Genomic DNA, 249262 nt, shown 5'->3' on the forward strand with positions numbered 1-249262 from the left:
GGCGCTCCAATAAATTAAAAGGGCGAGCCAAGCTAGAGTAAAGCTAAGGGTCTGGCTCGAATCTTAGTGACCATGCACAAGCCGTGCCCTGAAACGTTTCTTTATAAATCATACAACAAACATCATGAAAAATATGATAAAGTGTCTTCAAAATGTTAAAAAGTGTCTTGCTTTTTTAACAAGTGGAAGCTTTGAAATTGATAAATTACATAATAACACAGCAGTGAGAAGGACTTATTAAAAGTTATAGTTTCTAAACATGACCCATTAGTGAACTAAGAGACAATTGTCATGTAAACCCCAGACCTTATTTATGAGGCCTTGCGTCACTTTTACGCCGCCAGTGCCTCACTTTTTGTGATGCACCGGCAGCGTAAAAAATGCACCATGTTGCGCCCTATTTACAAAGTGATGCATCTAGGTAGATGAGTCACTTTGTAAACCCCTGCGCCACATTATACCTGCACCAGGTATAATGTATGCAGGGTGGGCATTCCCCCACAAAAAGCCGCGTAGAAGTGGCGCATTGAAATCTATAAGATTTCAGTGCGCCACTTCTAGGACTCCATTGCATCAATACCTTACACCTGCCTCACAGCAGGCGTAAGATTGGCGCAGGCCCTTTGACATGGGGCTTACGCCATGTGAAAGGACACATTTCTGGAGTTGCATCTGTTTTCAGACACACCCCAGCAAAGTGTCACTTTTGCGCCTACAGATACATCAGAAATACTGACATATCTGTGACTCCTTGTGACATGATGTATCATACAGTAAATATGACGCATCCATCATGTCGCAAGGAGGGCACACTGAGAAGTGACGCATCGCTCTTTTCACGTAGCGATGCGTCACTTCTCATAAATAAGGCCCCCTGTACCATGCCCAGATTGTTATAGAGCAACATTATAGCTCTATTAAATCAAAAACAATAGGTTGTTGTACAACTGGTATTCTGAACTCACATATTAGAAAGTGCTGCCATACACGATAATGAAGAAAAAATGAGTTTTGGTGAAATAAAATATTTGCTTAAGATCACACAACTTAAGTGAGGAAGCTGCAATTTATCTAGGTTTTCTGGTTTCACTTAGTACAAATCTACCATTAAACGAATATCTATTTGTCTGTCCTTATGTGAAGACTTTTCATTTTTCAGCAGTTTTTAGATAGCGCTGTAGAAGAGCACCAGTTACATTAGGTCACAGTCATTGTTTAAAAAAGGGGGCGCAAGGCCGACGTAAAACCTAAGTGAGATTTCTGAAGCCACTCAAGGCCACCTTGCAGGACCCTGCATGGCTTGATAAATCTAGAGTAACACAAGGCAGCGTAAATCACTACCTTGCGTTACTCTGCGGCAGGGATACATTCCATGGGTTGGGCATAGGTGTTCACACGCATCCATCCCTGGATTTTGGCGCATTCCCAGATTTACCATTAGTGGTAGACCTGGAAATGCATCAACAAGCTCCTCAGGTGGGGCGTAATGAGGAGAAATACCTTTGTTTTCTCTTGTTTTAATTCTTTCTAAAAGGAAAATGCCTCTCAGGATTGGTGTTTTGCAAGAAGATGTCCCTTCCTGCACAAAAACAATCCTGCCTACAATGCAGGCACTCTTGCAGCATGGCAAAAGCGTGCCTGCATTGGCGCTAGGCAGCCAAAAGTGTGTCAGAGCTAGGAAAGGACAGGAATGCGCCTGTGTTAGACCTGGCATGTTTTGGCATGTTTCTCCTGTCTTTTTGCTTTCTGACCTACCGGTTTTGCAGCAGCGGCCCATGCAGCTAAGAGCGGCGGGAATAAATAATAGTTAACTTTCCCTTGTCGTCGTCTGTTGAAATCCCTCTCCTCCCGCCCCACCACTCTTACCTGCATGGCCTCCTGTTGCGGTTTTGACTCTGTTTTTGCTGGTTTAGTGTCTCTGCTTATTTTCTCACTGCTGTTCAGTGTTAAAGTGCAAGTGCTCCTATTGTAAATTGGATTATGGATTGGTGTTTCCATGATTGGCATATTTGATTTACTGGTAAGTCCCTAGTAAAGTGCACTGAGAGTGCCAGGGCCTATAAATCAAATGCTGCTAGTGGGCCTGCAGCACTGATTGTGCCACCCACACGAGCAGCCATTCAAAGGGTTCTCAGACCTGCCACTGCAGTGTCTACATGCAGTTTTTACTGAGCGGTTGACTTGGCAAGTGCACCCACTAGCCAAGCCCTAACCTTCCCTTTTATTACATGTGAGTCACCCCTAAGGTAAGCCCAAGGTACCCCTATGGGCAAGGTGCAATGTAATTGAAAGGTAGGACATGTACTGATGTGTGTGACATGCCCTGACAGCGAAATACAGTATATTTCTTTTTTCACTATTGAATGGCTATCTGTCCCACAGGATAGAATGGGAAGTACTGGGTAACATTTTACGAGTGTATCTTCCCATTGGGACAAGATAGAGAAATGGAGTTCAGTATGCCTGAACTCAGAATGTAGAAATGCATCTTTCAGTAAAGATAATTTTTATGTTCTGTGTTTGTTAATACCACTTTTAAAAAGTAGGTATTTTCTTGCTTAGCCATCCAGTGTGCCTCTGCTGGGTTGTGGATTGACTGTCTGGCTTTGGAGTAACAGGGGCTGGGAATGTACATTCTCCTCAGAGGCACTTGGGAGAGGGGTCGAGGTGTGTTCTGTCATTCCTGGAAGAGTCAGGGCGGGGTAAATAGACCTGGGCCGCATGTAGAGTAGTGGGAGGAGATTTCTTTGCACCTGAATGGGCCTGGTCTGCCTTGGACAATGCTGTCTACACCTCCTGACAGGAAGCTGGGCCAGGGAGGACCAAACTGGATGGACTGAGCACAGATACTCTCTGCCCAAGAGTACAAAGAGAAAATGAGTATAAATATTGAGGCCCAGACACCAGAACTTTAGAACTCGCTTGAATCAAGGAACCTGCCAAGAAGAAGAGCAGGAAGAACTGCCGGAAGGAGTACTGCCTCTTTGCTGTGTGGTTACTTTGTTGGGCTGGCCTGCAGTCGCTGCTTCTGCCTTGGGCAGTGAAAGGACTGGACTGACCTTTCTTCACTTGTTGCTGAGTATCTCCGAGTGCTTGAAATAGAGCTTGCCTCCTGTTCAACGAAGTTTCAGGGACAGGAAAGACTTCACTTACCCCTGGGTACCGTCTCTGGAACTGTGGGATTCAGTTGCCACAGAGGTGGAAAGCAGCCAACACCATCACCGACATCGCCGCAGACTTCGTGTCCTGAAGGCACCATAGAAGGCACTGCCGCACTTCGCACCGCAACCGTGGTCTCACCGATGACGACGACCGCCGCTGCCACCAAGCTGCTGCTTGCACCACAACCTGTGGGCACCGCACTCCACACTGCCTCACTCCGCTGCCCAGGTCTCACTGACCTCGACACCCGTGACTGCACAGTGGTTTGGGGGCACCGCTCATAAATCACACGATGCACCGCCCCATCCCACAGGGTAGCCTGGGCTGACCGATGCCAGCTCCCATCAACCAGCACTGTCGCTTGCACCATGACCTGTCAGCCCCTCCACAAGCACTGTCTCATTCGGCACCATAGCCCTTGTCTCACGAAGCCGCTGAACGACCGTCACTGAGCCACTGCCTGCACCGCGACTTGAGGGAACCACACGCTGCACCGCTATGCTTCACATTGCAACCTCGATGGTTGCCACAATCAGCCCACACCGACACGGTAGACTGGAACCAAACGTACTGTTTATGAGTCTGTTGGCACTAACGCTGGTCCGCACCAATGCGGTCAGCCGTAACTGTTAGATTCTGTTGTTTTTCAGCACCGCGGTAGCCCCACACAGAGCTACCGGCTTTAAGGAACTGCATTTTAAAGTCATTCTTGCAAAGTGCATATGTTTGATTACTGTATGTTGTTCTTTTATCATTTTGGTCTTGTTTGCACAGATATATATTGTTTATTTTTCTAAAACTGGTGTGGTGTCCTTTTGTAGTGTTTTCAATGTATTACTGTTGGTTATGTGAAAATGCTTTACACACTGCCTCTGAGATATTCTGGACTGTTCGTGCCAAGCTGCCACGGGGGTGAGCAGGGGTTATTTCAGTAGTGTATCTCCCCTCATCCTGACTAGAAGGAAGGGTCCCAATTTGGACAAAGGTGCAAACCATTGCCAACTATAGACCCTCATTTCTAACAGCCGTGAAATGTTAAATATGGTGCATTCATGCTCTTTACTACAGTGCAGCAAGGTGGCTTGCTCTGTTCCAGCTGTGTAAAAGATTGATAAATATGCCCCTAACTTCATTCCCCAGAATCACAGGATGTTGAGCAGACTCTGAGACGCGGACCTGGTTCCCCAGTTCCAAAGTCGACAACTCTGGCAGTATCCTCAGGAGCCCAAGTATTTCTCACAACCTAGGTAGAGGGAGATGGGCTCATTATCAGTTCGAGGTTCCAACAGGACCTTGAGCTGAGCCGGAGACAGGCTTCAGGCTTGCGCTTTCAGTGGCTCACCCACCTTTTCTCTCAGGGAGTGTAGCCAGTCTCGGAGTCTAAGAGTGAGACTGAGCAGCAGATCCGGTAGCAGTGGACAGGAAGCAAGAACTACCTGGACGCCTGAGGACACTGCCAGAGTCTACTGAACCACAATGAACAGACAAAGGAAATGTACTGTTTGTCCCACACACACTGCGGCCTGCCACCACGCAGGCTGAGCAATCCCAGTTGCTAATAAATGGGAGGCTCAGGGTAGGCCTGCACCAACGAGGGAACTGAAGAGTGACTAGCAAATCTCACAGATGGAACTATGCTCCGTGGTTGACGTGACCACAGTCAGCACGTAAAAGATTATTGCACCATAAATGCACGTTCAGGCCAGATAGAATAAACAGCATGCCCTGAAAATTACTCATTGGGTCTTCAGAACGTCCTCCCAGGAAGGGGAGAAAGAGTCACGGTTCTCAAAAACAAGTCCACTGCAGAAATAAAGCAGTTCTTCTACCAGCAGATTGTCACAAGAGCATGAACCATCATTGTTATGGTCTCAATTAATGGCTTATGTTATACTTGTGCCAAACGCGTATATATCACTTTAGGTTCACATTTACTTAATTTCTGTATGTTCGATATAATAATAGTAGGAATAAGAATAGGAATAATAAACTACACAGCACTTCTTACTAGCACTGTAAATAGTAGGGGCCTGTGTCACAAAAAAGAAGTAAAGGCACACCTTTGGTAATACTCCTAACAACGGGTTCAGATTTACTATTTTGAGAATTCACAACTGCTTCCAGTGGTTTGCCTGGTAAGCTGCACCAAAAGAAGGTTTTAGGGTGTGCTACTGGGAAGGCTGTGCTATATGTGCCCCAGGCTCCCATTACTCCAATGAGGTAATGCTGACTGATGTGAACTTGATTTGTTTTCTATTTTTGTCCAAAGGAAAACATACTTCCAGTGGTAGCTCCTCCGTAATGGCGGAGGAGCATCGTCACCCTTCTCAAAGCCAGCAGATGAAAAATAAAATGAAGATAAAACAATTGTATTATCATTTTATTTTTCTCTGACAGTTGACGCAAGCCTAGGGCGTGGCGGGCCGGTCCATCCTCTTGGACAGCAACAGGGAGGAGTGGTGGGCACTTGTAAGTGCATATGTCAGCTTGGCCAGCTGTCTTAGGCCGGCCAAACAGACATGCTCACTTATATTTCTCCAACTCAGCTGTGTTGCACTGACAGGTTGAGAAAAGGCACAGGCTCCAAGTCCCTGAGCAAGCGCCAAACCAGCCCACTCAGGCAAAACCCAATGCTTTTTTCATGCTTGGTAATAGTATTAGAGCAGCGTCTGGATTGGGTGGGGACTCTCGGAACCTATGCTGTGTGGCCCATGGACTTCCGGGAGCAGAGGAGCACAGACGTGGGTAAGTTGTTTTTTTAATTATTATTCTCCACCCGCCCCCTATCCTTCGCCCCACCACATTTTATTTGCAGCAGCCGCTACTGCATACTTCCCCATGAAGAAGAACTTTCCCCCATGACCGATGGCTGGTGTTCTTCAAGGGTGAAGGTGATCCTCCAGACTTGGTGTCAGAGGCGGACTTTTCAGACACTAGAGCACTGGGCAAAATTCTGCAGGGAATGATAGGGGGACCACCCTCGCTCGCCTCTTCACGCCCCCCCCCCCCCGCCCCCCTTTTCCCCTGCACCCTATTTGCTCCAACTCTCTCTTGCTCTCTGACAGGAGTTAATTTGCCTTCTCTCAATTTCTCCAGTGGGCTCGCTTTTTGTGTTGTTACTTGTTTTATCACATGCAAAAATGTGGTGTTGATGATGTATATGTATATATTTGACTTTGACATGTTTGTTGACGTGAGAAAACAATAAAGAATTGAAATACAAAAAAAGAGTGAACCATGGAGCACAGCAACACAGACCATTGTAGGGTGGCTGATCAGTGGTACTTCAATAAGAAGGGAATGGGAGGAGGGCCTTTTTTGCACCCCTAGGCCTCATATGCCACACCCTAGTCTTCCACAAGCTTGTCATTAGTTCTATTCAGGCCACAATGGTTCATTTTGCTTCCCTTGGTTATCTGGCCCTCTGTTTTCAGGCTGTCAGTGTGCAACAATTTCCCCCATGGGGACCCTCACAGCAAATTCCCTGTTGGGACTTTCACCTGAGACAAAATGCCTGTAGTTTAGTGCCTGTGAGAATGTATCTGTGCAGCTAAAAGGGTATACCTATTTACTGGAGGTAAACCTCAGTGATGTATGTCTCTGCCCTTAACTGGCTCCTGCATGAAACTCAAATAGGAGTGAGAAATATTACAAAAGAACAATCTCTAAATTAGAACTGAGGTAGCCCCGCAGCGCACACACTCTGCCGGACAATCATAATCCAGAACTTAGTTGGCACAAGACCTGCTGTATTCCCGGAACTGAGGCAGGCCCACGGCACCAGCCACCTCCTTGTAGAATGGCTACCTCCCAATAGAAGAGAAAGCAGCTCAGTCTCATCCTGCCTGCATTCCCACCATTATTCCAGCCATGTTCTCCATCCTTGAGCATGGTTGGGCCTTTTATGTGAGCTAGCCCCTGGAACACTTCAGTAGACACTGTGGAATTCAAGCTGGCTCACTTTTTAAATTACTTGTCTAATGGTTCCTCTGCTTTTGAGAAGCCAGAAGTAGGCTTTCACTTCCAGCTTACTGCTAGTTCCTCTGCTTATCTGACACATTGATTAACCCATTTGCTTTTTCTGCTACTATTTAGCGTGTATATGTTTCGTAAGGTTTTCCTTACTGATACAATTCAATAATTGTCCTGTGCATCAATGAATTACTAAATGTCACCTTCTGGCCACCTTATATTTCCTCAATTTACTGAACCATAACTTTGCTGAAATATTCTGAATTAGTCTGTGTGTTACTCTGTGATTGAACCCAGTAGCTTCATGTTAAGAATGGGGTTAATAATTAAGGAGGAGACACCCCTACTAATTTAATAAATTCACTGGTTAGATCAAGATACAGCTCTGAAAGTATCTCTGATGAACCCTTGGTACCTATGGCACAAGCAGCAGGCAATCCTTAGAGAAGTGTGTGTTAAGTTCAAGCACTACCAATAAATATAAAGTAAAGAACACAACACAATCAAATTCCCAAACTGACTTAGCATAATAGAAAACAACATAATGAGCAAAAAGACACCAGGAGCATTAAGATAGGATAAGAGGAACCAGAGATAGGAATTTTAAAGTTTTAAGGCAAAACTCACCTAGAAAATAAAATGTGCCACTGAAAACAACAGTTCGTGGGTGACAGGCAGGGCCGGCTCTAGGGCGGTGCGACTGGTGCCACCGCACCAGGTGCTGACTCTTCAAGGGGCGCCTATTTGGAAGTATTTTATGGGTTTAAAAGCACCTGCTGCTGCATTGCTGGCCTCACAATTTTCAATCAAAAATAAAAATGTCAAGATAACTCGGTGATTATTGTTCCTGTGGAGAGAAAAGGAGTTTTGTCAAGTGGAATTTTTTACTCATTTTATGGAAGCACAGAGGGTTAATGTGCCTGCTGCAAAGAATGTGTACCATGCAGATCACAAAATGCATATAGTTTAAATAGGTCAGTGCTTTTGTCAGAGAGATCCTTTTGTTAATAGCAGTGTGGATGTAAAAATCCTAACATGGAACAGTGAGCTTATAACTGATATCAAAGAGCTGAATGCAAACTATTATGTTTTCCTCCGTCTTTCATAATTCTACTGTTTCAAAAAGGGTTCATTTCGGTTAAAAAAATCATCATTATTAAATTTAACCCCCAACCATAGTGTTATGATTTAATCAGGGCCGGCTCTAGGGCGGTGCGACCGGTGCCACCGCACCACCTGCTGCCACGATCCTTTCCTCCAGCAATTATCAGGCCTCACAAAAATGTTAATGTTCTTCCTGGAGAGACATTGGAGTTTTGTATAGTTGATGTTTTGACTTATGTGAAGGCCTGCTGCAAAGAATGTGTACCATGTAGATTACAGTGTGCATATAATGTAAATAGATCAGCAGGTTACTGGTTTTAAAAGAGACATCCCTTTGTCACTTGCAATTTATAACTTAACGTCCTAATATAGAGCAGTGACCTATTAACTTTCCTCGTAGAACTGCATACACACTGCAAAGTATACATTAGAGCATGGATTAATGTTCCAAAAAGGGTTAATTTGGGTAGAAATCGATCCTTATTATTAAAGCAAACTCCAAACTATGCTGTTTCTATTTCGACTCGGAGTTTGTGCTTCTACACACCAAGTACTCCTAAACTATACTGCCTACCAGTATGGTTGACATGTGACTCCTACACTTTTAGTCCTTTGGTTTATGTAACATTTTCTATAAGCTGATTTACACACGTATGTTTGATTGTCTCTGTGTAATGTGTGTATGATGCAAAGTGCTCTGACATCCTTTACTGGTATGAGTGGTGCTATATAACTAATTCAATGCATCAGAGAGAGTGGTTATGGAAACGTGGTCACTGTTAAAGAGTGCTAGGGAGAGAATCCATGGTTGAGGTGGTCATTGGGGGGTGCCAACTAACATTGTCGCACTGGACGCCACTAGCGCTAAAGCTGGCCCTGGTGACGGGGACCTAGGCAAGGTATTAGGCTGATCAAATTATTGTGGAAGTCAAGAATATCAAGTGATTCTAATCCGTCACAGTTTGGAACTTCGCACTTTGGTCCTCATTACAAGTTAAGGGTTGAATCCTAATTCCTGTGCAAACGTGTTTTCACAGGGATGGCCATAATGAGTTGTATGATAAATATCACACCCTTGCAGTTTCCCCTGATAAATTCCTGCAGATCAAACCTGCTGAAATTTATTGGTGGAAAGGCCCAGAAAAAGGCAAAACATTTGGTATTTGGGGTGTTGAAAAACGATTGTGCATGTTATGCCTCATTTTCTTGTTGAAAACTCTGAATATTGCCAAGGGCCATACCGTTCGTTAAAGGCCCTGAACTCAATTTAAGTAGCAACAGTGAAGGCCTTTAACACCCAGTTTAGCCCATGGCAGAAGGGCTATAAGGCTATTAGGACATTCCACCCTCTGAGGGTAGAATGTTTTACATTAAGAAGGGAGAAACAGAAAGACAAGCACTGGAATATTGAAGTAGAAGGCTTATACCAGCCATTATAAGCCTGGATCCACTCCATTGTCTTCAATGGAGCTCCTAATATTCCAATGTTCTAATATAGCCTTTAAGTCATCTGTAGCGGGCTATACCAGACAGTAAAGGCCTGCTCCAGCATTAAAGGCCAGAGCTGAAGGCGAGGGCCTTTAACCCCTTCAGTGCCCATGACGAGCTGGACTCGTCATGGGCTGCGGTGGCGCTGTGCCCATGACGAGTCCAGCTCGTCATGAACTCCGCCCGCTAATACAAAGCGCGGCACTGGGCGGGGAAAGGGGCGGGCATGCAAGGGGTTAACAAAGGAGCGGGACTTTAGTGCCTGCATAGCTCCGCTACAGAGGGCTATAAGGCTATTAAGCACTCCACCACTAGAGAGCAGAATGTTCTAACAAATAAAACAAAGGCCTCACAGAGCCCTGAGGGGATTGAAATCCCTTCAGGCTCCGTGAGGCCTTTGTTCACAGCAGCAGCTGTTAAGGACAACATTGGACTGTTAGAGCTCTGGGCTTCTACCAGTATTTTGAACATTGTAATGTTGAGTGCTCCTTTGAAAACAATGGAGTGCTCCGGGCTTCTAATGGCCGGTAGAAGCCTGAAGCATCAACATTACAATGTTTAGCAAAGGGCCTCACCGAGCCCGAGGGGATTTCACCCTCCTCGGGCTCTGTGATGCCTCTGTTTTGCAAATTAGAACATTCTGTCCTCTAGGGGCAGAAGGTTCTAATAGCCTTAGAGCCCTCCATAGCAGATTCTACCAGCCACTAAAGGCCCGCTCCGATGTTAGAGGACTCGCCTTCGGCTCGGGCCTTTAATGCTGGAGCAGGCCTTTAATGGCCTGTAGAGCCCGCTACGGCAGGCTCAAAGGCTATATTAGAAGCCTGGAGCACTCCATTGTTTTCAATATACTCCGAACATTCCAATGTTCTAATAAGAGGTGTTTACCACATGTGAAAAATACCTCACCCTGGGGTAATGGTATTTACCACGTGCGCTGAATGCCCCATGGAGAAAAGGGCCCTTTTTGGATGGTCCCCCTCCTACTTTTTGTTCCAATGTTGATGGTTATGACTCTGATAGTGCACTGGAGCCTACTGCCCAGGCCCCAGTGCCTGTGCTCTTTCCCTAAAACTGTTATGTGTAAATTGGTAAATCCAATTAACAAGGACTTCACCCCCCTTATATATGTTTATGGTACCAGTGGTACCCAGGGCATGGGTGGTAACAGGGTCCCCAGGGCTTGTACCACCATGAATGACCCAAATAAATTACTGACAGCAGGCCTCCCACTGAAGATCGCAGGAGCAGTGCAAACTGCTCAAACGACTTTGCCCTCACCGTGTGTGGCAAAGTCAATGCACTATCTTTAATATATACCAGTAACCCCTAAGGTAGGCCTCCTAAAGTAGAGGAGGCAGGGTGTTGGTATGTTATAGAAATGTGTTAGATGTGCGTATACTCAAAGGTGTTTTGGTGCTGACTTCACCTGAACAAGTTTGGAAAACCCTAGTTGTGACTCCTGCACACGAGGCTGACTCCTGCACATGAGGGCTGTGATTAATCCCTGACGCTCTACTCACCAGAACAGCAGCGAAACGAGCGCTGTCTCCCTCCCGCCGCCGCCATTCAATACGCGGCCGCAGTGTGGTGGGGGACTACCTCTCCCGAGAGCCCTAGCGCCGAACCGGAACCTGTCAACTGTGTTCTTGCCCCTTGTGCGCTTAAATCCAGGACCTGCCACTGGCAAAGCGGGTGACTCCTGCACACGAGGCTGACTCCTGCACATGAGGGCTGTGATTAATCCCTGACGCTCTACTCACCAGAACAGCAGCGAAACGAGCGCTGTCTCCCTCCCGCCGCCGCCATTCAATACGCGGCCGCAGTGTGGTGGGGGACTACCTCTCCCGAGAGCCCTAGCGCCGAACCGGAACCTGTCAACTGTGTTCTCGCGCCTGGAGGCGCTTAAATCCAGGACCTACCACCGCCACGCGGGGACCGCGCGCGGGCGGGCGCCGGGCTAAGCCCGGGCAAAGGGCGGGCCCTCTGAGGCCCTCAGAGGCACGAGGAGACCGGACCGGGGGAACCCCTTCTTCCTGCCAGTAATCGTGAGTTCTGATTCAGTTGATTGTATTATACATCATGGCCGAGACTTTGTCCACAAACACGCCCATAATTACTGGTGGTATAAACAAAGGTACACTGGACGATTATTTTATTAAGGCTGCTGCGGCCATTGGGAAGGAGACTATGTTAGCTGAACGGAGGGCTGAGCGACGTCGGTCCATAGAATATATAAAAAATAGGATGCCTATGGATAACCAGCTTCCTACTACCCCGCTTGTGCTAAGTCCTCCCACTCTTACTCAGGAGGCATTAGCCATTGACAATGTTCCTATGTTGCTCCGAGACACTGAATCTCCACCTGATAAACTTAATTGTCCGTATGTTTCCACTGATTTACTTCCCTTTAGCACTTCTACTAAGGGAACTGATACGATCATTGTCCCTTCTCAATCCGGGGTTAAAGTCACTAAAAAGAAGGTGGGGAGGGTTGCGGTGCCTAAGGCTCCAAGGCCCCCTCCCATCAAAAGAAGAAAGAGGTTAGGTGATCCGCCAAGGGATAAGATTAATCATTCTGATTTTGGCAAAGGACCCATTCATACTCTAGAATCTGTATCCTTGCCAAAGGTAACACCTATTTTATCCACAGCACACACCATGGCCACAAGTACCTCTACCTTATCGGTACCTTCCTTTTCTGACCCGATCTGTCCCCCGCATTGCCTAACTAACGAAGGTTCGATGGTAGCCCCTCTTGAGGGCATCGAACAACTGATAAGGTCACTCGTTTTACCTTTAATTGAAAGATTAAAAAATATTGAGCAACGCTTAGGGGATTTAGAATTGGCTATCACTAAACACGCGGGGGTATTTAAAGACCACGTACATCCAGTCCTGCCCCCCCCCCGTGGTACCAGTGTCACCTTCTATCTACACCAGGAAAAACGATTTGGTTGGTCTTGATAGCCAGTCTATGGCCACATCTTCCAATGTAGTTCAATACCACCAAGTACAAAATGATGCGGGTGAAACAATAAAGGAAGTACCAGACCTTACCCCAGGAATGATTCCAAATGTGAGGGGTGGTATTCATCCTCTAGTTAGGGCAAGAGATCGACTAAGGCATCAAGTTGACTTACCCCCAGAAGCAGTCCCATATGTGGTAGTGCTCACGAGAGTCCCGCTTCTGGAAAAGGGCAAAAAGGAAGGCTTCCATGAGCTTAAAAATAAAACCATGCACTGGCTCATGCTAAATAGACCCCTTCCCCTTAATGTCAACGGGGAGATATTACATGTCCGGAGACTCCCTTGGTTGGGTTGCAGAACTAAGGATATTGAGGGGGACATAATTATCATTAATTTTAGAGACCCCAGAGCAGTTATCCACATCCTTGATTATCCTCTGGGTAATACTCGTGGGCCCATTAAACCTCGCGAATTGTCATACTTTTATCCAAGACCCCCAGTCTCTCACAACGCACATCCCAGGGCCCTCGCCCGAATGCCGACATACCCCCTTGCATTCTCCGTACCCTTTGTTAACCATCATTATACTTATGCACCCATTCCCGCAGTCCACGAAAACGTACCAGATTGGGTCACAGTGCCGCTCGGGAGCCATCGACATGGCCCTAGGAGGGTCAACTACAGATCACCATTTACCCCCCTGGAAGTCGTAAACAGATTCGATGCCCTATCAGGCGTTGATGATTGCAATTGACAGAGGAGCCTCTCCAATAACGGGTCTAGTATTCTGGAGCAACAAGTCGTGGATATTGATCTGACTCCCCCACTGCAGATTTCTTCCCCGCAACAATCTACTCCCTCTGGGCTAGCTCTACTTTCACCTGACCCCTATGTATTGCCCCATGAACATGTTTCTGTGTTAGCAGAGGGACTAGCTACAAATCCACCCAGTCCCGTATTCGGGGGGGAGAGGAAAAATGCGGTGGGTGGGCGCTTACTAAGACAGATCCTCCCGACACAGGTTGTCCCAGCCAGGGAATGCTCTGATACCGGGGTTTGGGCCCCCTTAGGGCCAGCACAAAGTATTCCTGATGAGATTGTTACAAGTACAGCTAAGGATTTGAGGTCGCTAGAAATCCTATCTTGGAACATTGCTGGGTTACCCAACAAGTTAGATTGCGGTGAATGGGCAACCTTCATAAAGAATTATGATATATGCATGTTCCAGGAGACGTGGGCTAGAGAGAACTATTGCTACCCCGGGTTTGCAACCTTCAATGTCTTAGCCAGATGGGGAGGGAAGGGACACCCGTCCGGTGGTTTGTCAATATGGATTGGCTCCCATCTTGGATGCAAGGCCGAGATTGTAGAAACCAATTCAGTTGACATCTTGTGTGTGGTCTTACATTGGCCCACCGGGATGGGCCTAACACTGGTAAACGTATATTCCAGACCGGTTGGAGTTGCGGGTACTTCAGGGACAATGGAGGACTTGGTGACATTCCTTGATTCTCTCTCTAGTTCAGCAACACTCCTGGTTGGAGGTGACTTCAACACCCAGTACGAACCATTCCCGATTCATTTAGATGGGGTTAGTAGCGAGGAGGATGATCTCTGGGATTTCCCAAGTATTGTGGGTCCGCCGGTTAGGTCATGCTCACCACTCCTACTCCAAATAATAACAATGACCCTTGCAAACTCACTTAGAGCTTGCAATGGCAGGTTCAAAGGGGACACACCTCCGCAACCAACCTTCAACAGATTAGGCCAGGAGTCCCGGATAGATTATATATTGATCAAACTTCAGGACTGGAAACTAGTTCTAGATTTTTAAATAGTTCCCAGGCTGGACAGTGACCATAATGGCCTGACCCTCTCCCTGGCTGCTGACGGATTTCTAAATGCTGCTGCCGCAGAAAATAGAGTATCCGCTCCAAGTCTAACCTTATCTAGCAATAGGCGAAGAATAAGGTGGGACAAACTCTTAGAAAAACCAAACTGCATTAGGACTATCTATGAGCTAGTGGCATCAGCCCTTGAAAAGGTGGGAAGACTTCTCCCACTACTGCCCTCGCCTGATGGGTGCATCTCTCGGGGACATTCATCTGAACCTGTGCAATAACCTCGCTGAGGTATTGAACCCTGTGGTCCGGGACAGGAAAGTGAGGAGAGAAAGAGCCTCATGGTTCAATGCTAGCTGTAGGAAAGCCAAGGCAGACCTTCTCCAGGCATTTAAAAGTAAGGAGGCCTCCTCGGTAATTAGGGAAAAGCGGGCTGCTTATAAGCTCCTTCTTGAAAATGCCAAAATAGAGTGGGACAGGGAGAATTGGTCAGAAATGACATCCGCACTCAATGTCAGAGACCCTAGGAAATTCTGGCAAATAGTCAAACATGGCTCAGTCGAGCCTGTTATGGCTATAGAGGGAAACATCGCGCCTGAAGTGTGGGAGGAACATTTTTCATCGCTCTATAGTGCAGCTGGGCTGGACCACCTAGGAACTCAGGCTGGGGTAATAGACTACTTAACAACTGATAACTCTTCAGCGATGGGAGACTTCAATATGGAGGAATTGGAAATGGCAATTACTCGCCTTTCCTCGGGAAAAGCGCCAGGTCTTGATAAGCTCCCAGGCGACCTTCCAAAGCACGAGGTTAGAATCTGGGCCCCCTACTTCCTGGTATTGTTCAATGCCATTGCCCACGGTATGGCGGTCCCCCCCACTTGGCTTGGGGCGGAGATCGTGCCTATTTTTAAAAGGGGCTCACCTCTACTCCCGGCTAATTATAGACCGATCAGTCTGATAGACGTCCCCCAGAAGCTTTTTGCGAGGCTTCTGTTGGATCGTCTCTTGGACTGGATCGAAGATAGGGACATTTTGAGCCCCCTCCAGGCCGGGTTTCGTCAAAAGACTTCTACCATAGACCAGGTATTCAGGCTGTCCCTTTTATATTGGAAAACAATACAGTTGGAGGGTGGCAGCCTCTATACTGTATTTGTGGACCTAAGGGCGGCCTTCGACCTGGTTCCACGTGGTAAGCTGTGGGAAGTGCTGGCTAGAGCCGGGGTGCCAGGTGATCTTCTGTCAATGATCATTCGCCTCCATACCAACACCTATGCTCAAGTGAGGTGTGGTAGGCTTGGCGCCTTATCAAACAAGTTTCCCGTTGACAGAGGGGTAAGACAGGGGTGTGTACTTGCACCGACCCTGTTCTGCCTCTTTGTCAACGGGGTCATTGATCACCTTAACGAGGTCCCCAATTCCGACGTCCCAAAGTTGGCGGGAAGGAGGGTTCCGGCAATTATGTTTGCGGACGATACCCTCCTTCTCTCCAAGTCGCCGATGGGAATTCAGCGTGTGTTAGATGGCTTTGGGGACTTCTGTAGAGAGCACGGTTTGGAGATTAACACTCTAAAGACCAAATTTATGGCCTTCAATCCGCCACCTAGGTTTCACCGTATCCCACGCATAGGGAATAACATGCTAGAACGAGTCAACACCTTTGAATATCTTGGTGTAACCCTTAATGAGAAAATGGGGTGGGGTTCACACCAGGAGAAAGCAAGGCTGAAACTAGCGCAACACGTGGGTGGGATACTAAGGTTGGCGGGGAAGAATAGGTCGACCCTCAAACCCATAGGCCCTCCGCTCGACATTTACAGGGTCCAAGCCAGAGGAGCCGTTATTTATGGCAGCGAACTATGGGGTCATAAAGTCTTGCCAAGTCTGACAAAAGAGGAGAATAGGTTTCTTAGGTGCCTAGTAGCCCTCCCACCCAGCACACCCCTAGTGCCATTAAGACTCGACCTAGGCATTAGACCCCTGGAAGAAGAATTGGCGCTCCGCCCTCTGATCTACTGACATAGATTGTGGGCGGTGCCCGAATTGATTCACTATAGACAGGGCTTGCAGGAAGTCCTTAGTCTTCCAAATTCGGGGAACATTGCCTGGTTCAAATTTGTAAGGAACAGTCTGGTGGGCTTAGGCCTTGATGCTCTCTGGAACGACCCCCTGGATGCTTGCCCCAGGCTCTCAAAAAAGGTCCTAACTAAATTGCACTACAACTCCAAGGCTCCCATATCCCGACCTTCCACAACCCTAGGGACCCTAACGGATCAATTTCTCTGTATTAAAAATGTCTACAGCTTGGAACTAACCCTAGACAATATTTACCCTGTATTAATTAGGAAGCTCTATCTACAATGGAGGCACGGGTCCCTGCCAATACGTGCACTTACTAGTCATTGGTCTGCGTCTACACCCAGCACTTGCCCGGCATGCAGAGTAAGCGACGAAACCGAGCTGCACATTATATTTTTTTGTCCGGGCTATAGTGAGGCGCGCAGAAAATGGATTATTCCCATTTGTAGGAATTTGGGTTTTACTAGGTGTCACGAAGCCTTCAGAATCTTTAAGAGTGAAATGGCTGCTCACATTGTGTTTGCTGTGGCCAAATTTCTGGGGGCTTTCTGGCATACGAGAAAACGGTACCTGAAAATGCTTACCTGATTAAACTTGCGCTGGGCTAAATTGCACATGATTTTTTGGATTTAGCGGACATATAGCAATCCTGGTGTTTTTAATGTTGTAACCATTTTTTAACTATCCAATGTATGTTTTTTATGTACCATTTTTTAACTATTCAATGTATGTTTTTAACGTTTTTATATTCCTATCTTATGTACCTTTTATGGAGATTTTCTCCGAAATAAAGTTCTTTTGACTTGACTTGACTAAAAGAGCCATAATTGTTGAAAAGCCAAGTTTTGAGATCCTTCCTGAAGGAGATCAGAGTGGTCAGCGCTCTGATATAAGGTGGAAGGTTATTCCAGAGCTTAGTCGTGCATTAGATTAAAAGTGTGGACATGTAAGAGCAAGTTTATATGACCCTACAGTGCCCTTTACCATTAAAGAACACTATAAGTGATAGACGGTCAATACAATAACATGGGCTGGCACCCAAGGCAAACCCGAGGTTGGTGGCTCTATTATGGTACCACCTAAATACATCGTTTGGTATCAAACAATGTGCTTTCTCACCCCTAACATGAATCTCGTGCTAGGAGCGATGTGGCATGCACCCAGGAGGCTACCTTAGAGGTTGCCCACCTGGTTGCCCAGGCTTTCCTGTGCTCTGGTTGACAGCCCACACTTGTTGCCGCCAAGACAGGATTCTGACCTCCTGCCAGGCAGTGTGAACCCTCCCAGGAGTCAGGAACAAAGGCTTGGACAGGAAAAAGTTCACACCTCCTCCCTCCCAGAATGGCTAGTGAAGTAGCACAATAAGGATGTGAGCTTCAAAGGTTACACCACCTCTGATATGTATCCAGGCTGTCTCTCCACAGAAGGAACAGCCATCCGCCTCCCACCAGGCATATTTGAACCCAGGCAGGCAGAAAAATTAGATGGTCAGGAGGCGTACATCCCCAGAAAGCTAGCCACACCTCTAGGGTGGGCTACTAGGTCTGTACAGCCGAGGAAGACTTCTGCCATTTTTGAAAGTAGTAGAAATAGTGGGCTCTGGGTAGAAAAGGTGAACTATACCCCGGATGTGGTCACTTCAGAAGTGGATTAGCCGCCAGAGCTAGTAGCCCATTGGTCACTTGCACCCACACCCCTAACACCCATAAATCTAGGATTTATAGGCTATCCCAGACACCTGAACCTCAGTTCTGAACATCTTCATTTGAAGATGACAAAGAAGAGACCTGTGTCTGCGACAACAGGACTTGCACCAAAGCAAAAGAGGGATACTCAGTCCCTGTGGCAATGGTTATGGAGCTGCCTGATTGAGACTCATCCTAGGCTATCTCTTGGTTCTCCCAGACAGAGGGACCCCTGTGGAAGCATGAAGCACCCTCAAACTACCCTGGACTAGTGGCACTAGCCCCTGCAAACTGCAGGTAAAACAACGTTCCGTATTCGAAGAATTGCTGTCCATCGGGCACTCCAAGGGATCGCCAAATCCAGATGGTCTAGTGCATTGTGGGAACTGTAGTTCTGCCTTCCACAAAGTTACAGGCAACTACCGTGTTCCCCAGGACCACCGAATGTCGAAGTAATTTTCTGCTCCACTTATCGGTGCCAAGACTTGTTGGTCGCCAGTCAGGCAACCGACCGCTGCAGGTACTCTGAAATATTTAACACATGTTTCGCTAGTAAAGCCTGACTGCTTTTGGCAAACTACAAGGACTGACCTAAGGATTTATCATAGTGAACCCAAGGACCATCTTTGGGGTGTGTGATAGTATTGCATGGTGAGGCCTAACGAGCTTCACCACATAATATTCCACCTTCCTACACCCCACACTAATCTGACCAGCTTGCAATTAGGGCCTTGGTCTCTGAAATGGAACTCAAAATCTTTCAGCGGAGCAAAGTCTAATGCTGTGGCTGGCAAGGGTCCTTTGAAGTTGAAAACATTGTTGTTGAGGGCCCACTAAAGCAATTGGTTTAGATTCTAAAAGCTCCAAGCAAGACAAAGCTGGTTTTGCACCAGTCCACGGTTTTAGGACTGATTAGTCACTTTTTGTGTGTCAGAATCCTCTGGTTAGGGCAAAGCTGGAAGCAATACCTGGGCAGGGCTCCGCAAGTCTAGATAAAATTACCTCAAAGTTCAGTGCAGTCAACAGCTCTGAGCTGTATAGTTTTATTGCCCTCCTATGGCGTGACCTTCTGGGCAAGTCTCAGCACCAGTCCTCCGGATGTAGAAAAAAGAACTAAGTTAAATTTTTCTATAAATTGTGAAACGTTCCTTCTGGTCAGTTCTCCAGCCTCTAGCTCATGAGGGTAGACTTCAAGGCACCATCTGTCTCTCCAGCCAGGTCTCAGGCAGGGTCATCACTTCTGTGGATAGTTTGGCCCTATTGGAATCGGGAGTCCTTCTGGTTTTTGTGTCCATGAAGGAGGCAAACATGAGGCTAACCACTTGGACTTTGAAATGAGTCCATGTTTCTGGGTGCAAGCGGGATTTAGGAATCCTGAAGTCCATGTATGAGCTCACTTCATACACCTGGAGTCATGAGTCAAGAGTTTTCTTTCAGCAGGGCCATCTTCAGATGGATTGTTCCCAGGACCCGGAATGGTTAGAATGATTGGTGGTTGAGGTGCCAGATTTATCCTGTGCACTAGCCATGACTGGTGAAGTTCTGTTACCCAATCCTATCTATTTTATTTCAGTCCCCCTCCTCCTTTTGCAGCACTTCTCTTTGCTTTACTGTCAAAATAACTATGAGCCACTGTTGCAGTATGACTGAACTGTTCTGCCATCAGGAAGGCCTGTGTTCAGCTCCTTAGCCACTTCCCTATTCATCTGAGCTCTTCTCCCACCTGTCAGGACACAAGCCGATTCCTTCCCCTACTGTGACTGGAGCCTAGTTGTCTAAACAGGGTCCTGGGAATGGATAGGAATAAATAAAATAAGCCCGTTCTGGAATTTTCAACTCAAAAGGGGTAGTGCTAAAGTTCATTTGCGTTGCTAACTTTCCTTGTCCACTACCAGATAGCTAATGTTATGTTATCTGCCATTTATAGCGCGCACGGATACTCGGAAGTGTCCCGGCGCGAAAGCCCGTTTAAAGGAGACAGGGAGGCGTAGACCGAGACAAGTTGATTCGTTAAAAATCCCTGTTAAGAGGTCATATTGGTCAGCAGTTAACACCTGCGCGCTCTTGCTTGGCTTAGTGGCAGCCTATTGTCCTCTGAGCCAAAGCTGTTAACTCTCATTGCCAAGGATATGTGTTCCACCTGGGTTAATCCCATTTAAGCCAATAGGACATTACCCTTTCCCACCTGTCTATATCTCAGGCCACACGGTCTGGTTTGAGGCACCATAGCAAAGGCATGTTATCAGTCCCGGCTCCCCTCCATCTTCCATTGATCCAATTGTCAGATATAAAGAAACAGGACTGATGCATTATTTAGTTCTCACATGTAATAATCACCTGGTGAACTAATCCATACTTTACTTTATAGCATATTTATATTTTGCAATGACCTTTATTTTAATAAAGAGAATTTTGCACAGCAAACTCAAAAACTCTTAGCAGGCTTTACAATTAAAAAAACCAAAAAAACAAAAAAACAAAAACGAATTGCGTGATCCAGCCATGAAGGCCGACAGAATCAAACTGCGCAGACTCAAAACGGTTACGTGATCTGAGCAGCGTGTTTGCCAGTAGAAAAGCCGAGAGATGAGTCATGTTAAAAAGACATATTTTTACACAAATTCTTAATTGCGTGCCAGCTTTTGGCCTATACTAAACAGCAATAATACAAAACAGCAATACGTGAACAATGACAAGTATTTTATTGAGTAGATGTTTTCATAAATGCAGTTGTAAACAATCAACACATTGAGAAAATAGATCGCTCATTCAGAAAAAAATACTACCGTTCCATTTTTGAAGCGAATTACTCTGCTTCCGTTACAGGGTGTTTATCTCGGTGGTCATCTGCTGCTGGGGTAGAGACGATGCAATAAAGATGTCGTATAAACGTTATCTTTGCATTCTTGAAACCTCCCTTGACCGTTCGTACCCCGGGTTAACTAATGTCTTACCCACTTCTGATTTTCTCTCGAATAAATATCCATCTGTCTGCCGCCTAATTTCCAGTAAATTGCTTTTATCTAGCCCTCCCCCCGCACGCCCACCCTTATTGTTTCCTGTAGAAATACGATATGTCTCGATTCCATCTCTTGGAACCTGTTTCACACGAGGTAAAGCAAACCCGTGCAGCCCCTGCGGTTAGGGCCGGCTCTAGGGCGGTGCGACCGGTGCCACCGCACCGGGTGCTGACTCTTCGAGGCGGCGCCGTGCTTAGAAGTATTTTATTGTTGTAAAACCACCTGCTGATGCATTTCTGGCCTCCGCAATTTTCACACAAAAATAAAAATGTCGAGATAACGCGTTGATTAATTTTCTTCCTGGAGAGAGAAGGAGTTCTGTCAAGCGGAAGTTTTAACTAATTTTATGGTAGCACAGAGGGTTTATGTCCCTGCTGCAAAGAATGTGTACCATGAAGATCACAAAGTGCATATAGTTTAAATAGGGCAGTGCTTTTGGCAGGGAGATCCTTTTGTTAATAGCAGTGCAGAAGTTAGAATCCTAACATGGAACCGTGAGCTAATAACTGTCATCAAAGAGCAGCATGCAAAGGGCAAGGTATAGATTAGAGAATTATGATGTTTTCATCCGTCTTTCATTATTATATGTTTCAAAAAGGGTTCATTTCGGTAAAAAAAATTCTTGTTATTAAATATAACCATGGTTTTTAAAAAAAATTCTGAGTCTGTGCGTCTCCAGACCAAGCACTCTTAAACCATACTGTCTACCACTATGGATGACATGCAACTCCTACACCTTGTATTATGTAACATTTCTTATACACTGATTTACACACTGATTGATTGCCGCTGTGTAGTGTTTGTGAAGTAAAGTGCTCTGACACACTACACTGGTATAGGTGGCGCTATTAAATACATCTGAAAAAGAGTGGTTATGGAGACTTGAGGGGGAACTGTTAAAGGGAAGTAGTGAGGGAGTCTGTGGGGAGTGCCCAAGGGGGGCGCCAGTAAACATTGTCGCACCGGGCACCACCAGCGCTAAAGCCGGCCCTGCCGGCGGTGAAGGGGGGTTTGTGTGGGGGGGGGGGCATTGAAGAACCCCCTGACCTTTCAGAGGGGCCCCATTTAGACCAAGGTCAATGATTATCTGCGAGATATGGTTGACTCTGGGGCCCCGGGTTGACGTGGAGAGCTGCAGTGGGGGTGCTCCCGTGCCTTGGTTCCCAGAAATGTTCATAGGTTTGGATTACGAAGTGGAAGTCCGTGTGGAGAAGTTTGAATAAGAGGTGGCGATACTTCCCTTTCCGGTTGCGTAACGTAAAATTATGCCCCACCCCAACCCCACAGAATATGACGAGGGCACTCCGTCTCCCATATCTCAAAGGTCCTCCTTCGCTTCGGGCTGAATGGGGACCCTTCTCAAGGATGGGGCCCCCTGCTTCTCAGAGGCTGCAGGGGCCTGTGTTACGCCCCTGATTTTTCCTTTACACACAGGTCCATAACTGTCACTGGTGAAAAAAAGTGCAGTGACTGCGGTACCCAAAGGGGTGATAGACCAATTTCATCTGCTGCTTCGGTCAGTGCTTAAAATGAAAAATATCAAAGTGCAGGTACTCATTATCTCAGAGTACATTTGCGCTATTGAGAAGTGCATGTTCTCTGCCCTTAGCAGTGCTGCACGCCTGCTAAGATGACGTGGTGTCCCCCCATTCAAGACTGCCCATATTTACAAGGCCACTTAAAGTCAGCCTGCGTGAATTTTCATGGCCTTGTAAATATGTGCCCCTTTCACGCAATGCTCTGCGTGAAAAGGGCGTTCCATGGGTGCTGCTGTGAGTGTTCCCACACAACACCCATGGAATCTAACACATTCCCAGATTTACAAAGTGTTGTAAAGCTGGGAATGTGTCAGAATCCTACGCCTCCGTAGGAATGGGGGATAAAGGGGGAAATACGTTTATTTCTGCTCGCTTTTTTCTCTTTATACGTGTGCTGTATTCTGCAGCACGCATAGAAAGAGGGAATTGCCAACAATGATTGTTTATGTGCAGGAAGGTGTCCCTTACTTCACAAAAACAATCACCCCTGCAACACGACGCAAGGGCTCCTGCGCTGGCGCATGGCAGGCAATTATGCAGGGGAAAGCAAATGTATGCATTATATTGTTGTTAATATGAAGCATCCCTGTGCTTTTAAAATGACGTGGCTTGGTGCAGCAAAATGGCTTGCAGTGCCACGCCATTTTGTAGTAAATGAGGCCCTCAGGACCTGACAGTACCTGCCCATTTAGTACTGACTTCAGACATAGCGGCAAATCAACCCTGAATGTGGCTGGCATTTGTTGCTCGACACATAAATTAAAGATACAATACTACATATTAAGGGGCAGATTTATCAACATGTCACACAGCGCAGCAAGACAACTTGTGGTGCTGCTGCATTGTGTGACAGGTAGAGGGCAGGTATGCACCACATTTAACATTATATGATGCATTCCTGTCCTGTCCTTACACTGGCGCACTATGTGCTGCCTAGCGCCAACTCTGGTGCAAGAGTGCCTGTGTTGCAGGAAGGATTGTTATTGGGCAGGAAGGAACTCCTTCCTGCACAAAAACATTCCTCTGAGGCTTTTTCCTCTTTCTATGTGTGCTGCACCATGCAGTAAATGTAGAAAGAGGACAAAACAAGAAGAAATTAACATATTTTTTTTCTCTCTACGCCTCCCCTCGGAAAGTGTAGCATTTTGACACATTTCCAGGTCTTAATCTCATGGTAAATCTGGGAATGCTCCAAAATCCATGAATGGATGAGAGGGAATGCCCATACTCCACCCATGGAATCCCTCCCTGGGGCACAGTAACACAGGGCACCAACATGTGCTACCTTGTGCTACTCAACAAAGGCCACGCAAGGTGGCCTTTGGTGTCTTGGTAAATCTTACTCTAGATTTTACGTCGCCCTGCGTCCCCTCACGGGGTGCAGTGCAGTGTGCAACTGTAGGAAGGTGGAATCTGACTGCATGGTTGCCCCCACTTTTTTCCTGGTGTTTGAATGGTTTTTGACTAGTCTGGCTGGGATCCTGCTATCCAGGATCCCAGCCTATCTGCTTACTCCCTTAAATGACTGGTGTGCATATTAGATGCACTAGTGATTGGATGCTGTGGTACCTTATGCGCCCCTAGTATATGGTACCTTAGGTACCAAGGGCATTGGTACTTCACAGGCCTACCAGGGGCTGAAGCATGTATTATGCCACCCCTGGGAAGCAGACTAAATCTGACACCACAGGCCTGCTACTGCAGCCTTGGTGAGGTAGTGTTAGCACTCCTCACTGAGGTATACGTTCCCTATATCTCACCATACACACACATATAAACCTCTCAGTCACCCCTAAGGCAGGCCCTTTCAATCCTGAGGGCAGGGTGCTTGGTTTACAATGTGAGGGGGTGCCTCTGCCTGAGCAGGGCCCCTCTGCAGCTGGCAGAGTCTATTCTCTGTGGCTGTTTGTGGATGCGGTTAAACCATATACCCTTAAGTGCATTATAACCTACCGGTAAATGCTAACTTTAGAATGACTGCATCAAAACATGTCGTGTTTGGTGTTAAACAACTTGGAATCATACCCCCACACCAGTAACTGGTGTGGGAGTATGGACCCACCCTTCTAGAGGGGACGACATGTACCTAGTGTGGAAACACGGTAGAAATTTGAAAGAGCCCTGGCATCACAAAATGGATGCCACCAGCACAGACACTGGGCTGCCCTCCTGCTGCTGACTGAAACTCGCAGTGGAGGAGGCCCAACAATAGGCATCCTGTCACAGGGAGGTGTCACCACCTTCCAGACAGGATTTAGTGTATTGGGGCTGGGTGGGTGCACTCCTAGAGTGCTTTGAAGTCCTGCACTGGGGGAGGAGTAGGCTCCTCTGTGCATATGCCAGCTCTAAACCGGTTCAGGGGCTACCTGCCCCTGCTCTGGCGCGAAACTGGACAAAGGGAAGTGGGTGTAACCACCCACTCCCCTGACCCTCCCATAGGAGTGGTCATAGAGCTAGTCCCTCCCTTTCCTTTAGTATAAGATAGGGAAACCTTTCCATTGCAAATCAGATATCCCTGGACGACACTCTACAAGAAGAATCCTGGCCCTTCCACTACCTTTGGAAGACTGAAGAATCTCCCTTGGAGTCAAGGAGTGACTCCCCTGCTTGGCAGGCACCAAAAACTTGAATCAACGGTTGCAAACTTTCCCACTCCCACCGGAGTCCGAAGTCTCTGCAGCCCTGGAAGTGGATTTCCTGACTTCTCGACAGCCATTGTGAGTCCCTAGCAGAGCTAAGGCAAGTGGACCTCACGAGTGATGAGGAACAGCAATACCCATGTACACTGCACTATTGTCGAGTGCAACCCCTTCATGACATTCTACGAACTTGTGCATTAGACCACGTGTGGTCCAAGCCTCCAGCAGGATTTCCCTTGAAAATCAGAGACCTACCTTGTCCAGAGTGACCGTGGGCTCCTGTGAAGCGAATCCTCACGCGGCGTCTTTGCGATCCCTTGCCGGCTGGCTTGTGGGTCCCTTGAAGACTTTCTCATTAAACCAAAGGGCACCCCTGGTTGCTCCAGGCCTGACCTGACTTACCCTCGCTGGGTGAGTCCCTCAGACCTTGCTAGTCTGCACCGCTGACTTTCATCAATTTCCACAAGACTTGCTGTTGCCAAGGCTTGTTGGCTCCAATCCGGTTGCCGACACCTCAGTAAGCTGCAAACTTTGTGCGACACTCTGAATCCAGTTCCTGGTCATCGTCGATGCCTCCTGGACCTCGTGGCTGAAGAGTCAAAACACCATTGATCACCTGAAATCAGCCGACTTCCGTGGGCATCCATCTTCCTGGCCCCGAGTCACTGGCAAGTGACTGTGAACACTGACCCTTCTGCTTTCAGGTCTTCGTCATCTTGAATCCAGCCTTGGATTCCAGCGGACACTTCTCCAGTCTTCACAAGCAGCAAAACTTCTTCGGCTTCCATAGAAAACGACGACGCGACCCGACACCAAAAGACACCTATGCACCCGGCTTCCCTGGGAGAGGTAACTTGTGTACTCTGGTGCTCCTGTGGGTGTTGACCCTCAAACTACTTACCTTGTAAGTGGCTTGCTTGTAGACTCTCTAGAAGTACCCTTAAACTTTAAAAATCCAACCGCGACTTGCTCCATTGAAATCAATAGGGAACCCGCGGCTGTGTTCTCACACTACACGCGTCTCCCGTGGGTCCTTTACTTACCTGCCTTGGGTGGATTAGTGAAGCGCTGTATACAAAAGGACCTGTTCACAATGTGAACGATTACTTCATACATCCGTTCCGGTTGTCATACGTTTTAGACAATCTTTTAAGCATGCGTTTATTGCATCTATGCTATTCGTCGGTGTAGTTCACTCAAGAGAAGAAAAGGAAAGAGAAATATTTTGCATATGAGGTAAAGCAGGATGACTATCAATGTGTCTAAAACTTATGTCTCCAACACCCAAATATGATGGAAAAAGAGTGAGTAGGAGTGTTGGTGCCTCACGGTAGCGCCACCAAGGAGGGTTAAGCAGGATGGTACTCGCCTGCTACCTCAAAATCTCATCATCAGCTACCAACACTCCAAAAGCAAGAAATATGTGTGAGAAAAACAATACTTGACTGTACAGGTGCTAAGGTGTGTGATTAAAGAAAGAAGAACTGTACTATAGTGTGTGCACCATGTTGAACCCCTTAGTGATATACACTGATATCCAAAATTGAGCTAAATCACACTGGCTTGCGTTTTTTATTCTAAGCTGCGTGATTGCTCATGTATTAAAATGCCGACATGTTTCATTGCCACTGGACAAAACTCACGGCAACTTCTTCAGGGCGTGGGGTCTGTTCGTTTCACCCTGCACCTCTGTTTGTCAATTAAAAACAGTTCTGTGGGAGACAAAAGAAATAATACACAAACATAATAACACAGGACAGACTTGGTTGGCAACCGGTTTACCTCAGGACTAATGTCCTATGTATTGCATTCTGAGTCACACTTTGTCATATTTACCGGGATATTGCCCACCATGGGCATACCTTTACCCTTGAGTCCTTGCGGATGTATACACGCGTTCAAGGCTCCACTTATTCAACTCCACTCGTGAGTCTGTAATATATAATGTACAACAACGATTGTATGGCTGACAGTGTCTAATGTCGACCCTAAGTTATCTCATAGGTAATTAATGCTGGTGTATCTCCGTCCTGATTCGGTATCTCCCCAACATCTAAGTCTTTCCTTATAAGCTCCCTCGTGTTTGGCATTCTGTTAAATAAGCTGTGCCCCTTATAGTAGCATACCCTTTTTGGAGTTCTAGCCTGACCCATCCGCATTAAAACCTCCCGCTCTAGCCAGGATTTCCCAAAATCCCTTCCTTTGGTGTTTTCGTGCTGAATGCCCCAAGTTAGAATCATCTATCGAGACTCACCATGAAAGTGTTCGTGACTGGCGTTCACTCAGCCCAGCAACAGCGCGGCTGTTGTGTTACGCGGTTTAAGAACGTAATTACGTTCACCACGTGACTCGCCTTCACAGATCCCGGCACGAAAACACCAAAGGAAGGGATTTTGGGAAATCCTGGCTAGAGCGGGAGGTTTTAATGCGGATGGGTCAGGCTAGAACTCCAAAAAGGGTATGCTACTATAAGGGGCACAGCTTATTTAACAGGATGCCAAACACGAGGGAGCTTATAAGGAAAGACTTAGATGTTGGGGAGATACCGAATCAGGACGGAGATACACCAGCATTAATTACCTATGAGATAACTTAGGGTCGACATTAGACACTGTCAGCCATTCAATCGTTGTTGTACATTATATATTACAGACTCACGAGTGGAGTTGAATAAGTGGAGCCTTGAACGCGTGTATACATCCGCAAGGACTCAAGGGTAAAGGTATGCCCATGGTGGGCAATATCCCGGTAAATATGACAAAGTGTGACTCAGAATGCAATACATAGGACATTAGTCCTGAGGTAAACCGGTTGCCAACCAAGTCTGTCCTGTGTTATTATGTTTGTGTATTTTTTCTTTTGTCTCCCACAGAACTGTTTTTAATTGACAAACAGAGGTGCAGGGTGAAACAAACAGACCCCACGCCCTGAAGAAGTTGCCGTGAGTTTTGTCCAGTGGCAATGCAACATGTCGGCATTTTAATACATGAGCAATCACGCAGCTTAGAATAAAAAACGCAAGCCAGTGTGATTTAGCTCAATTTTGGATATCAGTGTATATCACTAAGGGGTTCAACATGGTGCACACACTATAGCACAGTTCTTCTTTCTTTAATCACACACCTTAGCACCTGTACAGTCAAGTATTGTTTTTCTCACACATATTTCTTGCTTTTGGAGTGTTGGTAGCTGATGATGAGATTTTGAGGTAGCAGGCGAGTACCATCCTGCTTAACCCTCCTTGGTGGCGCTACCGTGAGGCACCAACACTCCTACTCACTCTTTTTCCATCATATTTGGGTGTTGGAGACATAAGTTTTAGACACATTGATAGTCATCCTGCTTTACCTCATATGCAAAATATTTCTCTTTCCTTTTCTTCTCTTGAGTGAACTACACCGACGAATAGCATAGATGCAATAAACGCATGCTTAAAAGATTGTCTAAAACGTATGACAACCGGAACGGATGTATGAAGTAATCGTTCACATTGTGAACAGGTCCTTTTGTATACAGTGCATTGAGTGGGGGATGACCTGTTTTCTGCCCCTTCAGCTCCTTATTGTAGACTGGTCTTGAGAACGGCAGCTTAGCCGTGAGAGCTTTTTTAGATTTTTCATTTGCATATGAGGTATAACACAGAGCATTTTTACTTGGTTGGTCACTTGTTGGTAGATCTCAATTGCATAATTGAACACACTTTCCCCTTCTCTTTTTTCTCCACCAGTTCATACACCATTAACACGGTCCACCACGGTGAGAGGATGGATAAGTTTTGCCTAGCCTTCACAGACGAACACAGAGCATCAATATTATCAGGCCCCTCCCTCCTGCCCAATGCTCCTCTCAATGGGACAACTTCAGCTCGGGATGAATGGGAAAAACTGTCTAATACTAGGAAACGACAAATAAGAATTGCACTCCATGGAGCGCTCATGACGGAATATCTTAGAGCAGGCGCAGCGCCAGCCAGTCTCCTAGTGCGCATTGAGCCAAAGATCTTTTTAGAAGACAAGAGATTCCGGGTGGACTGGAGCTACATAGCGAACAAGTGCACCCGGGATTGGCTTGTCTTGATAATTAATACAGCTAAGAGACTCAGTGATGAACTCCTAAAGGAAATTTTGGACATAGAGGAAACTCTTAAAGCAGATACCACCATCACTGATACGAAAGAACAATTAGCTAGAATTCAAAATGACCTTAGTGAATATCAGGCATACATGGTCAATCAAAAGATAAAAGGCTTAAAGCGTAACTTAGAGAGGTTTAGCCATGAATGGGCTTTTCCTTATGTTGAAGACCAGTATTACCAGCAGCCACAACCACAACCCATGTTTCCACCTGGCGGGCGGGGAGGTCGTCAACAGGGCAGGAGGACACCTAACAACTGGACGTTTGATAATACAAGCAGTGAAGACGACGAGAGCAGTGCCCAAGCATCTACCTCTAACCAAAAGGTTAGATTCAATCCCCAGGATAGAACTAACGAGGATTTGGGAGCAATGTTCAGGGTTTTTTTAGGCCAACAGACACACAATACAGCAGACCAAAGGGTGAACAATTACAGAGGCCGGGGACGGGGTCGGGCTCGCCAGAACCCGAACTCAACTTGGCAGTCCTTCTCCCCGAGGATCACTCGCAGCAGAGGCAGAACACCCCTATAACTGCCAATGATAACAACATTGTGGTCAATCTTTCTAAATATCCTCTCACAGACGCGGAAACTGCAGTACTTAATAAAGGGTTGGGGTATGTCCCCACCCCCCGGCATGACGGGTTCCAACTTCGGGCAGAACTGTACGGGCTCATGAGGAAGATCAAACTTAAGAAGTTTTTTGTTGGGAAGGAAAAGGAGAGTGTGTCTAACTTCTCCACAAACTTGCGGTGCCCATCCCAGTTTTGTCCCCCCGGAAATACAGTAGGCCCTGAAACTGTAGTTTTTGAACAGAAGATCCTACCACCAGGAAGGTAAAAACAAGAATACAAGAACACCTTAGTACACTTCGTGCAGGCAGATTGAGCACTAAATTGATACAACATTTTCAGACACAAAAACATACCGCTCAAGATGTGCGCTGGGTAGTGCTGGAAAAAGTTACAGGCGATCAGTTTAATATTGAATACAGATCCAGGGTATGCTACTATAAGGGGCACAGCTTATTTAACAGGATGCCAAACACGAGGGAGCTTATAAGGAAAGACTTAGATGTTGGGGAGATACCGAATCAGGACGGAGATACACCAGCATTAATTACCTATGAGATAACTTAGGGTCGACATTAGACACTGTCAGCCATACAATCGTTGTTGTACATTATATATTACAGACTCACGAGTGGAGTTGAATAAGTGGAGCCTTGAACGCGTGTATACATCCGCAAGGACTCAAGGGTAAAGGTATGCCCATGGTGGGCAATATCCCGGTAAATATGACAAAGTGTGACTCAGAATGCAATACATAGGACATTAGTCCTGAGGTAAACCGGTTGCCAACCAAGTCTGTCCTGTGTTATTATGTTTGTGTATTTTTTCTTTTGTCTCCCACAGAACTGTTTTTAATTGACAAACAGAGGTGCAGGGTGAAACGAACAGACCCCACGCCCTGAAGAAGTTGCCGTGAGTTTTGTCCAGTGGCAATGAAACATGTCGGCATTTTAATACATGAGCAATCACGCAGCTTAGAATAAAAAACGCAAGCCAGTGTGATTTAGCTCAATTTTGGATATCAGTGTATATCACTAAGGGGTTCAACATGGTGCACACACTATAGCACAGTTCTTCTTTCTTTAATCACACACCTTAGCACCTGTACAGTCAAGTATTGTTTTTCTCACACATATTTCTTGCTTTTGGAGTGTTGGTAGCTGATGATGAGATTTTGAGGTAGCAGGCGAGTACCATCCTGCTTAACCCCCCTTGGTGGCGCTACCGTGAGGCACCAACACTCCTACTCACTCTTTTTCCATCATATTTGGGTGTTGGAGACATAAGTTTTAGACACATTGATAGTCATCCTGCTTTACCTCATATGCAAAATATTTCTCTTTCCTTTTCTTCTCTTGAGTGAACTACACCGACGAATCGCATAGATGCAATAAACGCATGCTTAAAAGATTGTCTAAAACGTATGACAACCGGAACGGATGTATGAAGTAATCGTTCACATTGTGAACAGGTCCTTTTGTATACAGTGCATTGAGTGGGGGATGGCCTGTTTTCTGCCCCTTCAGCTCCTTATTGTAGACTGGTCTTGAGAACGGCAGCTTAGCCGTGAGAGCTTTTTTAGATTTTTCATTTGCATATGAGGTATAACACAGAGCATTTTTACTTGGTTGGTCACTTGTTGGTAGATCTCAATTGCATAATTGAACACACTTTCCCCTTCTCTTTTTTCTCCACCAGTTCATACACCATTAACACGGTCCACCACGGTGAGAGGATGGATAAGTTTTGCCTAGCCTTCACAGATGAACACATAGCATCAATATTATCAGGCCCCTCCCTCCTGCCCAATGCTCCTCTCAATGGGACAACTTCAGCTCGGGATGAATGGGAAAAACTGTCTAATACTAGGAAACGACAAATAAGAATTGCACTCCATGGAGCGCTCATGACGGAATATCTTAGAGCAGGCGCAGCGCCAGCCAGTCTCGTAGTGCGCATTGAGCCAAAGATCTTTTTAGAAGACAAGAGATTCCGGGTGGACTGGAGCTACATAGCGAACAAGTGCACCCGGGATTGGCTTGTCTTGATAATTAATACAGCTAAGAGACTCAGTGATGAACTCCTAAAGGAAATTTTGGACATAGAGGAAACTCTTAAAGCAGATACCACCATCACTGATACGAAAGAACAATTAGCTAGAATTCAAAATGACCTTAGTGAATATCAGGCATACATGGTCAATCAAAAGATAAAAGGCTTAAAGCGTAACTTAGAGAGGTTTAGCCATGAATGGGCTTTTCCTTATGTTGAAGACCAGTATTACCAGCAGCCACAACCACAACCCATGTTTCCACCTGGCGGGCGGGGAGGTCGTCAACAGGGCAGGAGGACACCTAACAACTGGACGTTTGATAATACAAGCAGTGAAGACGACGAGAGCAGTGCCCAAGCATCTACCTCTAACCAAAAGGTTAGATTCAATCCCCAGGATAGAACTAACGAGGATTTGGGAGCAATGTTCAGGGTTTTTTTAGGCCAACAGACACACAATACAGCAGACCAAAGGGTGAACAATTACAGAGGCCGGGGACGGGGTCGGGCTCGCCAGAACCCGAACTCAACTTGGCAGTCCTTCTCCCCGAGGATCACTCGCAGCAGAGGCAGAACACCCCTATAACTGCCAATGATAACAACATTGTGGTCAATCTTTCTAAATATCCTCTCACAGACGCGGAAACTGCAGTACTTAATAAAGGGTTGGGGTATGTCCCCACCCCCCAGCATGACGGGTTCCAACTTCGGGCAGAACTGTACGGGCTCATGAGGAAGATCAAACTTAAGAAGTTTTTTGTTGGGAAGGAAAAGGAGAGTGTGTCTAACTTCTCCACAAACTTGCGGTGCCCATCCCAGTTTTGTCCCCCCGGAAATACAGTAGGCCCTGAAACTGTGGTTTTTGAACAGAAGATCCTACAGGATATTGGTCAGATTGAACACAATATGCAGACTGTGGACCACAGCAATATGAGTTCTAGAGACTGGCAGGCATTGAAAAGCCTACAAAACAACCAGACAATCACCATTAAGCCAGCCGATAAAGGCGGGGCAGTGGTAGTGATGGATACCCTTGATTACGACACAGAAGTGGCTAGGCTTTTGGGGAACCGCTGCAATTATAGACCTTTGGCGCGGGACCCCACCAATGACCTGCAGGCGACCATCATCCAATTGGTAACCGAGGCTAAAGAAAAGAAATGGGTCACATATAGGGAAGCCGAATTTCTAATTAACGTGAAACCGAGAATGCCGGCGTTCTACATTGTACCCAAAATCCATAAGAAACAACAGCCTCCCCCGGGACGACCCATCGTCTCTGGCATTCAATCGCTATTAGAACCACTATCACAGTTTGCGGACTTCTTCCTAAGGGAATGTGTCATCACCCAACCCTCATACGTCCAGGACACCACGGACGTATTGAGAATCCTGGAGAATGTCTCATACAATCCTGCAAACCAATTCCTTGTAACCATTGACATAGAGTCGTTGTACACCAGTATCCCTCAGGAGGCGACGCTGGTGGCAGCAGCGCGTGCCCTGAGGGATTCTGAATGGTTCTATGACTGCCCACAAACCTTCGTCCTTCAATGCATAGAGATTGCATTGACCCAAAACTTCTTCTCATGTAAAGACCAGGTATATCTCCAGGTGTCTGGGACTTCGATGGGGGCTACTTCGCCCCCAGTCTGGCCTGCATTTATGTAGGCCAGTTCGAAGCGTACCATATCCATTCTGACACCAATCTCTTCCAGAGGAACATTGTCCTCTGGAAGAGATATATAGATGATGTACTATGCATATGGGAAGGCACGGAAGAGAGACTCAAGGATTTCCTTTCCTGGCTTAATGGTCTAGACAGTTGTTTAAAGTTCACTTGGGAAATGAGCAAAACAACCGCAGTATATTTGGACCTTGACATTCAGGCAGAGGATGAGAGGCTTGTGACCAGGGTACATCACAAACCAACAGATAAGAACTCCCTGCTACACTATAGATCATACCATCCCAGAGCCCTCCGCGATAACTTGCCCGTGGGCCAGTTTTTAAGATACCGCCGAAACTGTTCTACTATACAGGAATACTCTGAACAATCAAATGTATTGGCCACCAAGTTAGAACATCGAGCATATCCCAGAAAGGTCATAAGACAGGCAAAAAAACGAGCATATAACACGCCCCGTGCAGCCCTGCTGGAAAAAACCTCTAAAGACAAAGGTGAATGTATTCCAGTGGTCACTACCTTTGGGCCACTCTCCACCAAAATCAGGCAGATTATTCGCAGGCATTGGCATTTGCTCAGTACCACCAATATGCAAATGCCTCCACCCCGTTTTGCATTTAAACGATCGGCGAACATCCGGGACCGGCTGGTCCATACCAGACCCAAAATAACTCCACGTGAGACCAACATTCCTCCGGGGCACTACCCATGTGGGAATTGCTCTGTGTGTGCATTTACATCGCCTACCAAAAACGTTACCCATGCAAATAAAAAAATCTGGTTTTTAAACAAATTCAGCAACTATAATACCTCTCATGTTATTTACAGACTAACATGCCCCTGCGAGCTCCACTATATCGGCCTTACCACCAGGAAGGTAAAAACAAGAATACAAGAACACCTTAGTACACTTCGTGCAGGCAGATTGAGCACTAAATTGATACAACATTTTCAGACACAAAAACATACCGCTCAAGATGTGCGCTGGGTAGTGCTGGAAAAAGTTACAGGCGATCAGTTTAATATTGAATCCAGATTGAGCAGTAGGGAAGCACGTTGGATTTACCAAGAGGGTGTGGACCAAAATGGACTAAACGACCTTATCGAATGGAGTAAGGTGAATATATGACTCACCTAATCCTTCCTCTATACCATCTAGGTTTACTAGTACTCAGTCCCAAGTCAGTATCAATTTGTGAATTGCACATACATGAGGTCCAAACTTCTGGAAATGAGTTAACCCAAAGAATGCATTATTAACGGGTCACAACGCTCATCACTGTAAATTGAGAATATGAGAATACAAAGCTTCTATCCATCATTAATGCGGAAGTAACCGGACAGGGTGATACACCTCCATCTATAACTTGGTCAGTTCCCAATGAAAAATTAAAAACTACATAGGGACACGTATCCGCAGGAGTATTTCTGGAAAGACCTTACTTTTGTTCTTTCTTTTTAAGTGTTACAAATAGGTTGATTGATATATATCCACCATTATCCACCACTGGGGTGTAGAAAATATATGTAGTAGAACACGTGTGCAAACTAATGGGGTTTGGTACAATAAGGAACCCCCCACTACAAAATGGCAGCCTCCTTTACACTACGCCAATTCCCATGTTAGAACGGGATCTGTGAAGGCGAGTCACGTGGTGAACGTAATTACGTTCTTAAACCGCGTAACACAACAGCCGCGCTGTTGCTGGGCTGAGTGAACGCCAGTCACGAACACTTTCATGGTGAGTCTCGATAGATGATTCTAACTTGGGGCATTCGGCACGAAAACACCAAAGGAAGGGATTTTGGGAAATCCTGGCTAGAGCGGGAGGTTTTAATGCGGATGGGTCAGGCTAGAACTCCAAAAAGGGTATGCTACTATAAGGGGCACAGCTTATTTAACAGGATGCCAAACACGAGGGAGCTTATAAGGAAAGACTTAGATGTTGGGGAGATACCGAATCAGGACGGAGATACACCAGCATTAATTACCTATGAGATAACTTAGGGTCGACATTAGACACTGTCAGCCATACAATCGTTGTTGTACATTATATATTACAGACTCACGAGTGGAGTTGAATAAGTGGAGCCTTGAACGCGTGTATACATCCGCAAGGACTCAAGGGTAAAGGTATGCCCATGGTGGGCAATATCCCGGTAAATATGACAAAGTGTGACTCAGAATGCAATACATAGGACATTAGTCCTGAGGTAAACCGGTTGCCAACCAAGTCTGTCCTGTGTTATTATGTTTGTGTATTTTTTCTTTTGTCTCCCACAGAACTGTTTTTAATTGACAAACAGAGGTGCAGGGTGAAACGAACAGACCCCACGCCCTGAAGAAGTTGCCGTGAGTTTTGTCCAGTGGCAATGAAACATGTCGGCATTTTAATACATGAGAAATCACGCAGCTTAGAATAAAAAACGCAAGCCAGTGTGATTTAGCTCAATTTTGGATATCAGTGTATATCACTAAGGGGTTCAACATGGTGCACACACTATAGCACAGTTCTTCTTTCTTTAATCACACACCTTAGCACCTGTACAGTCAAGTATTGTTTTTCTCACACATATTTCTTGCTTTTGGAGTGTTGGTAGCTGATGATGAGATTTTGAGGTAGCAGGCGAGTACCATCCTGCTTAACCCTCCTTGGTGGCGCTACCGTGAGGCACCAACACTCCTACTCACTCTTTTTCCATCATATTTGGGTGTTGGAGACATAAGTTTTAGACACATTGATAGTCATCCTGCTTTACCTCATATGCAAAATATTTATCTTTCCTTTTCTTCTCTTGAGTGAACTACACCGACGAATAGCATAGATGCAATAAACGCATGCTTAAAAGATTGTCTAAAACGTATGACAACCGGAACGGATGTATGAAGTAATCGTTCACATTGTGAACAGGTCCTTTTGTATACAGTGCATTGAGTGGGGGATGACCTGTTTTCTGCCCCTTCAGCTCCTTATTGTAGACTGGATTAGTGAAGCCCCAGCAATTCTACAGGCCCTAGGCCTTGTCCCCTAGCAAGTCGACTTTCCTAAACCTCTTTTTTAGTATATGGTCTGGTACGCCCGTAGGGCCCCAGCCATATTTGTGCTTAACTTATTGTGAAACGTTGATATTTGCATATGTTCCTGACTTCTAATCTCATAAAGAGATTAGTAGAGTGTGTCTAGAAATAAATACATATATATTTTTTATACAAGCTGCTTTACATTCCTCTGAGACTTAGCCTGAAGGCTGCTCTCCACAGCTACCACTAGGATAGCTTTCTTTAAAAGGTTGTCTTAAACCTATCTACCATAAGAGTCGAAATGGACTGGTGCAAGGTGGCCACTATAACTAGTGACCAGCATATGCCAGGCCAACTTCTCACATTGGTGGGCAGAGTGTGGGATTCCAGCTTGCCACTGTTTTACCAGAAAATCTCTATTTGAATTACTAACTGAAAACCACTAAAGCTACTCAAGGTACATATAAAAGTCAAGCTTAGTATCAATAAGTTCTACTGAACTTAGAGTTGTTTGTGAAGGGATAGCACACCCTTGCTACAGCTCAAGCTAGGATCAGTAGGCCACAAACTAGTGTAGGTAGTACAACACTGTACAACACTAGAATGTCCTCAAGGGATGGAGCCAGTGGGTTCACCCAACCTCAGTATAAGGACATGACTTTCTTTGACCTGAAAGCCATGTGTGTTGCAAGACACCTGAAGCTAGGACAGAGTCCCTCCACACTAGGCCTGATAGATCTGCTGACAGCAGATGATCTGAGGTTGGCTCTAGGAGCTATAAGATCTGAATCAGGGAGTGGGTCAATTACAGTGTCTGGGTCAGATGATGAAAATCAAGATGACCAGGACTCTGTGGTTGAAGGGCCAGACCCACATGGGTCTGAAAAGGACAGAGGAATTCTCCCTAAGAGAACTGACAGAGTGAAGGAGAGGCCTAGGTCCCTTTCTAGGGACTCTGACCACTGATATCACTCTGGCAGAGGATCTGTCCATCAGAGGAGCTCATACTTTAATAGAAGAGGGACCTCCACTGAAATAATGTACAAACTGCTGCAGTATGAGGAAGCAAGGTTTGCCCTTAAGGCCAATCAGTTGGCATTAGATAAAGAAGCCTTTGAGCTCCAGAGATCTTCTAGAAAAGAGGGGTTAGAACCCCCTGGTGGCAGTAACATTGTCCCTAGAGTCAGAGATTACATTCCAGACCATAGGAACCTGTCCAAGGTTGTTCCTCCCTACCAGAGTGGGGATGATATCCACAAATGGACAACTGCTATGCAGAGGGCCTGTAGAGTACAACAGGTCCCCCAGAAACAGTGGGCAGCAATCTTGTTGCTCTCCTTTTCAGATAAAGGTAGAGACAAGCTCCTCACTGTTAGAGAAGAGGATGCTGATGATTATGAAGTCCTGAAGAGTGCATTAATAGATGGGTTTGGCTTAACCACTGAACAGTACAGGTTGAAGTTCAGAGCTACCCAGAAGGCACAGACACAGGACTGGGTGGACTTTGTAGATTGTGCTACCAAGGGTCTGGAGGGTTGGATAATTGGCAGTATAGCAACTGACTTTTAAGGATTGTATAATGTGATTATGAGAGAGCAGATCCTTAACAATTGTCAAATCCAGCTCTTACACCAGTACCTGGTGGACTCTGATCTGACCTCTCCCCAAGAATTGGGAAAGAAGGCAGACAAATGGGTCAGAACCAGGGTGAGGCCCAAGAACCAAGGTGGTGACCAGAAGAAAGATTCCACTAAGCCCAAAGAGAAAGGTGGGGATAATAAAACAGAAAAGTCCTCTGAAGGGCCCCAAAAATCCAGTTCTGGGGGTGGGTCCCAAAATCCTTCCTCTTCCAATAAGAAACCATATTGCCATGTGTGCAAGCAACCTGGCCACTGGAAAACTGACTCCAGCTGTCCAAAGAATGGTAATAAAGAAAATGTTCCTTCCACTGCAGCTCCAACACCTCCTGTTACTACCAGTAGTAATCCCCCAGGTAGTGGGAGTGCACCCAAAAACTTAGTTGCGTTTTCTTGGGGAACTCAGGTGGACTCTGGCCTAACCAGGTCCCCTACACAAGCAACTCTAGTCTGTGATGGTGGCATGGGGTTTGCCAACTTTAGCATGAGTCCCAATATTTTGAGCAGGTACAGACAAGAGCCCATGATCAATGGTCAGAAAGTTGTGGCCTACAGGGACACAGGGGCTAGTGTCACCATGGTGACAAGGAGAGTAGTGCCCCTAGAACAGCTTTTACCTGAGTTTAGACACCCGGTGACCAATATTGATGGAATTAGGACAGACCATCCCATGGCAGTGGTAAATCTCAGCTGGGGAGGGGTCACTGGCATAAAGAGAGTGGCAGTGTCCCCAACCTTGCATGTAGATTGTCTACTGGGAAATGGTCTGGAAATCTCAGCCTGGGCTGAGGTGGATCACAATGCCCATTTAAGAATGTTAGGCATCCCTGGGAGAGTGGATGAGACCCTGAGGGCCTCACCTCCACCCCAGGAGAAATTAAGGGGAGTGAAGCCTGAAACAATGGATCACTCCACACAAACAGAGAGCAAGGGGGGTGAGGAACAGTCCTCCCCCCACCAGACTAAAGGGAACTGATCCTGCCCCTGGTGAAGTAACTGCCCCAGAAGTGGTCAGGCCTGTCCTGGCCACATCTCTGATGGCAGGGGATCCTTCCAAGGTGGTACCCAGTCTGGAGCAGGTATCCTGCCCCTCTCTACCCTGCCTCAGTCAGCCCAGGGCTGCAGAGGTCTGGGAGGTCAGTGGACACTTAGTGGGCCCCTGTCCAGAGGAACCCCCTCATCAACAGATTAGGGACATCCAGCAGAGTAGTTCTAGCCAGGTGAATATTCCTCTACATACTGAGGGATCCCCTTACCCCTAGGTACAGGAATCCCACAGATGGACTCTGTTGGGCACAGGGAGACCTGGGACATAGTTGCCCCAAACATTCCAATGCACTCCACTATTCCAACCAGAGGAACCCAACCCCCAGCTGTAGGCAGCCAGAGGTTGACCCTTAGGGCCAGATATGACACAGTCATGGACAGAAAGGCTTCCATGGTGACCAGTGTCCTGAGGAAGATGATACCACCCCAAATAGGGCCTCACTTCCAGACTCAAACACCCCACCAGCCTGCTACTGTACCAAAACACAATACAGGTAATTTTCCTAGACTTTGGAGAAACCCAAGAACCCCTTGGGGTAGGATTTCCCAAGTGGACCATGAGACAGTGAGCAACCATGCTAGTGCAGGTTCTTCCTTATATGGCCACTCAGGAAATTAAGGCTTATCTGGACAAGGTTAGCCTTATCTCCTTTTGTTTGGGGGGGGGGGGTTATGTAGGAAGGTGGAATCTAACTGCATGGTTGCCCCCACTTTTTTCCTGGTGTTTGAATGGTTTTTGACTAGTCTGGCTGGGATCCTGCTATCCAGGACCCCAGCCTATCTGCTTACTCCCTTAAATGACTCATGTGCATATTAGATGCACTAGTGATTGGATACTGTGGTACCTTATGAGCCCCTAGTATATGATACCTTAGGTACCAAGGGCATAGGTACTTCACAGGCCTACCAGGGGCTGAAGCATGTATTATACCACCCCTGGGAAGCAGACTAAATCTGACACCACAGGCCTGCTACTGCAGTCTGGGTGAGATAGTGTTAGCACTCCTCACTGAGGTATAGGTTCCCTATATCTCACCATACACACACACATATAAACCTCTCAGTCACCCCTAAGGCAGGCCCTATCAATCCTGAGGACAGGGTGCTTGGTTTACAATGTGAGGGGGTGCCTCTGCCTGAGCAGGGCCCCTCTGCAGCTGGCAGAGTCTATTCTCTGTGGCTGTTTGTGGATGCGGTTAAACCATATACTCTTAAGTGCATTATAACCTACCGGTAAATGCTAACTTTGGAATGACTGCATCAAAACATGTCGTGTTTGATGTCAAACATCTTGGAATCATACCCCTACACCAGTAACTGGTGTGGGAGTATGATCCCACCCTTCTAGAAGGGACGACATGTACCTACTGTGGAAACACGGTATAAATCTGAAAGAGCCCTGGCATCACAAAATGGATTTATTTTACACAGGGGCTATTTGAGAACTGAATTCTCGTGCCCAAAGGGTGGAGAGGATGTAGGTCAGAGTAACACCTCCCAATATCAATAGTTACACAATAATTTTACTCCAACTGACCATACCGTGGTCATTAATATTACCTATAGATGGATTTATCAGATGAGCTGGGGAACTTATAACTTCACCACTAGGTGAGCAAGGAAGCAATTCCTTTTAATTTTAGTACCCTCACACACCCTAGTGGTGTCATGCTTCATCATCGGGTCATCCCGACGCCTAAAAGTCGGGGTGGGCTCAACCACAGTATTGGGAGCGCTTTGAAGAAGTTGTAGACCAGGGAGGCTATAAGATAAAAAACCTCAGGCAGATCCCCGGTTTCCCTTTATTTTTGGGTCTGTCTGGGTTGATTAAAAATAATATGAGTAGGGATATATATAGGAATATTATGGTCCTATGACCCTAGTGCCAACATGTTTCAGTCCACCGTGGCCATAAAGGTCCAGGACTTTCTTCAGGGCAAATGAGACCACCCTGGGATACAGAAGGGGGAATTCCCTATTCTGTTTTATTTATAGACAAGGGTAGAGTAGCTACTCCTTGTGTGAAAGACGGATTTAGTAATCTGTCTTGCGTTGTGAATCCATCTGTAAGAAAAAACACAAAGAAACACATATCCAACTTATACAAATCGGTTTGCATTATGGTTTTTCCATAGTGACGTGTTTCAAACTCGTGTTGGGAATCCAGAGCCACACCTATAAGTGCCAGGTGGTCAAAAGGCATAATAGTGTGCAGCTATATCCACGTCTGTGTCACTCAAGATTTGTGTCTCTGTACAGTTAATTGGCGTGTCTGATATATTGTGCGGTGGCGATTATGCTCGCATTCTATCTAGAAACAGTCAATAAACCGTGGATACTATCAATGAAAACAGACTCTCATAAAATCACCCCACACACCTCTCATTCACACCTTATCTGTGATAAAACACAGTATTAAAAACATGCGTGACTCTTAACACCTATGGGTAATTGTGCAAGTATCTTTCGCTCCTGCATACTTGCTTACCCGCACTTCGAATGGTAGTCGTTTCTCAGGGGATGGAAGGGCTATTGGAGTAGCTCTGTAGTCAAACCCTAACGTTAGCCCCAGGGAAAATATGAAGCGAAATGGTATCAAACGCTTATGAAGTTTAGGGCATCCATGATCAAAAGTAATTGATGCTGATTCTTTTTCCGATAGGGGACCCCAAAATTTTTTAAGACATTCGTCCTAGCGCACCAGACTTACTTCGTCAAGAGTCCTGCTCCGCTTCGCCACCTATTAGGACCCGATCCCCGGCGTTTCGCGCCGTGTCACGGTAGTAGGGAAGTTTATACTTCCGTATTGTTTGTAGCGAGCGATAGGATTGGTCAGCGTCAGCACGTGATCGGGGAAGTTACCCGCACGGGATTGGTCAGACGTGACCTGTAACCCTAGCTGGAGGCCAATGGGAAAGGGGTTGGTCCAAGGGATGCCGAAAAGAACATCCATGGAACAATTGTTCCGTTTGTACATATATGCGTACACATTCAGTAAAACTCCTAGAATATGCCATTAAATTCTTAGAGAGAGTATTTTTTATTTATGATTTTATTTTATTTTATACTCACATACCGATCGAGATAGGATCTCAAGATATGGATGCATTGTAAGTATAAGTACGAAGGCGATATTTAACGATCAGTTTTCTCGTCTGATAGGAGATCTAGTTCATTGATCCACTCCCGGGAATAGATTGGTACCCGTTAAAATTTTTTTGTCATAATTCTTGATCCAGACATTAGCAGAATGTATTAGGGAGAGCATTTATTCAATGATGGGTACGAGTGTTTCAAAGGGTACTGTGTCAGTTTTGTATAAATACTGCATTTGTAAGATGGTTGATTTTCTCTAAAGTCTAAGGTTGTTAGAGTCTTACAGTATATGGTGACAGTGGAAACCAAGTAGGGAGATGGTAACACATGGAGGGTTCCCATCAGATTCCAGATGGTCACTTTTGAATTACTCCAGTGCTCATGGAAATTAATGTACTTCATCTATTTATTCAATTGGTTCCAGGGTATACCATCGTTGAGACCCTTCTCATGGGTCTTTAGACGATAGACCCATCGTTGTTCACGTTCTAGAAGCTTTTGCTGCAAGTTGTTCCCCATAGTGGTAACCTTTTCTAGTACTGTCCACTTCAGCTCTGTGTCCTTATGTTTTTTCTCCTGGTAATGGGCAGTAAGCCTTGTTGCTGTGACCGATCTACGTATAGTGCTTCTATGTTCGCTGATGCGGACTTTGATCATACGACTCGTCATACCAATATACATCAGTCCGCAGGGGCATTTTATCATGTAGATCACAGATTCGGAGTTACAATTTGTGTGTGACCTCTGTTCCCATGGAAAGTTAAGACCCAATTCCAAAGTTTTGGTGTGTTCTGTAAAGGGGCAAGCTACACATGACCCACACGGGTAGTGTCCTATAACTGGTGACAAACCCCATAGCGTCTGTTGATTAGTCTGTTTTGGAATGAAGGAGTTAGTGTGTACCAAGGCATTTCTCAAATTAGAATTTTTTCTAAAAGAGAACATGGGTTTTTCAAAGGATAGCCTGTTTGATGTCAATATTGACCATTTTTTATTTATTATTTTTTTCAGGTCATTGGAGGATGAGTTATATGTTGTCACACATATAAGTTGGTCTGATTGTTCCTTAGTGTATGTCTCTAACAGTGCTTCCCTTGGTGTGTTGCGCGCTCTTTTATTAGCCCTTTGTATGATTTTGTTAGGGTACATCTTCTGTTGTAGTTTTTCACTCAGAATAGTTGCCTCTTTTTTGTATGTTTGGAGGTTGGAACAGTTCCTACGAATCCTCAAGAATTGGCCTACTGGTAAATTCTCTCTTAAGGATCGTGGGTGGGCACTATCAAATCTCAATAGACTGTTCCTGTCCGTGGGCTTTGTATACAGAGAACTTTCGAGTGTGCCATCTTTAGCTGTGAAGGTAACATCCAAAAATGAGATACTTTCTCTATTCACATTCATAGTGAAATGAAGGTGTGGGTTTAGGGAATTGATCCATATCTTGAAGTTCTCAAGGCTGGTTAGATCACCTCTCCAGATCATAAGGACATCATCAATGTACCTGTACCATTTGCAGATATGCATGCTGTAAGGATTTTGAGTCCATATGTGTAGGTCCTCAAAATGACTGACGTACAGGCAGGCCAGACTAGGGGCGAATGTGCTCCCCATCGATGTCCCATGTATTTGTAAGTATAATTGATCTTCAAAGGTGAAGAAATTCTCTGTCAATGCCAAATGTATGAGGGTGATCACCCAGTCAATGGGTGCTGCCCACCCCCAATCTTCCTCCCTGAGGATCTCTTGGATCACTCTAATGCTCTCCGCCTGAGGTATGTTTGTGTATAACGCTTCCACGTCTAGACATACCAAAAGATTAACGGCTGGATTGTATTCAACTTGTGTCAAAAGATTGAAGAGGTGTTTGGTATCTTGAACATACGATTTAATCTTCTTGACCAAGGGGCGTAAGAACCAGTCGGTATATTTTGACAGTGGTTCCAGAATAGAACCTATCCCTGAGACAATCGGTCTCCCCGGGGGAGGGTTCTTCCCTTTGTGTATTTTAGGGATGGTATAAAACAAAGGAATTCTGGGGTTCTCCTGGTTCAGAAATTCATGTTCTTTCTTCGTAATCCATTCTTTTGTCAGGGCATCGGTTGTTAGCGTCATGATAGTTGTTTTTATCCGTTGTGTAGGATCCCTGTTAATCTTTTTGTAGTATTTCGTATCAGCCAGTAAATTGAGACATGCTGTTCTGTAAGCGTTGGTACTTTGTATCACGGTCGCTCCACCCTTATCCGCTGGTTTGATGATAATATCCGTTCTGGATTGTAGGGTGGTTAGAGCTACACGTTCTTTTTTGCTCAAATTGTTGAATCCGTTTCTTTTGGGTTGAAGTAGTTCAATTTCTTTGCTGACTGCTTCCTCAAAGGATAATACTTCTGGAGGCATCGTGTTGGTGGGGGGGAGAAAAGAGGATTTGGGTCTCAACCCCGTGTAAGTGTTGTCTTCAGCGGGTCTCTCTTTGTCTTGAAAGAAAGTTTTCAATCGTATTTTCCGAAAGAATTCACCTAACTCGCATCGCAGACGGAATTTGTCCAAATAGGTCGTTGGGACGAATCCAAGACCTTTATTCAGAATTGTTTCTTCGTCTGTGGTGAGGGTGACATCCGTGAGGTTTACAATTAATCCCTCGTGTTGCTTGTACTCGGCTGTTGTTCCCTGGTGTTGCAGAACAACAGCCGAGTACAAGCAACACGAGGGATTAATTGTAAACCTCACGGATGTCACCCTCACCACAGACGAAGAAACAATTCTGAATAAAGGTCTTGGATTCGTCCCAACGACCTATTTGGACAAATTCCGTCTGCGATGCGAGTTAGGTGAATTCTTTCGGAAAATACGATTGAAAACTTTCTTTCAAGACAAAGAGAGACCCGCTGAAGACAACACTTACACGGGGTTGAGACCCAAATCCTCTTTTCTCCCCCCCACCAACACGATGCCTCCAGAAGTATTATCCTTTGAGGAAGCAGTCAGCAAAGAAATTGAACTACTTCAACCCAAAAGAAACGGATTCAACAATTTGAGCAAAAAAGAACGTGTAGCTCTAACCACCCTACAATCCAGAACGGATATTATCATCAAACCAGCGGATAAGGGTGGAGCGACCGTGATACAAAGTACCAACGCTTACAGAACAGCATGTCTCAATTTACTGGCTGATACGAAATACTACAAAAAGATTAACAGGGATCCTACACAACGGATAAAAACAACTATCATGACGCTAACAACCGATGCCCTGACAAAAGAATGGATTACGAAGAAAGAACATGAATTTCTGAACCAGGAGAACCCCAGAATTCCTTTGTTTTATACCATCCCTAAAATACACAAAGGGAAGAACCCTCCCCCGGGGAGACCGATTGTCTCAGGGATAGGTTCTATTCTGGAACCACTGTCAAAATATACCGACTGGTTCTTACGCCCCTTGGTCAAGAAGATTAAATCGTATGTTCAAGATACCAAACACCTCTTCAATCTTTTGACACAAGTTGAATACAATCCAGCCGTTAATCTTTTGGTATGTCTAGACGTGGAAGCGTTATACACAAACATACCTCAGGCGGAGAGCATTAGAGTGATCCAAGAGATCCTCAGGGAGGAAGATTGGGGGTGGGCAGCACCCATTGACTGGGTGATCACCCTCATACATTTGGCATTGACAGAGAATTTCTTCACCTTTGAAGATCAATTATACTTACAAATACATGGGACATCGATGGGGAGCACATTCGCCCCTAGTCTGGCCTGCCTGTACGTCAGTCATTTTGAGGACCTACACATATGGACTCAAAATCCTTACAGCATGCATATCTGCAAATGGTACAGGTACTTTGATGATGTCCTTATGATCTGGAGAGGTGATCTAACCAGCCTTGAGAACTTCAAGATATGGATCAATTCCCTAAACCCACACCTTCATTTCACTATGAATGTGAATAGAGAAAGTATCTCATTTTTGGATGTTACCTTCACAGCTAAAGATGGCACACTCGAAAGTTCTCTGTATACAAAGCCCACGGACAGGAACAGTCTATTGAGATTTGATAGTGCCCACCCACGATCATTAAGAGAGAATTTACCAGTAGGCCAATTCTTGAGGATTCGTAGGAACTGTTCCAACCTCCAAACATACAAAAAAGAGGCAACTATTCTGAGTGAAAAACTACAACAGAAGATGTACCCTAACAAAATCATACAAAGGGCTAATAAAAGAGCGCGCAACACACCAAGGGAAGCACTGTTAGAGACATACACTAAGGAACAATCAGACCAACTTATATGTGTGACAACATATAACTCATCCTCCAATGACCTGAAAAAAATAATAAATAAAAAATGGTCAATATTGACATCAAACAGGCTATCCTTTGAAAAACCCATGTTCTCTTTTAGAAAAAATTCTAATTTGAGAAATGCCTTGGTACACACTAACTCCTTCATTCCAAAACAGACTAATCAACAGACGCTATGGGGTTTGTCACCAGTTATAGGACACTACCCGTGTGGGTCATGTGTAGCTTGCCCCTTTACAGAACACACCAAAACTTTGGAATTGGGTCTTAACTTTCCATGGGAACAGAGGTCACACACAAATTGTAACTCCGAATCTGTGATCTACATGATAAAATGCCCCTGCGGACTGATGTATATTGGTATGACGAGTCGTATGATCAAAGTCCGCATCAGCGAACATAGAAGCACTATACGTAGATCGGTCACAGCAACAAGGCTTACTGCCCATTACCAGGAGAAAAAACATAAGGACACAGAGCTGAAGTGGACAGTACTAGAAAAGGTTACCACTATGGGGAACAACTTGCAGCAAAAGCTTCTAGAACGTGAACAACGATGGGTCTATCGTCTAAAGACCCATGAGAAGGGTCTCAACGATGGTATACCCTGGAACCAATTGAATAAATAGATGAAGTACATTAATTTCCATGAGCACTGGAGTAATTCAAAAGTGACCATCTGGAATCTGATGGGAACCCTCCATGTGTTACCATCTCCCTACTTGGTTTCCACTGTCACCATATACTGTAAGACTCTAACAACCTTAGACTTTAGAGAAAATCAACCATCTTACAAATGCAGTATTTATACAAAACTGACACAGTACCCTTTGAAACACTCGTACCCATCATTGAATAAATGCTCTCCCTAATACATTCTGCTAATGTCTGGATCAAGAATTATGACAAAAAAATTTTAACGGGTACCAATCTATTCCCGGGAGTGGATCAATGAACTAGATCTCCTATCAGACGAGAAAACTGATCGTTAAATATCGCCTTCGTACTTATACTTACAATGCATCCATATCTTGAGATCCTATCTCGATCGGTATGTGAGTATAAAATAAAATAAAATCATAAATAAAAAATACTCTCTCTAAGAATTTAATGGCATATTCTAGGAGTTTTACTGAATGTGTACGCATATATGTACAAACGGAACAATTGTTCCATGGATGTTCTTTTCGGCGTCCCTTGGACCAACCCCTTTCCCATTGGCCTCCAGCTAGGGTTACAGGTCACGTCTGACCAATCCCGTGCGGGTAACTTCCCCGATCACGTGCTGACGCTGACCAATCCTATCGCTCGCTACAAACAATACGGAAGTATAAACTTCCCTACTACCGTGACACGGCGCGAAACGCCGGGGATCGGGTCCTAATAGGTGGCGAAGCGGAGCAGGACTCTTGACGAAGTAAGTCTGGTGCGCTAGGACGAATGTCTTAAAAAATTTTGGGGTCCCCTATCGGAAAAAGAATCAGCATCAATTACTTTTGATCATGGATGCCCTAAACTTCATAAGCGTTTGATACCATTTCGCTTCATATTTTCCCTGGGGCTAACGTTAGGGTTTGACTACAGAGCTACTCCAATAGCCCTTCCATCCCCTGAGAAACGACTACCATTCGAAGTGCGGGTAAGCAAGTATGCAGGAGCGAAAGATACTTGCACAATTACCCATAGGTGTTAAGAGTCACGCATGTTTTTAATACTGTGTTTTATCACAGATAAGGTGTGAATGAGAGGTGTGTGGGGTGATTTTATGAGAGTCTGTTTTCATTGATAGTATCCACGGTTTATTGACTGTTTCTAGATAGAATGCGAGCATAATCGCCACCGCACAATATATCAGACACGCCAATTAACTGTACAGAGACACAAATCTTGAGTGACACAGACGTGGATATAGCTGCACACTATTATGCCTTTTGACCACCTGGCACTTATAGGTGTGGCTCTGGATTCCCAACACGAGTTTGAAACACGTCACTATGGAAAAACCATAATGCAAACCGATTTGTATAAGTTGGATATGTGTTTCTTTGTGTTTTTTCTTACAGATGGATTCACAACGCAAGACAGATTACTAAATCCGTCTTTCACACAAGGAGTAGCTACTCTACCCTTGTCTATAAATAAAACAGAATAGGGAATTCCCCCTTCTGTATCCCAGGGTGGTCTCATTTGCCCTGAAGAAAGTCCTGGACCTTTATGGCCACGGTGGACTGAAACATGTTGGCACTAGGGTCATAGGACCATAATATTCCTATATATATCCCTACTCATATTATTTTTAATCAACCCAGACAGACCCAAAAATAAAGGGAAACCGGGGATCTGCCTGAGGTTTTTTATCTTATAGCCTCCCTGGTCTACAACTTCTTCAAAGCGCTCCCAATACTGTGGTTGAGCCCACCCCGACTTTTAGGCGTCGGGATGACCCGATGATGAAGCATGACACCACTAGGGTGTGTGAGGGTACTAAAATTAAAAGGAATTGCTTCCTTGCTCACCTAGTGGTGAAGTTATAAGTTCCCCAGCTCATCTGATAAATCCATCTATAGGTAATATTAATGACCACGGTATGGTCAGTTGGAGTAAAATTATTGTGTAACTATCACAAAATGGATGCCACCAGCACAGACACTGGGCTGCCCTCCTGCTGCTGACTGAAACTCGCAGTGGAGGAGGCCCAACAATAGGCATCCTGTCACAGGGAGGTGTCAGCACCTTCCAGACAGGATTTAATGTATTGGGGCTGGGTGGGTGCACTCTTAGAGTGCGTTGAAGTCCTGCACTGGGGGAGCAGTAGGCTCCTCTGTGCATATGCCAGCTCAAACCGGTTCAGGGGCTACCTGCCCCTGCTCTGGCGTGAAACTGGACAAAGGGAAGTGGGTGTAACCACCCACTCCCCTGACCCTCCCATAGGAGTGGTCATAGAGCAAGTCCCTCCCTTTCCTTTAGTATAAGATAGGGAAACCTTGCCATTGCAAATCAGATATCCCTGGATGACGCTCTACAAGAAGAATCCTGGCCCTTCGACGTTCCACTACCTTTGGAAGACTGAAGAATCTCCCTTGGAGTCAAGGAGTGCCTCCCCTGCTTGACAGGCACCAAAAACTTAAATCAACGGTTGCAAACTTTCCGGCTCCCGCTGGAGTCCGAAGTCCCTGCAGCCCCAGAAGTGGATTTCCTGACTTCTCGACAGCCATTGTGAGCCCCCAGCAGAGCTGAGGCGAGTGGACTCCACGAGTGACGAGGAACAGCAATACCCGGGTACCATACACTATTGTCAAGTGCAACCCCTTCACAACGTTCTATGAACTTGTGCATTGGACCAAGTGTGGTCCAAGCCTCCAGCAAGATTTCCCTTGAACATCAGAGGCCTACCTTGTCCTGAGTGACCGTGGGCTCCTGTGAAGCGAATCCTCATGAGGCGTCTTTGCAATCCCTTGCCGGCTGGCTTGTGGGTCCCCTGAAGACTTTCTCATCAAACCAAAGGGCTCCCCTGGTTGCTCCATGCATGCCCTGACTTACCCTTGCTGGGTGAGTCCCTCAGACCTTGCTGGTCTCCACCGCTGACTTTCTTTAATTTCCACAAGACTTGCTGTTGCCAAGGCTTGTTGGCTCCAATCCGGTTGCCGTCACCTCAGTAAGCTGCAGACTTTATGGGACACTCCGAATCCAGCTCTTGTTTGTCGTTTACGCCTCCTGGACCTCGTGGCTGAAGAGTCAAAATACCCTTGATCACCTGAAATCACCCGACTTCCGTGGTCATCCATCTTCCTGGCCCCGGGTCACTGGCAAGTCACTGTGAACACTGTCCCTTCTGCTTTCAGGTCTTCCTCATCTTGAATCCAGCCTTGGATTCCACCGGACACTTCTCCAGTCTTCATAAGCAGCAAAACTTCTTCGGCTTCCATAGAAAACAACGACGCAACCAGACACCAAAAGACACCTATGCACCCGGCTTCCCTGGGTGAGGTAACTCGTGCACTCCGGTGCTCCTGTGGGTGTTGGCCCTCAAACTACTTACCTAGTAAGTGGCTTGCTTGTAGACTCTCTAGAAGTACCCTTAAACTTTAAAAATCCAACCGCGACTTGCTCTATTGAAATCAATAGGGAACCTGCGGCTGTGTTCTCACACTGCACGCGTCTCCCGTGGGTCCTTTACTTACCTGCCTTGGGTGGATTAGTGAAGCCCCAGCGATTCTACAGGCCCTCGGCCTTGTACCCTTGCAAGTCGACTTTCCTAAACCTCTTTTTTAGTATATGGTCTGGTACGTCCCTAGGGCCCCAGCCATATTTGTGCTTAACTTATTGTGAAACGTTGATATTTGCATATGTTCCTGACTTCTAATCTCATAAAGAGATTAGTAGAGTGTGTCTAGAAATAAATACATATATATTTTATATATATACCTGTGTGGTGTCCTTTCATTTGGTAATTCAAGAGATTATAAGGTAAAACAAGCTGCTCTACATTCCTGAGACTTAGCCACAGCTACCACTAGGATAGCTTTCTTTAAAAGGTTGTCTTAAACCTATCTACCATAAGAGTCGAATTGGACTGGTGCAAGGTGGCCACTATAACTAGTGACCAGCATATGCCAGGCCAACTTCTCACAACAACCTTTTATAAATCTGCCCCAAAGAGCCTTACTTTGAAGACGGCTGTAGCAGAATGTCCGCTGTCCTGACCCAATTTAAAGGGCCAAGGATTGTGGTGTTCCCGATCCTGGAGCTGTCGCTGCTGGTTCTGCAATCAGGAGCAATCAGGTGCCCAATTAAGAGTGGCCTAGCCTACGTCATTTCCACCAGTGTCCCTTCTGCCTGGGAGGGCCATTGAAGCAATGGAATGGAAGTCCTCCACATACTGCACGATATCTGCAAGCATATCAGGAAAATGTATTATGTGGGCCTAAAAAATGCTTCTGCAGGACTGAAATTAGTGATAACAGGTCACATCATAGCACAGTGGATGCTACTTCTCCACCCTAAAGTGGCTTTGCCATGTTGTTGTGAAGGAAAATGCATTAGTCATATAAAGCAATGTACCTAAAAGGGGATAGTTCAAATAATTGTCTGAAACCAGGATTTGGGTGCTCAATCAACATAATAGTGTCACCTCAGGGAAAAAACATAAACATTTTACATATCAAACAAACAATCTTTCAATTAATGTTGAGGACATTATCATTTCCTATATATGAAATCTATTTTTCTAATGACCACAGTTTCAAATTATCTCCAGCTTACTAAACAACGTCTGACTAATAATCTGTGGGTAGATTGCTTATATTCAGAATATTGTACCAAATTGTAAATTTATATATAAATATAATTACATAAAAGCATTATATATGTCATTCTTGGAAAGGTATATTAAGAGAAGGGGTGTAAGAAATTTGCTTAATTCGCTTTTGCGTAATTATGGGTAATTTCGGCAAAATTAGGCATAATTATGAGAAATGCAAATCTGTCATTTTGCCCATAATTTTGCTTTTAGAGGCCACAGTCTTTAAATTGAGTCTTTTTTAATCCATAGAAAAGTGAGTAGCTCCTTCTAGAAAAAAGTATTGACTTATTTTGGTCAGCTATATTTTCATATTCCCCTTGACAAAATACAAGGACTGGATTCCACAATCCATATCATACTATGCTGCTTAAGATCCCTTTTTAGGTGATACTGTATGCTGGCTCACACAAGCCAAGATCCAATGACTGCCTTCAGCTGTGAGACCTGATAAGTGTTCACTACTTTAATTAAGAGGTTCATTGGTGAAAAAGTGTTTCAAGATGCCACCGCTCTCATGAGCCTTGGCTTGGTGACTGCATTGCGGCGTATGGATGAGAAGGATTCTTATCCTCTTCCCGGAGATTGATCCGTGATATTGTTACTAAACAGGCGGGGGTTGGGGGACTAGTGATTGCTTTGCTCTACACTGATCTGAGCAAAACAAAAGTTTGAATTAATGTCTCTTCTCCTCGCGTGAACAACCATACGGTGGGCGTCAGGCAAAAAGAGATCCCAAGCAGCCATAACAATAAATGGATTGTGAATCCAGTCTTTGTATTTTGTCCTGAAGAATTCATGAAAATATAATTGGCTAACACACGTCAACACTTTTCTCTAAGAGGAAGATTTCATATGGATTAACATGTGGAGTTGAGTGGAGCAGATTGTTGTAGAGTGGAGTGGAGGGGCGCAGAGTGGAGCAGTGTAGAATGGAGTACAGTGTCATAGAGTGGAGTGGCATAGAGTGTAATAGAGTGGAGTACAGTAGAGTGGAGAAGTGTGTCATAGAGAGGATTAGAGTAAAGTGGTGTACAGGGAGTTTAGAAGAGTGAAGTGTTGTGGAATGGTGTAGAGTGGCATAAAGTGGAGTGAAGCATCGTAGAATGGAGTGCTCTAGAGTGAGTGTTGTAGAGTGGAGTGTCGTAAAGTAGAGTGGCGTAGCACAGATTGAAGTAAAGTGTCACAAAGTGGAGTGCCATGGCGTGGAGTGGAGGGATGTAGAGTCGAGTCAATTGTCGTAAAGTGGGAGTGGAGGGGGCTGAGTTGAGGGTCTTAGAGTGGAGTGGAGAGTCATAGAGTGGAGTGGCATAGAGTGTCATACAGTGGAGTAAAGTAGATTGGAGCAAAGTAGCGTGGAATGGCATAGAGGGAATTGCGTATAATGGAGTAGTGTGGTGTAGAGTGGTGAAGAGTGTCATAGAGTGGCGTGGCATGGAGTGGAGTACAGTGTTGTAGAGTGGACTGGCATAGAGTGGCATACAGTGGAGTGTTTAGAGTGGAGTAGAGTGTTGTAGAGTGGAGTGGCATAGAGTGGTGTAGTGTGTTGTGTAATGATGTATAGTGGAGTATTGTAGAGTGGAGTGTTGCATAATGGAGTTTCGCACAGTGAAGTAGAGTGACTTAGTGCAAAGTGGCATAGAGTGGAGTGACGTAGAGTGGCATAGAGTGGAGTCTAGTGTTGTGGAGCGGAGTGTCATGGAGTGGAGTGTCGTAGAGGGAATGGTATAGAGTGGAGTGGCAAGGAGTGTCTTATAGTGGAGTTTTGTAGAGTAGTATAAAGTGGAGTGGCATAGAGTGTCATAGAGTGGGGTGGCGTAAAGTGGAGTATGCATGGTGTGATAGCGCACTGCCATTACAGCCAACACATTTTCAATTGAAATGATCAATACATTTGCATATAAAGTTTCACTGATAAACCTACACAGTGCACACATGATAATGTGTGAAAATGGAAATGCCTAGTGTACTGTTTCGTTTTGTTCATCTTAAAATGCTGGTTTCCACCACACTTCAAAATTACAAAGACGTTGCTTCCTTTGTTCTTTGTCAATTCTGGTATATTCTGAAATATTTGCACTGTTCAGTTGCATACATGTACATTTCATTGAGTGCTGAAAAACACACATCCCTTTCCCAACCTCAGTATCCAGCAAGATTGTCACATATATCCTCTCCTCTGACATCAGCAAAAGAAAAGTAAACACCAAGTTCCCAATGTCAAGCTCTGTCTTAGAGCTTGACATTGTCTTTGAATGTATAGCATATGTGACAAGCTAATGCTCCACGGGAGGGCCAAAGACATGCTGGACAGCCTAAAAGAAATTAAGCCAGCAAAATGAAAGTAAGCAATTGTGAGTTACAAACCACAAAGCCAATGGTAAGCAATGGGCTGAATGCATTCCTAGGGAAGTTTTCAGAATGTCACCAAAGAAGCCCTTTCACAACCAGACAGGCTTCAAACTAAAAAGGAGTAGATAGGCTTCGAACTATAAAGGACTCTTTGTTTAAAAGACTGTGGTCTCCAATAGGAATGTTCAGGCCCCATTGCTACCTCTTGGAGTAAAAACTGGGACACATAAAGATATATTATTCCACTTTTAGTATGCTTATATAGGGACAATATATTTAATGGTTGTATATAATTTATATATGTATATATGTTCACAATTAGGAATAAAATCATTAATTTTTGCTATGCAAATAGGTCTTGCATTTGTGAGTTAGAGCTATTGACATTGTAAATGGCAATGTTTTTTACCTACACGTTTTATTTTTGGAGTGTGCAAAATCCCTTGGAAAGGTCCTGCACTTCGTAATAAATATATTGAAAAAGACGCAAAGTGTGGATTGTGTCAACAATTACTTGGCACGTACCTCATGGGTGAAGTGTCGCCACACATGCACACCGTGGTGCTATACTAATGCGAAAGTCATTAATAAAAGTAGTGCTTACAGACTAACCAACGCAAACGGGATCGGAGCATGTGAATATGAATCCCGGCTTCTCTTTCATTTTCTAGACTATTTGACTCACTCGCCTGCATCTTGGTTATCCCCCAACCACTGGGAGGCAATGAAGTTTGTCAAAGGGGCGGGGCAGGGGGGCTTCGGGGTACATGAAAATGTATTAATTGCCTAGTTGTCAAAGGTCACCCGGTGCTATTAGTTAAAAGTGTGCAGATTTCATTAAGATATTAAGAGTACTTAACTCACATCTATGAGAAAATCGTCATTAATTAAACAAAATGCCAGAATGCGTGTCATTTTTCACAGTGTTTTAGACAGTACTGGTTGCTTAGTTTCATTGCATTAATTTTTGTATTTACTCTTTTACACAACATCCAAAGTAGGTTACCTAACCCCAAAGCCCCGAGTTGTTAACCCATAGAAGGGAGTGTTTTACAGTGAGGCAAATGTGTTCAAATGTAATTTTGGTAGTGCCATGGAATGATCAGCCAATGAGGTACTCGATGAGCAGGTATTTAACTACACGTTCAAAACGTACAGTATTGTGGCTGTTGTTAGTTTGTACACAACCACCTCTCTGAATGTGTTTCTTTACACAGAGCTTCATCTACCAGACAGTGCTCAAAGAGGGGCGACTAAAGCACAGAACAAAATGTATTCATTTATCCTGAGTGTGAAGGCACCCGGAAGGCTTAGGTGTCCGCCCGGAGAGGTTAGGGATCCCAGCGCTTCCACAGACTCTTCCGTGCTCCTCCGCACCAGCAGGGGCACAGCTCAAAATCTGCTGCTTCTGCTAAGAATAGGTGAGGGGGATGAGATTGGGGCATGCGTGAGTTGCCAGCAGATTTCCAGGTTATTGAAAGTGATGATTCTGAAGTGAGGCAATGGAGACTGACTTTGTCTGTTTGTCTGCACCAGTCTATTTATCTACCATCTACTGGGCTCACTGTCATGTATCCATTCATCTCTCTTTGTTGGAGGTGCGCGAGCCAATATATTAATTGACAGATAGAGCCAGCCAGAGATGAGCCAAGCGTATACGAGCCAGTGAGCGAGCCGTGAAAATGATCGGCATGTTAATCATACAGTAAACATGATGTAAATGTGCGATAATGTCTCTTCAGAATTAAAAAAAAGTGCATTTCTTTTGCGCGTCACCTCAGTACACAAGATAATAGCACTGAATTGAGAGGAAGTTATTAAAAGCGCTCGTTTTAAGCATGAGTTAAAACACTGCCGCTCCTCCCACCCGACAACAATACCATTTGTGAACTAAGAGGCGTCAGTTGCCATGCATACCCCGAATGTTGCCTAGAGTCTTATTATATTTAGTGTAACATTAAACACGAGAAGTTTTTGTACAGCAGGCATCTTGAACTCGCATATTTCAAGGTGGCAATAATAAAGAAGAAAACGGAAGTGCCGGCAGGCAAGAAAACATGAACGGGAGTGGGGGAGGGGGCGGGGGAGGGTGAGAAGTCATAGAGTGAGGGAGGGGGTGGTGGGGTGGGGTGGGGAGACAGGGAAGAAAAGAGTGTTAGGAGAAAGGGGCCAATAGCCGTGGAAGGATACAAATGATGAATGAGCCTCAAACCAATCAGAAGCCAGCATTTAAGACAAAAGCCAATGGGCAGAGAGTGGGCGGAGCTTCCACGAAGCTTCCACACTACAGTATATACTGCATGTCTCGCAAAGCGAATCGAGCGCATTCGCGCTGCAACGCTAGGCAAGACCTAAAAACTATCCACACAGTATTAATGAGAACGTTTTGGTATAAAAACTGTGGTCATTAGAAAAATGTAATTAATATAGAGAAAATGATTTACCAAAAATGAATGAAAGATTGTCTGTTTAATAGATAAAATGTGTATGATTTATCTCTGAGGTGACACTATTTTGTTGAATTAACCATATAAAGCAGCAGTGTCATTATTGAACTGAAATTACGTTTACTGTGAATTCATTACATGGAGCCACCCAACAGATCACAGTAAATACAATGTAAACTGCAGTGCGGGTTTATTATGCACTTTGTGATATTTAAATAACAGATTGTGTAAGAAATTGAGAAAAATATTACCTGAGAACAAACAACCGTTTCTGTTTGCAAAATCATCAACAATATACATGGCTGCAATATCAAGTATTTTGTAAAATTATTTATATTATCACAATATTTTTACTACATTTTAAGTCTGTGGCATTTAACCAATTTCTTATGAAGCTTTTGGTTTAATTTGCACTGCCTAGTTGTATATTAGTCATCATTTCAAGAAGGGTTGAGAGGAAGGGGATAACCTCCAAAATAGCTCTGAAAGGATCAGGTTCCCTCAACAGATCTTAATTTACAGAAATATTTATTGAATATATATTCAGTAATACCAATAGCGGTGTGGCCAATTTATAAGGGGAAATTGTATTTTAAAATGCGCAATCTGACCCCATTTTAGGTCTGGATTTGAAAAATGCCACTGTCAGCCAGATCTATCTATTTAGGACCAACACCACCTCGGGTCCGGACATTGCCATCGCCCAAGGATACAAGATCTCCCAGAAGGACCGCTCTACCTGCCCGGGAGGAGGAATCGCCATTGTCCACAAATCCACCCTCCGGCTGAGCACACTCTCCAACGAGCCCACAGACCTGATGGAACACCTACAGTCCAGCCCTACCACCACCATCCAAGGAACTCGCATCTACCTACCCCCCGAACCCTGCAGACCTTTCATCAACTCCATCACAGACATCATCTCCCCGCAAGCCATCGCATCCACCAACTACACCCAGCTGGGAGACCTCAACTTCCACCTCGACAACCAACTAGACACCAATACCACATCCCTCCTGGACAATCTCCACAACATTGGACTCCGCCAGATCGTGACCGAACCCACGCACTCAGCAGGACACACCCTTGACCCCCTCTTCACAACAGGAAACTCCATCTCTTTCAGCCACACCACCGAACTCCCGTGGACAGACCACCGATGCATCCACTTCACCTTCAGAACACCCACCATCCACAGACACCAGCACCTGCTCCAATGAAGAAATTGGACCAAAATCACTGACGACCAGCTCACCTCCTCACTCAGCAACTCCACCCCAACCACCCCGGAAGGCAACGACCCCAACAACGCTGCCCAAACTCTGCACAGATGGATCTCCGACAGCACCAACACCATAGCCCCCCTCAAGAAGAAGAACAACACACATGCCAAGAAAGCCAAGAAAGCCAGATGGTTTACCACCGAACTTCGAGAATCAAGACGCGCATGCTGCCGCCTCGAAAAGGCCTGGAGGAATTCCGCAGAAGCCCACAACAACTTCAGAGCCGCCACCAACGCCCATCACCAACTCATCAGAAAAACTAGAAAACAGCGATCGAAGACAGAATCTCCACACGCGCACAACAGCAAAGAACTCTTCAGCATCATCAAGGAGTTCGCCCAACCCACCAGCGCGTCTACTGACATTCCTCCCTCACAAGACCTCTGCAACAAACTCAGCACCTTCTTCCACCACAAAATCAAGAACATTTATGACAACTTTGACGAAGACAACCAACACACTGAACCCCCATCACCCACCCCTGACACCCTGAAGCCAACGATTGACAACTGGACAACCCTCACCACCGAAGACACACTGAAGACGATAAAGTCAATCCGCTCCGGGGCCCCCACGGACCCCTGCCCCACCACATATTCAACAGAGCCGCCGACACCATCGCACCCATGCTATGCCACACTATCAACCGCTCCCTGGCGAACGCCTCCTTCCCTGACGACTGGAAACATGCCGAGATCAACCCACTCCTGAAGAAGCCCTCTGCAGACCCCACCCACTTCAAAAACTACAGACCCATCTCCCTGCTCCTGTTCCCAGCGAAAGTCATCGAGAAAGCCATCAACAGCCAACTCGCCACCTTCATCGAAGAGCACAACATCCTCAACTCATCCCAATCCGGCTTCAGAAAAAACCACAGCACAGAACTGCCCTCCTCGCCACAACAGACGACATCCGCTCCCTACTGGACAGAGAAGAAACTGTAGCCCTCATCCTCCTCGACCTCTCAGCGGCCTTCGACACAGTCTCCCACCGCACCCTAAAACACAGACTCCACGACGCAGGGATCCGGGACAAGGCCCTTGACTGGATCCACTCTTTCCTTTCCTGCAGAATGCAGCGGGTCAGACTCCCTCCTTTCCTCTCAAACCCTACACCAACCACCTGCAGAGTCCCCCAGGGGTCCTCCCTCAGCCCCATGCTCTTCAACGTCTACATGACTCCGCTCGCCCCCATCGTCAGAACCCACGGACTCAACATTGTTTCATACGCAGACGACACCAAACTCATCCTCTCCCTAACCAATGAACCCAATGCAGCCAAACACAACTTTCAAGAAGGCATGGAAGCTGTCGCCAAATGGATGAAAAGCAGCTGCCTACAACTAAACACCAACAAAACAGAAGTACTCATCATGGGCCCAAACCCCGACACCTGGAACTACACCTGGTGGCCCCCGCCCTTGGAAGCCCACCCACCCCCACGGACCACGCACACAACCTTGGAATCATCCTGGACTCCGAGCTCAAAATGGACCGCCAGATCAACTCCTGCTTCCACACCCTCCGCCTCCTACGTGAGACCTTCAAATGGATCCCCCTCAAGTACAGAAAGACTGTCATTCACGCCCTCGTCACCAGCAGACTCGTCTACGGCAACGCACTCTACGCCGGAATAACCAAAAACCTCACCTGCAAGCTACAAAACATCCAGAACGCTGCCGCAAGACTGGTCCTCAACCTGCCAAGAGACTGCCATATCTCCCAGCACCTGCGCACACTCCACTGGCTCCCCATCGAGGCTAGAATCACCTTCAAGATTCTCACCCACGCACACAAAGCCCTCGACAACACCGGACCAGCATACCTAAACAGCAGACTCCAATTCCACGCACCCCAAAGGACCCTATGATCAGCCCAGCTCTCCTACGCCATGGTCCCGGACGCCAGAAAGACCAGATCGGGAGGCCGCTCCTTCTCCTTCCTCGTGGCCAGAGCCTGGAACGCCCTACTGCTTCACCTCAGACAGACAACATCACTCCTCATCAACACGAGAAACCTCAAAACTTAGCTCTTCAACGGCTGATTAGTCTCGCTTAACAATCACGTGATTGATTTGATTGATACTTTGGGGCTGTCCCTTTCAACCTTTGGCTTTCTTTGACCTGTTTTAGACACTGACGAGACTTTGTAAATCACATTTTGGTTCAGCCCAATGGAGTGGTGGTTTGAATGTCTGATTCCCCTCCGAGGCTGATGTCTGGAGCTAATAAGTGAAGAACACAGGGACCATCTTTAAAAGAACCCCCCCTGCCTCCTCAAAATCGAAAAAATATGTATGATAAATAATTCTTTGAAGTTGACGTAAATGGATATTTAAATGCACCACAATATTTGTCAGGCGTTATCTAAAAAAATCAGCTTTTGTGGAAAGAAGAAATGATAAATAGAAAATATCTACAATGTTTTTTTTAAATAAAATGTAATACGTATTACAGTAAACTTACATACACAGTTACATTATTGTTAAAGTAAACACTTTGTTTATTTTGTTGATTGCATTGCTGTATTGAGAAAAACACGTTTCTAAAACAATTTTCCTGACACAATGTTTGTGAGAATGAAAGTGGATATCAGTTGTGGGAGCCAACTCACCAGGCTGGTATTTTCTAGTTAAAGTTTTTCTATTATTGTCACGTTGTAAAATTTTAGAGGGAAAAAATCCAAACACACAGAGGCTGCCTCTTTACTAGCTGCTATCACTTTCTTACACTGCATAATAAATACATGAATAATCCAGCAATTCTTAAGTGCTGTTTTTTTACATCTATTACAAACTATAGTGTCAATAGGCAATAAAGGAATATGTTTTTACAATTTCTATGTTTTTACATTCTGATTTTCATGATGAAATAAATACATTGTATAATAATTATTCAAAGAGAATGCTGCCTTAGACAGTTTTAGACAATATAAAGCGTTTAACTTTTTTGCAGTTTTGTATACCACTTTATTTGATCCAAACAGACCTATTACACTCAAACCCACAATAGCCACATGTGTGTATCACTTCATGTTCTACAAGAGATAAATATCAGCAGCTCACATTGAGCTCACTCCCACCTACAAACATACAATTACTCTGGAATGCCCTACCCTATACAATCTGATGCGGAACACCTGCACGCCCATCCCAGTAAATCAAATGCCCCTGTCCAAGCTAAATGAGCGACTAACTTGCTTGGAAAACCAACTAGACAACGTAATACAGGGTCTCAACAGTATCATAAAGAACCAATACTTGTGTCTGAACCCTGCCCATCACCTCCCTCCCCCCACATTCAGCAACGGACAACTCCTAAAAAGAACCAAGACACTGTCACACATCTGGACCATAACACCTCTCAAAAACAAAGCTCAGAGGCACAGAAAAAGGTACGCCACAATGTCACTGAGCAATGCGGGGAAGCTAGCTAAATCATCTAACCTGGAACCTCTAAGAATCACACCCCTCCAAGATCCAGGTTATCTCGAGTTTAGGAAGAAACCCCACACCAACGAGAATGATCAGGCCACCAGCACACCTCATCAAAATCCCCATGACTTCCCCCCTTTCAGAGCATAAGAACTGCAAAGAAACCACATGTATGCTCATAAACTGCAGATCAGCAAACAAGCCTGCAACAGAACTAGCAGAAGCCATCATGAACTATGACATTGACATCGCACTCCTCAGAGAAACTTGGCTAAATGAATCCTCTTGCCTGTTTATTTACACACTAGTCCCACCAGGGTTTTCAATCATCAAGAAAGACAGGAAGGACCGCCACGGTGGAGAAATTGCCATTATCAACAACTGGGTGAAACAGACACCTTTATCTACAACACATTTGAACATCTTAGCACCACCATAAAGATAAAAGACAACATGACTATAAACTGTGACCTACTCTACAACCCACCAGGTAATGTACGCTCCTTCAGTGAACACCTAGCAGATCTGATCACACACTGCTCACTCTCTCACATCAACAGCATCATCTTAGGGGACCTCACTCTTCACTGGAACGATGAAAGCAATATTCTAATCCAATAATTAAAGGACATCTTACTCAGTAACAATTCCTCCCCGCTGTGCAAAGCTCAAAACCACAAGCAAGGGTTCTACCCTGGATGCTATCATAGCTCAGGAAAAACACTAACTATTGAAAACATCCTCCCCATCGACTTGTCGGATCACCACATCATTCTGTTCCACATCACCAATATGTTCTACCACCCAACTCGCACACATAATATCCTTTGGTGGGCAAGAAACATCAGGCAAATTCCCCTAGAGGACCTCGAAGATAGAATGGGATCACTACTCCCCCATATATCAGCTAACCTCCCAACAACCGAACTCATCACCCGTAGCCCCTCTGAAGCTGAAAAAGGTGAAAAACACACCCTTAAGGTCCTGGTTTAATAAAGACCTCAACACTGAAAGAAGAAATCTCAGAGTGGCAGAAAGACTCTGGCAAGCAAATCCATCCACAACCCACTTTGAACAACTCAGGAAGGAACACAGGAATTACAAAAAACACATCATGAGTGAAAAGCCACCTTCTTCCACAGTGCTATTGGCAAGGCCAAACACTGCCCCAAAGAACTTTTCAACATCATCAAACAACATACCTCCAAACCTTCCCTGAAAAACCCTCAGATCTCCAAAGAACGGTGTGACAACTTTGCTAATTTCTTCAATGATTAAATCACGAAGATCGAGCTCTCCCTTAAAGATAACAACCTGCCATCCATGGCGAACCCCTCGTCCAGAACGGAAGATAACAATCTCCCCTCCCACTCCACAGCCACCCTATCAACGATCACTCCTCAGGACAATAACGGGAGCAGTTGAATCCATGGGCCCCACACATGTCCTAGAAGCTGGAAGGTTTACAGCCCACTCTTGGAGGTGGACATATCTGTTCTGTTTGCTATATCCAAACCCTCCTCCAATCTGGTGGACCCGCTCCCAGCATCCCTCGCAAAAAAGCTCAATCACGCCCTAACTCCCATCTCGTCCAAGATTATAAACAGCTCCCTGATGACTGGAGTGATGCCAGACTGCCTCAAACTTGTTCAAGTCACAAGGCTGCTCAAAAAACTGTGTGCCGACCTGAATGACCTCAAAAACTTCAGGCCTGTATCCAACCTCCCCGTGCTAGCCAAAACTGAGAGGTGTGTTCTCTCACAACTAAACCAACACATCGACAACAACAATATCCTAGATTCTCATCAATCAGGCTTCAGAAAAGGATGCAGCATGGAAACAGCTATTCTGAACATCAAAGAGGACCTCCAGAAATCCCTGGATATAGTTTGATGCTGTCTGCTCATAGTCCTAGACCAATTGGTGGCCTTCGACACAGTTGACTACAAGCTCCTCTTGGAGTCCCCCCAAAAAAGAATCAGTGCAGAAGGGGTGGACCTATGCTGGTTCAGATCCCATCTACAAAATCAATCTCAACAAATAAAAATAAACAGCCTGACCTCTGATACAACAGCAATTACCCGGGGGTCCCCCAAGGCTCGGTTCTCCTCACCTACACTGTTCAGTATCTGCATAGAGCCCCTCACAGCCATTCTCAACCAGACAAACATCCCCTTCCATTTATATGCAGACGACACCCAGCTCTACATTGAAATCTCCTCACTAGGGGATGTGCACCGGTTAACTGCCACCCTCAAAGAAGTCCAACACTGGCTAGCTCGCAACCTCATAAAACTCAACCAAGATAAGACTGAAATTCTCCTCATATCAAAGTCAGAGCAGTTTCCCCAGATGCAAGAATGGCTAGACTCCATTGACACGCTTATCTCCAAGCTGGCCCTAGCTGACTCCGCCAAATCTCTAGGAAACACACTGGACCCCAAACTGACCATGGAAGATCACATGAAAAATAGTGCTGCAGTGCCTTCCATAACCTGAAACTTCTGAACAAAATCAAGCCCTTCCCACAGCTGAATGATCTTAAATCAGCTATGCAAGCATTAGTGTTGTCTAGACTAGACTACGGGAATGCCACCCTCACAGGCATTGTTAATTTGTACCTCGCTCTCCTTACAACCACTCCCAATGCAGCAGCCAGAATGGTCACAGGAATAAAAAAAATATGACCACATCTCCCCTGTCGTAAAAGAACTGAACTGGCTCCCTTTTTAAGATTGCTGCAACTTCGAAACTGTCTGCCTCACTCATAAAACCCTTCACACTGTGAAAGCAATTAACCAACTGAGCACAGCGCAATAGCAGTTCCAACTGACTATTTCGTCAGTAGACAATTTAATCTCAAAATTAGCAATCAAAGAACAAACAGTATAACACAGTCTTGACCATAGGTGGATCAATTCTTGATATGTTGACACGTAGATGATGCATATACACAGCCGACATGTGTTTCGTCGTTTGACAACTTTCACAAGGCTCAGAATCAGTGTCCAAATGTAGAAAATGTTATCAATTTGAACACACTTTGCTTCTGTTTAAAAGGGGTTCAGAGATCTTACTTCATTCCATAAGTATCCATGAAATGTGAAATTATCTTTGCCACAGTGCAGCGTAAGGTCACTCCAGCAGCAGGAGAGCTAAAAGACTCGTTCTGCTAGACGAGTGGAGGCAGTGTACCAAGCCTCTAGGAAGACAAACGTCTTCCTTAGTAATCCGTATGTGTGTTGCTCCCTGCTCGCAATTGATGAAGTTCATTGGCTGTGTGTATGCTTCATCTACGTATCAACATATCAAGAATTGATCCATCTATGGTCAAGACTGTGTTATACTGTTTGTTCTTTGCTAATTTTGAGATTAGATTTTCTACTCATGAAATAGTCAGATGGAACTGCTTATTGTGCTGTGCTCTGTTGCTTAATTTCTTAAATTTGAGGTTCTGGAGTAAGCTTTCTCCATGTACTGGGTAATACTGTTGGTGGCACAGTGTTTACATTGAGCACGCCTTAAGACTGTGTAAGATTACGTTTGCAAACTTAACAGAGGTGCTGGCTATTTCCTTGAAACCACTGCCATCATTTGTATATAACACACTGTGAAAGCAGCTTACCACGCCTCAAACCTCAAAAAGGCAGGTCAGACAAGAAACCTAAGGAGCTCAAACACCCTACTCCTCATTCTGCTGAAAGCCCACAAACCAAAAACCCAGGCATGCTCCTTCTTGAGCAATGCCCCAAAATTCTGGAACTCCATTCCAGTACTTATCAGGACAAAACCCACCTTCATGAGCTTCAAAAGACAGCTAAAAGGTCTCCTCATCAATCTATACCTCAACTAGCAGGACATCAATCGCCCATCAAGATATGACCTCAACCCTTAGATCTCCTTATACCCCTTCATTGATGTTTTTCCTCCATTGTGCTCAATCCATGACTTGTCTAAATTTGATTCAACTGTTTGGATTATACACGTTATTTGTTGAAGATGCACTGATGTAAAGTGCTCTGATACCCTCGGGTCTTGCCAGCACTATATAAAACTCTTAAATAAAAATATTATGATATTTTCTAGTACAATTTTGCTTACACTGAGTGTTTGCATGGTATCCATAAAGCCTCATAAAAATGCTGGTCTATATTTCTTGTGTTCGTACTTTGGTGAAAGGGAGAGGGGAACCCACAAATATACTTGTGTCTGTGGCAGTTTATAATGTTTGTTCCTATCATGGATTACTGCCAGGTACAACTGAGAGAGATTCATTGGACACCACCAGTCTTTTTCCCACTCCAAATGTTAAGTTGGTCAGTCTGCATTGTTGGGGGGGGGCAAAGGGACAAATTCTGGGTGTGGTGAGGACTGCTGTGACATGCAGTGCCTCCTTGGCAGGATGCCAAACGCCTCCCTTTGAGGATTGATTTTCTCTGAGTTTTGCCCTGGCTGGAATCAGGTGGCAAAAGTGGAAAACAGCACCACAGGGTACTGAAACTTTTTCCTCTCGATTCAGCAACCCAATGATAGAAGTAAATATGCACGCTGTGTGTCACATCAGAAGTTAGTTAACTGATGATCAAGATATAAAAGTGTTCTACATTTTAAAGCTTTGTATAGATTTACAATATAGAATGAATGAATGAATATTGATTTTGTAAAGAGCGAACTTAGCCCAAGGGCGTCAAAACGATGACTGCAGTGCATCAGGATGCAGTGAAATAGGACACATGCTCAAACTGACGTATCTATGAAAAGCCAGGTCTTTAAGGCTTTATGAAAACGCTGCAGGGACACCTGACTAGGAAGTTCTTCTGGGAGGGAATTCCACAATTTGGGCGCAGCCGTAGAGAAGGTTCTGCCACCCCATTTAGCCTTCTTAGACCTAGGAACTGTCAGTAAGTTTTTGTCCGAGAACCGGAGCGGCCTGCAAGGAACATAGTGATGGACCATCGACTTGATGCCCTCTGAGCCAGAGCCAAAATAGGCTTCATGAGTCAGGCATAGGATCTTAAAAAGAATCCTACGGTCCATCGGCAGCCAGTGAAGTAGCTTAATCGAAGCTGTGACTGAAAGATGTCTAGGAAGGTTCAGTACTAGCCTGGCTGCAGCATTCTGCACCATCTGCAGGCGACGAACAAGGCCTTTGTTAATGCCCAGATAAAGGGCATTACAATAGTCCTATCTGGACGTTACTAAGGCAATGACGGCCGACTTGTGTGCTTCGAAGGAGAGGTAGTGAGAGATTTTTCTGAGGATCCTAATGATCCCGAAGCAGGTGGAGACAGTCCTATTGACCTGAAGGTCACGAGAGAGAGAGTTGTTCACAATCAACCCTAAGTTCTTCCCATGAGATACTGGGCAGGGACAAACACCAAGTGTGTCCGGCCACCAGTCACTGGACCAGATATCCGGTTTATTCCCAAAAATCAGGACCTCGGTCTTCTCTCCATTCAGTTTCAAAAAATTATCCACCATCCAAGAGGAGACTGCCTCCATACAGCTCCTAAAATTCAGGGCAGAGTCCTTTACACTATGTGATGTAGAAACCATTATTTGGGTGTCGTCCGACTTTGACAATACCTCAAGCCCAAAAGATCTCACCACTTTTGCAAGCGGAGCCACCTAGATATTAAAGTGTTGGGCTCAAGGAGGAGCCCTGAGGAACACCGCACAGCAAAGGTTTAGGGGCTGAATAGAACTGGCCCAACTTCACCATCTGCGCCCGCTCACCAATAAAGGAGGCAAGGAGCCCCAGAGCAATGCCTCCAACACCTATCTCTCTAAGGCGAGCCACCAGCCTGTGAGGAGATAGAGTATCAAAGGCTGCAATGAGGTCCAATAGCACAAGAAGAGTAGTATGGCCTACATCCACCTGAGTCTGGATGTTGTTAAAGACAGTCGTCAAGGCTGTCTCCGTACTGTGGTGGGAGCCATCAAGAAGGTGGTGGTCTTTTAGGTATCAATCAATCAATCAATCAATCGCATTTATAAAGCGCGCTACTCACCCATCAAGGGTCTCAAGGCGCTGGGAGGGAGGGGGGGTCAGTGCTCGAAGAGCCAGGTCTTGAGCTGCCTTCTGAAGGAGAGGTGGTCAGGTATGGCGCGAAGGTGGCTGGGCATGTGCTAAGATGAAGATTTTTATAGGCCTCCAAAATCTTGGCAGGGACGGGAAGCAAGGAGATCGGACGGTAATTTTTCAATTCCCCAGGATCCAAGAAGGGTTTCTTCAAAAGAACTGCCGTCTTCCATAACGAGGGATACAATCCCTCAGAGATGGCGGCGTTCATGACTTCAGTGAGGAGGGGAATAATGATCTCCCGGCAGATTTTTAACACCTTAAGGGGACAAGGATCTAAAGGGGAGCCGGAATTGACACGATCCAGGAGCCTATCCGTCACCTCCAAGGACATAAGGGGGAAGGTAAGGAGCCTGGGAGTCTCCCCCATGAGCAGAGTCTCACTAGGGGGAGTAGAAGTTTGCATTCCTGACCTAATACTGATTTAGCTGTTTCTAACAGGGCATAGATATCACAGATTTTGGCTTGGAAGAAGTCCGATATTTTGTCACAGAGCTCCTGCGAAACATCAGAGGGGTCGGTGACATGTGGGGAGATAAGAGAATTGATGACCTTAAAGAGATCCCTTGAAGATTTCATAGATGCGGTAACCCTGGAAAAGTATAATCTCTTTTCCTCTATAATGGCCAATGTATACTCTTTCAGACATTGTTTATGCCGTTCCCTGCTGAGAGGTTCTAAGTGAGCATGCCACAGCCTCTCCTGTTTGCACCAACCCTGTCTAAGCTTTCTGAGTCTCTCTGTAAACCAGGGAGCCGAAGGCCTTATTCTTGCTGAGGAGTGCTTCTTAACCGGAGGAAGGGAGTCCATTGCTGCTTCCAGAAGTTGAAATAGCTCTGCGGCAGCAGAGTTGGCGTCAAGATGCATAGTGGGCTCCAGATTGTTAAGGAAGTTAGAAAGCGCCTCCTTATTTATAAGGCTATAGTTCCTTCTTTCCTCCAAATTCCTGTCGCTAGAAGCAGGCGACACTCATGCCTGGAAGTGTAAGTCAAACGGTACAGCGAAATGGTCTGACCAGGCAAGGGGGATAGGTTGCCCCACCCTTATCCTGGGATCATTAGAGAATACACTGTCGAGGGTATGCCCCGCTATGTGAGTGGAGCTTCTAACCAGCTGTGAGAGTCCACAGCAACTCAGAGTTTCCAGGAGGTCTTGAGTGTCCCTACATGAGGGATTTCCTAGATGAAAATTAAAATCCCCCAAGAGAGTTATGTTAGATCTCTCAAGATACGGTTCTGCCAGCCTGCTAAGATCCTGTCTGAAAGATGCCCTAGGGCCCGGTTGCCTATAGCATAAAATGCCAGAGAAACTTTCCATGGGATGAAGATTGATGGAAAAATAGTAGGCCTGATAAGGATCAGAGGGAGTCGTCAAAGCCTGTGTCCAGCAAATCAGGGAGTCTCTGTAAAGAATTCCCCCCCCCCCCCCCCCCCCGCCGTCCTTCTCTATCCAGTCTAGCAAGGGTATACCCAGAGGGGATAGTGTCTACCAGATCAGGGCCTGAAGCATCCGTAGCCCAGGTTTCAGTAACGAAGATCCATGTAGGCTTTCTAGAGAGACAAAATCTCTGAAAGCAATCTTATTTTTAATCATGGATCTTGCATTTATAAGGAAGCCCTGCGCGACCGTCTCTTTGGGGGGTGCTTAGTGGCCCTGGTATCTGACAGGCTCTTGCTATCCTGCTTCCAATAAGTGTTACAGCCTGTACATACTAGGTACAACTTCCTGGATAGAAGCTCAGGGTCCCCTGAGTGGTGGCAGTGAACCCTTTCCGGTAGGAGATCTAACAAAACCTCACTAGTATAGCAGGTCCTACCCTGTTGATCCGAAGTGAAACGGGCAGCATCCCTGGCACCTGGCACGGTCGTGGCGCGGACGGGCGCAGACGGGGGCAGACGGGCTTGCCTTAGTCGCGGCGCGCCCACGGAGCGACGAGCCTGCCATGCTGATTAAATAGGGAAAAGCTAGAGCGCTGAACGATCCCCTGGCTCCGCCCCCCAGAGACCGGAAAGGAGCCTGAGGTATGCGCCCTCCACAACAATCGTGAAAACCCGCGGTGGAACGGGGCGCTGGCGAAGCGAAAAAGAACACAGAAAGGTGAAAAAGGTTTTCCTAACATAATAGCACAATCACACAATGTTTAAAATATAATTAAAAATAGAGTTAGTATCAGCATGTGCAGGTATTGTCAACACGCATCAAGGATTGAGTGTGACCTCAATGCATGTAAAGCATGTAGGACGTAATGTATTTATACTAAAAATGAACATTTACACAACACACAATATCAACTGGGCTGTTTTTTTAATTAGTGCCCAACTCAATGCAACTCATGTTTTTTAACCTTGGAAGAACAAATGGAGTTAAATTCTCTAAGACAGGTGTCCCCATCCTGTGGTACGGGGACACCTGGGAGTCCACAAAGCCTCCTCAGGGGGTCCATGACTTAGAAAATTAAATAATTTTAACAGATCAATAAAGAGTATATAAAAAAAGAAGCAAAATTTAAAAATTTAAAACATACTGTAAATGTGAAGGAATTTGAAATTGGAGGCTAAAAATTAGATTAGTATTCTCAGATGAATTCGTGAGAGCAGTGCAGGTACATCACTCATAATCAGAGGCGCAACTAAAGCCACATTTCAGGCGGTCTACTAAAAATTTCGGGGGGAGGGGTTAATCCTTCCAGGGATAGTCAGAGTGGAGATGCAGTGGTTCAAGAAGGGATGAAAAAACAAAAAAGCCTTGTTAGCAAGTAAATAGTCTTTTAAAGACCTTTGAAGTACTGGGGTGCGGCTGGGTGTCCCCCCATGAAGCTGTCTAATTCCCGGCTGACACACACGACGGGGGTGGGGGCTGAAGCCCTTTGAGTCCAATGGGCTTTGCGCGCCAGCTCATAATATAGTATGGATGAAGAATGGCCTCAATTGAATTTAGAAAATCTTTCAACCTTTCTAATAAAATGTAGATTTTTTTTATTTATATGTGTTTGTGAATTAAATAAAATGTGTCATTTGTGTATTTGTTTGATCAGTGCTTTTTGTTCATTTTTTGTATATTGCTTTGCGCTTCAAATCATTGACAATGCAGAGGCCAGGGTTCCGGCTTCCAGTAATGACTCAGTGGGGGGTCCCTCGATCCCAATAATGATTTAGTGGGTGTCCCCTGGTCCCAGTAATGATTAAGTGGGGTTCCCCAGGAGCCAAAAAGTTGTGAACCACTGCTCTAAGGGTTCAAACTTAGACTTCACATTGGATACAGCTGTTTGCATTGGGTGCATAGTGCACCTGAGGTATTTTTTACAGGCTAGAAACCTGTGCCATGCCTTGGAGCGTGAAGGTGGGCAACATGAGGATTTCTACTACAATGATATAAACCCACTGAGTATTCTTACCAGGATATGAATGTATGACCCGTACATTGAACACAGTTCTCTGCAGCAAGTCCTCTCTGCTATTTCGCCGTGATTCAAAACTGTAACCACCAATATACAGACAGATCTCTGCAGAAAGTGAAATTACAAATGTAGCTTTGTTATCAATATCATACTCTGCAACTAGCTGGTTAATCAGAGCTCTACCCATGAAAATAGTAGCAAATCTACACCTGTACCCACAGGTGTAGATTTACCCCTTTTGGAAATTCACAAACATTTCTAGCAATACACCTAGAAGGCTGTGCCAGGCGCAGGTCTCAGTGGCGGCTGGTGGGATTTAAATATCGAGGGGCGACTCTCGTTTGATTTTAACATGCTGGAGTGTTTCACTTTAGTAAATTCGAGTGGGTTCCTATGCGCCCTCGTCATGGAGCTTGGCAGCCAGGAAAAGAAAGTCAATTAGGAAAGAGGTAGGCAGGAAGGAAGCTAAAGTTCTGGCAGAAGGGACCACAGAAAGAAAGGAATGACAATTATGAAAAATAAAGGAGAAAACTCCTTTAAAATGTAAATTTTACATTAACACTGGAAAGAGAGAGACAAACAGAAGCAGAGGTAGCCAAGGAAAAGGAAAGAGGTTCGGATAAAGAATTGGACTAGATTGAGAGAGTCAGACAGAAAGATTATCTTAGACAATACAAAAGCATCCATTTCCTGCACCCCATGGATTATTTGAATATAATAAATCCCCCTCCAAAACATTATATGTGAGGGGAATAACCCGTTAAGTAATATGGTTCTTGCAGTGTGTATATTTTTATGTTTAAAAGCGAGAAGACTTTGTACTAGCTGCTTAGCCATTATAGCGTATTAATAGGAGATTTACCGTTTGCCATCCATGGGAGACCCCTTTGATGCAAAATAGCAAGTAGCGCTACTTTGCTTACTTTAAGGCTACTTTACAGCCCAAAAAAAGTTTTGCACATGAAAGTAAATCACAATGCTACACATTACGCTGGCATGCAGCACTTTTATGAACTTCAGACCCAGATTTACACACATTTTGCCCTGTTTGAGTCACAAAAGTTATGCAAACTAATGCAGAATGTTTTTTTGCTTGGGAATGCTACCTGAAAGTAATAAAAAGCGATGTTTTCGTTACTCTGTGTCAAGGGGGCTTTCCATGAGTAGGGAATGGACGTTCCCCTGAAACGAGCCATGGTTTTTAACTCAAAACCCTATCTACTAACAATAGTAGACAGTGTTTAGTGCCAGAAAATAACACGATGTTCAAACAGGCCTTAAAAGGAAACTTGCTTCTATTTCTCCTAACTTTTTCCACTTTGTATGTGTGCTGCACTGTACAGGACACATCAGAAGTGGGAGTTCTAAAGTTAGTCGAAGCTTAGTATTTTGTACAAAACCTATGCAAGACTCACGCAGACACGCTTACACTATATAGTGCCAAGGTGTGTGCATGGCGCTTGGCTGCCTGATTATGCGGGCGCTAGGGAGAGAGCAGGATAGCGCCTTACCTCATTAGATATGGCGCTTTACTGCTCTCTGTCTCACGCACTGCAGCACACCAGTTTTGGGTGCTGGGCCAGTGCATTAGTATATCTGGGTCTGGCGGTCGCGGTGATGCTGGTTTCTCGAAAAGAGGCCAGGATTGCTTCAAATAATTCCTCACATGAAACGCGTCTTCATTTTAACACATATTTTAGTTTCCTTGGAAAACTGTTTTGTATTCTCAGTTCCTTAAAAACGGGTTTGGTGACATGCTGTCACTGAACTGCATTGCTTGATGTAACCACATGGTTCGCTTTACTTGGAAACGTGTCAAAAATTAAATATTGTCCTTTAACTCTCCGGAGCGTTTGCAACTCTTAACCCCTCCCTCAACAAATAATAAACTACATGCTTTAATTGTGTGCCTCCTGTAAAACAAATGTTCCGCCACTTTGAAATAGCGTAAAACCTGCAGGGGCGGAAGAAATTAGAATTCGTGTATCGGGAGGTGTGATACGGAGTAGGGGAGGGGCTATGTTCATCACCTTTGAGCCCTCTTCCCCCCTCAGATCAAATGAGCCCGTCTCCTCGGTCGGAATCAATCTCAGAGCGCATACCTAGGTGACTAGCGCCCCTAGCGTTAGACAATGGATGTGCGCAGACTCCTAGCCACCGTGCTGCTGTTCTGTGCATGGAGCCCGAGAAGCAAACGCGTGGATGGCGAACAGGTGACGTAGCGCGAAAGCACGGTGCGGCTGGGATGGAAAGGAAGCGCGGGATGGAGGTGTGATGTAACGGGACCAGTGTGGAGGGAGGGAACCTTGAAGAGGTGGCCGGGGTGAGGTTGGAGATTTAGAGGACTGGGAACTGCTGGGCAATGGGAGGAAGTAAAGGACAAAAGTTGTAAATACGTCTTTCAGTCTTCTATGTGTATAAACTGAGTACCGTTACTTGGAACCAAAAAGAAGTTTGGTGCTAAGCACAATCTTTAAATATATATTCATTGCAAGCGAGCGTAAGGGACACCGGAGAAGAGGGAGGCTTGTGAGAAGCTCTGCCCAGAGGTGGACTCTTCTACAAGTGACTGTGAGGTGGGGGGGGGGGGGGGGGGGGGTGAAAACGATTATGATGAATGTTGCAACGTCTGTTAAATAACACTAACTGTTCACTCGCATACTGGTCTAATTACTGCTGATAAAATCGGATGTGTATGTATTTAAGACTTGAGTATCTTCTTGAGGCCATTGGTAGACATGTTTGCTTTGTAGCTGCTGTTAAATACTATAGATTTATTTCGAGTATTTGTAGAGCACCTGCTAGTGTTAATATTCCTACATTAATAGTGTTGTGTAGAAAAAAAGGCAATTCTGAGGGAGCTTATGCTTTCCTGAACTATGGAGGAATGTCTTCAAGTCATTAGGAAGGAGTTCTGTAGCATTGTTGCTTAGTAGAGAAGATGCCTCCTTTGGAAGTGAACTGAAATTTCAGGACAGAGATGCAGGCTATTTTGGAAGAACAAAAATTTGGTAGTGTCTTATTTTTAGGACTTGTCTAAAGCAGTGCATGCGCTGTTTCTTGCCAGGCATATTGTTTTCTAAAAGTGGGCTTAGAGAACACTCGTTGATTACCATTGGTTGGCTTCATTGTCACTCTCATTTGTTTGCTTTTTATTGGTTCTCTTCTTGTGTTTGTCCCTCCCTTGGAGCATGGATGTATTACTTGTGTGCTACTGCTCATTCAAAGATCTTTTGTTTCTCTTCAAACTTGAGTCAGATAATTTGTGCTGCCTCTGTGTCAGAGAACCCGTGTGTTTGCTATTTCTTCACGAATTCTTCTATTCACTGAAACACATTTTCCAAAAATCTTCCACATGACCTAAATTGCAAAGTAAAAAAAAAATGATTATAGTGCTGTGGAACAATTTTATGTACTATTAGTAACTTACTTTGCCAGTAATAAACACCTACGGGTCATCAGCTCCTTGCGAAAACGTCTTAAATGAACTTATCTAGAAATTTCAATCTCAAACTTATACTTGTCCTTCTTGCTGCGTAGTTAGTTACTACGTGGTCGGAGTCATATATACATCTACATTAGCTGTGTAAAGGACAACTTGTTTTTTGTATGCGGGCAGTAAAAAATACTTTGACTTTTTGCTACCGTAAGCCAAATCGTCTTTAACATACATGTGCCAAGCTATATTTTGCCAAGGTATTTTATAAGTTCAGATGTCATAAAACAGATGAAACAGAATCCCTAACTAATATTTGCATAGCGGCCTGCATAGTAATTTAGGCCATTGTATACTTATTACTTGTGTGACCCTCCACCAGGATGACTGATCTTTTTTATTTGAACCATCTGCTTCTCCAAAACATACATGCCTCTTCCCAGATGGCTATGATTACTTTTTATCCTTGTACACCTCATCCATTTCCACCATCAGCAAGCTTGATAAGAATTAAATAGGTTATGGCTATCTCCTTATAAAGTGTCTGAACTTAGGGTGAGAGAGACAATGAATGTACACCCATTCAGTAATATGTGGCCATGTATTACCTAGTGAGCCAACAACCTGTTTCCTCCCTTTTTTACCCAACATTTATATAGTGTACACAAGGCCACTGAAATTGAACGACAATGAATGACCATGTTATGTGGCAGGGTGGACTAAGTTATGTGGGAAGAAAAAGAAAAGTTTAGGAGCATTATGTAGCACGTTCTGTGACAGCGTTGTCTCGCTACTTTGTTATGTTAACACACAGCGATAAAAAAGAGATCCCGAATACCATACAAAATGGCAAGCTTTCTTGTGAAAGAAAAGCATATTACTAGTAAAAATGTAATTCACCAATGGATATTGATTTTTGTCTGGCCTGGTCGTACCCTATTCCATGTCTAAAATACCTTTGAACTCGAAAAATAAAGTAGTGTCCTTTACGAGAAGTCTGCACATATAGACTTGTTTTCTATTGACGCCTCGTCATAATTTAAATGCAAAAACAACAATTGATGGACAGAATGCAGAACAATGTCATACATTCACCCCAGTCCAGAGATCTGGTCCTAAATCCATTGTTTTTTTGCTCACCATGCTTTTCCAGTTTGAACTCAGCCATATGCAAATCAGTCTTGACCCTGTGCCTCATGGGAACAGTCAAGCCCGAACTGCCAAGCCAGGTCCTCCCTGGACTGGAAAAAAGCATCCTAGGACCGGTTTCGGAGTTTCACCCCTCTTCAGCCAGGATACTCAGTGTGACAAATGCAAAAACAACAATTGATGGACAGAATGCAGAACAATGTCATACATTCACCCCAGTACAGAGATCTGGGCCTAAATCCATCGTTTTTTTGCTCACCATGCCATTCCAGTTTGTACCCAGCCATATGCAAATCAGCCTTGACCCTGTGCCTCATTGGAACAGTCCAGCCCGAACTGCCAAGCCAGGTCCTCCCTGGACTGTAAACAAGCATCCTAGGAACGGTTTCGGGGTTTCACCCCTCTTCAGCCAGGATAGCTTGATTCCAGTGGCATGGAGAGCATGGGGCCCATGTCTGGGCATACCCATCCCACTCGGGGCGACAAATGCAAAAACAACAATTGATGGACAGAATGCAGAACAATGTCATACATTCACCCCAGTACAGAGATCTGGGCTTAAATCCATCTTTTTTTGCTCACCATGCCATTCCAGTTTGAACCCAGCCATATGCAAATCAGTCTTGACCCTGTGCTCCATGGGAACAGTCCAGCCCGAACTGCCAAGCCAGGTCCTCCCTGGACTGGAAAAAAGCATCCTAGGACCGGTTTCGGAGTTTCACCCCTCTTCAGCCAGGATACTCAGTGTGACAAATGCAAAAACAACAATTGATGGACAGAATGCAGAACAATGTCACAAATAGTGAAAATCGCAAAATCGTTTGTGATCGCAAAATGGCCTTTTGAGATGCATGTACCTTTTTACCAATCCGCAATTAAGGAAATCGCAATATTTTGCGATTCCCTTAATTGCAAATGCAGTTAGGGAATCGCAAATTGCGATCCCCTAAATGTGAAGCATTATTCAATCGCAAATTGCGTTTTCACAATTTAGAATCGCAAATTACCATCAACTTCAAGTTGATGGTAATTTGTAATTCCTTTGAAAAATGCAAATAAATGCATTTTTCAAAGTGCATTGTGGTACACACACATGCCCTTAGGGCATGTGTGTGCACCACAAGTGCATACCCACCTTTTTTGGGGGTTCTTCAGGGTGGCATTGTGGCCCCCTTGCACACTTCAAATTGCACGCGCAATTTGCAAGTACCTATTGGTACTTGCAAATTGCCCGTGCAACTTCCCATTCATTCCTATGGGCCTGTAGGCCCGTAGGAATGAATGGCAAGCCATTCCTTAATTGTGACTCGCTATTTGCGAGTTGCAATTAAGGAATGTTTAGGAATCGCTATTTCAATAGCGATTCCTACATGCATAGGCTTTTGCGAGTCCTTAATTGCGATTCCTTAATAATCGCAATTAAGGACTCGCAAAAGCGTACCTTGATGCATGTGCCCCCCAAAAATTCGGAATTTTCTGCACCATGAGCCCATGACTTACAAAGGTTTTGAATTGGATTTGCGTTACATTTTAAATGCAAAGCAGACGCAATACCTTTTGGGGGATTTACAAACCAGCGCAAAATGGTATTTGCGTTGGTTTGTAAGGAAAAGTAATGCAACCGTACTTGAAGCGCTGCTTTGTGTTACTTAGCATCATGGGGCGTTATATTGGTGTTACATGAACATTTCTATGCGACCACTCATGCTTTTTGACACAAAACCCTATCTACTAACATTAGAAGACAGGGTTTTACACCCAAAAATAATGCTGCTGAAAAGCAGGCGTTAAAAGGGAAAGTTTAATAACCCTTTCAGTAGAAACAACTTATGCCAGACTCACGCAAACACCCTTGCACTATAGCACAAAGGTGTGTATGTGATGCTCAGCAGCAAAATTCTGTGCCGGCACTAGGGTGAGGGGAAGAGTGTGCCATATTTCGGAAGATATTGCACGCTCCTGCGCTCTCCCTGTCACACAACACAGCGCAGTAACTTTGTGTGTTGTACTGCGGTGCTTGACACCTTTGTAAATCTGGGCCTGAGTGCCCTCTCGAAATAACAGCTGCTCTGAGGCAAGTGTCTCTTTTGGAAGATTAATTTGCACGAATAATTAAAGAAAACTTTTTAAAGAGAAAAAGATTAATTATTTCCTCCCTGCAACGTATGGATTTGTTTCATGATGCAGTCATAAGCCCTTCCATAGTGCTTCAGCTAGGAACACTAATAATGTATAGGCACCAGTTCACATCATTGACACGTCATTTGCACCAGTTTAACTCCTGTAACCGCAATCATCCACTGTAAGGTGACCAGTTAACATTTGCAGAATCTGGTACTGCGCTGCAATATAAATTCTGTGTTTCTTTATTAACTCTTTAGTCATTTGAGGTAGAAACAATTTACTGTTAAAGACTTTAAATTGTGCAGCAGATGGAGTATGAGACAAGTGCAGTACAGAATAAATACATGGAACACACAATGGCCACAAAGTAGTATGTGTTCATGACTATACATTTCTGCAACCACTAAGCCCCATCTTTTACATCTTCTAGTGATTCTCCCTCGCTAGCATGGAAGTTACTTCGATTATGCATACAATGTAATTGATCTTATGTTCCCCTTCTCTGCCAATTGTTGATTAGAAATCTGTTTCTTAATAACGTCTACATGTGCCAGATGTCAATACTATAGAACAGTGGTTCTTAACCTGTGCTCCGGGGACACCGTAGGATCCGCAAATCCTTCTCAGAGGGTCTGCAAATGCTTAGAAAATTAAACAATATTAACAGATTAAATAAAGAAGCAAAATGAACAACTACAAATGTTAAAACGTTCTGTAAATGTGAAGGAATTTGAAATAATTTTCAAATTATCGAAATGCTTAGGCCGGGGTCCCTGGCTTCCACTATTGATTTATTTGGGATTCCTGGATTCCAAAAATGATTTATTTGGGGTCCCCAGGTTCTAGTAAAGATTAAGTGGGGGTCCACAGACGTGAAAAGTTTAAGAACTTCCACTGCTACACAGCTTTAGAAGATACCCTCCAACCCAATTTGTATCTTTGTCCCAGTCTCAATACACTCTGGTTCAAAGAATCAACGACTTATATTTTCACACTAAGTCGAGGTGCTATCCATCTATATAGTCTCACCATGCAGTGTCTCATCTTCCATTTCAGCACATGATCAGTTTCTGTCTGCTGGGCACTAAATCTCAAGGGCCTCATTTAGAAATTGGTAGAGTGGGAGGAACGCCATAAACTAGCGGTCTAACACCACACCAAGCCTGCAGTTTATCTGCTCTATTTAAAGTGGGGGAATACCATTTAGTTAATCTCCGGGGATTCTTCTATGGCTTTGCCAATGGTAACTCCTGACCAAGGAGTCAGCCACAACAGGAACACTGGGTTACAGTAGTAGTCACCATGCCTCACTGCAGATGGCGCAACCTTCACTCATTTACCCTGCCCGTGGATGTAGGTGATGCAGAGCAGATACTGGCAGCCAAGATGTTAAATAGTCCCTTATGCACAAGGACTAAAACTTCCTGTGCATTTTTAGGAAATTGGGTTGCTGATTGAGGGGGTGAAACCCTACCAAGCAGCAAACAGAATTTTTGTCAGAGTGAAAGACAAGCAATGCTCAACTCTGTGGTAGCTTGGCACAAAAGCAGTCAGGCTTAACTTAGAGGGAATGTGTAAAGTATTGATGCAGCACTTAAAACAGTAATAAAGTGGAAACACAGCAATTTAGAAAAATAGAGTAAAATTTAATAAAATATTCGACCCCAAAACTACAAAAATCTAATTAGTAAAGATGGAAATATGCAATTGTGTAGGTTTTGTGGAAATCATACACTAAGAAGCAAAAAGCGCCATCTGTGGTTATTTGGTCGTGGTAAACCAGGCCCAAGTTACAAGTTCAAGCTGACCGCAATGGAGCACTGGCCTGATGCAGGACTGAGTTCAGTCAGCTGAAACAGCACCTTGTAGCCTGGGCGTTGAGATGAAGAGTCCCTGCCTCGAGCTGCGGGGATCAGCGTTGAGGAGTCATTGACGAGGAGCTGTGATGCAATATTAGGCATGAAGATGGATCGCGTAGCAACAGCATCAATGAAGCCGTTGATGGGAGAATGAGATGCGATGCCTTGCGTCTTCGTTGAGAAGCCCTCAATAAGAGCTTGCGAGGACTTGCACTGTGCTGCATCGGTTCTGAGGAGAAGATGCATCGCGCTGGGCTGATGCCGGCGTCGAACAGCATCGTCATCGAAGAAGACACCTGGGCTTGCAGGGTCATGTCATGTGATGAGTTGGTGATGAGGACAAGATGTGTTGAGCTGAGCCATGATGGTGGTAAGCTGCGTTGCCCTGTGTTGAGATGAGAGGTTGTGCTTATGTCACAGGCGCCTCTTAGACCCATGTGGCTTTGAACAGGGGGCCAGCCAACTGACCCTTGGAGAATTCCTTGAGTTCAGGACCGACACAGCCAGGCTGGCTTAAACAATACAGCTCACAGCAGCAGAAGAGGCCTGGTGCAGCAAAAGCAGTCCTTGGTCAGCAAAGCAGAGTTTGGCCAGCAGGGCAAACTAAACAGCTTTACAGTCTTTCTTCCTGGCAGCGTTCACAGGTTCAGAAGTGATCTGCAGCGTTGGGTCTGGAGGTCCAATATTTATAAATGTGAATAAATACCCCTTGGCAACCAGACAATAAAAATAAATAAATGATAAGAAACAAACCTGCAGAACATGTGAAAACAATAAATAAAGACGTTAATTGAGTTGATAAAAACATATAATTTTAGTTAATGGGGTTTGAAAACATCCTAACAATTGTAAATAATCATATACATGTCACTAAAAAACAACATATTGAAAAAGAAACAACAATGTACAAAGATAAGTTACACAACAAAAATGAGCAAAATAAGTGAAAAGACAATATGTACAAGTTAAAAATGTGCAGATATGGTGCACAATGGAAAATGTGGACTCCCGAAATGATCTATTGATTTACTTTATATTGTTATTTGCGCTTAGTAGCACGATACAGAAAGTCAAATAATCTGTAGACGTGGCAACAAATGAGTCATGTTCAATGTTTATACCTGTGCATTATTTGAAGTGGGAGAAGCTTCTAGAATCCTCCCTCTACAGAGGTGTCAGGAATTTCCTGACTCCATGCCCTGGCTACAGCTTGTCTGGAGGCACAAAAGACTAGTGTGAAAACCCTTTGTGAGTGTGCTGAGGCAGCGACTTTGTGATGTGTAAGCATGATATTTAACAGCCCCCCCCCATCATCCTGACAAAGACGGCCCATCTTGACAACATCGATTCTCCTTTTGTCTCACTGTCAAGGAGTAATATACAAAGACCAAGTGCTAGCTACACCTAGCAGTGTGACCCAGGATACAGGCTGAAGGCAGAACAAGAATGTGACTTTTTCAGAACTGTAACTTAAAATCCAACTTTACCATTAAACAGAGTTTTAAATTACTATTCTTTAGATACCAATCTCAACCTGTCTATCTACTCCCAATTCGAAGTTCTAGCTTCTTAAAAGCAATAAGGTAACTCCAATGTTATCCTAAGGGAGTGGTAGGCCTTGCAGTAGTGAAAATTTAAGAGTTTTTCACTACATGTAAAACTTAAAATTACATGTTCAACTTCTAAATACACTGCACCCTGGCCTCTGGGCTGCGTAGTTCCTACCCTGCGTGCTTACATGTACCATAAAGTAAGGTTTAGGCCTGGCAGAAGTTTTATGTTGCCAGGTCGAAATGGCAGTGTAAAACTGCATGCACATGCTGTAATGGCAGGTCTGAGAAATGTTTAAAAGGGTTACTTAAGTGGGATCACACAATAAATGTTGCAGGCCCGCTAGTAGCATTCAATTTACAAGTCCTGTGTATATGGTACCACTTTACTAGGGACTTGTAAGTAAATTAAATATGAAAATCAGATGTAAGCCATTTTTACCATGTTTTAGAGAGTTAGCACAAGCACTTTAGCACTGGTTAGTAATGGTAAAGTGTGCAGAGTTTTAAGGTCAGTAAAAACGAAGGTAGCAAAAACAGGATGATTGAAGACAAAACGTTGGGGAAAGCCACACCATGGATCCCAGGTCCAACAGCATTGTTTCCATTTGTTCAGCGAAAAATAAATTCCTGCTTTGGGAATTTCTTTTTCTATGAAAAAAAATACATTGCTGAGCCGGTGTGTTAAACATGGTGCCACCTATCAAAAATCATTTATGTAAAATGTGCTGCTGAGCAGAGACTTCCTTTTCAGCACAGGGTTGCGGAGGTCATGTCTTCTGCCCAACTGGTGGACTAGTGAAACGTCCGTAAGGATCAACATAAGGCCCCAAATCACGAAAACGATAATTTGAATTCTCGCCACAGATTTTTGAAAATTATTATCTCCTTAACTGATGGTTTGTAACAAAGTAACTAAAAAGCGAGTTGCATGAGTTAGACCTTAAAAGAACACAGCAAAATAGATTATTTAATGAGATTAAATAGGGTTGTGTTTTACAGATTCTAGTGTGCAAAACGTATATATATTAACTGCCATTGATAATAAAATGTATTTTCTTTCTTGCAGTCTGTTAACTGTACTGTGAATAAAGGTACGTATTAGTTCATAAAATTTTTAATTGAATTATCAGTTTTCTTCTGTTACAAAAAATGGTTAATCAAAACATCATTGTGTAACAATACTTGAATTCCAAAATATAAAGTATAAAGTAAATAAAGTAGCACTAGTAACGAAAGAGAAAGTCACAAAGAAGCGATTTGAAAATTTGAGTGAGCCCTACAAGAATCTTCTATCTATTAAATTGTTGACTCCCTATTAGGTCTGTGTGGGAGGATATTTGATAACTAAGCCATTCTTACCATCAAACATGTATTGCATTCATATAAGAATCACATACATCATCAATCAATCAATCAATCAGGGAAGTGTGAAGCACGCTACTCACCCGTGAGGGTCTCAAGGGGCTGGGGGGGCAGCTCGAGTCAGCTGAAGAGCTAGGTCTTGAGGCTCTTCCTGAAAGAGTGCAGAGTGGGGGAGCGTCTGATGTTGAGCGGGAGCTCGTTCCAGGTTTTTGCCACGATGTAGGAGAAGGCTCTTTCACCCGCTCTGGGGTAGGTAGGTTGGTTGCAGCTCCTTACCCTTGACAACGCAATCTGCACAAGCTGTACCTCAACGCCCTTAAGGCGTCTAGCTAGACCATTTACAGTGCTTTCCTGTTGATATAATCTTAATATGAGTTGGGCAGATAATTTGAGGTCCATTTCTACAAGGCATTAAAGGTTTATTAGACAATTACCTTGTTTTTGTTTGTGAATAACTGAATGTGATGAAAACCTTGAGGAATTCTGGTCATAAAAAGCGCTTGGAATTTATTTAACAAGCGGTTCCATTTTGTTTAATATGACAGGGTAGTAGGTGTTTTTAGAATTAAAAAAATTCAGCACTCCTTCTGACAAACAAGCTACTTGATAAGTCAGATAAAACAAGAGGACCATTTATTAAAGGCATACCCTAATTGTGACGGTACATACAACTATAAATAAACATGCTAATACCTCACAAATTGCTTAGCAAAATAAAAAACGAAAATGATAATATATTGGTATGTGTTTCATGCAAATTTCTTGTTACTGATTATGTTTATACATACATGGCTTTGTGAAAAATAAGTGTGTGACTACTGGGCGGAGCCCCCATACATGTTTTTGATGCTAAAGAAACCCATAGTAAGGGGAAGTGTGAGACTTGAATGAGAGTAAGAACACATGCATAAGCACAAGTTGTTGTGTTGTGCTAAATCATCATTAGTCTCACCACGCACCTTGATCACATACAATAAAGTAATGTCTGTTGTGCAGTGTCCACAGGGTATTTGGGTGTGGTTTAAATGTAAACATTTTTTAGAAATAAATTACAAAACAAACTTGTTTTTCTTCATGTTTCTGCAGGTTCCAAAATACAACCAAACAGGGTAGAAAATGCTAGTTGCTATTTGCATGCATGGAATGAGCGGACTTTAGGCAGGGATACCATCACAATTATAGGCCTGATGAAGGCATAAGAAATGGCCGAAATATGTAGTCGAGATATCAGTGGACAGGTGGTTCATTATATCCCTTCAATAATCCTTCTTAATCATATCTGAAGTTCTCTGCTAATAAAGGGGAAATTCCCATTGGAGTATACCCCAAGATATGTTTAAACTACCTAGGTCCCTTCTATTATCCAGTTGATTTTATCTGCGCACCCAAATATCAGTTGAGTCCACCAAAGCGCTATCTACCTAGTAATGTACGGATAGATCACCTATGATGAAGCATGCGACAATAAGTGGATGAAGTGACGTATCCATACCTGCAGCTGCCTTAAGGCTCTGTTAAGTGTCCTCTGTGATAACTCAAGCACCAATGCTGTTGCCAACTACTTGGCTAAAATCCTCAACACCATGTTCAGCACAGGGCACTTTCCCAAGCAATGGAAAAAGGCATCAGTCCTTCCATTTATAAAAAAAATCCAATCTAAATCCTTAAGATGTTAGCAGCTACCATCCTGTATCCAGGCTTCCATTACCAGCCAAGATGGCTGAAAAAACCATGAACGTTCAATTCTCATCATACATTGAAATTAACAATCTTCTTGAGAAGACCCAGTTTGGATTCAGAAGTGGCCACAGTACGGAAACTGCGCTCATTGTGGGCACAGAGGAAATCAGATCATCCTTAGATAAGGGCGGCAGAGCAGCCCTTATCTTACTCAAACTGTCTGCAGCTTTTGACATGGTCAATCACACTCGTTTGATTGACCATTTGTGGAATAGAGCCGTTTGTTCTGCCTTGTGAGGTTTCTCAGGGCTCACCATTAAGCCCAACCCTGTTTAATGTCTATGTCACTCCCCTGGCCACTTTGATTAAGTCTTTTGGGTTTTCATTGGTGACCTACTCAGATGACACCCAGATCATTGTGTTACTCTCCAATGACATCCACAATCAGGCAGAGACATTTCAGAACTGCATGGCTGCAGTCAGCAACTGGATGAGTGACAACTGTCTCAAACTAAACTCAAACAAGATGGAAGTCATGCTTTTCAGAAACAATGTTTCCTTCTGGTCCTCCTCTTGGTGGTCAAACAACATAGGGATACTCACCATGCCAAGAAAAAAAGTAAAACATCTATTTGTTTTCATAGATGACAAGCTTACCTACGAAGACCAAGTCAATGCCATCATCTCTTCCTATTTTTACATCTGAGGACAATAAAGAAAATTGCCCATCTTATCCCCTTTGATGCCTTAAAGGTTGTGGTAACAGCCTTATTCCTTGCGAGACATGGATTACTGCAATGGACTCTTCCAAAATCTACAAAAAAGGTCATTGAATAAACTTCAGACAATGCTGAACACTATAGCAAGGATGCGCCTTAACATTCCCAAATTCGAATCGGCATCCCAGGCCATAAGTAAGCTACATTGGCTTCCTGTCGAGCAGTGTATCGCCTTTAAGGCTCCGTACATAGCTTTCAAAGCACTTTATGGAATTGGCCCTAAATGGTGTTCTCCAGGTAGATCCCTACGCTTTAGCCACTCCAGAAATCATGTTGTTCCTTCCCACAAGCGACTGTCCTGGGGAGGCAGGAGCTTCATCAGATGCACTGCTCTTAAATGAAACAGTCTTTCCCACAATCTGAAATCTGCCACCACTCTCTTGGTTTTCAGAAAGTCGCAAAAAACTTGACTTTTCTCTAACTAACTGGCCCTTCTCTGTTGATCACAGACAGTGCCAAGATGCCTCCGGGTATATGCGCCCTCTACAAATCCTATCAATATCAATTTGGTGTGATTCATATTTGCCCGAGTGCCATTATGTCTGTTGGTCTATCTACATGGTGCCCATAACTACTGGAATGCAATCTGTCTGTCTAGAATGCCTCAGCCTATCCTTCCCTCTGTGTCCACCTACCCCCTTACCAGTGTGTGCTCAGTTATGTTTGTGTGTGTTTGTGTTTAGTGATAAGTTTGGCCGCTGAATATCTTTCTCTTGTGCTCTCTGTATATAACCATATATAACTATGATTACGTGCACGGTGACTACATGCCAGATACTCTGAGCACATGAGTTCCGTAGGTCTGTTGGCATATGTGTCTGGGTGAATGCTTGTTAACGGGTAATTGTTAGTGGATGTGTTGCTCTGTCTTTCTGCATACATGTATGCTCTATGTGGAAATGTGGTGTGCGTGTGGCATTGAATTTCTCTTTGTGCATGTACTATACAAAATCCAAACATGCTGCCTGTGGCAGTCCCTTTTTAAGGTTTCGCCTGCACAGTGCTTGCTTTGTGCTTGTGAAATCTATTGTATTTAACATATCCTAAAAGGACTTACATCCGCCTTCACTTCTTATTGGCCCATGTGCTTTCCACTTTACTTTCCCTCCGTTTCTATTGGTTGAAGCCTGTTCTCCCTTCTGTGCTTCTTATATCAGTTTTCCGGGGCTCAACTACTCCTTTTCATCCGTGTTGGTGGGGGAACTTCTTTTATCCGGTTTCATCTGAACTCTGCGCATGCACACCACGTAACGCACAGCTCGTTCCCTTCATGTTTGTGAGCCTCCTCTGTCTGGTGGTGGCGGTGCTTGACCTATGCGTACGAATCTCATATTGGAGTACTTTAAAGATATTTTCCCATTCATGTTCCTGAACCTGTCGTGGTAGTGGTGTCTGTGCTCCGAGCTTGCACAGTAGTAGCAGTGTCTCTGAGCCTACGCAGCTTTCTTGCGTCTATACTCTGAACAGTCACAGTAGTTGGCTGGCTGTGCCCCACAAGCATGTGCGGTGGCCTCACATAGGCAGCTGCACAGGCCATTCCCTTGCATGCTGCCGGGACGCTTGATGTCTGCCGGGGGATCACCTGTGATGGGTCCGGGCCCAGACTGTTGTGGCGAGGTACACTCCAGCTCACCGGGGAGAAGCTTGGAGAGGAGGAGAATCGGATCAGACACCTTTGCGGGGTGACGGGACTTCGGCCAGGAGATGCCTCCCAGATCTCACCCGGCAGGCTGCTCTTGTGTTAATTATATTTTCAATGAAAACACGTACTAGAATGTGTTCATTCGTTTTTTGTGTCTTATAGATGTTTCACTTTGTTGTCTTTTGTATAAGGCAAGAGGCAAATTGAGCAAGGGCCATGTGCTTTGCATTTTGCGCCAGTCAAACCTTTACAAATATGGTGTACCTTTTTCAAAGCCACCAATGTAGCCCACAGCGTGGTTTCTCTCTGCCCTGTGATTAAGCCTCACGTGTATGCGTGGATTCATGGCGATTCCACATGGGCTCCTGTTCTCAGGAGCCTGGTAGTTGGAAGAAGCATTTGAGGCGGTGCCCTGAAATCTGACGTCACTTTGCATGTGAAAGTGCTCGTGACGATGTTAAGCACATAGCAGGCAATAAAAGGAACAAGGCAGGCGACCACACCGTCAGTCTTCTGCTACAGCTGCAACCAGGGCCAATAGCATACTATGGATGTGGCTTGCAACCAGTCTTGGTTTTCCAGGCAGCAGCACTAGGTATTCTAGAATTTTTAGGGCAATACTTACACAGTGGGAAGCATGCTTAGTTCCACCATAAACTGATAAGCCAGAACTTGCTAGAAGCCCACCCTGATAACACGGGGACCTTTGGAAGTGTGTACTACCGAGGTGACTTCCAAGATCTGCCTTGCATGCTTTCAGTTTGAGGTATAAACCATTGCTGCTTATGGCTAAGCATCAATGGTTAGCATCACTGATTTGAGTTACCATTCCAATAATAATGAGGTACCATTCCACTTAATAAAAATAATACAATGTGGTCTGGAAAATTTCTCAGATGCTGTGGTGTTGATTGACACTGGGTGAGGAGAAGCTGGGCATTGTAATGATCTAAATTAATTGTAATCATATTAATCATAAACTCCCCACCTTTCATGAAGCATTTGCCCATGGGTTCTAGGCCACAGAAAAGCAAACATGACCCCAAAAGGTGTGATCTGTTAAACTTGCCAAAAGTCATCGACGTAATTATGACGGCATGAGACCGATGGAAACACTTTCTTATGTCAACATGTCCTACGAGCGGACTTTGTGTTTTCAGAGACTTACTTCTTGGCTGGGTCTTGCTAGACTCACCTTGCTTTTCTGTGCTGGGCAACTTTTCTTATTCTGGATAAAATGAGAAAACCTCAGTGGGCCTTTGTGCACTCGTTTTCAGTTTGTTGTCTCTGAACGCGCTCAGAATACCGCAGCGGGCTATTGCACACTTGTGTTGAGCTTATTGCCTACCCTCTGTCCTAGATAGCAGCAGCAACATTATATACACACATTCATTATGTTGTCTATGAACACTCCTACACAACAGCAGAATGGCTTTATGCACTTGTGGCCAGCATCTTGTCGATTAAGGCCATCATTTTTATTGATTTGTGTTGTGAAGTCTCTGTAAATGTGTTTTGGAAAGTGGTGGCCACCAGATTTTGTGGGTGTAAGCCTCTCTAAAGCAATCCCATCTTTCACATGAAGACTCTTTTGCTAACCATCTCATGCTCTTCTGCCTTAGTTCTCACCTAAGCACTAAATCTATCTTCGGCTGCTTGTCTAGGAGAGCCTGAAACTGAATAGATTATTTTTACTCATCTCCTGTGGTCTTGCTAGATTCACCTCTATTCTTTGTGTAGCGCAAATTTTCATATTCTGGCTAAAATGTAGAACTGAAAGTTGTGAATTTTTTAACATATTTTTATTTCTTGCTAGGGTATACGTGTCGCATATTTTAATTGAAGAGGGGTGTTAGTTCTTTTGAGTTTAACTTTGGTCTTATCACCGAATGTACAAATGAATGGAATGGAATGGTTGATCTAAAAGAACATGAAACTCAATCTAAATGCAATTGCCAACCGTATTTAGGAAAATAAACTAAATCTGAATGTAATTTCCAACCTTCTTTCAAAAAAGACAGAGAAACAAATTATTTCAAACCTCGGGTGTCATGACCAGAACAATTCCTACTATCAATCAAGTACCCAGTGCCCTCATTGCCATACCTACGGACTCATCCTAAACAGATTCTGAAGTAGGCTGTAAATAGTCCCCCGAAAGAGTTCCTGGTCCTCTCATCCAGTGTGTTGACTCTCAGCATAAGAGTAGAGTGGCGCCGTGCACTCACACAGCATGTTACATGTGAATATTCTCAGAAACGAGTAGCATTCTATTGTGCACTAAAAATTCAGCATGTTGCCTATGACTTCTCCGAGACAGCAGAAGCATTATTTTGTGTACTTATGTTCAGCTTCTTGTCTATGCGATATCCTAGAGAGCAACAGCAAACCATTGTGCACCCAAATTCAGCATGTTGCCTACGACTTCTCCAAGGAAGTGACTGTAGTACTCATGAGCAGCTTATTGCCTATGAATGCACCATAGCATTGAGCTCCCATGTGCAGCTTTGTGAGAAGTTGGCCTGGTATATGATGTTCACTAGTTAAAGTGACCACCTTGTACCATGCCAAGCAACCCTTATGGTGTGGTTGTAAGTCAACCTTTTCGGACTAGCTGCCCTAGTGGTAGCGTAGGCTAAGCAGTCTTTGAGGCTAAACTCGTTAAAGCGTGTTAAGCAGGCTGTTTTACCAAATGTAACCCCCCTTTATACCAATGAAAGGACACCACACAGATATATATTCAAAATATATATGTATTTATTACTCAAAGTATCCCCTAGACTCTTTATGAGCACAGGAGCACAAATCGTTAAACAAGACAATGTTATAATATACAGAAGTTGCACTTTATATGGATGGGCCCTGGTGGCCACTCAAACCATATACTAAAATAGTGGTATAAGTACCACGAACAGGAAAGTGAAAAGGCCTAGGGCCTCTAGAATCGCTGGGCCTACAAGGAGCTAACTTCAGTTAGTGACCAGGAGGTCCACGGGTCGCGTGTGCAGTGAGGAAAGTTACACGCGGGCTCCCATAGGTTTTCAATGGGTGCGTAAAAGTTACAAAGTTACTGCAGAAAGGATCTTCTGAATGGACTACGCTCTTAAGATTTGAAACACAGACACTAGAGATGATTCTCTACACTCGGGCACCGGAGTGCCAGCTTTACCTCACCCACAGGAAGCGGGTGCATAGGTCTCGAAGTGCGTCGGGTTTCTTCTATCGATTCAATGGAGCCTGTCGACAAAGATGCTGCAGGCGGTCGGTCCAGAAGAGATGCGGTGGATCCAAGAGTGGATCGGAGTTGTAGAAGACCTGAAAGCAGAGGGGACAGTGTTCACAGTCACTAGCCAGTGACCGGCGTGGCACCAGGTAGGTACCAGGCGATGTCGGGTGCCAACAGGTGATGAAGGGTAGCTTTGTCCAGGAGTCGGTTCACGAGCTGTCCCACGCAGGCTCTCGCTGTCGGCGGTGTCGGCGACTCAAAAGAAGCAAACAAGCCTTGGCAAAGGCAGGAGTCATGGAAAGAGAGGAAAGCTGATTGTTCTGACCAGCAAGGTCAGAGGGGCTGCTCTTTTGGAGAGCAGCTAGGGCCAGTCTGGAGCAACCAGACCAGCATCGTTGATTTTAGGATTCGTCGCCAAAATGGCCACTAGCCAACGGGCCAGGGACCGGGCAGGCGCGTCGAGATGCAAAGTGCAGAGGGGCCCCACGCAGATCGTGGAGATGCTGGAGGGCTCACCTTTGGTGCAGATGCTGCTCGATGGTTGGGCTTCTCAGGACCTAAAGCACAACTTGGAGGGAGCCTCTGTTGTCGCGCTTGCAGCTTGTCGTCGGTCTTCCAAGATGGCTGGCTCCACGTGTCTCGGTGCCTCCACGGGTTCCTTCTTTGCAGGGACTGTGGATCGGGCTGTGAGAGGTCTGGAGGTCCAGTTCTTGTCGGGCTCTGGGCTCGGGCTCCAGCAGGAGGCGGCGGCAAAGCAGACGTTCAATAGCTGGTTGGTGCTTGCGTTAGCAAGATGGTCACTCCCTGACCATAGGGGAGATTTCCTTCAGTCCTCTGTGCAGCAGAGCGTCGAAGTTCCCGTCTTCTGCTTGTGGTTAAGTTGATTCCAGGATGTCTGAAGTCTTAGGACACAGCTCCTACCTTTAAGCAGATTCTAGGGGCCGGACTACCTGCTAGGTCCCTCCCTAAGGGTGGGACCAGGAAGGGGGGTGGTTACACCCCCAATCCTTTGTCCAGCTCGCCCCAGGTCCGGGGCTGGTGTGCCCCAGGACCGGATTGAACTGGCATATGCACCGAGGCTCCTTGTGAGCCTCAGGCATGTCTGGTTTCTTTCAAGCCCTACCTGACCAATACACAAAATCCTGTCTGGGGTGGTGCACGCACCTCCCCTGGCAGGAAACCCTTTGTCCACACCTCCCAAGCTGGAAGGACTCCCAGCAGCAGGAGGGCAGACTTGTGTCTGTGGTGGCAGCATCCATTTTGTGGAGCTGAGGCTATGTCTGATTTTACCCGGGTTTCAGGTACTGTACATGTCGTGTCCCTCTAGAAGGGTGGAATGCTAACCCCGTCGCCAGAATTGGCGAGGGGTTAGTATTCCAATTCGTATGACACCTTACTCGACATGTTTTGATAAAGCTAAACCAAAGATAGCATTTAACCGCGAGGTTCATAATGCACTTAAGGGTATATGGTATGACGATATCTGGAAACAGTAGAAGGAAGTTGTTCCGACCACTGCAGACAGGCTCAGCTCATGCCAGAGCACCATCTCACATGGAACCAAGCACTCTGCCTTCAGGATTGTTAAGGCCTGCCATAGGAGTGACTTACAGGTTAACATGTGTCCCATTTAAGGTTAGGTATAGGTATACTACACCTAAGTAAGAGGTGGTTACACCAACTTACCCCAGCTGAGTGATCAGCCAGTTGTGTCAAATTTGTTAGGCCAAGCCTGGGGTGGCATAATACATGCTGCAGCCCCTGGCAGGCCTTAGATACACCAATGCCCTGGGAACCTAGTGTACACTGGTACAGGGGCTCACAGGGTGATCCACTTCCAATTGGTTATGCACCTAGGGTGCATAGTGTCAATTTAGTTAGAGAGAACAGCAGGCTGGGGGTCTGATTAGCAGGCCCACAGCCTCAATATGTCAAAAACCAGTGAAGCAAAAAGCAAAAATTTGGGGTGACCATAGGATAGCAGACCCTACTCTCCTACACAACCCCCCCCCCCCAAACGCAGGGACATTAAACTAGCCTTGACCAGTCTCGTCTTCATGTCCTAAGTGGAAGTACCTGGAGAGACCATCTGCATTCCCATGGTCTGTACCTGGCCGGTGCTCCACTGTAAAGTCCATCCCCTGTAGGGAAATGGACCACCTAAGCAGTTTGGGGTTTTCACCCTTCATCTGATTTAGCCACAAGAGGGGCTTATGGTCGGTCTGAATCTTGAAGTGAGTGCCAAACAAGTATGGCCTCAGCTTCTTCAGGGCCCACACCACAGCAAAGGCCTCCCTCTCAATAGCTGACCAATTCTTCTCTCTGGGGGTCAACCTTCTGCTAATAAAAGCAATGGGTTGGTCTTGACCATCTACATTAAGTTGTGACAGCACAGCTCCCACACCCAACTCAGAAGCATCTGTTTGGACAATAAACTCTTTGGAGTAGTCAGGACTTTTCAGGATAGGTGCAGAGCACATGGCCTTCTTCAGGTCATCAAATGCCTTTTGACAGCTTACTGTCCACTGAACCTTTTTGGGCATCTTCTTGGATGTCAGATCATTAAGAGGAGTCACAATGGACCCATAGTTCTTAACAAACTTCCTGTAGTACCCAGTCAAGCCCAAGAAAGCTCGAACTTGAGTCTGGGTGGTTGGAGGAGACCAGTCCTTGATGGATTGTATCTTACTCTCCAGTGGTTGAACTTGGCCTCCATCTACAAGGTGGCCCAAATACACAACCTTACTCTGCCCTATCTGGTACTTAGTAGCCTTGATAGTGAGGCCTGCCTTTTGCAGAGCCTCAAGTACCTTCTTCAGGTGGACCAGGTGATCCTCCCAGGTGGAGCTAAAGACAGCAATGTCATCAAGATATGCTGCACAAAAGTCATCCAACCCAGTAAGGACTTGATTCACCAACCTTTGGAAGGTGGCAGGTGCATTCTTCAGACCAAAGGGCATCACCAAAAATTGATAATGCCCACCTGGGGTTGAGAATGCTGTTTTGGCCTTAGACTCCTCAGCTAATCTGATTTGCCAATAGCCAGCTGTCAAGTCAAATGTGCTCAAAAACTTAGCAGAAGCTAGTTTGTCTATGAGCTCATCTGCCCTTGGAATAGGATGTGCATCTGTCCTGGTGACAGCATTGAGTCCTCTGTAATCCACACAGAACCTCATCTCTCTCTTGCCATCTTTGGTGTGAGGTTTGGGGACCAGAACCACTGGGCTAGCCCAGGGGCTCTCTGAGGGTTCAATGACACCTAATTCCAGCATTTGGTGTACCTCAGCCTTTATACAGTCCCTGACGTGGTCAGGTTGTCTGTAAACCTTGTTCTTTACAGGCAGACTGTCACCAGTGTCCACCACATGGGTACACCAGTCAGTTTGGCTAGGTATCAAGGAAAACATGTGTTGAAATGATTGTAGAACCTGTCTACATTCAAGCTGTTGATGATCAGTGAGGTTGCCGCCAAGGGTCACTCCTTCAACTGAGCCATCCTCAGGGTTCTGAGACAACAGGTCTGGGAGAGGGTCACTCTCTTCCTCCTGTCCCTCATCTGTAGCCATGAGCAAGCCCATGTCTGCCCTGTCAACATATGCTTTTAACCTGTTAACATGGAGTACCCTGTGGGGACTCCTGGGAGTTCCTAGGTCCACCAAGTAGGTAACCTCTCCCTTCTTTTCCAGGATGGTATGGGGTCCAGCCCATTTGTCTTGGAGTGCTGCTGGGGCCACTGGCTCCAACACCCATACCTTCTGTCCTGGCTGAAACTCAACCAAGACAGCCTTTTGGTCATGCCAAGCTTTCTGTAAGGCCTGGCTTGCCTCCAGGTTTTTGGATGCCTTCTCCATATACTCAGCCATCCTGGAGCGGAGACCAAGTACATAGTCCACTATGTCTTGTTTAGGCTTTTTGGGAGGTAACTCCCATCCTTCCTTCACTAAACACAGTGGGCCTCTTACAGGGTGCCCAAACAACAATTCAAAGGGGCTGTAGCCAACCCCCTTTTGTGGGACCTCTCTGTAAGCAAACAGAAGGCAGGGTAGAAGGATGTCCCATCTTCGCCTGAGCTTTTCAGGTAATCCTTTGATCATACCCTTTAGGGTCTTGTTGAATCTCTCAACAAGCCCATTGCATTGTGGGTGATAAGGGGTGGTGAACTTGTAGTTGACACCACATTCCTTCCACATAGCTGTCAAGTATCCTGACATGAAGTTGGTACCTCTGTCAGAAACCACCTCCTTAGGAAACCCCACTCTGGAGAATACTCCCAGCAGGGCCCTGGCCACAACAGGAGCTGTAGTGGTCCTAAGGGGAATTGCCTCTGGATACCTGGTGGCATGATCCACTACCACCAGTATAAATCTGTGCCCAGATGCAGTGGGAGGATCCATGGGACCCACTATATCTATTCCCACTCTTTCAAAGGGGACCCCCACCACAGGTAGTGGTATTAGGGGGGCCTTTGTTGTGCCACCTGATTTGCCACTGGCTTGGCAGGTCACACAGGAGCGACAAAACTCCTTGGTATCTTCATTCATGTGAGGCCAGTGAAAGTGAGGGACAAGTCTGTCCCAAGTCTTATTCTGGCCTAAGTGTCCTGCTAAAGGAATATCATGGGCCAAGGTAAGAAGGAAGCCCCTAAATTGCAGAGGTATAACCAACCTCCTGGTGGCACCAGGTTTTGGGTCTCTAGCCTCTGAATAAAGGAGCCCTTCATCCCAATACACTTTATGGGTACCTTGAGCATTCCCAACAGCCTCAGCAGCAGCCAGCTGTCTGAGGGGTTCAAGAGAGGGACAGGATAACTGAGCCTGCCCCAAGTCAGTCCTGGAAGGTCCCCCTGTCCCCAGAAACTCAACCTGATCAGGTTCAAGCTCTTCAGGGACAGTTCCTTCAGGGTCCTCTAGATCATCTTCCTGGGAAGGCTGATCATCACCTTGAGGCAGGGGGGAAGGCACTGCCTTAACCCTCCTGTTCTTCTTCTTGGTAGGTGCTTGGTCCATTGTTCCAGGATCCAAGACCTGTGGTTCAGTAAGGCACTTTTTGGCCTGTGACCTGGTCACAGCAAGGACATGTGGTGATATACCTAACATCTCTGCATGTGTCCTGTACTCCACTTCTGACCATAGAGAACTCTCTAGGTCATTGCCCAACAAACATTCTACTGGGAGGTCTGCACTAACCACAACCCTTTTGAGGCCAGTTACCCCTCCCCATGAGAAGTTAACAACTGCCACACTGTGTGAAGTAGTGGCATTGCTGGCATTGGTCACCAGGTCATTCTCACCTGGTATGTACTGTCCAGGGTCCACAAAGCCTGGTGTTACCATAGTGACACTGGCACATGTGTCCCTGTAGGCTTGAGCCACTTTTTCATTAATTAAAGGAGTCTGTCTGTACTTGCGCAGGTTACTGGGGCTCACAGTCAGGGACAAATCCATGTCCCCATCACAGATCAAGACTGCCTGTGTCAGGGTTCTGTCTAAGTCAGAATATCCTTCAGTTCCCATAGTGATTCCCACTACACCCTTTGTTTGGGGACCAACACTGCTAACAGTAGTACTGGGAGCAGGTGCCTTAGGGGCAACAGTGTTGGGGGCTCCACCCTTTCCTACAATCACTAGTCCAGTGAGTTGTATTCTTGCAATGTTTGCACCAGGGTTTCTTTGGACCTTCTTTCTTCTTTCCTTTAGGCTGGGACCCACCCTCGTTAGTACTAGTTTGGCGCCCTGTTGAAGACTTCTGGTCTTTAGATTTCTGATCTCCACCCTTTTGGTCTGTTTTCTTCTGATCACCCCCTTGGCCCTGGTTCTGGTTCTTTTGCTTAACCCTGGTTCTGACCCATTTGTCTGCCTTCTTTCCCAATTCTTGGGGAGAGGTCAGATCTGAGTCAACCAAGTGTTGATGCAGTTGCTGGTTCTGACAGTTATTTAAAATCTGTTCTCTCATCATCAAATTGTACAATCCTGTATAATCAGATACCTTACTTCCCAGCAACCAACCCTCCAAAGCCTTAGTGGCACATTCAATGTATTCAGACCAGTCCTGAGTCTGTGTCTTCTGGGTGTCTCTGAACATTAACCTGTACTGTTCAGTGGTTAAGCCTAACCCATCAACTAGGACACTCTTCAGGACTCTGTAGTTTCTGACATCCTCCTCCCTAACTGTGAGGAGTCTATCTCTGCCTCTTCCTTCAAAGGAGAGCCATAAGATTGCTGCCCACTGGTCTTCAGGAACCTGCTGCACTTTGCAGGCTCTCTCAAGAGCAGTCATCTATTTGTGGATGTCATCCCCACTTTTGTAGGGGGGCACAACCTTGGACAGGTTCCTATTATCAAAGACCCTATCTTTGTCCTTAGGGACAATGCTGCCACCAGTGGGTATAGACCCACTCTCTTTAGGTTGCCTAGCCTTACTCAGTTTCTCTTCCATCAGAGCTACTTCTAGCTCCTGTTTCCTGATTCTCAGCTGAGCTTCCTGCATTCTGGCCTCATGTTCCCTCCTCTGAGGGGTGGTCATCCTTCTCCTGGAGTGACTTTGAGAGCCTCTAGAGGTATGAGAAGCATTAGATTCACCTGAGTGATTCCTTTGCCTCCCAAGCCCCTGGTTAAGTCCACTGGGGAGATCCAATGGGATGATCCCATTGTCAGTCCCCAATAGTCTTAGGTTAGCTGGGCCACGTATAACACTTGGCACTGGGCTAGTTCTCCCTTCATCCTCACTACCTTCTGTATCAGTACCCTTCTCACTTTCATCCTCTGTAGTATGAATCTCATCTAAGGGGTGACTATTGGAAAGGGGTACCTCAGTAGCATCTTCAGAAGGGGGGCCTCCTGTTCCAGTCCCTAAGGGGCCTAACTGGGAGGCTTTCTTGAGAGCTTTCTGATCTTCATCAGCTTGTAAAAGCTCCCTGAGTTCAGCAGAAGTAGGATTCTTGGGCTGTTTAAGGCCCCTGATATTTGCCAACTGCCTGAGCTCATTTTGATTTAGGGTAGCAAAGAGAGTTGGTGCCCTCTGGGGGTCACTCTCGACAGAGATGGGTACCTTGGACCCCTCTGCCCCCTCCATTGCTCTTAAGTGTGGGTGGATGTGTTGCAATCTACCTACACTTGGGTTTACCTACTAAACCTATCTAGTAGTTGTAGTCAGGGTGTGCTACTCCCTTTGCTCTACAACAACTAAGTTCAGTAGAACTTAAGTATATCTATCTTGTTTTATATGTACCTACAGGTACCTATGTGATCTTTCTATTGGTAACCAAGAGATTACAATGGTAAAACACAGCAAGCTCAAATCCAACCGCTGCTCACCAATGTGAGAAGTTGGCCTGGTATATGATGTTCACTAGTTAAAGTGACCACCTTGTACCATGCCAAGCAACCCTTATGGTGTGGTTGTAAGTCAACCTTTTCGGACTAGCCGCCCTAGTGGTAGCGTAGGCTAAGCAGTCTTTGAGGCTAAACTCGTTAAAGTGTGTTAAGCAGGCTGTTTTACCAAATGTAACCCCCCTTTATACCAATGAAAGGACACCACACAGATATATATTCAAAATATATATGTATTTAGTACTCAAAGTATCCCCTAGACTCTTTATGAGCACAGGAGCACAAATCGTTAAACAAGACAATGTTATAATATACAGAAGTTGCACTTTATATGGATGGGCCCTGGTGGCCACTCAAACCATATACTAAAATAGTGGTATAAGTACCACGAACAGGAAAGTGAAAAGGCCTAGGGCCTCTAGAATCGCTGGGCCTACAAGGAGCTAACTTCAGTTAGTGACCAGGAGGTCCACGGGTCGCGTGTGCAGTGAGGAAAGTTACACGCGGGCTCCCATAGGTTTTCAATGGGTGCGTAAAAGTTACAAAGTTACTGCAGAAAGGATCTTCTGAATGGACTACGATCTTAAGATTTGAAACACAGACACTAGAGATGATTCTCTACACTCGGGCACCGGAGTGCCAGCTTTACCTCACCCACAGGAAGCGGGTGCATAGGTCTCGAAGTGCGTCGGGTTTCTTCTATCGATTCAATGGAGCCTGTCGACAAAGATGCTGCAGGCAGTCGGTCCAGAAGAGATGCGGTGGATCCAAGAGTGGATCGGAGTTGTAGAAGACCTGAAAGCAGAGGGGACAGTGTTCACAGTCACTAGCCAGTGACCGGCGTGGCACCAGGTAGGTACCAGGCGATGTCGGGTGCCAACAGGTGATGAAGGGTAGCTTGTCTCCGCAGCCACGTGGTCCCTGAAGGTTGACGACGTCCAGGAGTCGGTTCACGAGCTGTCCCACGCAGGCTCTCGCTGTCGGCGGTGTCGGCTACTCAAAAGAAGCAAACAAGCCTTGGCAAAGGCAGGAGTCGTGGAAAAGAGGAAAGCTGATTGTTCTGACCAGCAAGGTCAGAGGGGCTGCTCTTTTGGAGAGCAGCTAGGGCCAGTCTGGAGCAACCAGACCAGCGTCGTTGATTTTAGGTTTGTCGCCAAAATGGCCACTAGCCAACGGGCCAGGGACCGGGCAGGCGCGTCGAGATGCAAAGTGCAGAGGGGCCCCACGCAGATCGTGGAGATGCTGGAGGGCTCACCTTTGGTGCAGATGCTGCTCGATGGTTGGGCTTCTCAGGACCCAAAGCACAACTTGGAGGGAGCCTCTGTTGTCGCGCTTGCAGCTTGTCGTCGGTCTTCCAAGATGGCTGGCTCCACGTGTCTCGGTGCCTCCACGGGTTCCTTCTTTGCAGGGACTGTGGATCGGGCTGTGAGAGGTCTGGAGGTCCAGTTCTTGTCGGGCTCTGGGCTCGGGCTCCGGCAGGAGGCGGCGGCAAAGCAGACGTTCAATAGCTGGTTGGTGCTTGCGTTAGCAAGATGGTCACTCCCTGACCATAGGAGAGATTTCCTTCAGTCCTCTGTGCAGCAGAGCATCAAAGTTCCCGTCTTCTTCTTGTGGTTAAGTTGATTCCAGGATGTCTGAAGTCTTAGGACACAGCTCCTATCTTTAAGCGGATTCTAGGGGCCGGACTACCTGCTAGGTCCCTCCCTAAGGGTGGGACCAGGAAGGGGGGTGGTTACACCCCCAATCCTTTGTCCAGCTCGCCCCAGGTCCGGGGCTGGTGTGCCCCAGGACCGGATTGAACTGGCATATGCACCGAGGCTCCTTGTGAGCCTCAGGCATGTCTGGTTTCTTTCAAGCCCTACCTGACCAATACACAAAATCCTGTCTGGGGTGGTGCACGCACCTCCCCTGGCAGGAAACCCTTTGTCCACACCTCCCAAGCTGGAAGGACTCCCAGCAGCAGGAGGGCAGACTTGTGTCTGTGGTGGCAGCATCCATTTTGTGGAGCTGAGGCTATGTCTGATTTTACCCGGGTTTCAGGTACTGTACATGTCGTGTCCCTCTAGAAGGGTGGAATGCTAACCCCGTCGCCAGAATTGGCGAGGGGTTAGTATTCCAATTCGTATCACACCTTACTCGACATGTTTTGATAAAGCTAAACCAAAGATAGCATTTAACCGCGAGGTTCATAATGCACTTAAGAGTATATGGTATGACTATATCTGGAAACAGTAGAAGGAAGTTGTTCCGACCACTGCAGACAGGCTCAGCTCATGCCAGAGCACCATCTCACATTGAACCAAGCACTCTGCCTTCAGGATTGTTAAGGCCTGCCATAGGAGTGACTTACAGGTTAACATGTGTCCCATTTAAGGTTAGGTATAGGTATACTACACCTAAGTAAGAGGTGGTTACACCAACTTACCCCAGCTGAGTGATCAGCCAGTTGTGTCAAATTTGTTAGGCCAAGCCTGGGGTGGCATAATACATGCTGCAGCCCCTGGCAGGCCTTAGATACACCAATGCCCTGGGTACCTAGTGTACACTGGTGCAGGGGCTCACAGGGTGATCCACTTCCAATTGGTTATGCACCTAGGGTGCATAGTGTCAATATGTCAAAAACCAGTGAAGCAAAAAGCAAAAATTTGGGGTGACCATAGGATAGCAGACCCTACTCTCCTACAAGCTTGTTGTCTCTGAGCGCTCCCAGAAAACCTCAGCGGGCCATTGTGCACTCGTTTTCAGCTTCTTTTCTCTGAGCACTCCCAGAAAACCACAGCGGGCTATTACGCACTTTGTTGAGCGTATTGTCTACCCTCTGCCGTAGATAGCAGCAGCATTACATTGTATACACACATTCATTATGTTGCCTAGACTTCTCCAAGGAAGTGACTGTAGCACTCATGAGCAGCTTATTGCCTATGAATGCACCATAGCATTGAGCTCCCATGTGCAGCTTGTTGTCTCTGAGCGCTCCCAGAAAACCTCAGCGGGCCTTTGTGCACTCGTTTTCAGCTTCTTGTCTCTGAGCGCTCCCAGAAATCCTCAGCGGGCCGTTGTACACCCGTTTTCAGCTTCAGTGTCTCTGAGCGCTCCCAGAAAACCTCAGCGGGCCTTTGTGCACTCGTTTTCAGCTTCTTGTCTCTGAGCGCTCCCAGAAAACCTCAGCGGGCCTTTGTGCACTCGTTTTCAGCTTCTTGTCTCTGAGCGCTCCCAGAAAACCACAGCGGGCTATTACACACTTGTGTTGAGCGTATTGTCTACCCTCTGCCGTAGATAGCAGCACCATTACATTGTATACACACATTCATTATGTTGTCAATGAACTCTCCTACACAACAGCAGAATGGCTTTATGCACTCGTGGTCAGCATCTTGCCGATTAAGGGCATAACATTTATTGATTTGTGTGGTGAAATCTCTGTAAATGTGTTTTGGAAAGTGGTGACCACCAGATTGTGTGGGTGTAAGTCTCTCCAAAGCAATCCAATCTTTCACGTGATGTCTCTTTCGCTAACCATCTCATACTCTTCTGCCGTAGTTCTCACCTAAGCACTAAATCTGTTTTCGGCTGCTTGGCTCGTAATGCCTGAAACTGGATGGATTATTTTTACTCATCTCCTGTGGTCTAAAGATACAAAGCGTTGTGCCTACCAGGGCCGGCTTTAGCGCTGGTGGTGCCCTGTCCGACAATGTTTGTTGGCGCCCCCCCAAAGACCACCTCCACCACGGATTCTCTCACTAGCACCCTTTAACAGTGACCAAGTCTCCAAACCACTTGATATCAGATGCTCCGAATTAGTTATATAGCGCCACTCATGCCAGTGTAGGGTGTCAGAGCACTTTGCATTACACACACATTACACAGAGATAATCAATCATACGTGTGTAAATTAGTGTAAAGGAAATGTTACATAAGCCGCAGGGCTAAAAGTGTAGGAGTCACGTGTCATCCATACTGGTAGGCAGTATAATTTAAGAGTGCTTGGTCAGGAGAAGCACAAAATCAGAGTTGAAAAAGAAACAGCATTGTTGGGAGTTTTCTCTAATAATAAGGATCGATTTCTAGCCAAATGATCCCTTTTTGCCACATTAATCAATGTTACAATGTATACTTTGCAGTGAGTATGAAGTTCTATGATGAAAATTAATAGCTCACTGTTCTATATTAGGACTTAAGTTTTAAATTGCAAGAAATAAAAGGTGTCTCTTTTAAAAGCAGTAACCTGCTGATCTGTTTACATGATATGTACTCTGTAATCTACTTGGTACACGTTCTTTGCAGCAGGCATATATCCCTCTGCACTAACTTCACATAAGTCAAAACCTCAACTTTACAAAACTCTGATCTGTCTCCAGGAAGGACATTAATCACAGGAGTTATCTTGATATTTTTGTGAGGTCTGGTAATTGCCGAGGAAAGTAACGCTGCAGCAGGTGCTTTAAAAACATAAAAAACTTGCAAACACGGCGCCCCCAGGAAGCCAACACCAGGTGCGGTGGCACCGGTCGCACCGCCCTAGAGCCGGCCCTGGTGCCTACCATTGACCAGGCAGAAATAGTATTAGTTGGCTGTATCACTCTTGTTTGTTCCTAGAGGTGGTCAGAAAATATTCTATGAAAACTAAGGGGCATATTATCAAGACAATTATCGCCGCTTTAGCGGCCGTTTTCGGCCGAAAAGCGGCGATAATTCTAACGCGGTATTATCAAGGACACGCTAACAGGCTTTAGCGTGTGTTTCCTTGTGTCATCACCCATTTCACTAACGCCTTGTATCTCATCGCTAATGAGATGCAAAGTAGGCGTTGCTCACATTCACTACATGGCAAAACATCGATAACGCAGCTTTGCGCTATTAACAAGCCTGCCCCATACCCGCGTTGCGACTATGAAAGTCGCGCAAAGATCCAATTAACTCTGGTTTCTAATGTCAGGAAAATTTCTGACTTAGCCATAATGCCCTATGGGAGGGGGATTGGCAGGCTAAATCCACCATAGTTTATTAGCAAGGAATTCCCTATCGCTGACATTTTATCGCTGGATTACTAGCGATATCCTAGCATTTCACCGCTTTCGCTGGAATTTTTATCACTTTGGAGATAGCTGTTGATAATAACGCGCTAATCTCAGTGATAAAATCCAGCGATAGCCGGCGATAACTTTAATCGCGCTAAGCGCGCTTAGCGATATTTATCGCTGTGAGTTGCTAATATGCCCTAAATAAGAAAGAAGCATTCCCATGGAAATTCTCATGCATTAGTTTGGAAAGGTCTCTACTCAATACATTTGTGTCATGTGAATTTTGGAACACTGCAATATTATTGGTGAAACAAAAATAGCAGAAACCTCTGTTAAAAAATCAGTAGATGCCAATAGCATCATTTGCTGCCACTAGGAAGCATTTACAAGAAGCACCTGGAACAAACTGGATTTTCTGAATAAAATTGAATTGGATATCCGCATACCCATGTGCCAGCAGAAGCAATTGGTAATGTTCCAATTGAATGACTGCTAGAGAGGTATGGGCCACATTGGTCCCGGTCAGTAAGAATGCGGGAAGTTCAGCTTAACAGAATTCACTCTGTCCGCCAAACCTAACTTGATTAACGTTTTGTAATAAAATGATGCTTCATCGTGCTTGTACTCCCCGACCACAACTTTCTGTTCTATTAGGCAACTTACATTCCTCCTCCTGTTGTTTTCTGCCATGGGACACTTTTCCCCCCTATGTAAACAAGAATGGCTGTGCCAAAGGAAATATTTGTTTTTCGCTGTGCAAGAGAAGGACGTAATTATAGGCCATGTGAGACCAGAGGTTTAACAATTAACCACAATCAAGGCCCTCTTAGACGTTTCCGAGGTATGGCCATGTGCCTACACCATTAACCCTTTTAAAGAGAATGGATGCTTTTCTGGACTAAATCTGAGTGGCTCTGTCTGTAGCAAAGAATGGTTTGCTCCACTGTTGCTAAGCTGCTTCTCACACAATCCTTTCTTCTCACGAATGTACCCAGTTTTGCTAAAGCTTCCACTTCAAGAAGCCCAGTATTCCTCGGGGTTCTTGCTGTTATCACCACCATAGAGCTGTAATATTTCCATTGTAAGGAAGTGAATATCCTGGCTGCTAATGGGTGCATCGAACGTTCGTCTGTTTGTTTCTCTGACATGCTGTCTTGGCATTCTTAGGGATTGGTTGTAGGACGTTATTTAATCGTCAACTTACATCCCTTGGTAGTTTTTCTTTTTTAAAGTGCCATTGATTTATAAATTCTGTGTCCTGCATAGGCAGGAGGGCAGGGCAGTTATTATGACAGTGACATGCAGCTGGATTTATTTGTTTGTAGAGCATTTCTTTTAAAGCTCCGGCTATATCCAATGTGGGCCCAAAATGTGCTCACTGCACCGGAGATGATATAGGCATAAGTGCTTTGGTCGTTAGTGCAGCACTTTCACCAGTTGGAATCCGAATACTGCCAGTGTCACATTTTTCACTGTTAATGCATTTTTTCATTTAGCCACATGGGTCAGCAGACACACATCGTGACATTTTATCTGTCACGTATACCATGCGTTCTTAATATAGTGATTCCCTAAGTGCATTGCTGCATCTCGTCTAGACATAACAGAACCCGTGACGGCCGCCACAAACAAAAAGTGGCGGGCGGGTGGATGGGACGCATGAGGGAGCGGGGGAGGGGGAGTGCGGGAGGGGGCGCACAGGGGTGCAAGTTTAATAATAATTTCTTTTAAAAGGAAGACATACCTGAAGCTGCCATCTGCCTCCCGCGTCGCGCCTCGGTGTTCTTCTTCCGGGTCCCAGCATACACTGGGACAGCATCACAGACTCCCTGTGCAATCCCTGCACTGCTCTCATGCTATAAGAGGAGCGCTGGGATGGGCCTGAGTGGGCCGTTTTGATGCTCCGCTCAGGACAGGGAGTCTGTGCTGTTTCTCCAACCCAACTGTTTTGAACCTAAGTGTGCATGTGTGTTTGGCCAGCCTAACGCACGCTGGTTCGGCCAGAAGATGAAAAATAGAATGATGATAGAATATCGTTTTATTTTTCACCTGTTAGCTCTGAGCAAGTGGGGCGATGCTCCTCCGCCATTGCGGAGGAGCCGCCCCTGAACAGAACGCGCACTGGGTTTAAGTTTGTTGCTAGTTTCAGGCTTTCATGAGAAGCCACCATATGGGTTAATGTTTTAAAAACGGAATACTTTTGTTGGCTGCATGTTTTAAATTCGTCCAATGTCTTTTATTTAATGCCCTTGTGTCAGCACACATTTTTTAGGTTTTGCCTGCACAACGATTGCGCTGTGCTTGTTTAGGTTTTCCTCTGCCCTTTACCTGATCTCCCCATAGATGCACCCATTTCAAGCGTACTTGTCTGGGGGAATGTTTTTTTCTTCGTCCTCTGTCCTTTACCTAATCTCCCCGGATTATAGTACCACCAGTAACAGCACAATATAATGCCTTTCTCAAGAAACAAGTCAGATCACTTTCACAGAGTTTCAGTAACCTATATTGCACACCTGCTCACCAGGTTGCAACTTACAACAAAAAAACAGCTTATTATTAATCACTTAGGTGAAACCTAATGCATTTACCAATGCTTGTCTACATAGTTATAAGAAGGCGTTATCAAAGTAGTTTTCCTTCACTTGTGCTGCATCTTGTGAAACTCAAAAGGATGTTCAACTCAGAAATATACCATTGTTATTGCAAATAACATGCACTCCTTTTCACCTAGCTAATTTTCATGTTACATATTCCGATGTCTTTAAGGTAATGGATACCCCCAAGAGTGGCTGGAAGGACTCAATCTAATCCCGGCAGATCTATATGAACTCAAAGTCGAACCAGCCATGACGCCATATTTGAATATATGCTGGACTCTAAGCGCATCGGGTAAGATAATCACGTTCTTGTCCATGTCGTAAGATCTCAGAGTCATATATACTTGTATAGCATGTTCTTGACGCAATCATCTCAATACTTTTACACATACACAATTGGCCCCATTCACAAGTGTCATTCACTAGTAAGCCAGGAGTACTGCAAGAGCGGGTCGCAGCAAATTCTTTATGAACGAGGCCTTGCCCCTTTAAGTATGCAGCTGACTAGTCTCTCAGACTTCAACTAAGCAAATGCTTAACGCTTTTAAAGCCACAGACACTTGTAAGGACAGACTACACCGTGCAAATTTAGCCGTATAATTTTTCCCCACTCTCATAAAGATGCACAATGCATTTCCATAAATGCCTTGATTGTGATCAGAAAGCTTGCTTTATCCCATCTATTAGTCTTTGTGGGTAACAATTATGTTGCTGCGATGGAATTTCAATTTAAAAATGTTTTGGAAAGAGCTTCAGCGCACTTGTGCTGCAAATTGTTTCACAAGTAAATGTAAATGTGCTGTAAAACGGCTGAAATCTAAGCGCAGTTTGCGTATCATTATTTGGGAACCAGGGGGCATATGTATCAAACCCTTTTACCCGTTCGCAAACTGGCCGATTCTCAGAATCGGACCGTTTGCGAACGGGAAAAGGCCTTTTGGGATGTATCATCCCAAAAGGGCATCGCAAATTAGAGAATCGCAAAATTTGCGATTCTCTATTTTGCGATTGCATTTGAGGAATCGCAAATTGCGATTCCTTAAATGCAATGTATGAAGCCTAGAAAAGTTGCAATTTGGCCGTAAGAAATCGCAAATTACCACCAACTTCAAGTTGGTGTTAATTTGCGATTTCATTGAAAAATGCACTTTTTGGCATTTTTCAAAGTGCCATGTGATGCACAGACATGCCCTTAGGGCATGTATGTGCGCCACATGTGCATACATACATATTTCAGGGGTGCAACAGGGTGTCCTTTTGACACCCTAGCACCCTTGGAATTGCATTCTCATTTTGCGATTCTCAAATTGCGAATCGCAAAATGAGAATGTCTTCCCATTCATTCCTATGGGCCTCCTAGCCCATAGGAATGAATGGGAAGGTTTTCCTTAATTGCGATTAGCAACTTGCTAATCGCAATTAAGGAATGCCAAGGAATCGCAAAACATTTGCGAATTTTTTATTACATCCCGTTTTGCAATTCTCAAATAGCGATTCCCTAAAAATCGCTATTTGAGATTTGCAAAAACGGAACTTGATACATATGCCCCTAACAGCAGTAAAATGCATACATTTCAGTTCCAGCCATAATGACAATTTTACTGTTAATGCATAATATTATGTTTGGGGGGTAATCCTATGTATCGAAAACATTTATCTCCTGAAGTAGTTTTTACAATTCTGCTAGGACGATACCAGTGGTGCACAATTATGCGGTGTTTGTTTGCAACTCCTTCGCATTTTCATTGATGCTGCTGACAAAGAGGGTCACTGGCATAAGGCAGTTTGCAAAGAACTTCATCAAATAAACAGTTACCCACTCTGTGACTGTCGACAGACGTCTCTGCCTCTTGCGTCATTATTGTAAGGAGGTATTTAAGAAACCAAATGCAAAATGTAGTGAAGAAGACATTAAATATTAGTGGAAGAAGAAATCACTTAAGCTCCTGAGCCGAAGTGTTCCATTTTTTCTCCAGGGGGCACCATAATCTTAGAAAACTCCATGAGGGATGCTATTCAATCTCAAGGTAGTGCTGTAACGGCCTTGTAGGCTGCAATGATCGGAAGATTGCATGTGGATAATGATGATGGAGAACTTGCTGCAATAGGAATTGTTGGTAAATAAGTATTCTTGGCAAGAGACATTAAGGGGCCTATTACGATGTCGGTCAGATGAGCATCTGACTGACATCATAGCCGAAACGGACTGCCCGACAAGGAGTCGGCGGTCCCGCTTGCATTATTACGATGCGACCACCTTGACGGCGGTCAGAAAGTGTATTTTTTCTAGCCTGTGTATGGGCACTAATTTATTTTCATTCTGTGGCAGACTTCAGGTCAAATGGTGATGAGAATTCCATAAGTACTCGCAGATACCTGTTATTAATATTTGGATTTGTAAGGCGCAATCGAATCATCCCCAGGGGGATCTCTCTCTACACTGAAGTGACAGGCAGCAGACTGAGGATTACTGGTTAATGACAGAACAACCACGTTTTGAGTAGTTTTCTGAACTGTCTAAAATTGGAACAGGCTCGTATGTCATCTGGCAGTCTGTTCCAATGGACAGGGTGAGGTATGAGAAGGAGCGGCCTCCGACTCCAACTCTCCTGATTTTCAGGTGGCTGCGCAGCTGCTGTCGGTTGCTCGAACTCAGTTGGCGTATGTATGTGAAAAGTGAACATGTATAATTGTTGTAACTTGTGTCTTATTTTTAACGTATACACTTTAAAACACACACTTTTACCCACCACACATTTTTTGAGACCAATACGTCCATTCACCTGACCTGTTTTCTTGGATTTAAAAAAAATCATATTGATATGAGGGCCTAACTAAAATATATTCTAATATATGTTTTTCCATGGTTCTCTACTAACGTCAGTAATTAGCGAACAATATAGATAATCCATAAAATTCCCTTTACAAATCGTATGTTGAAAAGAGATATTAATGATTCAGTACCTAAAAAACAAGTAAATGCCCCATGTTTGGTAATATATGCAGACATTACTCCCAGAGCGCACTTCTCATGGACTTACACCAATGTCACAAATAACACCCTTGATGAAATCACATATCCGAGCACCGCTGTCAACATACAGTAAGAAGACTACATTGCCACTGTCTCTGCGCACACATGGAAAATAACAATCCTTTCTGGCTACAGTGATTTCATCAATGATGTCCCTGGTCAAACAATACCTGAAGTTAGCAATGGTCTCATCAGTTATGTGATTTCTGATATCATTTATGAATATAGATGATAAAAGGTACTGAACCTCCACTCACTCCTAATACCTCTTAAATATTTATTGTATTTGGTAAAGCGGTAGCACCGCTGTCTACATATAGGTATCCTTGCGCCTACAACTGGGGGATATCATGATTTGGCCACGCCTAACAGGCCTAATAGGCCATTGTCTTGGGCCTTGTCACATGTCTACTCATCCTTCCACTTGAACTCAGAGGGCATGCCTTCAGTAGTTTAGAGTATAGGCTTTCCGCAACCTGTGCCCACTCCTCTGTCTCAAGGGCCTCATGAACAAGGCCTTCAGCCTCGCCCTTGGGCACAAGAGGGAAGGTGTAGTCAGTGGGGCACTGGAATTGGGGAATATGAACTTCACCCACTCCTCTTATGCCCGTACCCTCTGACCAAGGTGACATGGTGGGACTGAAGGCAACATCCGTAACCCAGGGTCCTCTGGGCATGTATGAATGTTGTGCTCAGTGGGCTAACACCAAGGCAGATGACCCTTATCTTGGCCAAAGGGTACCATTAGTGTCCAGAGCTTCCCAGTAAAGGTGAAAGGATCTTTCCTACAGTTCTTAGGCAGACAAAGTGTTCTTGATGTGTTGTGAAATGCCAGGCCTTGCTTCCAGAACCCTCTGCGCAACAACAGAGGAAGTGCCTGGTGGGCTAATAGAGTGTGAGGACTGGGTGTGGCTCATGTACCAACCAAGCCAAACCCAGTGTCCAGCGCCCACAAGGAGTATCAAGACCCAGATACATGGTGTGGCTGGGCAGTGTGCCTTGTGGACTCAGGGACAGGGGTTGCTGGGATTGGGTACTGGTCACGGTCAAAGGTTACACCATATGTTCATGGCTCAATCAGTGTTTTCAGAGCTCAATCAATGCATTCTGAAGACATGGGGGTGGGTACAGGGAACACTGGAGGACATGTTCAAGAAATACTGAGGTCACAGGTAAAGCCAAAGTGAAGCACTTGTTCAAACATTTCATCATAACCCTCTACCCCCAAAAAATAACAATCAAAACGCTTAAGGGAAGTTATGGATCGCATTGAAGGAAGATTAGGATTGCAATCCACAAACCTAAGGACCAATGTAATTTGCCAGGTATGGTTAGCTACACAAACATAATTGCCCTGTTCATGACCTCACGAATGATAATAAAGACCACAAGACAAATTCTACTATCCATTTTAGTATTAAGATATAAGTTCTTTCAGGACTAGCAAAAATCAGAGGGTCGACCAAAGAACATGAGTCAAAGTCACTTAGAAGCCTCAAGTGCCTCTTAATTTTTCCACAAGTCAGAATTCTGTGCACAGTGTGATGACCACCACATGTTTTATTGAATACAATGGCACACTAAGGAGCATATTTACAAGCCCCTACCGCCACAGGAACATCACTTTTTCTGACGTTCCTGTGGCGATAGGGGCTTCGCCTTATTTACAGGGTGGCGTTAAGCCACTTAGCATGGCTTAATGCTGGCCCCCTTTCATGCAACACTTAGCATGAAAGGGGTGGCAATGGATGTTGTGGTGGGCATTCTGACGCAACACCCATTGATTTTGACACTGCACCCTATTTACAAGGGTGGCGTCAAACAGGAGGCAGCGCCAAAATTAAGAGCAGGGAAAACCTGGTCTTAACAAAGCAAAACGAGGAGAAATACTTTATCACGCCTCATTTTTGCTGTTTTTGTGTGTTAGAAACAGCAAATCGCAATGATTAACTGTTCATGTGCAGGAAAGTGTCCCTTCTTGCATGTAAACAATCATTTAAAAAAATGACGATTTGCAACTACTATGTGTGCAGCACACATAGAAGTTACAAATCACCATTCTGGATTATTTCTGTGCAGGAAGAGACACCTTCCTGCACATAAACAATAATTTCCTCAACGCAGGCATTGGCTCTAGGCAGCTGAATTTAGTGCCAGCACCTGGAGAAACGCAGGGCTGCACTGTATTTTTGTAAATAAGGCGCATCCCTGCGTTTCTAAAGTGACGGAGCGCGGCGTTAGCTGTTTTAGAGCTAACCCGTGCTCTGCCACTTTATTATAAATATGCCCCTAAATTCGACGTCAAATACACGACAAATAGGCATATGCACTGGGTTAGAACAAACTGTAATAAAAAACGCATTACGACGATAAAAGATTATTGGATTTCAGAAAATTAACAAAACAACGTTCAGCACATGTAGGTCTGATTACTTGTCACTCAAATCTCATTCACTCGTGGTTCAATTCTACATAATTAAAAAGTGGTCTGAAGCATGGATTACGGTTTATGGCGATGCATGGAACACTGTGCTGTTTCATCATTAATGTTTTATTGCAGGAAGCATCACGCACCTGAAGGCCACTTTCATCGAACTGCAAATATTTCAAGACGATGCTACGGAGGAGACATTCACTGTTCGGTGCAATTACACAGAGCCCTTCGAAAGTTCAACCAGTCCGAATGGCGAACTAGTAAGACTTTGTTATCACGTGCATGCGTAGAATTTATGACTTGATTCCAAAATGTTACCTGCATGAATTCAGCATAATGCACAGCATCTTCAGCTGCCTTCCTTAACTGGTGTGTAGTGACTGCCAAAATTGTTCATAAACTCTTCTAAGAATTCCCTAAAGCGTACAACCCTGCAAATCTCATTGACTCATACCAGCCTCTCCAAAAATTATAATTCATTTGAGTTCTTCATTTTCTACTAAATTCAAAACCTCTCTGAAGGATACAATCTATTGTAAAAGCAAAAATAAACGTTGTTTTGTTTTTCTTTGGTTTTGCCAAAGCTTGATGCAGTGTACTACTCTTATCCTGACACACTGGTCATGCTACGGGAGGGCATCATGGAAGTCATTGGTGCTACACTTCGTCTTTATTATATTAGCCTAAGAAAACAGCTTGACTAAAAGCACAGGGCATCCACTTCCAGATTATGCACAGACAACATTTTTCGTTTTCCCTTATGTTTTTGTAATTTATGCAAATTATGTGAAATGTTGAAAATTAAGCCAGTGCAAAATGTTGCTCATTTGTTTTCTGCAGAGGACTTTTTGAAGCAGAAACAGTTTCGCTGAAGACAGTTTTAAGTAGAAAATATGTCACAAGATATACTTTCTACGTGAACCAGTTCCCTTGTTAGTATCTTGCAAAATATGCCCTCATGTACACTGTTCACTTGAGATGCCACAGAGTGAATTAATTGTTTTTACATATAATTTAGCATAATTTTCCTGACATCTTGCGTAATTTGCAGGAACAAAATTACACTATTTGGCATATTCTTATTCCAGATCTGGGTGGAAATGGGGGCAGCTAAGCTTGCTGGCCCGCCCCAGACACTGTTCGTCATCAGTGGCACTGGGCACTCCTCATTGGCTCCCAGGGAAAAGAGGATCACTTTAATGCACTATGCCATGTCCATCGAGCCTCAAACCTATTCTCATATTATGTCCCGGGTCCCACACTGTAATCATCAGATGCCTTCCTTTGCAGGTCCCTAGATTCCCAACGTGCACACATAGGAGGCAAATCATTTTAAGTTGTGGCTGCCAGATATGGAAAGCCCTCCCACAATGCTGCATTAGTGCTACTGATGAACTACAAAATGCTATTCATTAACCTACCTGTGGCGACCTCCGCCTCTGCTGTTTTTTTATGTGGAGCACTCTGCCAATGTAGCGGTGATCTCTGCATGTTATTTAGGTGTGTATGTGGGAGGGACGAGAGGAAGTGGTTCAAAAATGGGATACACTTACCACAAAATGAGAGAGGCTAGGGAAATGTAGGGAGGGGTTTAGGCAGGGATATACTACTGCAAATACCCACTCAGAAAACAGCCTATTGCTGTTCACAACTACACTTCTTTAGTTTCTACAGTCCTAAAGGTGAAAAAAACTGTAATAAATATAATCCAGCCCAGCCTTGGTGTAAAATACGCACCACACATGGCCAATCACAAGTCCTGACACACTCCCATAGAAAATAATGGAGTCAGGGACTTAAAATAACACGCTATTGGAAATATAGATCTTGAAGACCTGAAAGGAAACAGACCCCACAAAACATTTTCCCAATTTGTACCTCAGTCTTTGAAACGTAACAGTTATAGATATTCTTGTGGAAGATAACGGCCAACAAATAACTCAGGCTGATTTTCTTGGGCCGAAGTGATTACATTTAGGGATTTAGGGTGTATCCTGCAACACTAGCTTAAGTGGATAGCCAACTGCAATCTATAATTACCCCTTGCCTTTCCTCCATATATTCATTTGGGATCTCTTTTGAGCTTCAAGGTTCTCAGTTCCTGATTTCTCCAAATCCACATTCTCAATCCCAGCTACCTTCTTCACCACAACAGACAGCCTGCAAACCATTTTGCATAATAAAGAGCTCTAATCAATAAGAAAGAATTCTTTTGAGACCAAATCAAACAGTCTGTCTCAAATCCCCCCTTTTAGCCTTGCAAATACTATTCACAGAACCATAGCTCATTGAATATTTGCAGACATAAGACATAATTCCTCCATTGATTGGGAGAAATGCTCCATAAAGTCTGTATCTCAGTATTGTCAAACAACCTGTTTATCTTCGCACAATACAATATCGTTCATGTCTCAACAATTAATATAATCAATAGTCACACTCTGCTTTTGACTTTATATTGGCTCCTCCACGCCCCCCTGTTTCTCCTGTGCTTCGTCCCGCTTTACATCCCCTATTCATTGTCTTTGCTCCTTCCAGAGCTGCCTGCCCCTCTTCTAATCCAGGTTTGCTGCCTCAGTTGACTTTGCCAATGCAAGATGCTTGTATAAAGTGCCATCACATTGCGACACAACTTGATAGCCACTTTAGGAGTTTAAAAGGAATAGAAAAAACAATTATTCTATACATTCCAGACACCCATCACAGTGCATCATCATGTTGCATAACGCAATGTGGCGACCATCTTGTAAATATAGAAAACAACAGTTTTTAAACTTTTAGTGTGGCTGGTTGCAAGAGCATTACAAACAAATCTGGTGCTGGAAAAGATAACAGGGACAGTCACAAATTACTGTTAAAGCAACACCTTTTGGCTTTGCCAATGAATATGTGTGTGGTTTTTGAATGTGTAATGACAAAGTTTACATAATTATTTGGGGTAATAACATTAAAGATTTGGTTCTGGCTCGCAATTCACAAGTTTCTGTTAATTTATTCACTTTTCCTGAAATATATTTTTACAAAAGAGCAATGTGAAACAAACTTAGCTGGCAACTTCCTTAAAGATGGATATAATTGTTCTTTGTGGTTCTATTCTAGTGGAGATTTTGCCATGATGCCTTTCCTGTAAAACCGGATACTTATTATTTCATCAGTGCAAACAATATACCAGTAGCAAAGATAGGCGATGATCCACCAAAAAGGACTTTCCAGTACAATTCACCAGGTACTACTTTATTCTATGAGCAACATTAAATTGGAATTATTTTATCTGTGATTTTTTTTTTCCTCACATGATTGCTTACAAGTAAGTTTGTAATCCCTCCATAAGCCATTATTCATTCAAAGACACATATGTAACAGAAAATATTACAAGTATTATCTCAGCATCAGGTACTAATGACTTTGTTTTAAATTGTATGATTAATTGTGTTTTTATTTTTTAAATACATTGATTTTATATAAACATTCTATATCAAAATTGCCAAATTGGAAGACCATCAGTGTTCAATTCTATGTCAGGACCGGAGGCGAGGATTATGCTATTCTTTCTTCACTTTATTGAATAGCAGCCACTTTAAGGTCAAAAACGACCTTTCCCATGAACCATAGGGAATAACATCAAAACAATAGAGTGTCCATAGATAGAATGTCCCATCCAGTGCACCAATCAGGAGTTCCCAGGGTGCTGATAGTCCTCTGTCCCTGACCATGCTTCCTCTTTCTTCGGTGCTTGCAGCCAAGATAAGTCTCCTTTTTTCCTTCTGTTGCATTGTTATGAGAATTTATGGTATTGCTTTATATATATAATCAGGTTATTGCTGTTTGAACTGTATGATCGCAGGCTTTGTTTTCGTTCACGCGGCTTGACAGCCTGCAGCGTTTCTGTGTTTGCCGTTCTTTCACGACGCGTTGTCAGGGGCGCGTCGCCCGTTTTGAATGTCAAACGTGTTTTCCTATCAGGGTTTGATTTCATCTGCTAGCCGCCGCTACTCGGTGCCTCGCTCCGGCCGTGGGAGTCTCCCTGCTCCCAAGCGGCCGTACCTCGGTGCCGGCTTGCGGTGTATGCGTCATGCCGCCAGAGGGCGCCTGACAGCGTCTCTGACGCGGCGCGCGCCTGGGATTCTGCGCATTCCTGATTGCGTCGAAACCCAGGCTGCATTGCCGCGTGAGCCTTGTCTGTGTCTGCCCTACACCCCTGACAAGGGTCAGTGCTCTTTGCCATTAGGCACTTAATTGCATGTTTTTCTCCTCACCCCCCTTGAACGCCTGTTTTCACGGGTCTGTAGCTGCTGTTAGGCAGCATTTGGCAGCGTTTGACTGCCTGGGGGTCCGTATATTGTAGGCCAATAACACTCTGTTGGCAGACTCTGTAGTGCAGATTCGCTCTGCAGGTATCCATTTGCTGGCAGACTGCCCATTTATATATTTTTGCACCAGGGCTGTTTGGGTCCCAGGCTTTCGGGCCTTAAATTGCGAGCACTGCCCGCCCATATTACCGGCTGACACCCAGCCCCCCATTATTAGAGGTTTACCGCCTCGATTTTTCTACTGCTCTAGTCATCACTTACCTGTTATCTTACTTATCTCTCCATGGAGACCTATCAGGACGACGTCTATCCAGACGATCAATGGGAAGAGGACCCTCTTCCATGGGATGATGACTTTTATGACACGGTTGATGACTCAATACATAAGGCGGTAGAGCACGCCATTACCCCTCTTGAGGAGTGGCTATCCCGAAAAATTGACCAGGCCTGCGAAAAGCTAGCCAGAGCCGCGCAGGCCTCGTCCAAAGGCCTTTCCCCCAGCTGTCAAGCCACAGACATACACCAACCACCAGCCAAACGTGCTAGGGATGCGGGGTGGATTCTGATGCATTCAGCCGCCTTAAACAAGCTTTTCTTGCCAGTTCTGTTCCGCCAGGAACCCCCTCTACTTCGGCAGACGGGGACCCTGGGGACCCGGACGCCTCTCCTGAACAGTCCCGCCCCTGGCTTCCTTCCAAGTCAGCGCCAGCCTCTACCGAGCCAAACTTGTGTGCGGACATGCTGGACCCGGACGATGTCTTGCATCCACGCTCCTCTGACTGGGCCCCCTCTGAGAAGGTCGCCCAGTATGTGGCCAGCAGGATCCGCCACCCTCTTGAGCCGACAGCTCATAGTTGCCTTAGGGCAGAGTGCCCCCGCCCTTCCTTGGAGGGGAAGGTAGCCGCCACTCCTGAGATTGACCCCAGAATGGCTACTTTTTTACAAAAATTTGTCAAAGACCCCAAGAAAGGCATCGACAGGTCCTGGCGCGCCTGTCAAGACAAACTACTGGATGTCTTTGGGCCCGCTACCAAAATCCTAGATATAGCCGAAGAGGCCAAGGTCTCAGGCTCTCTCATATCCTGTGAACACCTCTCTTCCTGGGCCCAGCGTGTTGTGGTGTTCCTCGGGAACACCAACTGCGTGCTTTCCACAGAACGGCGCAGGTCACTTCTCATCAAGGTTGACCCCAAGCTTGGGGATCTGGCGGACACTGAAGCGGGCCCAGTCGCACAGGGCGGCCTCTTTGGCGAACCCTTTATCAAGGAGCTAGGGAGGTTCGTTAACACCTTTACCTCCCTGGATAGAGTGCAGACTTCCATCAGGAAGGTATTTCGCCCTCGGGTTTTCCGCGGGACCGGGCAGGGTAGGGGCCGCTCGTCCAGCCGTCCAAATCAGCACAGAGGGCAAGGCTCCAATCAAGGACAATATCAGGATCAAGCCCGCTTTGGAAACTTTTACCCCACCCGTGGACGCCGAGGCAAGAACAGAGGTGGCAGAGGAGGAGAAGGCTCCAATTCTTCTGGTGATTGTTCTCCCTTCTAAAAGTGGGGAGCTGTCTGTCGCATTTTTCCCAATGTGGACTTCCATCACGGGGGAGTTTTAGGGGACTCCTTTGCAGCTCGTTCCTCCCCGCCAACTCTGTTTTTTTGAGGCAGACGCCGTTCTGGTCAGCCAGGAGGTCCGTTCCCTTCTAGACAAAGGGGCGATAGTAGAAACCCTGCCGCACCCCAGAGGTTTCCTCAGCAACCTCTTCCTCGTAGACAAAGTGGATGGGGGCCAGCGTCCGGTCATAAATTTACACGAATTCAACGAGTTGCTGGTTTACCACCACTTCAAGATGGAGGGGATCCATCTTCTTTGCGATATTCTCCGTCCGGGCGACTGGATGGCGCGCCTCGACCTCAAGGACGCTTACTTAGTGATCCCCATCTTTCCCCCTCACCGCCGGTTCTTGCCGTTCCCTTGGTGCAACAAGACTTACGAGTTCTCCAGCCTTCCCATCGGCCTGACCTCCGCCCCTTGGTGTTTCACCAAGGTTTTGTGGCCGGCGATAGAACGCCTCCAGGTGTCGGGCGTGAGACTCATTGTCTATTTGGACGGCATTCTGCCAATGGCGCAGGATCCTCGAACCCTTTCTCGTCACCTGCAAACTGCGGTGGATCTTCTTCAGAACCTAGGGTTCGTGATAAACGAAACCAAGTCCACTCTGGTTCCGTCCCAAAGGGTAGTTTTTCTCGGTTTCTTAATAGATTCAGTGGAGTCTACTCTCAGCCTTCCCGCTTCCAAGATGACGAAAATTCGAAGGGCTTTATCCCTGACTCAGATTTCCCTCAGACAATTAGTTCGGGTGGTGGGCCTTCTGTCGGCCTCCATTCAAGCTATCTTCCCAGGTCAGCTCCACTACAGAGCACTTCAACGACTCAAAGGGGCGCACCTACGCAAGGGCCGTCCTTACTCCCACAAAGTGAGTCTGACACTAGAAGCCAGGGAAGAGCTTCAGTGGTGGCTTTCCAACATAGAAGCCAGGAATGGTCGGGCCAGTTTCGGGTCCGCGCCAGACATCGTTATCGAGTCCGACGCGAGCAGATCCGGCTGGGGCGCGAAGTGTGGCGACTTCACCACGGGGTGGTGTGGTCTCCGTCGGAGCAACAATTACATATCAACTGTCTGGAACTTTTGGCAGGATTGTTCGCGATCAAATGCTGGACCAAGGACTCGATTCCCTCCTACGTCCTTCTCAAGATGGACAATATCTCGGCTGTCCGATATATCAATCATCTGGAGGTACTCGCTCAAGAGCTCTTTTGGACCTGGCTGTGAACTTCTGGCAGTACTGCCTGGATCGCCCGATCTCTGTCACGGCGGAGTACCTGCCCGGGCAGGACAACCAAGTGGCAGACTTTCACTTGCGCCACTTCCACAATCTGAGCCTCTGAAAACTACACCCGGGAGTGTTCGCGGATCTCTAGAGTCTTTGGGGTCCCTTCTTGGTGGGCCTCTTTGCCTCTCACCTGGATCACCAGCTTCCCCGTTTCTAAAGTTGGAGGCCTGACCCTCTGGCGGAGCAGACGGACGCGTTTCTCCAGGACTTGCATACCGAAATAGGCTATGCCTTTCCCCTGTTTGCGATGATAACTCGGGTCTCTGCCCAGGTTCGACCCCAAGAAGCAAGCATTGTGCTCATTTTGCCGATCTGGAGGTCTCAAGTGTGGTTTCCGGTTCTACTGGAACTTTCCTGGGATTCTCCAATCCTACTCCCCCTCTTTCCAGCTCTTCTTCTCAATCCGGACGAGTGTCCTCATCCGTTGATAGAGCAGGGCTTCCTGGCTCTCATGGCATGGCGGATTACAGGGGACGATGGGCGGTCCCAGGCCTTTTGGGAGCGGCTGAGAGTTTCTTGTCCAAGTCCTGGGCAGACAGCACCCTCAAGCGTAATCGGTCCACCTGGAGAAGGTGGCGTCGTTGGTGTCTGCGATGGAGTATCAATCCCATGCCAGCTGATGTGACCGCCATCTTGAATTTTCTGCCCTCCCTAGCAGAGGACGGTCTCGCTTACAGAACCATCAATACCTTCAGATCCGCAATTTCCGCTGGTCATGCTTTAGTTGATGGTTCACCTGTTGGAGAACATCCTTTAGTTTGTCGTCTCCTTCGGGGTATACGTCTCTCGCTTCCCCCGGAACCTCGTTACTCTCAGTTGTGGGATGTCAACAGGGTGTTGAACCTATTCCAATCCTGGCAACCGAATAGATTCCTCTCCAGGAAGGAACTGTCAGCGAAGCTAGCTATGATACTGTGTCTGATCTCCTGCAGACGGGTTTCGGACGTCAGGGCTCTGGACATGTCCGGTAGAATGTTCTCCCCCTCCGGTGTAATGTTCACCATACGTAGACGCACTAAGTGCGGTACGACTTCGGTCTCCTACCCCGCTTTTCCGGACTCCCCGAAATTATGTGTAGTTGCGTGTCTCAAAGCTGACGAGGAGATGACAGAGGAATTCAGGCCTCCTGAGGAACGCCAGTTGCTCATAGCGCTCAAAAAGCCCCACAAGGCGGTGTCTTCCCCCACGATTGCCCATTGGGTGCGATGGATAATGCAAGAAGCAGGCATCGATGTACGAGCGTTTGGTGCTCATTCTACCAGAGGAGCTATGGCCTCTAAAGCTTTTACCCTGGGAGCTCGTCTGGAAGACATTCTGAATGCTGCGGATGTGTCTTCAGACTCTACCTTTAAACGGCTTTACTTCAAACCGGTGGTTGACATGGCTCATTTGGTTGTGAGCAAGCTTTAAACGAGCATAATCCTCGCCTCCGGTCCTGACATAGAATGAAAAATTTCCTAGCTAACGTAACGGAAAGTTTAAATTCTATCAAGGACTCGGAGCCGAGGATTATCCCACCTAGGGTACAACTTCGTTGACTACTTTCCCTCCCTCGTATTGGAGTAAGTACGCTGTTTTAGTACTGTTGTTTTGATATGATTTTGCTGTATTGTGATTATATACATGCTTCGACGTTTTCTCTCCTCAGGGCTAAACCTTAGCCATTACTGTCGCTCACTCTTTCTTTTAATTTCCAGGGGATTCAAGCAAACAAGACTCCTGATGCGGATTTACTGGCTGACCGAGCGACGAAAGAGGAAGCATGGTCAGGGACAGAGGACTATCAGCACTCTGGGGACTCCTGATTTGTGCACTGGATGGGACATTCTATCTATGGACACTCTATTGTTTTGAAGTTATTCCCTATGGTTCATGGGAAAAGTAGTTTTTGACTTTAAAGTGGCTGCTATTCAATAAAGTGAACAAAAAAATCCTCGCCTCCGAGTCCTTAATAGAATTGAAACTTTCCGTTGCGTTAGCTAGGAAATTTTTCATTCTGCGTCATTTTCCTCAAAAAATGGTTAGTCGATAACAAAGTTTTCAAAGGAATAAGACCAAGCAAAATTGCACAGATTGTGCATATGCAACATGCGGGTAATCCACAATATAATTGAAATAATTTATATAAGATTTTATGATGAGGACACAAAAGCTTGCGCTGTCTGTGAGTAACCTATGCAGTCTTTCACTGAATGTCCTAAAACAAATGTGTTTGGATACAAAGTTCACATCGAAATGCACTGTACTTAAATAGCAAAACTGGTAGTGTTCACAAGTGACCAAGTACAGAAAATGAAAATGAGATTTACTCTAGCAAAGGGGAATATTGAATGCTTATTTAGTGTACACTGGTCATGGCAAAATTCTGAAAAGTCAGGATTCACACTAGAAATGACTGCATTCCAATATTTGAACTTTGATAGTGATGTCTCATATGCGGTACTATCCATTTGCGTCATTAGTTCCATTGTGGCAATGATGCATACAGTTTGCTTGCAAAATGAAACCTAAATGAAGGATCAGTACACCACCACACAAAAGCAGGTGTTGCACGCTTTCTATCCTCTAGAAATGCAAGACCCCAAATCATATGCATTAACATACTGCTGGCAGTTGATGCTACTGCAAAGGCAAAAGTATATTTATGTGTGTAGCAAGAGCTAGTGGTTGGCCGAGCCAAATGCTGCAGATAGATCCAGAAAATGCAGGGCGCTGACACAGATGCCGTCAGCAGACAGATGGAGGTCTTCTGTGGCTGCCGTTATCACCACTTCAGTGCTGAAAATTAACAGCTGCAAGGTGTCCCATTGATATATGTGATACTTTCAGCTAATCTTTGCTTTATACCCAACTGCATTTTACCACTGGGGTTTTTGAGCCTATAGTTACAATGTTATCAGCAGACATTCAAGTCCTAGAATACAATGAGATGTCTGTTAACAGGTCAGGACTGACTTAAAGTGAGACGTTTGCAATGGGGACACTGGGCAACTACGAATGTCCACAAAACTACAGCACTACCATAGTAGGGCAAAGAGTACAGAAAGCAGTGTCAAGCGTGCCTCAAGTGTCAAATTTCAGGTGCCTTAGAATGCTGGGCTGCACATGAATCAGGTGTAATTCAAAAGTTTAAAGGTTGCATGAGGTACTATGCTGTTGGCAGGATTGACCAACCTTAAAATGTCTTAATATTCAGTAAGGAGTCAGAGAATGACCCTCAACCTATGTATAGGAATTTGTTTATTATACCATTTGAATATAGTACTCTTACTTGTTTAATCCATTAATAGTCCTGTAAACCAGACAATATCCTGACAGAGTGAGTGTGAGAGGTAATGAGATGTGAGGGTGGGAAATGAGATGTGAGTGAGATTGCAACACGTAATTCTATGCTTTAAACAGTCTAACACAAATGTAGTGGCTGCACTGCCAATGAAGACACTACATACCCTTCATTACTTCTTCAAATTAAATATCTACAACCACAGCAAAAAACAATGTTTTGTAAACAATGAAAAAACTCATTTTTTCTCTATTTTGGCAGTTACATAGCTGAATAAACACTGGTAAGCACTGATTTCAAAAGATTTGGAAAACACAGAGTACACAACACTGAAACCCACAAAAATAAACACTAAAAACAGGAGAGCCTAGAGGTATCATAATGCTCAAGGATTGGGGTAACTGCTGGAAGTAGAATATTCAGCCCATAATTAGAAAGAGAAGAGGGATCCAGGATTGTTTTTAGAGGAGTGTTGTACAAAGTCTTTCTTTATTTAGGTGGGAATCATACCAGGTATGAGACAGGTCCAGATAAAAGAGAGTGGAGTACTAACTCTTTTAGTGAGGAGGGAGCTTGGTATATTCACTCTTTCTTTTAGCTGTGTGGGAATTTCACCAAATGAAAGAGAGTGAGACACTCACTCTTTCTTGTAGCTGGGTAGGAATCTCACCAAATAAAAGAGAGTTGTATACTAACTCTTTCTTTCCGCCGGGTACGAGTCATGCCAGATAAAAAAGATAAAAAGAAGACCAGTGGGCTGAGAATACTGGGGCAAATTGATAAAAACAATAGAATTTTAGAGGTTCGAGTGGGGTGCTTGATTTACAATGTTACCAGTTCCCAAAGCTTCAAGGGTGAGATGGTAGAAAAGCTGTACTTTGGAAAAATGATTTTTACTCATCACATGTTCGAATAATTCAAGTACACTGTATGCAGATAATACATCCATACCAATATTTTCCTGTCAAATTAAGCCTCACAAAAAAAGATGGACACCACAGCTGTTTGCTATGGTGCTTTGTGGTGCAACTCCGAAAGAGTCAAGATGTTTGTTGCACTTAATTTCTGATTCCCCACAATACACTCCAAAAAGCAAAATGGAGTACAACTGACATCTTCACAATTATCAACATTAAGAGCAGTCTGATTTGGGCACCAAGGATTGAAGACAGGTGTTACATATTTCTGCAGGAGCAAATCACCCAACACCAAGGATCGAAACTGTGCATCACAAAATAAATGGGCACCTTGCTAGCAACACAAATGCTGAGAACATACAGGCCATAGAAGCATTAGTTGATTTTGCTACTTGACTTCAAGGAACGTGGTCATGCACACACACAATAATAGCATAGCTTGGAGCTGAATGGTGGGTGCCTCTTCTAACAGGAAACAGATAATATTGTTAACCTTTTGTGTAGTCCGTGGTTATCCTGTAAACCTGATGTTCTATAGGATTTGCTGTTGAAAACTCCTGCAGTTCATATAATTCTAGGGTTTGTGTCTTCTTAGGTCTGATGTTAGCCAAAGCCTTTTGCTTTTTAAAAAATATATACTTATTTAAAGGGGCGTTCAGCCAGCTTTCTTCAGCCATTGGTCTGCTAGTGGGTCATTCACATTTTGTGTCCAACCCCTACAGTATACAGCCAGAGTCAGGGAATCTGTCCACTTCAGCCACTCAATAACTTCACTTTGAGGGACTGCGTTTTGCTCTTTCACAAGGAGCAGTCCGCACACAAGTAGGCCTGAGTGAAAAAGTGTGCTCCGCTCGAGTAGTTTCCAGAATTTGGCAACTCTGCTTTTCGCAAATATCGTAGTTACTGATAATGTCCGTACTCTGCAAATGAGCACAATTTATTTTCCATTGGCGCATTCGTTACGTCATTTCACAGATGGGGGAGCGCGACAAGACTTGACGGGTGCTTGCAAGCAGCCAGGAAACCCTCAGAAGCCAAGGAGACTTCATCCCCCAACCAGTAAAGCACCAGGAGGCCCCTGTGCAGAGGTTGAGAAAAGGGGCGGACCGGACAACTGAGCCGTCCCACAGTGGGGTACTTACTTGTCGTAACAATAGGGGTTCTTGGCCCCCAACAATCCTCAGAAGCCAAGGAGAGTTCATCCTCCAACCAGTAGTGCTACAGGAGGCCCCTTTGCAGAGTGATTGAGAAAGGGGGCAGGGCCTCTGGGAACATCTCAGCAATCTCGCTATGGGGGTTTACTTGTCATAACAATAGCGGTTCTTGGGCCCAAACGACTCTCAGGAGCCAAAAGGACTTCATCCCCAAACCAGTAGTGCACCAGGAGGCCCATGTGCAGAGTGGTTGAAAAAGGGGGTGGGGCCTCTGACAATGTCTCAGCAGTCCCGCTGTGGGGGACTTACTTGTCATAACAATAGGGGTTATTGGTCCCAACGACCCTCAGCAGCCATGGGGACTTCATCCCCAACTAGTAGTGCGCAAGGAGGCTCCTTTGGAAAGTGGTTGAGAAAGGGGGCAGATCCTCCGACTACATCTTAGCATTCCTACTTACTTGTCACAGCAATAGGGGTTCCTGGCCCCCAACAACCCTCAGCAGCCGAGGGGACTTCATTAGGGCCGGCTGAGAAATACTCCGCCTGCTCACAGAACTCCGCAGAATTTGGTGGAGTTTTTCGGCAACTTTAATAGAGTGAAATGCTGCAAGCTCCGCCCAGGTCCCACACACAAGCTAAATCCTTTCTGTGCCAATGTTTTTGTTTTTAATTTATTACTTTGATATTGCCTTTGTGCTTGTGATATGACTGCAGGATGCTCTACACCAGATGTCAGCACAGGCCACATTCCACACTTTAAGGGAGATTTGTGGTGCAGTGGTCAAAGCGGCTGACTCTGGAGTGCTACGCTCGCGGTTTAATCGCCGGTGGCAGCTCAGCTCAGCATCATATGACTCTGGGCAATAACTCACAATCTCTCCGACGGCCCCCAGCACCTTGAAACCTTAAGGGGTGATATGTTCTCTCTTTACATATAGAAATTATTATTTATTACTTTATCAGTTCCTGTCTCCTGCCAATGCTGTTGTAAATTTATATTGGGAAAGTCCTTTGCTGATCTGACTTTTTCAGATAAATAAAGGATACTCCGAAAGAAATTTCACAGCATAACAAATTGCATCCATATGAAACTGTTCTGTAAAAAATTATCAAAAGCTTCAAATTTACACATTTGAGTTCATATGCATGCAATTCTTCAGAACACGTTTATTCTAGACTCAATTGCACCAATGGTTGTTCATTAAAATTTGCCCAGGAAGAAAACTAGCCTTTATCGTAGTACTTCCCAAACATTTTAAAACCACAACCCAATACTTAGAGCAACAAACGTTTGCAACCCACCTAGCTTTAAAGTACATGAGCCGGGCGCTTTATTTTTGTGTGTAACTAGAGCATTGTGTGGTAGCACACTGCCATTTACAGATGACACATTTTACATTGAAATCAAGACTAAATATGCACAGACATACAGTTTTACTGATAAAACTATACTGCACACAAATGATAATGATTGGAAATCCGGTTTCAGTGTATACTTAGCATTTGTGAATCTCCGGGTAAAGTGCTTTGATATGTTTTGAACCTATTAAAATCTTTTATTCCATCACACTTCAGAGTTACAAACAAGTGCTTCATTTCTGATTTCCTAACTGCTGAATATGCACAGTTCCTTTACAAGTATTTACATTTTTTTGTGTGTTACAAAAAATCTGATATCCTACAGCCTTTTCTTTTCATGCAAGGAAAGTGAATTATTTATTTATTTATTTTATTTTATTTCGCGATTTTTATTGCGCAAACAAATACCCGAAGGTGTCTCGGCGCATGTGACAAAAACGAGAGACCAAGCCGCAGGATTACTGATTGAACAGCCATGTCTTTAAGAGCCTACGAAAGCTTATCAAATTGGGGGCAGTTTTTATGGTGAGTGGCAAAAGGTTCCAGAGTTTAGGTGTGGCAACCAGGAAGCGCCTGTCTCCCCAGGTTGCCGTTCTGGTGCGAGGTAACGGAAGCAGGCAGGAGTTGGCGGATCTCAGCTGTCTCTTGGGGCTATACAACTGGAATGCTTCAATCAGAAACTTTGGACCGACGCCATGCACTGCCTTATAGGCAATGCAGAGGGCCTTGAATTTAATGCGGCCCTCTACTCTTAGCCAATGTAGGTGACGAATAGCTGGAGTAGTTGGCTGGCGGCGGGGGATGTCAAGAAGAATTCTTGCAGCAACATTTTGTATGGACTGCAACTTAGATAGAACGAGTTTCTGAGTATTAAGGAAGAGGGCGTTCCCATAATCGATTTTAGAAAACACTAGGGTAGAGACCAGGGTCTTCCCAGCTGAGGTGGGAAGGTAAGGCAGTATTTTCCTAATTTTCTTTAGAATAAAGAACGCAGATGACACAACCTTGTTGACATGAAGGTTTAATGACAGCTTGCTGTCAAAAATGACTCCCAGGTTTCTGGCCTTATCAACTGGGACAGGAGGAGGGCCCAGCTGGTCAGGCCACCAGGCAGAAGACCAAACCGGGGAGAGATTACCAAAGGTCATGACCTCAGTTTTGTCCGAGTTAAGCCTCAGACAGTTGGAGGACATCCAGGTACTGACAGCAAGCATGGCGCTTTGGAAATTAGCTGCCACCGCTGGGCCGTCCTTGTGTATTGCCAGAACCAGTTGGGTGTCATCTGCGTAGGATGTAAGTCGCAGCCCATGGGCCTTTATTACCCTCGCTAAGTCTGCTACATGGATATTAAATAGCGTTGGACTTAGCGAGGAGCCCTGTGGGACTCCACAGGGGAGTGCAGAGACAGGAGAATAGAAGTTACCCAACTTCACTGTCTGGGTACGGTAGGCAAGAAAAGATGAAATGAGATTTCTAGCCATACCGTTTATCCCCAGGGCTGTGACATGGTCGACCAGAATATCATGGTCGACCGTGTCAAAGGCTGTGGACAAATCCAGCAGAATCAGGACAGCCACACCTCCCTGGTCCATAATGGCTCTAATCTCATCTGAAGCTTTTATTAAAGCGGTCTCAGTTCCATGACCTTTCCTAAAGCCAAACTGCGTTTCGTCGAGAAGTTGGTGAGTATCGATGAACTCTGAGAGTTGTTTATTCATCAGAGATTCGCATATTTTGGCAGGAAAGGGGAGACACGCTATTGGTCTATAGCTGGCCAGAGCTGTGGGGTCCAGGGAGGGTTCCTTCAGGAGAGGTTTGATCACGGCCTTCTTCCAAAGATCTGGATAGTGACCAGTTTGAAATGCGGTGTCACAGATTTTCATAAGTGGATAAGAGATCACCTCGCTAAGGTTAGCCATCACTGAAGGAGGGCAGGGGTCTAAGGGGGAGCCAGACTTGGTAGTAAAGATAAGTCTGCTGATTTGATCTTGCGTAATGGGAGCAAAGGAAGAGAAGGGATCATGATCGGTGGCGGGTTCTACACCACTGCAGACTCTGGATCTTGTCTCTGCGTTCCCTGCAAAGGATGAGTATATATCTGCTACCTTAGTGGTGAAAAAGCTGGACAGAGCATTACAGAGAGACTGAGAGGGTTCGACCCCAGGTCCCGTAGAGGGGGTGGACAGAGTGGTGACCACTGAAAACAGCTCTCTAGCAGAGTTGCTGGCATTCTCGATTTGAGCCGAGAAAAATGCACTTTTTCGGGCAATGATAGCCTTTTTGTATATTGTCAGGGCGTCTTTGTAGGAATGCTTGGCTATGGGGCAGTAAAATTTCCTCCAGCGCCTTTCTAAGTTCCTGCAATGTTGTCGGTGGAGCCTAAGCTCTTCGGTATACCAAACCGCCGAAGGGGATAATCTGTTAGGTCGCGTAAACTTCTCCGGCGCCACCTGATCAGCAGCATTCCGAATCCAGTCTTGGAAGTCGGAGGCTGAGAAGACAGGATTGGCTATCCCCATAGGAAAGGATAGTGTCAGGATATCTGCCATCTGATGGATATCCGCATTTTTCCAAGCACGGGTCCCTAATCTAGTTCGTGGCCTGGAATGGGGAGGGTTAGCGTGCCGTGTATGGATCCCAAAGATAATGGCCCTGTGATCTGACCAGGTGAGAGGAAGAATATCCTGTACAAAGATGTCTGAGTTATTGGTAAACAGACCATCTAGTATGTGCCCCGCCTGGTGTGTAGTTCCCTTCACCAATTGTTGAAGTCCTAAGGTTAGGAGATCATCAGTGAGTTGAGTGGTTTCGTGGTTGCCCTGTTCTTCCAGAGGGAAGTTAAAATCTCCTAAGATCATGTATTCCGGCGAACTTATGATAAGATCATTAAAATCAGAGAGTGTGGCAAGGAAAGAATTTCGGGGCCCAGGAGGTCGGTATAGCAAAATTCCCTTGAGGGCTTGTATGTGATTAATATTAATGGCAAAGGTGGCTGCTTCACAGTTAATGGACTGTATGGGATCGAGTATAGTGCGATAGAGATTCTTGTAAATGATAGCAAGTCCGCCACCTCTTCCTATATGTCTATCATGCCTAGCGACACTATAGCCCTCAGGGGTTGCCAGACAAAAGTCCGGTCCTGAACCAGCATCTCCCCAGGTTTCAGTGGCAAAAAGGAAGTCAAGATCATGGGCGAGAATAAACTCGCTGATCTGTAGGCTGTGACAGGAAAGGGAGCGCGTATTAATGAGCGCTGCTCGATAACCATGGGGCTGAGTGATATGCAATTCATGAAAAGGTAGATTGCTAGGGGGGTCTAAGGCTGAGGAGCCAGGAAGACGAGGTTGCGGAAGTTGGTATTGACACCCAGGGCAAGGGGTGGGGGTAACGCCCATTGCAGTGGAGGGAGGCCGAGTAATGCAATGTCGGTCGGAATGGCCACGGTTCAACTTTCTTAGTTGCAGGGAAGAATAGCATAGTGGAGGGCCAGAAGTTATGGCCCTGGGCCGAGTCCGGTCGCGGACGGGCGCAGACGGGCTTGCCACTGGCGCGCCTCCGGAGCGCCTGCGGCGCGCCCGCTGCGCGCGCGCTTGCGCGCTTGCATGATTCTGTGTTTTATAGTCTCCCCGTCTGAGAGCGTAAATGCACGTTGCAAGATGGCGCTCAAAGTTTAGGATCTAGACCGATCCAAGATGGCGCTCAAAGTTTAGGATCTAGACCGATCCAAGATGGCGCTCGTGACTAGGAAGAGAGAGAGAGAGAAAGATCCTGCTCAAGCGGCAGGTGAGTGAATTCTGATTTTAACCCCTTCGCTGCGGCGCGAATTCCGCCGCAGCGCTGGGGGGGTTTGGGGGCAGCACGGTGGCGCGGTGCTCATGACGGAACCGCGCCGTCATGAGTCACGGGCGAGCTGTGCTCATGACGGCGTGGTTCCGTCACGACTCCGCCCACTCTCTAATTCGCCCGCACAGGCGGGGAATTCGAGCCGCGTGGGAGGAGCGGCCGCTCCATGACGGAACCACGCCGTCATGAGCACACGGTGCCCGTGGCTCATGACGGCGTGGTTCCGTCAAGGGCACACAAGGGGTTAAATGAGGGTATGCGGTTCAGAGTGCAGATAAAAACATAGTAAACACAGTAAAAGACACAATAAACACAGTAAAAGACCGAAATCCGGTCAGTGAACTAGCAGCAACGAAGAAAATATTAGTATCAGCAAATGTCCCTGAGTAGGCAGCAGCAAGTACCCATGGAACAGGTAGTGGCCCCGTTACAACTGACTCCTGCGGCTGAGGCTAAGCCGCAGGAGTCATGTGGAATTATGTGACACATTGTGAAATAATTCACTTTAATTTTCTTTCTCAAAGTGAGAGGAGTTTGTAAACACCAATACCCTTGTTAAAAACATAAGCAGCAATTTGTCTCTGAAGTGCAGCAAATGTGACAAGATTAATATCCACCCGGGGTTCGCAACCCACAGTTTGGGAAGCACTTCTTTATTATGCTTATTTTGCAGCACTTGTAACACTTTTTTGTTCATTCGTTCCTTTTTTCTTTCTTTCTTTCCAGCTTCCTTTGTTTATTTCTTTCATCCTTTCTTGTTTTCTTTCATTCCTCTTTCCTTCTTTCTGTATTTTTTCTTTCAATCCTTTCTTTCATTAATATCTTCTTTCTTTCTTTCTGTTTTATCTTTCATACCTTCTTTCTTTCTTTTCTTTTTTCATTATTGCGTTCTTTCCTTTTCTTTTTTTGGTGTCCTTTTTTCTTTCATTCCTTCTTTGTTTGTGTTTTTCTTTCTTTCTTTCTTTCTTTCTTTCTTTCTTTCTTTCTTTCATACCTTCTTTCTTTCTTTGTTTTCTGCTTTCATTCCTTCTTTCTTGCTTTTCTTTTTCTTTCATTCTTTCTTTGCATTTTTTTCAGTCCTTCTTTCTTGCTTTCCTTCTTTTTTCTTTCCTTCTTTTATTTGTTTTATTCTTTCCTGCGCTCCTTTTGTCTTCCATTCTTTCTGTATCTGTTTTCTTTACGTTTTTCACTACTTTCCTTCTTTCTTGGTTTTTTTATGCCTACATTCCGTCTTTCCTTCATTCTTGTTTATTTCTTTATGCCTTCTTGCTTTCCCTCATTCCTTCTACCTTGCTTTCATTCCTTCATTCTTGCCTTCATTCCTTCTTCTCCTCTTTCTTGCTTTTATTCATTCTTTCTTGCTTTCCTTCCTTCTTTCTTGCTTCCATTCTTTCCCTCCTTCTTTCTTGCCTTCTTTCTTCCCTTTTCTTGCTTTCTTTCTATTGCTCTATGTTTATCTCTCTTTGTTTCTTTCTGTCTTTTCTTTTTTCTGCCTATCTAGCCTTCCATCTTTATTTCTTACTGTCTTCCTTTATTGCTTATCAGCTTTCTTTCTTGCCTTCTGTAGTTCTTTCCAGGCTGCTTTTTTTCTTTGTTTGTTTTTCTTTGTTTGTTTGTTTGTTTCTTTCTTTCTTTGTTTCTTTGTTTCTTTGTTTCTTTCTTTCTCAAAGGCAAGAGGCTGGCGGCAATGGCATAACAATTGTCTTTTTAGGTCTCTGTTAGTCAAGACCTTTTGATTTTACTAAAATTATGACATAGTTAGTTGTAGGGATTTTAAGCCTCAATTCATCCATTTGTCTGTGATTGTCAGTCATCTTTTTCTCCAACTCACTCTAGCATGCATCAGTGGGCAATGTGTCACCCCACTTCAGCTATTTACTGGCTGTACTATGAGTTATAGCATTCTGCCCTCTCACAATGAGCACATCCACACACAAAGTAATTCCCTTGAGACATTGGGCAGTACTATGATAATGTGTGGGTTTTTTTAGACCAGAATTTGTTTTCCTCTTTGGTCAAAGTTTTGTTTTAGATTTACAAATGCCCAGCAGCTTCCCAAACAATAAGATTTTACAAAAGCCATGATAATACAAAATAAGAATTATGAAAAGGCTGGTGGACAATGACAGACCAATTAGCTTTGCCAATTCTTGTTTCATATTTTGTGATTCAGAATCCCAAAATGTACTTTCCAAACCATAAAGAATCAAATTTTGAAATGGGCCTGAGGGGGTGTTCCTTCCAAATTGCGAGTTGGTATGGTACATATCAATGGTTTGTAATTGCAATTCCTGTTTCAAACTATTGAGAAAAAAACGCAGAAGAATTAATAAAATGTCTACCCAGGGTGTGCGATTGGGGCAGTTGCTTGAAGAAGAATCCCTGGGGAAAATGCAATCTAGCAATGATGTCAGTTGACCATTCTTTCTATCCAGCCTGGACTTTCCCTAGATCCAGTGTAGGAGTTCCGGTGCTTGTTTGACTATGCCCTTGATGGAGTTCCTTCATGTTTAACTTATTCTTTGATGAAGTGATGTAGTTCCGGTGCTTGTTTGACTATGCCCTTGATAAAGTGATGGAGTTCCGGTGCATGTTTTACTATGCCCTTGATGCAGTGATGGAGTTCTCATGCATGTTTGATTATGCCCTTGATGCAGTGATGGAGTTTCTGTGCATGTTTAACTATTTCTTTGGCGACATGATGGAGTTCCAATGCTTGTTTGACTATTTCTATGATGAAGTGATGGAGTTCCGGTGCATGTTTTACTATGACTTTGATGCAGTGACGGAATTCTCATGCATTTTTTACTATGCCCTTGATGAAGTGATAGAGCACCGGTGCATGTTTGACTATTTCTTTGATGAAGTGATGGAGTTCTCATGCATGTTTGACTATGCTCTTGATGCAGTGATGGAGTTCCCGTGCATGTTTGACTATGCCTGGATATTTTTTTTAAAAGCTTTTTTAGGAAACATAATTTTGGAACTAGCAGTTACTTGTAGAAAGCAGAATACGTGCAATACAGCGCATCCATTGACCTGCACAGCTATATTCCGAGCTGTTATTTACTCAGCACCAGATGTGTGTCTCCAGATTAGAGTAAATAGGTATTACTCGGTGTACAATGGCATAAAGAGGCCTTGTGCTTGAGCAGCAATGGACCAGGATTGTGACCTGCCCATGTGATAGGGAAACGCTGATGCAGGTCTTAGGTAAATAGGTACTAGTAGCCTAGAAAGGGGAGTTAAGAGGTAGGGAGGGACAGGCAATGCAGTCTTGGAGATGGAGCAAAGGGGAAGAAGCCCGACTTGGATGATGAGATATTTCGATTTAATTATATTGGTTGTAAAACCATCTGGAGTGAAAAGTATCCTTCCGGTTGAGACTTGGACATAATATTACTAGAGGTTTTCTGGCTTGGCATTAGGGAAACCTGAAGCTGTATCTGAAGTAAATCTGTCGCATGTGGATTACTACTGCTTTATAGAGGGTTACCCGTTGCGGGTAACTACTGCACCATACTTAAATAAATGAAGAGAGCTTTGGGGCGTGCCTTGGACAGAGAAGATGGCGGACGCATGAGCGAGGAGCTCCGCACCAGCCGATCATTTCTCCTTCTGAAACCTGCGGCCGGGTCACTTTTAAGCTTTCTACTCCCAGTCGGGTGTTGAAGGACATCAGGAGGGCACTTGCTCCACTTTTGGAAGATCCCGGAGTTCCGTGCAGTTAGCCGCGACTGCAGACGCGGCGGGGCTGATGACGGCCGCACTCGCTGACTCCTGAGGCGGCCGCAGTATTAATTTACCTCCCGGCCGGAAAGCTACATTACGGACGTTTAACCGGCGGGTGCTCTTCCCGGCGCCGAATGATTGCGGGACGCTTGGAGGCAGCATCAGAGGAATGCGCACTGCCCTTGGGCCACGGAGGGTGCAGTACCCTAGCACAACATCACTCTAGGGCATGGGCACGGTTCCTGGGAGGCCCTAGGCCTACGCCGGTGGAATGAGCTTGAATTGACGATGGTGTCACATTGAACAAGTCACCAGGAGCCGGATCTAAACAAAGAGCCCTGGACCTGATTGGGGGGACAGGACAACTGAGCCCAGAGCACGCAGGAGTGGGGGACACGGCTGGAAGTTGGCGCTGAGGGTGGAGGTCGGCAAAAGTGTGCAACAGGTGCCCCTGTCTCTTCTGTGTTGGACTGGCGCCTGCGGGGGCTCAAGCTGCCTTCCCCCGGATGGACTGGAGTGACCCCTAGCGAGAGACGACCCAGAGGTCTGCGGCCCGGCCACCGGGGGGTGACCAGAACTCAGGAGACGACCGGGCATACGAGTGCGGAGATCGTGCCTACCTCGTGGCGGGGGCCCCCTGGCCGACCCTTGGAGTGAGCAGGGGTGAGTCTTTGACCGCTGGGGACAGCGGGGGGAACGGACCGTACCCGCTCGGCGCTTTGCAGTGACTGCTTCACCGTTGTGGGTGGCCCTTGCTGACTCGGAACTAGGAGGGTGGTGCCCATTGAGGGCGCAGATCCCGCCGGGGATTGTCAGCTGCCATGGGGAAACCAAGGGGTCGCCAGACCGGCGCCACAATGGACCCGGAATATAGCACGCAAGAACAGTCACTGACCAATTCAGATGACCCAACTCAGCAGCAGCTCAACTAAATCCTGGAGACGATTGCAGACACCAAAGCCACCCTCCACCAAGACATTACTACAGTCGCAGTGGGGCTTGACCTGTTGCGCGAAGAACACAAAAACTGTTGGAGACGATCAAAGAGACGGAGTCTACCGTAGCGGAGCTGGCGCCTGCACATAAGGCATTGGAGCAACAGTTGGGGGCCCTCGCGGACAGAGACCGCGCGTGTCGGGTTCCACGACAGAGCAGCATTCCAAGCACACATCACCACAGTGGGTCAATTGGAACGCAGGGCGGAGGATGCTGAAGGGCGCAACCGGAGGAACAATGTATGCGTCCTAGGCCTGCCGGAAGGAACGGAAGGCGGTGATATGGTGGCCTTCTTTGAGAACTGGTTTAAATCTATTGTGGCGCCGGAGTGCCTCTCCTCCTTCTACACTCTTGAACGTGCACACAGGGTGCCGGCCAGACCCCCACGTCCGGTGGTGGCCCATCTGCTCCATTTCCACAATAGGGATCTCCTCTTACAGAAGGCGAGAGTGGACGGCCCTTTCACTGTTGATAACAGTAAAGTCTCACTCTTCCCAGATTACACGCTGGAAGTCCAGAGGAAACGGTCTTCATATCTGGAGGTCAAGAGAGCCTTAAGAGAGGAGGGCCTTCAATACTCCCTGATGTTTCCGGCCCGCCTCCGCGTCATACTGGATGGGACCACTCATTATTTTGATAGCCCTAGCGATGCATGGGACTGGTTGGAGACCTACAGGGGCGAGCAGTCCAAGTCTGGCAGCCCTAGGAGTGGTGGGCAGCAGCCTCAGGAGCAACGGAAACGGTTAAGACGGTGCATCCGCAAGGGGGCCTCCAAGAAGCCGTCTACATCACAGACAGTGAAAGAGAGGGAGGAGGCTCTGCAGGCTGTGGTTGATCTGATGGGGAGTCAGGGCTCAGCTCCGGGTGCAGGGACCGGCACCTCTAGAGAGTCCAGCGACAATGAAACGGACACCTCCCAAACCAATAATGTGAAGATGCCTGAAGTGACGCCTTGCTCAGCGGATGACATCATCTGATGTGTCTGGTAACCTGGGGCGGAAGTGCTAACTAGAGACTTATTGTTTGAATGTGGTCCGTCTTGAGCCCTGTGCTGTGTCTTGCTTATTGTAGGCTGGTGCACTGTCCCTGAGAGGAACAGTTCTTTTCAGTCCTTTTTTGCTCTTTTCTGCCTAGCCTACCCCCCATTGAGTGCCTCACTAGGTTGGGACCTCACTTAGCACGTATTGTTACATAAGATGTTTGGGCAGCTGACCGTTGTTGGACCGCCCTGGGATCGGGGAGTTGACCACCATAGGGGGTTTTTCATTGTTGTTTTTATGACCTGGAATGATTGCAGAGGAGTGGAAAATTGCATTTCAGTGGGTGGGCGGGGTGGGGAACCCGGGGGCCGGGATGCTTCTTGGTGTGTTACAGCAGGAATGGCTGGGGCTCAACAGCATATACGGTTCCTAACGTGGAACATTAGAGGGATGGGATCCATGGTGAGGCGTCATAATATTTACTCCTACTTGAGACGTAGGGACATACACATAGAGCTCTTGCAGGAAACCCATTTAAACTGTGAGGAAGCTGGGAAACTGAAATTACTTTGGAGGGGGCAGGTATTCGCGACCACCTGCTCCGCCTTTGCCAAAGGGGTGCTGATTAGGGTGAAACCGGGAGTTCCTTTTGCAGCAAAGAGAGCATGGTTGGATGAGGGAGGCAGATATGTCCTGGTGGTGGGGAGACTGGCAGGGCGTGAGGTTACGCTTGGAAATGTTTATGCCCCTAATCAGGATCAGGTTGGCTTTCTGGACCTATTTTCTGCTACCTTAGCGGGTAGTGTACAGGGCAATCTAATCCTTGGGGAAGACTTCAATTGTGTTGCGGATGTTGTTGTAGACCGGTCACACCCGCCTTTAATGGGGTCTCCTGCAAACCGTACCACTCTGGGGTTCCGGGCATGATGGCACACTGGGGGTTAGAAGATACATGGCAGCTACAATACGATAGTCATAGGGAATTTTCCTTTTTCTCCCCAGTACACCAGGTGCATACGCGTCTTGACATGTTTTTATGCTCCCCCGCTTTCAATAGTACCATCACGTGCACAGAATATCTGGGCCGTACACTGTCAGATCACAGCCCATTAATGATGACACACCAACCGCTGGGGCGGTGTACTCCTGTTCCCACTTGGAGACTCAATCGGGCAATGCTGGACGATGACCCATTTCGGTCCTCGCTAGATACTCTTCTTGAAACATATTTCCCCATCAATGCCAACACTGCGTCCTCAGTCCGGGTGGAATGGGAAGCATTCAAGGTGGTGATGAGGGGCCATTGCCTGGGACAAGCGACAGGGGTCTATAGGGAGCTTCGCCAGGAGGTCCTCACTTTGGAAGAGAACATTCGCAGATTAGATAACATTCAAGGTACAGGGGAGGCGGCCCCACTGGCATTGCAGGAAGCGCGGGCACATTATAATGCAACCCTTGAACGTTTACATTATTACAATTATAATGAATACCTTGACAAAGTGCAGAGAGAGGAAGGGAAAGCGGGCCGTCTTTTAGCTAGATTGATCCAACCTGAACTGGGTGGCTCCCCTATTACACAATTGGATACAGAGGCTGGTGGAGTGCAGTACTGCCCCAATGACATTAATGATTCCTTTGCCGCATATTATGAATGCCTTTATACGGCTTTGGCGGAGGTCCCTTGTTCTGTGATTGGAGAGTTTTTGAACCCTTTGCCCCTTCAGGTGTTGGCGGATGAGGATCGGGAGGAGCTGGGTGACTCAATTACCTTGCAAGAAATGAAAGCCGCCATTCATGCGCTGGCAGCTGGTAAGACGCCGGGGCCGGATGGCCTTCCGGCCGAATTTTACCAGCGCTTCTCTGATATACTGGCGCCACAATTGGTCCGGCTGTATGCAGATGCCTATGAGGCCGGGGTTCTACCTGACTCCACTCGGAGAGCCCTCGTAATCCCTCTTCCGAAAATCAAGTCGCCGAGGGCCGGAGTCAAGGATCATAGACCCATTTTCATGCTCAACCTGGATTTCAAGAACCTGAGCAAGGTGTTGGCCGGCAGGCTGGCCCCTCACATGAAGGTGCTTGTGCATCCAGTTCAGAATGGGTTCATACCTACCCGTAACATCTCCTATAACCTTCGTAGGCTTTATTCCGTACTGTACCATGCTGATGGTCCGCTTCACCCTCGAGCTGCGGTGCTTTCTGTTGACCTGGAAAAGGCCTTCGATACAGTGGGATGGAAGTTTTTGTTTGAAGTGATGAGGCGCATGGGGTTAGGAGACTAATGGATTCGTTGGGTGCGGTTATTATATGTGGCGCCCTCTGCCAGGGTCCGAACGGGTAGGACAATATCCAGGGAATACGGTGTGTTTCGAGGGTCCAGACAGGAGTGCCCCCTCTCCCCCCTTCTTTTCGCCTTGGCGATCGAACCTATAGCCGAGAGATTGCATCAAGGGGGTAATGGAATTGGACTGGTCTCTGCTGGGCAGATGCATTACATCTCCCTATATGCAGATAATCTTCTTGTGTATCTCGGGGACGCTGTGGTGGGCGCCCCAATGGTAATGCAAATATTGGAAGATTTTGCTGGCCTCTCAGGCTTGCGGGTTAACAAGGCGAAAACTTACCTATTCCCTGTGGCAGGCCCCCTTCCTAGGCCGGACGCATTGGCGCCCGATATTGTATGGGCTCAGCACACGTTTAAATATCTGGGTATACAAGTGTTCCATTCATTAGATGACTTGAAGGAGGGTAATCTCGGAAAGCCGGTGCGATCCCTATGAGGGAGTGTTCAGTTTTGGTGGACGTTGCGGCTGCCAGTGATGTCCAGGGTCTCTTTATCCAAAATGGTCATGCTTCCACGCTTGTACTTTTTTGTCAATCTTCCTGTCTACATGCCTAGCCGGTGGTTCCGCACCCTGAATGCTCTGCTTCGGGATCTGGTGTGGGGAGATGGCCATTCCCGGGTTTCGCTGGCAACGCTGCAGCGTTCGGCTGCTGAGGGTGGCCTGGGTGTGCCGAATTTTGAATATTATATGCTAGCTGGTCAATTACAGTGGCTGGCGCAGTGGATAGAAGAGGTAAATGAGGAAGGTACATTCTTGGCACACCCGGATACCCGTCCTAGTTTGGTAATGGCAAAATTGCTATGGCCTAGGACGCTTACACCGTACTGTTCCTTACTACAATGCGCTGCCTTTCAGGCCTGGCGGTGATGTGGGAACCGAGGACGGCAGACCGCTAAATACACCCCAGTGCTGCCCCTGGTGGGCCTGCCACATGGCGACCCCCAGTCCGTCTTTAGCGTCGAGCAACTGGCCCCCTGCACAGATGTGAGACTAGACGTGGTTGGAGATTGTTTCTTGGACAAGTCCCTAATTTCCTTTGATGGTCTAGTGGAGGATTGTGGTCTGGCCCCTGGCCAGTTCCTGCATTATGAAGCCTTGGTCCTAACTTTTGCACAGTTGTGGGAGGTGGGTAGAGACGAACCGGAAACACATCCAGTGCTTCACACCTTGTTCACACTCGGCACAGCGAGCCACCTTGTGCAATGGTTCTATGTGGCCCTCCAGGAGGCCTCGGTACGCCCCTTGACCAGACTACGTGCTAAATGGGATGAGATTGGGGGTAAAGAGTTAACAGATGTGGAATGGCGAAGGGTCTTGCGTTATCCCAAGAAAATCTCTCGAAACACCAGCCTCAAATTTATTCAGTTTAATTATACACATATGGCCTACATGACCCCACACAGACTCAATGTGACATAAGGAGTTGAGGTTCGTTCTTGCCCAGATGCTCTCACCCAGATGCGGACTTTGATCACATGATCTGGGATTGTGGTGCCTTGCGACCTTTCTTGGAGGCAGTCCTGGGTAAGCTAACTGAATTACTGGGCAGAGATTTACCTCTCACATTACAGACTTGCATTTTGGGTCCTTTTCCTAGACCGCCGAAGTGTAAGGTGGGGAACAGACTTGTGGACCTAGCGCTGGAACTAGCGAAACACCGTATTGCACTGGAATGGAAATCTGCCAGGGGTCCACGGTTCACGACCTGGCATAGAGATGTTATTGTGTGGGGTGGAGCGGAGAGTAGAGCACTCAGTTGGGAAGAATCTAAGGGTATAAGGAAGCTCCCCATGGCTGGCCAATGGAGGGAAGTACTGGCGACCTGGGAGAATCCAGAGGGACAGGAGGAGAGGGAGATGGGTTCGTGCCCCGAATCAAATACGGATGCACACCCAGGGGCGTCTCTGCCTGCGTCACCTACCACTACTTTAGAAGGCTTGGGGCCCTGACGGGCAATATGTCCACTTGCTGAGTGAGTAAGAGGCTACAGAATCTGTGTAACCTGGAGGAGGCACCTTTATTGGTAGCTATGAGCCTCTCACCTATATCAACCTGCTTGTTCTCTGCTGTAATTTCTTTCTATAAAACTCCCCCACCACAAGCCGAAATAGATGTACATGATATGTTTCCCCCTCTGCAGAAGGTCTTTTATTTGAGTTTTTTTGTTGTTTTTTCTCCTTTTTTCATTTATTTTGCCCCCGTTGGGCCATTTGTTTTGGAGTTATTTTATTATCATGCTATTGGAATTATGTTTTCAATAATTTAAGTGGAATTTTTGCAAATTCGAATTGTTATTTGGGTTCCCTGGTAGATTGGTGGTTAGCCCTACACTGCACATTGTCAAGTATTGAGTAGGACGGGCCATGTATTGTGACCTATGGCAAATATTATGCGTTGTGGCTATCCCGATAACTGTACTTAAGACTGTTTTGAATATGCCTATTTTATAAGACTTGTATTGCAAAAATTGAAAATGCCAATAAAGATACTTTAAAAAAAAAAAATGAAGAGAGCTTCTATTTTGCACTGGTTCATTGGGTTGTGTACCGGACTTCATTTATCGTGGTTAACGGGGAATTTTTTATGTGCAGTACCAGCTATTGGAGCTAACTAGAACGACATATTGACTGATTGGGTGATTACAGGAACTTCTGCATACTTGTGGCCCAATAAAGTGAGAAACATATTCATCTTGACACTGTTAGCTTAGCATTGTGTCTGGCTCATGTTGATCCCGGTACCTTATATAGCAAAAAGGCAAACCTAGGATTCAAGTGGCACATATTTATCATGGTTCTAAGACCATATGGGGCATATTTATTAGAAAATGTCGGAGCGCGGAACAACGCCAAATTTGAAGGCGATGTGCTCTGACATTTTCAAAACACGTACATGCGCCAGATGTACTACAATAAGGCACTCCTGTGTTTTCCAGAGCGCTGGTGCTAAAATTAGATGCCTCGCGCCAACACAGGCATCCTTGCACCATAGTGCAAGGATGACTGCATTACAAGGAATTATTGTTTATGTGCAGGAAGGTGTCCCTTCCTGCACTTAAACAATCCATAACGGCGATTTGTTAATTCTATGTGTGCTGCATTCTGCAGCACACATAGAAGTAGCAAATCGTTATTATTCAATGATTGTTTATGTGCAGGAAGGTGTACCTTCCTGCACATAAACAATCATTAATGTTTGTTTGCAGAATGTAGCCCACATAGAAAAAGCAAAAACGAGGAGAAATAAAAGCATTTCTCCTTATGCGCTATTCTAACGCCAGCTCTTGCATGGCGTTAGTTTGTGGCACTACAACAGATTTACACCTCCTTGTAAATCAGGGGCAGCATCAAAAAGCAATGGGTGTTGTGGTGGAATGCCCACAGCAACGCCCACTGCACACCCCTTTGATAATGGCGGAAAGGGGCATATTCACTAGGTGGCGTTAAGCCACGCTAAGTGACTTAGCACCGTCTTGTAGATATTGAAAATGGCGCTATGCACATGGAGTGTCAAAAAAAGTGATGCTCCGGTGGCGATAGGGGCATGTACATATGCCCCAATGTCTCGGAATTACTTCAGGGAGATTCAAGTATGTGGACTGCACTACACCATACAAAGTACACTATTTAAGGTTGTGCTCACCTTACATTAAGGCACACAATCGAAATGGTATTTCCCTTGGCATTCAATTATTACACATTGAGCTGCGTATACTATTTTCATTAAAGTAATTTAGTTGTTGCGCCTCACTTCTGAAGGAAAGTGAGACCTCTCTCTCGCTCACTTAGAAAGGGCCAATAACTATGCTTAGTGCATATAAAAGGGGCAAATGGGGGAGCCCTAACAACTCCGGGTGCATAAACCAGGGTCACACTGGAACATAGTCCTTGCTTACACGTCTTCCTGTTTAATAAAGCCGGTTGAAATAAAACAACTTTAATTGTTCTGACGTTTCTTCCAGTGCCACAGCATAAACCAAGAGAGGGCAGTGTAGAAAACAAGGCGCCTCAAAATGTCAATGTCATGGACATCTGTGCAGTAAATAGACCGTTTATAAAGGTTAACTAAGAACATTATGATGGGAGGCACTTTGTGCATCACCAGAACAGGTCCACGGGTCTCTTGACTGCCTGCCTTGCACACTCATATGAGTTAGAAACAACTTTTTTAAGCTGAAATCTGAACATTATGCAGCAGATAATGGATTATGTGGCAAATACATAATTTTGCAGAAAACGTGGCAGTAGCCGAATGGCATAAGCCGAGTGCATGTATGTTGCAGAACTAACAAACTAGTAAGGGTGTCGAAACCCCTTTTCAGAAAAACACAGTGCCATTGTCAAAATGTATCATTTACAAGTGGACGGTCTGGACAGGAAGCCCTCCCACTCGCCCAGTCTGTGCCGGCCTGCCGCACAGTCCACTTCGTGTGTCTTTTCAGATTCGTTTTCCAGCCGGACTGGGGTCCTGGCGTGCCTAACGGCTACAGAGGCCTACCTCGAAGCTGGAGAACCGGGTTCAAGTCACGGCAAGGCCGATTAACATCCTGTGATGATGGGCAAATCCATGGCTTTAAGTGGGCCGGGTGTCACCGGTGCTGAGCACCGGCAGTTTTTTAAAGGGGGCCTCGAAACGGGTCTCTACTCGGCTCTGTTTTGTGCCCTGGCACAGGCGGTCTGTTTTTTCCCCGGACATCCATGTGTGCGTGCTCACACTGCTCACTTTTCACTATTGTGCGGTGCTCACACTGCTTACTTCTTGCATGAGGTCATGGCAGGTGAGCTTTGTAAGGGAAATCCTTTAAAGAGAGTCCTTTTCTCTCTGGATTTCCCTTCTCTTTATGAAACTCAGGAGCAGCAACATTGTTGTGGTGTCACCAGGGCTTAAGTGGAAGCTTTTCCAATATTATATACAAGCCATAGTTGCAGCTTATTTATCTTATGCAACTAACAACCGTTGACAAAGCCAATAGTCCTGACTTGTTGTAGGTATGATGTCACTTGTATCATATATCTGGATGCAATGACAGAAAACAGCAAAATACAAGTTGGGCGGCACCCAATGCTAAGCACAGATTTGTAGCTTACCTGTTCTTAAGCCACGCCCTTAAATATATTGGCCACGCCCCTTTGAGAGCTCCCCCTCCCCCAGTTTTTTCATTCCACTTAAAGCCCTGGGCAAATCACTTAATCTCCCCGTGCCAAACAAAATAAACGTGTCCGTCTGAAAACAGGTGCTCAATTTAAAGCGCTCTGGTACCTTCGGGTCGAATTTACGCTCTTTAAAATTCAAAACAAGAAAAATCGCACCCGTACACACTGGGGGCACGGGGTGAAGCATACCGCGAATGACATGGTTTCTGTGTCTGCTATTAGCTATGTGCTTTGTGTAGTTTGAGTACGGCTGCCTCGCCAACAGCCGACAAAGATTCACTTTCAAATTTGCGTGTACTCTTTCTTCACACCAGCTTCATAATAATTTAGCGTTTGCTGCAGCAACTTCCCAGAAATTAATAAAAAATTGAAAATATATTTCTGCCAGTTTTCTAACACCCTGTGGGGTTTTTTCATTGACATTTCTATACTACTCGGGCAGGGCAGCCTTCACAGCGGACAACACAATGAGCAGACACTTTTTATTATAAATAACGGACCCCTTGCAGCGCTCGTGCTGGGCAGCGGGCCTCCGATGATCATGGTATTGGGCGGTGATGTGTCTGACGACTTGGGTCGATAAACGTCACGACGCTTTGTTAGACCCAACCAGGGTTAGACAGAGGGGTCCCTGCGCAGCAGGTGCTGAACCCATTCAGCTATTTTGCAGACACACAGGCGTGTCAGCCGCCCCCTGGTAAGCGTGGCAGCGGGTGGGATACCTGCCGAACAAAGGTAACATGCAAGAGAGGCCTGGCTGTCTCAGGTAAGACACAAGTCACATTATGAACCAGAAGCACAGCCCACCCCTCAGGTCTCCTGAGGGTAGTAGCTACGCACCGAAGGGATCTCTCGGTGCACGGTAACCTGGACACATTTGTGTACTTGGCCTGCACCTGGACACGTTGCTGAACCCCGTCTGTATGTGCCACTAACACCTGCGTGTTCATTTGGTATACAAAGCAGTTTCAAGTAACCCGGAGGCGACAGGTTTGCGCTATGCACAAAACCATATAAATTGTGTTTTCAAAAGGCCCGCGTGCTTCGTTTTAAATTACCTTGTTATTGTGTGCAAAGGGACAATGTAGCACGGTTCAAATGATGTAAAGACACTTGCAGTGACACTCATCCAGTTGTTCTGCATTTTTGCCGCCAACAAGCATTGGCAAAAGCCAGCATAGCTCACGTTTGAGACCGTTGCTTTTTTTTATCTTTCATTTTAACGAGCAGCGTTTGAGATGCGCAGCGAGTAATTTGCATTTTATGGTGTCTGCTGGGTAGGGTATCGGGCTTTTAGGGGAAGTGAATGATGAAACAATTCTGTACATACACAACCCTGTGGTCGTCAGCAATCAGCGACTGTATATCAAGCGGAGTTACTGGAGATCTTTGTCGCATTAATCTGTCTGAGGCTTAAATGGCAAATAAATCACCAGTGCTTGACCACACACGCATGAGACTGTTTTTCCTGAGGAAAAATAACTAGTTACTAGCAGGGCACAAGTCCTAAAAAAAGAAGTGGGGGGACGCTGACGTCACAACAGGAAGTAACGTCACGAAAGGTGGCTTGCACCATCAGACTCATTGCCTCCCCTCGCTCACAGAAGCCAGCGCGTGAGCAGCGTTCTGAATGAACTCCGATCTCGCCCAAGAGAGACCAAAGAGTGAATGTGTGGATCCATTTGCTCCAGGTATCGAGCTCCCGGTAAAATAAGTGGGGGGGACGCCGTCCACCCACGTGGTACCCCGACTCAAGCCCAAGTTACTAGCATGGGCCGTCTTGGTGAGTTACCGTTTCTGTCACACCGGGGCTGAGTGACTATTGATGTTAGAGGGTAAAAGGGTGTGGCGTCGGTGTTTCACATTTGTTTAGTGAAAGTAAGCAGGGGTGAAAAATTGTCTAGCAAACGCGACAAAGAATTTTCAATTCTATTAAGGACACGGAGGCGAGGATTATGCTTCTCTTTGCTTTACTGCAAAAACACAGCAGCCAATTAAACAACTTTAAACTTCAGCATACCCCGGAAGTACAACCCCCTCCATAGTATGCACCAATCACTATCAGTACTTAGTATATATAGTCTGAAACCGCAACATCACTTCCTCTTTCTTTGCGTGAAACTCTTAAACACAGTCCACAAACTTGATTGTTGAACACTGGACCACCGATTTCCTCATCGACGTGCGTCCAAACTTGAACCCCGAACTTCATCTCCTGAAGATGTTGTCCTCTGTCTTATGTCAACCTGGAAAATCTCCCTGGCAAGCCGTATCATCCTTGCCGATGCCAAAACTCCAGAACCTCAAGGTTGCTTGGTCTGTTCACCTGGAATGGAAACTGACATCGTAACTTCCATACAAAACTGGCGTTGAAGTCAATGTACAGAATTACAGGGTGGGTACAACGTTAAAACAATTACACAATAATGTTATCAATCCCGAAGCTTGGGTGGGATAATCCTCGCCTCCGTGTCCTTAATAGAATTGAAAATTCTTTGTCGCGTTTGCTAGACAATTTTTCATTCTATGTCAGTCCACGGAGGCTCCGATTATGCTACTTAAGTTGATCCACCACCACCGAAGCTACATCCACAATAGGTTTATGGTAAAACGTTTTGAATGTGGAATCAGTCGACCAGTCCGCCACAGCCATGATATCTTGCTACCGGGAACCCGCCCCAAAGGACTTTGAGGCCATAGCTCCTCTAACGGAATGGGCTCCAAATATGGAAATATCCACCCCCGCAAGACCCAGTAACCAAGTGACCCACCTGGCCAGGGTTGCAGCTGTGACCGGGCGAAAAGGTCTCTGAAGAGCAATTAATAATTGTCCTGATACATCAGATCTAAATTCCCTAGTACAATCTTCATAAACCTTCAAACACCTGACAACACACAATTTGCTGTGATGAGGAAAGGCAGGGTATGTAATACACAGAGAATGCGTTTTAGTACGTCTGGAAATCGTAAAGGAAACTCCAGAAGGAGTAAATACTCTACCTGCCAAATACAATGCCCGCACATCCGACACTCGTCTACATGAGATTAGACACAGCAAGACTGTCAATTTTGCAGATAATTGTTTCCTAGACAAGGCTTCATTATTCGGCCAGTTCCTCAAAAAACGCAATACCACCGAAACGTCCCAAAGTACGGTGTACTTAGGTTGGGGAGGGTTCACTAAACGAATCCCTCGCACCACCTTGCAAACCAAAGGGTGTTCCCCAACCGGTCTGCCCTCCACATGCGGATGGCCCGCCGAAATTGCCGATCTAAAGTTATTCACCGTCCGGTATGCCAAGCCGGATTTGGCTAGTTCCGACAAAAAAATTCACAATTAGATGAATGTCGGATCCCACTGGATCACTCTGTCGCTCACCACACCAACCAACCCATCGCTTCCAAGCAGATTCGTATCGCTTGTGTGTGGAGGGTGCCCAAGCCTGGGATAAGAAAAAGAGAGTGTCTTGCGAAACTCCCGGCACCTGCCAGCGACGCCTGAAAGTCTCCAGGCCATGAGAACCAACTGGTTCTGCAACACTAACGGGTGGCGAAGCCCCTGAGGATCCGTGAGAATGTCCGGAAACGAGCGAAGACGAACCGGAGGCGCACAAACCAAGGTCAAGGCGGTTGGGAACCATGCTTGAGCTTTCCAACAAGGAGTAACCAGAACCAGTTCCGCTTTCTGTCTGCGAGTCTGTGCCAACACCCTCGGGATCATGGCAAATGGTGGAAAGGCATATAGAATACCCGTCGTCCACGAGTGAAGAAAGGCGTCCGAGCCGACCGCTAGAGGGTCCGGCCGCCAACTGTAGAACCGTGGAAGCTGACTGTTGAGTCTGGACGCAAACAGGTCCAACACACAAGGTCCCCACTTGAGATTCAACGCTTCGAAACTGCTGGGATGGAGCTTCCAGTCGCTGCTGTCCCGCAAATGTCGTGAATTCCAATCGGCAATCACGTTGGATGACCCGGGAATATATTCCGCCGTCACCATCAGACGATGGTCCAGGCAATAATGCCAGAAGTCCTTGGCTATCTCCGCCGAGAGGCGAGATCGGGTCCCTCCGAGCCGATTTATGTATCGCACCGCGGACACATTGTCCATGCGGAGAAGAATGCAACAAGAAACCTTCTGAGGGGCCAGTGTACGAATCGCAAATGCTCCCGCAAGAAGTTCCAAGCAGTTTATATGCAATTTCAGCTCCTCCGGAGACCACCGACCCCCCGTCGCCATGGTCCCGCAACGCGCTCCCCAGCCCCATCGACTCGCATCTGATTCTATCACTACATCCGGGCTGGAGGAGTAAATGGCCCTGCCGTTCCAGGCATCCATATGGTCTAACCACCAATTGATCTCCGTACGAGCCTCTGCTGAAAGGGCTATCTGTTGCGCATACGAGAGACCCTTGCGTAGATGCAAAATTTTCAATCTCTGAAGGGCCCTGTAATGCAATGGACCCGGAAATATCGCCTGAATGGACGCAGCCAACAGGCCTACAAGGCGAGCTAGCGTCCGTAATGATATTGTCGGAGAGGCAAGCGCTCTCCTCAATTCCTTCCTGATTGCCACTCTCTTCTTCAAAGGAAGCAGTAACTGACACGTGAGAGAGTTGATCTGAAATCCCCAAAAATCCATCGATTGCGATGGAATCAGAACCGACTTCTCTAGATTCAATAGGAAACCTAGTTCCTGCAACAGTCGGAGCGTCCAAGACAGGTGCCTCATCAAGAGTTCTTTCGACTGTGCCATAATTAGAATGTCGTCGAGATAAATTATCAGACGTACCCCCCGTTCTCTCAACCAGTGCACCACCGGTCTCATGAGTTTGGTGAAACACCAAGGGGAGGAAGACAGACCAAAGGGCATCGCGGAAAACTCGAACCACTGGCCGCGCCAGAGAAACTGGAGAAACCTTCTGTGTGGCGGGAATATAGGAACCGCCAGATAGGCGTCCTTCAGATCTAAGCGAACTAGCCAATCCTGTTCTAGAAGGATGTCCCGCAGTAAATGGATGCCCTCCATTTTGAAGTGGTGATACACCACCCATGCGTTGAATTCCCTGAGATTCAACACTAAGCGAAACCCTTTGTCCTTCTTTGGAACCAAGAAAATCGTGCTTACAAAACCCAGAGGATGAGGAATAGACCGCACTATCACGCCTTTTTGGAGTAACGCTTCCATTTCCCTGTCGATTAAACTCTTTTCTTGTAGGGAAAAATGTAGGGAGCCGGGCATCTGACTCTGATTCGGAGTGGCGTAGAACTCTATGTGGTAGCCCTGCACTGTTTGTAAAACCCAGGGATCGACCGTAATCTCTTGCCACCTGTGAAGGAACAACGCAATGCGACCTCCCACCATGCACTCTGTGGTATTCAAAATCGTTACCTGAATAGGAGCTATCTCCGGAATTTTGTTGTCCTCTGTAGACTCCTCTGTGGCCTCGACCTCGTCCACCCCGATTGCGGGAGGGGTAAAACTGCGGCTTCTGACCACCTCTGCCTCTTTGCTCAGCACCTCGGGAGGTCTGGTTATAACCTCGGCCGGACCCTCGACCCCTGGAGCGTCCGGCCCTATCAAAAACACCAGTGTGGAACACCTTCTTGATGTTAGCCTGCGCCTTATCAAGTGCTGAAAACGTGGCGACGTATTTGCCCATCTCTTTGACAAATTTATCGCCAAACAACATGCCATTGGCCAGGGAACCCGGTTCCGTCGTGGCCATCTCCGCCAGTTGAGAGTCAATGCGCATCAAGAAGGAGCGCCTCCTTTCCGTTGACAGCGCCACATTGGCATTGCCCAAAAAACACAGGGCCCGTTGGGCCCACTCCATAACATCCGAAGTGTCCAACGGAACGTTTTGATTCTTGGCGTTGACCGCCGCATCCAATATCTTGGTAAGGGGGCCCGAAACATCCAACAGTTTATCCTGGCACCCCCGCCAGGCTCTATCCAAACCCTTTTTCGGGTCCTTTGCGAATTTGCGCATAAATGTAGCCATATTTGGATCTAACTCTGGCGTGTCCGCCACTTTTCCAGTCAGCGAGGGTCTCGGGCATTCCGACTTTAAGGTGGCGCGCACCTCTTTCTCAAAACCCTGTCGTAGGTTTACCCCCACATAATGGGCCACCTCCGGACAAGGAACCCACTCTGAGGATCGAGGGTGTATAAGACTCTGAGGGTCAAATAAAAGATTTTTGGGAGCCTGACTATCATCTGCTTATAAGCAGTATGTGTGGCCTTTTTCTATTTCTTTTTAGGCCTCACCGACTCCACCTCCGAGTCAGAGGTATTTGTAGTAGACGGAAAAGAGTCATCAGTGGTATAAGAAGCCATGGAGCCATGGTTTTTCATGACGTTTTTGGCCATGCGCGCCAAAACCTTGGCAGAAGACTGCGAAGTTCCCGCGCCACTATGTTGAGTCTTCATCTTCCTCTTGCCATATTTGAGGAGAGGCTTAGTAAAAGGCTTTAGGGCTTTTATTAAAGCTTTATTAACTGAACCCTGGACGTGGGTATCCAGGGCCTCAACCAAATTCTCCTCCAATTGTTCAGGCTCCTCATATTCCTCATATGCATCACACTCTACCCACTGATCTTCCTCTTCGGCGTAGTACGCCATTGCTTCAAGCAGAGAGGTCTGGAGGAGATTCATGGGGGGGAGCAGCCCAGGGGTCTGTCAGAACCTGTCCCTAGAACTTGCACAAAAAGAATTGAAACCTACACTAAAGGTTCTGAACTAATATCAAGGTGGAAGGAGAAACCCCTAATAAAACTCCCCTAGAGCAAAGCTCTATGCCGGTAACACGCTCCGGTCAGCGTTCAGATAATGAGGCCAGAGATGTGTGCAGTCTTTTTACTCTGTGCGCGAGGAGCCGTTAATTCGAAATAGACGAAAACGGGTTCTCGCGCACAGACACAGCGTCCGGGGCAACGACGCGACCGCTCTCTGAGCACGAGCGTGTCGTGTCTGCCTCCTCCTTCTCCACCGCCCCCTAGCGCTCGTAACAGTCCAACGACGCGCGCGCTGCCGTACACGACGTCCCCAGAGGGAGCCGGAGACGAGAACACAAACACCTCAGGAATACTGACACCGGCAGCGCCGTAACTTCCTACAACAGTACAACAATCCTGAATATATGCATAAACCAGCGGTAAAATCCTTAAAACAAGAACTTCCCCACAATTCTACCACAACGAGAAAGGTAAGGAAAAACACTTATCTGCTGCTGCAGCAGCAAAGAAAGAGGAAGTGATGTCGCGGTTTCAGACTATATATACTAAGTACTGATAGTGATTGGTGCATACTATGGAGGGGGTTGTACTTCCGGTGTATGCTGAAGTTTAAAGTTGTTTAATTGGCTGCTGTGTTTTTGCAGTAAAGCAAAGAGAAGCATAATCGGAGCCTCCGTGGACTGACATAGAATTCCTCTGTGACTCCTTCAAGCACAGACAAGGCCCTAAAGCTTCGGTATCCTGAAATAAATTAGGTTACTTTCCATGATAGTTGTAGGTGGAAGTGAGATAGTGAAACTAGGTGGAAGTGAGATAGTGACCGAGCACCATTCGTACAAGAGCTGACTGATCTGCACTATGTGGAATAATAAAAGCCACAGACCTTTTGCTCCCGATTACACAATTACAGGCACTTAGTTACTCGGTATTCCCACCAGTCCATCTCCAGAGATACCTTTGCAGTAAACTCTTAAGGCAGTGGTTCCCAAACTGTGCACCGTGGCTCCCTGTGGAGCCGTCCAACCTAGCCTGGGGAGACGTGCACCAAGCACTTCAATGCATTTGATGTTGAAGGGTCTGTTGGCTTTAGTTAAACTAATTAGACTTAAACGCATGATGATGATTTGTAAGTGACATGCCTAAAGCTGTAAACGTTGTTCTTAATTGATGGCATGTGGAGGGAGATGACCTCCATATTTCACTGGATCTCCACCTTCTAACACTCCCAAAGTAAGCAGAAGATCCCTGATTTATTTTGTTAGACTCGTTATTAGTTTTGTTTTTTTCCAAATGCATTTTACACCAATGCAAGTTATCAGGAAAGTGCAGTTGTCCGGTCTATTGAACACACTAAGTAGTATTAAGTTTTGACATTTGTACTTGAATCATAGGTACTTCCAATCGGTGCTTAATTTGTAAAATATTAAGTGCCAGGGCTCTGACAAGGAGGCCACTGCAGCTTGCACCACCCAGCGCTCCTGTCGTCACTGCCAAAACAACTACTAACACTCTCTCTCTCGCATGTAAATGCAACAGTAAAGATTATTCCGGGTCCCAAAGCTAAAGGAATGGCTGGGGTAGGCAGGTATTAGTAATTATTTAATGTACATTGTTTCCCTAAACACCTGTTATACTGCTCCTCTCTAAATTACATGAGCAGCGCCACCTTGTGGCAGACTGCTTTAAGCGCGGTGTTAACAATTAGGTTCCGGTGCCGAGCACCGGAAACCAATTAAGTGCCGGTGCTCAGCACCGGAAAGCTCCGGCTCAAATTAAGCACTGCTTTCAATACACATTTCTTTCAGTACACATACATTTCCAGACAGGCCTGCTCTCTCCTTGAGCACAGGGAAGTAAAACACCATATACGGCATAATGCCAATATTTGGAAGCAAGAACGAGGGATGTTTAAAACCCCCCCAAAAAACAGATATATTTATTTTACTTGCATTAATTTGGAGGCACTTTTAGGGTGACGAAAGCAATAATAAAGCTGTATGTGGTTTAAAAAACTTGTGAGTCACCCTGCTGAGACAGGTGTGTTGGCACGTATGACATGGGTAGAAATGGAAGTGCATGCAAATATTCTTCAAGTGCAGAAGCACTTTGGCAATGGGGCCTACATGCATAGGGGTGCTATCTAGCACTGTAAGTGGGATAAAAACGTTTGAGAGGGTACTCTTTAAAAGGCATTGGCAAAGAAGTGTAACTAGAAATATTTTATTAGCAGCGCCCCCTTAGTAATACGAAACACCCTGCGTATATGATTATAATACCTTCATCAGCTTTATCCCAATTATTTTCAGGGAGAAAAATGCAAGTACTCCAGAGGCTGGACTTATATCCCCCCCAACCCTCCAAAAAAATTAACAGGGGGGAGCCACGGTCAATTGCCAATCGGTCAAGGGAGCCACGGGTCGAAAAAGTTTAGGAACCACTGACTTAGGGGCAGATTTAGAAGCCCCTTGTGACACTTTTGCGCTCCGTTGCGTCACTTTTTGCGACGCAGCAACGCCGTCAACAATACAACGTGTTGCGGCCAATTTACAACATGACGCATCTAGGGAGATGCGTCACCTTGTAAATCTCTGCACCAAATTATTCCTGTGTTAGGTATAATGTATGAAGGGTGGGCGTTCCCACACAGGACACTCTTGTAGAAGTGATGCAGTGAAATCTACAATATTTCACTGCGCCACTTCTAGGACGCCACTGCGTCAAAACCTTATGCCTGATGGGAGCAGGCGTAATGAGTGACACAGTGTATTAGGTATAGCCCTCCCCCAAGCATTGCTGGAGTTGGGTCATGCTTGCGACACAACTTTAGCAATGCGTGACTTTTGCGCTGACAGATGCATCAGAATTTCTGATGCATCTGTCAATCCTTGCACCATGGTGCGCTGTATTGTAATTACAATGCATCCATGGTGGCGCAAGGCTTTCTTTGCCCGGCGCAAGGAAACTGACTCGTCTCTGCTCTAACGCAGAGATGCGTCAGTTTCTTGTAAATACGCCCCATACTATTGTGAAGCAAAGCTCTGTGAAACAGTCAAACTTTGGCACTGTTCAAAACACCTAAAAAAATCCGAGTACTTACTTCTCCAGAGCTCAGAGGCGTCCCCCGGTCGAGGCACTGTAATATTGAGGTCATGTAATAATAGTGTGATGGAAGAAAATAATTAGTCATAGCGAGTACCTGACTGTTGTTAATATAGACACCAAAAACCACTAAAATGTGTCTGCTAAATGTATTTTAGAGTCCATGGTGAGAGGAAGAAGGTAAAGCACACGGAGATGAGGGGAAAGGGGCCATGCTACCTCAAAACCATGGCGGAACAAGGTGCACCTTGTTCTAATCGTTAAGCACTATTGACGACTCATTTAAAACCTCTTTCCAGTGCACTACCCTATTTCTCACCCTATACCTTTATCAACATATCCTCTACCTCCACTCTCTAACTCATCCCAAACCCTATACGACTACTATGATCCCCAAAATAACCCTTTCTAGACTATTCCCTACTCGACCACGTCTTACATCATCTTATACCTCTTTTTACTATTCCTATCCCCCAAAACAAGCCTTTCTAAACCCTAAAGACTTATAAACCCTCCCTCTTCTATCCCTCCACTATCCTTTTCAATCCAAATATCAGACTAACATGTCCACCACTCAAATTACTTTCATATTTCACTATACTAATTCACCACTAATCCTTTATGGGTTCCGTAGTAGCGTGCTACTCGCGGAAAAAGCACTTCGATGCCTCGTCAGGGGTAGTAAGCGCTATGTAAATGCAATTACAATACAACATATAAGCTCCTCAAATTACGTTCCCATTCTGGAGGCACAACAAATGGCAGACACGTCTGCCACTCACAGGTAATGTTCAGTTGACAACGCCCTTCTGAACTGCTGCCTGTTTGTAAAGTGTGCATGTGTTCTCCTTACTAACTGCATCTAGGTCGCTGAAATGGCATTGCAATGAAAGAAATCTTTTTGTTCAGCTCATTGATATATGTATTTTTAAAAGGCTGACTCCCTGCTACCAGACACATTGTACTAAATTTACATTTTACAATAAGTCAAAGGAAAACCAATATGCTGCCCAAGGAATCCATAAAAAAAAAAAAACACCAAGTTAAAAAGGCACATTTTTTATCCGTTGTTTAACTATTGAAAGATTCTTGTGTGGCCACTTGCTCAAAAGTTGCTTTTTAAGAAACAGTTATAAACACAAAAAATAACTGTCATTTAATATTCTATGAAAACTTTAATCACTTGCCAGGAAAGGTGTTTAAATTGAACATACAAACTGGACAGATGCGTCGATTATAATTTTGTTAATTTTTCTAAAATAAAACATAAAAAGTATGAGCTCGTGGCTGCAGAGAGAGAGCTGACCCTAAGCCACTTTGTACACTGTTTGTTAAACTGCAGTTGTGTTGACACAGGCTCTGATCAGCACCACCTAAGCTTTAGGTAGAGCCGATCAGAGCTCGTGACTGTCAACACAGCTCTCAGTAGCTAGACCTCAGACATCCAGCAGACTTCAAGAACCGCCTGCCATTAATCACCAATTGGTCAAATGAACACGTCGAAGGTTGCACCCCAATCTCAATTCTGCACCGTCTTCATAATCACCTGTGTTTCCTCCACAGTAGGGCACCCGATTTTCGTCCCACCTTGTTTTCACTGTATCTGTAATCTGCATGTCATCTCAGCAAACACCTCCCCCCACAGTATCTGCCTCCCACCTTTGTTTGCCTCAACTTTATCTGTTGCCAAACGCCATTTTTCATACCCTACCTCTGTATCTGGCTGCCCCTTTAACTTTCAAGTTATTTTGTCTGTCATTGCATCTGTACCTGTCAACCCTCCATTGTATATGTCATCCAGCATAGCTTTCACATTCGCCTTTCCGTCTTCCACAGTATAGCAATAGTATGTACCATCTGTCACACCACTTTATTTTCCCCATTGTTTGTCAAAACCTCCTTATCTGTAACCCGCGACGTTGCCACTTTTTCACTTCATCTGTCATCCCTTCATATCTACTACCCGATGCACTTTTTATGTCACCCCCTCCGTTCCTGTCACCGCCTCTGTGTTGGTTATTTATCATGTCTGTCATGCTTAGCTGCATCTATCAGTCGTTTACTCAGTCACCTCAGCATTACGTGCCCACCACTGGATATCGCCATAGTCCTTCTCCCCCTCTTTCTCTTACTTCCACTGTATCTGTTCCCAGCCCGGGTCTACCACACCGTCTGAGTCTCATTGCATATTGTGTCTCTTGACACAATTTTGCCGCTGCCATGTTTTTTTCCGCTGTTGTAAAATGTAACTCTGCACTCGATGACTTGGGCCCTGTTTTTCTTTGGCTTGCCCCAAGACTACCTATATACTCTAAAATTCCAGATTACCACGGATTATACACTCACAATGTAAAACAAAAACAAGTGTAGTAATTGTATAGCTCCTCAATCCCTGGGGATACAGCACCCAGGACAATGTGCTGCATGGCTACACACTTATAAGGTCCAAAAGGTCTCCCTTTCCCATTAAAGACCGGTTGTTGCTCGTTCTTAATGGAGGCCCTGTGCTGTTTCTATAGGCGTTTAACGATCCCTGGAGTAATTGGAATGTGCTCTGCGACAGACATAGGCCATTCATTATCCATTTTACGAAACCTGACTTCTGCCAGACTGATGTCTGCCTGGTCATAGTAAACAAAAATAAGCATTAGGAATGCAATTGGTCTTGCATTTTTTTGAGTTAGAGCTATTGGCGTTGTAAAAGGCAATGTCTTTTACCTTGTGTAAAGGTGTATATGTATATGGCTTAAGTAGAGTTATGTGGTTTGGATTGGAATTGTTAGTTGTGCAATTGTGTCGCGTGGACTTGTGTGGTGTGGTGTGGAGTGGATTTGAGTAGTGTAAATATGTGGCATGGTGTGCATTGGAATTATGTGTATAGTAATTATGTGATGTAGAGTTCAGTGGTGTAGATTAAAGTTGTGTATAGTGGCATAGAGTGGTGCTGCGCATATTGCAGTGGAGTAGTGTGGAGTGGCACAGATTGTAAAAGAGTGGCTTAGGATGGTGTAGTATAGAGTGTAGTGGTGTAAAGTAGATTGTTTAAGAGTAGAGTGAAGTGGTATAGAGTGGAGTGGTAAAGAGTAGAGTGGATTGGCCTAGAGTGCAGTGGCATGGAGTGCAGTTTTACATAGTAGAGTAGCATTTAGTGGCATAAAGTGGAGTGGTGAAAGTACAGTGGGGTGGCCTATCCTGGAGTTGTATAGAGTGCAGTGGAAAAGAGCGCAGTTGTGTATAGTAGACTGGGGTAGAGTGCATTAGCATAGAGTGGAGTGGAGCATAGGTGAGTGGAGCATAGGAGAGTAGAGAGGCGAAGAGTGGAGTGGTGCGTGTTGGAGTGCAGAGGTGTAGAATAGAGTGGCACAGAGTGCAGTGTATAAGTGTGCAGTGGTGCAAAGTAAGTCAGATTAGCGTGGAGTGCGTTGGTGTAGAGTGTAGTGGCATACATAGTGTATAGTGGTGTAGTGGCATAGGGTGCTTTGTCATAGGGTCAATTGGCAAAGAGTGCAGTAGAGTGGGGTGGTGCAGAGTAGAGTGCAGTGTTATAGCGTGTAGTGGTGCAGAGTGGTGTAGATTTCAGTGGTGTCGCATAGAGTGGCTTAGAGTGCAGTGACGTAGAGTGCAGTGGTGTAGAGTGTTGCTGTGTAGAATATAGTGGTGTACAGTTCAGTGGTTCAGAATAGGTTGGACTAGAGTTCTGTGGCGTAGAGTGTATTGTTTGTGAGTATAGTGGTGTTGTGTGCATTGGTGAAGAATACAGTGTTGTTAATTGCACCATGAAATGTGGTGGCATAGAGTGCAGTGGCGAAGAGTAGTGTGGCGTGTAGTGTTGAACTGAGTGTCACAGGGAAGATTGTAGTGGTGTAGAGTGGAGTGACGTTGAGTGAAATAGTGCAGAGGGGATTTGAGTGGTGTAGAGTGCAGTGGGGTAAAGTGTAGTATGCATAGTGTGGCAGCACACCGCTATTACAGAGAACATATTTTCATTTGAAATGAGCATTACATTTGCACAGACACACAGTTTTACTGATAAAAGTGTACAGTGTATAAATGACCATTTTTTTTAACATTATCATTGTAATGATTTCTTTTGATTGTATTAAAATATTTGTTTCTACCAAACTTTAGAGTAACCCAAAAAAGTGTTTCATTTGCGCTTTCCTATTTCTCATATATTCTTATTCACAGATATGCACATTTTGTTGTGTGCTACAAAAAAATAACTTCATTCAGAGTTACTCCAGCACACCTGCAGTACCCAGCCATATTGTCACATAAATGGTCTCACTTTGAAGTCTGGGGAAAAAAGAATAAACAGTAAACTCACTGGAAGATGGAGCCTGACACTTGAGCTTTGTTGGAACCGAAAAGTAATTAGTAAATGTGTATTCCAAACTACAAATTCATGGCACGCAATGTGCGGAATTCATTCGTATGCACTGTGGAAGCTTTCGTAATCTCGCAAAGATATCTTTAGCAAAGTAGAGAGTGCTTGGTAGGCTTCACCCTAATTAAACAAGAAGTGGGGGGGGGGGAGAATAAACGAGAGGGTTACAGAGAGCCAAAGAGAGGTGAACGAATAAGAGGGCAGAGGAAGAAGACAGAAGAAAGAGGAAAAAAAGAAGGGAGTGTGCGCGAGAGAGGATAAAATGGATAGAAACAGATAACACGAAGAGGGGTGAGGGAACACAAGAGACAAGGAAGACGAAGGAGAAAAATTTGTAGGAAGACAATGAGAAAAGATGAAAAGAGGAAGAGAAAGAGCGATAGGAAATAGAGAGAGGGAGCAGAGTTAAATAATAGGGATGATGAGGAAGGAAAGAGAGAGATGGGGAGAGCAAGAGAGAGAAACACAACGAGGGAGGAAGAGAAGAGCAGACGAGAGGTGGACGAGTGTTAAGAGAGCGAGTGTAGAGCTCTAAGGTTGCTTGATAATCATGTGGTGAAGAGAGTGCCTAATTGGAAACGGACCCGCCACCTTGAGCTCTTGAAAGAACAGTAGCGGTCCGTGGAGGGAGTTCGGTGGGAGCAGTGAGGCGGGACGGGGGAGGGGCAGGGTGGGGAAATGTAAACACCGGAATATGGATGAACGGAGGTAAGTACACATTTAAATAAATAAAACGAATTTCGTTGCGCGCGCTGCATCGCAGCAGGGAAAGCATGTTGGGGTCTCGGTGTCCCTCAACATTGTGTAATTCTGGGCAAATCACTTTATCTCCCAGGGCCTACACAAAAAAGAATATGTCCTTGTGTAATGAAACTGGTGCTCATGTGTTCCAGTACCTTCGATCGAGTTCTCACTATATAAAAAACAGAAAAGTTTCATCAAAAATGTTCTTTTCTCAGTAGCTACCTAATGCAGCCCTGATGATCGCCGTTCTTGATGTTACATGCACACAGTGCTGCCTTTGGTTGGAACATGGGCCTGCTAGGTTTATGACAACTTTTTATTATGGGCACAGAATCTTTTTTTTCTGAAGTTTTTGCTCCCCTGAGACTGGCCCCAGTAGAAAATGTCTTGCTGAAACCATAAAACTGTTTGCAAGGGATGAGAGACATTTTCTGCTTCAATCTGGTATATCCCCTGGTGTCACTAAAAGTGATATTTAAGTCGTGGGTACAGATAAGTGGCGGGCCACTTACAAAGGACTATTGTAAACCGTGTGTGCACATATTTATGTAAACGCTTGCTAGCTTGAAATGATTAAATCTGACTGTGAATGCACCTCTGTGTGTATACTTCTACATATAGAAATAAACGGGGCGCACACAGACACCAAATGAAACATTTTAACCAAATATGGATACATATATTGCATCAAACTATCAGTTGCTGCTTAGCAGTGAAAGATAGTTGTACTAATTGTGTGTAGCAAGGAGCAGTATTTTTCTGTATGTCTCCTCCCAGCAAATCTGACAGCTCTGGTGGTAAGGCCTATGCATGGGGAAGGGTAGAGCTGGGCAAATGAAGCTGGGCACGACACTCCCTCCAACCCCATCACCTTTTCATCACACTCCCACTGCCCCCTCTCATCTCCCCCTCACATTCCCACTGACCCGGTCATCTCTCACTCACAATACCAAAGCCCCCTGTCATCTCTCACTCACACTTCCACCAACCCTGTCATCTCTCCCACCACACCACACTTCCCTTCTTCTCTCCTTTCTCCCTCACACTCACACTGCCCACTCCATCACAAATGTGGCAGATGACTCTTTCGGCATACCTACCCGCCAGCTTTGAATACTGTGGGCCTGATTTGGAGTTCAGGGGACAGGTTACTTTATCACAAATGTGGCAGATATCCAGTTCACCCTATTACAAGTGCAGCTGGATATAATTCACTAATAATAAGATGGACAGGATATCCGTCACATTTGTGATGGAGTAACCCATCCGCTAAACTCTAAATAAGATTCTATAACACAGTTCCAATATATATATTTTTTTTACCACAGCTGTGTTCTGATCTTTTCCTTTACTGGGGCAACTCACACCATTCAAAAATCCTCTCAAGGGACACCTCATTCGACAAAAGCTGTATAAATAAATAAATACACGAAATAATCTTATTCCCAAACCGTTATCATCTATCTATCTATCTATCTATCTATCTATCTATCTATCTATCTATCTATCTATCTATCTATCTATCTATCTATCTATCTATCTATCTATCTATCTATCGATCGCTGAATGTCCATCCTCCATCTAACCCCAAATCAGAATTCTATCCCAAACATCTTTTGCCCTATTGCTCTGAGAGATACTATTGCTTTGTATATCAGGCCTATCCCAAATGCTTTGTTATTCTATGATAGAAAATTGATAAATAAGAGACGAAAGAATAAAAAACCTATTTACAAAAAAATACAGGCATTGTTTTAAGTTATTCACTCTTCTGTGCTAGCCAACCCAATTAGACGTTTCACTTTTCTCAGCAAACTAATGGGTCTTCTCTAATACATTTATATATTTTCATAATGGGGGGGGTGTCACTTTGTTGTCTAAATAAGCCACTGAGCAACAAATTTAAAGGTCATGTATGGTTTAGATGTGCTTGTGACCAGCACATAAATACCAACTCCGCTGACTCCAAAATGGGTGCCATGGAGACGTAACTTTTTTTATCAGAGCCGAACCAATGCAACCTACAAATGTCATTCAGTGAATTCTATCAAGAGGTAATACCCATTTTCTAATGCATGGCGCTGGAGCATAACTAATCGCAGAACCAGCAGTTCCGCGTCTTGGATTCAGATAGCTCTCCTACCTCCACTAGGCTTCTCCCCATACGAATAAGTAAAGCCATACCTAAAATGAGCAGGCAGCTTCAATGGATCTAGCTAGCACAATGTATTCAGCCTGCTCATATTTACTGCTGCAAACGACACTTTAAGTTTGAAAGAGAAGGAATAATTATTTTGTCAAGCACTGATGGTCAAATATCCCAATACATAACAACGATCGTAGACAAAACCACTGCTTAATTTGTAATAAAGTATGTGCCAGGGCCCTGGTCAGGCGGCTACTGCAGCTTTAACCACCCATTGCCCCTGCCAGTGTTGCCAACGACAATACCTACACAACTATTAACATAACATTCCTACACATGTGATAATTCAGACTATTCCAAGCCCCCAAAGCTATAAGAATGGCTTGGGCACAGCAATTAAACACTTCTCCAATATATATTGTATGTATAAACAGCTGATGTTCTGCTCATCTCTAAATTACACAGACCGCGCCACCATGTGGCTGACTGTCAGTGCCGGTGTTCAAAATCAAATGCCGGTGCTGAGCACTGGAAACCACCAGCTCAAATTAAGCACTGGATGAAACCCGATGTAAAGTAATGCCTAAAGGTAAAAACGAATGTATACAAAATAAAACTATCTTCTCTCCACTCTGCAGATGAAAGCCCTCTGGTCGTACCAAGATTCAGAAACAAGACTAGAAGCGACTGGAGATTTTCAGGGCTTGCACTCCACCTCTAGAAAAAATTTCCCCTAGAAATCTGCAGTGCCCTTGTCATCCTTTTCAAACACCCTGTTAACACAGTAAAACACCACTCTGCATGCGCTATACTTTGACCTAATGTACTATGCACTAATGTGGATCTCAAAAGAGTTGTCAAAAGTGTTTTTCTCAGGAAAGTGATGTAGTTTATTAAGTTGTATCTCTTAGCCCTTGCATATAACTGCTGTATTCTCTCTAGCACATAGAAGCAATTCAGGTGTATAGTGTGCGCTATACAAATAACCATTCATAGTATGGCTTGAGCCATTAGATGTGCTAATTGCCTTGCAGGAATCTCTATATCAGAAAACTGAACTGAGAGAAATATCTGAATTGCTTACATGAAAAATTTCCAAATAAAATTTGAATTTGTGTCTCGTCGCTGCCTTACGATAAAATAAAAATGTAATTATAGAAACATACCACACTGCCATAGGCTATTAAACTTAATTTTCAATGTTTTACACTTTCAGGATGTACAGACCCCATAATTATGTATTCAGACAGCTGTATCTCACCAGGTAAGAAGACATTTTCTGGGAGATGTTAGCAAACATTTTAGTTTTCACACTGAATTGGACATCGCTAAATCAGTGGTAGCGCTGTTGATACAGAAATGCACTACTACTAGTGAAGGATTATTACTTTGCACGCACATTGGGGGAATAACATACAATTTCCAGAATCTTTTTCACAATTGTCTGCGTGAAATTAATACCTGGCAGAGCAAGCTGAAAACAAATTTGCTGTGATATGGTGCTTCTGCTTTTGGAGTATACTGATACAAAATCACTCTATAGCGGTCAAATGCAATGAATGTACGGTAATCCAATGAGTGCTATTTAGCAATTTTTGATTCATCTAAACTAGTTAATTTGTTTTTTTGGGTGCAATTACCTCATTTTTGCGACTCGGAAAACACATGTAATGACGGTTTTATACATTGTCTTGTAGACTATTTCCTTTCTTTTAGGACCATGGGATTGCTTTCTCTAAAAAGGACCAGTTTGCCCTGTAAATTAATGAATGTTTGTCTAATATAACTAGTTACAGCTGCTGGAGCTCTGGCCCACTCAAACATTTATCTCCAAATCAATGATCGCTGTAGCCTCATGAGAGGTAAAGGGAGGAAACTATCCCTTCTTAACTTCTCATTACAGTGTAACCAATGAACTCACACAATAAACCACTCAACAACTTAATTTGAGTTTAGTAGGGTTAAATTATAAATTTAGAAACAAATCAATATAGACCAATCTCAACATGATTATATAGAAATACATTAAGACTGAGATAAATCCAAAGCTCCTGAAGAGATTTGCACAAAAAATTCAAACTTTATGATGATGATCAGGAAAAAGTATTGAGTATTAAATTGCATGAGATGATTTTCCAAAGTAGCCATGATCAAGCTATCCATCCCTACACTACCTTAAAAGGGCAACCCTAAACTAAGAAGCATTTAGTAAAGGTGAAATCAGAAAGGTGTCAGCTGTCGAAGTCTTCAGGAGAAGGCACTCCAACCATTGGTCAGGTAGCACAAAAGCCACCCAAACAGAAGAATAGATCTGCTCTCCGTGAAATCCTAAAATGACACTCTCTGTCCCTCACTATATTTCAGCATAAAATATCAATTGCATTCAGGGTAGATAATCCCACGTGATCCTTGCTTGTGAATTTCCATTGCTCCAGCACAACTGGATACTTGCACCACCTTTCACACAAGGATAAGTTGAAACTTCGTTCGTACTTGGTCATTGCTCTCCTCCTCCATAAGAACACACCTACTTGCTCATTACCGCGCTTCTCCTTGCCAACTTAATCTTCTCATGCCTTGCTATCTAATGAAAACAAAACCTTTCTATGCTAACTAATGAGGCTTAGTCCATACCTGCAGTGGAAATAAAGTACAAGCAAATGCGTTCTGCATTGAAGGTTAAATGAGAATTACATGTTAGATTTTAAATATGAGCATGAACTGAACTGGTTTCTTGAGGCCCAATCTAGTCAACTTTAACAATGCAAAGGGTTACAGAATACGTGCACATTTCTACACACACTATAAATACAGCTTCTTAAGACATGTATAAGTTGTAAAGGATTATAAAAATGTCCTTCTAAATACAACTGCATGGAAATAATTCTTGTATAAATGTTTAAACGTTCAATTACACACACACATTCAGATTTATTAACCTCACAATGGGGCACATTTTGTTAACTTCTCCTGTCACAAATTTTCCAGGAGGAGTACTTAAAATATACAATACTCCAATCTCCTTAGTAACATTAATCACACAGAATATATTTGAGTGCTAACTACTCTCGATTATGATGCACTCCTACTGTATCTCAGACAGGATGAAATGAAATGAAATGAAAAGATATTTATAAAGGGCATGGCTACCCGGGAGTGTCCCACCGCTATGGATAAGATCAAGGACCAGGAGACGAACTTAAGGAAATAGCAGAGTCTTTGTTTTTTTTCGGAAGGTCATGTGGTTGGCCATTGTCCGTAGTTGAAGTGGAAGGGAATTCCAAAGCTTGGAGGCATTGTAGGAAAAAAGCCGCCCTCCACTTCTGGTCCTTTGTATTCTGGGAACTTTTACCAGATGAAGATTATCAGACCTTAGTTCCCTAGTGGATTTATAGCGACTGATAAGGGATGCGTTAATGGCAGGGCCCGTCCCAAGCAATGTTTTATGTACAATGCACAGAGATTTGAATTTAATACGTTCCAGCACAGGGAGCCAGTGGAGGGATTGGATTGAGGGCTTGGCTGATTGTCTGGATGAGGAACCTGTAAGTATTCTGGCTGCGCAGTTCTGGACTAGTTGAAGTTTAGAAATAGAGGATGCCGGGGTGCCTAGATAAAGAGCGTTTCCATAATCCAGCCTTGAAAGAATAAGGGATTGTACCATGACTTTTTTTGCTGAGGGGGGCAGGAGTGGAAGAACTTTGCGGGCCATTCTCAGCAGCCCAAAGCAGGTGGCTGCAGTCTTCCTGGCCTGTGTCCTGAAGCTCAGATCCTGATCCAACCAAATACCAAGGCTTTTGATCTCGGTTTTGGGGGAAGGGGGGGGGCCCATAGCGGAGGGCCACATGAGGTGTGACTGGAAACAGCGCGGATTCCCTAGTACCATAATCTCAGTTTTTCCCCCATTTAGTTTAAGCTGGGATAAATCCATCCAATTGGAGATTTCTTCCAAACAGGAATGAAGTTTGTTAGTGTAGGGATCGAGAAGATTCAGAGCCACCACTAGTTGAGTATCATCCGCATAAGTCACTATGCGGATTCCTGAGGGGGCTACAATGTCAGCCAGGGGGGACATGTAAACATTAAAGAGAGTTGGGCTAAGTGAAGAGCCCTGAGGGACCCCGCTGGGTAGGGGCACTGGTAGGGAGAGGGTATTTTCTTCAAAGACCTGGAAAGATCTTCCTTCTAGGAAGGAGCGGAGCCATTGTAGGGCAATTCCCGTAATACCGATTTTCTTTAGTCGCTGAATAAGGGTTGAGTGGTTGACGGTATCAAATGCCACGCTTAGGTCGAGGAGAATAATTGCTGTAGATCCTCCAGCATCTAGGATTTTTTTACATTCCTCGGTGACTGCTAGTAGGGCGGACTCTATACTCTGATGGGGGCGGAATCCAGTTTGTGATGGGTGGAGGAGATTGTGTGATTCAAGAAAATCAGATAAGGTGAGGTTGACGAATTCTTTTGTTATTTTGCTGATTGCAGGGAGAAGGGATATAGGTCGGTAATTGCCTAGGTCGGAGGGGTCAAGGCTAGGTTTCTTCAGGAGGGCTCTAACCATAGCTTTTTTCCAGTTTGGGGGAACCATTCCGGAACTGAGTGATGTATTAATCAGTTAGAGCATGACGGGGGCTAGGGTATCTGTTGCCTGTTTCAAAATATTCAAGGGGGCTGGGTCCATGGGAGAGCCACTCTTTATGGAAACCAAAAGGGCCATAAGATTTCCAGAGACAGAGGAGGGAAAGACTCAAGAGAGGGATCAGTGTTAGAAGAGGACAGCTTGGTGGACAGTTCTGGGTCCGTATCCTTCTGTGGAAGGGATTCAACGATTGTTTTAACCTTGTCATGGAAGAATTGCGCCAATTTATTGCAACGTTGTCCGGTAGGGTCTGATATTATACGAGGGGCAGGAAGTTTAAGAAGTTTATTAATTATGGCGAAGGTTTCCCTTGACGAATTTTGCGCTTTTAAAATCCTCTCTTCGTAGTAAGAAGACCGAGCTTTTTTGATCTCAGCTTTGTACTTATGGATGGTCAATCTATATTCAATGTTATTTGACGGAAGGAAGTCTTTCCTCCACTGTCTTTCCTTAGTTTTGCATTGCTGTTTAAGGATTCGAAGGTTGGGGGTGAACCAGGGAGAGTTGTGAGGACCTTCTGTTTTTTTGAGTTTAGTTTTAGGGAGGACTAAGTCCAATGATTGGTCTATCCAGTCGTGGAAATCGTTGTTTGCCGTGGTAGGGCATGGATTTGGCTTAGGTTTGGTTTGTTCCAACACTTGGATCCATTCCTCAATGGGAAGTTTGGACCAGCGACGACCTAATATCCAGGAGGAGTACGGGGGTTTTGATATTTTGTGGGGACCAAGTGAAATCAATCAGCGAGTGGTCTGTCCATGGAAGGGGAGAGGGATCTGACCCCTGCAGGTTTTCTAGACTACAGAAAACCTGGTCTAGAAGGTGGCCTTTCACATGGGTGGTGAGGTTAATTCTAGGGATAAGTTGGAGCATTGTGAAGTCCTTGGTGAGTTCGATGGCATTGGTGGCAGATTTCGCATAAAAATGAAGGTTGAAATCACCGAGTATGGTCAAGTTGGGGGTGGAACTAGTAAGGTTAGATGCAGCATCTAGAATGGACTGGTGAAAGGAGCCTAACGGGCCAGGGGGACAATAAACAAGAATACTGGAGAAAGAAGTACGAGGTGAGCATTCCATAATAAAATGAGCGTTCTCACAGTCAGTAACTGGATTGCCGAGCAAGCGACAGGTGTAGTTGTCTTTGTAAATAACTGCTATCCCCCCACCTTTTCCTGTTATACGGTCTGCCCTTTGAATGGAGAATCCTTGGGGGAGGGCTAGAATGACATCCAGTTCCGAGCTGGTGTTCAGCCAAGTTTCGGTCAGAAATAGAGCGTCTGGATTTAGGTCTGTAAGGAGCATCGAGATCTCCGTGGAGTGTTTTGGGAGGGATCTGCAGTTTAGTAATAGAAATCTAAAATGGTCACAGCAAGAGGAGGGTTCGGATTGGATACTTGTAAGAGTGGAGTTACATTTTGGGCAGTGTCTATAAAATTTTTCAGGAGAGATGGAGTGCAAACAAAGGGTGTTAGGGGCTCTATTGAGCTGTCTAAGCTGAAGGGAAGAGTAATGGTACTGCTCAGATGGTGAAGAAACAGGGGTTCCGGCCCCGGGGCCCTGTTGGGCGTGGACGGGCGCAGACGGGCTTGCCTTTGGCGCGCCTTCGGCGCGAAAGCGGCGCGCCCGCTGGGCACGTCCGCTCCGCGCTTTTGAAGCAGAATGGGGAAGAAGGAGCCGCCTAGGTCCAGCCACTAGAATGCTGACCTGGCGCTTCAGTAATGCGGAAGTGTGGCAAGAATTGGGCGCGCTCAGTGCATTGAACACAGCTCTGTTCCCCCCAGTGATCAGCGCAGCAATCAAATTCAATACAAGTTTTAAAAACACAGTAAACACAGTAAAATATTCTAATAAAGGTTCGTTTCCGTTCGCAGTGCAAGGATCAAGATTGCACTTCTCCACAACCGATACCATATCGGATATTGTTGAAAATAGTTTATAAGCAATTTTGACAGGGTAAACTATGTCTCTACCTAGAGTTTTTCCCAGTAATAAAAATCAGGGTGATCCGTGAAGCGGGGGCAGAGAAAAAGACGGGGCCAAAAATGTGAGTTTCCCCTCTTAATTCCCATAGGGATTTTGGACAAGACTACGGCCGGAACCGCTGGACAGAACTACACCAAATTTGGCATAAAGGTAGTTCTTGTTCCAGAAAGAACGTTTTTTGTTATTTGGTGTAAATCCTTTGAGTAATTTTTGAGATATTAAAGGGAAAATAAATTTGTATATCTGGACAGTTGGTGTTCAATTATGTTCTGGTTGGCCAATTTAAAGGAGACTAGTCAAACCTGATTTGTTGGTGACAACCTGAGCAATATGCTTTGGCCTCCATTACAAGACTCAGGGAATTGGTCCCTGTACCCTGAAAATGAATTTAAAAAAAAATGTAAGTCGGCAGGGTGAGCACACCCAGACCCCAAAGGGCATATATGGGGGTCGGAAATGGAACCTCCCTCCTTCATTGTCTAGCCACAACATGGACAACATGCTGTGGCAGCACTTACAGGACTCTGAGGCATGGTCCCCAATAAAATGCATTGTAGTGAATGTCAGGTTTTGAGGGCCATAAAAAGGAGAACGTATAAAGGGTGATAACAGAATTAGTTACAATATATATATATAATTTGTTGATGGTATTATACTAATTTTAGGAATTGTGGTGTGCTCTAAGGTGATTTTACCCTGTGAAAAAGTCTTCTGCAGGGATTCCACAAATCATGTTTGAGAGAAAACCGTTTTCTCTAGATTTTCCCATAGAGGTTATGGAAGGTGCTCCAGAACGTATAATAGGAGCATATGTTCTTCAAATTCACACACTCTTTCTCCGCCATATGAGAATGTAGTCGGACATTCTCAGTAAAACATGTACTTCCAAGAGGAGCAGCTATCAGTTGATTCCCTTGTGTTCTACTTCAGCCTCCCAGACAGTGTTGCCAGATTTTGAGACCCACCCCAAGCCCAAAGCTCTCAAGGTTCAAGCTCAAATTTAGCCCAACACACACTACTATCAGTCAAAAAACCAGCCCAAAGTTGCAACCTAAAAAATATGTAAAGACAGCCTTCAGGAAACATTCAGACATAAATCTAATTTCAGTTCAATATACGTATAGTGGGAGGAGTTTCTAAAGGCACCCATGAACTTGTACAATCATGTCTAAATTCTATTTATTATTACTAATTTTGAAGAATGGCCCCCCTCTAGGACATTCTAACTGGCACTGCTATCACCACTAACCTAAACCTGAACTTGGCATCGATGAATGAACTTTACAAGAGCAGACTATAACCCATTTTAGTTAAGCCCAAGTGCAGAAATGTTGAAACTCCTTAAGTAATGTGGCTCCTAACACAATAAATTTAACCAGTATATTTAATGGGTCTCACAGGATTAACACCACAAATGATACACATATAAAGAAACCACCCTGGGTGTTAAAGCAATTCCAGCACGACTGGTTTGGCAAGCTGGAAGGGTCATCACAGTAGGACAAGCGGCCCATTCCTTCCACTTAAAATGTAAGAAGTCCAGAAAGGAGATAGTCACTTACTCTGTTGAGTCCCCTGACCTCCACTCCAAAGTCCTTCACTATGGCCACTTACTCTGGCACTAAATGTTATACCGGACCATTGTCGGTGCCTGAGTGTTGCAGCACAGACTAAACTAATGCTCCCGGTGTTAGAAAGAAGCAGACTTGTTTGTTTAGGGGCAAACTGAAAGCAAGGCTTTTGAAGCAGACAGGAAAAAGACCCCTTCCCCAACACCTTTAGTGATACCCTCCGCCACCAGCTCAACACTAACGCTCCCTCAAATCTGCTGATAACGTCATCTCTCCACTTGCCCCATCCCATTCCATGCCCCTTCCTCATTAGCACCACTCACTTGTGTCCACTGACCTGTGCACTCTCAGGCTACACGCCTCATTTTTACTTCTCACCCACTGTGGGCTTTAAGTGGGGCAGCTCCTAAAACATACTTTGAAATGGGTTCCTAAAGGAGCCTATGTTCATACCGTTAAACTTTAAGGCAAAAGCATGGATTTATTTCTCAGTTGTGCATGTAAAAAACCATAAGGTAATCCATGCCTGCAAATTAGTCCATGTTTACATTTTAACTTAATTTTCGTTCCATCATTCATTTCCTAAAAGTATTAGTTTTTTCTTTTAGATGCATATCTCTAGTTTCAATTTCATGCAATATCTGGCTCTTGTATAGTGTACATTGTGAACGGAGTCACCGCCAGGTGTCTAGGTTAGTTCAGATTGTGGGTCGGTGTTTCTGTCTGAGCACGACTGAGTCCTGCGGCTGAAAGCAGTGCAAGTTTCTCACAGTGCTTGCCAGTGTGTTATTAAGGGGGTGAGACTACATCCAATCCTTGACCTCTATGCAGAGCACCCAGAATGGTGGTCACATATAAAAGTTAAAAAGTACTGAAGAGGCTAGAAAAAAAGTGATCAATTTCCTTTTCTTCTCTCCACTCCGAAGTCCTTCAATTTGGCACATAATCTATCAATAAAAGTTATACAGGACCTGTGTAGTTGCTGCAAAAACTATACTAAAACTTCCAGGCTGGGCAAGAAGCAGACGGGTTTGCTTTGGTTCTAAATGAAGGAAAGGCTAATGGAGCAGAAAGGAAAGAGATGCATTTTCCCAGAACTCATGGCAAAACCCTCTCCCCAACATTTCAACTGTGACACTCCCTCAACTCTGCTGACACTGTCATCACTCCTTTTGTTCCACTTAATCATTAGCACTGTCCTGCTATTATACCATCACTGGCCTGGGCAATCTCATAGGTCTGTGCATCTCCTCTGGGGACTTTAAGTGGGACAGGTTCTAAAAAATGCCTTTTAAATGGAACCCTATATTCATGTTCTTAAATTTAAAGGCAAAATCAATGATTGACTTCTTAATGAAGACTGGTAAAACCCTAAGATAATCCATGTCAGCAAAGCAGTCCCTGTTTACGTTTCACATGCTTTACTTCACCCGTATGAATATTTGTTTTTTTCCGTATTTTTATTTTCATGCAACATGTGACTGTATAGTACATAGTGTGAACTTAATCGCATCTTGGTTTCTGGGTGAGTTCTGATGATGGGTGGGCATTTATGATGGGCATGATTGAGAGCCCTAAGGCCGAAAGCAGTATGTGTTTTTCACTGTGCCATCCAGTGGATCTTTAAGGTGTTCAGACTAAATGTACATGCATCCCTGGGCCTCTCTGCAGAGCTCACAGAGTGGAGGTCACATAAAAGACAGAACATTTTCCCCTCATCCATACACACATTAATCTGTAAATATTACAAGGATGCACTTGTGTTGTAAAACTGCCTTGATGATCTGTGACTGATAATTAGTGTGTAAAAGGACAGAAAGCCCATGTTGAAGGTGAGTACAGGCGATTTTATGTAGAGTGCTATTTAACTGTCACATATGGGCCTCTGCAGAATCTTAAAAAGTTAAAATATTTTCATAGGAACAGTGGCAACCTACAAGTTGTGTTTTGCTGCAGCCACATTTACCCTCTATGCTACTTTATGACAGGTAGGAAAACATTGATCTCTCTAGTAAGATAATTACCCATCAGAGTTATCTTACCATTGCTTTTGTCCCCTGGAAATTACTGGGCATACATAGACTCTCAGGGTCAGCAGAGCAGCAGCAAGCTGCTGGACGGGCCAACAAGCCGAGCTTGGCTCTCAGCCAGCCAAGCACACCCGGGAGCCCATAACCGCCCCAGTAAGCCAGCCTTTTTTTCAGGACTTACCCAGGTCCCAGCCCTGCCAAGTGCCATGCATCTTGTGTTAAATGAACACTTTTTAGGTTCACTCTCCCCATCACCGCAAGGAAGGAGATTGTCACGCAAATCAGCAGAGTAGAGAAGCTGAGCATCTTATCTCTCTCCATGTTGCACAGTGCAGTTTGACTTTTTTTCTACAGTTGACAATGTCCGATTGGCTCATTGCACCTTTTCAGGTTCTTGTAAATTAATAATGCAACTGCTCTAGCCCTGCCACAATGACGTAGCATCCTGGAACTGTTGTCAGCACAGTTATGATGCTGTTGCATGCTAAGTTGTCCACTCACCACAGGTCTTGAACCTCTAGAATAAGTGTGTAACAATCCACAGATCTGCCTGGTTTGCCATTGATCCTGCTTCTGCACAGAATGTAGTGTCAGAGTTGTTTGTGTGCTCACCTTGCGGGAACCACACATTCAGGGACTCTCCAAGGCCCTATGATGAGTGAAGAAGAGGGCCCAGACTCTCTGTTGATTAGATCAGCAGACTGGTGTGCTCCTAGTCTGGGGACATGGACAGCCTGGCACCTGGCATATGCCATGCTGCCACCCTAAAAAGCCAGAGCGTGTTCTGCAGCAGTTCAGACTGTACGGAAGAATGTTCTCTACATGGGGCTCAGGCCTGACTTAAGTGCTACCACCATTTGTGTAATCCTTCAATGTCATGCCGAGAAATTGTCATCATACCTTGAGTCTAAGTGTTTAAAGTGTTTGATCCGGAGAAGCACAAACTAAGGATTTAAAATGTACCACAGTGGTTGGCTGTACTATAAAAATAATGTATTTCTACCCAAACAAACCCCTTAAAGCAACATTAGGATAATGAAAGACGGGGGGGGTGAGATGCAGCTGACACTATTCTTTGCATCCTACACACTCTTCTTACCAGTAATGTAGAATCACAAGAAGCAGGTATCTTCTGAAGAGATCGTGGTCCCTCTTAGTTGTATATGTCTACAAGAGGTCAACTCTCCTGAACAAGAGAGCAGCTTTCAAAAGTCAGCTATTCAAAGGGAATCATATGATACTCACTTTTCATTATGTAGGACTATCCAATCAAAATTGAGATGTATTCTCAGTACAAGTAGCTTATTTTTAAAGGCTTACCCAGCAGTTAATAAGAGAATTTTGTAAACAGTCAGAATTCCTACACATTCTCATTCTTCCTCTCATACCTGTATTATTCCAGGTCCACGTTCGCAGCACTTATGTCTGGGTAAAACAACCCTACTAAGCCTTTGTTTCTTGGCTTAGGGAGTTAGCTCCTCCCGCACCTCCAGGATCACACCGATAAACTACCCTTGTAGACACTCCTGGCTTTTCCAGAGAGCAAAACTTGAGTCTGTCTTTTAAAAAGTCTGAGCTTGACAAATCAAATGACCACTCTTTACTCATCAGAAGTAAGCACAGTAACACATATACATCAGGCCATATGTGTTTGATGATGAATACATTTAATTAAAATGAAATAGTCATATCTAAAACAAACATAGGTGGATGTATGTATGTCAATATACTTGATTCTAATGACTAAAGAGTGGTCATTTAACTTACATCTTTTTTTAATGAATCAGTTGGAGCAATTGTTCTCTAATATCTTGAAAGCACAGGTTCTGTTTTGGTATATTGGGCTGCTTTTGCTTTGTATACCTGAGCACATCAGGGCCACAGTTGCAGCTTCCTTTTGATTCCTAATTGCCAAAACAGATGCAAGATACCCTGTGGAGAGCCTGGCCTTTGAAGAGAATCAATTTCCTTTGGCAGAGGTTTGCCAAGATGGAAGGGACAGACAGACGATCCTTTGCTTGATCAGTGTCAAGTTGATATTGAAAGATGATAGTCAAACAATAGAGGGTCTGCCTTCCAGAAAGCCTTTTGTGCTAAGGAAGCATCTGCTCTTGGAATTGTTATTATTATTAGTCCGATTTATAACGCGCATGGCTGCCCCAGCGACGGGGCGTCCCAGCGCGACACCAACCAGGACCAACATGTGGTACATCTCTCCCAGGCTGTAAGTAGCATTGATTGAAAGAAACATGTATCTGGTGGGCCACAAGGAGCCCAGACAGAGGTAGAGAATAAGAAACAATGGAAGAATCTGATGTTCTAAGGTCGGGACTACAACAGCCTTTTCAAAAGCCAGGAGGCATATAAAATAAAAATCCATGTTGATTAATGATTTTTCTTTTAATTAATTAAATGTTGTGTAAATGATTGTCCTACATTTTTCCTAAGCAAATAATAGGCTTTTGACACTTGTTACCTTGTTAAATTTTCTTTATTGCGAATATGTTTGTAGGTCAGGTAAATACAGATAACATGAGCACACAAACAGCTAAAGACCATGTATTATTGGTAGGCTGTGACCTTGTGCCAAGCAAAGCTGATTTTGGGGCAGGGTATGGCTTTGGACCATGCCTTGCACAGTCCCATCCTCATGCCATAGCCCACTGCCATGGTCGAAGACCATAATGTGCAGGCTCTGGGCTCAGCAATTTCCATTGGCACAGCACCTGTATCGCTTGAGCCTGATGGGTATATCTTTAGCTACATTTTGCAGGCTCTGTGTGCACCAAGTGACATTCAGCTAAGCAATGTGCCCAGTGAACCTGCAGCCAGAGTCCACAAGATATGTTCACAAACCTTTCTATGAATAGAAGAAATCCATAGATGTACCATTCAAGGAATCAGTAAGTTATTACACAAATCTGTTATTGTCATCAGATCCAAGGTGCTCATTTTCTCTGTCGTCCTATCTACCCAGTTTTCAAATCCCTGACACTTCCCCCAGGTGCCAGACTAGGTAAACATTTTTATAGAAGGAGCTCCCAGCTGGTGTTAACTGGTCTTAGGAGAAAAAGTGTCTGCCCAATCTCATTTTAACAAGCCTAGGGGGAGTAAACATGCATGCTGTAGCTGAACGCAATTTAGCAACGGAACATGGTGAGTAATTACATTCCTAATGGAGGAGAGAGAAATCAGCTAAATGGCCTTGTGATAGCTAAATAGTTCCTTGAATAACATTTGTTTTTAATCGACAGCCAATGTAACTGTGCAAGATGATGTAAGACATAAAATATAGGCCTTTATTTCGATAGCAGTCGGCTGGACCGCCGACTGCTATTGCGGAAGTCAGGAGAAAAGTGCTCTTTTACACAGCGGCTTGTGCTGCAGCCCAGGAAAAGGGCTGAAGCACAAGCAGCAGTGTAAAGGAGAACTTTGTGCTCATCTATGGAACTTTTGTAAAGTACCATTAGGTGCATGGAGGTGTGTGGGGGCACTACATGTTCCCCCAGGGCCACTTTGATGTGGCGCAAGAGGGATGGGGGCCCTGTTTGGGGCCCCCAAAGTCCCTTTCCGACAGCCATGAAAAGGTTGTCGGAAAGGGACATCGTAATCCTGACGGCAGTGCCTGCTTCGGCACCGCCTCCATTCGGGATAACGATTTCAACCGCCGGCCTGTGGGATCACCTAAACTCCACCCTTTCCACCCATCCCTGAACCCTAAAAACCCCTCACCACTTCTAAACTGCACCTATCTCTGACCCCTAACTCCACCCATACCTGAATGCCAACAAAAAGCCTTGGTATCCTTAAACACCACCCATCCTTGACCCATAAAAAACTCACCACCCCAAAACGACACCCACATGCCTGATCCATAAAAACCCTTTCTACTTCTAAACTCCACCCTTCCCCAAACCCTTGAAACCCTTCACCACTCTATACTCCATGCATTCCTGAACCTTAAAATTCTTCCTGACTCCTAGAAGAACTCATCACCCCAAAACTACACCCATGCCTGAACCATAAAAACCCTTTCTACTTCTAAACCCCAGCCTTCCCCAATCCCTTAAAACCCTTCACCACTCTATACTCCATCCATTCCTGAACCTTTTAACCCCTTCCCTGCGGGGGTAATTCCCCCAAGGTGCGGAGGGGGCCACGGCGCCGCTGTACTCGTGACGAGCTCAGCTTGTCATGACTCACAGTGGAGCTGTGCTCATGACGAGCTGAGCTCGTCACGACCCCGCCCACTGATTAATTCTCCCACACAGGCGGGGAATTTATCGCGCGTGGGCGGGCCGCGGCCGTTATGACGAGCTCAGCTCGTCATGAGCACAGCTCCACTGTGACTCATGAGCATAGAAAGGGTTAAATTCTTCCTGCCCATAAACTCCAACCATCCATGACCCATAAACACCTCATCACCCCTAAACTCCACCCATTTCTAAACCCTAAAAGCTCTGCCCCACTCCTGTACTCTACCCATCTCTGAGCCTTAAAAAACATCACCAGCCCTAAAATCCACCCATTTCTGAACCCTAAAAACGTTTTTCTATGCCTGAACTTCACCCATCCCTGACCCTTAAAAACCCTCCTCACCCCTAAACATCACCTGCCCCTGACCTTCAAAACTCCTCACTACCCCCACTAGACCCGAATTAGTGTAATTTTTGATTTGTCCTTAAAATTATCTTCCCTTTCATATATTTCCATTAAGTTCCGATTTATTATCATTTCTTTAAACTTGTCCTTCATTAAAAGAGTTTTTTCATGATTTGGTTTCCTCCAATGTGGTTTGTCAGTTTTTGTTTTTCCATGCATTCACATACATCAATGGTAGGGATCCAGTAGGAATCACACCAGAGATTGCCTGCACTACCCATCACCATAACCTTAATTTTGTATCAGTTTTTAGCGTTCGTCAATGGTCCTTAATCCATTCAGCCGAAGTAGAGTTGGAACACTTCTGCCAATGAAGTGCAGCTCCTCATTCCGACAAGCAGTAAGGTTTCATGGAGGCTCAGTAGGGTGCCATAGGCATACATGTGGACACGAACCCACAAGAATGGAAGAGCGTATCCATGGCATCAACAAAGATATTGAAGAGGTAGGGGGAGACAAAGATTACCAATTGGAGACTCCACAGGTTAGCTGGAAGTAGCAGACAACAAAGGAGTTAATTATATATTTGGAAACTAATTCTGCAGAAAGGATTTAAGCCAAGACAGGGCGATGCCTACAATGCTAATCTGACTACTTCTGAAAACAAGCAATCTATTGACATCCTCCCTGCAGGTGGACACATGAGGTCCTCGGATGGAGCTACAATAGCACCATCTACCACAATCTTGGAGCTATTATTGTAAAATAATCTGGATAAAGTCTGTTGCCTAGAGAAAAGTCAAGGGGAGAGGAGTTGACCTAACAGCTAGGGCGCTCGACCTCGGACCTGGGGAACTGGGTTCGAGTCTCGGTAATGACGCTGAACATCCTGTGATTCTGGGCAAATCACTTAGGGCCATATGTAGGTAGCTAAATACCGGTCGGTAACGGCCGAAATTCGGTAAATATCCCGTTACCGACCGGTATTTAGGCATTTGAGATGTAGGAGGCATGATTTAAGGATTCGGTAATTTACCGAATCGGTAATGGATCGGTAAAATACCGAATCGGTAAAATACAGATTCGGTAAATTACCGAATCCTTAAATCATATGTAGGGAGCACTCAAGTGAGTGTTTTATTGTATCCAGGATTCGGTATTTACCACCAAATACAGGTTGGTGATAAATATCGAATACCTTTCAAAAATCTATTTTTTGCTGTTTTGACAGTGCCATGTGGCAGACCTACATGCCCTTAGGGCATGTATGTGCGCCACATGTGCACACATGCACGATTCAGGGGTGCAACAGGGTGTCAATGTGACACCCTGCCACCCTTGAATATGCTCCCCCTATTACCGATTTGGTATTTACCGAATCGGTAATGGTGAATGGCTTCCCATTGATTCCTATGGGCCTCCAGGCCCATAGGAATCAATGGGAAGGTATGCCTCATTACCGATTCGGTAAATACTGAATCAGTAATACCGAATCTTTCCGAATCGGTAAAATTTACAGATTTTTTACCTACATACTATTTACCGATTCTTAAATACTGAATCGGTAAATTTCGGTATTTATGAATCGGTAAATAGTATGTTACCTACATATGGCCCTTAATCTCCCTGTGCCTAACAAAAAATGAATGTGTGTCCTCATGTAACGTAACGTAACTGGTGCTATGCAAAGCGCTCTGATACCTGATTGGATTCGGGTCAAGTTCGCGCTATATAAAACTCTGCAAACAAAAAAAAAAAACAAAGGTGAGTAATGTGCAGAAATATGACTCCACCTGTCATGGTGTATCATACTTTCACGTAGAGTTGGAATGGGCGCACATGGACCCATCAATATTTTTATGAATGAAGTTCATGAATTGGGTACGTTGATTAGGGAACCTGTCAAGAGCGGCCAGAGAAATAATGTAAAGCCTTCTCAGCCAGCCATATGTTTCAGGTTTGTGAACCAGCAGAGACAGATTTGAGTTTCCATTAATAAATGCAGAGCCTGATGTACAAAACACTGGTTACAAAATACTAGTCACAGACTGCGACCAGAAATTGTTTGGGACCGTTGTGGAATTTTGTGGAACGGCCTATGTACTTATAGATTAGTCCACTAAATTCGAAATAAATTGTAATCTAAACTACCTCATGAATGTAAATGAGATAGGTCACAAATTGTAACTTACTGTAATTGGAAGCAATCAAATGGATGGTTACCTGCTGGATCAGAATGCTAGCATGTCTGTGTTTGCATTTAAATAACATGAACTTTTTTTAATGCAGCCAGTTTTCCATAATGGAAACAGAGAGTTTAAAAAAAAAGAAAGTTTACTTTTTATAAAACATTTGTTTGAAAGTTGACAGTGGTACTCTGGAGCACTGACTTTCCCCAACAACATTTTAGTTTATTTCACAATGGGAAAATGGGTTCTATAGTACCCCTTCCCTTTTGTAAATGGATTAACAGCACAACTCGGGAGTTAGTACATTTTCAATGTTTTACAGTCTGATTGCGGTTGCAAAAAATGTATACACCTTCTGAAGAAATCGCTATTTAGATGGGACAGTTACAAAGCACTCCTTCCAAAAAGCAATACCTTACAGTATTGCAAACCCATTTTAGGAGTCAGAAATAATGTACTGACTTCTAAAGTAGTGTTTATTGATATTAAAAATGACTTTTAAGATTGCAAACAGTGATTTGAACATAAAACTGTTTTGTACATCAGGCCCTCATTTCCCAAATTAGGACCCAGATTTACTAACTCTTTGCGCCAGGTTATTGTTACCTTTGTAATGCAAACACGATGCAAAGAGTTATGTTTGGATTTACTATCCAATGTAAATCAGGTTTTGAATTGTTTCCCAAAATATCTCAAAGTTCTGCAATGAACTGTTTTGTGTTACAATGCACCAAGTGAGTGTTCCATGGATAGTGCATGCCCATTCACATGCAAACATCCATGTGTTTTGATGCAAATCTCTATCTACAAACAATAATAGATGGGGATTGGCATCAAAATTCTACCCTTCCTCAGGGCAGGTGCATAGAGGAGAAATGTTTTCATACAGCACACATACAGAGTGGAAAAGTGTTAAAGATAGTTTCGTAAGGGTCCTCTTCCAATACAAAAACTACTCCTTACAGAACGCACACACCTTCGCACTATGGCATAAGCGTGTGTGCTGACGCATAGCAGCAAAATGTGCACCAGAGCAGGAAGTGAGGAAAACCGTGCCAGATCCTGGTAGATATGGAGCAGTTCTGCTATTTCCTTTTCGAAACCCACCTTACAACTTTTCACCCTCTTGTTTAAATCATCAATGAGGGGGTTATTTTCTAGCATTTCGTGCAAGTGCATACTTGGAGTGTAGTGATACAATTACATTGAATAGATTTAATTATCATTAAAAAAGGCTTGTGCAGTGCAGCACGAGCTCCCATACAACCCTTAGTAAATGTAGGCTTAATTTGTGAAGGATTAATTACTATAGATGTTTTTGGAAGATTATGCGCATGTTTCTGAAGTTATTAGTGATCAAGAAAATACTTTTCCTGTCAACAGTTTATTACTACAGAGTCGCTATTGCGACTCTAATGTGTGTGTTTGTTAATGTGTGTTTTAAGATGGTTTAAAGAGTTAATCTAATTGATTTTAATGTGCTGTATAATTTGTATTGTACTTCAGAATAACAAATCAAGAACATCCCTTTTGATAAACAGCACTACTGAACTTGCACATGCTGTTGTGGTGGTAAGTTTACATATCTATTTACCTCTTTTAAAGTAATCTATGATTAGTCAAGTCAACAACTGTGTGCATGTCTTTATGTGCACCCAATATACTATTCCCAATGTAAGTAAGTAATATATTTATTGTACAGTTAATTAAAACCATAACAAAGATTGACCATCTCTTATTAAAATAAAAAAAACAAAGAAAAGGAAAACTGTTAGCCATAGTTAAAAACACACATTTAAAATTGCGGAGAATGTCCACTCCCCCGGCCTTAGTGACCCATAATCTTGTTTCTTCATTTCTGTTGACAAGTATTAGCGGCAGTTCGTGAGGTAGGATTACCCCTCTGATCAGAGTCTTGGCTGCAGAATGATATCAGGCCAAGGGATGTAGATTTAAAGTGCATAGTGACACCTCAAAAAAGATCAAAGATGGCCATATAGTTAGCCTATTAATGATTTCCTTGAGGCATTTACATGTGCAAAAAACGCTTGAAATAATGTGCTTAAAACACTATTGCAGTGCACTTATTTTTAAAGCGAAGGTCAACTACAGATAAAAACTTTACTAGACAACAGCTTAGTTGAGTGTCTTCGCCAGAGAAGCTTGCAAGCACCGCTTGTCTGCACGACCGTATTTGTTTTTTGTTGAAAGTAGGTCTAAGTAGTAGCCGGCGCTCTTGCGTCAACTCACGGCAAATAGTTATGATGTGGACAATGTCCTCCTCTCCTTCCCCGCAAAGACGGCACATAGCTGGCTTTGGAGGGCGCAGCCAAGGGGCAGATGGTATACCGTCGGTAATAGACCTAATCGAAATTTCATAAACTTTTCTTTAATGGTTCTGGAGAAGTTAGAAAGGAGGTAGGCTTGAGGAGTCACTTTTCTGTAGGTTTGTATCGTGAGCCAGCCATGTGAACGTTTTATCAAGGCCGCTTTGTCTTGTAAAATAGACTCTTTTTTGACAATGTTGTTTACGATTTACTTGAAGCTTGCCATGTCACTTGAAGCTGGGCAATGTCCCGGACATTGCCCAGAGTTGCCGTAACCCCAACTGGTCCAGTGCAGTGTCCAAGAAATATCTGGCTGGGCAAGTCTCTATTGTTTCTACTTCTCTCCACAAGTAGAAGTTCAGCGTTTCTGGCTGCCCTTTTTTTTATCTTGAACCAGGTTATAACAAAGGCTCCTTTTCTGGCTAGCTCCTGTCCCTGTATCCCAAATTCCAGCCTTATTTGCACCAGGGATGTATATCCAGGCAACCCATAAATTATTCTCAGCGCTCTTGCGATGGTGCCATTTAATATTTCCGCATCCCTCCATCTCATGGCTTCACTTCCATAGGTGATTGATGGTATCAGTTTGGCCTGAATCACCTTGGTCAGAGGGAGATAACTTGGGCCAGCGGTTATATTCTTCAACTTTCTTAAAGCTACTGCTGTTGTTAACCCCCTCTATTTTATTGCCTCAAACTGGGCTTGGTAATTGCCTTTGTTGTCGAGCATAACCCCCAGATATTTGTAGACTTGTACGACTTCAAGCTTGTATTTTGCCAGGTGCCAGTTGTATTTTGTTTTTATTTTCCGGCAATTTACACACATGACCTTTGTCTTGTCTTGGTTGATACTTAGTTTGTTGTTTTCTGAGTATTGAGATGTAATGTCCAGCAGGCGTTGTAATCCTATAGATGTCCGACTAATGAGTACTAAATCATCTGCGTATAGGAGGTTAGATAGCTGGCGACCTCCCAGCTTCGGGGCATGCGCATTGCTTCCATTAAGTTGGACTGAGAGCTCGGCCATAAATAAATTAAATAGTGTCTGAGCTAATACACACCCTTGTTTTAATCCTGAGGTTGTATTAATCTTTTTCGATAGATGGTCTCCTGCCCCCAACTTTACTTGTACCCAGATGTTACTGTGCAGAAGGATTAGTTGTCTTAAGAGCAGTAGTGGAATGCCTAGCTTTTTTAGTTTTTGCCACAGGATATTTCTGTTTATGTGGTCAAATGCTGAACTGTAGTCAATAAAGCAGATGTACAAAGGCTGTTTGATTAAGAGTGCAGCGTCTATCATTAGTGAGAGGGCGGAGATGTTAGTGACAGTACCCATATCTCTACAGAAGCCGGTTTGGTTATAGGGTATTGCTTTGATTTCTGTAGCCCATGTTGTTAATTCTTGGAGGAGTACCCTGGCTTAATATTTGGCGTCATTATCCAAAAGAGCTACCAATCAATAGCTCCTCAGGTCATTCCTGTTGCCTTTTTTGTAAATGGGAGAGATTATTGAGCCTCTCCACGATGATGGTAATATTGACGTCTGCATGATTCTATCAAAGACCGGTTTAAGGACTGTAGCCCAAAATTCAGGATCTTGTTTGAATAATATGGGCGGAATCCCATTTGAGCCAGGAGCCCCTTCGCGTCTACCTTTCAAAATTCTTTTGTGAACTTGTGTTTTTGTGATTGTACAATTCTGTCCATTTTCTGCATTCAAATTCAGCTGAAGCGGTTGAATTTCTATACTGGGCGCAGGAGTATTTAAGCCAATTGGGGGGTCTGATCTTTGTTAAAATGAGGTTCAAGGAAAGTTATCCATGCTTCTTTTGTGACATTGGAACTAATGCGCTGACCTTGAGGGTTAGATAGAGCATTAATTCTCTTCCAAAATTGTGCGCTATTGTTGTTCTTAATATCGTACATGAGTCTGGCCCAAAGAGTTTCTTCGGCTTCCTTTTTATTTTGCCAGATAAGTTTTTTGCGAGTAGCTTTTAACTGCCTCAGCTCTTGCAATGCCAAGGGATCTTTCTTCAGCCTCCGCAGTGTGAGGTTTATCCGTGTTTGTAACTTTTTACATTTGGTGTTGTTCCGTATATTGAAGCCAGGCCGAGGATTTTGCTGATACTTTATTCTCCCGTTTAGAGAGTTGGCCTTTATATCGCTGTAGCTGTTACGTAGGGCGTTTGTGAATGCCTCCCAGCCTCCAATTGTGTCGGGGATAGCTACTTTCCCTTCTTCCCAGAGTTGTTTTGCTCGAGAGAGTAGTCCTTCAGGATCGTTGGTGCTGCATTTTACTCTTCTTTCGTTGTTGGTAAATTCTGTACAGAATGTATTTGCTGGGGGCAGTTTATATAGTGATGGCTCTTCTACCGTGATATCCTGGGGTAATTGTTCACTAAAATCTTCACTCCCAATGCAATAGTTTTTTACTTTTGTAAACATGCAACAAGAGCAGAATGTGTAGTCAATTGTTGACCTTGTTACAGTATTATTAAATGTTGCTGTTTGCGGGCGATCTCCCGGGAATCTGCCGTTTAATGCACGTACGCCCAGTTGCTCTAAGAACGACAATACATTTTTTGTGATGTTTGTGAGTCTTCCGTCTGTACTAATGTCTTGGGGCATTTCCTCCCAAGCAAATGGATCCTTCTCTAAGTTGATGTCATTAACTCGTCTCCTCAGCATGTTTAAATTGAAGTATCCTGTGATTATCCAATTATTTGTCTTCTCTTCTGTTATTATTTTCACCAGCTCCTCCTTTAGTTGTTGACTCCCTTTGTTTTTATCGCGTGGGTGCAGATAGAGGTTTACAAGTATTATGTGTTCTTTACTTGTCTTCCCCTGTAGGGTGATTCGGTTTACTTGCATTTCATTTGGAGGTGCTAGGTTGTATGGTAGGGGTTCTATTGCGTAAATGCTGCTTATGGAGGTGTATGTGACAAGACCTCCCTTGTTATGACCGAATTTTGCATTTCTATTTGCCGGTAAGTGGAGCATGTTATAGCCATGCAGTGCCGTTGGTAGTTCGCTCCATGTTTCCTGGAGCGCAATTATGTCAAATTTCATTAGATAAGTTAGCAAGTCTCCCAGCCCATTGATGTTCCAGGAACAGATTTTCAATAAGTTCTTATGTGGGAATACATTATGCTTAGAGTGTCATGGTCTTCCAGTTTTGATGTTTATTGTCCTGGTGACCCTGCTCCACTCCAGTGTGGGTCTGCTTCTGTCCACGAATGCCCTTAATGCATTGTATTCTCCATTTGCCCTGGGCTCTATGCTGTTGCTACGCGCCCCTCGCAGTACTGAGAATAGTCGTGGGCTCGGTTGTTCGTGGCCGGAGTTTTCTTCTTGGCACTTTGACTGTTTTCGTTGACTCTGGTCCTGGACAGTCAGGTGACTCTATAAACTCAACTGACTCCAGGTCAGTGGTTTTTATGTTCTCAAACGTATTGATGGACCTCAGTAAGCGCAAGATGTTACCCCTGTTTAATATATCAACCCGACCCCTTGATATGTACTCTAGGTGGAACATAATTGCTGTAATAGCGCCTGAGTGCCCTGTTTGTTGGGCCATAATGGTCTCTGTCGCTATTGAGGACTCTTTTGGCAGTGATGGCCCCCGTGATGTCCTAGTCAGGCCTAGTGACCGGCTATTGCTTACTATAGCTTTCTCCATGTTCAACGCTGATGTTTTAATTGTCACCCCCTCCGTGTTGATGCTGCTTTGTGGGACTGTTTTTTCTCCTGCTGGCTCCCTCGAGCCATTAGTTGATGATATAGTTGAATCTTGTGTTGCCTTATTGAAGGTGCAGTCCATTATTTTTGTTATCAGTGGTTCCCCTGAAGAGCTCCCGCTGTTGTTCCCCGGTTTCTGCTCCAGTCCATCACTGATCAATTCGATGGCGGTTGTTCGCACAGTGATTTCTAGTCCTTTTTCCTGGGTTGGACTCTTTTTTTCCTCTCGACCCAGGGTTGTGTCTTCTTCCTCCCTACACATATGTACTAGTTGATCGTCCCTTAGTTTGTCCCGGGTCCTGTAAGTTCTATCCTTGCTGTGTGGCGATGCCTGCATGGGTTTTTGGTTTCGCCCCTTCCTCCTTTGTTTTCTCCGCTGTTTGGCGGATAGTTGTGCCCCTTCAGTCGGTGCCTGTTTTTCCAGAAAGTTGCTGGATTGAGTAGTATTACTCATCAGGGCTGCTGTTGCTCCTTCAGTTAATGCACTGACGTTTAACCCTGGTATGGATGAGTCCCTATCCTCGCAGAGCTGATTGCTGTCTGATGTCTGTGCCCCTCTTGCAGTTTGCTTAGCCTGTGCCTTGTGTCTTTGGGGTCTGCTTAGCTTAGTCATTTGTAGGCCACTGACACTGGAGTGGGTCTCACCTGGCATTGACTGGGCAGGTACTGCTTTCCTTATGTCAGCAAGGAGGTTATCCAATGCTGATGGTAATGTTGCTAGCTTGTCTACAATTGTTTTGCAGGTGCAGCTGGCCTGGGCGAATTTTGTCTCTGACTGTGCCCTCTTGATCAGATTGTTGAGGTTAGCCAGCTTGTCATCTATGCCAGCAACAAAGATGGAGAGTGAGTTGAGGACTGACAACTGGAGGTCCATCTTATCTGATTGATACTGCAATGCGTTCACAGACATTTGCATTGTATGCAGTAGAGTAGACCAGATATCATCCTTATCCAGTGATTTATCCTTTTCGTTGTTAAGTTTTGGAGAGTTGTTATTTCTTCTTTCTGACTCGCCTCCGTTGGCAGCAGAATAGGACGCGACTAATCCCTCCCATTCTTCAGGTGTGAGGTATGAAGTCTCTAGTTCGATTTCATGAGACATTAGTGGTCGTTCTGTGTTGCAGTCAAGTTGTGGTGCGACAAAGCTGAGTTTGGTGTTAAGTTTTGCCCGGTTTAATTGAGCGTGCACGTCTTGTAAGGTTGGTGATTTTTCGACCTCTATTTTTTTTGTCGTATTATAAGAGTCTATGCTATCTGCTTCGCTCATATTAGACGTGTTCATCTCAGCTGTGCACACCTCCGGGTGCTTGCGTATTCCAAGTCTCTCCGGTGAATCCTGAACAAAAGTGCCCACATTGAGAGGGTTATCATTAGGATTATCTTCTGTTTTGGTCCACAATGGCGTATCCGGTTGCTGTGATGAGCCATGAGCAGCAGGGCTGTGCTTCTGATTTCCGGAAGCCTCCGGCTCTCCTCCCAATTGCTGTGGTGACATTTTAAGCAAGGATCCATCATTAGCATGCTTGTAGAGGATGCTGTTGTTAGTACTTTCCCCCTTTTTTTCCTCCCTACCTTCAATTCCCCCCTCTGCAGTGGTTGCTCTGTAACTCACCGCCTGTTCGGGTGAAATGTGCCTGCTCCCATTATCTATTGCTTTGTTTATAGGCAGGGCTGTCTCCCATTGATTCAGGTCGTCATATCCCAGGTAATTATCTTCCTTGAATACCTGGGTCCTTGCCTCCTTGATTATGGCTGGTGCGTCTTTCCCCTAATTTGAGCTTACGTTGCCACTACCAAAACCATAACTTTTACCGGCGGCTGATAGGTTTCTCCAATCTGGCCCCTGCTGCTGCCATTGCTGCCGCTGTTGTACCAACTGATGTTCCGTTTGGTATGCATTGAGAGGTTGGAGTGGATCCGGGAGGTTAGTTATTTTACTGCTATTTAAGCACAGCACCGGCCCAGCGTCTTTTAAAAATGAGAATTTTGTATAAATTTTCGGTTGGTAAGTTGTCTTAGGCAAGTTGGAGTCACTGCTTAAGCTGCTTGCCATACCACTTGACAAGGGTTCAGGGCTGTAGATTAGGTTGTGGACTTCATCTTTTGACCTCACGAGTGCTTCGGCGCTACCCTTATTTGTTGACTTCTTGTTTGCTCTCCTAGTTCTTTTGGCAGGGTTTACAAGTTCCTGTTGCCTTATCTTTCCGGATCGCATTATTACGGGCGGGATGTTGTGGGCTGATTTAGGTTGAAGTAAGGATCAAGTTATTGCCTCGGCTGCCTACTGAGGCCACAAATGTTTCCTAGTGTCGCGTCTTTCGATATTAATATCTTGTTTCCGCTCTCAGTAAACCGCTCTTGTCACACCTCGTGGTAAGATGGCAAAATGGAGAGAGGGGGAAAGCGTATCCGGAATATGGTAGAATCTGACTGTTCAGATAGCGGCGACAAAAAGGTTAGGAGGTAAGGAGGTAGGCAGGCTAGAGAGCCTGGGGTTATAGGCTTGTAAGCTTGCACAATAAACCAGCGGATCAATAGTCACTAATCAGTAAAGTCAGTAAGGTAATGAATCAAGAAGCCTCACCATACAGCCCGCTGTGTCTTGTGCACTGTCCTCCGCTCTCCTCCAACACCTCCTTTGTCGACCTCTGTGTCCTCAGGTCCCAAGTTTCCAAGCCCCCGAGGGCCGCCACAGCCACAGCCTCTCAACCTCTCGCCGCTCCTCTCGCAGACGCACTCGCGCCCTTTCCGCTGCTACAGTCCTCCACGTCCCCCGCGTCTGTTTGTGGCAGTGTGCCATATGTGTGCAGATCGCGATCTCTCGCTGCATCAACTACCTCCGCTCTGCTCCGCTGACAGGCTCTCAGCGGCGGATGTAGGTGCACAGGTTGCAGGTTGCGATTGCGGACCGTAGAACTCCTGCCCTCCTGCAAACCGCCTCGCTGCCTCTGCCTCTCCTGCTCCACTCTCTCACGCCTGATCACCGTTTGTCTGCCGTTTGACTACCGCTCCTGATGCTTGTTAGTATCACTGCCAATGCACTACTGCTGCTGACGTGTAGGCGTGCTCCCGCCGGGGTGGGGGGGGCTCTTCTCTGAGGTCTTCTGAACTCTTCACAGGGCTGTGCACAGGGTCACTCTCCACTCTCCACTCTCCACGAGCCCCTTAGACCCGCCGCTCACCACAGGTGGGAGTGCCATGGGAACAGCTCTGAGCCGCTCCGCACCGGACCTCTGATCAATGCGGCAGCGGTGCGGCAGCTTTCACGGCTAAAGGGGGCTGGTGGGTGGACGGAGGGGCGAGCGAGCAAAAGCAATAGCCACAACAGTCCTGCTCAAGCTCAAGCCCCGACCAAATCCCCCGAGTTCCGTGCATGCATTTCGTTTTCGTTTTCGTTGTGCTCGGGCTCCAGCTCCGCGAGCTCCTCCTTCTCCTTTCCACCGACTTTCGGCTCCCTTCACCCTTCTGGGGTGGAGGCTGTCAGTCACCGGCCACAGTCCCTCGAACCTTTTGAAGCAACTTTCGCGCCCAATGTAGTTTATGGAACAGTAGGAACGTGTGGAATTTGGTGGCATTAGATTCACTATTCTGACTCCAGTCAGTGAAACAGTAGGGAAAGCATTGGACTTCGAAGGGGCAAATGTACTATTCTTACTCCTGTCTAAGCAACAGTAGAGAAAGTGTTGGACTTCAGATGGGTGAAATTTCTACTCCCACTCTAGACAGCGCAACAGTAGAGAAAGTGTTGGACTTCGGAGGAGTAAAATTTACTGTTCGCAGTCCAGTCTGTATAACAGCAGGGAAAGCATTGGATTTCTGAGGGGTTAAATTTACTATTCCCACCCCAAACAGCACAACAGTAGGGAAAGTGTTGGACTTTAGATGGGTAAACTTTACGATTCCCTCTCCATTCTGAGCAGCAGTAGGGAAAGCGCTGTACTTGATGGGTTAATTTTATTATTTCCATTCCAAACAGGACAACAGTATGGAAAACGTTGGATTTTAGAGGGGTAACATTTGCCATTCCCACTACAAACAGCACAACAGTAGAGAAAGTGTTGGACTTCAGATGGGTGAAATTTCTACTTCCACTCTAGACAGCGCAACAGTAGAGAAAGTGTTGGACTTCGGAGGAGTAAAATTTACTGTTCGCAGTCCAGTCTGTATAACAGCAGGGAAAGCATTGGATTTCTGAGGGGTTAAATTTACTATTCCCACCCCAAACAGCACAACAGTAGGGAAAGTGTTGGACTTTAGATGGGTAAACTTTACGATTCCCTCTCCATTCTGAGCAGCAGTAGGGAAAGCGCTGTACTTGATGGGTTAATTTTATTATTTCCATTCCAAACAGGACAACAGTATGGAAAAGGTTGGATTTTAGAGGGGTAACATTTGCCATTCCCACTACAAACAGCACAACAGTAGGGGAAGTGTTGGACTTCGGAGGGGTACAATTTACTATTCCCACTCCAATCTGTGCAACAGTAGGGAAAGTGTTGGACTTCGGAGATGTTAAATTTACTATTCCCCCTCCGGTATATGAAACAGTAGGGAAAGCATTGGATTTCAGAGGGGTGAAATGTACTATTCATACCCCATACAACTTCACAATAGAGAAAGCGTTGAACTGTATGGAGGTTAATTTTACTATACCTACTGTAGTCTAAACAAGAGTAAGGAAAGTACTTCACATCAAACACATTACATATATAAGTAACACCATGAATGTAGAAAAAATATTAAACTCTTATTCTAAAAATTATGAATTCGCATGAAATATAGGTATTTATAATTATATAATAAAAAACACAGAAATGATAAATATTAATTAAGTCCCACCCTATAGCCCTACAAACCTAGCAACCCACACCTAAAATATAATTTAAAAAACTAACGATTTCATAATTTACATATCTTCAAATCAATAATCAATTCTTAATTAACCATTACTTAATTAACTTCCCAGCCTAAACCCAACAAACCTAGCAGCCCACAACTAAAACAATAAAATAAGTAAGCATTCCATTATTTGCATATTTAAATTTTAATTTAATATTTAATAATAATAAATAGTTAATGAATTATTACTTAATTTTTCACCCTGTACCCCATCAAACCTAGCATCCTGGACAAGGGTGGTCCCATCTGCGCCCGTCCACGGCTGTCCAAGGCTGGGCTGGGGCCACTCTTTTGAACTTTTGTTCTAGGGACTCTGCGTCTTACCTCAGCACTAAGAGGCTACGGGGCAAATCATCAAGGCCAGGCGATAATTATCGCTGAGCGCTCTTAGCGCGAGATTAATTATCGCCGGCCAACTCTGAATTTTATCGCGGAGATAGCGTGCTATCAGCAACGCTCATCTCCAAAGCGATAAAATTCAATGCGCAAGCTGCCAACTGTGCGATTATCGCAACGTTTGGCGAAAGCTTGCTGATAGGGCAAGGCAGACTTAGCCATGATATCCACCTTCCATAGGACATCATGGCTAAGTCCGTTGAAAAGCAGGTGTAAGGAAAGTAGCGATAACCGAGGTTATCGCTACTTTTCTTGTCGCTCTGCAGGTTAGCGTGTGGCTAGATAATAGGAGAAATGTCGCTTAGCGACATTTCTGCCGTTATCTTGGGGTGGAACGCCTACTTTGCATCTCATTAGAGATGCGAAGATGGGCTTTGGGGGAAAGGGCAATAAGGCAAGGATTCACACGATAGCGTGACCTTGCTGATTAGGCGATAAAATTATCACCGCTTTCCGTCCGAAAACGGACGCTAAAGTGGCGATAATTTTATCGCCTTGCCTTGATGAATATGCCCCTCTGAGTGGTGTAATTAGAGGTAAATTCTCTGATTTTGGTTTTATCTGACTACTAGCCCGGGTTTACTAAATTATGGGCAGATGGAAAATTGCACCAGCCACAAATTCCACTTGTACTACTATGGATAGCTCCCTGCAAAAAGTCGTGGGTGCAATCAGCAAGTAAATTGAGCTTGTTGAGCTGCAACTTTCACTAGCCTCTACTACATCTCTACCCCTTCCAAATACTGCAGATGCTACACCAGACCCATTTGTGACTGACATCGAGTTCAGGACCCCAGTACCACTATCTCCCGTGGTAAGGATTAGTAATTAAGATGAAGCCCTTACCAACGATGAAAGAAACTTGCATGATTCCAAATTGACTGGGGAGGAGAGCAGATCTATACAAACAACAGGGGAGAAGAGGAAGAGATTAGAGGTGGTAGAGGCAGGACTAAAATCAAAGGGTCAGTCTCCAGACAAGACACTCTAATAGGAAGCATAAATAGAACAAAGGGGGTATGGGAAGAGGGGACACTCTAGAGAGTGTAGACATTCCTCTTTTTAACAAAATCAGTAAACTGGTATCAGAGGCGCTGGCTCCCATCTTAGAACGCCTGGGTCACATTGAAAAAAAGCTTTCCCTTATTGCAAGGGACCCAAAGAAGAAACTAACATTGAGGGATGTGGATACACAGACTACCAATAAAGATGCTCCACCCCATGACAGGATTGTCCCCCCTTTAACAAAACTTACTCCAACCACAAATGAGGACGCCCATGTGGTCTCCCCGTGAATCCCCAAGAATGGATCCCCTGGGAAATAGTACCCCCTAGGAAAAACCAAAAGGTGGGACAAGGGACTACTAATTGCATTGGGCATGATTTGCCGAATGGGGGCAGACGCCAGTATGCAAACCCAAATTCCAACAGCTTACTATATCCACCTTTAAGTGGAGAAGGAGCAAAAGATATTATACTTTTGCCACCAGACTGCACCCCTATACACTGATACTAACAGGAGTTGCCCCCTCTCCTCTCTCTCCCCCCCCCGGACGCCACAAAGACTGTCATAGTCTCATAAATGAATCTGGCCATGGGTGCCATAGTAAAGTGTTGCCTCAGACAAATTTATTTGATAACATTATTATGGCTCAGCGGGTGAGTTGGGTGGGCCATACTGCAAAATCTGTGGAGGTGGATCGCGTTGTTCTTGACTTTAGGGACCCTAGTTATGTGCTCTCTCTACTGACGTAGGTTTCAAATAAGAGGGATAAAGGGGGCGTTTTCCACTCACACAAGGGAGTAGGAGGTCCAAACTGGTAAAGTGCCCCAACAGTGAGACTTACAACAAGAATGTTACCAGTTGTTCCTCAATAGAAAGAGAAGAATGGAGGTGAATCGATAAGAGAGCCTCATAGGACTACATGTGCGTTATATGTAAAGTGGGTAATCCTTTTGTTGGATTTTAATGCCCTCACACACCCTTTCAGGTGTCATGCTTCATCATCTGGGCTGCTCCTCGTCGGGCCGGCGGTGCAATGCCCGACGGGCTCCCTAAAAGGGGCACTTTATCGGAGTTCTTTTAATCCAACAGCCGTTTGGTGAAGTGCGGGTGTGGGGGCCTGATTATTGTAGATACGAAGAAGTTATTTAAAACAGGGTCGAGAGTACCGATATAGGGATTAAATTTTATTCTAAAGGTCTCCTTCCCTGATTAAAAGGTGTGTGTGGCACTCGGTAGAGTGTAATGTCTCTAATTAGAGTGCATGAGATTGGTGGTCAACATGTTTCTCGCTCAGAGCTCGTGCGCTCGCGATTCGTCAGGACCTATAAAACTATCTACAAAAAGGGGGGACTATACAAAATCTTGGTCTCCTAGTCACAATGAGTAATGTGAAAAAATCATTAAGCTAGAATACCTGTCATGGTCTTGTACTACCTGTAAGAGAGGGAGGACGGTAGGTTAAACAGATCATTGTTAAGACATATATGACCACAGGTAAAAGCATAACAAACAATAAGGCTTTCAAGGTGATTCATCTCCGTCGAAATTTAAAAGGATCAGTGGTGACTACTGATGCATGAGCGTCAGGAAACCGCTCATATAAGGTGGTGTACCATCAAAGTGAACTAGAGTGACTATTCACCTATGTGGAACAAGTAGAAAATATAATAATAAAATAAAAGCGGCAGAAAATATCGTTGGACTCACCCTATTCAGTAGGACTGCAGACCACAACAGTACTTGGTGGACTTAGCGTGAGCCAAAGAACCTCTAAAAGTAGGTCTAGACCAAAGGGTAGTAACGAACTTAATGGTATAGAACTGGGAAAGGAGAGTCACAAGTCACAGCAGTTAGACATGAGGACACATGGAGCAAAAATAACATAGATAGTAAATGATTACTTAACCACGTAGACAGGCTGTGATCCAAAAGGGGTGTAAAATGGATGTAAAATGGATACAAGGTCGAGACCCATTTAAACAAAGGCTATCATCCAGCTCGCCTATAGGAGCCTGTATCAGGGACAGATTCTACGATCTAATGTGTGTGAGCGCTTATCCCACAAGCTCGCAAATATGCGTGGTGTACTTTGCTGATAGACAATGTAAATAAATAGAGAGCTAAGGGTCAGAATTGGAAATTAGCCAAACCGCCGGTGCTCCACAAGTAATGGAGAGCCTGGCGTCAGAGGGGGACCTTTAGCATGGCGCCAGCGGTGGTGTTGTTCAATTATTACATGGTCTTAGAAGTGTATGCGGTGGTTTCAGGAAAGAAAGAAAACGTAAAATGTACTCACATCTGCCCCGCTCACGCTGTGTTTCTAGACCTACCCGAGCCACCGAGTCTGGGAGGTAGCGTCCGGGATGCTGCACGGAGATTAAGTGCATCCGGTGATGTCACGTGATTAAGTCACGTGATCGCGACTAACTCACGGACAACAAACTAGTTAAGCGTGTTAAAGCAAGCGTTTTAATGTCAGTTCAAAGAGGAGATGCGCAGTGTTAAGAATCATCCTCGGGGTCTCACAGACTAAATTAGTTACTCTCCAGTGAAGAGGGAAAGACAAAAGTGTCGGCCATCTTGGGTTGGGAGATGTGTTTGTCAATAAAGTTAATCATCACTGTCACAAGTGGCAGAAACTAAAAGGAAACGACGAGGGATGTAAGAATAACCTAAAATAGGATGTGGCAGGGGATAGGATTGTTGCCACGGTGCCTCTAAAATCATTGGGAAAGGCAAAGTAATATCAGCAAATATTCATAGGACAAAGGACAGAGGTGGGTGGCAGGATTTCATGAAGGACAGTAAATGAAGGCTGCTGAAATCATGTCACTCTAGAGCTTGAGTGACCCCCATGGAATATCGTCATTGAGCCCAATGACATGGGAAGACAGACGGTGTATCCATCTCTGTTCCTTCTTAAAAAGATTGTGTTGAGATAAATGGGGGTTGGCTTCTAGAATAAGCCATTTAACAGAATCTGGTGAGTGTTGCTTCTCAAAGAAGTGGGCACTGATCTTACTGTTCTGTTTATGGCACCGAAAATTGCTGCGATGTTCTGAGATTCGCAATTTTATTGGTCTGGTCGTCATCCCTATGTAATACAAGTTGCAGGGGCATGTAATGAGGTATATGCAATTGTTGGTATTGCAGTTTGTATGTGACCTCAATTCCCAGGTGAAAGTAGTATTGAGGGTGACGGTTTTATGTATCGATGTAAACTTACAGGCTGTACACATACCACACGGAAAGTGTCCTTTTACTGCAGGGAGTTGCCACAGTGTGCTTTGTGTAGGTTTGGTTTTGGATCTGGGTCTGGTTTGAATCACCAAATCCTTAATATTTTTCGAGCGTCTGTATGCAAACCTGGGTGGTTCAAGATTCATCGCTCCAGTATTAAGGATGTTCCAATGCTTCTTTAAAACCTTCGTCACTTGATTGGTGTTGGGTGAGAAAGTTGTGACACAGGTAAGGATGTCAGAGATAGTTGTGGTGTTTTCTCTGGGTTCCAAGAGGGCTTCTCTGTTATTATTCCTGGCCCGTTTTTTGGACTGGGTGATACTCTTCAGTGGGTATTGTCTTTCCCTTAGGTTACGTGAAATAATTTCTGCTTCACTTTTGAAAGCATCAATTGTGCTGCAATTCCTCCTCAATCTAAGAAACTGCCCAAAGGGTAAATTCTCTTTGAGAGCTCTTGGATGATGGCTGGTGAAATGCAGTAGGCTGTTGCGATCAGTGCTTTTCTTATAGAGGGTCGTGGAGAGAATGCCCTCGGTCAACATGATGGTTAAATCAAGAAATGCAATATGGGAGGGGGATGCTGTGATTGTGAAGTTAAGGTGGGGATTCAGATGATTGAGCCATGTAAAGAATGCTTCATAGCTCGTAGAATCTTCTGTCCAAAAAATCAAAATGTCATCTATAAATCGTCTCCATAGTAGAATGTTATGACGATATGGATTTGTATCACTGAAAATATGTATCCCCTCAAACCAGGCCATGTATAAACAGGCCAGACTCGGAGCAAAGGTACTTCCCATGGAAGTACCTTGGGTCTGGTGATATAGTTGGCCTTTGAACTCAAAAAAGTTCTCTGTCAGGGCTAAGGTGGCACACTCCATGATGAAGGACACTGGAGTTGGCGATTCCCAAGGTTCATGTCCAAGTACTTCCTCAATCACTTCAAGAGTTGCCCTTTGTGGGATGTTTGTGTACAGGGCTTCAACATCTAGAGTGATGAGGAAGTTGATGTTGTGGGTATCCTGGGTCTGGTCCAGTAAGCGTAAAACGTCCGTCGTGTCTTGTAGGTGTGACGGAGTACGTTTGACTAGGGGTTGCAAGACATGATCGCAGAATTGCGATATGGGGTTCAAGAACTGAGTTAATGCCCGATACTATAGGGCGTCCGGGCACCGGTGTGACCCCCTTGTGAATCTTCGGTAGAATATAGAAATAGGGGGTCCTCGGTTCTTTTTTGATTAAGACTTAGCCAACCGTTGCTCTCTGCTGAGTCAACTAGACCAGTAATAGTCGTTTTTAGACGTTCGGTGGGGTTGTTCGGAATAGGGGTGTAGTACTTCCTGTTGCCCAATTGTCGCAAACACTCGTTGTCATAATCAATAGTCGTCATTATGACAGTGGCCCCACCTTTATCGGCCTGTTTAATAGTGATGGTAGGATCGTCGGCCAATGTTGTAATGGCGAGCCTCTCTGCTCTGCTGAGGTTGTTGAACTGTTTATGTACAGAAATGGTTTTGATATCCTTTAGTACTGCCTGCTCATATGTCAGTACTTCATTGGGTATCATCCCTGCGTGGGGAGTGAAGGTTGAGGGGTTGTGTAGACCTGTATCATTGTCAGGTATGTAGTCTTTGCCCTCAAAGAAAAATCTCAACCGGATCTTGCGGAAGAATTGGTGTAATTCGCACGTTTGGGTGAAGAGATCTACCCTAGGGGTGGGAACGAATCCTAGTCCTTTCTGAAGCACATCATCCTCTATGTCTGTCAATTGTCTGGGTGACAAGTTAACAACTAAGTTTGTTTTTTGGTGTGGCTCCTGGTCTCCACTCCCCGTTGGGGTGGTTCTTCCCATTGTACTCGTTTCTCTTGTGGGGCCCCTCTTCTTCGCCCTCGCCCTCTGCCCCAACCTCTGCCTAAAAAAGGTGAGGGCTGGTTCATGCCCTGGGGTGCAAATTGAGGTAAGCCGTGAGGGCCAAATTGAGGGGGGCCCTGTGGGTACATTGGGTATTGCCAAAAGGCTGGTCCCTGATAAGGTGTTGGTGGAAAGAAGTTATATCCACGTCTACCTTTCTTCCCTCTAGACTGATTAGGTCTCATATTCTCAGTACTAGAGTCACTGTTGGTAGAGGATCCTCTCCTCGAGGAATCCGAATCATTCTCCGATAGGTAGTTAGTGTTAGGCGGGACATAGTCTGCTTTAAGATAGGGGTAGACTTTCTCCTTATCAAAGCGTTTGATGTCTTTTTGAAGTTTCGCAATTTTCTGTCTCATTAAATATTCTCTGTGTTCGGCTATCTCGTTGTTAAGTTCAGTTAGTTTTGATTTATAATGGGAGCCAGGATTGCTTTGTTTGAGACTATTTTCAATAGTCTGGATGCGTGTCAGTAACTCATCTGCCAATCTCTTGGCAGTATTCACAATCAGGATCAACAAGTCCCTGGTGCACTTCCACGATATCTGAGACCATTCAATTTTAAATTGCCCATCCTCCCAGAAAATTCTGGGGAAATTTTTCACTATGAGGCCATTGGGAGAAATATTGGCCCTGAAGTACTCAGTCATAAGGGCACCGTGAAGGGTGATGCGTACCCATTCTCTTTTCATATCTGAGAGTGATTGCCACTCGGCTGATTGACTACCAGTGGCCAGTTCGTGGTCGAGACCCAGAATGGAAGGGGTCCGGAGAATTTCTGCTGCTTGGTCATCCCCATAGCTCAAGCCCTGTCCCTCCATGATTGGACGGGTAGGGTGGAGAAAGGGATGTAAAAACAGTTACGCAATGGGTAACCGTAGGGCTCTCACAGAAGGGAGAGAGAAAAGGGAAAGTACGATAAGCCGGGGGATAGAACAAATCTCACCCACCAATCAGAAAATCCCACGGGGGTTTAAGCCGTGCAGAACATAGATTTCAAATAAGAGGGATAAAGGGGGCGTTTTCCACTCACACAAGGGAGTAGGCGGTCCAAACTGGTAAAGTGCCCCAACAGTGAGACTTACAACAAGAATGTTACCAGTTGTTCCTCAATAGAAAGAGAAGAATGGAGGTGAATCGATAAGAGAGCCTCATAGGACTACATGTACGTTATATGTAAAGTGGGTAATCCTTTTGTTGGATTTTAATGCCCTCACACACCCTTTCAGGTGTCATGCTTCATCATCTGGGCTGCTCCTCGTCGGGCCGGCGGTGCAATGCCCGACGGGCTCCCTAAAAGGGGCACTTTATCGGAGTTCTTTTAATCCAACAGCCGTTTGGTGAAGTGCGGGTGTGGGGGCCTGATTATTGTAGATACGAAGAAGTGATTTAAAACAGGGTCGAGAGTACCGATATAGGGATTAAATTTTATTCTAAAGGTCTCCTTCCCTGATTAAAAGGTGTGTGTGGCACTCGGTAGAGTGTAATGTCTCTAATTAGAGTGCATGAGATTGGTGGTCAACATGTTTCTCGCTCAGAGCTCGTGCGCTCGCGATTCTAAGACCTTGTAATAATTGAACAACACCACCGCTAGCGCCATGCTAAAGGTCCCCCTCTGACGCCAGGCTCTCCATTACTTGTGGAGCACCGGCGGTTTGGCTAATTTCCAATTCTGACCCTTAGCTCTCTATTTATTTACATTGTCTATCAGCAAAGTACACCACGCATATTTGCGAGCTTGTGGGATAAGCGCTCACACACATTAGATCGTAGAATCTGTCCCTGATACAGGCTCCTATAGGCGAGCTGGATGATAGCCTTTGTTTAAATGGGTCTCGACCTTGTATCCATTTTACATCCATTTTACACCCCTTTTGGATCACAGCCTGTCTACGTGGTTAAGTAATCATTTACTATCTATGTTATTTTTGCTCCATGTGTCCTCATGTCTAACTGCTGTGACTTGTGACTCTCCTTTCCCTGTTCTATACCATTAAGTTCGTTACTACCCTTTGGTCTAGACCTACTTTTAGAGGTTCTTTGGCTCACGCTGAGTCCACCAAGTACTGTTGTGGTCTGCAGTCCTACTGAATAGGGTGAGTCCAACGATATTTTCTGCCGCTTTTATTTTATTATTATATTTTCTACTTGTTCCACATAGGTGAATAGTCACTCTAGTTCACTTTGATGGTACACCACCTTATATGAGCGGTTTTCTGACGCTCATGCATCAGTAGTCACCACTGATCCTTTTAAATTTCGACGGAGATGAATCACCTTGAAAGCCTTATTGTTTGTTATGCTTTTACCTGTGGTCATATATGTCTTAACAATGATCTGTTTAACCTACCGTCCTCCCTCTCTTACAGGTAGTACAAGACCATGACAGGTATTCTAGCTTAATGATTTTTTCACATTACTCATTGTGACTAGGAGACCAAGATTTTGTATAGTCCCCCCTTTTTGTAGATAGTTTTATAGGTCCTGACGAATCGCGAGCGCATGAGCTCTGAGCGAGAAACATGTTGACCACCAATCTCATGCACTCTAATTAGAGACATTACACTCTACCGAGTGCCACACACACCTTTTAATCAGGGAAGGAGACCTTTAGAATAAAATTTAATCCCTATATCGGTACTCTCGACCCTGTTTTAAATCACTTCTTCGTATCTACAATAATCAGGCCCCCACACCCGCACTTCACCAAACGGCTGTTGGATTAAAAGAACTCCGATAAAGTGCCCCTTTTAGGGAGCCCGTCGGGCATTGCACCGCCGGCCCGACGAGGAGCAGCCCAGATGATGAAGCATGACACCTGAAAGGGTGTGTGAGGGCATTAAAATCCAACAAAATGATTACCCACTTTACATATAACGTACATGTAGTCCTATGAGGCTCTCTTATCGATTCACCTCCATTCTTCTCTTTCTATTGAGGAACAACTGGTAACATTCTTGTTGTAACTCTCTACTGACGTGCCTCAAGGAAGCTCTGGGTGAGAATGACCTATAAGGGCCTTCCTCCTAGGCTTCTTCTATCCCCCTTATCGGGGACATAGCTTTAGATAAAGGTTGCACCCCCCCCCCCCCCCAGGTCCACAAATCCATACCTTTACGCAGCTACAGCCGATCACCCACGCAAACGGTTTTGAAATTCTTTCAGGCCTAACCGATATCAATTGACTACAAGAGCAGTTGGATCAAGCAGTAGAGGTAGGAGGATTTGTACAGCTGTGTAATAACCTAGAGATAGTCACATCTGAAGAAGCATTTGAAGCTGAGGAGATTGTGCCCCCAGTTATTGACACACCTAATGCCCCTGCTAACATACCTTGGGGGCCGGTAAATCAGAGAAATACCACTTCGAATTTTAAAATTATATCATGGAACATCACAGGAATTCTTTCAAAACTGGAGAACGAGGACTGGCAATGCTTTTTTAGAGGTTTCAATATCATTTGACACAAGAAAACTTGGTCTAGAGTTGATATCACTATAGATGGTTTTCGATCCTTCTGTGTTCCTGCAACTCCATCTCTTGCGGGAAGGGCCCAGGGAGGGATTGGGGTATTCATTTCAGTCAAATATGGCTTTGTAAAAGCCAACTGTATAAGTTCATCACCCTGGTACCAATTAATTATGTTTACGAACTTAGCCACAGTCTAATAAGTATTACTTGTAAATTGGTATTATAATTTCTTTGACAAAAATAACTGCCATGTAATAGTGTCCCTTCAAACGGAAATTACTAAAATCGCTGGAAAGTGGCAGCCTTTATGCATCCTTTGGGCTGGGGATTTTAATTGGATAATTTGTAAGCACAGCTCCCAACGCGTGTGTGGGCTTGAAGACACCGAGGGCCAGCCTCAGACTGAGACTTTACTTCATTCACTCGCCTCAGGGTGAAGCCTTAAATTCTATTCTGGTAGGTAATGATTTATGTTTTATAAAATATGATGACTCTAACTCGCCCCCGCAGTGACCCACTTATGTTGGTGGTGGTAGGGCCAGTTCCACTGACTTTGTGTTTTAAAATCCAGGAATTTCACAACTCTTGTCCGCGGTTTCATGGTGAAGCCTAATTGTGCCAGTGATCACTAACCTCTTATTGTCTCCCTCAATCTAAAGACCCAGGTAGGGAAGGGAGACAAAAGTCTCATTCAATATCACCCAAATAAATGAGTCAAACTAAATTGGGGGCAGATAAACCCTCTTAAATTTGAGTAAGCTACCCTCATAGGAAATTACCATTCAATAGTTGGTTGCTTGCAGTCAGACGCCTCCCCGGTCAACCTTGTTCGGGAGTTTGAGCTACTTTGGTTAGACATAACCAAAAGGCTGACCAGGAATGTCCCCCAAAAGCAATCCATAGAGGCCTGTTGGTTTAACACTGAGTGTTCCAGGGCTCAAAAGGGCCATCTGTACCACTCCTCACGATATAGATATAGATTCAATTGAACCTACAAGGAATATTTATAAATATGTGATCGAAAATAGAAACCCGGAACTGAGGCGGAAGGTATTGGAAGATCTGGAAAGAGTGGGATCCTTAAAAGACTCTAAAGAATTTTGTGAAATTATCAATCACCGAAGAAGTGAGACAGATGGACTCGCTGATTCTGGGGGAGGCATGGGAAGCTCACTTTACTGGCATTTTTAATCCCCAGCACAAAATAATGGAGGAAAACCCAAGGGATATGTCCATTGACTTTACTACAGCTACCCAACTCAGCCTGTCTTTTACAGTTGCTGAGGTGGAGGAGGCTTTAGCTCAAGGGACTCGTCTGAAAGCCCCGGGCCCAGGTGGCCAGTCCCTTGACCTATTTAAAAGAAACCCTAATCTATGGGCCCCACTGTTGATGAATATCTTTAAAGTAGCTATTATTGGCCCCTATTGGTCCTTTGTCTATGACCTGGAAGGCGGCAATTGCTGTCCCAGTTTTTAAGAAGGACAGTAGGAGTGATCCAGCATGCTACAGTACCGTGCAATGTACTGGGCAGGGTCCTCTTTGCTCGTCTAGAGGATTGGGCATCTACCACGGGGACCATGTCCAACACACAATATGATTTCAGGAGGGGGTGGGGCATGACCGAGCAATGTCTCAATTTGTCCTTAGTTGTTAATATGTACGTGAGGGCCAGGAAGGGTTCTGTCCACCTGGCCTTCATGGACTTATTGAGTGCCTTCAACACCGTTAACCGGGATAAACTGTGAGCCATGATGGAAAGTATGGGTGTCGAAGTAGCACTAGTAACCCTCCTCCGCAGGCTACACTCTACTACCACAGTTACCATAAGATATGGCACCCAAGGGGAAAAACTAACCCGATCATTTCAACGGAGGGAGTCATGTAAGGGTGTATCCTAGCCCATTCCTGTTTAATTTACACAAACGGACAGGAGGCTTTTTTATCAGGTAGGGAGATCGATTTCCCAAAATCAGCAATAAATGTGTCCCTTTATTATCATATGCAGATGACACAGTCTTAATGGCAAAGACAGCAAATAGCCTGCATAAATCTCTTCATGCTTTTACCGTTTTTATGTCTTCACTTGATTTAAGAGTTAATTTTATTAAATCTTATATAATGGCATGCGGCCTGAAGACCCCAAAAAAATAAAACCTTTGTTGTACAGGGCAAGATAATTGAAAAGGTAGGTAATTTTTCATATTTGGCTAACTGATTTAATAACCAGATGATTGGGAACCACTTCTAATCACTAGAGCCCAACAGACAAATAGGGCTGTGGACGCGCTATTACGTTTCGCATGCAAATTAGGGCACAAGCATAGGCAGTGCGCTCTTGCTTTTATAGGCAAAGATCAGAAGACCTAACGTTTTCAAGAGAAGTAATTAAAGACTGTCAAAATGTGGGCAATGCTTTAATGATACCTTGGCTTCATTATCTGAGTGAAAAATACCATGAGACAGGACTGGGGCATTTTTATGATAATCCTGAAAGTATCCCGCGAAAAGCCAAGGTTATCATTAAGGAGGCATACCATACTAGGGTAAAGATATGCTATGCATAGCATGGTGAGATGGGCTTAATACAGTGGTTCCCTGCCCCAGTGCAATACTATTTAAGTTTCTCTAATATGCAGATTAGATTTCACCTAACTAGATTTTATTTTATGCACTGTGCACTTTTTGTTGCCATTCCCCACCAAAGAGGGTGGGCTGAAAATCTCATGCTTTGTCCGTGTGATAACTTTTCGAATCAAAGCACTGTGCACTTTGTCCTTTTCTGCACTTTATATAAAATGTTGAGAAGTAGATTTTTAATTCCATTATTAAGGAAGATTCGCCCCTGTACATATATTGATGGTTTCAATTTTTTGCATACGTTGGCTACCGCAGATATTTGTACCGCAGTGTCCAATTTTATAAAAGGCTCTATGGCTATTAGGAAGCGTTACGAGTAAAAGATCCTCATAATGACTGGTGATATGTTTAAATTGATTACTGTACACAAAGAATTCTAGATCACTGGAATCTTATGAAATTTGTACTCTCTTTTATTGTGACTGTTTTTTATAAATTGTTATAAATCTTATTGTAAAACTTCTATGGTATTATGACCCGAAAAATAAAGTTGCTCTTGGCTTGACTTGAATTAACAGTTTATAATGAATTGTTAATTATGACTTGATTATCCTCCCATCCGAGACCACTACAAACCTAGCAGCTTGCAACTAAAATATAAGTAAAATAAATAAGTATTCCGTAAATTATGTAATTAAAAATGAATCGAAAAATTAACAAATAATTATTAATTATTACTTATTTAACTTCCCACACTATACCCCCACAAACCTATCAGTCCACAAACAACATATAATGAAAATAAATTAATATTATGTAATTTACATTATAAATATCAATCTTATAGGGGCGTAGCTTGGACGGCAGAGCCGATGACGGTCTGATTCCGTCGCTCTATCGGATACAGAGAAAAAGCGAATGAGTTCCGGAGTTTTCGTAGAAGGCTGTGCCTCGGAAGACTCGATTTCGACCCCTGACTGAGCACTGATCCTGTGGATATCAAAGCGGGCGCGTACAGTCTGAGGTACTTGGAGATATTCCCGTGGGCAGTTTGATGAAGAGCGGAGTCCCGAGAGCTCAAAATGACGGATTGGGAGCATAATGAGCCAGGAGCACTCTGAATGCCCATCGGACTACCAAGACTTATGCTAAGCAGCGGCTCTATGAGACTGCCACTCAGCCATACCCTCGCTGAGGTATTTACCAGCCCTGGGCGAAGTGGGCGTAGTGAGGCTACATGAAGCAATACGGAGTGGGGGCAAATCTACGCCCACCCGCACACTTCGCGTAGCCCCACTACGCGCCACCCACCTCCCTCCCGCCCTCATTTTACAATTACTAGAAACATTAGATAAAGAAAAATTACTCACCTGAGCTGCTGCGTCCTGGGGCTCCATCTTGCTGTGTCCTGGATATCTTCTTCCTCACGAATGCGCATGCGCGAACACCCGCGCATGCGCATTTATCGGGAGAAATGCGCATGCGCGGGCGTCGGCGCATGCGCATTCGTGAGGAAGAAGCTATCCAGGAAGCAGCAAGATGGAGCCCCGGGACGCGGAAGCTCAGGTAAGTAATTTTTCTTTATCTAATGTTTCTAATAATTGTAATATGAGGGCGGGAGGGAGGCGGGTGGCGGGCAACTCTGCTTCACCGCGGGGTGTGCGTAGTCTGCCCCTGCTACACCTACTTTGTGCAGCGCGAAGTGGGCAGTACTACGCACACTCCGTGGGCGGAGCGGAGCACTGCGCCCACCCTTAGTATTTACACCATTTAAGTAAAGATCTTATATGTCTGGCAATTGATCTACTACTGCGCTTTGACCCTAAAATGGCGGCTGCAACTGAGGGAGAGCGAGATTTGTCTGATTGACATCGAGGGAATTGAGCTGAGCGACTTGTGCAGGCACGAAATCAACTGATTTGGTGTGAATGTAAGAGCGACTGGGTGCAGCAGTTTGAAGCGAAGACCAAACCTAGCTTTTTGGCGCACCTCAACTGACAGTGCCTGACCCCGTCATGGCTGCCAAGTAAGACCAATGTGAGCATTGTTTCTTTGGCGTCGGATCGGCGCCAGAAGTCCCAGTTGGCTTTTAGTGCACAGCACGTGAATTATAAAGTCCTTGCTGTCAATTTGTTGCTCTGGCCAAGTTAGTTTAGTCCAAAGGGATGGTGGAAATAGAGGTTCAACACATAGCATTGGTGTTTACTACCTGACCTTGATATGTTGACTACATGAGAGGAATGAGCACTGTGTATATCAGCCAAGATCCGACCTGGTAGAGGAGTGTGCTTGTTCCCAGAAGCTCTTCATTGGTGTCCTTATCAAAGGGTTGCAGCAGGCTTGCAATTATGTTTTTAGATCTGTAGGAACTGATCTTGTCACTGCTGGGCTCTTAAATTCCTCATATATCAAAGAGGGTACCAGTATATGTTTGATTCTTTCCTTGCCCAGTAACTTTGATAAAGAGGGGTAGCACACATAAAACCAGAGACATACTCTTAATGTACACGTGTTGACGTCTTCAGCTATATTCTTGTCTTATTTTGGATACAGATACTAAAGTAGCTTCTGATGTCACTTGCCTCATAAGTGAAGCTGACGGAGTCAGTTCATTTCCTTACTACTGTCTGTGTGACTCAATGGCGTACATGCACTGAAGAGTGGATTCACTTCAGTTTAACAGCAGGCTGATATAGAACATTGTTCGGTTACACAGGGCTCCAATGTTATTAGCCTTCTATTTATTTGTAGCTTTTCCAGTTTGAGCACACCTAAACTGTGAAGGAATACATCCTTCCAATTCTTCGCCGCTACAATGGCTGAAAAAGAGTCTAGGATGCAGTTTAAAAAAAACAAAGGGTAACCTTCACCATCTGATTCCCCCATCAAAACGAAAGCTGACATGAGTAGCATGATGGATATGATTCTTAAAAGACTCGCGGATGTACATGATCTTGCTAAGTCCACAAAACAAAACACGAACACTATGCAGTTAGAACTTACGGCAATCAAAGCAGACATGAGTGCGATCAATTCCAAAATTGCAGCAGCTGAACAGAGGCTCAGTGACGTTGAAGATGTTTCTTTTAAAACCAATAAAGAGATGAAATACCTTAGTGACACTACAGCCACTCTCAGAAAACAAACTGCCGAACTTGAAGATAGAAATAGAAGAGGTAACATAAGGATTTTAGGTGTTCCGGAAGGTTCCGAAGATGCAGCGGATTCATGTATAGCTTTTCTGGGAGACTGGATACCCCACTTTACTGGTATAACATTTTCAAACCCATTTGAGTTAGACCGTGCACATAGAGTGCCATCTTTTAATTCTTCTTCATGTCAAATAACCCGCCCTGTTATTTGTAAGCCACTGAGATTTCAGCATGCTGAAGCTATCCTCAACTTTGCACGTAAAAGCCGTCAACTGATTTGGAATAGACACAAAATAATTTTTACGCAGGACTTCTCTAAGCCTACAGTGGACACCAGAAAGGGGTTTCTCATCCTGAGAGACAAACTCAGAGCTAATAACATACAATTTTCCTTTGTAGGCCCAACTAAATTTAGAATCATAGCCAATGTTTGCCGTCACTACTTTACGGACCCTAAAGAATTGCTAAACTTTCTAGAAGGGTCCAAACCTCAAGATATGGAGTCTGCCCAATCTTCCTCCAATAAAAGAAAGTCATGATGTTCATATATCCTTTATTAACTGGATAACAGTTAATTGTCCATTTTGTGTTTAATCAACGGCTGTAGCACTGTAAATTCACATAATCTGTTATTTCAAGTGCTTAGCTTGTGTGGGATTGATAATCTTATAGTCAGATCTTTACTCAGAGATGTGTTTTCCAGACCTAGGGCTCCATTATATCTACTATACTTATTACGATACAAGATGGTTAAAGGGGATGGCTATTTTTACTTTTTGCCCTAGGCAGTAGCCTTCCTTATGAGCTAGTTTGCTTCTTAAGATGATCTCATGCCCTATTTCATATGATTCACTTTAAAAGTAAATCTCTGGAAATCATAATATTGTTGATGTACCTCAATCTCGCTAGACAGTTTGACGCTCCTGTCATCGCACCTCCTACATTTGAGGTTTGCAGGGCTGGGTAGGGAGGGAGGGGGGTGAGGGTTGCTTGGGGTTGGGGAATCCCCAGAATATGAGGAAGGTTAATAGATGTGCTGTGACATGTTTCTTGGGTATTCCCTTTTGTGTCTTATTATTATTTTGTTCCTTCTTCTTTTTCTGGTTGCTCGCTGTCTTCTTTCTATCATTAGTTGGGCTGTATCTTGGCCCCATTGGACAAGAGTACCTATGTGCTATCTTAAATATAATATTTATTGGCATTTATTGTTTTTTTCTTAACATAACAGGTTATATACATGTAGTGATTGCGATTTATGAAAATGACTTAATATTTATTGAGGAAGTCAGCACCTTTTCTATAATACATGTGTTTAATACACCCTGTTATCAGTGGTATTTGTGATGGCACAACCTAGAACATACAATATTGCAGAAGATCTCAATATCATACCATTAAATGTTAAAGGGCTCAATCACCCAATTAAATGCCGGAAAATATTTGAGTATTTAGCTAAAACCAAAGGGGACATAATCTTATTGCAAGAAACAAAATTATCTAAAGAAGATACTACTTTAATTAGGCATGATTGGATTTCACAAATTGGTTGTTCACTGGCGGATCATAAAAAGAAGGGGGTGATCACCTTGATAGCTAAAAAAGCGAATGTTTTGTTAGAATCACAAACTCATGATAGCAATGGTAGACTATTAGTTACCCACTTAAGGAAAGGTGAAGACCTCACACACGTGGTGAACATATATGGCCCCAACACAGATGACCCAGAATTTTGGGAGTGTATATCAAAAACTATAGAGGATCTTCCTCAGGAGGATCTCAACATAGTTGGTGGAGACTTTAATATTCCGTTAGATCCGATAATTGACAGACAATCCAATTGCAAATACCACCCCAGCAGATCACATACCATAGTTCACACTATATGTTCTAAGTTCAATCTCAAAGATGCATGGAGCCTTCAACACCCGGATTCCAGAGACCATACTTTTTACTCCGCTCCACACAATTCATATACTCGAATTGATTACATTTTCATTTCAGGCTCATTCACAAATTTAATTGAACAATTAGATATATCCCATAAGCTGGTGTCGGATTACTCGTGCATTAGCGTTAAACTGGCGGGTAGTCATAATGAACCTTCGCCGAAAAGATGGCGCTTTAATAATGATGTCTTATCAGACCCTGAGGACAAAAAGAAAATTGAAGAGGCAATAATAGATTATCTTAGGTATAATGACACTCCTGACATTAATGTTAACACCCTATGGGATGCTCTGAAAGCCACCATAAGTGGAATAATTATGGAAATTTAAAACAAAAATAAACAAACACATTAATGCTGAATTAGTTAAATTAGAACTCGAAATTAAAATTAAAACCCTAGAGTCTTCCCTTTAAAAGATAATTCTATCCTCACATCACGAACGCAAAAGAAATATGAATATAATAACATTCTTAGCGAACGAGTGGGAGTATGGGTAAACAAGTTTAAAGCCCTTAATCTTTGCGAAGCCAATAAAGCGGGAAAATTACTCGCTTCATATCTTAAACACAAACAGAATCAGAACCAGATGTCAGTGGTCAGGTACACACAAAACGGAAAGATATTCTAAATACCCTTAAATCTTTCTATGAGGATTTCTATTAATAGGGTCAGGAACTGAACTCAGAGAATTGTACCCAATACTTGAATCGACTTAGATTGCCCCAATTGACTGAAACAGACAAAGCGCTAGGAAAACCTATCAGTGCTGCAGAGGTTACGAATTCGATAATACTTTGAAATATAATAAAGCCCCGGGCCCAGACAATTTCACAGCCATTTTCTATAAAACGTTTACAGACCAACTACAACCGACCATACTGAAGTTTTTAAAAATATAGCTCAGGAAGGGCGCACGACGTACTGCATGGCAGAAGCCAACATAGTAGTCATACCTAAAGAAGGGAAATATCCCCTACTTCCAAAGAACTATAGAACTATATCCCTCATCAATGTTGATTATAAAATCTATTCAAAATGTTTAGCTACAAGACTTAACACTGTTTTACCATATTTAATAAGTAACTCTCAAGTAGGTGTCCTTAAAAGCCGCATTTCTACAACACTCGATTGCTATGTCATGTATTAGAAAGTGCTGCGTTTAAACCAGATCCGGCTACTGCTATTACATTGGATGCTGAAAAGGCCTTTGATAGAGTCTCTTGGGCCTTCTTAAAACAATGTATGTATACGTTTAATTTGGGAGATTCATATATAAAAATGGTAATGTCCCTTTATCTAACGCCATTGGTTCGTATAGCAATTAATGGATCCCTTTCGGAGTCTTTTATCCTTCAACAAGGTACTAGACAGGGTTGCCCCTTGTCTCCATCTTTGTTTTTGTTGGCGCTTGAACCGTTAATTCAGGATATTAAAATGAATTCAGATATAAAGGGGGTGGGTTTTAAAGACATTCAGGTTAAATGAGCTGCCTATGCCGACGATATCCTAATTATGACTGAAAATCCGGGCCCTTCAATTAATGCTTTGATGGCTACGATTGCTGAATACTCTGTACACTCAAGATACAAACTTAATAGGGAGAAATCGGAAGTGAAACCCTTGAATGTGCATTGCACCAAGGACGTATTGGGTAATTCGGACCTGGCATGGCAATTGGGATATATAAAATACTTGGGATCGAATTTGGTTGCAATATTATTGATACCCTGCATCACAACGAGAAGGTAACTTTGGAAAAGATCACTAAACTTTTGGATTCCTGGTCACCTAAATATATAACATGGTGGGGTAGGGTGCAAACCATAAAGATGATGATCACACCTTTGGTTAATTATCTTATAAACATGCTTCCACTTTTCTTGATGGAGGAATTTCACCATAAACTGGACATCCTCCTCACAAAGTTTTTATGGCGTGGCAAAAAGGCTCGGATTGGTATCAAGAAATTGAGACTTGACAAATCCTTTGGTGGAGTAAATCTTGCGAATTTTAAAGTATATCAATCAGTGTTTCTTGCAAAGCAGGGTTCCTATTGGATTTTGCCTCCTGTTCACTATAACCCGGTGTGGTTAGAGGTAGAAAAATCTATCCTGGGTAATCTCAATCCTCTGGTACTACTCATCTCTAACCAGCTCTATCCAAACAGATCTAAATCTATTTTCAAAAACACAAAATTGGCACTTCTGCTGATAGTTAAGAAATTAGACCTAAGTATTAGGGGTTCCAAGACGGAATCTTTATGGCCTAATCGTAGAGTACTATATAAAGACAAAAGTTTACACTTGGATGAGTGGATTATCTACTTTCCTTACCAACTAGAACGCGCTTTGTATCCCGTGACGTTTGTAGATCTTCAAACCAGTCATAAATTAGACCACATCGAATTTTATAACTTTTTAAAAGTAAGAGCGGCACTAACTAAAGCCAAATTTCATAATGTGCTCCCATCTTTGCCAACGTTTGTGGCACAGATGAATAAACTAGGCTACCAAGCGTCACATATTTACAAACTTCACCTCCCTAAAACTTCTAAACTCAACGATAATCTTGTTACCTTCTGGGATTCACACTCTACTGACCCGATACCCGATTCTTTATGGCCACAAGTATGAAAATCGACAACAAGCAATAAAATCTCCCCAGTACTATCTCAAACTAAATATTGGAATTTTGTACAAGGCATTTTGGACCCCAGCCCGACTACACTCTCTGGGTATCCGTGATGATCCACTGTGTTGGAATTGTAAGGAGGAAACTGGTGATTTAGCCCATCTTATTCTACATTGTAAGGCTGTGATGTCCTTTTGGGGCAAGGTTTTTTTCTTTCTTTTCAAAGTATTTAAATGTGAGTTAAAACGAGTTTTCTGCAATAACTACTGTTTTTTTTTAATGCTTGAGGCTTGTACTAATACAGACAAAGCCCTTTTGGACATTTTACTTACGTCAGCTGTGAAGAAGGTACTTAATAATTGGAAAGATACACACAAGACTTCATATAAAGGATGGATGAACTGGGGTCTTCATCTTAGGGGTGCGGATAATATTGCGCTACAGAGCTCTCCATGGAAACCATCTTTTAGATCATTGTGGAACTCCTTGGACATTTACTTCAATATACACAAACCTCCGTGAGCATCCATGCTCCGTTTGTAATCTCTGGAATATGATGTTTATAATATTGAATGCTCTGTTTTTCATTATTTATGTTTTGAGTGTTTATAAGTGAGCTTTCTACCAGTTGTATATCAATGCCATTAGTCTCTCAAGATAGGTTCTCTTGGTGATTATTACCGAGCTTTCTTTTTTCTGTCTCTTTCCTTTCTTTTCCTTTTCTTTTTCTTTTTCCCTTTTCTTTTCATTATTGGTTTTTAAGGTTTGGACTAATTATGTTGATATAATGCAAAATTATATGCAATAATAGCTTGTATCTTTGGCACAAATATCCAGATTGTACATCGTTCCAAACTTATTATGTTTGGTCACTTTTGTTTACTGTGGAAAATTTCAATAAAGCATTTGAATTCATAAATATCAATCTTATGAATGCATACATTTATTAACTAATTCATAATTATTATCTAATTAACTTCCCACCCCAAACCCCTATAAACCAAACAACCCACAACACTATAAATTACTATAAAAAACTAAATAAAGAATTCCCACCATGAAAATGTGTCCGTTAAATTTATGCCCCTGTGATGGGATATCTAAACAAAGTACCACACATTTTACGCTGTTCTGTAAGTTTTACTCATTTTTAAGATGATTTTATTTGAAACCCTCTTTTTTTAAATTCAATGTGAGAACAACCCATGCTGCTATGAACTCAAGTTCAAGTTCAAGAAATACTTTATTCGGTTCAATTACAAAAACCATAAAAGTAGACAGACAACAAGAACAGGTCCCCTAAAAATACAGTAATTTTCCTTTTAAAAAAGAATATAAAAACAAACATTATGTAGAAAAACCATTCTAAAACATTTATCGGACCAAATCAGTAAAACAACCCAAAAAACCCGCTAGGCTACTCTCTTCCAACTTATCTTTTTACTCAATCTCATGGCTATGGTCAGAAAATTCGCAATGTTAAAAATTTCCCAAATATTTGACAACAATTGCAGGTACAAAAGGGACGGTTTAACTTGTCTAAAGCCTTTATCCTTAATTAATGGTAGTATGAACTTTTTCCTTATTGGGGTAAAATATGTGCAAAAGAACAAAAAGTGCGTAGTGTCCATGATGGAAAATCCATCACACGGACAAATCTCTAGGTCTTTCGCATTTGTCCACCCTGGGCGGCCTGTAATAAGAAGGTGCATTTTTTTTAATCTGAATCTGGTCAGCAAAAATCTATGGTTGGAATTATTGACCACTCTGAGATAAAGTTCCATCTCCCCAGAATTTATTAACAGCTGATAAGCTCTTACAGTAGGTTTAGACAATTCTTTGTCTTCCCTTTCTAGTCCCATGATGAGCCTATATGTATGTTTTACCCATTTCGCATCCCCCTTAACTATTTTGGATGGCTGATTATACAATTCAGGACGACCTAAATAATCCGCTATCTTTTTGATGTAATTCAGCCACGGGATGGAATTACATCGGTCAAGTGCTAAGCAGTCCCTTACGACCTCATGGTTTAATTCTAGGTCTGCATTCAACCACACTGTAATCCATTTTAATAGTGGTGCAAGTGCAATTCGATCCACCAGGTATTCCACCCCACATTCTTGGTGGGCAATAAACCCCGGGGTGGAATGGGGTACAGACAAAATGCTTTTTAGGAACTTATCCTCCACACACTGCAACGATTTTGCATCTTTAAAGCCCCATAAATCTGCACCATACATAGCCAAGGAGACACATTTAGCGTCATACACCTTTAAAACTGCCTGCAGTGGTTTCACACCTATTTTCCGTGCAAATCCTAATACTGACAGAGTGGCCCTAGAGAAGACATTACGCTTGGCTGCCATTTGAGGCAGCCATGTGGAGCTATCATCGAAAATGACCCCTAAGTATGGGAATCTAGAGACTTTAGACAGGACATTTCCGTTACAATACAAGTTCTTCGTTTGTTTGCCTTTTGGTCCGACTGTCATTACATGGGATTTGAGGTAGTTAACACTTAAATCTAAAATATTCATAAAATCATAAAATGAGTTTAAAAACCGCTGTAAACCTACCATGGTACGTGCCAAAAGTGCGGCATCATCGGCATAAAGTAGTGCCGGTATAGTAAACTTACCCGCCCTTGGTATGTCCTTACATACTTTCCCTAGGACCATACCAAGGTCATTGACATAAAGGGTAAACAGAAGGTGGGCTAAAATACAGCCCTGCCTGACCCCACTCAGAATCCCGATCTTACCCGTACAGTTACCCTTGCGATCATACCTAACTGTAGCAGTAAGGTCCCTGTGAAGATCTGCCAGGAAGTACACTATGTTTTCATCAATGCCTAATTTTAAAAGTATATCCCACAACTTTGATCTATTTACTCGATCAAAAGCTGATGAGAGGTCCATAAATGCTATGTATAGTGAACCCCTTTTGGCAATTGTGTACTTCCCAATTAAAAGTTGGAGATTGAGGCATTGGTCTATAGTACCACGGCCCTTCCTAAAACCAAATTGAAGAACCGAAAGGATATTTGTTTCATCCAATTTTTCACAGGGTTTACTCAGGACCACCCGTCCTAGGACCTTTACTGCAGAATCAATGAGCGAGATCGGGCGGTAGTTACTGGGATCCCCTCTGTTACCTTTTTTGAATATCGGCACAATGACTGATTCTGACCATGTGGTTGGAATACCAGATTTACAGACTCTATTATAAACATTTGCTAAAACTACGGACCATAGCTTGACATCTGATTTGAAGAGGTCAGCAGGGACGCCATCTGGGCCTGGGCCTTATTGCTAGTCATTTTCCCTATGGCGTCTGCCACCTCTTCCACTGTAACCGAAAAAATGTATGGATGCAGAGTGACAGCGGGTGAGCCCTCCTAACCCGAGTTTGTTACTTCATAAACTGATTTAAAATGCAAAAGCCATGACTGTTCCTGTATGTTGCAATCTAACACATGATTGCCAACATCATTAAAAAAAGTTTATTAACAACGGACCAGAATTTAGCACTATTCTTCAGGACACCAGTGGAGGCCAAGTCTTCCCAGGCTGTTTCCCTAATCTCGCGCTTTCTAATCTCTATAGCCCTTTTATAAGATTTCCTTAAGGAAGCCACGAGTGTCCTATCTACTGGGTTCTCCTTCAGGGCCATTCGTAGTTTTTGGTTGGCGCGTGTACATTTATGGTCAAACCAACCGACCCCCTCTGATTCTTTTACTTGACCTGGACATTTGAGGTCAACCCCTATTTGAGTGCAGACTATTTGGTACGCATCAACACCTCCTGATCCCCTGCTTCCAAATCCCTGCATATGTCCAGCTCCCTACCAACATTAGCCCTGAGATTGCTTAAAAATTCCTCAGGGACAACCTTGCCCCATCTTAATCTCCTCCCCTGATCCGTTGGGACGATCTCTTTCCTACTAGCCCTATTCTGACCTTTCTCCGGAACACAAATGAGATCCATAATTCTAAGAGTAACTGGGTTGTGGTCACTAAAGTGGGACCATTCCGCACTGTAACTCTTGATGTGATTCCCTAAGGTAAGGCTGATAAAGATGTAATCTATTTTTGAGCCCCTTCCTCTACCTTTAAAGGTAGGTATATTCTCATCTTCCCTTTGTGGGAGCATCAAACCATGGTCTGCCAACATTTTTTCAAGAAGTACCCCCTGTGCTGAATGCTCAAAATGAACTTCCCCTAGCTCTATGGGTCCCATCTGGTCCAAAGAAGAACAATTTTCTGGGCAGCCATGAATGTTAAAATCGCCCAGAAGAATAATTGAACAATGATGCTGATTAACCCCCTATATTTTTCCAAAAAACAATCAAGAGAGGCCAATTGGTCGGTCAGGCCTGATCTATCCAAAGAATTATAAAAATTCACAATTAAAATATTACATGCCCCGTCACAAGCAATTTGTACTGCTAAGCAGCATGGGAGACCGGTTTCTATCTGTGTAAGTGTCCCTGGAATAGTAGCCACAATTAACGTCACTAGCCCCCCCTTTGCCCTCCCCATAACCGAGGGTATTGCCGGTAAAAAATAGGTGGAATAGCCGTCTATACTTAAAATATTTTCTAAGTCCCAGGTTTCTTGTAACCCAATGATATCCACTGTCCCCATGAACTCTCTCCAGATGGGATCGTCCAATTTATTCCGTAGACCCGCAATATTCCAGGTTGCGATTTTTATAACGGTAGTAGTCAGGGAATGTACTAACCCATCTGAGACTACCATCGTCCCCACTAGGGTATTTACGTCATCATTTTGAATCGTAACATTTGGGGGCAGGGGCTCACCCTCCTCCCGGGAACCGGGTATAACTCTGTTCTCTAAGCCATGCCATAGTCAGTCTATGCAGCCTAGGTTGGACAGAGCATCAAACTGATTAAAAACCGGGACATTGAAAAAATTGTCTGGTCCCAAGGTATGACGAGAGTTATGTTGGGGATAACCTTTGTGCAATAGGGGGATGGGCAGTGTCTTTGTAAAGTGCCTCCTTTGAGCACCATTTCTCCCAGGAAATTGCATAGAAAAGTTCTCCATGCCAGCCATTTGGGGGGGCCATGGGTAGAAATAGCTCAGGTCAAAGGTCATGATTCCACCCCCATTATTGTGATTCGGGAAACCGCTGATGAACTGGACCACACGTGGGTTTCTAAAGTTCACTATAATGCAGTCACCCTCAATGTCCTTTGCCTTTTGGCCTACCCAACAGACCCGTCTCACATTTATAATTTCCCCATATAAATCTCGACTTAATGGCCGGTTTTTCCCTAACCAAAACATTACCTTATTTTTTAATTCTTGATAAGACTCTGCCCTATTGTTCACCCACTCAGGAACCCCCGCCAGAACAATCACAAATGGATAAGACTCCTCAGGGAGATCAATTCCCTTATGATTGTTCATAGCATTTGTTCCCATAGGCACTGCTTTAACTTGAATGTTTGAGTTGCGGTGGAAGCAGGACGTTGTGACAAGCAGGCACGCCGATCTTTAAAGGTTGGGAGTAAAAGTAAAAACACCCCCAAGAAAATCTACAGTGTGGCTGACAGCGCTTAAAGAAAAGAAGACAGCGTTGTCAAGATTCAGGCTGCCACAAGATATTGCAGGCTCTAACTGGTATCAGGACACCACTTGAAAAGGTGCAGGGAAGGACAGCCTGAACTTAAACATTAGGCGAAAAACCTATTGGCCCAGCTAAACAACTGAATACAGGCGGTGCATATCGAAAGACGTACCTGCTTTAAGACACCATTGAACATGTGTCAACGTGACTTTTTAAAAAATTCTATGACTCCACTGACTATGATGCAAGTGGTCTAAAATCACAAAAGTTGAGAGGTGATAAAGTCGTCCTGAACACCCACAGAAGGACTTCAACCCCTACACTTAAAAAAGAAGAACAAAACTTTGGTTTTAAATTCTCGTCCGTCCTGAGGAAGGTGCTATTATTGTAACCTATGCACCGAAACGCGTCGACAGTGGGACTTTTTAAAGTATATGAAATGTATTTGTGTAGTATTTAATTTGCAATTTTGAAAGTACATGATTTGAACTGTGTGTGACTCTGAGATAGATACCGTAATACGGAATTGTTAGATAGCATATATAAGATTGTACCAGAGCACCCAATCAGAGTATATATTGAATGCAATTTTAAAATATGATTTTATTGAATATAAGTGTTTTCCTATGAAAAATAAATTTTGAGAGTAACAAAAAGGATATTCTAGTCTGGAGTAATAATATTTGTCCAGTGTCACAGTCATAAATCAAAGGTTATTGATCTAAATGTGTAGGCCTCATGGTCACCAACTAAAATAGTAATACACAGAAAGGAATCTTTTTTGATAAATATCTGACACCCAGTCCTTTCTGGTCCCTGGGAAACTCTCTTTTTTGAGATTAACTTGAATGTTGTCAGTTGTCTGTGTGCCTTTCGGGTTTATCTGGCCATGATGTACAGCTATATTGCCTATCTGTGTGTCACTAGCTACCTGAAAAGGCATACCCTTAGTTTCCCCCCCTCCAGGATTAAGATGTACTCTACTCTCTTTAACCAATTTTTCCTTAAAGCAAGACTTCTGGCTGGTTTTTGGAGGATTAACTAAAGTAGATGCACTATATTGTGGCTGATGTACTTCCCCCACATTATTAGGCATATTTAAATTAGCGGAAGTAACAATTTGAAGGGCGTCTAACTGCGAGCCTATCCTTCTAAGTCGTTCGACTATTGGGGAGATTAATGATTTTAACAAGCATTCGAACTTATCCAATAAATGAGCAATGTCACCAGCTCCATCAGCAACATCAATTTTATCAGGAAAAAAGTTAACTTGGGGGGGCACAGGAGTCACCTCCTGTAAAGAGGTATTTTTACTACCTCCCTGAATGCCCCCCTCGTGGCCGGATAGTATAACTTTGGATCTCTTGCAGCTCCCCCCCTTCAATGCTCTATCACAGCGTTTACGCTTTAAAGCTAGCGCTGGCATACTTTCTAGGGACTCTTGTACCACTCGATGTTCTAGTACTGGTACTGGCTCATTACTTTTCCTAGTCCCTTTATCCGCACTTGGGTAAGCCATAAAAGAAGCCAAGCTAGCATCCACCCCACTTATATCCGAAATAACGGACTGCTCCATGATTATGTGATTTAAAGGAGCACTCTGGGTCAGTGTAGAAGGTGGAGACACTACGAGTGCAATGTTCCCAAGAGAAGATCTTTTTTGAAGAGCGGGGTCAAGAGATAAACGACGGACCCTTTGGTCGATCTCCTTTTCCAGGGCCGAAGCAGCCATTGTAATAAAGGCGTCTATGGGACCTATAATCCCCCCTGACCCTCCCTTAATACTCAGTTTCTGGCCTTTCATTGATTTTGATGCCATGCTTACTCCCACACAGGCTACACGTTAAACTTATCAGATGACTAACAGACACTCTGCGATTGGGAATTATAAATCAGTACTTTACGTGGGACTCCTATTCCCCTCACCAGCACACTATCCGAGTCCGTCAACCAAAGGGTATGGCCCAGTCCAGTCTCCTTCAGTCTCTGACTGTCTCAGACTGTCCGCCCTTTGCCCGGGCTTCGTCCCGCGCGCGTCCCGCTGTGCGCGGGTCCAGTGATGATTTTATGCACCTGGTCCTGGTGTGCTGGGCGTAGCCGAGGTCCCCACAGCCTTGTGGGCACTGTAGTCCTCTCCAGAGGTGTCGCCCCGGTGCAGGAATGAGCGAGTGAAACACGAGAAGTTGGTGCAGGTCTATTAAAGGGCTTTTCCCAGTCTTTCCAGTCTGCCTTGATTCGCTACACTGCCAAACACGATTGCCAGGACTCTCCCTCTGCTATGAACTCATTGGTAACCCCTAATGATCCTGGATTATGCTTTTATGTTGCCTCGTGCATTTTAAAAACAATTGCTGCTAGGAAATCTATCATACTTGATCATTAATTGGAATGTTTTATGCACCAGATATTTTATTCATAAACAATTGCTGCTAGGAAACGTATTATGCTGATAATTAATTGGACTGTCGTATGCATTGGACGATTTATACATGAGTTTTAAATTTTGTTTTTGCTTTTATGGTTGTACAAACTGAATAAAGCTGTTTTAATATATTTAGTCCAAACACTGGGGCACTCGTGTCTCTCAACCACATGCCTTCAGTGCTAGCCCAAGAATTTTGTATACAAAAATATAGGCCTGGGGATGCGTGGTGCATACACAAGAATAAATGTGCCTTCCCATTAGCTTGCAGTCATGTTCTCCAACCAAATATATGACATAATTCTTTATTCCTAGAAATCTGATGGGACAGGGACTCCTTCTATCAGTATCATGCTACTGCTACATAGCTGTACCAATTTAACATTTCAGCAGGTACAGTCATTTAAACTGGTGCAACACAAATGGCATTCTTTCAAAAGAGACAACTGCACACAGAGGCCAGGAGGCAGGAAAATAGGTACAGCACTCTGTTACCTTCACAAAAAATACAGTTTTCTGCACTTATTATTGTAAATTAATTTAAAGCTTTGTTCATGAATGTAAACACCTGCTGGCAGTGTTTACACAAATTTAAAAAGTGCTGGTGCTTTTTTTCTTTCTACAGGTAAGTTCTCAGTCCTGTCTTCAAAAGCTTAGAATAAGTTAAATCAGTGATATTGAAATCTATCTATCTAGGCCTTATAAATATAAAACAATAATGCAATATTTTTTAAATACATTAAATTTAAAACAATAACTTAAACTTAAAAATTAACAAACAGATACACATATATATATATATATCTATCCTAATTTAAAAAAAAATAATTAACATGCAACACATAGTGTCAAATAATAATGTAAAATATGTATATTAATTATAAGTAATATATATATATATATAAAAAACAATATCAAGTCAAGAAAAACTTTATTTCGGTTCACAGTACCTTAAAAATGGCTTTAATTCACTAACTAAAAACATTGAAAAACATATTCAAACATATATGACAATTAAATTAATACATTATCAAATAAAGACATTAATAACACATACAAAAAATATTTTTAAATGAAAAAGTATTTCTTTAATTAATATACACATTAAAAACTAAATATTAAAAAACACCAATTAAAAATAAAGAACAGTAACAAAAATAATATGACTGTAATATAAACAAAAATAGGAAAAGCGGTACACCTTAAATGTATTATATTTACTATTCCCACTCCAATGTAAGTACGATCAGTGCAAGTGTTGAGCTTCGGAGACGTTGGATTTACTATTCCTACTCTAGTCTAAGCAATAGTAGGGAATATGTTGGACTTTGGAGGGGTTAGATTTACTATTGCCATTCCAATCTAACCAACAGTAGGGAAGGTTTTGGCTTTGAAGGGGTTAGCCTAATTATTGTCACTCCAAACTAAACAACACTAAGGTAAGTGTTGGACTTTATAGGTTTATGTTCACCACCCTGGACACTTCCACTGTACCATACAGATACTGAACAACCTCTTCACTTTGCCAGTTAAAATAATGTGAGGAATGCGTGGAGAAGGTGGTAATTTGGTCAAAACGCTAAGCTGGAGATTAACCAGAAGACCTGATTTGAATATCAGCTTCTCTATTGTGGAGCCATGTTCAACATCAGTTTGTCTCTGCATCCCAGTTTCATTATTAGGTCTCGGATACAGACAGCTTTATGTTGGTAAGACCTGTCCTCCTAAAGAGGACTGGCCTTTAGCATGGGCGAGCTGGTTGCATGTCCAGGGCCCCAACCTTCAAAGGGGCACAAAGAGCTGCCTACTTTAAGATCAGACAAACACCAGTGGTAAACGTCTTTTACCCATTTTCTATATGCTGAAGGTGCTGATTTTAACACCCCATCAACCACCATCCTTTTCCTCCAGTTTCCCTTTTAACCCCTGTCGCCATGCACCAACAATGTATGCCTCCACTAGCAAGCTGGCACCAGTGTGACAGAGTTAAGCTCAGGTGAGTTAAGGGGGAGATGTTTATTTTACAGGCCAGTAACTACTACACTAGTCATTTACCTGTCAACACAAAAGAATCTCCATGCTGCTTCAACATTCACCAGGAGCGGCGAGGGCTCCACATTTGTTTCCACCCAATGTAATATTCGAGCTAAGGCTGGCCCATGTCTCACATATACTTATAGTGAGCTTCTGATTTGATGGCTTTCCTCCATATGTTTGTGTTTGTCCTTTGCAGGTGTATTTCAGTCTCAGTGTTCTGATTTCCTTGTTTCAAGGATGCTCAAAAGTATGCTTGCACATTTGTGGCATTTATATAACCCAAAATAGGCATTGGCTTCACTGCAGAGAACTAAAGGCTTTAACCATGCATGTTATTACACAGCCATCACCTGAGAGAGGTGTACAAAGTAGAACTGATGAGGATACATACACAGAGATTTAAAGCAGAGGAATTGATGATTTGAGAGAAACCACCCATCTCTTGTGAATTTCTTGTGTTCAGGAAAATGATAGATCATCACAGACCAAGAAATATCTATAAACATAAAAAGAGCTAAAGGTTGATGGGAACACTGGACCTAATTATGATGGCAGTCGGTCGGATCAGAGATAGTCATCGCAGCGGGAATGAAACAGCCCTACATGGAGTCACTGTGTAGGTGGTCGGGAACAGCCTATTTCTTCTGCTCCTTGTGCTGCAGCTCAGGAAAAGGGCAGCAGCACAAGCTGCAGTACAAAAAGGCAGTTTTGCACATCCATGCACCGTGTGCCATTCATCATGTGGTGCCTGGCACACGGTGCATGGATGTATGGGGATGCACTACAAGTGCCCCCCAGGCAACTTAGCAGGGGCACACGGGTGATGGGGCCCCTGTTTGGGGCCCCCCAAAGTCCCTTTCTGACAGCTTTTTCATGGTAGTATCAAAACTCAATTCTCAGATTGTGTGCCCAGTGGTTCTCACTGTCACCTTGGTGGCACTGGGCATAGCTTTCTTTTGCCTCAACTAATCCTTTACACTGTGCTTGAGTTACAAAAGACACACTTTCTTTTCAGACCCCAACGCATATTTGTTTTTCAGGTATATCCTAAACTTCCAACATGTCAGAACGACTGCAAAAGGCATCAAAAAAAGGTTGACTGCATTCATATTACAGGTAATTATTAATATGCAAATATATTGCTAACCATAACTCATCAGCATTACGTAATTTGTGAGAGACCTGAAATAAGTGAGCTAAAAAGTTAAGTGAAGACATCGATCAGTTCGTTTTTTTCTCGATCAAAAAATTATTTACATGTACTCAGTGATATCTTCGCCGTGGGACCTTAACCGGTCGGATGCGTGTCCAACCAGCATCGTTTCGGAAATGGAACCGCCCGACAAGGAGTCGGAGGCCCCGCTTCCCTAGTTATGATACGACCACCTTCAAAGCACTTGGAAAGTGCATCTTTCCTATTGCGGCTTGTGCTTCAGGCCACAGCACAAGCCACAAAAGAAAAAGTACACTTTTGAAACATCCATGCACTGTGTGGCAGGCACCATGTGGTGCCTGCCACACTATGCATGGATGTTTCGGGAGGCACCTCAGGTGCCTACCAGGGCCCATAGGAGAGACCCAGGGGAGATGGGGGCCCTGCTAGCAGCCCCCAAAGTCCCTTTACGTCTGCGTTTCTATGGCATTCGGACAGCCATATTTTGTGATGTATCTGGTTCCAGCAACTCAGACATCCAACTATGTGTCCTTCATAACCGTCTTAATGGTTTCATCCATGGCATTCATCCCAGACATCTTTGAAAAGGACCAAAGTTGCTAAGAGTCCAACCTGTATGGATCTGTTAGGGACCGGAATGGGTGCAGTGATGCTGTCAGTGGCATAGCCCTTACTGCCACCATATCCTTTCACCCCTCCTCCTCAATCTGTACGTTGGAGCCAAACTCCTCCGCTCGAAAAGCATTAGGTTCTCCATGTACCCTGATTACAGCTAGCTACTAGTCAGATTAGGCCATGATATACAATTTGCCATACAATTCTAATAAATGTATGAGATGCATATGGGACTGGATGGGTAGTAATCGACTTAAGCTCAACTTAATGCAGAAAATAAAGTGAAAACACTATACAATAAAAAATCCCAAAACAATTTAGGCAAATTGAGTACATTTTGAAAATGATTTGACACCAAAACAACAACAATCCAATCAGTAGAACCAGAGTTGTGAATTTTTTAAGTGTATGGTAAAAACTAGTGCCTGAAAGATCAAAAAGCCAACTGCGGACATCTAGTCGGGCAAGACTGGTTCAAAGTCGAAGAATATGACCGACAGTAATTGAGCGCGAGCTGCATACAAGAAGTGGATTGGACCTGGTCAGAGCTTACCTTTGGAGTTAGAAGAAGGCAAAGTGCAGCTGAGCAATGTGCTGGCAATGTCTGAAGAGGAGAAGTTGTCATCAGGGAGCCGCCGGAAGAAGACGCAGTGAAGGTTTCTCCATTCAGACAGTCTCTTTTTTGGAAGTAAAAAATGTCCATTAGGATGAAGCTGTAGGCTGTAGCTGATGCGGGCTACATGAGGCCAGATACTCCTATTTGGAGGAGCTGCTGAACAGGATTTGTTGCTGTGGAAAAAACATGGTGGGAGCTGTCGCTAAGTCAGGCCAACCAGCAATGCACCTTGAGCGATTAACAAGCAGGCAGATCCTGGTCTCCTCTCGGTTCTCAGAGCACTTTTTAGCCAAAGGTTTTCCAAGTCCCAAGTTTCGATCTTGGCTACCTGGGCACTTTTAGCACCACTTCCAAGCTTCTATGACTAGTGAGGCACCACTTGGAAGGTCAGGTCTCACTCAGGCTGTGTCCAGGTGCGGATTCAAGATGGTTGGATCTTTTTTGTCCCTGAGGCTCTCATCAAGAGGCCAGCCAACTAGCCCTTGGAGTCACACTTTGACCGTCCTGGGTTCAAGCTGTGGATCAGGGCTAAAGAATCAGGGCAGTCCTCTGAGGATTCAAAGCAGGATTCAAGGAGGAGTGCAGTCCTTCTAGATGCAGCAAAGTAGTATTTTCAAGTACACAGCAGGCCACAGTAGCAGGCAGTCCTCTGAGAGTCCTTCCGCAGGTCCAGAAAGTGAACTGAAGAATGGGCCTGAGGGTCTTATTTTTATACCTGGTGCCTTCTTTGAAGTAGGAGAAGGTTTGAGAGTTTGCCTCTGAAATGCTTGGAATTTCATTTCCTGCCTCCTTGCCCCGGCTCCAGCCCATATGCAGGCACAGTGGAGTAGTGTGAAGTCCTTTGTGCAAAGTCAGGGCACACCCTATTGACTTGTAAGTGGGACTAAGCCTGGCTACACCACCTCCTACCTGCCAGTGATGTTCATCCAGGAACACCTAATCCCTCTACTGTGTGGCTGTCTGGGAGGAATATGCTAAATCCAGCAGCCAACTACACCCACTCATGTGACTAACAGACTGCAGGCACCAAATAGTTAAGGCAGGAAAATGCAAACTTTCTAAAAGTGACATTTTCAAAATTGTGATTAAAAATCCAACTTTAACATTAAAGAGAATTTTAAATTAAACTTTCTCAGACACCAAACGTGTTTCCTACCTGGTTCCAATCAAAGGTTAGTACATATTAAATGGAATCAGGCAACCAATGTTATCCTAGAATTTGTGTGTTTTTCATTACCAGGACATGTAAAATTTAAAAGTACATGTCCAGCCTTCTAATTACAATGCACTCTGCCCTATGAGTTGTCTAGTGCCTACATCAGACGTGACTTAGATGTAATAAAAGAAGAGTTTATAGCTTGGCAGGGGGTAAATTTGCCAAGCTGAATTGACAGTTTAAAGCTACCAGCAGGATGCAAAGGCAGGCCTTCAACATGTTTTAGGGGGCTACTTGAGTGGATGACACAATAAGTGCTGCGGTTCCACTGGTAGCATTCAATTTATCAGCCCTGGTTTTCCCTTAAAGCCACAGTTGCAGCATTTTCTTAATGGAATTGCATTCATCTTGTTTTGGGCTGAGGTCACTTAATTGTTGCAGTGCATTTGCTTATCTTCCAAGTTTTATAGACAAATATTATCAGTGCGCCAACTACTAAAACCAATGTGCATTGCATCTTGTGAGAATGTTTTGCCTGCTAATGTATCTGGGTTGCTTTGCAGATTGTTGACTAACTTATTTGATACTTTAAATTGGTTAAAGGAATGACGATTGTGATGTTCGTCCCAAACTTTTAGGATCTTGAAAGCTATTTTGCTAAATACAGTATGGGAATGAATATGTCTGGTTCACCTATTTGAGGTCGGCCAAGGTTGGGTTGTAATAATATCGACTGTAGGCAATGGGGAAAATTATTTCATTTTCATTATACGCCTTCCGTGCACACCATAACAGAGCAAACATAATGGAATATAAGAGCCCTTTGGCTTCTCTTTTGGCTATAGGGTTCCAATTCGCCCTGTCGCTATTTTGCCTGTAGCAGATTTCTAATTCGAATCTCGCTATACCCCCTTCTCCACCAATTTTTTGTGGTCACAGTATGTTGTGTAATTCCTTCTGCAAAATTCAAAACTCATTTGTGTTTGATATCACAGTCTCATACATGTACCAATTTTGTATATATTTATTCAATAAACTACTTGAATAAGAAGCATACATTCAACATTTTTCTGTTCTCTTTAGCCCCAAGGCCAGAATCCAGGACCAAACTTCTCATCATTTTGCTTAGTGCATTATTTGTGGTCTGCGCGCTTGCTCTAGTCTTGTATTACATTCGTAAATATGGTAAGAACAATATTTTTACAGATTTAAGACTGTTCTTGTTTTAGTTTTTATTGCCAAGAATTTAAAAATACCTTTGCATTTCTATAGAAAGTAACATTTTGAAAAAGAAATAATATATATATATATATATATATATGAATATCAGGCGCATCCTTCCACTTCCCAGCGGGCGAGGAGGAAAAGCACACGGACACCAGACGTGCTTCATAAAGATTTATTCAAGGTTAGTGGTGGCGAGGCATGTCATTACGCGTTTCGGCCACCAGGTGGCCTTGATCACATAAAGTAACAACCATATTGAATACCCTTTTATACAGCATTTTAAAGTCACGTGATGGTTGGTGTTGAACGATATAGAAGAGATACTTGTGATTTGCTTGTCATTATGTAGCCTGATAGGAATGTACAAATACATGATCAGTGATAAGGTGCAAATATTAGTTATTTAAAGTGCTTGGGTTGAAGTACACAAATGCAAGTTATGTGCAAAATATGCTGAGAAAGGTGTAAACTGCAAATAGTTGCATAGGATATTTGATTATAAATGGGGGGGTAGCTAAAAAACCATTCTAAAATTATAAAATTATAAAATACATTTGATAAAAACCCTCAAATTTGATCATTTATAAAACAATATCAAGATGTTTATGTGCAAAATACGCAATGATTAAATCCACGCTGATCAGCAAAAGAAAGAGAGAACTCTCAACCCAGTTCACAAATGATCATGAGTACAGGGTTCAATAACTGACAAGCAGAAAATAGAAATTCAAAGCCTGATGACAATATATCGTTCATGTGAATTCCAATTTATAAAACAAGTGCAAAAAATGTGTCAAAGTGATGGAATAGGGGAACACGAGGAAGGAACCCATATGTGTCTGACAAAGGAAATTCATGAAATGTCCCGGCTTGCATATCCATTAAGCCCAAAATCAAAGTCCAATTTCAAGTTATGTCGGTTGGTTAGTGGGTGTTCGCCTCAGAGTTATGATATGCATTTCTTCAGTCACAATATTACCAAACATATGATGGCTTGTAGGCTTCATGGAGGCTATATTGGATGTATTTTCCATTGAAGCTGTTGCAAACATCGGTTCCGGCCAGTATATGGGCGACAGTTTGGGATAGTAGTAGGCTGGTCAAAGTTGACCAATCAGAAGGCGGGAAGAGGCAGAAGAAAAAGAACCAAAAAAACAAGAGAAAAATACGCCTTTAAAACCAGTAAGTGGGTCATCAATTGAAAAACCCTCATTATAATGTTTGGACAGTAATAAGTAATATTGCTTCCTTGTTTTACCAACTATTCATGATTAAACTTTTGAAATAGCATAAAAGAGACTAAAATCAAGGAACAATCAAGGAACAAATGACCAAGCACAAAACAAATATTGATGGATATCTCATTTGACTCTATCATATGTGTATATTCACATAAGGATATTGAGGTACTATCATATACAATTGTACAAATCCTCAGAATTGTTGAGTCCTGTGGGGGCCTTGCTGTCGAATTCAAGGATGTACCTTGTTTCGAGTTGTCTTAACGATTTTTCTCTATTGCCCCCTCTACGTTGTGCCGGAATATGGTCAACAACAAAGTACTTAAGACAATTTAGGTCATTGTTGTGATACTTTTTAAAATGTCGCGCTACAGGGTAGCTTGAGTCATTGTTGACAATTGCTCTAAGGTGCTGAAGGATTCTGGTGTGGGCTTGGAGTTTTGTACTGCCAATATAGTTTAATCCACATGTGCAATTTAGGACATAAACCACGAATTCTGATTTACATGTAAAATGGCCCTTGATTTGTCTGGCAGTGGGGCTGAAGGGTACACGATATTCGGTGGTGTTTTGGCCGAATTTGCAAGCCCTGCAGCTTGTGCATTTGAAGAATCCACTTTTAGGTTTAAGCCAAGTGATGTTGGTAGGCTTGTCCCTATTGGATCCCATAAGTTCCCCCTTCATGGTCTTGGCCCTTCTGTATGTGATCACAGGTTTAGAAGGTAATATTGGGGCCAGTACACCATCGGTGAGTAGAATGGGCCAATTCTTTGAAACAATAGACCTTATTTTGAGGTGTTGCCTACTGTAAGTAGTAATTAGACGTGGTATGTCCACAGTGGAGTCATCCACCACCAGATCAGGTACAGTGATAATGGGGATGCTGGACTTGTCAATTAATAAAGTTTCTCTGGGCATGGCTTGTACTTTATTGTAAGCTTCCCTCAAAATTCTTTCAGTATACCCTCTCTCCTTCATCCTTGTTATGGCCTCCTCCGAGCATCTAATTCTCTCCTCAGATGTGCTACAGATGCGCTTTATGCGGAGGAGTTCCCCGTACGGGATACTTTTTATCAGATGCTGCGGATGGGCACTGCTGGCATGCAGAATGGAGTTGCCAGCAGTGGGTTTCCTATACAGGGTTGTCTCAATCTTATTGTCAACAATCATGACTCTAGTATCAAGGAACTCAACTGAATTGTGATCTATGTGCGACGTGAATTTGAGATTAAAAATGTTACTGTTTAAAATCTCAATAAAATTCATTACACTGGAAAGGTCCCCATTCCACACCATAAAAACATCATCAATGAACCTGAGCCATGTGACAATCTGTGAATTAAATATTTCCGCATGTGTCCCCATGAGAACCTGCTCCTCCCACCAGCCAACATGAAGACAGGCATAACTGGGGGAGAAGCAAGCTCCCATGGCGACTCCTCTCTTTTGGGAATATAGGTCATTGCCGAACATAAAATGATTATTGCACAGAGCCCATTCGATTAGTTCCAAAAGCATGGCATTGTGATTATGAAACTTAATCGGTCTGCGATCCAAGTAGTGTTTAGTGGCAATTAAACCAGTGGTATGTTCAATACTTGTATATAGTGACTCTATATCAAGAGTCACTAACAGGAACCCGGACTCCCATACAATGGTGTTTAGCTTTCTGACAAAATCACTGGTGTCTCTAATGTAGGTGGATAAGTTCTTGACTAATGGCTGCAAAAAATAGTCCACATACCTACTGGTGTTTTCACTGATGCTGTTGATAGCGGAAATGATGGGTCTGCCAGGTACCGGCCTTGTTGCTTTGTGAATCTTCGGTATGAGACGCAGCGAGGGGATAATGGGGAATTCATTATGCAGGAAGTTGAATTCGCTGTTTGAGATCAGACCCTGTCTCTTATAAGAGTGTAACATTTTCTTGAGGGATTCTTTGGCAACATTGTAACGCTTGATGTTTATTTTCTCATAGCAGTTACTGTCGGCAAGCTGCCTTCTTGCTTCTGACTCATATTCATTCCTGGGCCAAATGACCACATTCCCTCCTTTGTCGGATGTACAAATTATCAAACTTGAGTTGTTATTGAGTTTTGTCATCAGTTTTTTGTATTCTGACTCTTGTTGAATCATTTTGGCCTTCTTGTGACTGGTTGCCCTGTATAGATTTTTTAAATCATTGGTGACCATCTCTTGGAATATGTCCACTGCGTCTTTGGGCATCATGGGTGTAAAACTCGATTTCCCTTTAAAGGGACTGAGGCCAGCACATGAGTCCGTGTTTATGAGGGTTAAGAGTCTTTCTTGTGTGGGCCGTGTGTCTTTTGGCTCTTCCGTGGAATTCGTCTCAGGGTTGTTGAGTTCAGCCATAGTGAGGAGCAGTTGGGCATCCGATGCTTCCAAGTTGTGATCGGCAGTAACAGCTGGACTGCCTGTCGAAGTTTGTTGTTTATTTCCGCCTTTAATAGTGAAGAATTTCTTCAACTTTAATTTTCTCACAAGGCTGAATATATCTACCCTGGTCTTGCAGTAGTTAAAGTTGTTATTGGCACAATATGAGAGGCCCAAAGATAGAATGTTCTCATCTGCGGCTGTAAGAACAGTATTCGAGAGGTTGACTACGGTCTTGCTGTTGCTCGAATAATTGGAATGCGTTGAGTCTTTCATCTTCGTCGTCGCCATTGCGCTTTTCTGCCTCTTGATGTTACGAGCTTTTCTTCTGGCGCTCCGTTTCTTGTTGCGCCTGACCCTGCGGATGTTTGCGGATTCCGCGGTCTCAGGGTCTGGCGGTCGCCAGTAGGTAGTTATAGTTAGGACCCCTTTTCCATAGGAAATCCGCAACATTCTATTTTGAATAACTTTGGCGCCGGTCGACGAATCCTCGCGAATTTCTCAAAATAGGTGGGGCGCTACGCTCCGCTCCTACCCTGAAAGTCTCGGGGGGATACGTCAAGCGGGGGCTGAGATAAAAGGGGGGTCCCAAAACGCGTTTTTCCCATGCATTTTTCCATAGGACCTTTAAAACGAGCTACAGCCCGAACGGCTGAACAGAATTACTAGAAATTTGGCAGAGAGGTAGTCCCTATGTCAAGGAAGTGCCTTTTGTAGGTTTGGTGTAAATCTGTTCAGTAGATTCTGAGAAAATAGCCTTTAAATCAATATATATATCTGAGCCCGCTTACGGTACGCTTACCGTACGCTTACGGTAAGCTTACGGTACGCGTACGGTGACGTGCGCGAGCGCGATTCTGATTGGCTCTTAGATCTTAGTAAACATTCGAATCGGCCGAAACCAGGAAGCGGCGTCCGCCATTTTGTCTCTCGCACTGAGTGTTATTTATCAAACATGATGCCAAAAAACATGTTACGGGGCTGTTTTGACAACTCCCTCCCACATAGTCATGTTGAGGGAGTCCCCAAACATCCCCCAAGAGCAAAAACGGTTTTATTTTTTTTTCGGCAATTTCGCCGAGTACGCTTACCGTACGCTTACGGTAAGCGTACGGTAAAAAATAGAAATAAAAAAAACACTATCCACACTTACCCCACCCCCTGTGCTTTTGGTGGCCGTAGGCCACCAAATGTACAGGGCTTATTAAATCAGTAAAAAAACTATATTTTGGCAACATGAAATTATAAAATCGAAATAAAAAAAACACTATCCACATTGACCCCACCCCCTGTGCTTTTGGTGGCCGAAGGCCACCAAATGTACAGGGCTTATTAAAGTTGATAAAAACCGTGCACGGAACGCACTGCATTAAGTGGGCGCGCACGCCTCGAATGGCGTAAAGTAACTTAGCATTTAAAAAACCGTACAAATTCACTGAAAAAACCATAGGTTTCACACACGTTATAGTTAGGAATTAGCATTTAAAAAACCTTGCAAATTCACTGAAAAAACCATAGGTTTCACACATGGGATAGTTAGCGGAAATTTTACTGATAAAAAACCAATGAAATTGCCCCGTTATAGTTAGTGCTGGCAACTATAACTCACGCGACCGCAATCTTCTGCTGATGACATATGTGTCTTTATAAAAAAAAATATTTGTAATATATGTATAGCTAAAAATGTATGGAAGAAGACATGGGCAAATAAGTGTCTAAATACAGTATTAGCATCAGCAGAGGATTGCGGTCGCGTGAGTTATAGTTGCCAGCACTAACTATAACGGGGCAATTTCATTGTTTTTTTACCAGTAAAATTTCCGCTAACTATAACATGTGTGAAACCTATGGTTTTTTCAGTGAATTATATATATATATATATATATATATATATATATATATATATATATATATATATATATATTCACTGAAAAAAACATAGGTTTCACACAGGTTATAGTTAGGAATTACCTTTTAAAAAACCTTGGAAATCCACTGAAAAAACCATAGGTTTCACACATGTTATAGTTAGCTGGACATTTCACTCATACAAAACCAATGAAATTCCCCTGTTACAGTTAGTTCAGCTAACTATAACTCGCGCGCCCGCAATCCACTGCTGATGACGTCACATATTACATCACTCATGACATGGTCAGTGACATCACTCATGACATCACTGATGACATCTCAAATTACATCACTCATGACATCACTGATGACATCATCCATGTGATAAATTCGTGCATCTTCTCACACCCTAATATAACCTTTGATACAATGACTCAAAATTACAGAGTTCCATTCTCAAAACCATACATACACCAATACAAATAACTACAGACCCACTTATTAACTGTTAGGTCTACATACACCTCCACTCATTCACCTGTATAGTCACTCATACTTACAGTCACTCCGTACAAGACTATCATATGCATTTATACACCTATATAGACACTCACACACCGCCAATCATCCATTGAGGTACTGACACAACTAGTCAGTCGTACAAGTAATTTAACGCAGTCCAATTTACTCACCTATACAGTTAAACACACTCAAGTACACTTACTCATAAAAATAGCATCACATTCTTACACTCTTATGGAATCATTGATACACGCACACAATCATCCATACAGTCACTGTCACAATCACACACTCGCACATCTACCCACTTATATACTCTTACACACATATATACTGCCTTTCACATATGTAGTTAGTCACAAATGTACCACTGACATATACATTAAATCCCTAACACACCCATACATACACTCACTCAAACATACAGTCCATCACAGATGCACTCTTAAAACCATGCACCCATAGAATCACCCACTCACACATCTATGCATAGAGTCACACACATCCTACCCACACAAACACTCAGGAACCCATACAGATACTCAGACAAGTAATCAATAACTCATATAGACACTCATATAGCTATTCACAAAACCATGCAGCCACTTATACACCAACATACAGACACATACAGACATTTACACAGTTTAGTCAGTAGTCTGCAGTAAGATACATTTAATGACTCACTTATAGAGTCAGTTACGTACCACAGAAAATCATCCATTTACACACTTGTACACCCACTTATTCTTCAACAGGCCTTTCCCTTTATATATTAAACATATTAAAATTGTTCAGAATCACATACTCAATGGATGATGTCATCAGTGATGTCATGAGTGATGTCATTTGAGATGTCATCAGTGATGTCATGAGTGATGTAATATGTGACGTCATCAGCAGTGGATTGCGGGCGGGCGAGTTATAGTTAGCTGAACTAACTATAACGGGGGAATTTCATTGGTTTTGTACTAGTGAAATGTCCAGCTAACTATAACATGTGTGAAACCTATGGTTTTTTCAGTGAATATATATATATATATAGTCTAACTTGGATCTCTTCTTCCACCTCTGCTGCTTACTCTCCAATCCACAAACGATATTTTAATTTATTTCTGACAACTATTTCCCAGCTCCTGTCCTAATATCTAGTCCTCCCATCATACCTTTGCTCCTATTCCATGCATCTCATAACCTATGTCATTTCCCTTTTACCCCATCCATTTATCTGTTTCTCCACCTTTTTCTTCAGTTTTCCTTTAGCTTGAGATTAAATCTTCACTTTATGAGCTTTTGAGCAACTTGTCTCGCTCTAAACCCATACCTCAGTGTTCTGCACTTGACCCCAGTCTCTTCCCTCACTCCACCTTCTCCCTTTGTGTTCCCATCAGATCATTCTTCTACTTCTTTATATAATCAGTTTTGAAGACTCCACTCATAACTCACCTTATTCCTTTCTGCATTGGGACCTGCATTTGACCAATATCTGCCTTAACTAATTTACCCATCAATGTTGAGGACACCCTATTTTTTTAAAACCAATGTTTCTTATCCTGCCATCTTACCTCTCATCTGTATGCTCAGAGTCTGGTTCTCTACATTATGGTAAACATCTTAAAACATTCAACCTTGTCTTTACTTCTTAAACCTCCCATGACTTGTTCCTCCTTGTGTAATACAGATTAAGGCCTAGATTTACTCTTCTTTTGTGTCGGGGTTGCGTAACGATTGATTTGTGTGGTTTAGTACATACAAAGTAACATAAAGCAGCATTAATTTGCATCGTGTGTGCATTACATGGGTGGAGCATGGGCATTCCCGTGCATCTACCCATGTATTTTTATGCAAACCCACATTTACAAACACTTGTACTCCTGGGTTTGCACCAAAATAGTGCCGCTACCTGGCAGAGGCGTAACAAGGAGAAATCTCTTTATTTCTCCTCGTTATTTCCTCTTTCCATGTGTGCTGCGTTCTGTAGCACACATAGAAAGAGGGGGAATGTGCCTCTTAGGCTTGTTTTTGTGCATGAAGGTATTCCTTCCTTCACAAAAACAATCCTGCTGTAACGCAGGCACCCTTCAGGCACAACACAGTGCGCCAGTGCTAGGAGAGAGCAGACGTGTGCCATATCTTAGTAGCTACGGTGCATTTCTGCTCTCTTTAATGCAACACAGCAAGTTGCCTTGCTGCGGGCAATTACATTTTAGTAGATCTGCCCCTAAGTCTCTGTTGTTGCTGATTAGCTCACTGCCAACGTCTCTCTTGTAATCCTCCATCCTTGTCCTTGCTCGCACTCTTCTAATGCTTCCTATTCTTTTTAATTCTCAATTTAGTTTTCGGTAGTATTATCCGTATCCGTTGACCATCCATCTTCAACAGTGTTCATAATATGTATAATTCTCGAGTACTGTATTATTGCTTTTCTTAATCTTCTGTTTGGTTCTGACTCATATGGCATTCAGGCATTAACCATATTTTTAGGGCCTCTGAAAATCTACAATGTGAAGTCTAATGTCTTCTGGGCTAATTTTGAGCTGATTTCTAGATCAGCCTTATATCACTCTAACACCTTCCAGAATGTTGTGGGATACCATACACACTCCGAGCGAGAGGATAACTAGGCGGCACACACATGCCTCCCATCCCTGCTAAGTAGTGTGATTGCGGCCTGGCGTCGCATTCGAGTGCTGTGTGATAATCACACCATTGGGGGCGGAGCTTGGTTCGCAATGAGCATGGCGGCTTGAGCCTTGGGCTCCGGCACACAGAGGCTCACATCCTTTATTTATCCTGCCCCACACCGTGCTAATCGAAAGTAGTTGACCTGCCACGGGTGGAAAACGGAGCGAAGCCGCGACGGGGCGAATTGGTGCGGGAGCGCTGTACGCCTGACGACCGGCGCTGGCTCACGGAGAGGAGGAGGCCCCTGATCCCCGTGCTCGAGTGCGGAGCGGGTCCGGCGACGTCGCCCTGCGTGCGGCGCCGCAAGTTGGAGGTGCCGGAGCGACGGAAGCACTGTTCCCATATTGTGGTCGAGGCTGCGGCGGGGGACCGCGAAGACTCAGGAACTCTGCGGGAGGGGTGGCGGAGCCCCTTCGTGCAGCGGAGACAGCTGAGGACTGGGCGGCGGCTTGCTCTGTCGGCCTGAATGCGGCGGCCGAAGCCGGAGAGCGGAGGGAGACAGCAGCGGTGATCCTCCGTGATCGATTGAGGAAGCAGCCTTGGGGGTGAGAAATACGAGTACGGCTCACCAGGTCTTGTGTGTGACTCTCCTCCACTGCTTGCGCTGTTTCTGCAGATAATTATGCCTTAGCGTGATCCATGGACTGATCACACACCCATAGTGCTATCCCCTGAGAACATGGCGCCTTACTATTGGGAACAAGCATCTCTACATTTTTACTACTTGTGCAATATTGACTCTGGAGATTTATGTTACATAGATGGCCATGAGGGGTTGCCTCGCTGTCCAATACAGTGCTGAGAAGTGCAGATGCGGAGTATTATCCGGCCAGTTTTTCTGCTTTTTGGATTTTGATTGATAAGCTAGGACCATCTTTTTTCTGGCCAAAACCGCTACTTCTTACCTGCAGTGGCTTCACTTCGTAACGGCGGACGGCCGTAGAAGAGTGCTGGTCCTGGGCGGGGGTCGCGGAGCTGAAGGCCGTGTACTTGGGGACTTCCTGTGGCTCCAGGCTATTGAGGACCCGACGGGTGCTGTATCGCGCGGCGCCGGGGGCTCCGCTGAAGGGGGAACAGCTCCTGGGAATCGTGTGCGGCCCGCCGATGGACGTGAGCCCTTTATGCCGGCAGAGTGAAAGCTGGGTGTTGGCATGGGCGCAGGTCGCTGACGATCCTGCTCGGAGCGCGAGGGTCCTCGACTGGCTGCAGAGACAAGGGTCCACAGGAGGAGCTGCTTTGCGAGAGTGCTACAAGAGAGTCTGCAGTGCCTGCTGGGAATGGTGGTGAGGATCGCCTACCTCTGTGGCTCTATTTAGCCGGCCGACCTGGTGAGGGTGCCCCTGCGGCGGATGACTTGTGCTCGGAGGCTGCCTTGGCCCTTGCGCAGTTGGCGTGGTGCTGGGGGAGGTGAAACGGGAAGCACCCTGCTGCGTGGCACACTGGTGCTTTTGAAACGCGGGTGAAGGCCCGCGATTTGAGTGGCGGCCCCCCTGGATAACACACTCAGAGCACTATCGTTAAGACCTCGATCAACAGGGCGACGCAGTGTGGTAGACGGGTGGCGCCCACGGAAAGGGAGGCGATAAGATGGGCAAGTCGGATAAAACGCAGGCAAAACTCTCTTTTGAGCAAAGGCGCCCGAAGGCCCAGGAAGTGAGGGAAGGGGCGGCGGGTGGCACGACTGCCCCCCCCTGAAGACGCCCAGGACATTCGCAGTCTGCTGCTCTCAATGGAGAAGGGTCTACAGTCGGGCATCACATCTCTGGGGGCGAAGATTGACGCCCTCTCCTATCGCATGGACCGCATGGGGGAGCGCCTCGACAAACACGCGGAGCGCCTGGACCAAACGGAGGAGAGACTGGCAGGGGTGGAGGACGCGCAGACCTCGATCGACACTGAACACAAAAAACTAGGGCGTATCATGCAGGTACTGCAGGATAAAACCGAAGACCTGGAGGCCCGCGCGCAACGCTGTAATCTGCGCATTACGGGCCTACCGGAAACGACGCCTACGGGCAAAATGGAGTCATTTGTGGAAAAAATGCTGATAGACCTGCTTGGCCCAGAAATCTTCTCGACTATGTTCGTGGTGGAGAGAGCGCACAGATTCCTAGGCCCTAGACCAGCGCCGGGGGCGCCGCCGCGGCCGATCATCGCTAAGCTGTTGAACTACAGGGATAGGGATGCCGCGCTCCGGGTGGCGAGGGAAAAGCGGTCTCTCCAGTACGAGGGGTCCTCCATCTCGCTGTATCCGGACTTCACTGCAAGGGTCCAGGAAGCCAGACGACGGTTCATACCGATCAAAAAACAATTGCGTGAGCAGGGCCTGGACTATGCGATGCTGTACCCTGCGAAACAGCGCGTTAACAGGCAAGGGAAGACTCACATCTTCCTCGATCCCAAGACCGTACAGAGGGCGCTGAAGGACTGGAGCAGAGAGAAGAGGAACAGCCCTGCGCAGATCTCGGGAGATGAGGAGGCCGAGGGCTCCTTGGAGCAGCAAGACTAAAATACGCAGGTGATATGTACGCATTGGGTGTGCGGGCTGCTGTGGAGGTGAAACAATGGGAGGGTGCCGGTAAGGGAGACTCTAGGGGGCCGCACCATAGCTTGGAAATTTAGGGGGAGGGTAGGGGCCACCTGCTCGAAAAGCGCAGTACAGAGCTGGGAGATGACCCGGGGGAGAAGGGCCGATCTGGCGGGGACCGACTAGCAGACAGGGCTCCGAACTGGTAAACTGTGGCGCTGGGACTGCGAGGACCGCCGGAACTTGGCGTCTTGGACACCAAGGGGGCAGGGAAATGTACACTGGCTAATATCTTCCCTCACGGTGGGGGAAAGTACTCTTGCTCTGTGGGCGGAGGGGAGGGCTCGGAATTGAGTGTATTTCGTCTGAAAATATTTGTACGGAGCTCCCCCGCCTCCGAGTGCAAGACACACATTTTTTTTTAACGGGGTTTTCTGTTTAGTGGGTGGGGAGAGGGAGGTGGGGGTAATCTCTTAAGGAGATACAGCGTGGCTGAGTTGGGGGAGGGCAGCTGTGGGAGGGGGGAGGTGAAGGGGGTTTGGTTGTTTGTTCAGAGGTTAGTCCGACAGACTGGAGAGGTGAGAGGGCAGATGCCTGGAGACTCAGTACACACTATGACACCGGGGCCACTAACTCGTGACCATGACGACCATGGTTAGACCTACTGTCCCACTAGGGTCACCCAGCCCCATACGAGTAGTGACTTGGAACGTCAGAGGATTGAACGATCACCGTAAAATGCGCAAAGTCCTGCAATATCTAAGCAGACATGACATAGATGTAGCCTTCCTGCAGGAGAAGCACCTTCCAACCTACAGTTCCATGTTACGAGGGGCTGCGAGGAAATATACATGCGGCTGGTTTTACTACACACACGTATAGATTACTGGCTTGCGTCGTCGACATTCATCCCGCGGGTTGGCCTGTGCCAGGTGCTGCCGCGGACTCTGTCTGACCATTCCCCTATTTTACTGACTATTGACACGCCTAGGAAAACTATTCCTCCGTTCACGTGGCGGTTCCCCCCTTACTCCCTCCTAGACCCCCTATTTAAGGAGGAATTGGCGGAAGCTATAACCACCTTTTTCGAAACTAACGTGGGTTCAGTTGACAGCTTCCAAATGGTCTGGGAAACGTTCAAAGTCTATATTAGAGGAGTGGCTATGGCTAAACATTCAGGGGTACTGCGCGATATCCGCAGGAGATTGGCGACTCTGGAGCGTCGACTGGGTGAGGTAGAGGCTAGACAGCTGAGGGGTGAAGGAAGCGGGCTACAGAGGAATTGAAGATTCTATTGGAGGAGTACCACGAGGCCGCGGATGCGGAGGTCAAACACTTAGGGAAGTATGCCACTGCGAGGGTTTATGGAGAGGGGGAGAGGCCGGGCTCGGTCTTGGCGAATTTACTCAAGGCAAGAAGGAGTAGAGCCAACGTTACCGAGGTCCGATCTGACGCTGGGGAGATGCTGACTGGGGAGGAGGAGATTGCAGCTTGCTTTAGGTCGTACTATGCGACACTATATGCTTCTCGGCAGACGGGGATGGATGACGAGATACGGGAATATTTGGACCACATTAAGATGCCCTTTCTTTCTAACGCTCGTAGGGAATTTCTGGCTCTCCCCATACAGAGGGATGAAATTCTTGAAGCTCTGGCGGGCATGCGTGCGACCAGTGCGCCTGGGGCGGATGGCCTGATGGCTGCTTTCTATAAAAACTTTGTGGATATTCTCCTCCCACATCTTTCGCAGCTGTTCGACGACATGTGCGACACAGGCCGCATGCCAAAATCCATGAGTGAGGCATTGTTGGTCGCCATCCCCAAGCCTGGGAAACCCCCGGAGGAGTGCAGCTCCTATAGACCATTATCGTTATTGAATGTGGACGCTAAGATCTACGCGAAAATATTGGCTACGTGCCTTGCGCTGCTGACCCCGGAGCTTGTGGCACCGGAGCAGGCGGGCTTCATGCCGGGCAGGAATCTAACCTACAATCTGCGAACGGTTTTCGGCACCAGGCAGCATGTCCGCAGGGACATTAGAGCACTTGCGGTGTTCCTAGACATGGAGAAGGCGTTCGATTCAGTTGAATGGCCTTTCATGAGTCAGGTGTTGACTAAAATGGGCCTGGGCCCGGTATTCATGCGTATGATGGGGGTCCTGTACACGGCGCCAAGTGCAAGGGTACGACTGGGGGGACGAGTTACGGAGGCTATTCATATCTCCAGGGGAACGCGTCAGGGCTGCCCGCTGTCGCCGCTGCTCTACGCTCTGGTGGCCGAACCGTTAGCCTGCGCTTTGCGTGAATACCACGGCCTGAGGGGGGTGAACTTCCCCTCCTATAATATAGTAGTATCCACGTATGCCGATGACACCCTGTTGTACGTGCGTGAACCAGAGAGTAATCTAGCTTCGGTGCTGCGAGAAGTGGTGCACTTCGGTGCCCTCTCGGGCCTGCAGATGAATTGGAATAAATCCATTGCCTTTCCGCTTACCCCCTCCATGACCCCTTATGAGATGGAGTACCCGTTACAATGGTCGGATGAAGCGGTCAGGTATTTGGGAATACGGCTCCACACGGACCCTGAAATATTAATAAGGGAAAACTATGGTAGGGCTATTGATAAACTTGAGGACGACGTGGAGATTTGGATCGGCCTCCCACTCTCCTTATTTGGCAGGATATCAATTATGAAAATGGTGGTGCTGCCTCGCTTTCTTTTCCTGTTCACTAATATCCCTATGGTGTTAGTACGAGTATTTTTTGATAGGCTACGTAGGTCACTATTGAAGTTGGCATGGGCGGGCAGGCAGGCTCGAGTCAGCTGGCAGGTGCTCACATTGCCGTACCACATGGGAGGACTCGGTGCGCCAGATATGGAACTATACTATCGGGTGGCTCAGGGAGCGCAGGCACAAAGCTGGATTCACGGGGCGGAATCGGTGCCGTACCTCATACTGGAGAGGCTGTTTGCGGACCCCCTCCCGTTGCCAGCGATTCTATTTGAAACACCCGACCGCCGCACAGGCTATTTGGACTCCCTGAACTCCACGAGGCACGCTTGGGCTAGTATACTAAGGGATAAGGTTGGGGCACTTCTATATTCTCCGGCAATGCCAGTGGAATGGGCGCGATGGCTATCTCCCTGTAGGGATAAAGGCGTGGTGCGGGCCCTGCAAGAGCTTGGCCTGCCTGTGATGGGAGACCTGTTTGCGGACGGCACAGTTATAAAGTGGGATGAGGTAGCTGCAGGGGTGGAAGCCCCGTCGCAGCTGCAGCGTTTCCACTTCCATAGAGTGAGGGGGGCGTTGCGGCAGCAACTGGGGGACGACATGGCGGAGCCCCCGGAGGTGCCGGAATTAACGTATATCATCAAGCACAAATGCCCTCGCAGGCTAATATCTCGACTTTACAAGATAACTATGGAGCAACGTATACATTGGTACCCCAAGGCTAGGCTGGCCTGGCAACAGGACCTGGGGATGGTAATAGACGACGACATGTGGAAGTATTGATGTTCTGGCACACGTAGGATATCACTCCATGGGAGACACAGGTTACTTCATTTTAAGTACATAAACAGAGTATATTATACGCCGGCCAGACTGCACCGTTACGGACTGCGAGAGGACGCCGCGTGCGAGCGATGCGGACACGCCACGGCAGACTTCATCCATTTGGCCTGGGAATGCCCGGAGAGGGGTACGGAGTCGGGAGCCGTGGGGGGCCAGGAGACGATAGTGCAGTAGGCTGACTGGGGGGGGACAGCTTGTCAACTGGAGCGCTGACTCGGGTGTAGAGGGCGAGGACATACGCTTATAAGCTGGGGTAGTGGGATGCGAGGAGTGGGGAGATGGGAGAGGAAGATGCGGGTGTGTCATGGGACTGGCAGATAGCAGAGGGTGGAGTACGGGCAGACCGCGCAAGCGGCTAGAAACGGAGATTTGTACTATTGGAGGAGATCTGTTCGGACGCCTAGATGTTGGGGGGGTGGGGGGGAAGAGTGTTGGGGGAGTTTGAATAGATTAGTAGTAAAAACTGTTGTTCCCCAGGGGGGAAGTGTATACCAGCGGTGACATATCACTATCATACTGGGAAGACCTCACTACGGGACTGCCTTGGGGTGCAGCGATGCCCGGCCTCCAGGATGTGGGATAAGCTGCCGGGCTGCTGTGATGGGATGTGGTATAGTAGCCGGCCTCAGGGTTGTAGGCGCACTATGATGTATGTCAGTTTGGGCAATTTGATAATAAAAAAAAAAATTTAAAAAAAAAAAAAAAAAAAAAATCACACCATTACTGGTTTTGGTAATCCCCCTCTTTAAATTGGTTGCCCCGGGCTGCATGCTAGAGGAAAAATGCAACTGTCCAGCAAAGATGTTGTCTATATGCAGGGCCCCTGGAATTATGGGATTCTGCAGCCATATTGTATTCCGCATAATTATGGATTTGACGTACTTGCCACATAATCCATCATCTACTGCATAATTTGCAGATTCTAACGAAAAAAATTGGCTCTTGCACAAACTGATTAAAGTTACGAAAAATGCAGCCGCATGTATGGCTGTGCATTGCCACCGACCTATGCAAGGGTTAACTGGACACGTTTCAGTTAGCGATTGCTGCATTTAGAAATTAAAGTGATAATAATTGAGCGAAACCCTTTTCCCAGACAGGAGAAAAATATCAAAATAGTGAACCAATACTGCCACAAAATGAACTGTATTATGCCTCACAATTTGCCTTTTTTGTCACATAATTTCAGCCTGGAAAAATGCAGATTATACCAATTCAAAAGAAGTAGAATTTAGACCCTTTTAGCCTTTCAAACTACAGTGCTATATCATTACTTCCATGTTTGGGCAAGCTGCTGGAAGGTCAAATTAACAAACAACTGACTGATTATCTGGAAGTGAATAAAATCTTAGATCCTTCTCAATCAGGTTTCAGAGCAGAGCATGGCACTGAAGCAGCCTTGGTGTTCGTGACTAGTACAATTAGGTGCTCAGTGGATGTTGGTACACCTGCCATGCTCATTCTCTTCGACATATCCGCAGCATTTGATACTGGACACCACACTAAGGGCCTGATTACGATGACGGTGCGACCGCCACAGACAGCCCGTCGGTGGCAGTCCCACCACCATCGCAATAATATTTTCCGCCCGCCACATTAGGATGGTGGGTGGAGAGACCGACCACCACGGATCCTATGAACTTCAATCCCTACAATGGTGGCGGTGCCTGCCAGGCACGGCAGGCACCGCTGTAGGGATTATGATGTCCCTCCCCGCCGGATGTTTCATGGCGGTTTATCCGCCATGAAAAGGCTGGCGGAAAAGGACATTGGGGGCCATAGTGAGCCCCCTTCTCCCCTGGCCCGGCCCTCAGTGTTGTGTTTAGGGGGGCACCTACTGTGCCCTCTACATATCCATGCACCATGTGGCAGGCACTGCATGGTGCCTACCACGTAGTGCAGGGATATGTGAAATGTCAATTTTTCGTACTACGGCATGTGTTGCACACCACCTCACCCGCCGCAATACAAAATATCGACATTGTGACTGCCGTGGTAGCGTTGCATCCTAATTCGGCTGGCGGGACCGCCGACTTGTAGTCGGGCAATCTTGTTTGCGAATGGATGTCCGACCACCATCCTAATGAGGCTCTAAGTTATAACAAAGGTTATAGGAGGTCGGGATTCATGTGTCTGCCCTGGCGTGGTTCCAGGATTTTTTGAAGGATAGAATGCATGGTGTTTCGCTGGGAGAGTATACAGCCAAGCCCAGGCTGGTCAACAGGGAAGTCCTGCAAGGGTCATGCTTGAGCCCTACTTTATTTAACATTTATGTGCATGCGACCCACCAACCTTGCTGTTAGTTAAGCTATGAAGTCATCCTGTCACTAAGATCAAACGGAAATGTTGTTGGTGCTGTTGAACAGTAAGTGACTGAGGGCCTGATTAAGATCTTGGTGGATGGGATAATCCATCACAAACGTGACGGATATCCCGTCCGCCGTATTACAAGTGCGTTATATCCTTTGGCACTTGTAGTAACAATTGTGACGGAGTATCCCATACGTAAAGATCTAGACCAGGCCCAGAGTCTATAACAGGGATACTCAAAGTAAAGCCCGGGGGCCGCATGCGGCCCTCCTGACCTTTACATGCGGCTCACTGGGCAGCAGAAGCACTGGTCTGCTGTTTACTCGACTCGGCACTAACATGAAGAAAAAATGTAATTATACAGCAAGAGCATATTTAAAGGTTAATTGCAGTTCGGGAAAGGCAGTACTTAGGCCCTTAACTTTAGGAACTCCTTCATTTTTAAAGACAGCAAATGTGTAAAAATACGATAGTCTTTTCAAAATTCTAAAAGTGTATTTAATTGACCTGTAGAGTTATTTCACCTTAGTAAATCAAATTATAGCAGTGCAATCAGAAGTATTTTTCTTAAGTGATGTTTTTCAAACATGAATTTAGAAACGTTCATAATCCCCTCCCCAACCTGACAACAATGCTATTAGTGATTACATCCAAGCACAGAAGATGGTTTTGAAAAGCACGCATCCTTAAGTCATGTATTTGAAGTTCCTCTTATATGATAAAAAGAAAAAGGAGGGAAATTAAAATAAAACAATTGCCCAGGGTCACACAATTTGGTCAAGGTGAGAAGCCGGGATTCATCCCAGGTTTTCTGGTTTCAAATTGCACAATTTCTTTCAGCCACTAAATATACATGCTTTGCTTCCCCTACACTGACTTTACACCCCCACTGTCATCCGCCTCAATGCGGCCCTCGGTCACACCAATGACCAAACTTTGCGGCACCCCGGGAAAATGTTTGTGAGTACCCATGGTCTATAACATGATAAGGCTCAATATAAATGGACCGAAGTTTCTTTAGTGTGAAGAACTTTAAAAAAAAAAAACGTTCACATCTTCTAACAACCACCAATGTTTGGAACTATAGTTACACGATTGGTGGCACCTATTGGGTCAAACCGACATCACTGGTTACATTTTTTATTGTACTATGTAAGCACCAGTGGTAATGAGTTTTCGCTTGCAGCATGCTTGTTCCTACAACTTCCATGTAACCATCAACTATATTGACTTCATCATATTTTCGACAGCAGTTACTGGAAATGCGCCTGAAAACCACAAACTAAAACAATCAAGAAGCTCTACACATTTAAGTCTTGCCCACGTGCTTTCCGCGTATATATGAAAAGAAATTAGATATTTTTGCCTGCTAGAACTCCACAGTTCGTCTTATACTGTAAAATATTCCATAGTGCCATGTGTCATTTGAGAAGCCTTCTTCATTCATTTAGTATTCTGTTGGTAGTTGTTTTTAAAGTAGAGATATAAAACAGTTTGCTAAACTGTTTTTTTTATTACTTTGAAAAATAAAGTGCGTTTTAATGAGTTTTTATAGAAAGAATGTATTACTGACTGCAAACATAAATCCGATTTGAACGTTTTTGGTTGTTTTTTCCAACAGGTGGCATTATGCCATTTCTGATTTACGAGGCAGAACTGCAGCCCCCGGTTAAAGTGCTTCTTACATATCCGAAAGTAAACACTCCTTTTCAAAAAACCGTACTGTCTTTTGCTGACTTTCTGCACGATTACTGCAAAGCAGATGTCATTTTAGATTTGTGGCAGAAAAGGAAGGTTGCTGACGTGGGCCTGGTGCAGTGGCTCGTCACCCAGAAAGAAACGGCGGATAAAATCATCTTCCTCAGCTCAAGTGGCACAGACGAGCTCAAGATTGGATCTCCTGCTGAAACCAAGGCAGACCACAAAGATGCAGATAGCTCCGAAAACATGTTCCCACTCGCCCTTAACCTTTTTTGCGGCGACCTGATAAGTCAGGGCAGTTTGCAAAAGTATATGGTCGTCTATTTTTCGGAAATAAACCCAAAAGGAAATCTTCCATGTGTTCTACAAACTTGCTCAAAGTATTGTCTAATGAAAGACATCGATGTTTTCTGTAGCGATCTCCACACTGTCTCAAGCAAACCATTACCTATCGCCAAGACGCTTGCACACAACAATAAAAAGAATGACATGTATTTGCACGAACTCCAGAACGCCATTTTAGAACAAAAGCAGTGGCTTCGAGGGCGTCCTGGCCTTAAAGCAGAAGAGATGCCTCGGAGTGAAAATGCGCTGCTGAGCGTGATCTAAAATCCGGGGCCTGCATCACGTAAACAGCTGTCAGTGATAATGGTTGTACCGCATAAACAGGCGTCAGTGATACTGTTTGTATCACATAAACAGGTGTCAGTGATAATGGTTATGCCACATAAACAGTTGTCAGTGATAATGGTTGTGCCGCATAAACAGGCGTCATTGATACTGTTTGTATCACATAAACAGGTGTCAGTGATAATGGTTATACCACATAAACAGTTGTCAGTGATAAGGGCTGTACCCTATAAACAAGTGTCAGGGATAATGTTTGTACCACATAAACAGGTGTCAGTGATAATGTTTGTACCACATAAACAGGTGTCAGTGATAATGGTTATGCCACATAAACAGGTGTCACTGATAATGGTTGTGTCACATAAACAAGTGTCAGTGATAATGGTTGTGCCACATAAACAGTTGTCAGTGATAAGGGCTGTACCACATAAACAAGTGTCAGGGATAATGGTTGTACCACATAAACAGGTGTCAGTGGTAATGGTTGTACCACATAAACAGGTGTCAGTGATAATGTTTGTACCACATAAACAGGTGTCAGTGATAATGGTTGTACCACATAAACAGCTATCAGTGATAATAGTTGTGCCACATAAACAGGTGTCAGTTGTAATGCTTGTACCACATAAACAGGTGTCAGTGATAAGGACTGTACCACATAAACAGCTATCAGTGATAATAGTTGTGCCACATAAACAGGTTTCAGTTGCAATGGTCGTACCACATAAACAGGTGTCAGTTGTAATGGTTGTACCACATTAACAGGTGTCAGTCGTGGTTGAATTTCTCACCAGTAAAAGTCAAAAGTGGTATTTTCAAATGGAATGAATAATTTTATTGATTGAAAAAACAATGTGGACGATGTTACACGATTTTGCGGGATATGGTGCTAACACAAAGCACTGTGTAATGTATCACTGACAAATTGAAATACAGGGACAGCGTTTACTGCTCACAGAAATGTGTCATTGTGATACAGGCAATGACAGAAAGAAACCTGTTTAGGTAATGCAGTGCCTGGGCCCGAAAATGTGAATAGAATACAAAAAATGATGGCTGCCAGATTTCTCAGAAAACATCTAGATTCCATACTTTCTATAGATAAAGTTTGCTGTATTTGCTTAAGTCTTCTATGCATATGATTGATTAAATAGGAATGAGTAAAAACTTAGTGGTGGTAGAGGGAGCACAGTCATCCCTAATGGATCACATTATTTGTTTAATGACATTTGTTTCTTAAATTGCATGTGTGCCACGCTCACTGCGCTTTTTCTTTTTGTCCTTTTTTTATTGTGCCTATGCTGCACAGCATCGGCAAAAACATTCCTAACTCCAACAGTGAGAACTAATGGCTTTGCCAATGCTTTTTTTATATAGCACTTAGTGCCACAGTCCTGAGGCGTTGCAGTCCTGTAAATCATAAGTGAAAGCAGTAGCCTGGAATTATTCGTAGAAACCTTCATTTGTATCAAGATAGCTCTGAAAACTGCAAATCTTACATTCTACCACTCCTTAAGCCACTTATATTGTACCCTATGCAAGGTGCCTAAACAAGGTATTGGGGCTGAAGTTGTCCAAGAACTGGTTTTGATAAACTTAACACTGCAGAACAAAATGCCTACATAGTTACCATAAATCACATGTGCCCTTACTTTGTGGGGTGATTTCAAGTAGGGAAATGAACCACATTAGTGTTTGTTTATCTCTTGAGGAATTGATGCTGACTAGAAATGTAAATTGATACTTGTATAGCGCACTACTCACCCGCTAGGGCCTCAAGGCGCTTGTACGAATACCGCAGTGGAACCCATCCTGGCTTTCCCTGTGAGGCGTCCACTCCTGGGCACCCCCAAGGTGGAGGCCAGGCATCCTTAGCGTTGTGGGGGCCGTTGTGGAGATTAAGCAAGCTATTGCCCAGAGTTGCAGAGTGGGACTCCATGATTGGAATGGCACCGAGGCGAGAATTATCAGGTCCGTGGAATTTTTGAGCCCAAGACCCACCGAGGCGGGGAATTGAACCCTGGTCCCGGGCTAGACCTCTGCATCAGGGTCTGCCGCTCTAATCATTGAGCCACACTTCTCCAGAAACAAACCACTCTTCTGCTGCCAAGGGTTTTGTGAGCTAATGTATGGCGATACTTGTTAGACATACACCAAAAGTAATAAAGCAACACCACAGAAAATCAATACGAACTGGTTTTTACTATATGAATTCTTGCAGGCATATTACTTCAATGTACTTTCTGATAATCTTTGCTGCGATTCTGTTATATCTCTTTGCTGTTCACTTCCTGTTTATTTCAATGATCTCTCGGTAGTTGATTTATTTCTGTGTTTTACACTGTGTTCTTCAGTTTTTCAATTAAAATACAGCTGTTGCCAAAACCAAACACAATGGTATTAAAGTTGTCAGTCTATTGCTGCCTGTAGACACAAAAGCGTAATTTGAACCTTTAAAAAACATAAAATGCAAAACCGCAAGTAAACTAACAGCAATTGCAGACGTGTCTTGATATTCGAAAATCTTAAAACAAACATTGGCACAGCAAATAGGTCTTACCAGTGACCCCTCGTGGCTCTGCCAAAGTTGGTTTTCTTTTCCAAGATAGCTACCTGGTGTGCGCACACAGCCAAGCAAAAGGTTTTTTTTTTGTTTTAAGAAAATGAATTGGAAGATGGCTGCTGCACCAGGGCATGCACGTGAGGTTGAAATCTTTCAAAGGTTTTTCCTAAGACAAAAGAAACACATTCCAAGATGGCTACTGTGAACTCACAGCAACCATCTTGGAGTTTCTTTTCCCTTGATGAAGAAACACTTTTCAAGATGGCTACTGTGCACTCACAGCAACCATCTTGTAGTGTCTTTTCCCTTGATGAAGAACAATCATTAAAAGATGGCTACTGCACTTCCACACACCTTTGTGGCCATAGAAGAACAAATTTAAGTCAATTAAAAGATGGTCATCTGCCGATTAAGTGCAATGAAAGAGCGACGGTAGAGGGGGAAAATGGGTGTTGGGGGCTAATTATTCCTAAAAGGTGCAGGGTCCAAAGAGGCGGGAGCAGCAGGGAGAGAGAGACACAGAGGGAGAGAAAATAGTCCCTCATGGACTACAATGCAATATTCCAACATCAACAGTGAAAGATTACAACTCATGCAATCAACATATGTTGAGACTTTAATGATCCGCATGCGGGGCAAAACTCAAGAATAAGGAGGAAAAACATTGAACCAGGGAACGGGGACAAAGAAGAAGGCTACTGAGTAATGCACACAGGGTAAACACAAAGTCACCTAAGCCAGTACTGGATACAACAGGTCTGTATGCCTCAGTAGGCGAAACCTAAAAGGTGCAATTAACACAATGTTGGAGAATCTGAAGTAAACTCACCACAAATTTACAGCTATGCAAATTGAGTTTTGGGCATTAAAATGTTTAGCTTTCAGAGGGCTGTCTGCATGTTTCCTAAATGCTCCTTGGGAGGTTCGGGGCTAGGGGGCAGGGGAGTTGCAGTTTGTGCTGTGCCCATGGATTTTTATAATGGTAAGTCCATAACAGTAGTGGATTGCACCACACGAGTGCATGGAAATAACTTGGAAAAGAACAACCTTGATTTCCTAATGACTTGAAAGATTTTGCACATCTTGTATTGTTTCAGTGAGCTTGTGAACATTTGCAAAAACGTGCAGTTTTATCAACGTATCTGCATTTTGCAACACCGAATGACTCATGTGCATCTCTGCACATCTGTAAAATATTTGCTCATGAGAATTATGGTTTGCACATCTGTAAATCCATATGGAGTATGTGCAATTCTATTTCCGCTAAACCAAATACTCAGTTAAATTACCCCATTGTTTTTTCCTGGTGAAGCAATCTAACGGCCTTAAGAATTTTGTTCTTATTTTTCCTACATAGGCTCTCATTCTGATGTGCGAGATAATACCGCAGTTCAGTTTTACCTCTCTATTGCGAGTCCCGCAGGTTGGAGTGGAGGCTAATCTGGTACTGCGCCAGGTTTCCCCTAGTTTGCAAAACTCAGAATCTGGCATTTCCCCCGCAAACATGGAACTAGATTCACCTTTGAAATTTGTACAAGGAAAAAACACCCAGTCAGTGCCAAATGTTGCCCCAATCTTCTGGTTTTATTTTTTTATTTGTGGTTTTCAACCGGGGCAAACAAGACCCCAAACAGCATGACCTTCGAACACTGTTAGTTAAGCATCATGCTCAAAACAGTAAAAGTGACACAGGGGTATAATGCAAACTAAGGAACATAGGACCAGATGTATGAAGCATTTTACTGGTCGCAAAAGGGCTGCATTACACACAAAAATTGCTTTATTTAAAAAGCAATCTCAGACATGGTGGTCTGCTGTCCCCAGCAGGCCACCATCCCTGTGATTGTAACCATTCCCAATAGGTCGCAGATTGCGATCTGCCTCATGAACATTGATGAGGCATGTCCATTTGCGACCCATTGGGAGTTGCAAACAGTGTCCGAGACACACTGTACATAGGAAATCGCAAACTGACCTTTTTGTACATCTGGCCCTTAATCTCGAGTGACTCAGCAGCAGTTCAGTAGATGACATTGGTTAACATAACCCTGGATTCAGCAGGGCACGCTAGGGTAAGTGCACACATTGACGTTTATCCCCCAAAAAAGATCAAGTAAGAAAAATCACACAAATGGACCGACCAACACAATCTAACCTTTTAACTGAGTCCATGGTCTTTCTCAAAGTGGGATGCGCATATAAGCAAGCGTACAAATGTATTGCAGAACAATACCGCTTACTCAGGCTGGTATTATGTAGATACACATACTGAGGTATGCAGAATTGTGCACGTTGTTGCATTCATTCTTCATGTGCCTGTGGGTGGATTGTAAGTGAATTGAAGTTGTAAAGTGCATTGTGAACCCTAGAAACTAGGTTCCAGCAGCAACTAAATATAATTTACACAAAAAGGTATCAGATTGAGGCACTTAACCCAGTTTGGGCCCAGATAGGAAATACCCCACGTCTAGTATCGAGGGCCTTAAAGTGAAATGATGCTGAGAATCTAGTGTCAGATTTCAGATGAAATTTTTAAAAAATGATAGTTTTACAAACTGCAGTCTGATAACAGCTAAAAACCCGCCCTATCCCGTGGCAGCCACAAATACACAATGTCTGATTTACTAGCTCAAGTTTCATATAACTGAGAGCTGTATGAAACCTGTACAGGTGCACTTTCATGTTTCCCAAAATCAATGTTTGTTCTCTTGAATTACCACAATTTTTTCCACTCCCCATAATTAGTACCTGAAATCTAGTGTGCATTTAGTTGATGCTGCCCGCTAGGTCTTACTATGTTTGCATAGGCCGAAAGCAGACCCGACTTTAAAGAACATGAGCAACAAACTGGTGACCTGCCTCTTCCAATGTCTTGAAGGCCATTTGTGGCATAACTTAATAAAAAAAAATCTTACATGTGGATTTACCTACCACACAAAACATTTGAACCACTTCACCCTCCACTTCAAGGAGGCACACACTCTTCTCTCAGAGTTGCCCAAAAGACCACAGCTGGGCTGGCAGTGCACCTTCAGGCCCACTTCCGAGGCTCCAGGACTGGGATGGCACCACTTGGGGGCAAGACTCACAGTAGACAGACTCCAGGTGCAGAGTCAAGGTGGTTGGAGCCTTTTCTGTCCTTAAGGCTCTGATCAGGAGGCCCGCTAACTAGTCCTTAGAGTCACTCTGGTAGTCCTGGGTTCAAGATGCAGATCTAGTACCTCTCACTCAGGCAGCAGAGTAGCGAGGCAGCAGTCTTCCTCTGAGCCTTCCAAAGGTCCAGGAGTGTACTGGAGAGCTGGGTCTGGCAGTTCACTATTTACCATTGGTGCAAGCATTGAAGTGGGAGAAGTTTTTAGAGGTTTCCATCCCCATAAGTGCTTGGAATTTCCTTCTTCCCTGCCCTAGCCCCAGCTTCTCTGGGGTCACAAAAGACTAATGTAAAATCCTTTTGTGAATGTGCTGAGACAGAGCCTTTGTGATTTGCAAGTGTGGTAGGTGACAGCACTACCCCCCCCCCCCCCCCTATCAAGTCAGAGATGACCCATCCTGCCAACACTCGTTCACCTTTGTCTCACTGTGTGGGAGCAATACGCAAAGGCCAACTCCCAGCTACACCTAGTCGAGACAAGCACTTCTATTTTTCCATTTCAAGCACAGCGCTTTATAGACCTGACAACAGTGCAACACTAAGAAAATGTCAAGCAGGCGTAAGGATTTGTCACAGCGTCCTCGGGAAAGTGACTCCGTGAAATCTTGTAGATTTCACTGCGTCACTTTTACGAGGCGTTCCTGCGACGTTACGCCTACCCTGCACAGGAATGCCCACATGAAACCTGACGCAGGTTTCATGTGGCGCAGGGCTTTACAACGTGACGCATCTTCCTAGATGCGTCACGTTGTAAATAAGGCGCAACGTGGCGCATGGTTTATACCGCCGCTGCGTCACAGAAGTGACGCAACGGCGGTGTAAATGTGGCGCATGGGACTTGTAAATCAGCCCCTTTGAGTGGAGTCAAAGACCACTTTACATATTTGTCAAACAGTGCACACTGCTACACTGTCCAGCTAGATCTAAAACAAACACTGGCACTAGATGTCACTCTTTTGGCTTTATGATTGCTTATGTTTTATGTTTTTTAACAAAAAGTTATTGTTGAAGGAGCTGCTGGGCCCTCACCAAAACAAAAACAAATTGTCTAAAAGCAAAATCCTTTTCTTGAAGCGAAAAGCACATACAGTGGTTCCTGGCACAGAAGAGAACTAATGAAGTGTATGGATGTGCTCCTTGTGAAAAGGCAGAATATTGTCTTCCAGAGTGAAGTTAGCCAGTGACTCAACTAGTAGGCTGACCCATTGCCTCATGCTGTATGCTGTAGTCGGTGGAAGAAAAATGTGAATGGCAACTAATCAATGGATAAATAGTGCTAACTGGAAGCCCATATAAGTAAGCTTACTATGCTTGTAATTTTACTAAAATTAGATCTAAATTTGGGCATGAATAGTTGAGAAAAGAGAACCGTCTGTCATGTTTGTCCCACCGACCCATTAATAAATATGCAGATGTTGTCTGCACCTAGCTGATGAACAAGTTACTTACCTTATCTGATAGACTTCTAGCTGCAGATTCCTTACCTTAGAATTATCCCCAGGCGTCAGACTGGATATGGGAATATTTTGTGAGCAGTGCCCCTGTGCATGCTGCTTTATCTTTGTAGCACACAGTTAAAATACTGGCAAGGTCCTTATACAGCCGATCTTAGGATTCTGCATCAGCATTATGTGTTTGCACCACAATCAGAGGAGCAAAAAACATAACAGCAAATTGGACCAGTACTTATGAAGGCTTGAGAGCTCTGCTAAATGGAGCCACACAGCTCTGAAGCTGTGGGATCTGCGTTGCGTACTGGAATGATAGCCACAACTGAGGGACGATATATGCGATCTGTTGTCCTTAAGTACATCACGAAAATGGTGTAGCCATGAGAACGAGGTGCAATGTTATGGATGCATGCTGTGCCAAGAAGTTGAATGAACTCCTTGAACCGTGAATGAAGTTCTTTGAGCACACCTGAACATGTTATGGTCCAAGGACATACCCTTTTAGGGTATTTGAGACTGCCATTTCAAAAGTTTCGCTGAGTGGAGAGTTACCAATGAAGATGTGCAATGCAGGGGTGCCGGAACCAGGAGTGCGAAATGCCCCATGGGGAGGGGGCCGGGGGAGGTGGAGAGACCACATCAGGAAGATCACAGAAATCATTGAGGTCTTTCAATCCGTTTTCTTTCCACAGCAGCATTAGCTGTTTGTTCATATGTAGTAAAAGGGCACTGGTAATTAGTTCTAGCCAAGAGAACAACTTTTAACCAACCATTGCACATTCACTTGTCATGTATATCCCAGTTTACATTATACGGCCTCAAAGAGAAGGTATTTGCTAATAAACTTTACTCACACTTGTTTCGTTTTAACATTTACAAATATGAA

The 249262-nt window shown here is 44.7% G+C and overlaps 1 protein-coding gene and 1 pseudogene across 1 annotated transcript; one reads left to right on the plus strand and one right to left on the minus strand.

Moving 5' to 3' along the window:
- Positions 1–73468: 73468 nt before the first annotated feature.
- Positions 73469–243394, plus strand: IL17RB (interleukin 17 receptor B). The gene is made up of 11 exons (XM_085627621.1): positions 73469–73549; positions 82524–82548; positions 105262–105384; positions 110687–110820; positions 113660–113786; positions 159844–159891; positions 171357–171361; positions 177142–177207; positions 218029–218104; positions 221633–221734; positions 240502–243394. The coding sequence occupies exons 1-11, from the start codon at positions 73469–73471 to the stop codon at positions 241188–241190; spliced, it is 1476 nt and encodes a 491-aa protein (XP_085483747.1). The 3' UTR covers positions 241191–243394.
- Positions 140300–148138, minus strand: LOC146797559 (uncharacterized; annotated as a pseudogene).
- Positions 243395–249262: the final 5868 nt, after the last annotated feature.

Source organism: Triturus cristatus, chromosome 9 (genome assembly GCF_964204655.1).
Source record: "Triturus cristatus chromosome 9, aTriCri1.1, whole genome shotgun sequence".
NCBI classification, from domain to species: Eukaryota; Metazoa; Chordata; class Amphibia; order Caudata; family Salamandridae; genus Triturus; species Triturus cristatus.

What these genes read in the sequence shown, in the direction of transcription:
- IL17RB (XM_085627621.1), top strand. Translation starts at nt 73,469, where the DNA reads ATGGATGTGCGCAGACTCCTAGCCACCGTGCTGCTGTTCTGTGCATGG. An exon ending in TAACTGTACTGTGAATAAAG is followed by an intron (nt 82,549 to 105,261) that starts GTACGTATTAGT and finishes GATGTCTTTAAG; the next exon opens with GTAATGGATACCCCCAAGAG. An exon ending in TTGCACATGCTGTTGTGGTG is followed by an intron (nt 177,208 to 218,028) that starts GTAAGTTTACAT and finishes TTTGTTTTTCAG; the next exon opens with GTATATCCTAAACTTCCAAC.